This window comes from Danio rerio, chromosome 24 (assembly GCF_052040795.2).
Source record: "Danio rerio strain M-AB ecotype USA chromosome 24, GRCz13ab, whole genome shotgun sequence".
Taxonomy (NCBI): Eukaryota; Metazoa; Chordata; class Actinopteri; order Cypriniformes; family Danionidae; genus Danio; species Danio rerio.
Window position 1 is genome coordinate 19,822,435 of NC_141044.1, and position 253,875 is coordinate 20,076,309.

A 253,875-nucleotide genomic window follows, 5' to 3' on the forward strand; every position below is an offset into this window, starting at 1 on the left:
CACTTTGAAACAGTGACTCGACTTGTTGATTGATTTGTTGTTTTGTTTTACAAAGCTTAATTTCTCCCTAAACTGTTGGGGCATTAGATCCCACATATACTGTAGACCACAGCGTTTAAGCAGTCATTCTAAGTAAAGACCTCAAGTGCATATGTTGGTTCAGCAAATGTGTTCAATGAAGGGGGCTGCTTTTAAAAGCTGAAATGATAAATGGAACACCCTAAAGTCCTGAAGAATAAATAGACCGACACACATGGTACCCATTTTATGTCCACAGGTTTATATAGATGCCCAGTCCAAAACTGCCAACCTAATACCTTGAAGTCTTTCTCCCACTCCACAGTATTTTGACATAATGCAGATTTGTCTGGGTTGAAATCTGCTCAGAATTAACCTCAGTTGAGCAGATGTGCTTATCAAAGGCTCAGAGCAGCTACAAAGGGTGTACCATGAAATCTATGCTGTTGAATGGGACCCCCTATGGTCTTGTGGACTCAAAGTCAGCATGAAACAGAGGTTAAGATTTTCCCATATAGTGACATATATCAGATTAAAATGGTCCTAAAATTGGCAAAAAAAAAAAAAAAAAAAAATAGGTTGATGCATGCTTTGGGAACTGATTGAATCATTGGAAGTGCAGGACAATGGATGAATGGACAAAAGCAAGACACACTGATGACCTTACAAAAAAGACATTCCATGTGACCAGACATGAAGAAAGGACATTTTAAGGGAGGAGGGAAGGTTATAGTAATTGATAAAAGATTATAGAGGCAAATTATTCATTCATTCATTTTCTTTTCGACTTAGTCCCTTTATTGATCAGGGTCGCCATAGCAAAATGAACCACCAACTTATACAGCATATGTTTTACACATGTTGTACCGCATATCTTTGGACTAGGGAGAAACCGGAGCACCTGGAAGAAACTCACACAAACACAGGGAAAACAGGCAAACTCCACACATAAATGCCATCTGAACCAGCCGAGGATTGAATTAGCAACCTTCTATCTGTGAGGAGATCGTGCTACCCACTGTGCCACCGTGACGCCCTATGGAGGCAAATGAATTTTAACAAAATAGTGAAGTGCCCAGATATATTGTTTTTAACAAGCATTACTACAGTGGTTCCTCGTTATTCGCAAGAGTTACATTCTAAAAATAATCCGCAATAGGTGAAATCTGCAAAGTATTCAGTATTACAATTATTATAGATGTTTAGGCTGTAGTTTACAATTTCTCACTTTTCTCTCAAAGTTGAAACCTTCGTAGAAAAATAAGTCCAGTACTGAAGAATGAAACCAAAGATCCAAACAATTTGATCCTCATGTGTTTATTCCGTAATAGCAGCCGCATAACTTCTACCTTTCTTTAGCACATCCAAAAGTCCAACTTTCTGTGTGATGGTTATAATCTTTCACTGCTTTTTTGGGTGCTACTGCAGGTGCCTTTAACGGTTCAGAATGTTTTGTCAACATTGTGGGGAGAAAACTTGCAAACATACAGCACAGCACTTCAGAGTCACACTGCTAGCGATCGAAGATTTATCAGACACACCTGGGCTAGCTAATCAAGCTCCTACTAGGCTTTCTAGAAACACTCTTACAGGTGTGTTGAGGCAAGTTGTAGCTAAAATCTACAGGACACCGGCCCTCCAGTTTGAGAATCCCCAGTCTACAGCCAATCAGGACGCAGAACACAATACGATGTAGAAAAAAAAAACATGTCAAAACTGCAAGGCTGCAAAAAGTGAACCGGTTTTAAGCGAGAGACGACTGTATATACATAGAAATATAAGAACAAGAGTACATTTTGATATTATGTTAACTAACACACATGACATCCAATATAAGTCCACAAGACTGCAAGTTAACACAGGCACCCAATCTGAAACTAGCACCCTAAATTCAGGCTCATAGCAGCCACAAAGGGGGCACTCATTATCAACCTTCCAAAATCCCTAGATTTTTGTGAACTTGAAGTCCTCGTGATTCTGCAGTTGCTGAGACTTTTATTTCTTTATACTGCTGTACTTCTAACTGAAACAGAATATTTAGTAGGGGGGCAGGGTTTACTTTTTGCACATCATTGCCTCGTAGCAAACTAACGTAAAAGGGGTGAGGTTAAGATTAATGTTGCTAAAATCATTAAACTGATGTCAGCAAGAACCAGCAGTCCAAATGTGTGAGCAGATAGTCAGACTTTGACTGATTTAAAGAAAAGATAGGTGTTTACTAATTGTTCATGTATTTATTCATTTTCCTTTAGCTTTGTCGTTTATTTATCAGGGCTTGCCACAGCGGAATGAACCACCAACTATTCCAGCATATGTTTTACGGAGCGGATGCCCTTCAAGCCGCAACCTAGCACTGAGAAACACACATACATTGTCACATTCACACACACTCACACACACACACATACACACACACACATATACATGCATACATACACAAACACACATACACACATACACTACTACCAATTTACTTAATCTAATTCACCTTGACTCACGATCACGCTTGTGTAGTTTACTAATCTTGTATTGCTCACTGTGTGTTTGGGTTCTTATAGAGGCTATTCATTTGTTAAAATAGCGTTTTTGATCTGCTTTATTTAGGAGTTCTATATCTGTAAACATAGTCTGCGGTGATTAATTTGTCGTATGTTTCTCTCTGTGACCCAGTGCTCACCTCATATTGGTATGCGTGTTGTACAGTAGAGCCGCATGGTTTAACAAACAAGCACACATACTGTACACACGTAAACACATCCATGTCTAACTCAAAAGGTTAAAGGTATAATTCACCCAAAATTGACAATTTACTCACTATTCACTCTTTCTTGAGTGATTTCAAACCTTTAGAAGTTTCTTTCTTTTAAATACTAATGAAACAGAAATACTAAAAGTTCAAACCGTTGATTCCCATAATAGGAAAACATATACTTTGGGGTCAATGGTTACTTAACAATGTTTTTTTTTTTTTTTCAAAATATCTTCTTTTGTGTTCATAAGAAGTAAGAAACCCAAATTAGTCTTGAACAAGAGAAGGGTGAGTAAATGGTGACAGAATTTTCATTAGTAACACTTAATTTTGATGGTTAATTTGAGAATTAGAAGACTGCTTAATATCTGCTTAATATCTGTTGATACTGCTGCTAAACAGACTTTGCAAGTACAGTCAACTTACCCTAACCCTAACGCCAACCCTAACCCTAGCCCTAACCCCAACCTAACACTCTACTTATACTCTACTGAGAATTAGTTAGCATGAAGATGCAATGTCACTTAAATTCAACAAACGGACCATCAAAATAAAGTGACCTTTTCATTTTGTGGTTATTATCCCTTTAAGTCTGCTTTTAAGATGCTAGCTGATTTACAACAAGCTATGTCATTTAATCATTATGAGAACTAAATCACACAATAAAAGGTAAAACTAATATGTATGTTATGTCATCATGTATACTATTAATATTTATGTGGCACAAGGTTTCCTATTGAGAGTCCACTGAGAGTACATTTTTAATTAGATCAATTGTAAGTATTCATTCGTTCATTCTTCCTCGTCTTAATCCCTTTATTAATCTGGGGTCGCCACAACAGAGTAAACTGCCAACTTATTCAGCATATGTTTTACACAGCGGATGCCCTTCCAGCTGCAACCCAGTGATGGTCAACACTATGACGAATTTAGTTTATTCAATTCACCTATAGCGCATGTTTTTGGATTGTTAGGGAACCTGGAGCACCCAGAGGAAACCCATCCGAACATGGGAAAAACACGCGAACACGGGAAAAACTTGAACAAGCAATTTTCTTCTTGTGAGGCGACATTACTAACCACTGAGCCACCCTGTCACCTTAATTTGAAATATTATGGCTAAATAACTATTATTTAGAAGTTTGTAACAATAACTTATAACTAAAACCAAAATTACAAACATAAACCATTGTACGTTACCTGAAAAATACAATTTATAAGATCAAAAATGATGTTTAACTCTAATTTCTACCAGTTTATCTAAGATAAACTTATACTAAGTTTATATAAGATACTTCCTGTTTGACATCATGCTCCAGGAAGTGACATCATTTTTGGTGGAGGGAAACAACAAGCAAGAAAAGTAAGTAGCTCTGAATTTCTTGATTTCTGTGATGTTTTGTTTGTTTGTTTGACTTTAAATAAATCTTTCTGATCCCCTTTGAAAATGTGCTTAAAAAAATGAACTTGTTTGGAGCCTCGTTCTGGATGAGCAATGTTATGCAGCATACTGTTCAATATTCTGTCATACAATATTCTTCTAATCATTGTTTTAATTGCCAAAATATACTGATGTCTTTGGCCTGAACCAGAGGATTTTTAGAAGATTTAGAAGATTTTACACATTCTATTGTTAAATTACAAAAAAAAGCTTGTGAATTGCAGGTATGAGGCCTGTTTATATGAGATGCAAGACCCTGCAGGGTAATAGTGTAAACATATTAGATAATAGTTATCACTGTACGCTACTGAGGAAAAGTTGGTTTTATTTTTGACATTCGTTCAGTGACAACTTGTAACATGCTCCCTGTATTGTTTACCTAAAGATAAAATTCTCATTGTGTTAATATATAAAATGAACTTTAACTCAATTCGAATACTTCCCCAGCAGATTTATTACAATAATAATTTTAAATGTTTTGTATTACAAGGTTTCTAGCATGTTTAATTATCCAATTTGTGGGTTACATATGTGCTAATTCGCTTACAAAAATCTGACCTTTGGATAAAGTTATCCTTTTTAGTAAAAACCCTGTTTAGTTTTTTTCACATATGAGAGAATATGGAAATCTTTTTTTTTTTTTTTTGCATAATTCAGAAAATACTGCGAATAGTTTACATTTGTGTGTTGTAGAATGTTTTCTCCAGTCTAAGTATGTACACTGTAAAAAAGTCCCAGAATTTCATAACATGTACAATTTTTCACAGTAAATTACATTAGTATCACTTTACAGGACTTAACTGTGTTTTTTTTTTGTACTCAGAATCTTATTGTGAAATTAAGGCAAGCACCAAATTACAGTAAAGGTAAACTTATTTTTTGCACATTAGTTTATAAGAATCCCAACACTCTTTTAATTCAACATAGAAATGAATACATGAGTTTTATGCTACAGTACAGTCACTTTTTAGACATTTAGAAATATTTACAGATTTATTGGTATTATGAACTACATCATGGTAATTTACATGGAAATTTACATCCAGTAGCATACAGTGAAAGTTTTGCAATTAATAGCCTTTAGTTTACTTTACATTTAAAGGCGTATTTGTATAATTTTTTTCTCTTTGTAAAAACATGATTAGATATGAATAAAACTGTGAGCTTTTGGTGTTCGTCCACGGTAAAAATATGCGTTCAGTAACTTGACAATTTTCTGTATTTTGTGATCCGTGTTAATTATTTATTTATTTATTTATGCTTTTTAGTTGCATTGTGGGACCTTTATTGTTCCTCCAGTAACGTTTAATGTTGATAAGTAAATTTTAGTGATATTTTTTATAGTTTAATGTGATGTATTGTCTGGTTTATTGTTATAAGTTACAACACAGAAATCTGGTTATAAACTGCCACTGATTTTACTGTTATTTTACAGAATTAATTTCTTCAAATATTATTTAGTCATTCATTCATTTTCTTGATGGCTTAGTCCCTTTATTAATCCGGGATCGCCACAGCGGAATGAACCACCAACTTATCCAGCAAGTTTTTTACCCAGCGGATGCCCTTCCAGCCGCAACCCATCTCTGGGAAACATCCACACACATCCACACACACACATTCACACACTACGGACAATTTAGCCTACCCAATTCACCTGTACCGCATGTCTTTGGACTGTGGGGGAAACCGGAGCAACCGGAGGAAACCCACGCGAAGGCAGGGAGAACATGCAAACTCCACACAGAAACGCCAATGAGCCGAGGTTCGAACCAGCGACCTTTTTGCTGTGAGGCGACAGCACTACCTACTGCGCCACTGCCTTGCCTATATGTAATTTATTATATAATATATAATTCAAACCACTAAAACTATGGTAATAGTCACTTTGATAAAATGCACAGTTGAATTTTCATCATCAAAAGTCGACAGAGAGCAGATCAACATCCCCTAATACAATTCTCAACTGTAAATTAACTGAAAAAAAATGTAAATCATAAAATTGGTGCTGCTAAAAAGCTTAAAAACTCAGTGAAATGTACAGTATGTATTGTATTTAAATGTATGTGATGTAATTAAAGTCTACAGAGACAAACTGATAAAGTTCAACAAAAGAAACACATAACAGTTTATTTAAATTGAATTTAAAAAATAAATAAATAAAAAAGGCCAAAATCTTAAAACTGACAGATGCATGAAAATACAGAGCTTCTGTTGGCTGTGTCTAACATTAAAGGACTTTGTTTTTAACATTGAACATTTACAATTTGCTCTGAATGCATTGAGAAGCAGTGTAAATCAATGCTGGCGCTGAGCTCAAAGCACTGTGGCCTGTGGGGGAATCATTACATTCAGATATGGACACTGTTTGTTTCAGTCAATGCCTGCTTTACCTTCTCTCAGCTTTACTGATCAGCATATTAATGCTCGAGCATCTCACATTACAACAACAAATCGACATAAAAAAAATATCTACGCCTCGGGTTTATGCTTGTTTGTGTGTTATTTGGCTTTTCTTCAACCATTTCTACATTAACTGCTGCTGTAAGATCCCATTATTTATATTTTTGAAGGTTATGGCTTTGTTGTTCTTCTTCCTTTTGAACAATGTAATATTTAGTTCTTTTTGTTTTCTTTGGTTTGCTTCTTCTGTACAGATAAGATTTTGTTTGTGCTTCTGTGTTTATTTGCATTTATGGAAAAAAGATTTTGCCACTCACAAAATAATCATCAATCACCAGTGTAAATAATGCAGTAAACTGTAGCGCAGTAAACAGTAAAGCAGTAGCTGACATTATTTATTTATGTTGCGTTGCATGCTGGGAAAGTTTAGTCCTCGCAGTGGTTTGAATATTGAATTAACAGTAGCAGAAATATAAAATTATGTAACATTTTGTTATGAATTGAGCATGAGTATTTCTTTCTTTCTTTGTTCTGCTATTAATTTAAATTCTGAAAAATGTGAATTCTAATGTATATTATTATTGATTAATATATAATGAATATTGTTGTTATCTTCAATCAAATTAGACACTTGTATGTTTTATTTATGTATAAATCCTGTATTTGAATGCATGTATTTGTTTGTTAGTTTTTATATTGTTAATGCATCTAGAAATTCAGAATTATTATTGGTTTTTATTCACTATATTTTATTTAACTTGCAGTAATATTGGGATTAGTTAAAAATTATGGTTATTATCTAATTAATCCATAACTATTGTCAGAGTCATCTACTGGAAAGGATCTTTCTCTTGCACTTTTTTATTATTATGTTGCTGTTGTTGTTGTTGTTGTTGTTGTTGTTGTTGTTGTTGTTGTTAATAATTAAACTAAAGTTACTTTCCCTTTTACCTATGTATAATTCCTATTTAATTATTTTTTCGCTTGTTATTAAAGATCATTTAAGACATGTAAACAATAACAATGCTGCTAATGTATTTTCCTATTTTACATTTTTTATTTCCAAAGCTTCTGAGAATTCAAAAAGGTTCACATGTTGATAAATAATGTTATGAGAGCTGTTTTAATGTTAAGTTATGATTGAATTGCCTCATATTTCAGTTACTGTATGAAATAGTTTAATAACAAGCAGGAAATGCCAATGACATCACCATATTGAAATAGTCTATTATGTTAAAGTATAAGGGAAATTAAGAATTATTATTGATTGTCATCCATTCACTCATTCGTTCATTAGTTTTTTTATTTTCAGTAGTCAAAGTTTTAATTATTTAAAATTAAAATGTAAACATAAATTCATTTAATCATTCGTTCATTTTCTTTTGGGCTTAGTTCCTTTATTAATCAGGGGTCGCCACAGTGGAATGAACTGCCAACTTATCCAGCACATGTTTTACGCAGTCATAACCCATCACTGGAAAAATATAAATATATTTTTTGATATACAGTATTTATTTATAATAAATATTATAAATAAATGGGCGGGTGAGGTTTTAAGGAGGGGCCATGGTCCTGGTCCTCAATACAAAAAAACTGTGATGACATCAGAATACAACAATGCATAATTAATTTATTTACATTTAATAAATTATGGTCATTTTCTAATCATTCTATAAAAATGTTCACAGTTATCTACAGTAATTATAATAATTATCATTATTATTAAAGTAAACAGATTTTTATCAATCCATGATAATAAAAAACAACAACAATAATAATAGTAATAATAGTAATAATAATAATAATAATTATTATTATTATTATTATTATTATTATTATTATTGTTGTTGTTGTTGTTGTTGTTGTTGTTGTTATTAATACTACTACTAATAATAATAATAATAATAATAATAAAAATAATAATAATAATAAGTATCTATAATCTATAACTAATTTCACTGTCATGCACAGAGAATTATCCCTGACTTTCTCATCATTCACTCAGATGCACCGCTGCCATGTTACAGTATAAAACCAGCCTGATCTCACGAGAAAACATAATTATTTTACGTTTTGCCAGTTTAGTGGCTAATTCGTACGAATTCGTACGAGTTCAGTCGTACGAAATGGTACGATTTTAAAAAAGAGGCTTGGCACCTGACCCCACCCCTAACCCCAACCGTCATTGGGGGATAAGCAAATCGTACTAAATTGTACGAATTAGATCGTACAAATTCATACGAATTAGCCACTAAATGAAAAAGTTACGAATTGCAGTGAGATTGGGTTGTATAAAACACTTTCTCAGAAGCACTGCTTGTCTTCTAATATTTACCAAGTTATCCTTCTGACTGATCTCAATGAAAAAGCTTATAAATGAAACACAAGATAAAGGCCAGAGTTTTTAACCTTCTCGAGAAGTATGTTCTCACATCACTTTTGAAAAATCTGTGAGCTGTATGGAAAATCATATTACAGGAGAAATGGCAGTAAAACAAATGGGCTTAGGACTGCACAAAAACTTTGTGTGCTCCCATTCTTTCACTCAAAAACCTATAGCTCAGATTTCTGTCTCTTTGTGTGGTATTTTAAAGGATGAGAGCAGCAACACTCTGGGATTTTTGTATTTTTCAGAGAAATCACAGTAGAACGTCAGCATAAATTTGCTTATGAGTTGTTCAGAATTTTTGCTTGCCTCTGTCTTGTTCTTTTAAACCTGCAGTACATGTACATAAACATCATTCGCTTTGCTTTTTTCACTTATTCACCTCACTTTAATTAGAGGTTGTGACCTCTATTACAACAGCTGCTGTAGGGAACAAAAATGGCCATAGTTAATTTACTTTGTCCCAGTGTGTGTTTATGAGTACATGTGTACACAATTTAGGTTATATAAGATATGTGACAGCCAAATAATTATTGCCTTCCATCCATTTTACACCTTCCAATGTCACACATTCATTTTTTCAATGTTACAATTTGTGATGTTAAACAACAGTTCAGTAAGCAACAACATTTTGTCCCCTCTTAGTCACATTCATGTCATTCCAAGTTTGTGTGACTTACTTATTTAGGTGGGAGACAAAATGTCATCACATGTCCTGTTCAAGCTCAGAAAGAATCCATATCTGACAAATTTTACATGTGTATATGCAAATATTAAATTATTTGGTCTCAGAAATCTGTTCACAAATGTGACTCCTGAGCATTTCCAGTGTTATGGATGTGGCATTTGCAGTAAAAATACTAAAACATTAACTCACATAGAAAATTATATTGAAACATCTATTTATATTATCCAAAACAGCTAGCCACAGAGTTAAGAGATCAGAAAAATATCAATCTGTAAACATTTTTTAGATTTCAGGTGAGGAAAATAAACATGCATTATGGATGTGACAAAAAAGTATGCAACAACCCAAAAGAAAACTGCTAATCAAAAGGATAAGAGTTAGCTCTTTATAGAACAAAACTTATTGATTTTATTTTATTTGACATTTTTGCATTTATAAGGGAAAAGCTTGGTTATGAATGTGACATCTCTCTGTTAAATATGTGACAGATGTGAAATTGGTACTTGTGTGACTTTGGTAAATCTAATATAATTGTTTGAAAACATTAACAGAATATTTTTGCAGTACGGTAAAATACAAGCCAATACACACACACACACACACACACACACATACAAAAAAACTTTTTCAGCTTTCACTATTTTGGTGAAACTTAATTTTTTTCATGGCAAGGTTGACATTTGCATAAAATTACTTGCATCTCATTCTCAGTGGTTTACAGTGGAAAGGTGTATTTTGTTCACCTAAAATTCAAATCTGTTGTTCATCTAGACACCCTCAGACTATCCAAAATGCAAATGAGTTAATTAGAAGAACAATAAAGAAGATTTAACCTGAAAAATGTGGTTCATGGTTAATCAGCTACCAGCACAAACAAATATATAAATAAAAAACATGCAGAACTTAATATTACTCATGACTCCTGCTGACACAATGAGATCTTATGAAGTTAAACAATCAGCCTGTGCAGGAAACTGAAGGTTATTTCACGTGCAACATTAAGACTTGAACATGTGGAGACAATTAAGTTAATCCGAAAGCATGGAACATTCATTCATTCATTTTCTTTTCGGCTTAGTCCCTTTATCAGGGGTCACCACAGTGGAATGAACCACCAATTTATCCAGCATATGCTTATGCAGTGGATGCCCTTCCAGCTGTAACCCAACACTGAAAAACACCCATAAACTCTTACATTCACACACATTCACTATGGCCAATTTAATTAATTCAATGCATTATAAGTGAAATTCACAAAAGTGATTTTGTGCCTCTTTTAGGATGGATACAGCACCATTAATTTTCAGAAGACAGGCAACACAAAGTGATGCCATGTACAAGTAAATGAAGAAGAGAAGCAGTCCATGAATTGAACCCTGAGGCACTCCACAGCTAAATCTTGTGACGTGGACAGTTCACCCCTCCAAGACACCCTGAATGACCTACTTAAGAGGTAAGATCTGAGCTATTGTGGGGGACAGTTGTCATGAGATGCCCATTTATGATGCTTTTAGGTTTTTGTTTTATTTATTTAGTTTGAAAGGACCTACTTGTATTAGAAAAAGAGGGACAGGCACAATTAAAAAAAAATTATGTATATATATATGTATATATGTATATATATATATATATATATATATATATATATATATATATATATATATATATATATATATATATATATATATATATACGTATATATATGTATATATGTATATATATATGTATATATGTATATATGTATATATATATATATATATATATATATATATATATATATATGTATATATGTATATATATATATATATATATGTATATATATATGTATATATATGTATATATATGTATATATGTATATATATATATATATATATATACATGTATATATGTATATATATGTATATATATGTATATATGTATATATATATATTTTTTTTATGAGCAACACATCATGCTTCACTCAAAAATAACTCACATAAGTTTGCAAGAACATGAGATTAATAAACGAAGAAAGATTACAATTTGTTTGGTGAACTATCTCTCTGAAGTCTTTTGATTTAGCCAGAGTTTTTTCCCTGAAGCTGTGTCAATGTGAGGCTGTTGATGATTGCTGTCAAAGAGAAATAATTCACTTGCTGTACTGAATACTCGAGCAATTTACAGTCCACGGCCTGTGTGCAGCACTCATGGGAAATGGATGTTAGCTTCCTCTGCAAAAGTGCCTTATATCAGTGAGATTAGCCATCTTGACTCTGACACTCCATCCCTCATGCATTTCATGACCTTCTGATCCTCTCCGAGATGGTTTCTACTAGAGTTCAGCAACAGTACTTGCTACATTTGTCTTCACTACCCTTAACTACTCCTTTAACTCCAGTCCAGGTCAGCAAACTGTTTGTCAGCCGATCCATCTGAATGCTGATTCCTCTGCGCTTTGGCCACTTTTGTAGTAGGCGTTTCATCGATTGTGGTTTTAAAACTTTGCTGGCCTTACATGAACAGTATAGGCTTCATCATCTCTAGCTCTTAATGTTACATAACAGGAATGGTTTGTATTTTAGTTTTCATTTCTTTTTATTGTTTTCTCTGCTCACCTGAAGTGCAGCCTTCTCATTTTGCTCCCTAAAATGTTGTCTATAAAACAATATTAGTATTATCAATTAATTACGAGCAGCAAATAACAAGAAAATGTAGTTTTTAAATTTACTTTTTTTGTTGCTGCCAACTTTTAATAGTGTTATGACTGTTTTCATACTGCAAGCTGAGACTGCATTCAATTATTTTATTGCATACACATTAACCCGCCTCTCACAGTGACATCGCTATCTCTATTGAGTGGATGGGTCTGCATGCCTGAGACTGCATGCGCCTTGCATGTGCCAATCTGCAGCCATTTACTATTGCACTTTTTTCAGGTCATTATTGCTGCTTTCACTTCTTTGGTCCTCAGCAACAGTGTTATCGCTAACTGATTTGTGACGGGATACCAATTTTCTCAAATTGAGGTCACAGTTGAAAAGGTTTACCTGTTAAAAAATTATTATTTTTTTATTAGTGTACTTAAAGGGCCATGAAACCCTCACTGTCTAGGCTTGGTGTTTTTACACCTCTAGTTTGAAAAAAGTCAGGAACGCGGGTGAGTCCAGCTTTGCTTATGTGGTAGTGTTGAGTGGCGAATGAGGGAAGTTTCATTACAAGCACATGCTGATTTTCACAGCAGTGAAACAAACACAGACTTAGGGGAGATAGACAGTGACTACGTTTACATGGACATCAGTAATCAAATTATTTGCTTTAATCTGAATAAGACAATAATATGATTAGGGTGTTTACATGAGTTGCTTTTTGAATATTTCTTTCATGATCTTGTTTAACATGCACATAATAAGATTAACGCCATTGCGTCATCAGGCTATTTACATTTCCTCTGGAGTTTCATGTAATTTTGGGTGTTTCATTCTATATTGTTGACTTTAACTGCAGTTTGGCACTTTCACTTTCATTCAGGAACATTTCATGTATGCCCCTATGACAAACAAGATATTAGATGCGAGGAACTGCTGGAAGAGTGTAGTTATAATGGAATTTTTGATACAGCATGCCATATCGGAGAGAAAAAAAAAACTCTGCCTTTCTTGAATCGCGTCAAACAGCCGTGTGTATATATTATCCTGTCAGAAAATGTGGCGAAAATCCTGCATGATGGTAATAGTTTGCTTTGAGGTGTTTACATGATTACATTTGAGAGCAGCATTTACAATGGATCTTTCAGTCCATAATATTGTAGTGATGTTAATGTATTGTAAACTTAGTATTTAAATCATGTTGACTAAGGCATGTCTTTAAAAACTGAAAGAGTACAGCTGTGGATACTAACTAGCTTTGCCAACTGAATAAACATAAAAAAGAACACTAATCACACACTTACCAAATCTGTAGTGTAAGGACAGTGGAAGATGAGTGGCAAATCCAGATTTCACTGTTTCCAGATGCAAAAAGCTCTCGGGTAAAAAATTTCCTTACAAACATATTTTTGCTGCATGTTAGCAGACCACTGTAATCCACAAGTATGGACCCACACGCGATCGATGCTCCCATTGTGGGAAAAATGGAAACAACATCTTTGTTGCAATACATAAACACAACAGTGACGACCAATGTCTCCCAATGAACAATTCTTCTTCCACTTGTTTTAATTACGGTTGGCAACACAATGTGGCATCTGTCTGAACACTGTAACAGGAAAAAATGCACCTTATACACAATAGAACCTGGTTCAAACCAAGTCTTTGTCATGAAATAATGCTGAAAACCAAAAGACATCACACTGTACCTGCCGTCACAGACATCCAGCCTTCATCCTGGAATTTACACAAGGATCTAATTGCTGTGACGTAGCTTCAAAATTTCTTTTCAAACTAGAAGAACGAATTAGCTCTAAATAACACAAAAACAACCAATAATCAAAATGTTTTTTGTTTTTTTAGAAAAGTTGGATGCACTATGAAAAAAACACTACATGAAAAAAAAACATACAAACTGCAACAGTTAAACTGATCAGTTCAAGTTTAGTATTTCATGATGAGGACATTCATCTAACATTATTGTCCACTAACAGTAAATCAAGTTTGAGCACCTATTGCATGACTTAATAAAACAAAACTGTGTTCCTGTTTGTCTCAAGGCCCTATGTGGTGCTCTCAGATTTTATCTTTCAAATATATAGCAATGTTTTATGCAAAATATAATCTCCTCATTTTGCTTAAGAGGCCCTGCTGTCAGTCAAACTGTTAATAAATATTTTATACTGCTTTTTGTGAACCAGTCCAAGGTTTTCAACTCAACTATAACCTAACCAGCGCTGTGGAAATCTCTGCACTGCCCAAATCAATAATTATTTCACACAAGGAAAAAAGAAACAAACTTTGGAGAACCATAGCCTGCATGGCCCTTCATCGGCAAATGGCTGTTTAGCTCTATATAATTATATAATTGTTACTAAAAATACTTGAAATAGTCTTTTATCACTAATTTAGGTGCTTATAGGCAGCTTACTAAATGAAAAATACATAAATAAAGCTTGTGTCTAATGTACTTCAATACTGATTATTGTACTTCAATACTGATAATTGTTAGTTGTAGCCATATTTTCTTTTTTGTGCTATCTCTACTCAGCTATTCAAGAGTTTTGCCAGTTTTCATGTCATACATTGCCCTGTTGACATATTTTAAGTTCCTTATATATTTACAACAACACTTTGTGATATTTTAAACTGGTCTGGTTCAGCAAATGATAGTCACCTCTGAGTGAAATATAAAATGGGTTGAATAAAAATATCTAAATAATCTCAAGAAACATTGCATACATAATTTTTATTTTTTGTGTTTTAAAGGGAGAGTTCACACAAAATTGCATTTTGTCATCATTTACTACTTGTTCCAAACCTTTTTGACCTTATTTTTTCTGAACATGGTTGAAGATATTTTGAAGAAAGCTACAAAGAAACGGTAACCATTGACTTCCATAGTATTTACGTTTCAATAGAAGTCAATGATTACAGGTTTTTAGCTTTCTTCAAAATATCTTCTTTTGTTTTCAACAGAACAAAGAATCTCACACAGGTTTGGAATCACTTAAGGATGAAAAAATAATGAGTACATTTTCATTTTTATCAACTATACCTTCAAGGTAAAAAAAAAAAAAAAAAAAAAGTTAATAAATAAATTAAATGACTTAAACCCTCACTAGCTTTTCTGGAAAAACGTAATCTGTTAAAGTTAAATAATACAAAAATGTAGTTCTTTTATTATAAATTTCTTTTCTTCGCTCATCACCACCAAATGTCATGGCTGTTTTCAGATCACACTGAATTGTCAGACATCCTTTAATTAGTTTTCTTAAATTCGCAACCGCACTGTCAAAATGTGACACATTTCCAAGTGAATCTAGATATTCAGCAGTAAGGGGAAAAATCACATGAAGTCATAATTATTTGTTGACAGGTTATTGGAAAGTAAGCTTGCAAAACTTTTTCAGATAAGAAGCTGCACTTAAAGGATTAGAAATAACTGGAGGAGTTTACAAGATGGCCACAAAATGAACCGACTTGCCTTGACTTGATAACGCGTACTGAAGATTCATGCAGAACATTTATCGAGAAGGCTAATAGAGTTCATTTTGATTTCATCTTGCCTTTAATGTCATACTGCACACGAGCAGCTCTTCGCCAGCCTTGACCGGCGTTAAGGTGAAGCCACGAAAATGATTTTTTCCACAGTTCTTAGCCATGTGTGAGGTTGCTGATGCCACCACTATTGTTGTCACCTGCTGGGAAGCACAAAGCAATTTCTGGGAAACACAGACACGCTGTGAAGTGCGTGGTTGAGGCTTAGTGTGTTTGTGCGATGGGATTTGTCAAATAGAATTCTCAACACAAGGAGATGAAGGAGAGATTTCAGCCGCAGTGCACGGTTCCCTAGCTGCCGATTTCACTTTAAATATTCCTGACACAATAAGCAGCGCTGTCAGTCAGCAGAGCTGCTGCTAGGATAGAAAAATGGACACAAGCGAATGCAGCTTATGTCAGACTTGCAGAGCCAGGAGTTTTGTCTTTGGTCTTGATGATGAATAAAACAATGCAGAGTTTGCATAAAGATAAAGTCAAGTCTAAAAATATCAGAGAGCTAAATCTGAGATTTAACATCGCATAGATAATGTTTTTGATAGAGTTTTGTTCTTGTTTTTTTTAAGGAAGGAATGTTATGGTCTGAATAAATATAAATATTTACAATTCTGTCATGTTTTATCAGATATTCTTGGTCACATTGAAGTTTTCAAACTTTTGTGTTCTGTTTTGTCTGTTCTTAGTCTCTGCTAAAGTCGTATAAAAGACTTTCACAATAAAACAGTCATGACTTCTGGGAAAATCTGATTGCATTTGGTCAACAAGTGAATGAGGGATAAATGTTCATGATTTTATCATTTTATTATTGTGTTTATCTTTCAAAAATGTCTAACATTTGTTGCATATTTTAATTACTGAGGAACCAAAACAATCATTCAATAAAAAATAATTATACTATACATATGAAAATGAATTTACAATTTCAATAAACCAAGTTTTCAATAAACCATAATTTACTTGCATAAACATTAATTTTCAAATGTAACCATTCATACTTATGTTTATCAACACAATTCAGTCCTAAAATTGTGTTGGATGTTAATACAAGTTTTTCACAGTCCTTTAACTTCCAGGGTTGCCAGGTTTTTACAGCAAAACTAGCCCAAATGCCAGTCAAAAACAGCACAAAATTATCCCAATGGGCAATCAAAACTAGCCCAATAATATTAAAACTTAAAATATGCTCCTAGATCATTTGAAATCATCATTAGTAATTATACACGTTCAGGCATCATTAAAAAAATTACCTCATCCCCACGTCACACCTGTAACAGCACGTGCTTTTCTGCTGTGTAAACTATCAGTCAACCTTCTTCCTGCTCTCTATAATAAAATCTGACAAGTGTCTGTAACGAGTGAAAATGGGGTCCGGCTCCTTTAAGAGACCTCGTCTTTGTGTGTGTGTGTGTGTGTGTGTGTGTGTGTGTGTGTGTGTGTGTGTGTGTGTGTGTGTGTGTGTGTGTGTGTGTGTGTGTGTGTGTGTGTGTGTGTGTGTGTGTGTGTGTGTGTGTGTGTGTGTTTGTGTGTGTGTGTGTGTGTGTGTGTGTGTGTGTGTGTGTGTGTGTGTGTGTGTGTGTGTGTGTGTGTGTGTGAGAATGTTGTCTGCGTCTATGTGTGTGTAAGTGAATGTGTGAACGTTCTGTAATAAGCGTATGTGCACGGAAGTTTTTTATTTTTTATTTTTCTCTGATGCTCAGATTAAGTTATTTTCTGTAATATATCGTGACAGAAGAATAAAGCACAAGATGTGGGATGCTACCTGTGTGAGCCTTGATTTATTATTCTGCTGCTACCACGAGTCAGGTGAGCTAACCTGTATTTTTTTTTACTCTATGTGTTACACGACGTCTTTCATATATATCTGGAATATGCAGGTGTAAGTAATATGAATCATCCACATATCTTTTGCGACTTTATATTCTGAGATGTGAAATGCTTGAAAACCTGCCTGAAGACAATCAATGCTGTCGCGCACACACATAAGAGACACAAACGTGCTGGTTGAGTGTGTGTGCGTGTGTTTACAGCAGTTTGACTGATAAATAAGTCTTTGAAGCTAAATCGTTTGCCCGCAAAGCAGCATTTCTCATTGTTTACATTGTTTCTCATTGTACAATGCCTCTGGCCACGGCCCTTACCTGCGCAGTTTGGATGCGCAGTAAACGAATCTTTGTGATCTCACAGGGGGGCGGAAGTATTTGTTGTAATCCCCAAAATTCGTTCATTGTAGGCTTTGTTAAGCTAACTCTGTAAAAACTAAGGTCTCCCTTTGCATCTTTGCATTGAACTTAGAACTTTATACATTCAGAGATGTTGTTTATGTTCACACAGCTACATTACACATCAACTTAAGTTTAAAGTTTAGCTGCTTTTACCCCTTTAAAGCAATCCAAAGAAACTGCATTTCTAAAAAATGCGGGTAATGCATTCCATAATTTAGTTCTAACAGGGTTGAGCTTATTCTCTAAATGAGTTATGGGTGTGTTTTGAGATCAACCGATCAGAGTTTTATCTTTTATTTCCTTTAAGAGTCAGTTGCGTTGCACTATTGTGCATTTAATTTTTTCATGGTGGACTTTGTAAGTGGAAAAACTGAACGCTTCACTACTGAAAAAACAGATAAACAGAGCATCCTGCAGAAGAATGAAACAGAAGAATGAGCCTCCTCCAATTGAGCTTTACTTTCTCTTTCTCTCTTTCGTGGATAAGGAAATGGTGTTGAACGCACATGCATCCATTAGCCTACATAAATAATTTTGTTTGTTTAAAACTATTTCTAAATTCAGTTCTAATTTCCAGCAAACAAATAAATGAACAATAATAATAAAATGTGGTCAAAATTAGTTATTTCCAAGTACACATGCTATGCTTCATATGGTCCAAAACCTGACAGGTGGGAAAATCTAAGCTTGTTTTTACTAAACTGTTTACACATAAATATGTGTTTAATAAATACTACTAATAATAATAGTAACATTATACCAACCAGATTGTCATGAATAAACTAAAAAAGCCATTTAGATTAAAAAAGGCATGAAAGCAGTGATTTTCATGTTTATGTAGAAATTAATATTTTGTTATATTTTTATCTTGTTATTAGTTTTCATTTGTAATATTGAAAATCATTTAAATATTTGCATATGGCTGTACATCCTGCGTGTTTTAAGCAATGTGTAAGCGAGGCACACGACTAATGCGCTCTGCACTGGACTTAGTGTGAAAACTAGACCTGTTTTCAGCTGGTCTATTGCACAGTCTGTTTTAGTTCCTCAAAGTAGCAACGTGCCAACAATGCACCTTAACACACCCATGAGTCCACAAACTGGTGCAAATGAATTTGCTATTTAAGCAACATGGTGGAAAATGGAAAAACTAAGATTGCGTTGGTCTGAAAATAGCAACACATCAGGTCAAATCATCTTGCGCCTTGTTGCACTGGGTGTATGATAAGGTCCATAATGTTTATTTTGCTAGAGCACATTGATGTTCTGAAGGTGAATAATAAATCTGTACATGTAAATCCACTGAAAATACAACTTTAATCCAAATTTAACCATCTGATTTTACTCTGGAATAGCAGTCCTTCTCAGTTTGACAGCTTGGACGAAATATACTTAGCCACATCCCTGCAACCGATAGTTTGCTATGAGTGTAAGATGAAAGGGTAAGGGCAAAAAAAAAAAAAAAAGCCTGCCCCCTGCTAAATATTCTGTTTCAGTTTGAAATATGTTATAATACTAAAACAAAAGTCTGAAGCAACTACAAAAAAAAATTAAGAAGTGATTAATAACATAATTTGGCAAATAGAAAGAAAGGCAATTAATTAGAAACTCACTCTAACCCATTTTAAGATTGCTAGAATAAAATGATCAATAGCGCAGCTTGTGATAAAGTAATAAATCCATTAAATTAGAAACATCACTTTCACTGCTGTGCTCCCTTACCTTTGGCAACTATGTTATATCTTCATAAAGATGTGATTTGAAAGAATGAGTCTCCAGAATGGGAAAAAGTCGTCGTCTTTGAGTAAAAACAGTGATGGCAGAGGTGCGTGAGGTGGATACTGAAACAGACTGAAGTTGATCAGAGCCAAAGACAGACAGATGATGCTCATCCCCACAGTTCTTCTCATTAGACATCTGGACCCACAGGTGGCTGAAACAAGCCTGGGATTCAGCTGCATGAAGCTTTGGTCCAAATCCCACAAGCTTCCTTCCACCTCCATCCCAAACCTACGTGCCAATCCCATTTAAAGCACTGACATTTCTGATTACCAGCTGCAGTGTCCATTTCCCCCTCATCTCTTTGGCTTTTAGAAAGGTGAATGAGAACTGTTGTGTTGTGGCTCTGTCTGCTCACTCTTTGGCAGCTCATTGAGGGCTCAGTCATTTGCTGCCTTTTTGGGGAGGGGAGGGGGGGTGTTATATGAGAGCTTCTTTCAGTGGCCGTTGAGAACAATCTATGTTTGTGCCTAAACAGACAGTCTCCTAAAAATTGCAATTATCATTATTTACTCCGCTTTATGTCATTCTGGACCTGTCATTCTTTTCTTCTGCGGAAAACAAAAGGTAGAGTTTTTTTCAGGATGATTCAAAATGTCTTAAATTGGAAGATATTATTCTAAGTTATTTCTGAATTGTGATCCTGGACCACCCAGCTGTTCATAAATGTCCATTTTTAGCTTTGTTTTAGGAAATTGTGATTTACACATCACATGAAAACAGAATAAATAAGATTTGGATTGATGTATGGGTTTTGTGATACAGTGCTCAGCATAATTGAGTACACTCTATTGTGAAAACGAAAATTTGTTATAAATTTCTCAGTGGATTTGGGTAATATAAATTGGTGCGTTTAAACAAAACAGAATTATTAAACAGATTATTATTAAAATAATATTTTAGTCACATAACATCTTTAGAAATTGAAAGATGACACATTTAAATTTATGCAAAATATTGTAAAAATATATTTTATTTTAAATATACAGTTGAAGTGAGAATTATTACCCCCTTGATTTATTTATATATATATATATATATATATATATATATATATATATATATATATATATATATATATATATATATATATATATATATATATATATATTTCCCAAATGATGACAAATGACAATAACTTGCCTAATTACTTTAACCTGCCTAGTTAACCTAATTAACCTAGTTTAGTCTTTAAATGTCACTTTAAGCTGTATAAAAGTGTCTTAAAAAATATCTAGTAAAATATTATTTACTGTCATCATGGCAAAAATAAAATAAATTTCTTCATTGGAGATGGTCTTTACTTAATATTTACATAAATAAAAATTTTACATTTTGACATACAATTCTCGGCTTTTTCCACATATATTTCCATGTGACATACTGCAAGAATAACCAAAATATTACCTTACAGAATATCTGAAGATACTAGACAAAAAGAAAAATTCTAAACATTTATACGAATGCTTGATTAAAGGATAAACAGCAGAATTTGTTATGGAAAATGCTTTAAATTACAAAAAATATATATAATAAAAAAAATAAATAAATAAATAAAATATAACATTTAAACAATGAGATTACCTGATCAAATATAACATAACCAGCAATGTAACCACTAACCAGAAAAATATTTTAAATGAACTTTCCTTGTATACAGCATAATTAACAATTTGCAATTAAAGAAAAAAAATGTATGCTTGCTGTTCTACATAAATTATTATATAGCTTAATATATTATAGGGGAGATGCATTGAATTGTTTAAAAAAAAAAATTCTAAACAGTTGTAATATTGCTTCAGTTTTTTAAATAAAACGTTTGAAATAAATAATACTTATAATAATAAAAAATTATATATAATTATATATATATATTACTTTGATAAACGAAAATTAAAAAAAAAAAAATTAAATTTAAATTTGACAAATTTATCTGAACAATACTTAAGGTTTATTTTCTAAAGAATAAATAAAAAAGAATTATGAATTACATTGCTAAAATTTTTAACATTATTAAATCTCTTTCTACCAGCAGCTATAAAGCTTCAAAATTACTTAAAAGCACTTAAAAAGTGACCCATATGATTTAAACACTTGATTTGGATGAGGTTTACTATTTTAAAATATGCATGGACAAGGAAAGCACTAAAAAGGGGGATGACTAAAAGGGGTGAGCTATTTTTGCACCTGACCATACTGAATCAGCATTTATTAGAAGTTTTCAAATCAGATGAAAATTTTAAGAGAGGAGAGTATATAAATTAATCATGGTATGTGTTTTATTAGTATTTGCCCTACCCATGATGTGGGTTTTTGCACCATTATTTAACATCTTAAAAACTTATATTAAATACTTTGCTTGAACTGGCTGTAGTTGTTGCAGGAGGAGGCGAGACCAAGAACAGATTGCACATGGTACAAGATCATTCAAACAAATTGTTTGGCAGATACAGTCTGTCTGTTTTTATTTGCTTCAGGAATTAAAAGACAACTTATAACAAACAACTTAGATGAGTCTTGTAATACCAGCATGATCTTAGTTATCTTAGTATGGGATGATAGTATGAGATACTTGGTATGAGAGATCATGTGTGTGCATGTAAATGACATGGGAATATCTATAGACCATATTCATCTTATTTAGCAATGTGGAAGTGCACTCTTTTTCTGCTATTGTTCTAGAACTTGTGAATGATTTGTCTAAGGGGAAGACAATGAGATCTTGTCTTTCGCCTGAACTGTCAAAAAAAGGCAAAACATGCATAATGTGGACTATCTCACGTAAATACAGTTAGGCTTCTATAAGTAAAGTTAGAGGGAGGGATGCAGTCTAGTTCTGAACTCTTACATTTTTGCAAAAGGTTTTAGTCGTTGTCCTGTTTCCACTTATTAGGCTTATTAGGTTATTATGTCTGATTATTTGTTCAATAACTAAACAAATAGGTCCTAATAAAATAAAATATTGGGTTTTTTTGTGCACTTTTACACATTTGTCTAAATTGGTATTGTGCCAATTATTTTGGTAAATCTGACCCTAAATCCTTTGTGAGTCAATTAATCATGTTCAGAATGACTCATATATGTGTCACACTCATCATATTCAGTAAATTATGACAGAGAAATGATAGTGAAGATTAAAAAAAGGATAGTTCACCCAAAAATTAACAATTCTCACTATTAAGATTCTGTGGGTTTAAATAAAAAAGGAATCAGTAAAATAAGTTTGGGTTTTGATTTAAGCAGACATTTGCAGAAAGTGGATGAGACTTCAGTAGTACATGTTGTTGGTGTAAATCACTGAAAAAGACCACCTGTGTCTCACTTTCGATGTCATTTCTTAGAGGGAAACATCAGAACTAAACTAACAGGTGATCCATCAGGCCTCTGGGCTTCAGACACAGGCTCTGGAAGTGTGTCGCCTCTGATGTGGATCTCCAGACAAAAAGACTGCTGACAACTCAAGCTTTCATCACTCGTCTTGCTTGTTGCTTAACACAGCTTGTGTATTAAGTGTTCATGTTGTGTTCTTGAACTAGTTTTCCTGAGTAACCCGCTGTGATGATTGTTAGACAGAATACGCATGCTTTCTTGCTGTTTCTTTGACTTATAAATACAGCTTTAGGCTTCACTTCAGGCTCAACACTTTTATGCAGTCAATGTTCTTTATACAATAGTTGACTTGGAATGAGACTTTAAATCGTATTGATGGTACATTAAATGTCATTTTAATTATAAATGATAAAACTTACCTTTATTGTTAATGTCATATTGATTAAAGATAACATAAGTAAGCACATCAATCTCTTGAAATGAAGGTTTTTTTTTTATAAAGGGAAAACAAAATACAATGGGCTCCCTCATTTTTGCTGAATTGTTGTGTTTTAGCTACATGAACTGGTTTTTAAGGTCATGCCACATCGTCTCGATTGGATTTAGGTCAGAACTTTTACTAGGCCACTCCAAAGTGTTCATTTAGCTTTTTTTTCAGCCATTCAGAAGTGGTCTTGGTGGTGTGATACTGGTGTGCTTGGATCATTGTCCTGCAGCAGGAACCCATTTTGCTTCACCTTGAGGTCACTAACAGATGGTCAGACATTCTCCTTCTGGATATTTTGGTACACAACAGCATGGTTCCATTTATTACAACAAGTCTTTCAGGTCCTGAAGTGGCAAAACACACTACCACCAACACCACCACATTTTACTGCTGGAATGATGTTCTTTTTCGGAAATGTCATGTTACTTAATGGCACACATATTGAAACACACACCTTCCAATAAACTTTAACTCTTGTCTCATCAGTTTACAGAGTAGTTTCCCAAACATCTTGGGGATGATCGAGGTTTTTTCTGGCAAAACTGAAACAAGCCTTTAGGTTTTTGCTCAGCAGTGGTTTCCATCTCGGAACTCTGCCACACAAAACCACCGTCACTTTCTTATGGTGGAGTCATGAACATTCACCTGAACTGAAGCAAGTTAGTCCTGCTGTTCTTTGAATGTTGTTATGGGATCTCTTGTGACCTCTTGGATCAAAATTGGGTAATTTGGTTGGCCAGCCACTTTTGAGAAGTTTTCCACTTGTGCATGTTTTTGCCATTTGTAGATAATGGCTTGTTATGCTGTAATGGATCAGAGGGAAACCTAAGGCGGATTAACAGAAAGAAAGAGTAATGATAACTTAAACAAACAATGTAAAAGTTGTTCAGAGCAGAAATGTCATTAATATCACCACAACAGAAGAAAATCAAACAAATAAGACTTAACTTCAGTTGTTAACTGAAATAGGATGATGGCGATGATGGTAAACACAGTTTAGGAATCAAAAGACGAGATCACAATCAGCATAACAGGCAAACTGATGAGCAGCCAGACAGGCAAATGGGATAAAACAACTGGTAGGGATATCGAGCTGAAGAGAAAAGAGTCCGGGTTCTAACAAGTAGATCAGACAGTGCATGAATGAATGTTCCAGGCTTATGTAGCGTGAGCAAGTAATTTAATTTAATTTATTTATTTATTTGTTTATTTATTTATTTATTTATTTATTTATTTATTTATTTATTTATTTATTTATTTATTTATTTATTTATTTATTTATTTATTTATTTATTTATTTATTTATTTATTTATTTATTTATTTATTTATTATTATTATTTTTATTATTAATATATATTTAATTGCAGTCTTTATTTTTTAATGGTTGAATGTCAAATTGCTAATATATATACACTTTTGTTACAATTTACTATTTGTGAAAATTTTAACATTACACATTGCATTATGGTTTTTAGATAGTACTTGAGTAAATACCTGCATGTTATTACATCTGTAAATAATTTATGTAATTACATTGCACTGTTGACCATCCCTTACACCTTAACCCACCCTTACACCTACCCATATTATCAAAACTGTTCCTAAACCTCCTACCACCTCAAGTGCACAAGAAGTTCAATACAGTACATTATGAGTACAGTAAGTATATTAAACTTTTTAAGTAAGTACCTTATAGTTAAGGTCATTTAATATGAAGTGGGACTACAGTGCTCAGGATATAGGAGTACACCACTCAGAAATCTCTTTTAAATTCGTATTTTCAATAGGAAGCAATACATGTAATATTATATGTGAGCATATACATTAGATCAATCTATACTGAAGCCAAAGCTGGAGCTTATCTAACAAAATAACTTACGATAACTGTCCAAAAACTAGTACACCCAAATTTATGCTATAGAACAATATTAAATACAAATTTAAAAAAGAGGAAAAATCAAAAGAGGTAAAAAAATTTTTAAAAATGTAGTTGAGATTATGAAATTTATTTATTTATTTTTTTGCAAAATTTAGAATTTAAATGTATGATACTTCAATTACGAAATATGTTTGGAGACTAAAATATTATTGTAAGAAATATATCTGTTTAACAAATTAATTTTGTTTGAATGCACCAAAATACATTGCCTATATTCACTGAGAAATTAATGAAAATATTCATTTTTAAAATGGGGTGTACTCAATTATGCTGAGCACTATATATATATATATATATATATATATATATATATATATATATATATATATATATATATATATATATGTATATATATATATATATATATATATATATATATATATATATATATATATATATATATATATATATATATATATATATATATGTGTGTGTGTATATGTATATGTATGTATATGTGTGTGTGTGTGTGTGTGTGTGTGTGTGTGTGTGTGTGTGTGTGTGTGTGTGTGTGTGTGTGTGTGTGTGTGTGTGTGTGTGTGTGTGTGTGTGTGTGTGTGTGTATATATATATATATTATTTATTTATTCTAATGGAAACTAAACCACCTTTTTGTGATAAGATGGTGAGTAAATATAACAGCAAGTAATCCTTTTTGATTGAAGTATGCCTTTAAGGTTGTTCAAAAAGGCTTTCCAACCATTGATAAATGACTTACACTGTCATTCACTGTCAGTGAAGTACACTGTTGGGATTTTCTTAATCATAAATTCATATGGAACTATACTGTCTATTCCATTGAGCTCAGAATGCACTGACAAGGCTCAGCTTACATGATCTCCAGAGAGAATGAACATTTCTGTGCCATTTAAAACACGGAAAGCCTCCAGTAAGAAAGACATCTGCCACATCTTAAATCCTATTGTGTGAGGATATTCTTTGTGTCTGGTGATACATTGTAAGCTTAATTCATGGAGAAGATTGTGTCTGTAAAGATGTGCTTAAAAGTTACCTGTCAAGTGAGGCATAAATATTGCATGATTTTGTTGGTGCTGTGTGTAATAAGGTGTTGTTCAACAGAAATGGAGATGGGTTAGCCTTCTGCTTCTTTTGTCTGTCCCAGATGTGACCTAATTTAAAATCCCAAATTAATCTTGGATCTGCAGACAAAAACAGGGATATTGAATGAGCTATTTTTTTTTCGTTGGTTAACAGTCTAAACTTGAAATATGCTTGTTTCATTGACAGCTACCCAAACAAAACTTTAGTCATTGCAGTTTGATTTTTTTATGTTTTTATTTATTTTTATTTTTTTAATTCAAATTTTTTAATGCAACTATATATCTTTACTTTACTGATTCCATTCAAGAAGCGAAACTTGTATAATATTTGCATTTATTCCACACAGATGGATATATTTCAAGTGTTAATTTATTTTATTTTAATTTAAAACAAATTCAGCATCTCTGAAAATTAAAATATAACCTAAGACCAATACAAAGAAAGGACTTGAAACATGAAAAGTATGAGCGTGCACAGGATTTAATACTTGGGGCTCCTTTTGCCTGAATTACTGCAGCAATGAGGCATGGCATGGCTTGGCATGGCATGAAGTGGATCGATCTGTGGCACTGCTCAGGTGTTATGAGAGTCCAGGTTGCTCTCATAGTGGCCTTCAGCTCTTCTGCATTGTTGAACGCGAGTTTGCTGGGCAATTAAGAACAGGAATACCATGGTTCTTGAAACTGGTAACTTTGGCACTGTGTGGAGGTGCCAAGCCCTGTTGGAAAATGAAATTTGCATCTCCATAAAGTTGGTCAGCAGCAGAAAGCATGAAGTGCTCTAAAATGCCATGGAATAGAGCTGCGTTGACATTGGACCTCAGAAAGCACAGTGGAGCAACACCAGGGCATGACACGGCACCCCAAACTATCACTGACTGTGGAAACTTTACGCTGGACTTCAAGCTACATAGATTGTGTGTCTCTCCTCTCTTCCTCCAGACTCTGGTACCCTGACTTCCAAAGGAAGTGCAAATTTTACTTTCATCAGAGAACATAACTTTGGACCAATCAGTAGCAGTCCTGTCTTCAGCCCAGGCAAGACGCTAAGAGAAGAATGCGATAGCTGTAACCCATGTCTTGCATATGTCAGTGCATGGTGGTTTTTAAAGCACTGACTCCAGCTGCAGTCCTCTTTTTGTGAATCCACATTTTTGAATGGGTTTTGTTTCACAATGCACTGCAGAGTGCAATTATTCCTGTTACTTGTACACCTTTTACTAACATATATTTTCCTGTGTGCTTGGACAGAGAACCCTGTGGACAGCCAGCTTCTTTTGCAATGACCTTTTGTGTGTGTGTGTGTGTGTGTGTGTGTGTGTGTGTGTGTGTGTGTGTGTGTGTGTGTGTGTGTGTGTGTGTGTGTGTGTGTGTGTGTGTGTGTGTGTGTGTGTGTGTGTGTGTGTGTGTGTGTGTGTGTGTGTGTGTGTGTGTTGGCATATGTGGTTTATGGAACCAATTTTCAGGTTTACCCACCAGCATTATAAGACCATTTAGTTTATGAGACCATTTTTGGTGGTCTCATAAACTAAAAATTTAAGTTGATATTAAAAATGGTTTAAATGATGATTATTCATTACAATGACCTAAATGATAATTATAAGACTTGTTTCAAAAGTTCACATTGTTATTTGGTTATTATTACACTTGGTGTGCTTTTTATGACCTTTACAAATATGGTCTTGTAAACCATGATGTGTATGTGTGATCTTTGAACAGCGCCTCTGTAGGCGGAACTTGGTACTGCACTTCTATACACACTCGCGCCAAATCTTACACAATTTCGCGCCATACATTCAATCGCGGGAAAACGTCCCTCATGAAGACTGTGGACGTGACAGTCGCGCTTCAAGCAGTGAAACTCACATCAAACAAGTAAGTCATTTGTTTTTAATACTTTGTACATTATTTATTATTATATGTACTGTATTATTCCACTTGTTATTCAAAATAGCAAGTTTATTTATATATTTATATGCGGCGCGTACTGTTTTAGACAATAATAATTAGTGACTGGGAACAGAAGATGAGAACAAATAAACGTTAGAAATATGTGTTTGTAATGGTAGTATCAGACGTAAGTTAGTTCTTCAAAATCTGTATTTGCTATTAATAGCACGCGCTCGGCCTGTATCTGGCTCGGAAGCGCCGGTGTTGATTTAACCCAGAACCGGGCAGAGCTCACTCCTGCGCGGTAAACAATTCGCCGTCTGATTCCATGAGATGTAACGTTATAATAGATGCACTATGTAATTTGTGATTTTTTTTTCTACACATACTTTTATGTGAGAAGCAATGACCATTCGAATATGGTATAAATAACATGGTAACAAGGTATATTAAACATAAATATGACGTAGAAACTATTTACTAAACTTGAATTATTAAGCATGATTGAACAAAATGTTTGAATTTAGTAATGTAAATGTGTGGTTTTATTTTTTCTATTGTTTTTTTTTTTTTGATAAACTTGTGTTCAGTTAAACTGTACATTTGAATAAATGAACTTTTATTATGAAAAGAGGTTAACTAACCCTAGTTAAATAACTTTATTTGATCAAATTGTCAAAATAGTGCACTACTAACTTATATTTTGTTAAATGGTTTGAAATGTGATAACTGTATTATGATATTTGATAACTATATTACTATTTTGTTCTGTTTTGGTCTTCTTTAGAGAATTTTACACTACGTCACATATATTAATACTGCTTTGCATATGTGGTATTGTATTGATATTATAAACTGTGAAGTTTAACCTTATATAATATTTTAACAGTGAATGAATGGTGGTAAGAGTCAAAGCAGAGGATTAAATCCTTTGAAAGATGCTGCTCATCATGTGAGATTGGGGAAGGATAAAGACATGCTTAAGTGGAGGTACATCAGTGACATCAAAGGTACCAAAGTTTTGTACATGTTTTTTCTTACTGCAGGTAACCCCCAGTTAATGTTTCATTATAAGCATAGTGTATAAAATGTTAAGATGCAAAAAGGAGTTTAATTTAACACAAAAAATTAAGTCATGAATGTCATTATAAATGTCAACAAATAACATTTACATAATAATAATAATAAAAAAAGAAATGTCCTAATTGAAAACCACACTTTAAAATATTAATGTTTAATTTAAGAGTCTAAAAAATGCTAATATTAATGATTTCCATATTAGTGAAAAGTTAAAACTATTAAAGATTGTACACTATCCAGGGCCTGATTAACCAATGGTTAATAACACACATTGATGGAATAAGCCATTTACACAAATTTTGTTAGACAAGTGATGTCTGACCGACAGAGACAACATAACTAAATAGCGCCAGTGGTGTAACTTGTAATGCACATAGCAACATGTTTTGACGCGATTGATCATCAACTCGAGTTCTAATATACCGTCTGCTGAACTTATTCTTATTTTTTTTCTCCCCATTGCATATCAGATGGGAAATACATTTATTTTTAATAGGTAGGAAACATTTAAAAAAAAATTTAAATAATGCAAATGTTAAACAAAGTCACAAGTGCCTCGTGTGTTTTGATGATGTTTATCTTATTTCTCTAAATAGTTATTTTAAATATATATTAAAGTTATTTTCAAATGTTAGCAACATCTTAATAGAATTCATTTGTATTTATTTATTTGTGATGTTAGTCACTAGGGGTGTAACGGATCACTGTTGATCCGTGATCGATACGGATCACAACCCACGGTTCGGAATGCGCGTGACTCGTAGATTAATAACTTTTTTTGAACTTATAGGTTAATCCAACATTTATAACAATCGCAGAGAGATCGCCTCCCGTGTCATTCAAATTGCATGAATGAAAGCATTTTGGCTTCCCTGTAAAATATAATGATGACGTTGTGGGACCTACCTAAATGCTTTTGGCTATTAAGGTGTTTTTTTGTCACTGTTTGTTTAGCCTGCATTAATGCATTCATTATGGTAAGAATAAAATCACTGTTTAATGAAACAAGATGCTGGTGAAAGCAACTACATTGTGTAACCAACAGATGGCGACAAACAAACATCAAAATTATGTCATTGAATAGGTTTTCAAATATAATACACTTACAGTATAATGAAACATGAAGTTTTATGTGTTAATTGTTGAATCATTAATTGAAGATAAATATATGTTGTACAAGATTTCTATATATTTTGCATTATCAGCAACAGTAGCAAAGATCATATTTCATATTGAATACTTTTTTTTTTAGCTGGTTATTTTCTGATTTTTATTTTTTATTAAAATTACAGGTGCTATATTCTGTTTGTTAAAAGCAATGTTTTATGCAGTAACATTTTTGTATAAATGGAAAGCAAATTGTCTCCTCCCTTTTTTGCTGATCCAAAAAATGGTCCGATCCATAACTCAAAAAAACGTAGAGTGATCCGAACTGCAGATTTTGGATCCGTTACACCACTATTAGTCGCCCTTTCCCAAACCCTGGTTAGCCTGTTGATTATCATTTGCCACAACTAGCTCTACTTCACCCATATTCTCCTACCTCATGGCTCTGTTGAAGAGCATTTAATAGGTTGCACATGCCTTAATAAAGGTTGCCTCCCTCTCTTTAAAAACATTTTTTTAAGAAACTAGGCATTTCCTCTTAGCAAATAGTCAATATCATATATTATTATTATCATTGTATTTAAATTGTCAGAAAATGTCACCATGTATAAAAAGCATGCAGATTTTTTCCTTTCCTTCTTTCCTTTTTTTAACTAAACAGCATGCTCTAATTGGTGAAGTGCATGTAAGTTTTGAAATAACCTGCACTGAATTAAGCGGACTGTAGTGTAGTATTTGCCGTAGATCAAAATGAGTGAACAAGTGGATTTGGCAATCACAAGAGAAAAAGAGGAGAGGGTGCATCTTTATTGAGGCATGTTTCATGTATTCACTCCTTCAAACAGACCCATGATGAGGAGAATGAGGGTATAGAAGACGTTATGGTAATGTTATGTGCAAGCCAGCATTAACCAGGCGGAGGATGCTAATGGCAGTGCAGACTGGATTCATCGTTTGTCTGAGGGCATACTCGCATGCTTTTCCCCCCTTCCGTCTCCCCCTACGGCCTGCACTCACATTGCATTCGGGCCGGGGCACTCTTATGTCATCGAACATGTGCTGTTCAGTAAGAGCTCTCGCAAAGCACAGTGGAGAATAGTAATAAATACTTTTTAAAATATATATTTTAGTACTGCTTCAGTTAACTTGAACAAGTGTACTTATACTATCAATTTTCACAAATTTTATTAATAAATTTTAAATGCTTAAAAAATAAGTTAAATCTTTGTAGTCTATATATATATATATATATATATATATATATATATATATATATATATATATATAATTTATTTAAAAAATGTGGGCAATATATTATAGATTCGTTTTGAAAAAAATGTATTCTATTCTTATTTTTTTTTAATACAGACCTCTTGAGTTCTTAATCCGGGCCTGACACTATCAAATAGTAAAGTATTAGATAATTGTTTTGGGCCAGTTTCCTGTACAGTGTACTTTTTGTGCACTATTAAACCAACATAATGAATTTTTTCAATGATTTAGTTTCTTCTGTATCAGTTTTCACTGTTTGTCCAGAAGAGTTTGTGACGGATACTCTGTGGAGTCAGTGTTCATGTGTTGACAGAACTGTTTTTATTTGGCAGAGTTACAATTTTAATCTTGTATAAAAAAAGTACCTTGTGTTTAATTTTAAAACATTGTTCTGCACGATATCACAACATACAATTGTAATTTTAGAGTGTGTCATGTGGAGGAGTTGACCTTCTCTCCTGTAACAAACATGAAAAAGCAAAGGTAGGGTATATTGGATTTTATTTTAAAAATTGGCATATTTTGAACTGTATGTAGTATTAAATATAATGTTTAATAATGTCTGTTTAGCACACACTTGGGTTGTTTTAGCTTTATTTTCTGTGTTTTGATTATGTTTTTCAGTCTCTTCATGAGCCATTATCTTTGAATTCTGAATAGAGTGAGCTTCAAAGAGGTTTGTCTATATAATTGTCTTCTAAATGTTGATCTGAAGAGATATTTTCTTATTGTTCCGGTATCTGTGCAGTTATTTTTATATAATAATACATTTGATATGGGTGTAGTGATACATTATTATATTGAGAATCGCAATATAACAATTCAAAGTTTTCTCTTTAGATTAGCCTCTATTCACACGGTGAGTATTATGCGTAAGATTAAACGTTTACACAGTGGCAGTATAAACTACTGTTGTTAAATGATGAAAATAATGCAAGTTGAAATCTGATGATGACAAATGCCTGATTATACCAGTGAAAATGATCTATTTGCATGTGGACCATAAGAGAGTGCAAGCATACATCTAACACTTATCTTCAGAATTTTGAATTTGTATTCTGATGTCATCTCTGTCCTGTGCATTAAAGACCAATTTAAAGTTTAACATGCCAGATCTATGCAAAATTGAGCATTTTAACCATTACTAGGCCTACATATTATAATAATATTGTTTTTTACCACATTTGAGAAATAACAAATATTACTAATATTTAAAGCTTTTTTATAGCTTACAATATTGAGATATCAAGAGAAACAATGTCAAGTTTGCTGACCTAGCAATAGGCTATTGTTTTATTATCTGTGTGTTTGCTCATGGTTTATGGGGACCAAGTATGTCTACTGAATGTGACTTAGCAGTAGGCTATTGTTTTGTTAAATCTGTTTATTCATGGTTTATGAGGACATGGTTTGTTATGCGAGACTTATGCTTTCAGTAAGTGAATGTCATGTTTTCTTCATCTTTCTTTGCTTCTCTCTTTCAGCGCCTCCATGAGCCAGTTGCTTTGACAAACACAAACAGAGTTGTCTTCTACAGAGGTTTGTTAATTATTTTGTCATGCTAATTTGACACTCCTTAAAGGGATAGTTCATCCAAAAAGTGCAATTGTCTCATTATTTGATCACCCTTTACTTGTCTCAAACCTTTATTGGGATATTTCTTCTGTTAAAGACAAAAGAAGATACTTAGAAAAAATATGGAAACCTGTAACCATAGACTTCCATATTATTGGTGTTTTCTGTTGTGGAAGTCATTGATTGCAGGTTTTCTTCTTCCATCAAAATATCTTGTTTTTGTTGTTTAACAGAAGTATAAACCCTTAAAGGTTTGGAACACTTGAGGGTAAATTAATAGTGAGTAAATATAATTTTTTGTGTGAATCATCCCTTTAAGTGCTAAAATGACAGTTTCATATTTCTACTACATTCAACGTAGCAGTCCTGTGTGTTTAGTCATGGTTTATGAGGACCAAGTATGTCTATTTTATGTGAGTTAGCAGCAAGCTATTTTTTTATTAAATCTGTGTGTTTACTCATAGTTTATGAGGACATGATTGGTTATGCAAGACTTGAAGCTTTCAGTAAGTGAATCATGTTTTCTTCATCTTTCTTTGCTTCTCCCTTTCGGTACCTCCATGAGCCCGTCGCTTGGACAAACACAAACAGAGTTGTTTTCTACAGAGGTTTGTTAATTCTTTTGTCAAGCTATTTTGACACTCCTTAAAGGGATAGTTCACCCAAAAATGAACATTTACTCACTATTAATTTACCCTCAAGTGTTTCAAACCTTTATGGGTTTCTTTTTTTCTGTTTAATAAAACAAATGAGATACTTTGAAAAAAGATGGAAACATGTAACGATTGACTTACATAATAGAAAACACAAATAATATGAAAGTCAATTGTTACAGGTTTCCATCGTTTTTCAAAGTATCTTCTTTTGTGTTTAACAGAAAAAAGAAACCCATAAGGGTTTGGAACACTTGAGGGTAAATTAATAGTGAGTAAATGTTAATTTTTGTGTGAATCATCCCTTTAAGTGCTAAAATGACAGTTTCCTATCTCTGCTAAATGCAGTGTAGCAGTCCTGTGTGTTTAGTCATGGTTTATGAGGACCAAGTATGTCTATTAGATGTGACTTAGCAGTAGGATATTGTTTTAATAAATCTGTGTATTTACTCATGGTTTATGAGGACACAGTATGTGTAGGTTTACATGGTGCTACCAGTAGACTATTATAACATGTGTTTCTTCATGGTTTATGAGGGCATTTTTTGTTATGCGAGACTTCAAACAGTTAGTAAACAAATGTTACGTTTCTTTATCTTTGTTTCTCTCTTTCAGTACCTCTATGAGCTCGTCACTTTGACAAACACAGAGTTGTCTTCTACAGAGGTTTGTTAATTATTTTGTCAAACTATTTTGACACTTTTTAAAGGGATAGTTCTCCCAAAAAGTACAATTGTGTCATCATTTGCTCACCCTTTAATTGTCTCAAACCTTTTTGGGGTTATTTATTCTGTTAAAGACAAAAGAAAATACTTACAAATAACATGGAAGTGAATGATTACAGGTTTCCATCTTTTTTTGTTTTCTACCATGGAAGTCAATGATTGCAGATTTTCTTTCACCAAATGTCTTGTTTTTGTTTTTTATCAGAAGAAATAAACATGTAAAGGTTTGGAACCCTTGAGGGTAAATTGTTAATGAGTGAATGTTCATTTTTGGGTGAATCATCCCTTTAAGTGCTAAAATAACAGTTTCATATTTCTGCTAAATGCAGTGTAGCAGTCCTGTGTGTTTTGTCATGGTTTATGAGGACCAAGTATGTAGAATGCAATGTTAGCAGTAGACTATTGTTTTATAACGTGTGTGTTTCTTCATGGTTTATGAGGACATGATTGATTAAACGACACTTAAAGCTTTCAGTAAGCGAATCTCATGTTTTCTTCATCTTTCTTTACTTTTCTCTTTCAGCACCTCCATAAGCCAGTCGCTTTGGCAAACACAGAGTTGTCTTCTACAGAGGTTTGTTAATTCTTTTGTCAAGCTATTTTGATACTTCTTGAAAGGATAGTTTTACCTAAAATTGAACATTTACTCACTATTTGTTTACCCTCAAGTGTTCCAAACCTTTATGGTTTTCTTGTTTCTGTTTAACAAAACAAATAAGATACTTTGAAATAAGATAGAAACCTGTAACCATTGACTTCCATAGTAGTAAAAAACAAGTAATATAAAAGTCAATGGTTACAGGTTTCCATCGTTTTTCAAAGTATGTTTTGTTTTTAACAAAAGAAATAAACCCTTAAAGGTTTGGAACACTTGAGGGTAAATTAATAGTGAGTAAATGTTAATTTTTAGGTGAACCATCACTTTAAGTGCTAAAATGACAGTTTCCTATCTCTGCTAAATGCAGTGTAGCAGTCCTGTGTGTTTAGTCATGGTTTATGAGGACCAAGTATGTCTATTAGGTGTGACTTAGCAGTAGGTTGTTTTATTAAATCTGTGTATTTACTCATGGTTTATGAGGACACAGTATGTGTAGGTTGACATAGTGCTAGCAGTAGACAATTATAACGTGTGTTTCTTCGTGATTTATAAAGGCATGATTTGTTATGCGTGACTTAAAGTAATTTAACAATGTTAAAAAAATCTTATCTTTGCTTTTCTTTTTCAGTACCTCCCTGAGCCCGTCACTTTGACCAACACAGAGTTGTCTTCTACAGAGGTTTGTTTATTCTTTTGTCATGTTATTTTGACACTCCTTAAAGGGATAGTTCACCCAACAGTACAATTGTGTCCTCATTTGCCTACCCTTTACTTGTTTCTTTATTTGTTCTGTTAAAGACAAAACAAAATACTTTTAAAAAGATGTAAACCTGTAATTCAAAGTAAGTAAATGTTCATTTTTGGGTGAACCATCCCTTTAAGTGCTAAAATGACAGTTTCTTAATTAGACTAAATGCAGTGTAGCAGTCCTGTGTGTTTAGTCATGGTTTATGAGGACACAGTATGTGTAGGTTTACAATGTTAGCAGTAGACTATTGTTTTATAACGTGTGTGTTTCTTCATGGCTTATGAGGACATGATTGGTTTTGTGAGACTTAAAGCTTTCAGTAAGCGAATGTCATGTTTTCTTCATCTTTCTTTGCTTTTCTCTTTCAGTACCTCCATGAGCCAGTCACTTTGTCAAACACAAACAGAGCTGTCTTCTACAGAGGTTTGTTAATTCTTTTGTAATGCTATTTTGACACTTTTTAAAGGGATAGTTCACCCAAACAGTACAATTGTGTCATCATTTGCTCACCCTTTACTTGTTTTAAATCTTTATGGGTTTTTTTTTTTCTGTTAAACACAAAAGAAGATACTTTGAAAAAAGATGAAAACTTGTAACCATTGACTTCCATATTATTTGTGTTTTCTATTATGGAAGTCATTGATTGCAGGTTTTCTTATTCCATCATAATATCTTGTTTTTGTTGTTTATCAGAAGAAATAAGCACATAAAAGTTTGAAACACTTGAGGGTAAATTAATAGTGAGTAAATGTTCATTTTTGAGTGAACCATCACTTTAAATGCTAAAATTACAGTTTCCTTTTTCAGCTAAATGCAGTGTAGCAGTCCTGTGTGTTTAGTCATGGTTTATGAGGACACAGTATGTCTATTAGATGTGACTTAGCAGTAGGATGTTGTTTTATGAAAACTGCGTGTTTCTTCATGGTTTATGAGGACACAGTATGTGTAGTTTTACATAGTGCTAGCAGTAGACTATTAAACCGTGTGTTTCTTTATGGTTTATAAGGGCATGGTTTGTTATGCAAAACTTAAAACAATAAGTAAACGAATAGTAAATTTTCTTTATCTTTGCTTCTCTCTTTCAGTACCTTCATGAGTCCGTCACTTTGACAAACACAAACAGAGTTGTCTTCTACAGAGGTTTGTTAATTCTTTTGTAATGCTAATTTGACACTCCCTAAATGGATAGTTCACCCAAACGGTACAAATGTGTCATTATTTGCTTACATTTTACTTTGGGTTTTTTCTTCTGTTAAAGACAAAAGAAAGTACTTTAAAAAAAAGATGTAAACCTGTAACCATAGACTTCCATAATAGAAAACACAAATAATATGAAAGTCAATATTCATTGGTTTTCAAAGTATCTTTTGTGTTTAACAGAAGAAATAAACCCATAAAGGTTTGGAACACTTGAGGGTAAATTAATAGAGTAAATGTTAATTTTTGGATGAACATGGTTTATGAGGACACAGTATGTGTAGGTTTACATAGTGCTAGCAGTTGACTTATAATTTGTTTCTTCATGGTTTATAAGGGCATGGTTTGTTATGCGTGACTTAAAAAGTCCCTTCAAGTGCTAAAATTACAGTTTCCTATCTCTGCTAAATGCAGTGTAGCAGTCCTGCGTGTTTAGTCATGGTTTATAAGGACCAAGTATGTCTATTAGATGTGACTTAGCAGTAGACTATTGTTTTATTAAATCTGTGTATTTCTTCAGGGTTTATGAGGACATGATTGGTTATGCGAGACTTAAAGTTTTCAGTAGTTTTCTTCATCTTTCTTTGCTTCTCGCTTTTAGTACCTATATGAGCCCGTCACTTTGACAAACACAAAGACTTGTCTTCTACAGAGGTTTTTGTAATTGTTTTGTCAAGCTATTTTGGGACTTGAAACCAATCATGTCCTCATAAACCATGAAGAAACACACGTTATAAAACAACAGTCTACTGCTAACATTGTAAAACTACACATACTGTGTCCTCATAAACCATGAAGAAACACACAGATTTAATAAAACAATAGTCTACTGCTAAGTCACATCCAATAGACATACTTGGTCCTCATAAACCATGACTAAACACACAGGACTGCTACACTGCATTTAGCAGAAATAGGAAACTGTAATTTTAGCACTTAAAGGGATGATTCACCCAAAAATTTACATTTACTCACCATAAAGGGATGATTCACCCAAAAATTAACATTTACTCACCATTAATTTAGCCTCATGTGTTCCAAACCTTTATAGGTTTCTTTTTTTCTGTTTGACGAAACAAATAGATACTTTGAAAAAAGATGGAAACCTCTAACCATTAACTTTCATATTATTTGTTTTCTGTTATGGAAGTCATTGATTGCAGGTTTTCTTCTTCTATCAAAATATCTAGTTTGTTGTTTAACAGAAAAAATAAACACATAGAGGTTTGGAACACTTGAGGGTAAATTAATAGTGAGTAAATGTTCATTTTTGGGTGATCAATCTTTTTGAGTGTTAAAATGACAGTTTCCTATTTTTACTAAATGCAATTTAGCAGTCCTGTGTGTTTAGTCAGGGTTTATGAGGACCAAGTATGTCTATTGGATGCGAGTTAGCAACAGGCTATTGTTTTATTAAATCTGTGTGTTTACTCATGGTTTATTAGGACACAGTATGTGTAGGTTTACATAGTGCTAGCAGTTGACTTGTAATTTGTTTCTTCATGGTTTATAAGGGCATGGTTTGTTATGCGTGACTTAAAAAGTCCCTTCAAGTGCTAAAATTACAGTTTCCTATTTCTGCTAAATGCAGTGTAGCAGTCCTGTGTGTTTAGTCATGGTTTACGAGGACCAAGTATGTCTATTGAATGTGACTTAGCAGTAGGCTATTGTTTTATTAAATCTGTGTGTTTCTTCATGGTTTATGAGGACACAGTATGTGTAGGTTTACAATGTTACCAGTAGACTTATTTTATAACGTTTGTGTTTCTTCATGGTTTATGAGGACATGATTGGTTTTGTGAGACTTAAAGCTTTCAGTAAGCGAATGTCATGTTTCCTTCATCTTTCTTTACTTCTCTCTTTCAGCACCTCCATAAGCCAGTCACTTTGTCAAACACAAACAGAGTTGTCTTCTACAGAGGTTTGTTAATTATTTTGTCAAGCTATTTTGACACTCCTAAAAGCGCTAGTTCACCCAAACAGTACAATTTTGTCATAATTTGCTCACCCTTTACTTGTTCCAAACCTTTATAGGTTTAATTCTTCTGTTAAAGACAAAATAAAATACTTTAAAAAAGATGGAAACCTGTAACCATTAACTTCCATATCATTTGTGTTTTCTATTGTGGAAGTCAATGATTGCAGGGTTTCTTCTTCAATCAAAATATCTTGTTTTGTTTTTTATCAGAAGAAATAAACCCTTAAAGGTTTGGAACACTTGAGGGTAAATTCATAGTAAGGAAATGTTCATTTTTGGGTGAACCATCACTTTAAGTGCTAAAATGACAGTTTCCTATTTTTACTAAATGCAGTTTAGCAGTCCTGTGTGTTTAGTCATGGTTTATGAGGACCAAGTATGTCTATTGGATGTGACTTAACAGCAGGCTATTTTTTTATTAATTCTGTGTGTTTCTTCATGGTTTATAAGGACATTATTGGTTTGCGAGACATAAAGCTTTCATTAAGCCAATGACATGTCTTCTTAATCTTTCTGTGCTTCTTTTTTTCAGTATCTCAATGAGCTCGTCACTTTGACAAACACAAACAGAGGTGTCTTCTACAGAGGTTTGTTAATTCTTTTGTCAAGCTATTTTGACAGTCGTTAAAGGGATAGTTCACCAAAAAATGACAATTGTTTCATCATTTGCTCATCTTTTACTTGTTTTAAACCTTATGGGTTTAATTCTTCTGTTAAAGACAAAAGAAAATACTTAAAAAAAAGATGGAAACCTGTTACCATAGACTTCCATAATCGAAAATACCAATAATGTGAAAGTCAATGGTTACAGGTTTTTATCAGTTTTCAAAGTATCTTTTGTGTTTAACAGAAGAAATAAACCCATAAAAGTTTGGTACACTTGAGGGTAAATTAATAGTGAGTAAATTTTCATTTTTGGGTGAACCATCACTTTAAGTGCAAAAATGACAGTTTCCTACTTTTACTAAATGCAGGTTAGCAGTCCTGTGTGTTTAGTCATGGTTTATGAGGACCAAGTATGTCTATTGGATGTGACTTAGCACTAGGTTGTTGTTTTATTAAATCTGTGTCTTTCTTCATGGTATATGAGGACACAGTATGTGTAGGTTTACAATGGTTTACATAGTGCTAGCAGTAGACTATAGATTATAACATGTTTCTTCATGGTTTATGAGGGCATAGTAAAGGGATAGTTCACCCAAAAGTACAATTGTGTCATCATTTGCTCACCCTTTAGTTGTTTTAAATATTTATGGGTTTATTTTGTCTGTTAAACACAAAATAAGATGGAAACCTGTAACCATTGACTTCCATATTTTTTGTGTTTTCTATTATGGAAGTCAATGATTGCAGGTTTTCTTCTTCCATCAAAATACCTTGTTTTGTTGTTTATCAGAAGAAATAAACCCATAAAGGGTTGGAATGCTTTGGGGTATATTAATAGTAAGTACATTTTCATTTTTGGATGAACCATCCTTTTAAGTGCTAAAATAACAGTTTCCTATTTCTGCTAAATGCAGTGTAGCAGTCCTGTGTGTTTAGTCATGGTTTATGAGGACCAAGTATGTCTATTGGATGTGACTTAGCAGTAGACTATTGTTTTATTAAATCTGTGTGTTTCTTCATGGTTTATGAGGGCATAGTTTGTAATGCAAAAAATAAAACAGTTAGTAAACGAATGTAAAATTTTCTTTATCTTTGCTTCTCTCTTTTAGTACCCCAATTAGCTAAATGCTTCGACAAACACAGAGTTGTCTTCTACAGAGGTTTGTTAATTCTTTTGTCAAGCTATTTTGACACTCCTTAAAGGGATAGTTCACCCAAAAATGACAATTGTGTCATCATTTGCTCACCCTTTACTTGTTCCAAACGTTTATAGGTTTAATTATTTTGTTAAAGACAAAATGAAATACTTAAAAAAAGATGAAAACCTGTAACCATTGACTTTCATATTATTTGTGTTTTCTATTGTGGAAGTCAATGATTGCAGATTTTCTTCTTCCATCAAAATATCTTGTTTTTTTTTGTTTATCAGAAGAAATAAACACATAAAAGTTTGGAACACTGAAGGGTAAATTCATAGTAAGTAAATGTTAATTTTTGGGTGAACAACCCCTTTAAGTGCTAAAAGGACAGTTTCTTATTTCTACTAAATGCAGTGTAGCAGTCCTGTGTGTTTTGTGTTGGTTTATGAGGACATGATTGGTTTTGCGAGACTTAAAGCTTTCAGTAAGCCAATGACATGTCTTCTTAAACTTTCTGTGCTTTTTTCTTTCAGTATCCCAATGAGCTCGTCACTTTGACAAACACAAACAGAGGTGTCTTCTACAGAGGTTTGTTAATTCTTTTGTCAAGCTTTTTTGACACTCGTTAAAGGGATAGTACACCCAAAAATGGCAATTGTGTCATAATTTGCTCATCCTTTACTTGTTTTAAACCTTATGGGTTTAATTCTTCTGTTAAAGACAAAAGAAAATACTTTTAAAAAAAAGATGTAAACCTGTAACCATTGACTTCCATAATAGAAAAAACAAATAATATGAAAGTCAATGGTTACAGGTTTTCATCGGTTTTCAAAGTATCTTTTGTGTTTAACAGAAGAAATAAACCCATAAAGGTTTGGAACACTTGAGGGTAAACTAATAGTGAGTAAATGTTCATTTTTGGATGAATCATCCCTTTAAGTGCTAAAATTACAGTTTCCTATTTTAGCTAAATACAATGTAGCAGTCCTATGTGTTTAGTCATTGTTTACGAGGACCAAGTATGTCTATTGGATGAGACTTAGCAGTAGACTATTGTTTTATTAAATCTGTGTGTTTCTTCATGGTTTATGAGGACACAGTATTTGTAGGTTTACAATGTTAGCAGTAGACTGTTGTTTTATAAATTGTGTGTTTCTTCATGGTTTATGAGGACATGATTGGTTTTGCAAGACTTAAAGCTTTCAGTAAGCGAATGTCATGTTTTCTTCATCTTTCTTTACTTCTCTCCTTCAGCACCTCCATAAGCCAGTCACTTTGTCAAACACAAACAGAGTTGTCTTCTACAGAGGTTTGTTAATTCTTTTGTAATGCTATTTTGACACTCCTTAAAGGGATAGTTCACCCAAACAGTACAATTTTGTCATAATTTGCTCACCCTTTACTTGTTCCAAACCTTTATAGGTTTAATTCTTCTGTTAAAGACAAAATAAAGCACTTAAAAAATGGAAACCTGTAACCATTGACTTCCATATCATTTGTGTTTTCTATTGTGGAAGTCAATGATTGCAGTTTTTTTTCTACCATCAAAATATCTTGTTTTTGTTGTTTATCAGAAGAAATAAACCCTTAAAGGTTTGGAACACTTGAGGGTAAATTCATAGTAAGTAAATGTTCATTTTTAGGTGAACCATCACTTTAAGTGCTAAAATGACAGTTTCCTATTTTTACTAAATGCAGTTTAGCAGTCCTGTGTGTTTAGTCATGGTTTATGAGGACCAAGTATGTCTATTGGATGTGACTTAGCAGTAGGTTGTTATTTTATTAAATCTGTGTGTTTCTTCATGGTATATGAGGACACAGTATGTGTAGGTTTACATAGTGCTAGCAGTAGACTATTATAACATGTTTCTTCATGGTTTATGAGGGCATAGTAAAGGGATAGTTCACCCAAAAGTACAATTGTGTCATCATTTGCTCACCATTTGCTTGTTTTAAATCTTTATGGGTTTATTTTTTCTGTTAAACACAAAAGAAGATACTTTGAAAAAAAGTGGAAACCTGTAACCATTGACTTCCATATTTTTGTGTTTTCTATTATGGAAGTCATTGATTGCAGGTTTTCTTCTTCCATCAAAATACCTTGTTTTGTTGTTTATCAGAAGAAATAAACCTATAAAGGGTTGGAATGCTTTGGGGTATATTAATAGTAAGTACATTTTCATGTTTGGATGAACCATGCTTTTAAGTGCTAAAATAACAGTTTCCTATTTCTGCTAAATGCAGTGTAGCAGTCCTGTGTGTTTAGTCATGGTTTATGAGGACCAAGTATGTCTATTGGATGTGACTTAGCAGTAGACTATTGTTTTATTAAATCTGTGTGTTTCTTCATGGTTTATGAGGGCATAGTTTGTAATGCAAAACCTAAAACAGTTAGTAAACGAATGTAAAATTTTCTTTATCTTTGCTTCTCTCTTTCAGTACCCCAATGAGCTAAATGCTTCGACAAACACAGAGTTGTCTTCTACAGAGGTTTGTTAATTCTTTTGTCAAGCTGTTTTGACACTCCTTAAAGGGATAGTTCACCCAAAAATGACAATTATGTCATCGTTTGCTCACCCTTTACTTGTTCCAAACGTTTAAAGGTTTAATTATTTTCTTTAAAGACAAAATAAAATGCTTTAAAAAAGATGGAAACCTGTAACCATTAACTTTCATATATTGTTTTTTTCTATTGTGGAAGTCAATAATTGCAGATTTTTTTCTTCCATCAAAATATCTCGTTTTTGTTTTTTATCAGAATTAATAAACCCTTAAAGGTTTGGAACACTTGAGGGTAAATTCATAGTAAGTAAATGTTCATTTTTGGGTGAACCATCACTTTAAGTGCTAAAATGACAGTTTCCTATTTTTACTAAATGCAGTTTAGCAGTCCTGTGTGTTTAGTCATGGTTTATGAGGACCAAGTATGTCTATTGGATGTGACTTAGCAGTAGGTTGTTGTTTTATTAAATCTGTGTGTTTCTTCATGGTATATGAGGACACAGTATGTGTAGGTTTACATAGGTTTACATAGTGCTAGCAGTAGACTATTATAACATGTTTCTTCATGGTATATGAGGGCATAGTAAAGGGATAGTACACCCAAAAATGACAATTGTGTCATCATTTGCTCACCCTTTACTTGTTTTAAATCTTTATGGGTTTATTTTTCTGTTAAACACGAAAGAAGATGGAAACCTGTAACCATTGACTTTCATATTTTTTGTGTTTTCTATTATGGAAGTCAATGATTGCAGGTTTTCTTCTTCCATCAAAATATCTTGTTTTTGTTGTTTATCAGAAGAAATTAACCCATAAAGGGTTGGAATGCTTTGGGGTATATTAATAGCAAGTACATTTTCATTTTTGGATGAACCATCCTTTTAAGTGCTAAAATAACAGTTTCCTATTTCTGCTAAATGCAGTGTAGCAGTCCTGTGTGTTTAGTCATGGTTTATGAGGACCAAGTATTGGATGATTGGATGTGACTTAGCAGTAGACTATTGTTTTATTAAATCTGTGTGTTTCTTCATGGTTTATGAGGACACAGTATGTGTAGGTTTACAATGTTACTAGTAGACTGTTATTTTATAACGTGTGTGTTTCTTCATGGTTTATGAGGACATGATTGGTTTTGCAAGACTTAAAGCTTTCAGTAAGCGAATGTCATGTTTCCTTCATCTTTCTTTACTTTTCTCTTTCAGCACCTCCATAAGCCAGTCGCTTTGACAAACACAAACAGAGCTGTCTTCTACAGAGGTTTGTTAATTCTTTTGTAATGCTATTTTGAAACTCCTTAAAAAGATAGTTCACCCAAAAATGACAAATTTGCTCATCCTTCACTTCCTTCAATCTGTGTTTCTTCATGGTTTATGAGGACACAGTATGTGTAGGTTTACATGGTGCTAGCAGTAGATAATTATAACGTGTGTTTCTTCATGGTTTATGAGGGCATGGTTTGTTATGCTTGACTTTAAAAGTAAGTAAACGAATGTTGAATTTTCTTTATCTTTGATTTTCTGTTTCAGTACCTCCATGAGCCAGTCGCTTTGACCAACACAGAGTTGTTTTCTACAGAGGTTGGAAATTCTTTTGTCAAGAATTAACAAACCTCTGTAGAAAACAACTCTGTGACTGGCTCATACCCAAAAATGACAAATGTGTCATCATTTGCACACCCTTTATGGGTTTATTTTTTCTGTTAAACACAAAAGAAGATGGAAGATGAAAACCTGTACTCATTGACTTCCATATTTTTAGTGTTTTTATTTTGGAAGTCAATGATTGCAGGTTTTCTTCTTCCATCAAAATACCTTGTTTTTTGTTTAACAGAAAAAAATAAACTCGTAAAGTAGAAAAGTCCAATAGTACGAAAAATAATAACATGGAAGTCAATGAGTGCACGTTTTAATAATTAATTAAAATAATAAAATAATTTAAATAAGTGAATAATAATGTCTCTCTCACTTTCTCCCTTCAGGAAATAACAGGTGAATCTTGACAGAAATCCAGGAAGCCAGACAGTGATGGTGGTGATGGTAAGAATTTCTGTCAATAACAATGCAGGAAGAAACTAAGTAACTAAAATTACTTTGAAAATAATGTGCATTTTAGGCCTTTTTTATTTTAAGCAAATTTTAAGCATGATCTAAAGGGTTGAGTTTATTTTCTTAATGAGTTATAGGTGTATTTTGAGAATAAACCAATCAGAGTCTCATCTCCCATTCCCTTTAATAGCCTTGCATCGTGCCATAAGCGCATTTGCTATTTACATGACGTAAAGTAAGTTTATGTGGAAAAACTGAGCATTTCACAAGCAAACAGTTAACAGTTATTTTTAACAGAAAACTGTTAAACAGAGCATCTACCGCGCAAGAATGAGAGATAAATGATCTACTTTCACTTTCGCTCTTGGTGGATAGGAAAATCTTTACGCACAGACATCAGTTAGCCTAATAATAATAATTAATTGCGTTTGTTAAGCGGAAATATTTGTTTCAAAACTATTTCTAAATGCAGTTCTAATTTCCAGCAAACGAATAAATGAACAATAATAACTAAGTGTTGTCATAAACCTGAGTTATATCCTAAAACACATGTTGCCCGCATATGGTCTAAAACCTGACAGGTGGGCAAATCTAAGCTTTTTTTTAATAAAACAAATAAAAATATGGATATTATAATTAATACTGCTAATAATAACATACAAAAGCAAATTGTTATGAATGAACTGAAAAAAACTATTGTGTCGTGCATTGCGCCACATTGCGCCGGGTGTATGATAGGGCCCTTAAGTGCAATGAGGGTTAATTTTGGAAAATAGAATTAAAGAAATAAAAGCTAACTAAAATGAAAGCACAAACACATAGTAAAAACAAATAAGTAGGCCTAAATAAATAAATAAAGCAATGTTTTAGCCAAAATATAAAGAGATGTTCAGTGTTTGCTGTTTTGATAGGACTAAGACAGTCATTAAATAAGCTTTTTCATTTACTTTTTTATTTACATTTTCGTTGTTGATTATATTTTACTATCTCATTTTATGTCTAAATTATTGTACATAACAATAAATGAATAATAAAAAATTAATTAAAAATAAAAATAGGCCTAAATAATTATTTATTTAAAGACATTGCGGCGAAACACTGAGAAACGGTCCAGTGCATGATCTAAAGAGCTTAAGTTGAATGCTACTTCATCAAAAACATAAAAATAAATTGACCTACCTCAAGCAGATCACTAAAAGTATAATACAAATAGTTTTGCCGCAAGACATAAATTAAGTTTCACAAGTTTATTTTTAATAATTTAGTTTCAGTTCAGTTCTGTTTTTTTTTCTTTTTTTTTTCTTCAAAACGTAGCCTATACAGTAGCTGTAAATACTCTTCTATTTGTAAATAAAGATAAACAATGAAACAAAGCATTATAATTTCTTCATTAATCAATACATACTTGTGAACAAGTTTATTATCATTGTAAACTTGTTAAGTTCAAAGAGGATTCATTATAAAATTAAAGAATAAAGAAGACATAAAGAATTAAAATACAACTAAAATGAAAGTACAAGCATAAATGCAATGAGTAGGCCTTATTAAATAAAGCAGTGTTTTAGCCTAAATATAGATAGATAAACAGTGTTTGTTATTTTAAAGTGATAGGACTAAGATGGTCAATAAATAAGCTTTTTATTTACCTATTCATTCACAGTTTTAATTTACATTTTGTTGATTATATTTTACTCTTATTTTTACCTATTAAAAATCTTATTTTTTTCTTATTATTACTCTTATTTTACTTTTATTATATTTATATTTTACTATTATGTTGTTTTGTCTCAATTACTGTACATTAATAGCAAATAAATATTTAAGTAGGCCTAATTATTTATTTAAAAACATTACCAGCAAAATAAGAGAAACGGTCTGGCGCTATTTTTATATACAGGCCTATCATAATTTAAAAGAAAGCTGCAAGGTGTGCTACATTATTTTAAATTATTTTTTCTGTATGTTACTTGAAGTTCAGTGCGTATGCGCTGAGAGACAACAAGGCAATATTGACAAAATATTGAATTTTGTTTTTTTATATTGCATTGCATTAATTTGCAGAGATGTTTTATAGTTTATACAGGCCTAAAATAAACGCTTTGGTACAGAGTTATTATTTTAAAACAAACCTGTGTTTGTAATGATGGATGTAGGTGTCACAAAATACTTTTTAAATCAGTGTTTTTATTAATATGATTATCATTTATTGTGAACAACACATAATAAATACTGAAATGTCCTTAATACACACCTTATTTTTTTAATAATTACAGTGCTTCCCGCTAGGGCTGCTCTATTATGGGAAAAATCATAATCACGATTATTTTGGTCATAATTTTAATCACAATTATTCAAAATGATTATCAGTCAAAATTATTAGGGCTCCTGTGAAATTATTATTATTATTTTTTATAAATATTTCCCAAATGATGTTTAACAGATTCAGGAATTTTTCACAGTATTTCCTATAATATTTTTTCCTTTGGAGAAAGTCTTATTTGTTTAATTCAGCTAAAATAAAAGCAGGTTTAAATATTTTGAAATCTATTTTAAGGTCAATATTAATAGCACCCTTAAGCAAAATAGTTTTTGATGGTCAGCAGAAGAAATTACTGGTATACAATGACTTGCCTAATTATCCTAATTAAGCCTTTGAATCGTACTTTAATCTGAATGCTTGTATTTTGAAAAATATCTAGTAAAATATGTGCTGTCATCATAACAAAGATGAATGAAATCAGTTATAAAAAATTTGTTATTAAAACTATTATGTTTAGAAATGGGTTAAAAAAAAAAGTCTTTCCATTAATCAGAAATTGGAGGGAAAAGGGTTGCTAATAATTCAGGAGGGCTAATAATTTAGATTTCAACTGTATTCATTTATTTTCCTCCCTGCAAAGGAAAGGGAAATATGTACAATAGAATAAAAATATGAAACATACTGTGCTTTAAGCATCTTCACTGTAAAAAAAAAAAAAACTTTTATTATAGCTACTAAAGTCCTTCAGTCAAGAACAGTGAGGGATTGTCTTCTTTTGTTGTTTGATTAATGGTAAAAACAGTCGGCAGCAGGAATATCACGCACTTTCACTTTAAGAGCAGTACGGTTCTGATTTATGGTTTCTCTTTCACATGTCTTTTGATTCTCAACTCGTTTGTTTATTACATAAATGAGAGTTAATATGAATAATCACTGAACATCGCGTTTTGATACCTATTTGACCATTAAAATGCTCACATTAAGATAACTTTAGATGTGTGTGCTTTGCTCTGAGCACACAGTGTGCGAATATGTGTGTGCCGCATACACACACCATGCGGTCTCATTCATGCTTTTAAAACATGAATGATTCGAATGTACATCAATGAATGATGCACATGCCGTGCTGCAAAATTACAATGCATGCTTTTAGTAATATTCACGTGAAACTGAGCTTTGCAGAGCAACAAATGTGTACAACTGAAAAGAGGACGATATATGATGCAACAATCTTTTTATCTCGATTAATGAATTTCATATTCGTTTGAAGCCATAATCAAAATCGAATTTTCGATTAATTGCATAGCCCTACTTCCCGCATGTTTATAATATACTTGCGGTGGTAGCAGGCCCAGCGCCAGGATATCATAACTGAGGAGGCATTTTAATCCCATGACTAATTTTGGTCCCTCTTGTTCCTTTCATTTAGGCTATTTATTCACATTAATTATTACTTTGCATTACTGCCCAAGTTACTCAAGGCAGTAATATACTTTTTTATAGTAATAATGATATGCAGTTTTGCTATTATTGATTTTATACCATTTATCAACGCAGACAGATCATGGTTCATTGCCAAACGAGTGCTTTATATCAAATTTTATTATCCTTATATGGGCCTATAATAGGCCTATAAAGGTTTAAAGTTTTAGGTAAAGACGTCAAACTATGCCCATACATGCAAGCCAATCCACGGTTAGACTATTCTATAACCGGTAAATAAATATAGTAAAATCAGCATTACTGAATCATGCTTCAAAAAACCTTAACCAACCAAAATCAGTGTTAGGAAAAAGTTAAATGTTACAATGAAATGTCATTAAAAAAAATTTATTAAGTTACATTTTAAGGCATTAGTACGGAGACTCGGAAGGGACGTGATGGTGAAGAAAAAATTGGGTGGAAGAAAAAAAAACTGAGTGGGAGAAAAAAAAAAGGTGGTAGAAAAAAAAAACAGTGATAGGAATATATATATATATTTTAAGTTTTTGTTCCCTCACAAAGATGTTTTGCATTATCCAGACTTCCTGTTCACTTCATACCTGTCAACCCTCCCGTATTTTACCATTCTATCCCTCTATCATCCTATTGTTAAGTATTTTCCCATATTTCTCATATATTTTTATTTTTGAAAGCATTCTGAAACAAATATAAAAATGTCTGCATTTACTTTCTTTCCATTAAAAGCTGTGGGTTGATCATCGCCCTTCATATGCAACCTCTGAATCAGGGAATGATAAACTGATCCCAGATCAACTTCTGTACATGCCGTTTAAAGAGGAGCTAAAGTGCAGGATTCAGATCTGTGTTTAAACAGACAAATATACTTAACAACATGTAAACATGTCCGTCCTGTGTGTTTTATTTTGAACACAACTCATTTTCTCTTTAATGAGCACAAACAGTTACTTAAGTAATGGAATACTTTCATTATAGATCTGTGCATTCTTAAATTGACACCTCTGTTATGAAATAAAAGAAAATGAGAGATTCATTTGCTGCTCATCACTTGTTTGATAACAGAGGTGTCGCTTTAAATGGTGTGTATAGAATCTGATCTGGGATCAGTTTATCATACCTAGCACATCCGTATACATGCATTTGCTAATTCACAGGTTGCATATGAAGAGCGATGATCGACCCACAGCTTTAATGGAACGAAAGAGAAATATGGGAGAATCCCAGCAAAAACGGAAGGGTTGGGAGAATCCTGGTTAAACAGGAGGGTTGACATGTATGAAGTGAACAGGAAGTGTTTGTGGAAAAACAGTTTTGCGAGAACGCAAAACATCTGCGAGGGAACGCAAAAACTTCCAAAAGAGGATTTTTAAATAAAAATATAGTCAAGGTAAAATGTTCAAAAACTAGGTCTGACTCACTCCTTTTCTTCCGCCGTCTCATTAACACACCTTTATTAAATTACAATAATGAACAAATTGCACAAACAAACAGTAATATTTAAGAGTAAAGTAATGAGCTATTTAAAAGTACACTTTAAAGAAAACCACATTTACAAGAGAGACTGTGCCTTAAAGCATATACTAATCTGTCACACTGCTTTTATTTATTATTTTAGGTTTGTTTATGAATGAATTATTTAAGTTAAATATTTCATGTATGTGGTTTAATATTTAATTGGTCATTAAATCAAATGAAAAAGCTAGCTACTTTATTTTTTGACGCTTCAACCGATCAATAAACAAAGAAATGAACAACCACAGATTATTTTATTCTCTCTGTAAAGTATTTAGATACTTGGACTATACTAAATAATTAGACTATTCTATATAGTTTTTAACATTGTTTGGGCTCAGTTGGGATTATTTGTTAATGAACAGCCACTCATCTTTCCATTAAACATTTTGATATTAAAATTATGTTTTAACTTTATGTCTCCAAGATTGCATTGTAATTTTCTAAGTTAAACTAAACTAGTTAAACTAGACAATTAAAATATGCTGTAAAAAAGTTTAGGTTGATAATTTAGGTTTTATTTTGGCTGGAAATGATTTACTGCTGGTTTTATCTGACCAGAGAACAACACAATGTTGGAATTGACGCAGTAGCATTGTGTAAAGTGCGATATGAGACGGCATATTTAATCCTTGCACTATTTTAAGTGAATGCATATGTATTCCACCGACTCCAAAATTAGGAGTTAAGAGTCTCATCCAAAAAATCCAGAACCGAACATCCCTAATCGACGCCCCATTGATATTTCTGTGAACATCAGGTGCCATTATTAACTGTTTATCAAGTTAAATTTCAAACTGAACCTATAACTGTTTTTGATTAATTCAAAGTATAGCCCAGACTATTTTTTCCTTTTCAAAAGCAGTAGCAGTATAGCCTAAACAGGACAGTTTTACAAATGTACAGATAAGCATTTTTATAACTGAACATCACAAAAGGCCTACAAGAATTTTCTGTCCATTTTTATATACAGGCCTATTATAATTTTAAAGAAAACTGCTAGGTGGGCTATATTATTTTAATTCTAGCCTATATTGTTTTTATTAATTTCCTCTGTATCTGTCACTTGCGATTCAATGCACACGTGCTGAGCGAGATGAGAAAAAAAGGCAATATTGACCATTTTTTATAGGCTATAGGCCACTATAGTATATAATAGTTTATTTTTACATATAGTATTGCATTAATTTGCATTGACGTTTTGTAGTTTGTTGAGGCCTAAAATGAATCCCTCGATTTGGAGTTATTTAAAACATAATCCTGCGTTTTTAACATTCTTTAAACCAATGTTTTTTTATTATTATTATTTAATGTGAATAACTTTTAATTAAAAATTGTAATGTATTTATTACACCACTTTATTGGGAAAAAAAACGATCAATTACAGTGCTTCCCGCAGGTTTGAAATATAGGACTTGCAGCATTGAAACACACCATTTACCCACATCACATAGTTAACTATGCGACAAACAAAACTTAATTGCATTTTTAATAATAATTGTATTTATTATGACACTTTTTTTTTAATGGGTTAAGGTAAAAAAAAAAAAGAATGTTACAAAAGACTGAAATCAAAAAGAAATGCTTTATGCTATTTAGGAGCAATGTGCAGCCGCTGACAGGTAAAATTCGCTTTTCTCTCTCAAGTTCAAAGCAAATTAGGCTTGAAGGTGTTGACGGTGATACCGGTTTTAAGACGCAACACTGGTGACATCACGTTTTTACCGTGACACCGTCCTCACATTTGTTTTTTCTAAGTATTCGTTTTTTTTATTTATTTTTTTATTAAATATTTATTTTAATTAAATGGAAAATACAATTTGTAATAATTTACTTAAGACCAGAGCATGCTTTATAATGAAAATCTGAACATAGTAATGCGTCATATTTCATTTATCACATGAGAATAAATATGCAAGGCATACTCTCATTTTAAAAATCAAGCGACCATCATCTCACAGTGTTTAATAATAAACATCTTATTTTTATTAAAACAAGAATGATGTAGCAATGCCGCGCCATTGACAAGCCAACTGCAGAGAAACAAAGCAATCATCACGGCAACTGAAGTGAGCACTTTTTCCGAAGTTCAGCTCTTCTTTTTTGCACTTTATGCATTTCATGTAAAAAAATAAAAGATGAATATGCCTACAAGAATGTAACCTGTGTGTGCGCGCGTCTTTTATCACCGAGGCCGCTCTCTTTAAAAACCGAAAGTTGCTTCATCTGTCTGGAAATATTTCGGCTTTTAATAAATGAAAAGTTAATTTAGGTGAGCCAATATTAAAAATTGCTATAAAGTAACTGTGAAGTGCGGCTACACATCGAATCTGAGGTCTGATCTCATCTCTCTCTCGCTATCATTCAGACATCGAAACGCCACACAGGTCAAGTCGCAAAACTGAGGCTGGTACCAGCTGACAGGTAGAACAGCTGAAGCCTTTGCGAAATCTGTCAAAATACAGCGCTGAAATTAACAGGCACAAATATCTTTGAGCCAGAAAGTTACGCCTTATCTGTCAAAACGCAATTCGAGCCAATAGGAGTTGTGTAGCCTATTAATTATATTAATTCCAATAAAATGAAAACCAAATTAAACTATTCATTGCATTTTTCGTTTGATAAAAATATACGTAAACGAAAAAAAATCAAAGGGTGGTTAGTTTGTATTAATGTGTCTTAATATTAATAAAAATATGCTCAGCCTATTTAAGCTTCACGGTTATATGCTGCGCACCACGTTACTGAACTACAATATCTCCGAGGGAGACTATATAACTCGATAGACAACATTACCTTGAGGGATTTTAAAAATAAAAGGTGTTTTAAAAAAGGAACAACACGCCAATCGACAACAAATAAAACATCTTGCCAGGGTATGCTGTGTGTAATCCGCCACTGACAGTGACATAAGAAACCTGCGCCTGTCAACTGTGCTTGTAAGAGAGCTCAAAGCTGGTATCGATATAACCAAAAAAAGCAAGATCATATAGTTATAAATATTCCATAACAATACTTATCGAAATATTTATACATTTACATGTTGATTATTTTTTTAGCCTGTTAAATAAAATTACTTTTATCTAGCCTGTCTTTAAATTTTTTACACAATGTTTAATTTCTTAACATTTCTTTCTTTTTTATTTAAAGTTTATCTATAAAATGAGTGCTAGCTTGTTTAGTTGTGATCATTATGCAAGGATCATATTTCATATTCGGTTTATTCCTCACTAGCCTATAAATTCGTTAATAAGGCTATTTTATAAACGGATTGTTCATAAGGACTAAGCTATTAATATATAATGCATTAGGCTAAATAATACATTAAGAAATTGAAGTCAGGTAGGACAACAAAAGACAACCAAACATGTTCCCCCTGTTAGCAAATGTAACCAAAAAGTATCTTTACGTGCAACAAGCTGCTCATCTAAGGGTGTGTTCAGCACGATGGGGAACATAGTGAGCCCCACAAGATCCCATCTTAAGCCAGAGATGGTCAACATATTGGCCAGGATTCCTCGCAAAGAACAAGTAAACCTCACTGTTAATAAATGCCAATTTACAGTGTTTTATTTATTTCTTTTTTTTAAAGACTGTGTCAACCTGTCATTTTTGTAATGTAATTTTGAAAGTTTTTCTTTTATATTTGTTTCTTGTTCATTTTGTTTAATCGTATTTAAACTTTGTGCAATTTAATTACTTATCTTGCTATTTTATTTTCTTATTCGTTTTAAAAACATTCTAACATTCATCACATTCGTCCATTCAAACAATTTACGCCGAATTGGCAATTCCCGCAAAACTGAAATTGAAAGTATAATATGCATTTATAAGCTATTTAAAAGCAGAAAGAAAAGAGGAAACCCGACCCCCACGGTGATACCGGTATTACCGGTGTTGTCACATGTCGATTAACCGGTGGGGAAATTTCCTCATCGTCACAACCTTAATTTGAATGCCAAAGGATTTTAGATGTGTATATAAAATAGCCTATGTAAAATATTAACGTCATCAAATTAACAAAATAATGACAAATTTGAAATAAATGACAGAAAAGTTAATAAAAACAGACATTGTCTAAAAAATATAAAAATCGCAATATTAAAATGAGTAGATTTTTTTAAATAAAATGCGTTGATTAACTATTACTAATGGTGTATATATTTTACAGCCAGTCTAGATCTCAGTACGTTCTCTCCCGAGTATATAGCCAAAGTTTTTCTTAGTCGTTTACATTAAAGAATCTATTAATTACTTTTTCTCTCTGTATCGCGGCTGAGTGTGCGCTGTCAGCTGAATATAGGCTTTAATTAAATCTAAAAAGCAACTAGCCTGCGAGCTAATATTTGTTCTTTTTTTTTCGCATAACAGCCAATTTCAACCGCGAGGAGATACCAATAGCTTGATATGCAACATTTTCTAAAATGTTATTTAGCTCGGAATAAAAACAATTCACAAAAATTGATTTAGTGTTTTTTTTTTTTTTTAAGATTGGATTAGCCTATTTCACAGTGTGTAAACATTAGAAATAATAATTAGGCTAAAATACAGTAGATTACCCCTTCATTCAGATATGTCGTTGTTTGGGAAATTCTCCCCTGGTCTTGAAGCTTCTCTAGCTTCTTATCTGCTCCACAAGCGCAGCGCGCTTCTTCCTCTGGCTCTGCACCAGGGCTGGGTTTCCCAAATAACAACATAACTCACGGCAGAAATATCATAGTACAATGTGTCGTTTGGGAAAAGAACGATGTAGTGACAAGTGTGTCCCAAAACCTGTAGTTTCTCTGTCATAGATCTATTGTTTGAACCACATTAGTTATAATGTAAAATGCCCATAATGATGCTCTAAACGAGGTGGTAACAACTTCTTTAGAGAGAGAGAGAAAAAAAAACATTATTTTATTTGCAAATTATATTGTTTTACACAATCACATTTTAAAAAAAATCTATCATAGTTTTGGTGAAAACATGCACTTATTTTCCATATTAATTGAAGTATATATAACGGCACATATAAGACCAATTTTTGTTTCCTTTACAAATATTATTAAGAATTTCATTTCTAATTTCATATATAAATTATATAAATCATTAATGGTTGTAGGCCTAATTTACAGTAGGCTATTTATTTAGAAATAGAAAAAACTTTTAAATATAATATTAATTATTATTATTATTATTAAAGTAGGATATTGCAAACAATATGCAAAATAAATGCAAACAATATTCCATGACTCCAATATCAATTGCTACGAGCCTAATATAGAAATTTTAATTAACACGTAGTTCAGTCCATAAGTTGCTGTGAATAGAAACAGCCTATATGAGCCTACATTTCCATAAGTTGGCCTATAGGTAAAAGGTATATAACTGGGGATTTTGTGTCAACCTTTCTTGTGAAATATACTCAAGATATACCCCTGCCCTCATCTCAAACAAAATGTTTGGCTATTAATGAAGCAGCCTGTCTGAGGTGTTAATGGGGCATTGCGCTTTAACCGAAAACAACAACAACCCAAAAGCACTAAATTGGTTACAGGGGTTGCTTCAGAAAATTGCCTAATAATAATAATAGTAGTAGTAGTAATAATAATAATAACAATAATAATAATAATAATAATAATAACTACTGGCTTGTTTATAACTAAAGTTGTTTTTACTTCGGTTGCACCACATGCTTTTAAGGCAAACCGTAGTTAGTAAGGTCATAAGCTCTCCGTAAAGTCATACGTAGTTGCATTAAATCACCTAATATCAAATAAAAAGTGTTTCAATTGTTAAACTGATTTAGAATTCTGCAACTAATGCATCTACATATAACTGTTATTTGAAAATTTGCTGTGAATGCACACAAATTACACAAAGTTATCAAAACATAAAACTTGATTTTTTAAATATTCTACACGTTAAAGAAAAAATAGCAGGGAGAAAAAACCCAGTCATAAAGAAATGTATGTTAACACAAAACACTCCTTGAAACAAAATTAAACTCTTCATTTACAAACCGAAAGAAATGCGAGATTTGGGAAGAAAATAAGGCTGTGAATAGAGGGAGATCATCGCAAGCTCCTCGATGTAAACTAATCTCACCGTCATCTCTTTTCTACCATTATACATGGGGGGAGGCTGCGGTAAATTTTTAGTTGGAACACAGAGTTAGGTTTAAACTAAGTGAAATGCTGCAACACAGAAATATTTAGTAGTGCGTACATTGTAAATTAGTGTCCCTTTAAGTCACAACTAGGCTTCATTTTAACTTACACACTGCTGGTGCAACTGGCCCCATGTAATCAAAAAAAGGCTGCATATTAATAAGTGGTTCGTGGGTTATAATCTAAAAGCTATTGCCAGTCAAACACAGCACAGCCATTACAGCAAAATAAAGAGATTTAAATGGACATATTGCACATATGGAATTATCCACTCACTGCATGTCGTCTACCCTGATAAACATGCTAATTGTCTTATTATTATTAATATTATATTGTATGCACTTATGAAATTAAAGTTTATAAAGCCTGGTTTATACTTCTGCGTTATGACCGGCATAACCCACGGCACATGTAACGCGCGTAGCTGTTTATTTTACTTCTGCGCGCTGTCTCTGTTGGTCTGCATTAACACTTTCGAAACGCTAGTTGGCAGTGAGGTGTTAATGTTCCTCTGTGTTAAGTTTCTTCGCTGTTGTTTTGTTTTTTCTAAACGCTTCCTGAACATACAAGTGGCTCAAACTCACTCATTTTGAGGCTGGAACCGGCGGACGTGGAACAACTTTAACTATGAGATAAACACAAAACAAAACTCCTTCACGGGACTCCACACTTGTAAACAATCGCTCTATTGGGCTCGCGCCACTTGCACGGCTCTTGGTCCCGCCCCCAGACTCGTCAGCGCTGCCAAGCCGACCAATCACGACCATCAAAAAAATCACGAGCTTGCGCTCTGTGTCGTTGCGACTTGTAGTTACATTTTTTGAGAGGTGCACATCATCGACGCCGACAGCCAATAAACAATGCTTAAACATTAAAATGTGCTTTTAGAAACTTAAAATATTTATGTTTCTAATATTTAATTATACATTTTCTGTGTTTAATATAGGGGATAGAATAGCATACAGTATTAAAAAAAAAAATGTAGTCCTTTATACCGAAATAGGCCGGCTATAAGAGGAGGCGCTCTATTAAACAAGCAGAAATAGCACAGGCTGTTCACTCTGCATGCATGTGAAAGAAATAAACAGAGAAAAATAAACAGACGATAAATAATAGGCGACTCACCTTACGTGCCGATATGCCCATTTATTTAATTCATAACTGCCACTAATAGCTATGCAAAAGGGAACCTATTTTGAGTGCATGAGAGTGTTTTGCATGTAGTGACAGATTTTCAAATATTTGTAACCTGGCCTATAATAAATAATAATAATTATTGATAAAGCAAGTTTTACTGCAATCAGGTAATGTGTTTCATTGACTCGATAACCTTAATATTTTGTAGTGTGTGCTGTGACGCGATTTTCATTTCTTGCAATGTGCCCACGTTTAAGATTTGAGGTAATAACATCGCCATGATAGTCAAAGAAATGTAAACATTCTTTTTACCCCAACACAATTTAATAGAGCACTATAAAGGCTAAACAACTTCATTCTTATATTTGTTTAATTTTTGCAGCCTGGGGCTATACTTCTCACCATCTATTGTATCTTTTCTAAAGCATACAGTATAGTGTAAAAGCATGTTTATTACTAAGAAAAAAAGAAAAAGTATTTTTTAATTGATCACATCACATAATCTACTGTAGGCTACATTACACATACAGTTAGGGCTGCTCTATTATGGGAAAAATCATAATCACGATTATTTTTGTCATAATTGCAAACACGATTATTCAAAACTATTTTTCAGCTGAAGTCAAAATTATTAGCGCTCCTGTGAATTTTAATTTTTTTCTTTTTTCAATAAATATTTCCAAAATGATGTTTAACAAATTCAGGATTTTTTTTACAGTATTTTCTATTATATTTTTTTAATGTTTTATTTTGGCTAGAATAAAAGCAGGTTTAAATATTTTGAAACCTATTTTAAGGTCAATATTAATGACTTGCCCAATTATCCTAATTAAGCCTTTGAATCGTACTTTAATCTGAATGCTTGTATTTTGAAAAATATCTAGTAAAATATGTGCTGTCATCATAACAAAGATGAATGAAATCAGTTATAAAAAATTTGTTATTAAAACTATTATGTTTAGAAATGGGTTGAAAAAAATCTTCTTTCCATTAAACAGAAATTGGTGGAAAATGGTTGCTAATAATTCAGGAGGGCTAATAATTCGGATTTCAATTGCATATATGCAGTTATTTTCCTCCCTGTAAATGAGCAAAGGGAAATATGTACAATAGAATAAAAATATGAAACAAACTGTGCTTTAAGCATCTAATAAATGATCACTGAACACAGCATTTTGACACCTATTTGACCATTTAAACGCTCACAGTAAGATAACTTTAGATGTGTGTGCTCTGCTAGTCTAGGCTAAGTGCACACACACAGCAGCATGTACAAATCAGATTATAAAAAATGATCAAGAGCATGCTTTTCCTTTTATCCTTTATTTTTAGTTTTTTTTTTTTTTTTTTTATTTACACATTTTTTAAGTGGTGAGGACAATATTCACTGGTTCCCCCCTCCTGTATAATAATTAAATTTTACATTTTTAAGAACTTCACAAATAGCCTAAATAACACTTTTCAGTATCAGTGATAATATAAATAGTAACTAATAATAATAGGAAGAAGAAGAAAAAGAAGAACAAAAAATATTAGCCTATTGATAACAATATAAGTGAGATGTTGAGGAAAAAACAGCGTAGGCTACTAACTCTCCACTGTTTTTGATTCATATTTTAAATTATTTGACAGAAAAGCTAGCATGCTGACACATTGTCTGGATTAAGCAGACCTAGTTGGAGTTGCAATGTTTCCAGCAGCACTCAATACACGTTCAGACTTTCTATCGGAGTGCTTGTAGCGCAAATGCACAAATGCTCTTTCCTATGCTACATTTCTCGTCAATGTCTTTCATTTATCACTTTCTCTTTTGTATCCGGCCATTTTTAAATAGGGTTCTGCGATATCTGGCTGACAAAAAATAAAAAAATAAATCTTAATTTTTATAATTTTATATATTTTTATTTTATTTTTTGTGCTCATAATATTGACCTTTGCAGTTTTTTCCTTTTTATTATTCAGCTAAACTAAAAACCGGAAGACTTTCTTCAGTGGAAAAATATAATAGGGAATATTATGAAAACATTGCTTGCCTTTTTTTAAAATTAAGAATATTCTTTACATTGAAAGGTCATATCACTTTCAGTAGTCTACAATGATTCAAAGCAGCTACTGAAAGTTATACTCACATATGTTGCTGTTAAATCATGTAGTTGTGTGATGCATAACTATGGTGTAAGTGCACACCTAAGGATTAACCTTTTTTCCAAGAAAGAGACTTTTAAACGATATTGATGAACAGTTGATATGATCTATTAAAAGTCAGTGATGCTAACAGTTAATCATCTTGTTCGCTTTCAGGCTCTAGCACTGGCAGAACAACCTACATGAGAAGACCATGGACAAAAGCAGACGTGAAGGCTGTAATGAGTTCAAAAGACTGATTATTATTATACACATTTTCTTTTTTTTTTTTTCCTTGTCACAGAGTGACAATATTTAACCATTTTCAAACATGTAAATTAAAAAAAAAAAACATGGCCCAGGCCCACTTCTGTTCCATGCCAGTGCTTTACAGTCCATCATCACTCTAGGGCAGAGTCTCTACATTGCTCTACAGATTGCCTCTGCTTCTCAACCCATGTCTGCCACTACTCCACAGTCTGGTACTGCTCCACAGTCCAAGTCCACGTCTGCTTCATGAGCCTGGGCAATACCCATCACACAAAAACACATAACCCACAAATGCAGTCCCTCATACTGAACATTTACAACAGTGTTGAGTAGCAAAAATACATGTTTTTGTTTTTTTATTTACATGTTTGAAAATGGTCAAATATTGTCACTGTGACAAAAAAAGTGAAAATGTGTATGATAATTAGTCACATTATAACACAGTATATTACTGTCACATTACGAAATTTAGTTTTTAATCTGTTTTGTGTTCATATAATTATGTATGTATCATTCAATTTGTGGAATCAAACTTTTATGTCTAGTTTTATCTTTTTTTCTTTTTATCTATCTTTTTATTTGTTTTTATCCATCTAATTTTTGTTCTTGTCAGAGTGATAATAGTTTATGCATTTCATAATAAAATGTATATACATGTTTAATTGCCCTGCTGTTTTCCTGGACTTCAAAAATAAAAATAAAAAGTTTTTTTTATTCCTGTCATTGAGTGGCAATGTTTTATATTTGACAGTATTCTAGTGCACTACCATGTTGTGTTCTAGTATAAATATTTAAATTTGAAAAAGAATAATCTGTTGAACGACTTAATTAAATTTTAAAATACCATTAGTTTGTTTATAAGCTGTAATCATTCATTCATTCATTTTCTTTTCGGCTTACTCCCTTTATTTATCAGGGGTTTCCACAGTGAAATGAACCGCCAACTTATCCAGAATATGTTTTACGTTGCGGTTGTTCTTCCAGCTGCAACCCATCACTGGAAAACACCCATACACACTCATTGTTCAACAGTACATTAAACAGATTGTTTAACTGATACAACACAATAAGCCTACAGATTTGTTAAATCAAAAGCGTATTATAAGCAAAATAGGATTTTGTCATTTAAGAAGTGACAGGCAGAACCTTAGCAACTGAGATGGGTTTAGCAGGGGTCTAGCTGAGGAAAGCCAGAGTCTGTTCTGTTGTCACCCTTACTGCAATAGCAGAATAGTGTGATATGTAAAATGTGTTAATTAGTCCTCTTAAACCATGAAGGGGCTAGGTTTGTGTGTAACATGTAAACAGACCTTGTAAACCATGATTTTGTCTGGCCCCATAAGCCTGTGAAATGTCACATAGTTAATTTAAGTGTGTTGTGAAACTGAATTTGCTGTTATTAAGCGTTGTTTGCCTTTTGTAGCTTAAATAAAAATTTTTGGCACAAGTTTTATGTTCGTAGGATGTTGGCAAAGGTATGTCCCCGTAAACCACCAAAAAGTCACATTGACCTCATAAACCATGTATGCCTGTATGTGTGTGTGTGTGTGTGTGTGTGTGTGTGTGTGTGTGTGTGTGTATGTGTGTATATATATATATATATCAGAGGTCGCGTTAACCGAATATTTTTCGTCATTGATGGATTTTTTTCAGCAGTGACAGAAATATCTGAAGGTGATCCATCATTTTGACGGATTTTGCTGAAGGTGATCTAATTTGTAGCTTACTGTAATTCTTACTCCTGTCCAACTGATGGCGATTACCCCTGTTTTGTATCCTCTTTGTCACCACTGCGTACAGTTGCAAAAATGTCAAAGCAGCAGAGTGTGAGAAGTTTCTTTAAACGGCCGAATAGTTGTGATATTAATAATAAAGGTGAAAAAAGAGGAAGTGATGCAGTGGACGATGAAGAACAGACAAAAATACGATCCAACCAAGCGGCAGCTAGCAAGGAAGTCAGGTTTATTGTTTTTATATTGATGTTCTTGTGCACTAAAAAATAATTTATTCATTTTACTATTATTTATTGCTTGCAATCAAAAAAAGTTTATTATTATTTATTGTTTATTTTATTATTATTTATTATTTTTGTTATAGGATATGTAACCTGTTTGCATTTTATTCAAAAGTTAAATGCAGTGCCTACACTTCGTGTTTACATTATAGCCTGCGTTTGCTGTTATATCAACTCAAATGGTTGAAATACCATGTATCAAGTACCAATGTCATACCAAAAGGTTTTATATGAAGGTATATGAAGACTGAGTTGCGCCAGCTCCGGGCCGCACCGCACATTACTCGCGGGCCGATTCTGGCTCAAATGCGGCAGCGTTGGCTCGCTTACGGCCACCCCATCTGGCCCGATATCACACAAGTAGCAGTGCGATATGGCTGTATATCAGCACTGGTGGGAGGCTTAGCGTTAATATTGCGTTTATACAACAGTTCCACGGCACAATCATGTATATAAAAAAGAAAATCAAACACAGAGTCTAAAACCCTTTTGTATGAGGAATTACTTTCTTCCGCCATTCATTCACATATGCAGCTGACGTCAGAACGGATATGACATATATACACAATGCATATCAAACATTAATAGTGATGGGTCATTCTTGAACGATTTATTCATTTTGAACAAATCTTCAAAATGACTCAGGAACTACGACTCACTCTCAGGGAATGATTCATTCATCCGCGCATGCGCACATTTGTGCAGGTGGTATCGTTCATTTCAAGTCTTTTGAGTCATTCACCACGGAAAGGCAGAAGCCAATCATTTGCGTTTAAAGCTGGAAATAGAATTGATCCGTTCATCTCTCTCATCTCCTCTATCAGGTTTGAGTCATTCGTCTTTCTTACTTGAATTCATACTACAGCAGAATTGGATGTAGAAATTAGTAAATGGTTCTAAATCCTCTTTAAAGACGGGTGCATCATGATCATTAATTATTTTAATATTATTATTATTACTAATAATGCTACTATTATTAATTATATTATTAGTAGTAGTTATTATTATTAATATTATGATAATGTGCATTTCTGATCTTAAACTGTAGCTTCACTGTACACTGCAATGAGAATCTCAGTAATATTTAAGCAAAACAGAATTTTTGTTGCATCATGGATTAAATTTTAGACTTTTCATTAAATCATCAAACAATGTGTAACTACAAAGTATTTTCTTAGTTATTCAAATTCTACAATTACAAGTGATTTGTAATTTGTCCATTTATACACCATTTTTTGTTTTGTTTTTTTTTATGCAGACTTTATGTATTGGTCTAATATTTGTATAAAGAAAGATTGCATTTGCATTTACTCATTTAGCAGAAGCTTTTATCCTGTGATCAACAAGTAATGACAAAAGAAGCACTTCAAATCATCACAAAGAAGAAACAGACTCAGCCTATCAAAAGTTCAGTGCTGGTGTTTTTAATGCTAAAAAACCTTAAGCCAAGTCCAACAAGTGAAGCCACACAGTGTTGTTTTAAAGCTTATTTAATTCTAGTTATTTAAAAAAGCCAAGCTTGTTGAGCACTGTTGTTTTAATATTTTAGAAGGTTATGTAACTTTTGTATTCTTTATTTGAATTTATTTTTCACTTAAATTGTGGTTTCATAAAAAACATCTATTTGGAAGAGTTGCCATGTTTGATATAAAGCTTTTATGGCACAAACGTGTTATTTAATTTAAAGCTTAATTGTTTTCATGCATTAAAAAGCCTAGCTTGATGTGGACTATTTTGTTTTTCTTTTGATTGTTTTTCTTTTGATTTTTTTATTATTGTGATTTTAAAGTAATCTGTTTAGTTATAAAGCTTTACTGGTAAAAAATAATAATAATAATAATAAAACAATAAACAACAATTAAACAGTGTTAAAGCGTGTTACAAAGCGGTTCACAAAGACAATTTGATTTAATCAATAACTCATCTCTTATGCTTTCTTTCACCTTATATGACAAAAGAATGAATGACTCGAATGAACTAAGTGATTCATTCAGACATCCCAAATGACGTGACAGGCAACATGGTGCCTTCCCCGCCCACCTCCAAACACTACTCCAGTCAGGCAGATGCTTGCAAAAGGCTAGTAATGTTAATGTAATCCTCCTATAGACCTTTTTCTTAGCAGCTACATAGAGGGCGCCATATAGACCTGTGCTTTAGGTAGAATGTTTAGAACTTCCGTTTACAGAGGGTGATGGCAAGAGAGTGGTGGAAAAAAACAATGACATCTGCTATGACATTAAGTTATTTTGGCGGTAATATTTGAGCATATCAACTCATTTACACTGACATCATGAAATCAGTAACTGGAATTATAGATGAAAACTAAAACCCGCACACTACATGCGACTATTCCCACAGCATTCAGACAGGCAATTCCTACAGATTCGAACGGGGCAAAACAAATCACAAAGGCGATTGGTACATTTATAGCTGTGCATATGATCTTAAACGGTAGTGGAAATTTTAGGTTTCAAGAAAACGTTAAATGTAATAGAGCCTCTTTACATGATTCCTTCATAATCCCATTTCAGTCAGATAATTCCTGCTTTCAGATCCACTGAAATAGCAGGTGCCAATTCAAGCAGATCTGTTTAACTACTTATATATATAACTTATATATATTTATATATATTTAACTACTACAATATTACATTAATTTTTTTATAAGCAGCTTTTTAGTTTTGAGTATAATAAAGGATTTGTTTAATTTGCTGCTAAGCAGAAACCCCAGAAGTATAGCTCTTTCACTGTTTAAAGTAAAAGAAAAAAACAAGTTCATACTTTCATGATGTTAGTTTTAATACATAACAAAAATAAAAATCTGAGAAATCCACTGTGTCGTATCGAACCGAATCATGATTTTTGTGAACCGTTACACCCCTAATATATATATATATATATATATATATATATATATATATATATATATATATATATATATATATATATATATATATATATATATATATATATATATATATATATATGTATATATATGAAGAGTTCAGATGCAAAAACCTCTATATTTCACTTTAAAGACCAGGAAAAGGACTTATTCTTTGCCATAAAAGTGATATTACTGAATTTTATATAAATACCTACATAAATGTTAGGTAGGGTTGGCATAATAAAATAATTATGGGAAGTCCCCAAAAATGATTGTGTTGTGTTGTGTTGTGTTGTTGTGGATTGCATGAATAACAATACATTAATTAACCCTCTTTTTTATTTTTATAACTAAAGTATAGTTGGAACCTCTAAAATCGTTTTTGCATTTGAATTTTGAATTTGTAATTTTTTTTTATTTGATACAGATGCCAAAATGCAATATCTGCCCTTTGACCCATATATCTTATATATTGCATAAATTAATTGTCAGCCCTTGTGCATTAAGACCCTTGTAAGAACATGCAGACACAGTAAATTTCTGCTATTCACAATTTATTTTTATGAATATTTCTTTATATAAGCTATTCACAGTTTTTGTATAATATACAGGTATTTCTTGACTCAAAAAGTAATGACTTTAGTCATATTTGCTGAAATATCATCCACTTTGAATGCTACCTCAGTGAATACAGAATAATTAGCAGGCACATAGATTCGTTTTTAATTCGAGTGAGATGTGGGTTACTAAGAATAAATAAAACTGAACACAGAAGCAGGTGGAATCGCATAGTAGCTGGTGTTATAATGCATCATTCACATCAGCCTCCATTTGAGAAATGAATCCTGTCATCAGCGAGACTCTATACACCCCCGGGTGCTTTAAACACCTTTACAGATTCATTCAGTGTGTTTTATTAGTCTCCATAAAGCGCTGAATTTCTGCTGTTAATACTGATCTATGTGTGTGTGTGTCTCAGTACCAAACATATTTGAAATGATTGATGGCTTCGAGATTTTTGGCTTTACGGTTTAGCCGTACAGTGGTTAAATACTGAAAAGCATGCATTGACAGTTCTTTGACAATTTACTAAGTGTATTAGATATTCGGTTGCCCTGTGCCCTTTTTTTAAGACATATAAGGCAGTTTAATCAGTGACTGTACTGATTTGCACTATGGCATTTCAAGGACTGCTGCTCAAAAAGCAAATTGAGAATCTCAAACATGAAAGAGATGAAGAGAGAAAGCATTGAAATGATCCCAGCATCTGGCTCTTCCCTTAAGAATAACGGCTTTGAAAAAGCATCTTTCCGTATGGTAGGACTAAACGCTGTTAAATTAATGCACACTTTAATTATCGCCGACATGCTGCAAGACAACGTCTATTTTTCTCTGTCTGCCAAACAGCAAACTCATCTACATATCATTTTTTGTACCATATGTAGTCTGGATTAGAGTATAAAAGAACTACAGAAATCATCATGCTGAAGGCTCCTTTCACAGCACATTTGTTGCAGGTTTTTAAGAAGTTACCATTTTCACTAACAATTAAGGTTGCGGGGGCATTTCTGAGAAGTTGCGGTGATGACAAGCAGACAGAATGATTTTGTGATATTGCTAATTGCTAAAATCCCTTGAAATTTGATCAGAATGACATATTCAATGTTTATTTGCCTTAAAATGGCTTTTATGAATATTCAAAATATCATCTAAAGAAGCAAACAATCCACTCAGCCAAATCGAGTTTTTATATATTAATTATTATACTTAATTATTATTCATTCATTCATTTTCTTTTTGGCTAAGTCCCTTTTTTAATCAGGGGTCGCCACAGCAGAATGAAAAGCCAACTTATCCAGCATATGTTTTACGCAGCAGATGCCCTTCCAGCTGCAATCCGTTACTGGAAAACACCCATGTATACTCATTCACACACATAAACTGCGAGCAATTTAGCTTACCGAATTCACCTATAGTACATGTCTTTGGACTTGTGGGGGAAACCGGAGCACCCGGAGGAAAGCCACACAAACGCGAGGAAAACATGCAAACTCCACACAGAAATGCCAACTGATTCAGGCAAGGCTCGAACCAGCAACCTTTTTGCTGTGAGGCGACAGTGCTACTCAGTGTGCCACCCTCCTTAATTAATTTTCATTCATTCATTTTCTTGTCAGCTTAGTCCCTTTATTAATCTGGGGTCGCCACAGCGGAATTAACCGCCAACTTATCCAGCACGTTTTTACGCAGCGGATGCCCTTTCAGCCGCAACCCATCTCTGGGAAACATCCACACACAAACACACACACACACTACGGACAATTTAGTCTTCCCAATTCAACTGTACCGCATGTCTTTGGACTGTGGGGTAAACCGGAGCACCCGGAGGACACCCACGCGGACTCAGGGAGAACATGCAAACTCCACACAGAAACGCCAACTGAGCCAAGGTTCGAACCAGCGACTTAGCGACCTTCTTGCTCTGAGGCCTTCTTTTGTTTTGTAGCAGAAATAGTATTTATCAAATTGATATGCATATAAAGCAATAGTACAAAAATCAATATTTATTACTGCAATGCTTCATTTGTGTTTGATGCAAACCATCAATTTATTTTTCATAAAGTAACAGAATTTTTATAGAAGATAAAACTCGCACTCAACAGCATTCAAGACAGCTTGATAATGAGAAATGTAATTCATTGTTATTGTTATTGACACTATTGTCATCATTAATATTTAATAATTATAAGACATTTATTTTGGAATTATTGCACAAATATTATGTCATCACAGCATTAGTTAGATAGATGTTTCTGGTTGTTGTTAGTCCTAATTGATGTTGTTTTTAAATACAATAAATCCCTTAATGTACAATTTGCAGCGGTGCTTATTCATTTTTGGTGGGTGCTACCAAATTTTTTCTGGTGCTCCTAAATATTTAAAGTTGGGAGCACCAGTGCTACCAAGTAAAAAAGTACATTTCGAGCCCTGTTTTATCTTTGCCATGATGACAGTAAATAATATTTTACTAGATATTAGGTTACTATAATTAGGGTAACTAGGCAGGTTAAGGTAATTTGGCAAGTTGTTGTATAATGATTGTCTGTTCTGTAGACTATTGAAAAATATATAGCTAAAGGGGGCTAATAATTTTACCATAAAATTGTTTTTAAAAAATTTAAAACTGCTTTTATTTTAGCAGAAATAAAAAAATAAGACCTTCTCCTGAAGAAAAAAAAAATATCAGGCATACTGTGACAATGTCCTTGCTCTGTTAAACATAATTTAGGAAATATTTAAAAAGGTAAAACAAAAAAATCAAAGGGGGTTTAATAGTTCTGATTTCAACTGTTTGTATTATATCATCTTTGCTTCAAATAACAAAAAAAAATTTACCACTTATGTGAGGTGTTTCTATTGCGTCTTTGGGCAGGACAGTAAATTTGACGTTGTTCTCTTCTAGCTGCAATTATCAGTATCACGCTATTTTTTTTTTTTTCAGCTAATAGGACTTTAAAAAATTATGTCACAAAAATGAGTACACCCCCTCCTACTTCTGCAAATATTTATTTATAACTTTTCATAGGACAACACTGCAGAAATGACTCTTTGACAAAATGAATAGTAGTCAGTGTAAAGTGTGTATAGCAGTGTACATTTATTGTCCTCTCAAAATAACTCCAAATACAGCCAATAATAGCTGAACCCCTGGCAACAAAAGTGAGTACACTCCTAAGTGAAACTGTGAAATATCAAGGGGCATGGAGTTGACCAGAGCTTCACAGGTTGCCACCTTATTTCTCTTCCACTCCTCCATCACAACATTATGGAGGTGGTGGACATTTGACACCTTGTGCTCCTCCACCTTCCTTTTCAGAATGCCCCAGAGGTGTTCTATGGGGTTTATGTCTGGAGACATGCTTGGCCAGTCCATCACCTTTACCCTCAGCCTCTTTAGCAAGCCAGTGGTCATCCTGGAGGTGTGTTTGGGGTCATTATCATACTGGAACACTGCTCTGCAGTCCAGTTTCCTCAGAGAACTGCTTCAGTATGTCACAGTACATGTTAAAATTCATGTTTCCCTCAAAAAAATGTCGCTCCCCAATGCCAGCAGCACTCATGCAGCCCCAGAACATGACACTCCCACCATCATGTTTAATGGTAGACAAGACACACTTGTCTTTGTACTCCCCACCTGGTTGCTGCCACACAGACTTGACACCATCTGAACCAAATGGGTTTATCTTTGTCTGAGACCACAGGACATGGTTCCAGTAATCCTGGTCCTTAGTTTGCATGTCTGCAGCAAATTGTTTGCAAGCTTTCTTGCATCATCTTTAGAAGAGGTTTCCTTATAGGACCACAATCATGCAGACTAATTTGATGCAGTGTGCGATCTGAGCACTGACAGGCTGACCTCCCATATTTTCAATCTCTGCAGCAATGCTGGAAGCTCTCATCTGTCTGTTTTTCAAAGACAATCTTTGGATGTGATTCTGAGAATGTGCACTCAGCTTCTTTGGCTGACCATGGCGAGGCCTGTTCTGGGAAGAACCTGTCCTCTTAAAGCGCTGAATGGTCTGGGCCACTGTGCTGCACTGTGATCATTTTATAGCCTAGGCCATCTTTATGTAAGGCAACAATTTGTTTTTTAGGTCTTCTGAGAGTTGTTTGCCATGAGGTGCAATATTGAACTTTCAGTGGTCTGGTTGAATGGAAGAGCTTTTAGACCAAATTAAACTCGCTTGCTATCTTTGGATACCAACACTTATGAGTTACATGACACAGGGAAAGAAAAATGACTAATTGTGCTCAATTTTGACATTTTCACTTAGGGGTGTACTCACTTTTGTTGCCAAGGGTTCAGCTATTATCAGGGGTGTAAATCCCAGGGGGGACGGGGGGACAGGGGGACATGTCCCCTCCCATCCAAAGCTTGCCCCACCCCCCTCACTAAAAAATTTTATTAAAAAAATTGAATTGTGAAAAATATATGTATATATAACTAAAAAAAATGTAGAAAGTAGAAAGAAAACCGCATTTATCATTTAAAATGCATTTAGAAACATTTCAGTTCCCCCTCCCCTTCCTCAAAGTGGATTGGTCCACTGTGTGCTTTTTTTTTCCCCCGCATCTCACCTACTCACACACACGCACACGTCAGGTGTGCGGCTGCGGCTGGGTAAATGTAGAATTTCAGTTAGTGAGTAGGGGAATTTATTCACCTTAAATAAAGCGATTCTCTTCCATGTAGCTAATACCGACTCGTTCATAAATTAGTTGCGGCAAAAATGCTGATTAAGGATGTAATTCTCCATGAATCTGCTGTATTAGTGATTGAAATTACTTATCTAGTTAACGTTAGCTTGTCGCTAAAGCTTAAGCCGTTTCTCATGCATTGTTTAATTTGTGACGACTTGGCATATTGTTAACTTAACATTAACGACCCCAATTAGCATATTGTTTTGCTGTGTATTTGCTAAATGAGCACTGTGCACACTAACCCCGCACTGTATTATTGTATAATCAGTTTCTATTCTGTTTTAAGTGACTCAATTAATTTGAAATTAAAATGTTAACCTTTTTTAATTCTTTGTTTTTATTGTGATTGTTTTTATGATAGTTTTCTATTCTTCTATTCTTTTCTATTATATTCTTTATGTAAAGCACTTTGAATTATCATTAAAATGTGCTACAACATAAATAAACTTGCATTGCAGTGTCATGTATTGGATGAAATGACAGAGAAAATTGACATAAGATAATTTTTCAGTGCAGCTAACGCCAAGAACAAAAACTTCACGTATTAAGGCAATTTGGCTTTCAGAATTAGCGCTTATCAAAATACTAATGTTACAATATTAATCACAGACAAAGGAGAAAGAAATGATTGAGGAACAGGCAGAGCAGGGTCAGTCAAATGTACAGTGTCAGGTAAGGGTGTTGTGCTTTATTGAAGGGATAATGACAATTATTTTGGGATGAACAATTTTTTTATGTTTGTTGTGGCTGTTTAGCAGATGAACCTCACAGGCTCACTGATTTACAATATGATTGGTCATTTTAACAAGTGTAATGTAAACCAGTTAGTTATTATGAGTATGGAAAATGTCTTTTCCTGCATTTATTCTGCTTCAGGAGTCAGTCTGTTGACTGTAAACAACACAACAAACAATGCAATAAATAGTATTGAAGAAAAAATTGCTTTGTCGTTGAACCTGAGAAAAACTTTGAAAATAATCATAATGATGTAGTCTCCATGCTATAATAATAATGATGAAACCATTTTTAACTGTGGGGACATATCTTTATTAGTACAATTTGGCTGTATTATTTGTGTCCCCTTCAAAAAAATGCTGGAAAGAAATTTTAAATTTATTGTCCCCCCCTACTGTTAAATCAGATTTACGCCCATGGCTATTATTGGCTGTATTTGTAGTTATTTTGAGAGGACAATAAATTTACATTCTTATACAGTGTTTACAGTGTTGTCCTATGAAAAGTTCTAAATAAATATTTGCAGAAATGGGAGGGGTGTACTCACTTTTGTGGCATACTATATATATATATATATATATATATATATATATATATATATATATATATATATATATATATATATATATATTAGTGCTGTCAATCGATTAAAAAAATTAACTAATTAATCCCACCTTTTTCTTTTAATTAATCGCAAGTAATTGCGATTAATCACATTTAAAATACTGAAACTTGAAATTTTGCCTATTTAAATGTAAAATTTATGTAAATGCAAGACAAAAACTATTTAAATTCAAAATATAATTGTTTGTTAGAATTTTGGTTTAACTTGTAACACAGATTTCTTCATGTAAACAACATAACCACAATAAACCATCAAGATCCTGGCTTGACAGCCATATTTATTACAGAAATTAAAACACAGGCATGTTAAAGCCATTTGAATTTCAAAACAATCAATACCTATAAAGAAAACATTGATTTCCATGTTGGAGTCTAAGTGGACTGCAAAAAAATGCCAAAACACAGGCATTGCAGATATGGAAATTAGAAAATAATAATAATAAAGTATTGAATACAAACAGTTGCACTCATTGTAAAGTTTTATTGCTGTGAGTTGAGAACATTAATTATAAAGTAGAAACGATTTTGCTTAATCATCCTTTATAATTATCCAGTTGCTAAGACTAGGAGTATCCCGCAAATGCACAGAGACTCCCGGATGCCCGCAAATGAATGATAATCTCCAGCAAACCGGTCCTTAAATACATTGCACACCCCTTTCCACCGCATCCCTTCTAGCTGTTCAGGTAGGCTATGTCGCGCGCAACTCACCTCCACCGCTCTTCAGGTACGTCGTGCGCAACTCACCCCCACCGCTCTTTAGGTACGTTTCACGCGCACACGCCCCTACTCGGATACGTTGGTCACTCAACCCCTGACACCCCTCATTGGGCTTGACACAGACACACACACACAGAAATACACGCACAACGCGCTGGAGCCACTCCCTTCCGATTTAACACGCATGATCACGTTCATCAAATTTGCTTAAACTAAACGTTGGAGGGCTCATGCTGAAAGCCAGAGTAATGCGCTATCTTTGACAGCTCGCGACTTCACTAGAGACTTTCTGAGTACATCTACATAAGACACCAATACTCAGATTTTAATATGATTAAGATAATACTCTTATTAAAAGTCTACCGTGTAAGCAGCGATTTGATTACTTTGAAGGACCACTGAGTCACGAAATGCAGAGGTTTTTCTTTCCATTCGCCATGCGGTATCAAATTACATTAATACAAAAGTCGAAAGTTTAAAATGAAACACGTGAAATTGCATGAAACTCTGGAGAGCCTGGTGATGCGACTAATTGTTTTAAACTGAAACTTGCCTTCAAAAATTGCTTCCTTGGTCTTATCCACATCCCTTGCATGTTGAACACGTCCACCACAACAGGAAGTAAAAAAAAACCTGCAACTGCGATAATTGCGTAAATTTTTTTAACGCGTTAATTATTTCAAATTAATCGCATGCTTTAATGCACTAATTTTGACAGCACCTATATATATATATATATATATAGGTTACTCAACTATGATGACTTCTGCTACTCAGAAACCCGGAAATGTGAAAAGGGTCCATAATTGTGCCTTCAGCTGTATGCTTAATTCAGAAATAGGTTCCTAGAAGAAATAAGCAAATGTATACAGGGTGATGCCTAAGAATGCTGATGCATTTCATGTTTGTGATAGTTTAAAAACACTTTTTTTTATTATTATTTATCACCTTTTCAGGCCCTCAGAGACCAAATGGTTGTGCTTAAACGTACCCTGAATCATCAATTTGTAACTCATTTGGATTGGTTGAATTAATTATTTTCAGATTAAGTGCAATTAGTTTGAACACATACTATCTTCAGTGTTTTTTATATTCTTGGAGCACCAAATGATCCCATTTCTCATTTCTATGAGGCACAATCTTGAAATGGAGCTCTGCTACATTTGAATGGCCTGATCCAGAACATATTGATCATGTGAGAGAATGATTTCTATAATGCTAAGCGTTCCTTGAAAAGTGCTATCTCTCAAAATCAATTTTCATTTTCCACTTTGTCCCCAGACCAATAATAAAATTAATCTAAACCTGAGTGTAATGCAGAAACTGATATCATTTCCCTGGATAAATGTTTTTTCTTTAACCTTCCAATTAAATCTATGAGTGTATTAAATGAGCTTTAGGACGAGTTATTGATTGCTCACGCTCTTCAAAGAATCACTACATTAAACTCACCAAGAGTTAAGAAAGAAAACACAGCAAGACGATAAAAAACTGAATTTTACCCACGATGGCATTAAGAAAAACTTGTAAATGAAGGTCAGTGTGTTGCGAGGTTTTTAATATTCTTATCGAGGGCACCTTGTGCATAAATGCATTGATAGGATTCAAGACCTGTAAAGAGATCTGGCCAACCATTCAGGACATTGAGGACAACATATATACTTAATACACAAACACACTTCACTGAACATGTACACATCACTTACATGCTATACGTAACTGCAGGTTAACTATGAACTGTTCAAATCTGTTAAAAGCTATTAGTTGCTAGTTAATCATTCATTCATTTATTTTCTTTTCGGTTTAGTTAATGTTATTAATAAATAATAAAGTTATGGTGACATAATAATATAATAATAATCTTAATAAACTAAAAATAAAAAAATCTTAATAAAAAATAATCTTAATTCACTTTTCTGAACTTGATTGTAAGGCAATAATGTCCTCCTTTTGTAAAGCTGCTTTGAAACAATAATTATTATTAAAAGCAATGTACAAATAAACTTGTATTTAATTTAAATTAATTGAATACATTTTGTATGTCTTTTTTCTAATAATTCAATTCAGACCAGTCAATTTTCCTGAACATGCATTGGAATAGTAGTAGTACTAGTAGTAGTAATAGTAGTAGTGGTAATAATAATAGTAATAGTAATAGTTGGTTGTCTGTTTTGCCCATTTTTTAAATATTGTTTAAAAGAGCAGTATTTTATTAAAAAAAAAAATCTCTGTGGCTTAAAGTTTGAAACCAAATGAAAGACAAAAATATCAGTTTCAATTTTTTCCTGTTTAAAATAACAATCATGATAATAGTTAATACAGTGAAACCATTATAACAAAAACTTGTGCAGTTTCTAATAAGTAATAAATAAATCTGACATTTTCAATGGTTGTAAATATTAACGGCCTCTGCTCTGATGTTCAGTTTAGTTTAGTTTATTTGTAAATTGTGCCAGAATTAGCCAAGAAGGGCTATCTGTAGACCCTTGACAGCATGTTTGAAAGTCACACCTAACATTAAAACACTGGCAGGAATTAATATCAGTCTTTGCATTAACACAATTGTTTTTTTTTTTTTTAAGTTTATTGTCTTTCAATCCTTTCAGTTCAGAAATTAAGAGCTGAGTGATATGACAGTGCATAAAAAGTTGAACTGATTGTCTCTTTGAGAGGTGCTAAATAAATGTATAATCCTTTTCCAAATTTTGCATTCTTCTCTATGCCTGGTTGCATTAACTGAGACCGCTGTATTGCAGAGGTGTAAAGAGTACCTGAATGCCATACTTGAGTAAAAGTACAGATACCTTACTGTAAAAATTACTCCATTACAAGTTACAAGTCACCAATTCCAATAAGACCTGAATAAAATTATTAAAGTATACAATTTTAAAAGAACTTAAGTATTTTACTCACAGTGAATGTAGGCTCAAAAACACTAAGAAAGGTTTTATTTCCTAGTAAAGACATTAAATTGAACACCTCAATGTTTCAAAATGACAAAACAACATAAATTAAAAAAAAAAAAAATTTTCAAAAAAAATAAAAGTAGTAAAAAAATAGTAAAAACAATTCTGAGCTGACTTTCATGTGATTCACCTGTCAGTCTCAAAGGAGGGCAAATATTTTAATTTGAGTAGTTTTTCAATTGATTAGGATGTTTTCTCTTTATTAAAATTAAACGAAAAGGAGCAGTTTTATTTTTTCAACTTAGTAAACTACATATAAATTCAATGAAAAATACACCACAAACTCACAGATAAATGCACCTGATGCAAAATGTAAAATGTTTATTCACGATGCACAAAAAAAATAAGCTAAAACATAGTCATTTCATGTCACAGTGGTTTTGCCATATCAGTAACTGTATTAAATTCACAAAATTCACATTAAATTAACATTAAATAGACTCTTACTTCAATGTGTTTTCTCAAATTTGAGGATAAATTCTGAAAAGCATTTATTTTCGTGGTTCGTGGCAAACAAAGTAGACACTGCATCCTGTAAGAGCTATTCTGAATAACAGCAAATGAAAACATTTCTTTCAGGTAAGGCCATGGATGGTCATCAGTGCTGGCACTGCTTGATGTGCCAGCTTCGGCTTCATCATTGGCTGCAGCCATGTTTGATATATTCAATCAAAAATGTAGTCAAGTAGGGAGTAAAAGTTGCTTATATTTTTAATACTCAGTACAAGTACAAAGTAGCCAAAAAATAATTGAGTAATGAAGACCATTTACTTAAGTACTTTACACCACTGCTGTATTGTAAGTGTTGTTTTTAATATAACAGTCTCACAAGCAATGAGAGTATAATACAAGCTAAGGTAAACTTAAAAATAGAGGAGAAAAATATATCATTGTTGAAGTCTCACTAGGAAACGTTGTTGCCGATCAAACAATGCCTGGGGTGTGCATAAAAAATAGGTGGTCCAGATTGTGTGTTTAAGGCTTTTTGTATTTATGGGGTGCAAAGCAATGTGTGCTTATGATTCATTTGTAAAAAAAAATATGTTATTTTTTTATATATTTTACTTTGATTACATATACACAGCTACCATGAAAACAACACACTTCCTAGTTCCCCCAGCCTGCCCCCAAGAGGCTCTGATTGTTCAGCTAACATAATGTACATAATATACTGTGATTTGCAGATTGGCACCAGGAAGCGCCACACCTCTACTAGCATGTGCTTTCGCTATTGTGTAAATACTGTCAGTAAGAGTAACTGCTATATCAGATTGAGCCTGAATCTGACAAAAAAATTAAGTGGATACAGCTAAACCTCATGCCTGCCCTTTAAAATAAAAGTCTTTTTTATGTTTGTGAGTTTGTTATTTGAGATAAAGGACGCACGGAAAGCGATCGCATAGAGAGACACAAGATTGTGGGCGTTTACAGCGGTTAGATGGATAAATGGGAATTTGTAGCTAAATTGTAAATGGTGCCAAAGAGCATTTCTCTTTACTACAACATACCATTAATGCTAGAAACTATGCATGCACTGTAATAGGTCAATTTTAACAAGCTAAAATTAAGGTTGTGGCTCATAATCCATAGCTTCTTCTCTCATCTTTGGAGCTGCTTTTTATTTTTTATCTTTTTGCCGAATCCAGCACTGAACCGGGAGAGGTTCTTGAAGCTGTCCTTTGTCAAATGCTAGAGCTATATGTTTTTAATAATAATCTGGAATATATTTAAGATTAAATTGTAAGCACTTCTCTCTTTGTGTTGTGTCCTTTGGAAGCCCAAATACAGAAACAGAAGATGCTTTGTGGAAATAACAGCATTTAGATGCCATTGTAGCCTTCTCTGCTATAACATACAGTGACTCTGGCCACGCTTCTTCGCTGTGAGGTATGCGCATAACCTGAAGGGTTTATGACTTCACTAACCCGGATGTGTTTTTTGTAGTCCTGAAACTTTATAGGTAGGCTTTGCTAAAAGCCAATGTCTCCCTTTGCATTGTTTTTGAGCGTATTACATTCAAAGTAGTGTTTATGTTCATACAACTACATTACACATCAACTAATGTTTAAAAAATTACCGTGTTTTGTTTCAATTGGTCTGTCACTGGGATTTGGCCCTCAATGGATTAACATGAGATTGAAGAAACAATGTGTTTTAGGCTCATTTTCATGTACTAAACTCTTACTGTATCCAAAATTCATTCTGTAGCACCTTTAAATGAGCTTAAGATATAGCTTTGAGTTATCAAATGTACAGTCTCTACATTAAACTTAATAAAAGAAAGAAGACTCATACAAGGCATTGAAAAGCTGAGTGTTACCCAAAATGCCCCTCAAAACACATGCAAATGAAGGTCAATGTGACGTGTTGCGAGGTGGTTAATATTCTCAGCTCTGGCACCTTGTGCATAGATAAACCTCTGATGATCTATCAGACATCCAGTTTGACGAATGACTTTACTCTGCATTCATTAGACAAGACGGAGATCACAAGATGCAAAACCATAGGAAACAAAAAATACGGCAATATCGTTTGGGACACACAGAGCCCCATTAACCTCCTCGGCAGGTATTCATCTTTATTATCATCAAGCGAATTATAATTTGTCAACATGGGCCCAGATGCCGGTAAATACAACACTTAACCTTAAGAACCTTAAGAAGATTACAGAAGAAGATCAAATATTGTTTTAAGTACACAAATAATTTTGTTAGAGTGATTCTTTGGGTGGAATCAACAAGATAAATGGTTTGAAATATAAGTTCTAGTGCCCTCAGTCTGGGTTATCTATGGTTTTATGTATAAATGATGACAGTAATAATGAAACAAATTTCCCCTGAATGTCCATTTTTTTCAGTGAAGCGAGAAATAAATGACTTTCTTTGTTAAATGTTGTGCCTGTTGTGTCATTGCTGGTTCAAGGTTTCTATCTTTCTTTTTTTTTCTTCAGGGAAGGACTGTTCCCTGAAATGCATTGTGTTATTTTAGGTTGAATGGATTTAATAGCATTTAGTCTTCTGAATTATTCGAACAGGCTGATATCATACATAACTGAATAGAAGGTACGTTTTAAAAACACAGGTAATTTAATGCACTTGTCAAAGCTCACAGGCAGACATGAAAGTACAATTTGAAGTCCTTTGTAGATATTTTTAGCACAATGATAGCTTACATATTCTTGTCACTCTGTATGTTTATTTTACAAAAGCACATTGTCTTGTTGTTATTGTATGCATAAGTAGAGCCTTTACAGTTCTGATTTACAGTATATGTATGTCCAAAATTGATAGAATATTTTAAGTTCTTTCCACTGTTTTCACCAGTTGTAAGTCAACGCACATTTGTCGAATAAACATGTCATCTAAATGGCTTTTTTAATCTAGAAATTTCTCACTTGCTTGATGACTTTCTAAAGAGGAAGATTCTCTTTAAAATATTAATGAAATATTCAACTGTGCTCTGCATTTTTTAAAGTTTGAAACCCCAAAAAAATAAGCATAAATATTAGTTTTATATTTTCACTATTATAAATAATTATATAAAATAATTTAAAATGTAAATAAATATAATAATAAATCTATTATTATTATTATTATTATTATTATTATTATTATTATTATTATTATTATTATTATTATTATTATTAGGCAACATGGTGACTCAGTGGTTAGCATTGTCGTCTCACAGCAAGAAGTTCTCTGGTTCAAGTCCCTGCTGGGCCAGTTGGCATTTCTTTGTTCCGTTTGCATAATAATTATAATAATAATAATAATAATAATAATAAAGTTAAATAATTTTTTAGAGATTATCTCTCTAAATTACTTGAATTCTGTTTGTAACTCTCAAAATGGCTTTGGAAAATAAAGTATTTTCAGAAATACTTTTTAATAAAGTTATTTGGGAATAACACATTTTTTATTTATTTATATTTTGTATAATTTTTTATTTTTTTTTTATCAAATAATCCTAAATTATATAGATTTGAGAGTAAAACTTAGGTTGTGTTTTAAAGTGAACCACCCCTTTAAAATCCAGCCCAACTATATTCATCCCTTCTTTTTCACAGTCACACACTTCTCTTTTTCGCTTTCACGCTTTTCAACTTTTTCCCCACCAAAAAAAAAAAAAAAAAAACTCCTCTGGGTTTGCTGGATCTGTGGAGCGAAGAGTATATTCGACACCTTTCAGAGAAAATTGAGATGCAGTCTCAGCAGTAGAGCTCTCTCGTCTGAGGAGTGCATGAAGCTGACTTCACCATTATTACATGTGAACGTTAACAATGGACTTTTTATACACACATATGCAGCTTACAGGAATGTGCTTACTGGAGTCTGATGACCGTCAGCTCCAGTCGAAAATAGAGAGAGAGTGAGAGCGAGCGAGAGAGATAGAGCAGGTGGTAGTATTATACGTGTAAATGGAATAACTGAGAACGGGCCATTGGATTATTAAAATATACTTCATAGGCAAGGTGGTGATGCTATTACATCTTGAGTGTGCCCATGTTCTTATAATTCAATGAACCAAAGTCAATTATAATACATTGTGTTTTAAGATATGTGTTGGGTTTTTGTTCTCACTGCTGAGTAGGACTAGTTATTGTGCTGCTGCTGTTGTTGTTGTTGTTGTTGTTAATAACTTACTAATTAATAATATTATAATTAATTTTCCATCATTGGATTTATATTTGATTATTATTTATTTATTTGTTTATTTATTTATTTTTTCAAAATTAAGTAATGACATAATATGAACTTTAAATTTCAAACAGGCTGCCAAAATCAACAAAACAAAAACATTTGCTATACTTCCTAAATAATTGCTTTATTATAAATACTTTAAATTGGGGTCTACCTTTAAAAAGCTTCTTTACAACTTCAGCTGACCATAAATCCCTAATGATTTGATATCTTTAAAATTCATGCTTCTAATATCCAAAATATTGTGGTCTTCTGAGTTACAGAAACCGAGCATCCTTATTTTACTTTACTTTACTTTACTTTACTTTACTTTACTTTACTTTACTTTACTTTACTTTACTTTACTTTTATTATTTTTATTATTATTATTATTATTATTATTATTATTATTATTATTATTATCATTATTATCATTATTATTATTGTTGCATCAAATATATTGTTTGATGAAAGCCAGCTAAAGTTTTCATGAAAGGGGCAAATTAAATATTAATTTAAAAAATTTCCTTCCTAACTGGTTCAGTTTGACTTACTGTAAACCATAACTACACTGTAAAAATGGCTGTGATTTCAACGGCAAAAAAAATGTGAAAAATTAGTAAAAATCCGTAACCTGGTTAATTGTAGGTTTCCTTAATATATACTGTGATTAACAGTATACTGACTTTCCCAGAATTCCCTGCATGGCACATCACTTTCTGTACTTTTTGTTGTCATTACTATGGATCTTTTTAGTTGTTTTCTTATCAGTAATGTACATTAGAGATTTATGTTACATCTAATGTTGATAAACAGTGTTTATTTCATGACTTTAATTTCATGCGTGTTACCATACTTGTGTTTAGTAGCTGTGTAAATGACACTGAGCACCTTCTATACACTGATACACCTTCCTGCTTATAGTTAGTTTGTTTGTTAAGCATTGGTTTATTGCAGTATGTAACTTTCTCATTACCACCTGCATATGGCTGTGTGATCTTATAGGATTGTAAATTTCAGCATAATGATATAGAACTGTAATGTGGACAAGACCTTCCCATAACTACTTTATATGTGCATTTATCTAAAATTAACTCCACGCTTTTCAAATGTTCAGCAGCCAATCAGAATCAATCATTCAACAGACCTCATAAAAATAAGTACAATAATGTATTTTTTCTTGTAATGAAATTATGTTCAAAAGAGTTTTCAACCAAAATAAAAACTCTGTGTTTAAAAACAATAATTTTAACAAGTATTAAAAATGCTTTGGCTGTATTTGAATGATACAGATTCACAACTGTGGTTAATTTTCTCAAGTTACCATCTGAGTATGGCAAAAATGGTTCAGCATCTTTCAAAAAGAGATATTTTTCTGTCTTTGAGTATGTTTTTTTTTTTTTTTTTTTGTCTGGCCAAAAGTTGGCATAATACACTTGAGAGTGGTGTTTTGTTGACTGATCCAGAAAATAATGTGAAGATTGTTTGAATTCTCTATGATAAACATTAGATCTGGCACATAAAACTGAGTTTATTCATTATAATTGAACATTAACAGTAAATTTTTTTTATACAAAGATTATAGGAGTCTGTTGACCGTCGAGACTGAAAATAGAGAAAGAGCAGGTGGTATAAAGCCGAGCACTATTGACATTGATGAGACAAGCACTTGATGAAATCCCACCCAGAGCCTCCTGTCACACACCAACAGGACCAATACACTCCTCAGTCATCCTTCATTAGGCTGACTTGCTTTTGTTTTTGTTCATGTGGCAGTGAAGAGCCAAAGAAATGTTTCAAGGAAATAAATTGGATTGAGGTGAGATTTGTTCACCTTTTCAGTCTTGTAATGTTCAGCAGAGTCTGAAATTAACACTCGGTAATAGTTAAATAGAAGTAAAAATATTCGGCTTTGGCAAGAATATGAAACTGTGTTGCTTGTCAATTGGCTGGTAATTTGCCAAGTTAACCTAACCTCTTTCAATTGCACTTTAAGCTTGATATTCATATCTTGTAAAATATTAGGTAACACTTTGGTTTAGGTCACAATTTATGGTATTTAAAAACCATTAACTAAAACTACTAGCTTAATAAACTAATAATAAGCTGTTTATCATTAATTAGTAAGGTAGAAATTGTGTTTAGACTTTAGAGAGGATTAGGGATGCAGAATAAGATCATACTTTATAACTACTATTGAACAGTTAATAATAGGAACACTAGGAAGGTAATGAGCCAGTAGTTAATATTGTGACCTAAACAAAATTGTTACCAAATATTTTTTACTGTCATCATGGCAAAGACAAGAAATTAGTTATTAGACATCAGCCATTTAAACTGTCATGTTTTAAAATGTGTTTTTAAACAGCACTTGCTAAATATTTGAATAAGCATTTTTAATTCCTAAGGGGGCTAATAATTTATGGTTCTATATTAACGATAGGTGCAAAGTCTAAAACGCATGGCACAAAAACATTAAGGGCATGTCTGAATCCACTTTTGCTAATTTAAGGATGGAGAAACATGGTTTGGACCACGAAGCATGGTCTATCAAGGTTGTGCTTATTCTCTTAATGAGTTAGTGGTGTGTTCTTAGCATAACATGAATTAAACCAATCAGAGTCTCATTTCCCATTTCCTTTAAGAGTCATGTGCATCACACCATGGCACATTTGCTATATACATGGTGGATTTTGTAGGTGGAAAAACTGAATGGAAAAAACTGAACGCTTCATTAGCGACAAAACAGTTAAACAGACCATCTGCAGTGCCAAGATAAATAATGAGCCTTCTCCATTTAGCCTCTTTACTTTCTGTTTACTTTACTTTTACTATTTACTTTACTTCTTTACTTTTGTGAATAAGGAAACAATGTCGTACGCACTTCACTGAAGACATCCATTAGTCTGGCATCTTTTCAATTCTAGTTTCTAGCAAACGAATAATGAACAATAAAAACAAGTGTGGTCAAAAAACTGAGTTTTTGTGGTCAAAAAACACGTCTTATGGCCAACAATGCGCTTTAACACACCACCTTTCTAGACTGGAACACCCATGAGTCCACAAAGTGGTGCAAATGGTTTGCTGTTTAATCAGTGTGGCACAAAACATGAAAATTAGGGTTGCACCTGTCTTAAAATAGCAAAACACAAAACACGTATTGCACCCTATTGAGCCAGGTGTATGATAGGGTCCTTAGTGTTTATTATTTATCATATAAATATTGTTTCATACATCAAAAAAGTAAATAAAAGTTACTTTGTTAAACTGCAAAGTTAAAATATAAAAACAACAAAAGTCAGCAAAGATGAAGACCCTATAATGCAATTTATAACCGTACAGGAATAGATACACAGGCAAACCACAAAAAAAAAAGAGTAAGAGTAACAGAAAAGAGAAAAAGATTAACGATTCAAATGAGAAATTGTTTTTAAAAAAAAAGATAATTTTACTAGGTTATTTTATTACAATTATAAAAAAATACACACAAAAAAATGCAGTAAAAAATGGCAGCTGAGGTTGCCAGAATTTAACCGTTAAAATATAATATAGAAACAAGGGAAATTTCAAACATTTTACGGTAAGTTACTGTATTTTGTACAATTGTTTTGTTACACCAATGTTTTGAACATGCAACAACCTCCTGCTCTCCCTCGTGAAGCGAATAGGAAGTAGCTGAAACTGCAATTCATCGAAATTTCACTAGTCCTGGCTCTATAATAGAGCAGATTTCTATTGAGCCCACAGTTAAAATGGCCAACTTTACAGTTGAACTTTACAAAAAAAAGGTGTTTACAGCCTGGTACAAAAAACAATATCAGTTCATATAGCTAATATTACCCTTCATGACAACTGTGAGTGGGGGTTGAATTTTTTTTTATAACTCATCCATTTCAATTATATTAGGTTATATTAAGTCTGCAAAATTAAGGACGTGGCCACTTGAGAGAGAGCCAGGTCTCGCTGGTCACCATCACGTCACCTCAGCTGATTCCGGCTGATGAGCTGCTGAAAGTGGCATAATAATAAGTGGCTTTACACAGTCAGTTGCTTTTTGGAATTATTTACAATTATCAGATGATATGGCATGCTGTGTGCACTTTATTGTGCTTATAAACTATTCATGTGGCCTCAATTTTCCAGGTAAGTAAAAATTATATATACCATCTCTATAAATGTATATTTGTTTTATTTAGGATAAATTATCAATTATAATTATTTTCTTCAGACCTGTAATGCACTCCAGACTCTAAAACATCTGATATGTTGTCATACAGTTTTATGCCTGATTTCATAAATAGTCTTGCATTTACTAACACAGACTATATTTGAAGTGTTTGGAAGTAATTCACATTTTCCTCCTGTAGAAAAATGTCATTAGAACAATGCTTAGTGGCTCAGTGTATTACAACAGTGGAATAAAGGACTAAACACTTTATTGATATAGTGTACAACCAAGCACATGAGGTCAGAACACGAACGAGTAGCAGGTAATAAGGTATTAAGCGATTCTCCCAAAGAAAAGTCTGTCTAAGCAATATGCCAGCAGGCGTCTGTAGCTATGCCACTTTGCCCTTGTTTGGTTACCCCTGGTTGGTGCGATGACCGTGAACAAAATGGTGACAGTTGACCACGTCTAGTTGTAGCTTTTTTGTGTTCTTTAGAAACCTATGGGTGATGTCACGAATACTACTGTACGTCCATATCTTTTACGGTCTAGAGTTTTGAAGTACTAACATATACATAACTATGTTAGACAGACAAAAGCAAAGTGTGAAAAGTTCATTTACAGTTATTCACCATATATATTAGAAAACCTTACAGTTCAACAGGTTATGGATTTTTATTGTTGAAATCACAAACATTTTTTAAACTTCAGTTTAACACTTTATTAATGTATGCTTATTGATTTGTTTTCTTTAAGAATTTAACTAAATAATAAAAAAAGTTAACAAATGCACATTTTAATAATAAAAATGATAAAAAATCTAAATTAGAGGCACTTTAATGCTTTGTTTGACCTGTATTTTTCACGGCTAGTACATTTTCTTGAGTCACCAGCCATTTACAGGTGTAGCAAACCATTCATTATCTTTCCTCTATCTTAAATGTTCTTATTCTGTCTTTGTGTATATTTACTCTGGCCAACATCCAGCATAGTAATAGATCGGAGAGAAAATTATGTAGAATTATGTAGAGAATGTTTGAATTCTCTCTGAAACACAGCCGATCTGTTTGGCCATGAGCACTACGTTCAGATAATTAGTTCTAAAGAGCATCATCTTTATTTGCTTTATGGATATTAATTCAGCCATTTGTGTGTGTGTGTGTGTGTGTGTGTGTGTGTGTGTGTGTGTGTGTGTGTGTGTGTGTGTGTGTGTGTGTGTGTGTGTGTGTGTGTGTGTGTGTGTGTGTGTGTGTGTGTGTGTGTGTGTGTGTGTGTGTAGGTGGGTGATTCATTATTTTTAGCTCAGGTGTTTGTTTATATCGATTCGTCCTCATTTTCCTCATCCTGTCATTTGAAGTTTTGACAGCACTGAAGGTGTCTGGGTCTTATACTTTACGTCGGGGGGAGATACATCTCGTATATAATAAAACGCCATCCAAATGAAAACAGATTGGGAGGCCAACCATGCAGCACCTTGGGCCTCCATTACTGGGTTGGCTTGCTGAGCGCAGAAGACGGATGAGACTATTCATTTTCAGTGCCGAACGGCCTCACTGCGTAAGTGGAGCATGCAGCAAATGCACGCTGTTGAACACAGTCCCAACATCAGCCAGTTTTACTCAAATTTACTTGTAATGAGTATTAAAGGAAAAGATGCCCTGAATAGGAAGGTTTGCTGCAGGGATGGTTGCAGCAGCTGTGCACAAGTAAGAAAGTAGGCTAGTCATAGCATAAACACCATTAAGCTGTAATTTGAGCATTAAGAAATATTTCTCCTTTACATTCAATTTAATGTGGTGTTTACATCATACAGTTTTGCATTAAAAAACTAATCTTTTATTTGTATTGGCCCAAAAGCAACCTTTTGGGTTTTAAAAGTTTCAGGAGTTTCAAAGTGATTTTTTTTTTTTAATGAAGTGAAGTTCATGATTGACCCAGCTGGCCCACATTAGCTAATCATGATCCTCCAATCAAAGGATCGCGAGTCATTATATATATCCTGATTTTCTTTCTACAACTATCTTCGTCTGGAAGACCCCCCAACAACCCCCCCCCCCCCACCCCCCCCCATCCCCTTTTCCTTCTTTATCCAGAATGTGTGGCACCGGTGGCCTAGTGACTAGTACTGTTGCCTCACAGCAAGAATACCAATGCCGTTGGGTCCTCGTTGGGTTATCTGTTATTTCTGTGAGGAGTTTGCATGTTCTCCCAGTGTCCGTGTGGGTTTCCCCTGGGTCCCTGGTTTCCTCTCTTCCTTAATAGTATAAACAGCTCTGAGTGAGAAGCAGCCATCTGCCATATTTTTGCAACATGCCTTCTGTAGATAATATCAGCAACTAAGAGGCAATATAAATGTGAAGTTGTAGAATACACAAATGAAAACTGTAGTCTCCAGAGGGGCCAATCACACTGAACGTGCTTTTAGCGTTGAGAGGTGCATCTTTTAAATTATTTGCTAATGGATCAACCTAAAAGGTATAGTTTCAAAGAGTTATTTCTGGGGTATTTTGTGCTGAATTTTACATCTTTAATGAAGAGGCATAATAGAAGTCACTATAGTGAGAATTGGTCTACAATAAACAACATAAAATTAATGACATGCATCTCATTAAGTTTTCACGGTGGATGTGGATTATTTGTAGAGCAACCTTTTTTTTATTATTGGTCCCACTTCATATAAAGTCATCTTAACTACGTACTTTAAAAAATAAAAATACGTACAATGTGTTTTTGTGTTTATATTGTATTGCATGTACTTATTTGGTAATGTTAGGGGCGGGTGTGGGTAGATTTAAAGGTGGTTTAAAGTGTAAAGAAATGGGTCAGTGTAATTATAAATACAAAGAAATAATTGCATAGATAATTTTTAAATTTCCTATGGGAAAGTACTTGCCATGTCCAATTATTATAATCATCTTTCAGCTTGTTGCTAGGGTTTGGCTGACAAACCAATCAAGCTTATAGAGTTAATGCGGTAGTCAGATGCAAGTAATGAAAATTTGTTATATTTTTCCCATTTAAAATGTATTATTAATATTAATTGTTCTTGTTTGTTGTTTTTCTACCAAAATCTGGCAACATGAATAAATTAGGGCTCATTCCTTTTTCATTGTGTTCTCTTCATTTGTGCAGATAGTTATTGTTAAGCACATAAAAATCTGTTTCTAACAACTCTTTCAGTTCGGTTAAGCAGAATTTCTGTACAGTGTCATTTTGGCTTCAAAGGTTTTCAATAAAATACATTTTCTCATTTCAGTGAAACATTATGATTTTCGTTTTAGTTAATTTCACATGCTTTCATGTGCTTTGCAGCCTTTGCATTTTTGCACAAGGCTTTTTGTGGATAAGAAACTGGTCTGATTAGATTTCCCATATGTCTTGCTTAAAGGTCCCGTGAAATTAAAATTATGTTTTTCGATGTTAGTAAGACTATTGTAAGGACATCTGTAAGCTACTGGGCTCTAAAACAGCGACAAAATTCGTGTTTGGAAGAAAACATATAAACATCCAAAGCTTTTTGTCACTTTCACCTGAATGGATCAGCAGTTTTTTTTTCTTCATGTCACCGCATAATTCAGTTTTTCATAAAATCTTGACCAATCAAATGCTCTCTAGTATTTGACAAGCCCCACCCCTTTCAAGATGCTTCTCCTTTGCTTTTCATTTGATGAATTTGCGCTCAACCACTCTCACTGGCAGAGCTGTGAAAAAACACTATAGGCTGTTCTATAGCTGCTCTACTCTGAGCTCCTCCTGAGTGATAGAGGTCCTCACAACGGATAGATACATCGACCGCATTACTGCTGCCGCTGCACCAGTCCACCTGTCAATCTCTTGTTCCATGATTTCCTCACTGGTGAACAAAACCCCAAGATACTTTAACTCTTCCACCTGGAGTAAGGACTTTCCCCCAACCTGAAGATGGCAAACCACAATTTTTATTTTTAGCACTATGGCCTTGGACTTGAAGGTGTTAATTCTCATCCCAGCCGTGTCACACTCAGCAGCAAACCACCCCAGTGTATGCTGAAGGTCCATGTTAGATGAAGCCAACAGAACAACATCGTCTGTGAGCAACAGAGATGAAATTCTATGGTTGCCGAACTGGACCCCCGCCCTGCCGGAGTCCAAAGTGCACTTATTGACTCATTGCTTTATTGCTGGCAGTGAAAACCAATCTTGTACTCTGTTCATACAGAGATGAGACTGCCCTAAACAGAGCGCCTCTGACCCCATACTCACTTGATCACCATCCATAGAATGCCAAGAGAGACACGGTCAAATGCCTTCTCCAAGTCCACAAAACACATGTGGACTGGTTGGGCATACTCCCATGAACCCCCGAGCACCTGGTGAGGGTATAAAGCTGGTCCAGTGTACCTCTTTTCATGTTTCAGTTGAAATTATGTCAAACATCTAATAAAAATGCACATTTAAAAGCATTTCATGAGACCTTAAAATGAAAATGTAGTCTTCTAATTTGAGCTTAAAGTTTGCTTAAAAGTGCTATTTCTCCAGACATTAGGTATAAAGGAACACACCTCGGTATTTTGCATTTTGTAAATCCAAATTGTAGATCAAGCCTTGTTTCTGCACCTTGTTTTGAATTACATCTCATATGGGTTGCAAATTAAAATGTCAGAGCTGTTGAGTTCATAAGATTTTTGAGTAAACCTAATGAGGTAAAGGACCTTGCGATCAATGCCGTCCAAGCAAAGCCAGAAATTACAGATAGATTTAAAGACACAGAAATGTGGACATGAAATTTCCCCCAAGAGCCCTGATTATCCAGCCCAGCTGTGTTTGCTCTTTGACAGAAACAAGAAAGAATATTTACTTGAATTTTTGATTGCAGTGTTTATTACAGCCATAAATGCTTTTGTCATTGTAGAATACATGACCACCATACAGTCACCAGAGAGTTATTTAACTGTACGCACTTAAGCAGGTTGGAAATGTAATTTACTCTCGTTGTTCCTTAGTGGCAATAAAAGCTTAATTTTATGCATCATAATTTGACCTGCTGTGATTAACGGCCCTGATCGAATGGCTCATCCATAAAGCTCAAGCCGAGGAACATCAGACATGTGATTCGATCAGGTCATCTAAAAATGGTATCAGAGACATCATGGAGACTGAGTTTTTGTTCTTTTATAGTCAAATCAATCAAAGCCTCACCTTGAAGTGTTCTCATCATGTCAATAAGGCATATCAAGATTTCACATTGTGAAATAATGCAAGCAGTCGCATCATAACTCAGTATGGGTGTGTATGTGTGTGAATGAGTGTGTGCAGATGTTTCTCAGTGATGGGTTGCAGCTGGAAGGGCATCCGCTGTATAAAACGAATGTTGGATTAGTTGGCGGTTCTTTCTGCTGTGGTGACCCCAGATTAATAAAGGGACTAAGCTGAAAAAATTAATGATGAAGAAATACTATATATATATATATATATATATATATATATATATATATATATATATATATATATATATATATATATATACATATATATATATAGTCGATGACAACTTTATTTGAGTGGTTCCCAAAGTGGGGGTCAGGACACACTTAGGGGCCGCTTTGGTAATTTTCAAAAATGTAAATTATTAAATGACCATATTTTATACATAACCTTTTCATAAATTTTCTTGTCGGCTTAGTCCCTTTATTAATCTGGGGTCGCCAAAGCGGAATGAACCGCCAAATTATCAGCATGATTTTATGCAGCGGATGCCCTTCCAGCCGCAACCCATCTCTGGGAAACATCCACAAACACTCATTCACACACACTCATACACTACGGACAATTTAGCCTACCCAATTTACCTGTAGAGCATGTCTTTGGACTGTGGGGGAAACCGGAGCACCTGGAGGAAACCCAGGCGAACACAGGGAGAACATGCAAACTCAACATAGAAACACCACCTTAGCCAAGGATCGAACCAGTGACCCAGCGACCTTCTTGCTGTGAGGCAACAGCACTTACCTACTGCACTACTGCTTCGCTATCCATAACCTACTAAAGATAAAAATAGTTACATTAAAATACAACATGCAAATAATATATTAATAGCCTTATGGGTTTTTTCCATTGGATTGTGACCCCTGAGTTGTTTACATTAGATTAACGACAATTAACAGCAAATAACAGCAAAAAATAACAGCAATATAGCGTCAGTTGTCGCAGATTGATTTTACGACACCAGCCTAAACCTTCTGACACCATTACAGCAGCACTCACATTAAAATAAATACAGGCCATGACTGAACTTGGAGGATGATCTCAGAGTGGCGATCTCTAAAATTAAACTAAGAAAAGTCTTGTGCTGTAAACATTGTGCCCACTAGTCTCATTTGGCGAGGTTAATATTAAATTAATCAAATGAATATGACTATAAAAAATTGTTTTTGGACTGTTGAAAAGTTTTTGTGTTGTTGCATTATACTGAAAAACCTCAAGACATGGACGCTTTATAAATGCAGCAAACCGTTTGGAAGCATCAAAAGTGTCCAAGAAAATGTCCAAAATCTTGCATCAAATGCACTACTATACATTTTATTTACACACACATGCACAAATTGCACTTAAACATACCAGCTTTTCACAGCATAATACTCAATACTCACTACTCTTGAGTACTTTTAAAAGGGCTACTTTTTAACTCATACTTTGAGTAACATTTACAACATATACTTTTATTCTACTTGCACTACATTTTAGGCAAGTCATGTTACTTTTGTTTAAATAAGATTTTTCAGTAATCTTTTCACCACTGACATTGTTATTTTGGGGGTTGAGAGCTGAAATGTTTGGTAAAACACAATGCAATGCAAAACAAACTGGTAAAAACTGTAATATATACAGTTGAAGTCAGAATTATTAGCCCCCCTTTGATTTTCTTTTTCTTTTTTAAATATTTCTCAAATTATGTTTAGCAGAGCAAGGAAATTTTCACAGTATGTCTGATAATATTTTTCTTCTGGAGAACGTCTTATTTGTTTTATTTCGGCTAAAATAAAAGCAGTTTTCAATTTTTTTAAAACCATTTTAAGGTCAAAGTTATTTGCCTCTTTAAGCGACTGTATATTTATTTTCAAATGGTCTACAGAACAAACCATTGTTATACAATAACTTGCCTAATTACCCTAACCTGCTTAGTTAACCTAATTAACCTAGTTAAGCCTTTAAATGTCACTTTAAGCTGTGTAGAAGTGTCTTGAAAATATCTATTAAAATATTATTTACTGTCATCATGGCAAGAGAAGATAAGTCAGTTATTAGATATGAGTTATTAAAACTATTGTATTTAGAAATGTGTTGAAAAAAAATCTTCTTTTCGTTAGATTAAAATTGGGGGGGGTAAACAGGAGGCTAATAATTCAGGGGGGCTAATAATTCAGACTTCAAGTGTGTGTGTGTGTGTGTGTGTGTGTGTGTGTGTGTGTGTGCGTGCGTGCGTGCGTGCGTGCGTGCGTGCGTGCGTGCGTGCGTGCGTGTATATGTATATATATATATATATATATATATATATATATATATATATATATATATATATATATGTGTGTGTGTGTGTGTGTGTATGTATGTATGTATATATATATATATATATACATACACACACACACACACACACACACACACACACACACACACACACACACACATATATATATATATATATATATATGTATATATATATATATGTATATATATATGTATATATATGTATATATATATATATATATATATATATATATATATATATATATATATATATATATATGTATGTATATATATATATATATATATATATATGTACTGTAGATAATATTGCATAAATATACATGAGTTCCTTTTTTTATAGGAATATTATGGGTTTAGTAAACATCATCTGCATAGTATGAGTATTCTGTCTATGAGATGGCTCCACTAACATAAAGTAATAAATGCGTGTGTGTGCATATGATTCATTCATTAGTCTTTTTGTACTTGAGAGCCCTACAATTAAATACATTTAAAAAATAACCTAATTTGAACCTGCGCGGACTGACCTACCGCTGTGATTATGCTATAGAGGGATTTTTAATTAGGACCTTATTAAGAGCTTGACAACAAACATGATTCAATTTGAAATCTGCCTGTGGATGGTAATTACAGCTCACATTTCTGCATAAACTTGATTGAGTCAAGGACTTTCTGAAGAGACCTTTATTCATCCTTATGTCTGCATGAGCTGCAATCCGGTTCCTGAACTTATCTGTCCTCAGAAATACATCCTGAAACTTCACAGAGATTGTGCAAATATGGAATTTCATATCTTAGTGTTGCTTAGTTTTAGTCCAAATATTTAGTCATGCCAAGTCACGCTTATTTAAACAGCGTTTTATACTATACATCTGGTTTTAAAGCAGCTGGTAATAGAACAGGAGAGATAACAGTCTACAGTAAATGTTATTTGATTTCAAACAAATCCAATTTCAAATGTAAAGGAGAAGATAATGGTGTCGTTTTTCAGCTCAGTTTAGGTCAGTGTTGTTTCAGTTCACTTCAATAGCTGCCAGAGTTGCAAAGTTTATCAATTATGAAACAAGTTCAGTTACAAGCAGTTGTACAGAAGCCAATGATGATATTATTCAGCTCAATTCATTCCAAATGTTTATATCATCCAGTAATGTCAGGGTATGGCAAGATGTTTTAACTAGTAAACAATATAATATACCAGTATATATTTTCATGGTGGTAGTATATTTTTTTCCCTTAGATACTAGTATCTTTTCCATTAAGTGCTAATTCCATAGGCCGCATTGATGTCAAAATGACATCAAAAATGCAAATCTAAGCCATGACATCAACCATAGATATTTACATATCTGTCGCCTATGCTATTTTTGTCTATTGGAAGAAATGAGTCAATAGAGCCACCATTTTAGTACAGGGTAGCCTGTAGTCTTGAAAATGAATGTGGGACAAAAGTGCAGTGGAGGACTTGCCATCTAGAGCCAGAGATATATATGCATAAATACATATATCCATAATTGGGAGTGTTCCCGTTGGTCAGTATGCAAACATTTTTTTGAAATAATGAAATTATAATTTGACATCACTTTTCTACATCGATGGATAAGTGATCGCACGGGCATGGCCAACAAAAAGCATTTGTTTGTGTGCATAGGAATGCGTTACCCTCCCTCCCAATTAAATTTCTCCTGCTTTCACTTCTTATTCTAACAGAGGGGATGATTTGTTTATGAATGAATCCCCTTTATAAATGACTCCTTTACTTTCAGTAACTGACAATAATACAAGTTTCTGGCACCGCAGCATCTTGTTGTCATACTTCATTTACGTTGTTCCCCTATTTTTTTCAACAAAACTAGCATAAGCCTGGTACTAAGTGTGAGTTGGTGCTACTTTGCCTCATGGTGCAGTAAGTGCCTGTATTATCATCAATAACGTTACCTGGTGAGCACAAAAGTTCATAACGTACATATAAAAAACAAAATCTTACCTATGAAATGTTCTGCCTTTGTTCGCTTGTCACTACACCTGTACACAGAGCTAAAGTCCAGCATTTTCACATTGGCTTTATTCTTGACTAAGTGCAGTGGAATGACATTTGTCCTGGGAGGACTGTACAAATGTGGCGGCACTATGATTATAATTATTAATTGTACTATTATAATCTTAACCCTGACTGGTTTAAATATTTAAAATTGATTAACATTTGAAAACATTTGATATTTAAAAAGCCATCAAAAAGTCACTGGTAAAATTAATAAAATAACTTAAATAGTTATGCTACAATATAACAAAATGAAGGAAATGAAAATGAAATCTTCACAGTTATGGCATGCATTTTCAGACCTTTAAAGAACCTTTCAGTGACTCTTCTTAAAAGAATTATTAAATGATTCATTGTCAACTTTTTCCAGTTATATCAGTTTGAAAAATGACAAGAATGTGTTAATTTACGTTGAAATTAGCCTTTAATAAATCAGGAAGCTAAATGAGGTCAAATTAACCATTCTTACATTTTTATCATTTGTGTCTGTTGGTGAAAGTGCAATCATTCTGATGAAGTAGAAAAAAATAAATAAATATATATATATATATCCAGACCTGGGCATTTTACAAACCCTGGCCACATGCGGCCCACTGGACTTGTTTGATCGGCCTGTGTGAAGTATTTATTTAACTTAAATGCACATGCGATATGTCACACTCAGGTTTTCCAGTCGCCGTGAGTTGAAAAAATCTAAACATTTCAGAGTGCAGCGAGCAAACCACGAATCATGTGACAGAAACCAACCTGGCAGCTTCACTCTTTGTATGGAATTACACAGCAATAAAGGTAGACTAATTACCTCAGATTAATGATTTAACAACTGCAGATACAGATCCTCTCTCAGTGATAATCATTACATCACATTACCACCTCACATTCAACCTGACTTCACTGCTCTTGTTCAGCCAGACACAAGCTAGAATAGACTGATTTCATGCGGCTGCCTTTTTTAAAAACAACATCAAGGCTGCGGTTGGAAGAAACCCGGAAATATCGCTTGGCAGTCACATAGGAACATTGTGCACCTGGCTGTATATCTTATCAGCGAAAAGAAAGTGACAAATTTATCAGGTTCAGGGAAATGGCACTGGGTAACTAACATTTTTTTTTTCCTGAACGCACGTTTTAGATGTCATTTATCAAACTTAAGGTAATGAACTGATTCTTTCACTATATTAGACTTGTCACGGTATTGAATTTAGGTTCTGAAATTTTAAAAACATCCACAGACATTTAAGGCACTGTTGAACTTCTTAAACAGCGCTTAATTGCCATTGTGTTCACATGCTTAACAGAAATAATTGTGATTTGGCTACAGAATTTATCAGTTCACCCACTGCACTTCACAATGTTTAATGAGTGCAAACACAGATGAACGATCCACTTGATGAATCGACTGATCTTCGCAGCTTTGAAGCACTCCAGTGTCCCTGTATCTGTGTTTACAATCAGTGAAGAGCTGTGAACTGATCTCCTTCATGGCCAATCACAGTAATTTCTGTTGAGCACTGGTGAACACAATGGCAAATCAGCTGTTTAAAAATGCGCTCAGTGGCGCTTAAATGTTAGCAGGAAATGGACGTTATTAAAACTTCAGTAACACTGTTACAGACAACACGAGGGTGTGCTACAGAGTACTGCATTTTTTTAAATGCTCACCAGGTTACAAAGGCTGAAGCAGAGGCGCATCCCCATGGTGTTTACCTGGTGCCATGAACCAGGGGGACACTTTAGCGTATTTCTCTTAAAGAGATTGTGATTTAGTTTGATGTCTAATATGCTTTTAATTGTTTAAATTAAACTTAACTGAATGATATTAAAGTGATGTTTACAGTATTTCTGCATTTTGAAGTTGAGGCAACAGCTGGATGTTTGTAGTCCACAGCATGTTGTTGTAATGTTTACAGTGCTGATCCTATACTTCCAGGGGGGTATTCCAGAAAGCTGGGTTAACTTACCATCTGCTAAAACCTAAACTCTCGGTTGATTTACCCAAAACCTGCTTACCGCGAGTATGTTGGTTCCAAAACAGGTGACAAGAGTTAGTTGAATCAACCTCCTGAAGATAACCGCGGGTTAATGCACGTGCACGGCACACACCTGAAGGCATTTTCAGTAGATCGCCGAATTCACGAGTCACCATAGAAAGTCACGGTGAGAAAAAAAGGGCAACGCACTTTAAAGAGGCGAAACTGGAGGTTTTAAACACAGAGATTACACATCTGCTTCAACGAAGGAAAGAAATATAGAATAAGAAATAGATAAGAAAATAAAAAATAAATAATAAGAAATTTTTTTAGTTCATTAAATTACACATGCCACCCTCCATTTTATTGTAATGATAAATTAAACTATTCTTTAACATCCTTTTTGAGTATGTTGTGTAACCATTCATGCATTTATTTTTCTTGCCATTAATTTCTTAAGGCCACAATATGTGTATTGACTAATAAGGCTTATAGAAATTGTAATCTTTCTGGAGCTAGAACTCTGTCCAAAGTCATTAAACATAGAAACATTATCATAAAAGGTAATATTTAATTACTGGAGCTCTTTATTTAACACTCTAGAATATTCTTTCTGCCATGCAGCTAATAGAAAGAGGCCTGTCTAACTGCTGTGTCCTATGATAAAGGCTTTTCAGTGGTTGAGTTTTTGACTTAAACCACACACTCTGTCACTGTTGTAAGTGATTGTTGTCAGATAGCTTTAGGTTCTTTTTATTTTGCATGCAGACGAAGTTCCTTCTGCCTCAACTAACAAGCAGTGTAAGAATTTTCTGCACTTTTCCATATTTGAATATTACTCTTGGATCACAAAATCTTTTATCTACATATTTAAATTCTAAAGTAGCTGTATAAGGTCCATCTTCAAAGATAAAGTCACATGAGCATCAACTTAAGGTGAGAAATGTATATGAAAAATATGTTACACGTTGAAAGGTGTGTGTATAAAGCAGTGTACAAAATCATTCAGTTTATTTCAGGAAATGAAGAAATCAACAGATCAAACTATTTGATTAAACATAGTTTTTTGACTAATTATATTTTTTAGCACTCTTCCATCTGTTTTGTCTGCTTGGGTCACTGAGATTTCCTCTGGGTCAGGCTGCAGGTACGTGTCATCGTATAAGGCAGAAAAGGGTATCTTTTGTCCTCCAGCAAGTAACAATGTAGTGCCCAGTAATGATTCTATTTTATAATACAAATATAATAAAAATAAACATTGTGTTAAGCAACATTTGCTTTATAGTTTTTTTTTACTATATTTGTGTTATACACTTGAATCATTACTTCCTGAAAATCAGCCATTTAGCCTCAACATAGTGATGAGGTGGGGTGTGTGATGAGCTGGTAAGTGGAAGCAGTAATGAGTTTAATAGTTGAAACACCAAAAGATTAAGGATAGAAAATTAAGTTATACCTGCACACTTATACTTTGGACAAATTTTATATTATCAGTGTCCTTTAGTGACTGATGGAGCTTTAAAATCGGCTGCAATTAATGCACACAATAGCATTTAGAAACCCTGAAAAAAATATTATATTAAAAAATGTAGGTGTGTGTGCGTGAATGTATATATAAGAACGACGTCTTACATCTTAAATTAAAGATATATTTTCCTACAAAAGACAAAGCTGCCACTTATAATATTATACAGAAAAATGTGAGGGTGCAGAAGGAGAGAAAAAACACAAGATCTGTAAGTGAGATTCGAACTCGCTCCGTTGTGCACTCCGTTGTTCTTTATCGACGCACTGTCCACTACGCTATTCCCAAGCTCTGAATCATCTGTGTAATGATACGCAGTAATGTATGACCAAGGAACTGTACAAAAGTGTAAAAAACAGTTCAGTGCCAGGCTTACTGTACAGGTGGTCCTACTGCCACATTGTACAGTTGCCTAAAATGCCCTGACGCGAATACAAAGAGCTGCACTGAATGTTTTTTATGGTAAGCGCAGACCCGCGGTTTGTCACATTTGATTTCAAAAAGGTTTGTTAAATACATTAACATTATGAATTTGGTTATGAAAAAAACTATGCACTTATAACCCTCTCACAACGAAAAAACTTGTATCTGTGTGTCCACATCCATAAATATTCTCATCAAAAGAGCACGCAATGCTCAGTAAACTCTCTGAAACAGACAAACTCTGAAACATAGCAACTTACTCTCTGAACATAACCTGCTCCGGAGCAGGTTATCTTCAGAGAGTAAGTTGCTATGGCTACTTAACATACCCAGAAGTTACCTCCGATTTTGGAACCAAAGTTGAGGTTATCCACCTACTTACTCTCAAACTTACCCGGGTATGTCACATAACCTGCTTTCTGGAACAGCCCCCAGGTTCCTTCCCACCACAGCCTCATTTTCGTTCTTTAAAATGGCGGCCGCATGAAATAAGCGTATTTTCTCACTGAACATAAAAAAATAAATAAATGAATAGATGAAAATGAACTAAAGTGAAGTAATCAAACAAACAACCCTGTGGCATAATAATATATGAAGTTGGTATTGTGATGCTGGTCTTTAAAATGCTTTAAAATATTTTTGCGTAAAATTGATCTCTTTTTAAACTTTAGAGTTTTTATGTTTTATTTAATAGTTTCACAAAATGTTCTTGTTGTTGTTGTTGTTGTTGTTTACCTTATTAACTGTATTGGTCTTGCCCTCTAAAACCGCCCAGAGTCTAGTGTGGGCCCTTGGAAAAATCATTTGCCCACCCCTGGTTTAATCGGTATGATGAACATGTAACAACATTTTTTCCACTGACTAAAACTTAACAAAAACAAAGGAAGATTGACTAAGCATAAAAAGCTAAACATTTGGCACAGATGTTAGACTTAATAATAAAAAAGGCTAAAAGAAAATCAACATTATTTTTGATCTTGTTTTCAATCTTCTACAGACAAAATCTTTGTGAATGTGAAGTAAACATCTCAACCTGTTCCTTGGCTGTTCTCTTCAGTGTGCCAGAGAGATTGAAGACGTGCGTTTTGCACATCTGATATTCTGTAACCCCTGCCTGGTGATTTATTGAAATATGTGGCTAATGTTCATTTATAGGGCAACCCAAAGGTTGTGTCCATAAATCTGCCTGCTGATTAGCTGCTCACTATTTTCAATTAACAAACTTTAATCACTTAGTGTGCGCGATTAAGCCAAAGTGTGGCTGATTGAGAATATTACAGTCTGTGCACTACAGTAAGTGATTTTTCTTCTTTTTACATGTATTACTTTAGCAGATGTTTTTATCTTAAATGACTTACAAATTAGGATGATGTTGAAGGAACTTGTCAGGAGAACAAACTACATTCATAGAACATGATTTTGGAAAATATTAGATAAGCAAACCAGCTAGAAGAGAGAGAAATTTTAAAGCTAAATCTGATTAAAAATAAACAGCAGATTAAATATCTCTACAATAATAATAAGAAAACTTTAGTTGTTTTTTTCCAAGAAAAGACATTAATTTTCCAGTCAAATTTTGTGATCAAACCAACATGGAAGTATTTGCTAAATCAAAGGAGGCAGAAAAATACATTTTTGCTACATAAATTCACATTTATGCTCTTTGTTTTATAGTTTAATGCTTTTATAGTGTTTTTTGTTCATTTTGTTCTTTGATGAAAAGACATCAATTAAAAGATAGCTGAGACTATTTTAACATGAAGTGTCATTGACGAAAAAAGACTTGACTAATATTACAAAAATATATCTTTACCAAAATGTGCTTCCCCAAAATAGGCAGCAATATACAGTACTACAAACTGTTTTAAAAGGCCTTCATGAGCTTTTTTGCTTGTGGTTGCCAGATGTCAAGAGCCCAATCTGATCTTTTCACTTAAAAGAATACATTTTCTGCCTGGTGTTTTGTTTAATCTCTTTAATTTGCCAACCATTTAAATGTACACTGCAGAAGAAACATGTATGCTTTGAAAATACAGAGAAACATGTCAAATATTCTGCTCATATGAAATAGAGCCAGTTTCTCTCTAAGCTTCAGAGTCATATTTATTTTCTAAGCAAATGGTGTGATCAAATAAACTATTACATATTGATTTACTCATTAACACTTTACAGTAAGGTTGTATTCGTTCATTAAAGTTAATGTATTTTCTAACATGAACAATGACATTTATTACAGTATTTATTCATCTTTGTCAAATTTAGTTAATGAAAATATAGTTCTAATTTTCCTAGTTCTTTTTAACTCAGTGCATTAACTAATGCTAACAAGTATAAGTTTGACATTTTAATAAGGCAATAATAGTAAATATTGAACTATAAATAATAAATCCTGTACATGTATTGTTTATTATTAGTTAATGTAAGTAAAAACATTAGCAAACAGTAACTAATGAAACCTTATTTAAAGTGTGACCAATAATCAAAAATATGAAATGATATGTATAAAAGCATTTTTATATTGCATAAGATCTAAGTCTGTTTAAACTAATTATTATTTAGGAACTACTTCTATTGATTCTATTGAATTTAGTATTTTTACAAAATTTTGCCCTTCAAAATATTTCTTGAATAACCTTTTCTTGGCCCAAACTTGACTCCAGAGATTGTATTGGCTGGATTTGTGTTAATTGGTGCTGTTAACATTAGTTATTTTGAATGATTGAATTAAGAATAACCTCTTATTCAGTGGTTTTTAAAATATGTTTGTGCTGACATAATGTAACAAACATTTTTACGTATCCAAATTAAAACAAGAATATTACATGACTTTGTAAAAATATTAAAATGTAAAATATATGACAACTTAGATATTTTTGGCTTTCCAACATTTTATTTGAAACAATCTTTACAGTGTTTATCAAATTTAATCATAATAAATCAGGATAAATTTTGATCATATTCTGTATTTCTTGAACAGCAAAGACATCAGCATATTAGATAAAGACTGTGTTAATGGAATAGTATGAAACATTTAGCATTGAATGACAGGAATACATGAAAAATACAAAACATATTTCAAATTGCAGTGATTCCTCACAAGGGCTGGTGGCGCAATGGGTAGCACAGCAAGAAGGTCACTTGGTTCAAGCCCCGGCTGGGTCAGTTGGCATTTCTTTGTGGAGTTTGCATGTTCTCCCCGTGTTTGTGTGTGTTTCCTCCATGTGCTCCGGTTTCCTCACAGTCCAAATACATGCTGAATAGGTGAATTCAATTGGACGTAGTGTATGTGTGTGTGTGGATGTTTCCCAGTACTGGGTTGCAGCTGAAAGAGCATCCATTGTGTAACATATGCTGGAAAAGTTGGTGACCCCTGGTGAATAAAGAGACTAAGCTGAAAGAAAATTAATGAATAAATGATTTTTCACAATATTACTGTTTTACAGTATTTTTTATGAAACAATACAACCTCTGTGGGCTTAAGAAAAATTCACAGATTTACAATCATGTCTGGAAAAAAAAAATTGACGAAAATTAAGTAAAAATAATCCCAGAATCTGCTGTAGAAGCCGGATCACATGAGGAAATGTAACTATATTACATATTGTCAGAAACGCTGGTTCCAACCGAGGCTCATTGCAGATACATACCCAGGTCTACATTTCTGATTACATCGAAATATGTAACTGGAGGTACATCTGCTCACAGTTTTTTTTTTGTTTGTTTTTTTGTTTTTTTTGTAAATCCACCAGAGGCTACAGTGTACGCTTTTTGATGATCTCAAAATTCTTGCATAAATCCACCAGAGGGCGCAATTTACACTTTAGCCAGCTTGCTGTCGATTGACTGAACCACCCCTAAACCCAACCAATAGTGTTTTTAAAAGCAATCTAGAAAAAGAAAATCTGTCCGTTTCTTTTTTTACCTGGTTTCTAGAACCATTCTTTACCGGATTCAAACCCCGTCATTGCGGTCAACTCAGCTCTGTATCCTAAGTCCATCAGCATTTGCGGCAAGCTAGTAACACTGAAAAAGCTGTCCATATAAAGGTAAACAGTCAGCTGGTAACACTAAAAGGAATAGAAGCCGTAGTTGGCATCATACCACCCTGTAGTATTAATTTTATCTCTGACTACATAATTCACTTGCTCCAGACATGTAGACAGGGGTACATATCCTTAACGAGCCAGTGTTGGAAATAGTGGCAACACTTTAGAATAATGGTCAATTACTTAATGTTAGTTGATCTATATACATTACATATAACAGCGGGTGGCACGGTGAAGCAGTGGGTAGTGCAGTCGCCTCACAGCAAAAAAAGTCACTGATTCAAGCCTCAGCAGGGTCAGTTATTAAAGTATTTGTTAACCGTAGATCAACATTTACTAATGCATTATTACCATCAACAGTTGTGCTTGTTAACATAGTGCACTGTGAGTTAACAGGAACCAACAATGAGCTAACCTTTTTAAACTTAAATAATTTAAACTAACTTTAACAAAGCTGAAGAAACACCACTGTAACAAATGTATTACTAATTGTTTCCTCATGTTACATATTTTAACTAACATTAACTAATGGACCATTGTATTAAAGTGTTACCAAAAAAATTCATAGGAAATAACAATTATTTAAAGGAGGCGTGTCCACAAACCCCACCCCTAAACACACCCTTATGGGGAAGGAGCAAATCTTGCTAAATATATTAATGAGATCGTACAAATATAACACAAATTAGCCACTAATCAAAAAGTCATAGAAATTGGAGTGCGATGTATGCAATGACTGTCATTAAAAAAGACTGATTATTTATACAAATCAGTATAACATACTGTTATATTGACATTAACAGTCATTACCAATCCAGCAATGACTCTTCTATGTATTTATCATTAATCTGCTGCTATCTGTGAGCACCTATAACGTAGACTTAAGTGTTTGGTCCCCCACAAAACAAAAATACTACACTTTTCAGTACAATTACCAGATGATTTATTAAAGGGCTGCTGTCCACTTTGGGTGTAGATAACAATCATTAATCCAATTAGCGATGAGCCACTAGAGCCTGGAGGACTCTGGAGAAACAGGTTTTGTCATTAAAATGATTAAGCCTATATATAAGCATCTCTAACACACATTTATCAGTGATGATTAAGGAAAAACGGTAGGATGGATCTGGTTTCAGAGGGTTTTTAGGAGGTTGGTGAGACGGTGAATAATAGAGATGCTCGTTAGGGATCGTTACAGATTGTTATTGCTCTTGTGTGCCATTATAGATATAAAGTGTATGAGAAGTGCCACTCCAGCTATTTCTGTTTCTGCACCTCAGCACTCCAAGAACCAAATCCAGCTCAAATAGCTGTTGACAAACTACTTTCCTGCAGTAAGTGCATACTCTGAAGTTCAAAAGCAAGATGAAGTCAGTCTTTTTGCTGGAATAAATCTTTACATAGAGACAAATGCATGCTAAAACTTGATTCTTTAAAGACTTTCTGCTTGTATGCTATTTCCATCTTCTTAATGATTAGACGTGGAATTTCTCAGCAATTACCATTCCTACAGCATTTTTTTCTTCACTGTAAAACCCAAAAGTTAAGGTAACTCCAACCATTTGAGGAAACCAATTGCAAAAAAAAGTAAAAAAAAAAAAAAATTATGAGTACTGTGATTACTCCATTTAAGTTAAAGTGATTAGGTAGTTAATTAACTCAATACCTTCAACACTGAGTTCAAAACTCTTTTCAAATGAGTAGAATTAGCTTTCAGTACATTTTGAGTTGACTACACTCATTTCATTTGATAAAGTCTGTTGGGTTTTACAGTGTTGAAGTTATATTACTAAATAAATAAATAAAAATAAATAAATAAATAAATAATACATGTTTTCTCTGATCATATTTATATGAAAAAATATATATAACTATTTTTGACATGCTTTTACAATGAGGTTTAATAAGTTAATGTTAGACAATGTATTTTCTATAATGAACTAACAATAAGCAATAAAAATCAAAATAAATATGCATAAATACTGTTATAAATGTGTTGTTCTCTATTGATTATATATGCTGCAGTACATATAACCTTTTTATAAACATTTTTAATTTTTATATATTTATTAATTTTTTTTTTCAGTTTTTAGTGTTACTTGTCTTTTTTGTAATTAATTGTAAATTTAACAATTTTGGAAGTCTTTTTTCTGCCACTGATTAAAAAAAGTCATTTCAATCCTTAGTTTTACAATTCTTCAAAAGAATTCATATCTGAGAAATTAGTGTATGATACAAATTTGGTTGTAGCTAGAGTAGAGTTTATTAATAACTATTCTGACCCTTTTTCCCTCTTTCTATCTTACAGTTGTAAAATGATATGTTATTCAACAGTTTTTAGTTTATATCTCACAATTCTGAGTTTAAATCTTGTAATTTGTAACATCTTGCAGTTCTGACTTTCTCCTTTTCTAATTTCCTATATAGTTTGTAAGATGTCTTAAAATTACAACTATATCTTACAACTATAAGTCTTGCAAATGTGCACCTTTTTTCTCAAATTGCATCTTTGGTTTTCATAGTTATGCATGCTTTATAGGGATGTCCAAATCCGATCACGTGATCGGAAATTGGGCCCGTTCACGCAGTTTCAGACTTGATTGGAATCGGACGTTAACTACCGATCAGGATATATACTCATTATTTATGTTTTAACACATCTATAGTCATGTGGTGACACAGAGTTAGACCTCTTTCTTAGCTTAGAGTGCAACATGACATCACTTAGTTGCTGAGATGCTATTGGTTACATGCCGGCAAAGTCGAACACAGAACCAGCTTGAAGCGGAAAGCGCGAGTATGTCTGTGGTCCGGAGGTATTGAAGGATAAAGTAGATGATGACAGCATTGCCATAGTAAACTGTGAGATATGTAAATTTGGGATTAAATGAGGATGAAAGGAAAAGGCTACATTTAACACAACAAACCGGTTAAGGCACCTCAAAAACAAACACCTGACACTATACACCGAGTTTACCCAGCCAACCCAACCGAAGACAAATCAGCTCCATGCTGTTGGAGAGTTTGAAGAGAAATAATACCCCGTGACTGTGCAAAAGCACAGGACGTCACAGCCAAGATGCCACAATTAATCGCAATGAGTGACCTGCCATTCGCCTTTGTAGAGAATCCTGGATTACTTATGCTTATGGAGCACATAAGAATTTGTGTTATTTATTATTTAATTGTTCAAGCTACTTCCCAGTGCTTTGTTTCTTAACTTATTCTTGCTTATTCTCTTTGTTTTCTTAAGGTGAATTAAATAAAAAATAAAGAAAATCCTTGATCTGTTTATTTGCTTTTCGTTATTCTTTTTTTAATGTATTTTAGAAGTATCGGATCGGGTTTCGATATTGGAAGATACTCAAAATCAAATGACTTGTACTCAGACTCGAGGGCAAAAATAACTGATCAGGACATCCAGAAGGTTTTATTTCTTGAAGTCCTAAGTGTAACTCATAAATCAGACTTTTTACTCAAAAGTGCAACATTAGTGACTTTATATCTAGAAATTCTGATTTTAAAGGTTTATAGCTTAAAATTGCAACATATAAACTTAAAAATGCAAGACAAAGACAACAAAAGTTTAAATTGTTACTTGTTAACATGTTAAAAATCATCATACTTGGAAAAGTTACTTAAGAAAGTAATGCTTCACATATTGAGTTTCTCCTCAAAAAAGAAACTAATTGTATTACTTTTTAGGGCAAGTAATGTATTAAGTTACTTTTTCTGACCTAGCTGAGGCTTGACCTCTTTCAAAACTCTTTCAAATTTTTCTTTTTTTTTTAATAGAAGAGCTTTGAAATTAACAACACACTGTTTAACCTTTATTTGCCTTAAAAAAAAAAACACACAAAATGAATGTCGGATAATGCTCTTCTTTTGAGAAATTTCTGACCCCAGAGCTCTACATGCCATATAGATTAATGAAAGCAATGTGATAGCTACTTTTGTACTTTTTGTCTTATCAAAAAGTAAAATCACTGTCCATTCAGATAATCCTCTTTTCCTTTTCTTCAATGTGTTCAAAATAATGAGAATATTTCTATCGCTGAAATGTAAGGCTGTCTGCTTTCTGTCTGTGCCTGCATTCTCTCATTGTGTGTGGGATTCAACATGACTTTGTTTATTTTAATTCAGCAATTTATTTTTTTAAAGCGAATTAACTAAATTGAAAAGTAACTCGCTTTACATTTTTTTAAAAGTAACACAAACATTATTTCTTAATTTTTAAAAGTAATGCCCTACTTAACTTGTTGCTTGCAAAATTATACTTATAATATTCTTAAAATACTTTTTTTTTTGTTTAACTCTCAAAGATAATCATATTAACTGCTATTCTTTTTGGTTTTCTACCAGACGGAAGACAAACAAGACTCTTGAAACATTCAGTAAAAGCTGCTGCTATACCGCCACAGCTCTACAGAGTGATTTAAATGTAAATGTTCAACAATATTTTCCCTGTATGAGCGGTGCACACATTATAAAGCAAATACATTATGCATTACTTTATATAATGTTAGGAAAGCATGCATATTCCTGCTAACGCTCTTACTAATTCGCATAATATTGCTTTTGCATAATCATGAGAAAACCTTTTTCCCTGTTTGGTTATTGCTTATGAAATTTCTCCAAAAGTTTCTGTAGAGCTAACATGTACTTTTTTGCCTTAAGGACTCAAGTGCTGTTGGGGTCAAGGTGGCCCGTAGCCCAAAGTAAGAGGGTCACAGAGAGTAATTAAAGTCGCCTGTAATCTGTAATGGCTTTACTGACTGCTGGTGTATGTGTTTCTGCTGTCCTGCCTTATTTTGTTCATAGTCATTTGTTTTTTGTCTGTCATTGTGAGGGTCAGAGACATGAATGTGTGAGGTGGGGTTAATGTTCTGACCCCTAAATGGCATCTGAAAGGATTTATTAGGCTGACAGGCAGCTCAGTACCTGCAGAGAGGGCAAGAACGGCAATGAGGATGTTATAAAATATAGAGAGAGAGTGTTTGTAACATTAAATGAGTTCATATTAAGCAAACATTCCGTTCCTTGTTGTTTTTAAATAAGAGTTTAATGGGTTATGAAAACATACTATAAAATCTTGCTTTTTTCATTTATTATGATCTTACAGATAATGGAAAAAGTGCACAAATCACATACAACCCCAAGTCAGAAAAAGATGGGACAATATGGAAAACGCAAATATCAAAAAAGTAGTGATTTCCAAATTTACTTTGACTTTTATTTCATTGCAGATAATACGAACATAAAATATTTTATGTTTTTTGTCTGATCAACTTCATTCATTTATTCATTCATTTTCTTGTCGGCTTAGTCCCTTTAATAACCTGAGATCGCCACAGCGGAATGAACTGCCAACTTATCCAGCAAGTTTATGCACAGCGAATACCCTTCCAGCTGCAACCCATCTCTGGGAAACTGATCAACTTCATGTCATTTGTAAATATACATTATTTACTGTCATTCAGACCTGCAACACATTCCAAAAAAAAGTTGGGACAAGAGCAATTTAGGGCTAAAAATCAAGTAAATTGGATAAATGATGTAAAACAGGAGATGTCAATAGGTGATTGTAATTATTGATTTGGTACAAAAGCAGAATCCAAGAAAGTTCTAGTTCTTTAGGAGCAGAAATGGGCAGAGGATCACTAGTTTGCCAACAAATATGTGAGAAAATTATTGAAATGCTAAAAACAATGTTCCTCAAAGGAAGACATTTAGATATTTCACCTTCAACAGTGCATAACAAAATTAAAGATTCAAGGAATCTGGAAGAATGTTGATGCGTAAATGACAAGGCCGCAAGCCAAAGCAGAACTACTCTGATCTTCAATCCCTCAGGCGGCACTGCATCAAGACTCGTCATTCGTCTACTGTATACATGATATCATCACATGGGCACAGGACTACTTAGGCAAACCTTTGTCAAGTACCACAATATATTAATGCATCCACAAATGCCAATTAAAACTGTTAACAGTGTCCAAAAGCTCCATCGACTTCTCTGGGCTCTGATGGACCATTACACAAACGTGTACTGTGGTCAGATGAAACAGTATTTCAGGTATTTTTGGGGGAGAAATGGACACCATGTGCTCCTGACCAAAGAAGAAAAAGTTCATCCTGAGTTTCCAGCAACAAGTCTAAAAGACAGGGTCTGTCATGGTATGGGGTTGTGTCAGTGCCCTTGGCAAAGGTAACTTGCACTTCTGTGATGGCACCATTAATGCTGAAAAGTACAACATGCTGCCTTCTTTTCCAGGGACGTCCATGCATATTTCAACAAGACAATGCAAAACCACATTCTGCACACATTACAAAGTTCTGGTTCCAGAGGAAGAGGATACAGGTACTTGACTGGCTTGTCTGCAGTTCTGACCTGTCTCTAATAAAAATTGTGACAACGCAGACCCTGTACTGTGGTCCACCTTAAGACTTGTTTGCAGGACAATTGCTGTACTGTTCCAACTTAAAAAAATAAAACTGTAATAATAATAGTAAGAAATATTAGTAGTAATAGTGTTAGCATTATTGTTGTTATAAACAGTATCAAGAACGAGCCAAACTTCATGATAATTTGTAACAACCAAATCTTTAATTCATTCATTCAATTTCCTTCAGCTCTTTCCTTGATTTATCAGGGGTCACCACACCGGAAGGAATCGCCAAATATTCTGGCATATGTTTTCGCCACGGATGCCCTTCCAACCACAATTCAGTACTGGGAAACACCCATACACTCATTCTCATTCACACACATGCATACACTACGGCCGACTGGTCCAGCTGGAAGTCAAACCAGCAACCTTCTTGCTGTGAGGCCACAGTGCTTACCACTGAGCCAGAGTGCTGTCCACACACAGACAAGCTAGTTTCATCAGATTAATTAGTTGTTATCTGGGAAAAACATCATGTGTAATAAAAATACATGAAATATTCTCTAAAATGTAACCTTACCCTCCTTGCATATCTCTAGAAAGCTATCAATTTCTGACAAAAAGGTAATTGATGCTATTTATCTTGTCTAGGCTGTTCTTAAAGATAACATTAAGGAAATAATAGCTTTTATTGAGCAAAAGAATAGTCGAAAAGAAAAGTCGCTCACAGTGCACTTCTCTTTTTATAACCGGCTAAAGATGGTTTTGCAATCTTATCAATATTTCACAGAGGAAGTTACAAATCTTTTCAGACGCAATGCTTTGTTGAAGACTTCTCTCTCACTCTTGCTTTCTCTTTATTTTTCTTGCTGTAAATACAACGAGGACCACATGAGTCTTGTAGTCTCAGAGTCCCAGACCTTAATTAAAGCTGTTTGTTTTGTTTTCATGATATGCCATCATTAAGCAGTGAGCAAAAATAGGCATGGAAAGGGGAAAAAAAAGAAATTACTGTATGCATTATGGGAATTCCTGCCATGCTGGATGGCAGTTTAATTGGCTCACTTATCAATCTGTGAAAATCAATCATAAATGCGAATACGCATTGTTTCATATCAGTTTTTATAAGGTTAAAAAAGACCATATGCTTCAAATTGCTGCCTTTGTGTAACCATAATTTGTCTTTTTAATAGATTTTGAGAAGTTTGATGTTCTAGAACCGAGTGTGTTTAATTATCTTCATTTGGGTATGATTGAAGTAATTATAGGTCTCGAAATGATCCACAATGTGATGTTTTTGTCAGCCTTTTATACCAGCAAGGCCTGAAGGTGGAGAAATGTGACCTGTCTCGATACAAAGGGAATGGCTGATGGAAGATTTAGCACAGATTTCTTCATCAAAGTGACCTCAACTTCCACATGAGTCTGAAATATTAAACATAAAAAAATAAAATATTAAATATTAATAGAAGAAAGTGTGGACACCAGACTTGTGAGTCATATAGGACTGAAAATGGCTTGAATTTGAGGGAGTAAACAGGATGAAGCACTTTACCAAAATAACTCGCACCAAGTCAAAATTGCATTGTTCAGAGAGAGAGGGAGTCAGTCGAATTAGTGTTTGTTACATTTAAAATTCATTCATAAAATTTTGTAATAAAGGCTTATAAAATAACATGTATTTTACTTCCTCACTTTTCAACCAATCTTTAAATGTAGGAATTAAAAATTATAAAGCAAATAAAAACTAAAGTCATAGCCGGAATTAAGTTCTTGGAACTCTTACATAGTCGCCCACAGAAGCTAAGCAGGGCTGCGTCTGGTCAGTATTCGAATGGGTGACCACTTGGGAAAGCTAGGTTGCTAGTGGTTAGGGGTGTTAGACCAGCAGGGGGTGCTCAACCTGCTGTCTTTGTGGGTCCCTAAAGCCTAGTTTATACTTCTGCGTCAAGTGACCGGCGTAACCCTAGGCGCATGCAACGCGCGTAGCTGTGCATTTATACTTCTGCGCGCTGTCTCTGTTGGTCTGAATTAACACTTCCGAAACGCTAGTTGGCAGTGAGGTGTTAATGTTCCTCTGTGTCGAGTTTCTTCTCTGCTGTTTTGCTTTTCCTGAACACTTCCTGGATGTACAAGTGGCTCAAACTCGCTCATTTTGAGGCAGGAACCGGCGGACGTGCAACAATTTTAACTAAGAGGTAAACACAAAACAAAACTTTCCATCAGGAGCTCCTTCACGGGACTCCACACTTGTAAACAATCGCTCCATTGGGCTCGTGTCCAGCTCGCGCCATTCGCGCGGCTCTCGGTCCCGCCCAGACTCGTCAGCGCTTCCAAGCTGACCAATCACAGAGCTTGCGCTATGCGTCGTTGCAACGTGAAGTTACATTTTTGAGAGGTGCACGTCAGCGACGCCGACGGCCACGGCGAAGGGCTATGCGTCAGCACCGTAGCATACGCCTGCGTTTGACGCAGAAGTATAAATCAGCCTTAACTCTCCAGTATGTGGACTCTATACTGCTCAGTAAGCCCTGTCTTTCTGATAAGACATTAAACTAAGGTCCTGGCTCATAAAAAAAAATGAGTAAATTAGTTTTTGAGTGTCCAGAAAAAAGCAACATATAAATGTAAGAGTAATATTATTATTATATAAAAACAACATTGATTTTCCTAATAGATTTTTTTAAGCAAAACTGAACCATATGAAATACTCTAAACAATTATTCACATATCTGTATCCATTTCCTGCGTCACAGGACTCAGAATTACAGAAGTTACTTTTTAAGAATTTTTCATTAATTTCCTTAAACTGGAATGAAATATAGGCAAGGCAAGGCAAGGCAAGGCAAGGCAAGTTTATTTATATAGCACATTTCATACACAGTGGCAATTCAAAGTGCTTTACATAAACAGGAATAAAAAAGACAAGTTTAGGAAAATAAAATGCAGACAATAAAAACAGATAAAAACAAATTAAAATGAGTTAAAATAGGTTATAAAAGAATGAAAAAGAAAACGAAAAACATAATAGTGCGATCTGTCGGACGCAGCACAGTGCTCATTCAGTAAAGGCACAGCTAAACAGATGTGTTTTCAGTCTTGATTTGAATGTGCCTAATGTTGGAGCACATCTGATCATTTCTGGAAGCTGATTCCAGCAGCAAGGGGCGTAGTGGCTGAAGGCAGATTCACCCTGCTTAGACTGAACTCTTGGAACTTCTAGTTTATATGATCCTAAAGATCTGAGTGATCTGTTAGGTTTGTATTCAGTGAGCATATCTGTAATGTATTGAGGTCCTTGGCCATTTAGTGATTTATAGACCAGTAATAATACTTTAAAATCTATTCTGAATGTAACTGGCAGCCAGTGTAGAGACCTGAGGACAGGTGTGATGTGCTCTGATTTCCTGCTTCTGGTCAGAATTCTGGCTGCAGCATTCTGGATGAGCTGCAAGTGTCTGACTGTCTTTTTGGGAAGGCCAGTGAGGAGTCCATTACAGTAATCCACCCTGCTACTGATAAAAGCATGAACAAGTTTCTCTAAATCTTCACTAGAAACAAAGCATCTGATTCTTGCTATGTTTTTGAGATGATAGTATGCTGATTTACTGACTGCTTTGACATGACTGTTGAAACTCAGATCTGACTCAAGAGTCACACCAAGATTCTTGACCTTATTTTTTGTCGTTTGACCTTTAGAGCCTAGGTACGCATTCACCTTGAGAACGTCATCTCTGTTCCCAAATGCAATGACTTCAGTTTTCTCTTTGTTTAACTGAAGAAAGTTTTGGCACATCCAATTTTTAATTTCATCAATTCATTGGCAGAGGGTGTCAATGGGGCTGTAGTCATTAGGCAGTAAGGCTAGGTAGATCTGAGTGTCATCAGCATAGCTGTGGTAGGAGATTTGATTCTTTCTCATTATTTGGCTCAGAGGGAGCATGTAAAGGTTGAACAGGAGAGGTGCCAGAATCGAGCCTTGTGGGACTCCACATGTCATGGGTGTCCACCTCGACCTATGATCACCTATACTGACATAGTAACCTCTCCCTTCAAGGTAAGATCTGAACCATTTGAGGACTGTCCCAGACAGCCCAACCCAGTTTTCCAGCCTATCCAGAAGTATGCTGTGATCGACAGTGTCAAATGCAGCACTGAGATCGAGCAATACCAGCACTGTTATTTTACCTGAATCTGTGTTTAGACGTATATCATTGATTATCTTTATAAGAGCGCTCTCTGTACTGTGATGTGCTCTGAAACCAGATTGAAAATTATCTAAACACCCCTTGAAGTTTAAGAACTTGTTAACCTGGTTGAAAACAACTTTTTCAATGATTTTGCCAATGAAAGGGAGATTTGAGATTGGCCTGTAATTGCTCAATAGGGTGTTATCCAGGTTGCTCTTCTTCAAGAGGGGTTTAACAACTGCAGTTTTAAGTGAGTTTGGAAAAATCCCTGAGAGAAGTGAATCATTTACCACTTTTAGAAGATCCATTTCTAAACAGGTAAACACCGTTTTGAAGAATGATGTGGGGAGCGTGTCAAGACTGCAGGTTGATGTTTTTATAATTTGCACCATCTCTTCTAAGATTTTACAGTTAATTGCCATGAAATCAGACATAATGTCTGACTTCTCAAGTTGTGGTTGAGTTTGTTTGATATTGACACAACTTGGCTGATTGGATGAGCTGATTGCCTTTCTGATATTATTGATCTTATCAGTAAAGAAATTAGCAAATTCATTACATTTGCTTACAGAGAGTAGCTCACTGGGAATCCGACTGGGGGGGTTTGTGAGCCTCTCTACTGTTGCAAAGAGTGTGCGAGCATTATTTACATTGTTGTTTATAAGGTTTGAAAAGAAAGTCTGTCTAGCAGTTTTTAGTTCCACATTAAAAGCCTGAAGACTGTCTTTATAGATATTATAATGGACTACTAGTTTCGTCTTTCTCCACATACGCTCAGCTTTCCTGCATTGTCTTTTCTTCATTTGGACTGCTCTTGAGTTTCTCCAAGGGACTCTCTCTTTGCCAGTTCTCTTCCTAACTTTAACAGGAGCGATGTCATTTATTACATTTTCAATTTTAGAATTAAACAAATCAAGGAGAGAATCAACAGAGTCTGCAGATATACTTGGTGCCAGCGATATGGCCTTCATAAACTGCTCACTAGTGTTCTCATTTATGCATCTCTTTCTGACAGAGACAGATCTGTCTTTAATAGCTGGAGTGATCAATATATCAAAGAAAATACAGAAATGATCAGATAGTGCCACATCCTTAACAACAGTCGATGAAATGTGTAAACCCTTAGTTATAAGTAGATCAAGAGTGTGTCCACGATTGTGTGTGGGTCCTTGAACATGCTGAGTCAGATCAAAAGTGTTAAAAACAGTCATCAGTTCTTTTACAGCATTGATTTCTGGATTATCAATGTGAATATTAAAATCCCCAGCAATACTAAAATAATCATATTCAGATGTTACTATTGATAACAGCTCTGTAAAATCATCAATAAAAGCTGGAGAATATTTTGGAGGTCTGTAGATAATGATTAGTAAGATGCGTGGAGACCATTTTAGTGCTATACTCAGATATTCAAAAGACAAATAGTCACCAAATGACACTTGTTTACATTCATAGACATCTTTAAACAGGGCAGCGATGCCTCCACCTCTCCTATTAGCTCTGCAAACACTCAAAAAGTCAAAGTTTAAAGGAGCTGCTTCATTCAGAACTGCTGCACTACAACTGTCATCTAGCCAAGTTTCATTTAAAAGCATAAAATCAAGGCAATTTGTGTTGATAAAATCATTGACTAAAAGTGACTTATTATTGAGTGATCTGATGTTTAGAAGTGCTAACTTAACAGTTTTAGTCGTTTTCTCTACAGAAGTCTCAGATATACATTTAATAGACACCAGATTTGAATGATTTGCTATACGGTCTGAAAGAGTCTTTGGTTTTCTGTCACGTAATAAGACACATATCTGCGTAGAGAAAGCTACAGACACACTGGGTTCCTGCTTGTTCTGTAAACATCTGATAAAGACACTGTTACCTAAGCAGGCCCCCGAGACACATCAATGGCAGTTTTTAAGTTCACCAGCTAAAGATGAGGTGTTTTTTGGGACCTGGCGCTGTCGCAAAGACCTGAGGCCTTTCCTAGGTGTAGGGCGAGGTGGGCTTAGAGATGGGCGTGTGGCTTGCTGACTTTTGGTTGCTAACTGGGGGCTAGCAGCAATGGAGTGTGAGAGTTTAGTTCCAGCACACACCAGTTCCTCCATCTTTTTTGAAAAATCCAAGAGAGGCGAGCAAGATGACAATGAGAACGTGTCCGGTGACAGAGGCTGTGGGTCTGGGGTTTCTGGCTGCTGAGATATGTTTACCTGGCTGTTTTCCTGGGGATCATCAATGAGTGCTGAGACTTGATGCTGTTCTGATGCATCACAGTCTGCCTGTGTTGAGCTCAGTGTGCAGGGCGCAGACGGCAGTTTGTCCGTTATCGGCGGTTGTTGTGGCTGCGTGGTGTTATCTCTGTCCTTGTAGGATGCGTCAGCCACAAGTCCACTCAGGAGCTGATTTGAAGTCCTGTGGTCATCCGGACATTTGCTAGGTGTGTGTGTGTCATTCAGTTCAGTGGCATACACAGCTGATGGATGATGGAGGGAGAAGAGGATGTTGTCTTTCAGCACTTTTGCACCAAGCTTGTTTGGATGAAGGCCGTCTGATGTAAACAGCTGTCTTTGGTTCCAGAAGAGATTGAAGTTGTCGATGAAATTCAGTCTTTTCATGTTACATGTTTTCTGCAGCCATGCATTTAGACCAAGGAGCCTTGAAAACATATTTGTCCCTCTTGCAGGGAGTGGTCCACTGATGAACGGCTGAATTTTCAATCTTTCAACTGTTTCCAAAAGCTTACAGAAATCTCTCTTGAGCAGTTCTGACTGCTCCTTCCGAATATCATTCTTCCCCACATGGATGATAATCCGTTTTGCAGTCTCATGTTTCCTTAATATGTTCTCAAGTTCTTTATTTATATCAGAAACTGTAGCATGAGGAAAGCAGTATGTCATGGTATCTCTGCTCCTAAAATTTTTGATTATTGAGTCTCCAACAATCAATGTTCTTATCTCTGTTGCGATCGGAGCAGAATGCCGCTGTCTAGTCGGCCTTATAGCAAGGCAGTGGCGCAGTAGGTAGTGCTGTCACCTCACAGCAAGAATGTTGCTGGGTCGATGGTTCGAACCTCAGCTCAGCTGACATTTCTGTGTGGAGTTTGCATGTTCTCCTAGCCTTCATGTGGGTTTCATGAAGGTGCTCCGGTTTCCCCCACAGTCCAAAGACATGCGGTACAGGTGAATTGGGTAGGCTAAATTGTCCGTAGTGTATAAGTGTGTGGGTGAATGTGTGAATGGATGTTTCCCAGAGATGGGTTGCGGCTGGAAGGGTATGCGCTGCGTAAAAACTTGCTGGATAAGTTAGCGGTTTATTCCGCTTTTTAATAAAGGGACTAAGCCGACAAGAAAATGAATGAATGAATGGAATGAAATACAAAAACATGATCTGCAGTAAACCAAACCCGTAATTAATGTAAAATAAAAGAGAACATTTGATTCTGTTGCTAATTGTTGCTACTGGGATTAAAAGATCTGTTCCAACTCTATTTGATCCAGCTGCGCTAAAAGAAGCAGTAAGTGCTACACTTTCTATATTTATAGCATTTTGAACAATACTTTTTGAGCCACGGAATTCATAACCACTGAAATCACTACAGTGGAGTTGCGGTTTGTTGAATCGGCTTTATTTTGTACAATAACCGCTATCACAGATCTCCATGCAGTATCATATTTACCCATTTGGTGGGCATCCTGCTATCCTGCTATGCATGTGCACATAAACTTTGTAATAGCATTTGTATGTGGCTCATTCATCATTGCACGAAGGCTGAATAACCTTCATAACTACATAAAATAAACTATGGGAGACTTCCTGGCCTAACCGTGGTATTATGACTATGGGTCTTCAATCTGAGTTGCTGTTGATCATTGTGCTGTACTTATCCTGACATTGACCATGGTTATCCTTCTCTGAAGTGACATGAGTGATGAGTGGATGGCAGAGACTGTAAAATATATGGACTTAGTATGCGTGACGTCACCCATTGGTTTCTAAAGAGCGCAAAAGAAGCCACAAGCAGGCGCGGCCAACTGTCGCCATTTTGTTTGCGCGTCATCACACCCACGGCGGGATACCATACAAGGGCAAATAGGCGGAGAGTGAGCGGAGCAACAGACACTGCTGGCAGTTTGCTTGAACCTGGTTCAGACACACTTTACTTTGGGAGAACGCTTAATACTTTATCACCTGTGACTCGTTTGTGTTCTGACCACTTGTGCTTGGTTGTACACTATATCAATAATTAGACTTTTTAAAACACTGCTGTAATACATTGAGCCACTAAACATTGTTCCTATGACGTTATTCAACAGGAGGAAAACGCGAACTACTTCCAAACACTTCAGATATAGTCTATGTTAGTAAATGCTGGACTATTGATGAAATCCAGCATAACACTGTATGACAATGCTTCAGATGACTGTTCTAGAGCCTACAGCTAATCAATCTGGCAGATTCTGGAGTGCATTACAGCTCTAAATATAAATATGAACGATAAATTATCTGAAATAAAACAAACACATGTATAGAGATAGTATATAAGTATATAACTTTACTTTTTAAGTGCACTCAGCATTGCTTGCCATCTAATAATTGTAGGAAACAAGTCCAAAAGGCAGTTGACTGTGTAAAGCCACATAAAACAACACAGAAATATGATAAATTTGCCGAGTTTAGTGGCTAATCTGTAGGATTCAGCTGAAGTGAAGTGACGGCGACCAGCGAGACCTAGCTGTCACTCAAGTGGCCACTCCCTTAATTATGCAAACTTAATTTAACTTAATATAAAGCAGGGGTTTTCAAAGTGTGAGGCGCAACTCCCCTGGGGGGCGCCAGAGCATGTCAGGTGAGGCGCGGGAAAAAATATAATATAATAAAAATATAATTATTAAGTTTAATTATTATATAAATGTTTTATTTATATTTAAACGTTTTAATTAAACAAAGCAAAAAAATAATACGTCAAATATAAGAAAACCTTTTTACCCAGAAGGCCATAGCTGTGAATTTGCTTCTGTTTGGCAAGCCCGCCAATACAGGTATAAGCCTATATATGATCCCCCCCCACCTCACGGAGGCTGCCGTCTAAACCAAAACAAACGGACTGAAAGCAAAAGTAAAATGTGTCCGGGCCCGGTGCTCTCTCGGCTTCCTCTGTCCTCGTTCCTCCTTTTATGATCCAGAGCTCCTTCCGTGGGATCCGAGGCAGGTGCGCACCACAGGTGTATCCACTTACGCGGTGGCCTCACTCCTCCCCTCCCCTCACTCCGTTCCCACGGCTCTCGGCCACGCCCCCTCGCCACAAAAGTCTTCAAGTTCAGGGCTTAAACCCAAAAGACGACGATATGATGATCAGTATTTGAGTTTAGGATTTACGTGGACAGTACCAGCTGATGAACCACGACTTTTATGTTTGGTTTGTCAAAATATTTTGGCTAATGCCAGCATGAGACCTGCAAAACTTCGACTGTTTTGACTGGGATGGACAGTTCTTGGATCTGTTCCATTCATATTGAACCATCATCCTAGTTTTAAAAATGTTATATTAAAATACTTGTTATTACTCTGTAAATAATTGCACGTTCATGCAAATGATGATAAAAGTGAGTTAACAGTCTGACATCTGTCTGTGTCTTTATATATACTGTATATATATATATATATATATATATATATATATATATATATATATATATATATATATATGTGTGTGTGTTTGTATGCGTGTGCGTGTGTGTGTGTGTGTGTGTGTGTGTGTGTGTGTGTGTGTGTGTGTGTGTGTGTGTGTGTGTGTGTGTGTGTGTGTGTGTGTGTGTGTGCATGTGTGCGTGTTTGGGAGGAGGGGGGCGCCAATGGATAAGTTGTGTCAAAAGGGAGGCCCACTGTCTTAGACTTTGAAAAACCCTGATATAAAGGAAACGGATGAGTTATAAAAAAAATTCACCCCCCTCACAGTTGTCATGAAGGGTAATATTAGCTGTATGAACGAAAATCTTTTTTTGTACCAGGCTGTAAACACCTTTTTTTCTGCTGTAAAGTTGGCCATTCTAACAGTGGGCTCAATTAAATTTTGCTCTGTTTTGGAGCCAGGAGCGGCCAGGACTAGCGGAATTTCGGATGAATTGCAGTTTTAGTTACTTCCGTATTGGCTTCCTGAGGGAGAGCGGGAGGTTGCCGCTTGGTGGATGGGGAGAACTTTCATGTGAGTGGGGAGGACCAGCTCATTAACATTTAAAGGCACAGGCACAAAACAGCTAAAACTCCTAACCACAATTTGTTATATCATTATGAAGATAATCATGTTTATATAAACACTATAAATGTGGAGGGATCTTATGGAATCAAGTCCCTACCTAAAGTACCGCAGTCATGGATTACAAAATAATTTGTGTGATTCAAAAAATTAACATAGCATGTAAAATTATAACTAAATGCAGAATAAGAGACAACAAGGTCGCATACCAAAAGATGAGCGTAAATCAAAAATGAACACATGTTTAGACATAATCAGTTTTACATATTTTGTGTGCTTGACTTATCCCATTTGCTCTTGTTCCCAAATTCTGCGCTTGTATTTCCAAAAGATGCAATTCGAGTTTCATTTAAAGCACTAATTTAGTCCACTAGTCGAGATTGACTGTTGCTCCTCCAGCCAATCAGACGAAGGGGGTGTTGATGTCATTCTCATGGCTGCTCAGTGCTGAATTTGTTTCCAGGATATATATATATATATATATATATATATATATATTTACATTTACATTTAGTCATTTAGCAGACGCTTTTATCCAAAGCGACTTACAAATGAGGACAAGGAAGCAATTTACACAACTACACTGTATATATATATATATATATATATATATATATATATATATATATATATATATATATATATATACAGTTGAAGTCAGAATTATTAGCCCCCTTTTGAATAGTTTTTTTCTTTTTTTAAATATTTTCCAAATGATGTTTAACAGAGCAAGGGAAATTTTCACAGTATGTCTGATAATATTTTTTTTCAGAAAGCTTTATTTGTTTTATTTTGGCTAGAACAAAAGCAGTTTTTAATAAATAAAATAATTTTTCAGGATAAAATTATTAGCCCCTTTAAGCTAAATATATTTGACTGTCTACAGAACAAACCATCATTATACAATAACTTGCCTAATTTCCACAACCTGCCTAGTTAACCTTATTAACCTAGTTAAGCCTTTAAATGTCACTTCAAGCTGTATAGAAGTGTCTTGAAAAACAGAAAGACAAAACAAATCAGTTATTAAAAATTGAACTGAAAAAATAAACAGGAGGGGCTAATAATTCTGACTTTAACTGTATTTTAGACAACTGCCCGTGATCGTAGGAATTCAACACACAAATCTGTTAAAATCTCAAGAGTTTCTTGAACTTTTGAGAGCTTTCCAGAGTTTACTGCTAGAGGAATTGACATCACTTGGAGCAAGTTGCATAATTTTTAGATGGTTTTATTAGGTTAGAAATTGCCACAGAAAACAGACCCAGAGGTTGATGATGATGTTACAAGAGTTATTGATTATTATTCATATTTAATTGAAAGGATTGATCATGTCCTCCAGAAAGGTGTCATAAATTTGTTGCATGCTCATTAGCTTCCATGCGCATTTGCAATCAGATTTTTTGTTTAAGAAAAAATGTATGAGGATTTATGAGTTCTTGTTTACATTCATCTGTGATTCCAAATGTGAAATGTAATCATAAGCTAATCATTTTAAGAAAATTTGATGTTTCCCCATTTCCTGCACTTGTCTGCCTGAGAGACATTTCATGGTCGGCGAGGGAAATGATTTGCCCTAAATGGACTTACAAGTATAAATATATATAATATAAACATATTTGAGGATCCCACTTGGCACGTTACTGTTGTGCGCATGCATGATTATGAACGATTCAGATTTATACCTTCCAATCCGTCTCAGCATGAATCAACATTTATCCTTTCCTCATCATCTTGTTTCTCATTATTTTTATTAAATATAATTATTTAATTATTTGAATGAGTATTGAACTTTGAATTGATTTTAACTAATGAATAAGTTAACACATTGCTTAATATAAAAATGTTCAGTGCATTTGCCTTTCTCTTTATAACCTTTTTCAGGAGTCAAGACCTAAAATGTCTAAATTGATTTGGCTATTTTTAAGGTTAATTCTTTTAAAGTGATTCTACTTTTTATTCAAGATAGACTTTGTGTAGTAAAGTTATTATAACTAAATGTAAGCAGAGCGACCTAGGAACTCATTGCGAGTGTTGAAGCTGGCTTCTGCTGATGAAACTGCAAACTATCTCTGTAAACTTGATTTATTTATTTAAATTTCTGACTCCGGCTCTTCTTCATCTGACAGACTGGTCATTCTTTGGGTTAAACTGTATACCATCCCTACAATTAAAAATAATAAGCATCACACAAGGTGCTAGTGAACTGATTTTGCATACCAGGTATTGAATTTACTTTACCTCAGATTAGTTCATTTGGCTGTGATGGAGCGGTAATACACATGCTTGTGCAACTTTGCCATGCTTGTGGCTTTGAGAAAGAATAAAAAAACTTGCCTCTTTTTGCACAGATGGAGTTGTTATCGCGATGCAAAATGCTTAATTTTCAAATAGGGCTTTTTACTTGCATTTCCTTGATATATATGGCTAATTCAGCTGAAATCCATGTCATGAATGGAAAACCCATTCTTTTCAAATTTGCTGCATTTTGCACTGTTGAACACCAAGGAAGAAGAAAAAAAGATCAATACTCATAGTATCTCAATATCAAAAAGAGCATGAGGCAATAAAAAGTGGACGTTTGACACAGCAGGTCACAGCTCAGCCTCTCAACAGCCTTCCTCTGATAAAATAAACCTGGCTCTTATCAGTGCTAAGAGCTGAATTCTTCTCAAACATCTGTCTGCATAATGAGCTGTTCGAGACAGAGTTCATCGTGGCCCAGTTTCTGTCTGGTCTGCCTGCTTAATGACTTACAGAAACATCAAGAGGGAAAAAAGAAAGGAGCATGGAAATGGATGGAAGTGGAACCTCTCAGACTCCTCCAGGCCTTCATTTGAAATGTGTGAATAATTTCTGGGGGGAAAAAATAATAATAATAAGACATGTGAGAATTGGTTGGAAGTGCTCTTTAATTTAACGTCACCTTTCACCCTGTAAAAAAATCTACTCACAGAACAAATTAATGATATAGTGAAGTACATTTTGTGGGTTAAAAAAAATAAACATATAATTCCTATGATTATGGAAGTCTGGTTTCTTTATACAGGGAATGATTTGACATTTCCCAACCAATATCCTTTAACATCTGAAAATGCAGTCTAAAACAGCCTCTTTTAATGTACAATTTAACTTTATTACAGTTTTAACCTTGAAGACCCTCCTCACACTGTGTTATAAAAGCCTGAAGTTCATTTTAATTAGCACTATTAGATGAGTAGTCTATCTAATCCTCCTCAATCCTCAGTGAATATTCTTCTCAATATGCTCAGATTGCTGTAATTAGATCTTTCTATAGAGCAGCCATCTATACGATTAAGGCACGGGAACTCCCTCATTGATAGTGACAGGTATAATTAAATCATGTCAAACATTTTTTTCATCATTTCGTGTCCTTGAAACACCGTGTCAGAAAAGGTCAAGATAAGGATCGGAAGTAGAAGCTTGTTTGAGGGTTTTACTTTTTATGGATTTATTTATATTCAAAAAAAATATTAACTTGAACTTCTTTGTTTTTTAAGCTTTTGGGGACCCTTTAATTATATTTCACCTTTATATTTATTTGATATAAATAGCCTAAATATTCTAAATGATTTACTTTTAAACCAGCATTTAAACATTTCAATAAAATATTTCATCAGTTGCTCACAACTTGATATGAATATTAAAAATCAAAAACAGGTGTGTGCATGAGTGTCAGCGTGTTTGTTCTTATTATTGTTTTCCAATTTCATACTTTAGTGGTAACTTTTCCACTTTACTGTTAAAGTAGTCAGTTATTTTATTTTAATTTATTTTATCATTTATTTATTATTTTATTTGTTATCAGGTCACAATAAGATTTTGTTAGTTAAAGGGCACCTATTTTACCTCTTTTTTAAGATCTAAGATAAGTGTGGGAGTGTGTCTGTAAAGCTTCAGCTCAAAAGAGCCATCAGATTATTTAATATAGCTTTCAGAACATTAGAATTTTCTGTTCTGTACACAGAGTTTGTTGCCTGTGGCCTTAATGCTGGTTCTCCCCGCCCACCTCTCCCTGCGTGCCGGTGAGTGTGTGCTTCAGTTCTGCCTTGGCTGCATCAGATAAACAGCACAGTGACAGATATGAGTTTTGATAGCTAGCCATAGACTGTAAAATATATGGATGTAGTGTCCGTGACGTCACCCATAGGTTTCTGAAGAGCGCAAAAGAAGCCACAAATAGGCGCGGCCAACCGTCGCCATTTTGTTCGCGCGTCATCACACCCACGGCGGGATACCATACAAGGGCAAAGAGGCGGAGAGTGAGCGGAGCTACAGACACTGCTGGCATTTTGCTTAGACCTGGCTTTAGACACACTTTACTTTGGGAAAACACTTAATGCTTTACCACCTGCGACTCGTTTGTATTCTGACCACATGTGCTTAGCTGTACACAATATCAATAAAGTGTTTAGACTTTTAAAAATACTGTAGTAATACATTGAGCCACTAAGTATAGTTCTTATGAAGTTTTTCAACAGGAGGAAAACGCAAATTACTTCCAAACACTTAAAATATAGTCTGTGTTAGTAAATGCAAGACTATTGATGAAATCCAGCACAACACTGTGTAATAACACTTCAGATGACTGTTCTACAGCCCACAGGTAATCAATCTGCAAGATTCTTGATTGCTTTAGAGCTCTAAAGAACATAATAAATGATAAATGATCTTAAATAAAACAAATGTATTAATAGAGATAGTTTACAAATATATAACTTTACTCACATGGGAAACGGAGGCCCCTATCATCTGATAATTGTAGGAAATAATCCCAAAAGGCAACTGACTGTGTAAACCCACAAAAACAAAACAAAAATAGGATGAATATGCCAAAATCAGTGATTAATCTGCCGGAGTCAGCTGAGGTGAGGTGACAGCGACCAGCGATACCTAGCTGTCACTTAAGTGGCCACGCGCTTAATTATGCAAACTTAATATAACCTAATATAAAGGAAACTGATGAGTTATAAAAACATTCACTCTCCTCACAGTTGTCATGAAGGGTAATATAAGCTGTATGAACCAAAATGGTTCCTTGTACCAGGCTGTAAACACCTTTTTTTTCTGTTGTAAATTTGGCCATTCTAACAGTGGGCTCAATTAAATTTTGCTCTATTATGGAGCCAGGACTAGCGGAATTTCGATGAATTGCAGTTTCAGTTACTTCCGTATTGGCCTCCCGAGGGAGTGTGGGAGGTTGCCGCTTGTAGCTGGCGCTTGTGCTGTAAAATGCTGTGGCTGTTCTTATTGTTTTGTGATATGCTGTTCTATATGTAGGTGATATGAAAGCAACAGCACATACTGTATGGGCACTGAGTCTGTATGTGTTTTTCTTTAGCATATCAGTGAAATGGAAACTCAATATAAAGTCATTTTATATGAAAAATATTTTCCGTGTAATGTATGAAGGTAGAGGCAATGATGCTGGCCTGCGTTTTTCATTTTATTCTACAATGATTGTATTAACCTGCAGAAAAAGGGAGTCGGTGAGGTGCAAATTTTACCTCCTATTATGTAGGTCAGACTGTCTGCTGAGGGAAAGAGGATTTACCCTTTTTTTTTTTACTCTGTGGAAAACAGAAAAAAATACTATGTCGAGCAACATGAGCCACATATTGGCCATCATATAGATTGCTCATGGTAAATGCCTCCTTTTGCAGCACTTACTGTAACTATTGCACTTTTTTGTGCTTTTTTTAAAGGTGCCATATAATTTATTGATACAATATTTTAAGTTGTTCTTTGAAATATAAATAGAAGCTTTGGTAAGTGCAAAAAAATAAAAAGTCTCCAGAAATGATTTTACATGTCCATTTCAAACCCTAATTTGCCCTCATTTTATATAGTTGGTTTTGACCATATTTTGGAAGGGTCATGATGAATTTTAATAAGCTCTGCTATCTTGCAGCTCATCTCAGTGCCTGACACACACACACACACACACACACACACACACACACACACACACACACACACTTACAAAATAATCATATTTCAGTTGTCCAAAATATTAACAAATTGAATTGATTACTTGTTAAATTTCTATCGTTTCAACTGTGCAGAGGTTAATTTTAGCTAGATTGAGTTGGAGAGTAATTTTAGGCCACCAGAAAACCTATTTTGCTTCTGAGTTGTGTAATAGATTGAATATTGGCTAGATTATAATTGACAAAAGGGACATGCTGAAGAATTTAGAGTTGTATTTTGTGGTTTTATTGGCAAAAACCAAGACAGGAATTAATATCAACCTTTATATTTGAAGTGTATTGTCATTCTTTCACTTTAAATTTATAGGAAGAGCTGAGGGATATTACTCAATGCATTAACATGCATTAAACACTGGTATATGGTGTTTACATGTGTTTGTTGCCTCATTACAAACATTCATAAATGTTACAATTGACATGTTAAACTAACAAAAACTGCATTTAAACAGATCATATGCCTCTTTATATTCTCACATTTTTTGTTCTGAAGAGTTGTGAACGCTTCACACTATTTTGTTCTACTTTATAGCTTGTACTATTTTCAAAATAAAAGTCCCATTTACATAGTAAGTGTAATACACGCTTAGATAAACTTAAAAATACAGGAAAACTTATTGTTGTCATCTCACTTACAAATGTTGAGGACAATTAACAGCTGCCTGGTGTGTACATATTAATGATCAAATGTGGATTATCAGAGTTAGTGTTTTGTTCAGATTGACCTTTTTGTCAACAGTATTTTACTCAACAATGGTGTTTGAGGCTCACAGTATAACATTTCTATGTACTGAACTTTTATTATTCAGGTATGCCTGGGCTTTTGAAAATCAATATTCTGATCTATTTCTCAGTGAATTTAGTCAATATGTGTCGGTGAATTTAAACAAAACATTTTTATTAAACGGTTATATTCATTACAATAAGAGTGGGGTCATTGAACATCATTAGCAACAGAAAGATTAAACAGTTAAATTGTTATGCTGCAAAAAAAAATCTTAAACTACTTAATTTCAACTTATTGGATAATTAATATATATTTATGCTAGGCACTGTATATCCATTTTTGTCTATTCTATGGCTATATTTTTAAATAATTTAACAAATTTTTGTTAATTTGTCAACCAACATGAGCCTCATATGTTATAGAAGGCCATAATACCAATTGCTTACAGTTTATGCCAGTTGTGTGACTGACCAGGGGTGCGTTTACGAAAACCAACATTAGCCAACTAAGGTCGCAAGTTCTGTCACTACAAGCATAGTTAGTTAAATTAGTGTTTCCCAAATCCTTCGTTCCAACAAACATTTACAAACTGCATCGCAAACTTTAACGCTTGTAACTACACCTCTGGAGCTGTAGTAAAGCATAGATCCTGGTTGTGTTCTATTCTCGGTTATCCCCCAATGCCCTATTGGATTAGAATATTCCAACATTTAAACTCGGAATGATTTAAAAAAAACATTGAAGTCATCTCTCTTAGGTGTAATTCACTTTCAAAGTATTTTTACAGCTCAGTTTTAGCAATCTTCATATTGACAATTCCGTTCCCTTCGTAGTGCTTTTTTGAATAATTTATGCCATTTTGAATGCAGCCGTGCCTCATGACGAATGCTAGCGGAATTTACGCTACGTCTCCAAAGCTTGTGAAAACAAAAATATATAGCATACGGTAATCCTTTTAATTTATAGTAGGTTATTTTTTAAGTAATGTGTCTGTAGCCTACTGTATATGGGCCTTTTGGTTAGAAGATTTCTGCAGTGGTTTGAATGTGTCACAGTTGTAAAAGTAGACATTCCAAAACAAAAAGTAAATAGCAATAACAGTATGTAAATATGTGTAAAACAAGATCATTTTATACAAAAAATGATAGTCATTTTTTTTAAAGTTGTTACTCAGTCCCATTTAGAGCATCATTATGGAGGTTTTACATTTTAATTAACGGGATTCAAACGATGGATCTGCGTCAGAGAAACCAACTGGTCACTACATCATTCATTTCCCAAACGATGCATTGTACTATAATAGTTCAGCCACTAGTTAAGTCGTTGTTTGGGAAACGCACCCAAGTTCAGCAGCACTTATAAACGATTTAAAGAAAATAATTCTTTCTCATATTCAAGGCTGATCCTCCAAAGAGTTTATTTGACCTCATTTGCTGAGATGACAATGTCCTTGCACCAAAGAATGATTGGTCAATCCATCTTATTTTGACTGAATGGTGACCAATGAATGATGGCAGGACTGATATTATTCCAGCATGGGGAAGCAGGGCTCCTCTGAATGTCAGCAATTACAGTGTTATCATCACCTGCCCAGACGGTAGAAGGACTTATGGCTTTAATCGTAAGCGATACCGTGAATGAGTCTGAACCCGAGGCTATTTTCCACACTTCTTCACCAATCGCTTTAGAGCCAAATTCAACAATGAAGCGCTTAAGCTGGAGTCTAATGACCACATCACGCGTGGAGAGGAGGGAGGTTTAATATCTCCATTACTTTCCTCTTCCTGTCACTTGGTATAAAACTGTATATAATAATCATTTCTCACGTTTTGCAGAAGTTGATACAATTACAGCTTGTAAATGACAGATTTTTTTGACTTGTTTTCAATCACATATATTTTTGCTGGTTTTTCTTTCATATTGAAAAGTGTTTCTTCTATAGTTTAATATATGGATAAAGGGATAGTTCACCTCACACAAAAATACTCACCTTGTATTCTCAAGTGTTTCTAAACCTTTCTTTCTTCTTTTAAACACAAACATTCCGGCTGAACTGACCCTTTAAGGGAGAACTGTGTGTATTATTAGAAATAAGTATTTATTTATGTAATATTTTAAGTATTATTATACATTCAGTATTGAACATGTTATGTTTTCTTCCTGGGAATATTTCTAAAGGAGCTGTTGACATAGAATTGAACCAGTGGCATAGCGGATGGGCCCGCAGGGCACGCGCCGCAGGGGGGCCCCGCAAGATTAGGGGGCCCCGCGTCGTCGCGATTTTCAATAATTGAAAATCCGGCAACCGCAATAATCAAACTCTTGGGAACAACTGTGGTCGGAACCAAAGTTCACAGGTCTGTGTTCTCTGAACACCTCTCAAGCGGTGGACTACTTCATTCTGATTGCTTGCCGCCAATGTTGCCAACTTAGCGACTTTTGGCCACTTTTCAGACCCCCCTAGCGACAAATCTAGCGACTTTTTTGTGTGTTATTGGAGATTTTTTTTAGACTGTCATTTGTCCATACTGTACCGTCCCTACTCTTCTCAACGAGCTGCGTGTGATGCCGCCGGCCCCTCCCCCGCCTCACAGCACTGACAGACGGCCCAGTCAGTCCTCTACAGCAGCCTCTCCCACCTGCAGCCCGAGAGCAGATCACCCCTCTGCGTACCGACGACAAATGATTTAGCACAGGCAGTGTGAAGGTATTTCCCTTGTACAGTCAAACCGATCTACTTCTACTTTATTTTAACAATTTATTTGGACCGTTTATTCTTTTTTTGTTCACAATCACAGATATTTTAGTGACAGTTTCTGAACTTGTCTGAGTTTATTACATATGAGAGATTACTGCACATTCACTAACGTTACACATCTATAATGATATACTGTATTCAAACAGCAATAAATTTAGTTAAATAAACATGCTTATATAAAGTGTAGTGCAATTATAAATACCCCTTTATTAACCATAGGCTGTTAAACAAAAAAACGTGATGACGTCAGTGATATGCAAATTGACGTATGACGTATAAACCGTATGACGTATTGACGTATGACGTTGTAAACCTCTAGGACTTTCTTTGTGGATTAAGAAAAAAGTTGGTTTTATAGAAAAATATATTTTCAAAAAATGTTTTTTTTTTACACAATAAATATCATTGGAATTCAGTATTCCCCCAACTTCTTTCACCAAAAAAACAAGTCTAAGGTTGCTTTCATTTCACAACTCATACGGGTATTCAGGGAATCAGCGTTAACCCACCAAACATGTTTCACACCCTTAATTTATTCCTTCCACTGATGGCATAAATATGTTAATATATAAGCTCTGTGCTCTTGAAAAAGTCAACAGTTGGTCTGTTAATTGCACCAGACGAGCGCTTGGAGACAAAACCAACTCCAGCTCTCTGCAAACAGTCAATAACGTATAATTATTTATCTGGATCTTCCTGCGCTTGTGTGAACCCCAGAAGCCTAATGATGTGATGTCCATCTTCCTTACATTCAGAATATATATACAAACGCTGCCCGTGTACTAATCTCTAGCCTCTGAGCACTAGACTCAGAGTCAACAACTAATTAAACACGTCTTTAAATAGAAACTGCATGGGAGGAGATGTTTTTCCACCTCTCATATTCATATCATTAACGCCATTAAATACACAGGGAAGGATGCAGAGATTATTCAAACTCAGACTCTGCAGAATTCAAGACAGGCTAGAGGATGTTTGGTCCCAATTCACACGGATAGGTCTGAACGCGTGTGTCGGATAAGATGAAAACCTGAGGCTGTTCGCAAACCTGCAAATAAATGGCGGGATTAAAGGCAAGTGGAAAGGCTCTATGTCATAAATCACAGTCTGGCTGATGGAGAGCCACAGCGCTGAGACTGGAGTAATGCCGCCTTTACATGCATGTGCAGCAGAGACACTTGGATTACAGTGGAACAGGAAGCCGATTTCAGTTTAATAAACGTCACATGATGATACACTGCAGCTACACTTGACAGCATTGAAGTTCTAACTTTAACTTTTTTAACTTAAGGGTGCCTATGATGCAAAATTTACCTTTGGAAGCTATTTAGATGTAGGTAGGTAGGCCAACAGACCTGGCACTACGGAGGGAAAGATTTTCCATTTTTTTTAAATGAAGGATTACTTCACACAAAACTAAAAATTCTTTCTGTCATTAATAACACTCCTGTCATTCCAACCTTCAACCTTATATATTTTATAATTTAAAAAATAGCAATTAAATTATAAAAATTGTGAAAATAAAGCTAGGCCTTTAGTCAAGAGATCTGGTGCCCGCGTCAGGTCAGGTACTGCTGGTATACAGCCTTTAAAATGCGCACACGGCGGCGGAAGCGCACTCTAAACTCACACCGGAGAAAACTGGACTAGTGGGTGACATGAAGAAAAGCGGCCTAATTCATTACATGTTTTGGTTAACTAGTCTTTTAAATACAACTCTCTTAAGCTCTAAAGGGAAAAAACGCAGAGGAAAAATTTACTGTTAAATAAATTTTAGCAGAATGCAACTGCCAGTCATTTTCACATTTGTTTTTCAGTTAGGGGATTTGTAGCCTAATAAAAATGTTTACGCCAAAATGTATCCAGTTTTCATGGTAATAACTGTTAATTTAGTTCTCTTTTTTAGGTATTTTTCTGTAACTACGTGATACATTTTTTTTAAAATAACATTAGATTGTAACTTTTCACTATTTCCTAACACTGATATTGGTTGGGTAATGAAGTATGATGACTCGGTTATGCTGATTTTACTTTATTTATTTACCGGTTATTGAATAGTCTAGTTGAATGTGTGGACATAGTTTGACGCCTTTAGATAAAACTTTAAACATTTATGTTATTTGAAATAAAACTGAAAGAAATAAGGAGAATAAAATAATTTAAAGCACTCATTTGGTGCTGAAGCCATGATCTCAGTGCGTTTATATAAACAGTATTGTTGCATTACCTTCATTAATAAAATCAGTAATAGTGAAACTGTGCATATTATTACTACTATAATATATATATCACTGCCTTCAGTCAGTAACTAAGGCAGTAATGCAAAGTAACAATAAATAATTGAATAAATAGCCTAAATAAAATGAACAAGGGGGGACCAAAATCTATGCCCCCTCAGTTATAACATCCATTACTTTTAGGCTAGCAACGCTACTGTCCAGCACTGCAAAAAAAGTCCCAGTTTGTGAATGTTAAATTGGTTTATTTAGCAGTGTATATAGCAGTATATACTAACGTGTATCCTGTCACATTTGCTGCAACTAGATGTGCAAAAACAGTGCTGTTAAATGTGTGTGTGTTTACTGTAAACTTTGTAATGGAATTTGTGACGCATCATTGCAGAAAAGCTTGAATAAACTTAACCACATATATATTAAATAAACTTATTTGGTATTTTTTACTTATAAGCAATTTTCAGCAATCATAATTAATAATCTGATGGGTATTTTGAGCTGACACTTTACATACACAAACTGGAGACACCAAAGACGTATCTTACATCTTGTAAAATGGGAAAAATAGAAGCCCTTTAAAGAAACAGTCAACCCCAAAAGAAAAATTGTCCCAGAATTCGTTCACACTCAAGCCATCCTCCATCCTCAGTGTATATGACTTTTTTCTGTCAGAAGAAACAGTTAGAGCAGTTTGATTAATGTGCTTTTCTAACTAAAATATTTCTCATTTTCAAATTTTAAACTCACATCACTGAAATTTGCATGCACGTCAACAACTTCTAAGCTGACATATATTCATTCCTGTCTAAAACAATAATACAGTCCTTTAAATATAATATGGCCAACATTTATTTAACATATCTTTATTTAGGCCTAAAAATGTTAGTGTAAGATCGATCTTCAAACAATTGTGTTAATATAAATTTTGCAGTATAGAACAATATTTCAGTCACATTCACATTCTGACATTTTATTTTCACATATTTGTTTTCTTTCAGTTAGTGTTTTCAATGTATATGTAATCACTTTTGTACATTTTACTTTACAGGAATACTAATATGGGACATGTTTTCTATGATCAGTATAGTAAACAGAAATAAATAACAGTAATATAACAGATATACTAAATAACAGAATATAAAGAAATTATATTGTTTTACATTAGTAATATGTTACATGCCAAAAGATATGTATAAATTTTCGTATTTTAAGGTTTAGGGTTTTTATAAGATGCATTCATTTTTTGAAGATGTTTATCTTGTCAGCCTGCTAACATCAAACAATGAATTCAACACCGGCTCATTGGAGATATATGCTTTAGCCTATAGTTTTGTGAATCTGCAAAAACATGTAAACAAACATTTGACTGCATAGGTGAAAGAAACACCACAGGGCAGTCTGACTCCATCACTTTTTGTTCTTTGTAACATGATAATATTTACATTGTCATATTATAAATGAATAATTTTTGATAACACCAAATCAAAATTGCAAAACAATTTAATGGAACCTATGATTTGTAATCAAATACAGTTGTTACCTGTTTATTTCTATATGGAAATTTGTACTGTGTTGGACTTGTGATGCTTGTCTGCTGAAACTTGATTCAACGAAAGACATAAAAGCATTGTAAAATCAAGGTAAATCTGTGAGGTTGCAGTGCATTTTTCTCTCTTGTTTGATTTTAAAAGCTCTATTGTTTTTGTAAGGGATGGGTTTAGATCAGTGTTTTATAGTCTAGGTCAGGGGTGCCAAAACTTTTTTATATGAAGGACCAAAAACCAAATATCATTTTGAGCCATGGGCCGAAGGTAATATCAAACTACATTACATTAAAGCTACCATGACAATTTTCTCATTTATTTCCTAATATTTAAAAATAAATAGAAAACATTACTTTAAATCATATTAGTTAATGCAGTATAGCATTTTAATTATAATTTAATGCAGTAAAAACATAAACAATGATATTTATAACACAGTGTTGTTCAATGCTGAATACAGTACTGTAGCAAAGCAGAATCTGCCTTTGACTTGATTTGCTCACCAAAGTCTCTGCATTGTCGGGTAACAGTACATTTTAACAAAAACAAATAAAGTTACATCATTTAACCGAAACATTAAATTTCAGTTGGCTTTTAACAATAAAACAGTTAAAGTGGCAACATTAAATTTTAATTGACAGTCTTAAAAGGATTCCCATCTTTGTTCCCCTTTTCTCAGAGGGATGGTGGGACAAATCGATGGTTACCATCGACCAACTTTGACCCACAGGCCCTACTTTAGACTTCACTGCTCTTGGTGATCTGAATGACAAGCCTAATATTCTCCTGGATGTGTACAAGGAGGATGTATATTTTTTAATACCCTAAGTAACATATTTCAAGTAGCAAAAATGTAGACAGTGCCCTTCTGTAGATTTGTCATCTGAAACGTGCAGCAAAATGTATCAGAGCAACATATTTAAGGTTTTGCATAAATGTCATCGGAAGCACATATTTCCAGTGAGCCAGGGCTCAATAAATCCAGCGAAATGTACATGTAGTGGCGCCAGCTCTGGTTTTACATCAATAAAGGTGCTCTGTTTTTAGACATGACTAAAACAATCTGCATGCATCAATTGGAAATGAGGTTAGAGCATTAGAAAGACGGAGAGCGTCTCACAAGTGCATTTATTTATGTGGCATGACCTACCTTGAAATTGCAAATTACGATTTAAGTAAGAAGTTACGAAGTGAGAAATTTGCTTTTATCCTCAGACATGAAAGTCGGACTGAAATACACCAAAGCATAAAAAGGCTTTTGTGTATTCAACTCATTTACTAACTCCTTTAATTAGTGCATACAGACTTCAATCATTTTTATATAAATCTAATTAGCTATAGCCCTGTATAAAATATCACTTCAAACTTGGCATCACAGAGTTTTCTCAGTATTTTTATAAATCTGCAATCTCTTGCATGAGCCCTTGTGTTTAAAGAATGTTTCAGTTAACAATTTGTGTCAGGAAATCGTTGAATTGATGATGGAAAGGACTGACATTTCTCTCCTCTGTGAAAACTGTGATTTTACACAAGATAAATGATGAAAGCGTTCACCCAAACCTTCCCAAAAACATTCTGTACTCTTGGATTCTTCATATGAAGCTTGCAACCATTTCAGGGTCATTACTGCTGCACTCATTAAATTGAAAATCTATTAGCTTTGTACTGAAGGCCTTTTAGTAATTATGAGGACTAATTGACTCCCCCATCGTCCTTTTTTACACTGACTGCAGTACCTGAGATGGATCTTTTATAGTACATTTTATCTTCAAAGTTTAAAAAATATGCTCCAGACCCTGTGTTTGCTTTCAAGCTATTTGCCAGTTGATTTGTTTTTCTGTTCTTTGTGTTCTGCCTTTAAAATGAATCAGTCTGCCGGAAAATGTCACATTGATGCAGTAAATGGTTTCTTGTGGTATGGATCTAAATTCACTGCACCGTCTATTCAGAGAGCAATACTGAAATCCAACACTATTCCTTTGAAAGCATCACCTTTCTTTGCCTAAAAGTCATTTTCTTTTTCAATATTGTGTCTTTTGTTACAGTAAATGTGTCTAAATATTCTATAAAACAAGATATAATATAATATTAGATGATATTATGATTTTACTCTTTTTTTATGATTTTTCTAACATTTTTCCATTTTACAAACATATCAAACAACCCTTACAGAAATAATAATAGAAAAAAAAAATATATATATATATATAAATACAAATAACATATTGATAAAAAGTAAATAAATTAATTAAAATAAATAAAAAAAGAAGATAATAATAAAATAAAACCAAATTAACAAATAATGCGAGGCAGATGTCTACATATATACAGTAATCTCAAATGTTACATTTCGAGTAAGGAAAGATTACAAACGGATGTATTATTGTGTTCAAAAGCTGAGGTGATCAGTCTAGATCCAGCTGGAGAGTTTTAACATAGAAAGAAAGGGCATCCCAAATTTTAGGATTTTACTCTTAACAGGATTTCTTAAAATTACGAATAAAATGTTGCACACCTGCAACTCTATATAACATACAAACGTAATTTTTTTTAAAGTAATATTTCACAATATTACTGCATTTATATTTTTACCAAATAAATTTAGTCTAGAAAAGGATATAAAAATAAGATTAGACATTACATTAAGATTTGAAAGATTTCAATAAACAAACCATTAAAATCTAACTGATCATAAATATTAATAAAAAATAACCATTATACAGTAGTAAATAAGCACTAGTTTTTATATATATATAGGAGGGGTGTACTCATATACACACACACACACACACACACACACACACAGTTGAAGTCAAAAATATTAGCCCCCTTTTGATTTTTCTTTTTTTTAAATATTTCCCAAATGATGTTTTACAGAGCAAGGAAATTTTCACAGTATGTCTGATAATATTTTTTCTTCAAGAAAAAGTCGTATTTGTTTTATTTTGGCTAGAATAAAAGCAGTTTTGAATTTTTTAAAAACTATTTTTGGGACAAAATTATTGGCCCCTTTAAGCTAATTTTTTTCAGTTATCTACAGAACAAACCATCGTTATAGAATAACTTGCCTAATTGCCCTAACCTGCTTAGTTCACCTTATTAACCTAGTTAAGCCTTTAAATGTCACTTTAAGCTGTATAGAAGTCTCTTGAAAAATATCAAGTAAAATATTATTTACTGTCATCATGGCAAAGATAAAATAAATCAATTATTATTAATAAGTTTTTAAAACTATTATGCTTATAAATGTGCTGAAACAATCTTCCCTCCATTAAACAGAAATTGGAAAAAATAAACAGGGGCGCTAATAATTCAGGGGGGCTAATAATTCTGACTTCAAATGTGTATATATATATATATATATATTTTTTTTTTTTTTTTTTTTTACGTATGACTTTTACAAAGGAGGCCAACTCTAAGCATAAGCATTATACTGCTATCTCAAATTTCAGTGCTTTATTGTCATAACATTATTTTATTATCATCACATCAGTTGTATTTGCGAATTAGTGAACATAAATCAAGTACACTGTTAAAAATTGTCCCGTTAAAAAACAGTAAAATACTGGCAGCTGCAGTTGCCAGCAATGTACTGTTATTTTACAGTATGTTGCTGTAAAAATACATGGACTACATTGATTTACACAATACTCAAGTGAACTAATTTTGCTCACTGAAAGCAACTGCCTCAACTTGGTCAACTGCTGAATGAGTTTATGAAGTAATGTGCTATATATGCTTAGAAGCATACTTATAATGATAACTTATTTTAGTTAATTAGAAAAGTTCGGTTTAACTCTAATGTCTTATTTTTCACAACAGCACACATACATGTAAATCTGGAATCACCAGAGAGATTCTGACTGCATCAGCCACTAAACAGCCGCTATCTTTAAATAGAGAAACATGCAGAATAACATCAGCAGTTCATTGTTCATCTTTAACTCATACACTAGCTCTACTGTCCTCCACAACGGTGACACACAGAAGAAATTAGCTTCAGGTTTTACAGTAAAATACTGTTTTTCCTTGATTTAACAGTAATCTACTGGCAGCTGTGGTTGCCAGCAATATACTGTTTTTTTACAGTCTACTTCCGTTGTGTAAATTAACAGTATATTACTGTTAAAATACATTTTTACACTGCGTTTTTACCTCTCACACCTTTAACCCTTTAAACCCCAGAGCCTATACTTCAGTTTTAATTGAAGTGTCCACACTACTGAGTGTTCAAGAAACATGGAGCAAAGCTGAAGTAAATTCATTAATTAACTGACTAATTAAATGATAATTGAGGATTAACAATGAACAAATGAAGAAATACTGAAGGGAAAAAACAAGAACAGAACATACAAAACTTTAGTCACAGCTTTATAATGAAATAACCTGAAGAACAACAAATGATTAAATCATTTAAATGATCAGCAGATGATTAAACAACTCTACAAACATCATCACCAGCTACGCTTATTACTTAATACATGTATTTTTGTATAACATCTACTAAAGTTCTTCTTGAGAAAAAGTTAAAGTTTTACGTCACCATCATGGAGAACAGAGTTTGCTTTAGTTGGGCTCTTAGCCCTGTCATTTTTAACATTTATTTATCTTGGCTGCTGCAATTGTTAAGAACTTTGTTTAAAAAGCTCCTTTGTTGAGGCAAGCCAGCCAAAAACTTAAATAAGATCTGGTGATGTTCATATTGCTATTAAATGGCAGAGTCTGTTCTCATTTAGTATTATAAAATGTACTGCTCCTATTCAATGTTAAATCTATTGTTTTACATTATATGTATATATATTGCAATGATTTCTGGAAGTTTTTAAGAATATCTTGGACAATAACACTGCTCTATGGTGTAAATCGCACTCAAAGAGACATCAATAATCAGAATATGAACCTCAATAATGGTGACAACAAATTTAACAAATTAACAGTTTAACTCACAAACAGGCAACTGAAAGTCTAAACATAAACAACAGCAGAATCAAACACAAATAAAGAAAACCGTTAGACCATTATACAACATTTATTTATACCGCAATGCATGCTGGGATATTTGTACAGTGCCACTCCCAGCATGCATTGCAGCATGAAACATTTGAGATGTTACCATTGTTGAGATACAAGGTCAGATTCATGAGGTCTGGGTGTGTAGTTGTCATAACTGAACTGTTTTTGTATGTTATTTCTTAACTGTTAAGTAATTTCAGAGGTATCTTTTCTGTTTCCACTTCTCATTAATTAAATTAATACCTGCAACTAAGCATAAAATCTATTGCATGAGGCCCTTCATCCAGATTTATACCAAAACATTTATCAGAACTAATTTCAGATAAATAGATTTCTTCATTTATTGACTTCCCAACTTTATTGCTATAGTACAAACGTTTTGTAAACTCTGTATTACAGCAGTTGGAAAGTCTTCTTAAATGAGTTCAAGGGTGAAGAACCCAACTAAATCAGCCCCTCACTCCATTACGGTGACACAAAAAAACACCTTAATTTCTGTTGGATCTCAATGAGAATTGTATGGACGTCAAATCAGTCAGTAATAAGTGTGTCTGCTGTTGTTTGTGGAGTTGTTTAATGATCCTCTGCTGAGACTGAAGGTGTTTTATTTTATTTTATTTTATTTTATTTTATTTTATTTTATTTTATTTTATTTTATTTTATTTTATTTTATTTTATTTAATGTTGTAACTCAAGTCACTGTTTGTGTTTCTTGTTTATTTTCTTCAGTAATTGTAATTATTAACAGCAGGTGTTCATCAGTGTCTGAATTCACTCATTAGTGTTCATTAAAACTGTCAGGTGAACTATATTAGTTAACTAGTGTATGAAATAGTGAACAAGGACACAAAGCGTGATTTCAAACACAGACTTTAAAACATCGAATCTGAACTCTGTTAGCTCACAGTTTTCTGCAGTTGGTTACTTTCTCGAAAACAAAAATGATACCCAGAAAGCACTGTTTTTAACAGAATATTACTGTTTTAGTGAAAAAACATTATTTTATCGTAGAATCTGACCGTTTTTTAACAGCAATTTTTTACAGTGTATAAGACGACAATATATAATATAGTAGCAAAACATTTTATGGATTTTAGGACATGACGTTAAACAACTAGAATGTATAAGAATGGAAGAAGTATTTGAGTCACATAGAGGGGGTAATCTGAATAAAAGATTATAACAAAGAGAAACATTCTGGATTCATAAATTAAAACCACATACACCAAGAGGAAAAAATGAGGAATTGGAGCTTTCTGTGTTTCTTTAATGGGTTGGTGTTCAGCTAAAATTTGTGGATCATGGATTTTGAGCATGTAATGATACAAATAATGTAGTGGGAATTTATTTTTTATTGTTTTGGATTGTCAGAATTTAATTGCATTGATATAGACATGAATAAGTAAATGATGATAATTGACATGTTATTTTCCTGTCAAATAAGGTATATATTTCTTGGGTGGTTAATTGTAGTAAATAAAATGAAAATGAGATTGTTTTTACTTATTAAGTGTTCGTCTCACTGATGACGTAATGTGACTGACTGTGGGATAAAAGGGTGGAGTAAGAGGATTGTGTCACACACTGAGGAAGGCATTGTTAATCATGACCTTCTGAATATTATTGACAAGATTAACACACCAAATAAAAAAATGTAAAAAAAAAAAAAAAAACACGAGCGCACAGTGCAAACTTCATTACTCAATATTTTATTTATATCATAAAGTAACTTGAATAAAACTCTACACCCTTTTGTATAAGTGTAGTATAAGGCTTGTGAATATGCTTCCACAAAATCGCACCAGTAATACGGCTTTACCTGTACTTGGTGTACTGAGGTCCAGTAATAAATGGTTAATAACACAGAAAGTATGCAAAAAAGTAATTCACTAATAAATCACTGAAAAGTAATCACTCAACTCAGTTTATAGCAATCACAGAATAAAAGTTCTATAATAATCAATCATGTTCTCCTCAGAGCATCTTTACATTGTATCAATTTATTAAAGGATTTTTTTAAACATAGATTCTGACAAAAGGAAACAGCTGCTTGTTTTCAAGTAATCAATTGATGTGTCAGTGATTGGCTGCTTTACTCAGCACTGCAAAACACACAAACACTCACCAGTGCAAACACAGATAAATATATATTTTTCACTACTGTGTTCACACAACACAATCTCACGGCAATTCGTATTTTTTTTATTTAGTGGCTAATTCGTATGAATTTGTACGATCTAATTCGTACAATTTAGTACGACTTGCTCATTCCCCAATGACGGTTGCGTTTAGGGGTGGGGTTAGCTGCCATGCCTCCTTTTTAAAATTGTACAATTTCGTACAACTGAACCCGTACAAATTCGTACGAATTAGCCACTAAACTGGCAAAACGTACTTACGTTTTCTCGTGAGATCAGGCTGGTTCACACCACCGTTCACACTCTCATGATCCAATATGTTTACATGTTTTCTAACATGATAAATCAGTCATTTGTTTAGTGAGGCTTCTGTGTTCATGCTTAAGTGCTACTCTAATTTCAACATGCTGTTTTGGAGATGTTTAACAGCATTGGTCTTTGTGTTAATATTACAAACCCCGTCAAAACAATAATCAATCTTCTTTGTGTTGCTTGGGAAGTAATGTGATTGAAACCACAGTTTATTGGACTTTCGAAACCTTTCAAGCGATGGAATAGTGATAGGTTTCCACCGAATGTGCCATAGCACATTACCATAAAGTTGATCTTATATTAACTCTTCTTGATGCCTACACCATCCAACACATGCTGCGACACTTTTATAGACACTCTCCACCAGCTCCCATTGACAAAAAAAATGACTTCCAGCTTCTATGACAGTCACATAGGTGCCAGTGTGAATGCATGGTAATGGTTTCAATAAAGGGTGTTCTTGAATTGTTTCAGAGAGCTTGGCACCTGTAGCACCTCCACTGAACTCAGCCTGGCTCTCTACAATGTAAGACTCATAATGGTAACTGATATCATTAGCCTTTTGGCTTGACTACTTTATCAAACAACTAATGATGAGTTGCTAATGTTACAAGGTGTCCACATTCACCATCTCAGAGAGCAGTCTTCTAAGAATCAACATCTTTAGTTTGAAAGTGAGGGGGACATAATGATTGAAAAGCCACACAATTAGATGGAAAGTTAAATTTTTTGGTAATCTTTAATGGTGTTTAAAGTCTGACCATTTACTTCTGCGTTTGGAGTAACAGTTGATATCAGTTTGATGGCTTCAGCCACAATATTCTTAACCACAACCCCTTACCATTAGCTTGCTATGAGGAAATGATGCACACACAAAAGCCCTGCCCCTACTCAATTTTCCAATTCAGTTGGAAGTACATCAATATTCTGAACTAAAAGTCTCAGAAACTTCAGATTCATGTGGACTTTAATCATCCTTTACCAAACATTTTAAATACCTTTCACAATTTCACAGCTTGGTTTGTATTTTATTTGTACAGCATTAACTCGGTGTCAGACTACAGTTAGCTACTGTATTTGTATAACAAATCTGTGGTAAATGTAGATATTCATGTACATTTATCTACCACTGCATACATGCAATCATCTTGCTCTTATTCATGTTTACGCACCGACTTTATCACAGGCAGCTTTCAATAGCAGCTCAGACAAACAACAACTGATGAGGCATCTACAGTATGTATATCTACAGTTGAAGACTAAATTATTATAAAAAAAAAAAATGTAGTTCTTTAGTGTTGAATAGATCAAGGACATTTTTCACAGAATAATTTTTTCTCCGGGGAATGCTTGTTTTGTTTAGTTTGGTGGTAATTAAAAAAATGTAAATTTCAAAACTGTAATGTCAATATTTTTAGCCCCCTTAAAATTCTTTTTTTTTTCAATTGGCTAGAGAACAAACCATTGTTATTCATTGAGTTGCATAATTAACCCAACTTGCCTCGTTAACCTAATTAGTCTAGTCTTTTAATTGTATTGAATACTACAATCTTGCAAAATAATTAGTAAATTGTTATGTACCATAACAGCCGATTTGAATGTCATCACGATTGAAAGAGCAACATCAGTAGTTATCAGCTGATAGATACGGGGCAGTAGGGACCTTCTACGTCTACTGGTAGACTCTGAAGGCCGTTATCATCCATCTACCTGGTTAATCATATACGGCTGCAGCCGGAAGTTAGCGATAATAATGTATATTATTTATTAAAATTCCCTTTAATTGTATTTAATTAACGTCTACCCCTACCACAACTCTAAACCCAACCGCCACAGTAATAAAAGCAAATTTGGATCTGGAGTCTTCTGTTAGTATAGCTGATTAAACACGAGAATTATTTATATTATTTATTAAATTTCCCATTAATTTTATTTTATTAACGTCTACCCCTACCCCAACCCTAAACCCAACCATCACAGTAATGTAAAAACAGATCTGCATCTGGAGTATTCTCTATTAGTGTAGCTGATTAACCATGTGAATAAATGATAACAGCCTTCTGAGCCTACCTCTAGGCGCAGAAGGCCCCTACTGGCCCATATCTATCAGCTGATAACCACTGAAAATTTGCATTAAATCCATTAAAGTCCATTAACATTCAAAGTGGGTGGCTATAACAAATTAGTTATTATTATTATAGTTTCGTTATTAAAACTATAATGTTTTAAAATGTGTCAGGAAGAAAATAAAGTCTCCATTAATCAGGTCTTAGGAAAAAAATTTAACAAAAATAATCATTTCAAAAGAGATAATAATTTTGTCTTCAACTGTGTGTGCAAAAACAATATTTATTTATAATATTCACCTTATTCTCCGCCGACGAGCGGGCGCTGCCATTTAAATCTTTTTGGCTCGAGACTTCATTATGCTGCTTGATGCTGCAATTTGATATTTTCTTATTATATTATTTTACTTGGTCTGTATAGTCATGCAGACATTTGTTGGCATAGCAAGTAGTTTGACCATTTTCTGCCATTTTTTATTCCTAGTCATAGGCGACTGAATCATAAGTTCTAAGACAATCGCGAAAACAGGTGCACTTCCGCATTTTAGAATAAGGTCAATAAAATACATCTTAATATTTTATGTGATGTAAATACTTCAACATACTGATTAAATACAGATTTTGTGTTCGTGCACTTTAAGGTGATTAAACTAATAACTAAAAACCTTGATTTGAGCCCTTTTCTTTGCACAACTGGTGACTAATCTCTTCTTTGAGTTCTTTTTTTAACTCTAGCACATTTATAGTAATAATTATAGGTTAGCGTTTAACTGTGAGAAATCTGTAACTTCTTTTTTGTCAAGGTCTATGGAGATCATCAAGCCTTTTTTTCGGCACTTGGCAGAATTGAAGATGTCATTACCCTTCCCTTTACAGCAGCGATGAAATGTCAAACCTAACCAAATAATTTCCCAGAAATGGTCAACTATCATGGACATGGACATACTGCCCTGAAAGCTGCGGTGGGCTGAAGCAAAGGTTCCTCTAATGATAATCATTACCTCTAGCACACATCTTTCTGCTTCATTTAAGCTATTCTTAACAGGAAGATCTATCATAACCACCAGCACTCTCCGAGTTTGAGGCCTTCGTGATTTATTCAGATTACCATTTCACTTCTATAGACATAAAGGCACCTTGAACCTTTTTAATTAAGAGCGCCTAATTTAGAAGTAAACCCATCATTAATGCAGCACATTCATTATGGGATTCATTTGTGCCTTCGCAGCGCTGTCCTGAGAGTTATTCCCCAGTACACATGCAAATAATACTCGTAAACAAGCAGAGAGGCTCGTGGGAGAGAAAAGAAGAAAATTAAAATAAGACAAAAATCTGATGATTTAATCCCCTTGCCTTTTTGGATTTGTCTGTTTTTTAAATGGGTCAGCTAAATCAAACTTCACAGAGATTTTACTTTTACTGTGTTTGAAGGGAAATACCCATATATGCTGTTTGCAAAAGGGTTTGTCTTAATCAGTTCTCTATAGTAAAAGAAATAGGACACAAAAACATATAAAAAATTGTGTTTATCTTTGTTGCTGTCTTTGGCCCCATTTACACTAATACATTTAAGTTTTAAAACAGCGTTTTAAAATGAAAACGATCCGCGTTCACACTGGAATTTTGCGTTTCTGAACAACTCTCCATCCACACTATACCACTGAAAACGCACATCATGTGACCACACACACACACACAATGTCATGCACTGCAGTGATGAGAGCTGTGCAGGTCACACTGTTTATCAAGGATCTACCGCTGAGTCTAATCTCACTATATTTGTTAAACATGATATTTAATTTATCTTGTTGTCCATATCTAACAACATATTCCCTGATTTTGGTCTTTTGAATCTTATACTCGTCTTCAGGTAACATGTTTTGGCTGAGCGCAAAGATAAGTTATTAATTTATGTTACCACGAACACTAATGCCACACATTGACTGATTGCTTGCATTTATTTCCTATATTGTATAAACTTATTATACATTATACTGTTATAATGGCCATTATTGATTATTGAAACTGATATGCAGTGAAAGAGAGGGTATGTTTCATATTTTTTATGAAAATGAAAGGAGGCATAACATTGATTTTGCTATCCAAGTACATAAAACTACCACATACATCACACGCATTCCATTTATCGCAACTTTTGTGTCTGGTATTTAAATAGTCAGCTGTTCAGCTGTTTCTACCGGCAGGTCGGAGAGGGACTGTCAGACGGCAAGTTTTTTTTTTTTTAAATCCCACAACTGCGGTGATGAGGTAATAATTTCGCAAAACTGAGCAGTTCTAACTACTGATATAGCTTAATATTTGTTTTCACAGTATAAAATGTATGTAGTTTTGGTGAAATTAAATAACTATTCAATAAAATTTGCATCATATAAATGTACATACATGCGATTTATTCAGAAAAACATCAATTATATATGATATAGCCAGTCACATCTGATTCTGTAATAGTTAAACCACAGAGTTCATTTGTCTAGCTTTTCATTTTATAGCTATATTCTAGCATGCTATGTCAGTTAGCTTTAGATTATAAATCTATTTTATTCCTATGAACATACCTAAGATGGCTGGAAGTGAACATATAGACCATCTATTGTCCATTCCTGGAATGTTCTACTACTTTAGTGAGGCATATATGGAATTTCTGCCTAAGAGTGCCCAGTATGAATGAAACTGTATTAAAGTGTGACAATGCCCGCATAATCCTATTTTGGAAAAAAATTATAATAATCTCCCTCTATAGAAATTTAAAGTAAACATATTTCTAGAGTATAGATCTTTATTTTTTATTTTTTGTACTATTTTTGATAAAATTTTTATTATATTAAAAATAGTAGTATCAAAATAGTATCAATATTTTGCAAGGTTTTGAATTTAAAAATGTCCCTATCTTGACAAAACTACACCTCAGTTAATCACTCTGTCCAATGAACATGTTTGTAGCTTTGTATCACATTGGCAAACAACTTACACTATAAAATAAATCATATCATCAGATTTGAAGACATGCAGAAAAATTACATTTTCAAAAAACAGACACTGCGAATCAGGAGGATAGGAGGCTCAAGAGGTATAATATGACTAGTGACAGACTGGTAAATAAGAAGCGAGTTATTTTTTATTTTATTTTTTTTATGTCGGGGGAGGGTGGTGACTTCTTTAGGGCTAATCCCCTTATCCCTTTCGACCCTAGCAACACCCTTAGTCTGAAAGCAAAACAAATTTCTAAATACATTGCTACTTAAAGTTTTCAAGCGATGACAATCAGACTCCAGAAAGATTTAAGAATTCAAAACAATGTTAGAAACATGCTAAAATGTTTTAATATGTTGGAAACTAGTTCATGCTAATAATGTCTTAAACATGCAGGCACACCAATTCATCGTATTATTATGATACATGGTAATAATAAATTAAAGCTAATTCACTTTAGCAACATGTATAGCAGGGCTGCTCAACTCCTTCCTGCAGATCTACCTTCCTACAGAGTCCAGCTCCAAACCTTATCAAACATACCTGAACTAATTAATTAGGACCTGAACAGCACTTGATAATTACAGACAGGTGTGTTTGATATGGGTTGGAGCTAAAATTTGTAGGAAGGTAGATCTCCAGGAACAGGGTTGAGTACTATAGCAATGCTTTTACCATGTTAAAAAGCATGTTAACATTGTTATAACATCATAAAGTATAAATTTATTCTGCCAATACTCTTTTAACTTGTTAAATTTATGCTATCAATATGTTAATTTTTCCTAGCAATGTGCTAACCATGCTAAAAACATAATATACTTAGAAAGTGTTACAACTTTAACCTAGACATCCAGTTATTCATCTTCCTTTGCAATAGCAAGCAACTAGCCTAGTACATGCTAACACCATGTTAAATCAGACAAAAATGCAGTGTGTTAAAATACCATATGCTAGAAACTAACACTTTTTTTAAAAACATGCTAGTAACATGGTAATGAATCAAGCTAACAAAACGTCCTAAATGTTAATCAACATACTAGCATTGTGTTAAATCTCTAAAATGTTGTTGGGGTCTCCAACAACATGCTGATATGCGTGCAAGGTCAAAAAACACTTTTATTGTCTTATAATATGCATTTATTTTTACCTAATTATCCCAGTGACTCCCATATGAATCATTCAATGATTCATTTGTTCCCAAACCCCTTCCTAGCACGAAGCTAATCTGTGCTGAATGGACCGATGACCTAGTCCATTGCGACTGGTCGACTGCGTTCAGCACAAGACAGAGAGAAATGCCCACCATGGCTACAGTATGAAGTAGCAGAAAGTATGAGAGAGCCCAATGCAGGAATGCAATAAAGCAATGCAGTTAAAGACCAGCATACTGCTCTACTCTTAAACCTTACCCCAAGTGATAACAACAACACACACTCAGTATTAATCCACACAGTGGCAAAAGTTGAACTATTTTGAAAATTGACCATGCTGGGCGTGTGAGGAACAGCTGATGGTGGCCATAGCAAATGCTAACAGCAGAGGATCACTAGCTCAGAAACGCACTGGGTAAAGGAAGAAGCACACGTCACGTTTTTAACATGGTTTTGGAGGCGATATGTGAATAGCCTCATACTGATTTAACCCAAGAGATACATTACAAGCACGCAGGGTGATTACAGCTTATAACAGACAATTAAACACATATTTTGCAAACTACACAAAATGAGGCAACAATTTTAATCACACATTACATGTTATTATCCAGATGAAGAAGAAACTGATCCATTTAAACTGTAAAAGTTACTTACAAGGTCCCTTTCAAAGTCTAACAAAGTCCCGTACAAAATAGTCTCTGCTGATTCTTCAATAGCAAATGGCCAGCAAATCCCACGTTGCAGCGTAGGTTATTGTATCAATTGTCAGAAAAATGACCGGAACAAACACAGCAAGGTTGGCTACTGTGGTATTGTTGTGAATATGAACTTTAACCCTTTATTCTCAGCAGCCGAATCTCCATCTGTCAGGGATCGTCATCTTCGCGTCATGATCAGTCTCGTGATCCCCCACGCCTCCGCTAGTGTTTGAAGTGAAAGCGCGTTATACAGGAACTACATATTTGATAATTTACTGTTTCAACATTGATGCAATCAAACAAAAGTTCCGACAACATGAATAAATTGTTTGAAAGCCAGCATTTTTTACAGCATACTTAAACATAATCTGCTAAATAATTTTTTTTTCTAATTTAGTTTGTTTGTATCTCTTTCTTTCTACCTTATTTTAGGTTTAAGCTTACATTGCTTTTTTAAACATTCCGGTTTAAGCTAGTGAGGTTGGTTTTCGCTGGTATCTTACTTTACACAGGCTATAGGAAACAAGCTAAAGCCTTCTACTTCTCGCTAAAACTAAAACTTTAAATCTATATTGAAATTGAAATCTAAATCTTTTGTGAATCATTTTATTGGGTTTGTCTTGAATATTCATTTTAAAACATTCCTTTATTATTTTAGTCTTACATTAAACTCTGGAATAAATATGCACATATTATGTATCATTTTTTCGAGTCTGACTCAAAAGTGGGGTGTCAGTTGAGGGATTAAGCATTTAATCAGCACACCAGCATGAAGGATCATCTCACACTGTAATATCCGCTGAATATATAGCTTTAAACAATATTTTTAAAAGAATTAATATAGCGTTATGTTTTCAAATGAATAATCCAGTCATGTTAGAAGAGCAGCTTTTTTTTTCTTTTATTTCACTTTTGCTTTTTCTTTTAAACAAGATTACCATGGTTTTGTTTGCCATCATACCATCACTCACTGCGTCTACTCAAAGGCAATCTGATTGTCCCCATAAAATTTCAAGTACTTGTTTTAAAATTTAAGCACCGCACTTATAAATTCATGACCGTCCCAAATCACAGCGCCATCATTACTCACTGCTGTTCAGAAAGAAAGCATGGAAGCCCTTTTCCCTCTCTGAGACAACATTTGTAATCAGTATAGGATCCCTAAATTCACAACTAATGTGAGATCCTAACGGGCCTGTGTTCATAACTTTATAACCTCACGAGGTGGAGGATTCTGCAATTATTCTTCCATGATTATGCTTTCTCATTAGCCCGCTGACCCTCTGGAGTGTTGACGTGAATCATTGCCTTCAAGAGTCCTCGTGCACAATCAGTGTTTACCAGACAGAAATCTCTCAAGTCTGTTCTTTAAGCAATAACACTTGAGACAAAAGTGGTCTAAAATGCATGTAAAGAAAGGTCAAAAGGATGATGATTAATGTCACCAAGCAAAGGGGGATTCAGAAAGAGAACTGAAATGTCACAAAACCTTTGTTTAAGCAAAATGTGATTTCAAAAACACTTGCACTTGGAGAAGACAGTCTGCGGTCAGCTGGTCATTTCTGGTCAAAATAAAACCATATAATAGTTACCACTAGTTATAGGGCAATGATCAGATTTACTTACATTTTGCACCAATTCAAACTAATGTTAGGATTTTTTTAAACATCATTCTGTTCTAAAACACTAGGCATTTATCAGTGGTCATATTCAAAATGTAGAACATCTCAGATATTTTAGTAATACATTTTTAAGTAAATTAGTTAGCAAAACTTCTATAGAAACACTTTTTGGCCTTATTTTAGTGACTTTTTTTTACTAAACATGTATTTTAAAAAAAATACATCGCCACATTCATTCCACTCACTTATTATTGTCATAGAGTTTGTGCTAAAGGGGTGGTCCACTGCGATATCATATTTTACATTTTGGTTGATGTGTAATGTAGCTGTGTGAACATAAACAACATCTCTGAATGTAATATGCTCAAAGTTCAATGCAAAGGGAGACATTAGCTTTAAAAAGTTAGCTTTGCAAAGCCTACAGTGAATGATGTTTGAGGACTACAAAAAAAATACATCCAGGTTAATGAGATCCTAAACCCTTCAGGTTACATGTACACGCATAAACCCTGTGCAAAGAAGGGGGCGTGGCCAGATGCGCTGTAATGTTATAGCAGAGAAAGCTAAAATGTCGTTCAAACATTGCTATTTTCACAGACCTTGTTTCAGTATTTGGGCTTTTAAAGGACATGAAACAAAGAAAGAAGTGCTTACAAATTAATTTTAATTATGTTCCAGAGAATTATAAAAAAGCTATAGCTCTAGCATTTGACAAAGGACAGCTTCCAAAATCTTTCCCAACTCAATGCTGGATTCGGCTAGAAACTCATTAAAGAAGGAGCAGTTTAACCATAATAGAATAATCTGTGAATTGTGAGCCACAACCTGTGAATATTTTTATTTGTTAAAAATCACAGAATCACAGCACATTATGTTAGCTGACCATTCACAGCCTGTTGAAGGTGGGCTTTCAGGGGAACTATGAAATATAAAAGTCATTTTCATGTTAGCTGAGTAGAAGTTTTTATAATTAAAGTAAGATATATGAAAAAATATCATGATTTGTTTTTACAAATGAAGCATGAGCACACATTGCTTTGCACCAACACAACGAAGCTTTAAAAATAGTCTTTAGACCACCCTTTAAAATGTATTCTCAGAATTTATCTATTAATATATTCATAAGAAACTGAAAAAAGCATAAATGTCAGGACAAATGAAAACTTCTCCAAGACCCTGAACCCCCCACACAAACTCAATTTATGCAAATGCTGAATCTGAGTTGCATATAATGCGTGTTTGAAAATGTGACATGCACTAAAAACCTTTTCCCAATTTGTAATACATTTTTTTGCCAAAATAAAAGCTTCAGTTTAACATTTGAAAGTAAAGAAATCAAAGAAATCATAAAGTCTTGCTTTGTAATTGTAACGCTATTACATAATGTTATTGCTACATAAATTGATCATTATAAACTACAGTTGTTAATGCTATTACTTTGATGACATTTTTATCATTTGTTTATTAATACTAATAATAATATTAATAAATACTAATTATAATTACAACAGAAATACAATTTTGTGTGTCTTCCAAATTTGTTCAGCTATTTTTGTAATGTTACAAATTTTACTAAAAATAACTAAAAAACACTGATTCCATTTTTTTTATGGTCAGTCAATTTTCACAAGCAGGTGTGTCTATGTTTTAGGAGCTTGTTATTATTGAATAATATTGACACTTTTTTGGTTTGCATTTTTTTTTGTCAAGTTAATTAAAGTTTTGGGGGTGTCAAAAAGTATTAAAAGAGTGGTTTTTAGAAAGGTTTGACAATATATTGGCAGTGAAATAAAAGACTTGCTATGTATCTTCATATTGATATAATTTCTGCTTATACCCAGGATCAATTTCAAACCAAAAAGGCAAAAATGTTTCTGGGAAGAAAATGAAAAAGTATCCTCTGTTATATAAAAAAACAATAGTCAGAGCTGGAGAACCCAGAAATGCTGCAGATGATCCTCGATTTGGCAGCTTTTGACAGTTTTCTCATCCAGTCTGTCATGTTTTGGTTTCTCGTGTCTAGCATCCTCCTGGCTGCGGAGTCTGATGCATTATGCATATTTTACCTCAGCTGCATCTAAACTCTACAGAAACGATCTTCAAAGAATGAAACAGTCATGCAGTGCTCCTCTTTAATAATTGCATAAAAGGCACAGTTAAAACACTTCCACCAAACATATCTAATCCGACCATATCGAGCCTCAGATAATTCTCTAAATACTTGAAAAGAAGAGAAAAAATATTGAAAAGCAGGTTGTTAATGAGCTTGACTATCACTAAATGGCACCTGTGTCACAGATGTGAGCAAAAAAGTAGCTTGCACATCTGTCTGTGAATGTGATACCGTTTGTTCGTGTAATTTATGTGTGCTTTCTCAACTCCAGATGTCCTGTAGATACCGCTTGTCCTCGCGAAGTCCTGCCACTATCTTCATTGCATCCAGTTTATCAAGCTGAAGTTCGTTTCCAATGATCTCCAGTAAAGTGTCATTCACGTCCTTTGCCATGTTCTTAGCATCCCTGTAAAATCATAAGATACGGTTTAATTTCAGGTGAACAAAATGTGGCAGAGCAACCGAACAAAAACCCCTTTCACACAGTAATACCAGTACATCTCAGTAAAATGACAATCAAAAACTTTACTGGTATTTTTCTTTTTAAATCTATTGTTTACACAGGCAAGGACATTCCATAATGTTTCTGGAAAGCACCACTCACACATCCTTCAAAATAATGGTAAATTCTGACATTCTAACCCCCCCAAAAAAAGTTTAAATGGCTGTGTTTGTATTTGTTAACATGTAACTGTTTTTTGTGGGGTTTCTTGTATGTTGAAGGTTTAATATTTATTTGAAACATCCACATTCCTGCAGCAGCTTTTGTCCCAGAGATGTACCAAAATACTAAACTATAATAGAAGAAAATAGTTTTCCCAAGCATCCGAAGGCCGAAGCGCTACTGGTAGCTAAAAAAACAGTTATGTTTAGACACTTGACTACACAAAGATTTGCAATTAATTCAGTGGAACTATGGAAAGGTATTGTGAACAACTCTAATGAAGAGGTGTGGACACTTTCGCGTGTCGAGAGGTATGTGCTGCATGTTGTGAGACACTCTGAGCAATGGTGTTGTACGAAAATCTGACTCTGTAGTTGACAAACTGCACTTCCCCTTCAGGTGCACCTCACACAGCGGTTTATCACAAGCACAGTTGGCAATAAAGAAACACTGACTACGTTTACATGGACATCAGTAATCATTATTGGCCTTAATCTTAATAATTTAATATGATTATGGTGTTTAAAGAGTTGCTTTTTGTATTTTTCTTTTATGATCCCATTTTACGTTATAGCCAGAGACTAAAATATATGGACGTAGTATCCGTGACGTCACCTATAGGTGTCTAAACAATGCAAAAGAAGCTACAAGTAGGCACGGCCAACCGTCACCATTTTGTTCGTGCATCATCGCACAGATTGCGAGATACCAAACAAGGGTAAAGAGACAAAGCTACACATGCATGCTGGCATTTTGCTAAGACAGACTTTTCTTTGGGAGAACGCTTAATACTGAATTACCTGCGACTCGTTTGTGTTCTGACCACATGTGCTTATTTGTACACTATATCAATAACATGTTTAGTCCTTTAAAAACACTGTTGTAATATATTGAGCCACTAAACATTGTTCTTACGATGTTTTTCTACAGGAGGAAAACGTGAATTGCTTCCAAACACTTCAAATATGGTCTGTTAGTAAATGCAAGGCTAACTATGAAATCCAAGCAGAACACTGTATGACAACGCTTCAGATGACTGTTTTATATCTATATATATAGAAGCTGTTTTATAGCCTGCAGCTAATCAATCTGTCAGATTCTGGAGTGCATTACAGTTCTAAAGAAAATTTTAAATGATAAATGATCTTAAGTTAAACAAATACATTTATAGAGATGGTATAGAAGTATATAATTTCACTCACCTGGTAAATGGAGGCAACTTGAAAGGTTTGGGAGCACAATTAAGTCTACATAGCATGCTATGGTATCTGATAATTGTAGGAAATAATTCCAAAAGGCAATTGACTATGTAAAGAAACACTAAACCAAACAAAAATACAATTTACAGTATATGCCAAGTTCATCGGCTAATCGGCCGAAATCAGGTGGTCAGACAGCAGGTCTTAGCTGTCACTCAAGTGGCCACACACTTAATTATTCAAAAACAAAAAGGATGAGTTATAATCTCCCCTCACAGTTTTTATGAAGGGTAAAATTAGCTATATGAACCAAAACATCTTTCGTACCAGGCTGTAAACATATTTATTTGCTGTAAAAATGGCCAATTTACCACTGCAGTCAGAAATCATCTGGATTTACTGAAGCCAGCCCCCAAAGGTGAGTCGATGAATTGCAGTTTTAGTTACTCTTGCATTAACTTCCCGAGGGAGAGCAGAAGGTTGCTGCTTGGTTATAGCACATAATTAGACTATCATCATTGCGTCACAATCCACATTTCCTCTGGAGTTTCATTATGCGAAAATCCTATACGATGGAAATAGTTTGATTGTGGTGTTTACATGTCTGTATTGCACATCAATAATGCAAGTAAAATCAGCAAACTCCACGTCTTCATTAGATTTCTGTTTAGTTTATGATTTTAGCTGGATTAATCAAAAAATTGCTGTCTATGTGGTATTCTCTTAATCAGATTATTGTCTTAATTGTATTAAAATCGGATTATTGGTGTCCATGTAAACACACTCACTGTCATCAGAATGTTCTGATTGGCTCGAAGTAGACATTTCATGTCAGCTCATTCTGAACTTGTACGTGCTCATTTTACGTTCACACAAAAAAAATGCAGGAATTTACTGTTAATACTACAACTTCTCATTACGAAAAATGAAAAGGGTCTGTTCTCACATTATCTCTTTACAACAATTTACTGGTAATTTTCCAGAAAAAAAGTATATAGTCAACATTCAAAGTGAATCAAAAATGTTTTTCCAAAATTGTTTTAAGAAGAATGGGTGTTATTTAAGAGCGGACTGGCAATCTAGCAGACCGAGTAGTTTTCAAACTTTTTGGGCCAGGCTGATCCTCTTATGATCTGATCAGCCCATGAACTGCTTATTTCTATTTAATTAATTGACGATGCTGTGATCTGTAACGCTCTAAAAGTATGATTTTTTTTTTCCGGACAGATCGGCCCATGTGACATAATCTGCAGCCCATTGTTTTTTTTCTTCATCGACATTAGGCTGACCCAATTAACAAACTCCTATTTTGTGCAGCTTGTATGGAGAACAGAAGCAGCGCGCAGACATTTGCTTTTTCACATGCAGTGGATTGCCGGCTGTCGAACAGATCACTCTAACTCTGTCTATTCCATCTAGTTACCTATCTATCCATCTATATAAATACACTTTGTATTTTTACTTTTCATCTGCAGAAAGTCCCATGGCAACTTTATCCCATGCTGTTTCCTTAACCTGCAACTCTTTATTTTACAAATTATATAGATCCTAAAGTGCTGTATGCTTCTCACACTCTATGAGGTGTGTCATTCGTGTCTTTTCAAGTGTACTATTGCATGTCAGAAGACAATCACCTGTTATATCATATCCTTTTGTTTTTGATTGTCAGGATGAAGGTTTATAGTTATAACAATATTTATACAATATAATTTTGATGATACTTATACATGATCAAACTAGTATGCAACTTAAGCAAAGCTAATTCTGAAATTGTTTTAAATTTGGTTTTGTAGTTTGGGCCCAAATAAACTTGTTGGATTTTTTTAATTGTTTAAGTTAATTTGATTGACTAAATAAAATCTTTAAGCTATGTTTTTGTGTTTCACTGTTGAATTAAATTAAAATTTTGTCTCTGATATTTTGCTTTTATTATTTTATTTTGTTAATCAACATTAACTGTGTGCATCAGCAGGCAGTTTTTGTTGTTTAATATAGGCTCGTTCAAAACATACAAGATAGACATCCAGTGTGGATTATCATTTTATTGTTATAATACTTTTTTTTGTTTGTTTGTAATTAGTCAACTCTCACTGTTTTTCTATATATGGCTTTTGTGCTTTTGCAGATTAGAAGTTGGTAAACATATTCAAGGGCGTGTACAGATGGGTAGCATTTTAACTGTATGTAGTGGGCCGCTCTGGCCCAAAATGCCAGAGCCATTTTTTTTTTTCGTCCCAGTCCAGCTCTGGTGTTATTCAATTAATTTAGGACAACTTTGATGAAAGTTGGTAATTTATTTCAAATGTTGACTACTGTATGCGTAAAAGGGGCTAATGATTGTTAAACAAAGCCTAAAAATGTGTTTTTGTACCCACCCACAGACATAAAGGCAGCCTTTGTCTTCCAGGAGAATTTTGGCAAGATTTTTAGCATGGAGGATCAAGTTATGCTGGACATATGTTGGTCTGTTAACGGTTTCCGCAGCATCGGGTTCATCTCTGGAGAAGCACACAATCAGATGGCTCAGGGTCCCATTATGCACAAATTTCTCCAGCTCCTCTCTGAAAATAAAAAAAAAGATGCTCTTACTACAATGTTTCATTGCTATTTCATCAGTCTGTGGTTGTTTTTTGCGGTGGTTAAACTAAACTTGCGCATTAAAACATACGAATGGTACAAATGGCAAATTAGATTCTCTGAGATTTTGCAGTGAAGTAGCAAACAATTGAGCTCATTAGTGTTGCATTTGAAACTCAGATTTTCGTCTCCCTCATCCATCTGGCAAGGAGTTTATAAAAACCTCAAGGCTATTGGTGTAAATTGCTTCTGTAGCAGCTTTTATTTTCTAGCTCCTCACACAAGTTTGGCTGCTTTTTCAACACAAAAAGAGAGATGGAAGAATGTGGTGTTAACAGACAGGGTCAAGCTCAAGGATTGAGACCCTTTTCTATATTGATTGCTCTGCTTGTCTGTCTCCTAAACTGTCCGCTTGCCAAAAGCCAGACAATATCACGTTTATGATTGTCTAATAGGAATAGCTTATTTTAAACTAGATATTTTGTTTTTATCTACTACACTCAAGTCTCTCAGTTTTGAAAACCAAAGGAGGAATTCTGTACTTGTCACTGTTTTTAATCCAATTACAATAATTGGGGCCTTTAAAGGCATAGTTCACCTAAAACAATTAAACTTTGCTGTTGAACTACTCAACTCAACTCACTTTCAGGTCTATCAAGAATCAATATATAGGTACATTTTTTTCTACATTACAAAACTAAAGAAGATTTTTATAGTTAATACTGGTCCTTGGTTAATTACAAAACCAACACACTGGCTTCTTGCACTTAGAGTCATAAAATTATATTTAGGCGAAACAAAATGAATGCCTATATCTTCCAAAGACACACTGAGGTCTCATGAAGCTAAACTACCAGTCTGTGCAAGAAATTCATTATTTACAACATGATTGCCTTTAATATCAACAACCTTGTCAAATGAGCACAACTAGGCCTGTCACAATAATCAATATATCGACTTATCGCGCAATACATGGACATGACCTCGATCATTTTTGGTGATGCAATATATATCACCCATACACAAAAACCAATTTAAGCAACATTTTAGTTTATTGCACAACCTCTCTATCTCTATTGGAGGTGTATATCTCCATCTCTAGTGGAGGAGTACGGGTAAAAAAACATTAGTATTTACTATAAATTATTATAGTATATTTTCATGTGAGTGCTTGACAACTGAAAACAGATCTGGTATCAGATATTGCAGCCTCTCTTACTTTTTACCTTACACTTTTTTGTTAACATTAATTATTATTTATTTGTTTAGGAGGATATACATTTCATATTCTGAATATAATGCCTAATTGTTAAATTGTTGAAATGACTATAATTAAACAAAATATTCTTAAAAATAAAATATTGTGTTTATCGCAATTTTAGTTTGATATATCATTTCAACAAAAAATAGATACCGCGACAGGCCTAAGCACAATACTTTATTCACAATAAAAAGGGAGGATGTGTGTACTTTGTAGTAAAATTGCATATGTGCTTTTTTCCAGATACTCCAACCTATATTTAATAAAGTAAAATTAGATTTGTATATGCACTTTTAATTGGAAAGCTTGCCTTTTCTTATATTTTCATAGTTATGCAACATATTTCGTATAATATTCAGCAGATTTATGTTGATAAAGGTTTCAGGACTGAAGCCGCTGATTAGTTGATAAAAAATGCTCAGCTTATAACACACATCAATCATGTCACTTTAAAAGTCCTCAACATATCATCAGGAGCCTTGGTTATTCATTTTTGTCTGTATATGTTTGGGTGAGGGCTCTCAATATGACAATTAAATTGCATTTATGAATGACTAACTAGACATTTCTGAAGAAAAAAACAAAGTAAATTAACAGCAAATGTTCATTTTTGGGCCAACTATCAACTAAAGCTTCAAAAAAAGAACTTAAAAGTATTAAAGTGTACCTGTGGACAAATAAATCTTCTTAAGTCGTAACTGCTGTGAGCAGATTATTGAGTTGTTTGTGCAGTGGATCAGTATGCTTTATAAAATAAATTGTTATTCAGCCTAAGGGTGATGCTCTAAAGTTGACTGATAAGTTTAAGGGCACACAACACACACAAAATATTATCTTAGAATTGCTTGAATGTAGTATTTTCTGTGAATGTTGTTTTTAAAGGAATGTGTGTGTGAAAGGAAAGCCATAAACAGAATAATATATAGTTATTTAGATGAGCATGTTTTAATATATACATATATTCCTATACATACAAACTAAAGTGAATATGAGAGTCTTTGATAAGTGGGTGAGTTTTAAACCTGATCCACTGGCAGCTCCATGCAGTTAAATTTTTCACCACATTGTAAAAATGTGATTGCTCGTGGGCTAGGATGTATGATGCAAGTATGATGATACAACTTGTTGAAGCCATTAATTAAATCTGAATAAATTCTGCTCAATATTCAAATAAAAATAATCCAGAAAAATGTAGAAAATATTTTAGTTGGACAATACCCCACCTGCCCTTAAAGAAGATTTGTGGCTCTCAGATGGTGAATATATGACAACATTGATGTAGCTTGCACAAAAATGAAAAACAATTGCTTAATGCAACTATTCAGGCATCTACTGTATTATTATGAGGACGCAAAATCTAATATAACAAACTGTGGATGAAGTATGTCTGCACACAACATCAAAAAACAGACATACTCTTACAGAACTAATTGTAGTTCTTTCTTTAAATAAATGACTATTTTACTATTGTCATAAGGATTAACATTTATCTTCACTAATGCCGTAAACTATGTAGAGTCCTATTATTTGCACATTGTTATATTTCAGTCTATAGTTAACAACAAAGTGTAATACATTCAATTCAGATACAAACAAATAAAATGAGTGTAAAACTTTTTTCTCTAAAATCTAAATTTGATAATAGAACTCTTATTTATTACAAATTCTTATTATAATGTGGCTTTTATGACCTTTCTTTTACACAGAACGCTGGTCATCCGCAGCCAGAGGGGTTGGGGAGAGCAAGATCAACCTCCTCATCCTCCTTCTCCCAGTGGCCAGGCCCTCCAACCACCACCACAAAGTAAGTATTTGGTACAATTGTTTATATTTTTCTAATGTAATCTTACCTTATATTACATTACATTTTATATTATATTATTTTATAATCACTGAAAAAGTAATATACTGAAAGATCTTATTAACAGTCAGGTCTATTTATTTTGTTTTTGGGGTCCATCTGAGAGCCACATCCATCTTAACTAGTCCAGGCAAGCTGACTTTCTGGTCGCAAATATTATATGTTTACAAAGAAAACAGACTTTTCTAGAGTCTAATCCGCTGCTCCCTCTCATTATGTAATCCAAATCCGTAAAAACAAAGAGGCTGTGTGGTGGCGAGGGTCTAAGTTGAGTGTTCTTTGTTTCAACAACACTGATTGAGGCTGATTTCACCCCTTTAACACTCATAAGTATCATGTTTGATTAGAATTGATTGCAGATGCCTTGTTTTCCTTAGCAGGCAGCCTGATAGTTAGATTTTTCAGTTTCAAAGAGTGTTGAGGGTTTTCAGGCCAGGTTCAGTCATTTTCTCGTCTCAAAGACCACTGGCACTTTCTACTTTGCTCATTAAAGCATAGCAGACAATGAGGGTTTATACAACACAACTCAAAGCACATTGCATTGATCCACTTAATCAATACAGAGGAAAAAAAGATGATAAATGGGTCACACTTTACAAAGGAATTCAATTAGTTCATTCAATTAGTTAATTGTTATTTACACATGACCAATACTTGTATGACATTTAATCTTATTATTTATTAATGCATTAGTAAAATCAAATGTCTGCTTGTTAACATTAATGTGCTATGAGATATGGACTAAATACAGGATTAGTTGTATTAAGTAACTTTATTGAAGATGAATGAATACTGTAATAAAATGTATTGTATGTTGGTTGTTCATGTTAGAAAAACAAAGTAACATTAAAGCTGCATTTGAAACTGAATTTGAGCAAGTACATAATCTGTCAGTGTCTAAATGTAATGCTAATTTGCAAGTTAAACAATGCTGATGTTAAGGCTAAAGGTCTTTGAGCAGTGAAGTCGGAAATCCTAAGAATGTGTCATGCAAAAAGAAACCTAGTAATATAGGTCAAATGTTTATAATTAGTCCATTGTAGGGAAAATTTATTTTGCTCTCTCTTCATCAAAAAATGAAAAAGAAAGATGGAATTTTGTCCTTTCAAACCACTGCATGGAGAGGAAGGAGAATTGCAGGGAATTATTGAAAATTTAAAAGGTTATTGCAAAAGTTCAGTGCCATTTTGTTACTTTGCTAGCGAATTACCACTGAATAGAACTAGCAGAACGTCAAAGGTGTGGCAGACACACACACACCGTACAGCAGCACGGGAAGGGTGCACGGCAGGCAATGAAACCAGCATACAGCACTTGTTTGCAACCATTCGCCACACTTTAGTCCTTAAATTCAACATTTCATTTCTGGATTTTGGCTTTCGCTTGTACGGTGGCTATGAATTGTCAAAATAAATTAAAACATTTTCTACGGATGCAAAAAATGTAAAGGCAAAAAAAATTTTAGTCAGATCTGATTTTTTTTTTTATTATTATTTTTATGGACAAAGGGTCTTTGAACCCTGGTTCCGAGGATTTTCAGCATGCAAGAATTTTAGATGAAAAGTTTTTTATATTTTTTATATTTTTATATTGGCAACTTCAGAACAAAAGTATAACAATAATTTGAAGAGCTTGGTGCAATAATTACTATTGGTACATACTGTAGTTCAACTTATTGTACAACTTTTGTCCCCTAAAGCTGGTCATGAAAGTCATAGAAGACATGTTGCTTGATCAGATCACATTCTCTAGTGAAAATTCTTATTTGGTTTAAATTGTCAAGCATCTGCACTGGTCCTGTGACTGACAGCCACACATAATCAGCAAATCAAATGTGCCAATGCTCAACCCATTTAAAGTTGGTACTTCTGAAAATAACTACAAGTGCATGTTTCAAACAGAAATGGCAACAACTAGGCAAAAGTTACAGACTGCAGCTTTAACTAATGTAATGTAAAGTGTTGGAACAGAAATGTAATGTAAAGTGCTTCTGATCAATGATTGGGGACAGACACGAATAACAATTCTAAACAGAATCTATTGGTGTCTGTGCCTAATAAAGGCAAGGACTGATAGATCCAAATGGCATGTCAAGACCTTGAGTCTGAATCTTGATTTTATTAGCCCCTATGTCAAGCAGAGGCAAGCGTTGATACAACATTGTGTGCCGCCCCTCAGTCGCTACACACACTCAGTGCTCACCAATCCAGGCACCAGTGTCATTACTCAGGACCTTGCTTTGAGTTATGACTGTGTGCCTATGGGACAGCCAGACCCCAATCATCTTATATAATGCGTCGTATCATATGCCCCATACTCTCAGAGGGAGCACTTTAATTTCATTGCTTTCCCAATCATTACTCTCAAGGACAGTGCAACAAGAGCCTCTGGCTGATAGCAACCAAAAGAAGACGCCAAAAGCCTGCGTAAAGCTGGCAGATCTAGAGAAAAAAGGCTCTCAGGTTATGGAGATAACGTATGATCAGGTTGCAAAGGGGACATGGTGGAGTAATAGTGCTGAGAGTCTGTCTGCACTGCAAAAAGTAATTTCCCAAATCAGTATGTTTGTCTTGTCTTCAGTGCTTAAACCAACTGATTGGTTTGGGATGTAAAATTGCATTAGATAATGAGCAAATTTAGTGAATATTTCGAAATGACGATTATTTTATTAAGTTTAACCAGTGGATTTTGAGCATATATCTAATGAAAGCAATGGTAATGGGATACTAATAATACAAAATAAATGTGTATGGTATGGATATACAGTGCTCGGCTTATACAAGTACACCCCTCACAAATCTATCTTTTAAATTCATATTTTTAATAGGAAGCTATGCAATATTTTTAGGGCTTGACAGGACCCACCAAGATGCTCTTACTAGCAACTTTGGCTGGTTGAAAATAATTTTTTAATTGCCAGTGCTGGCTAGTCATCAAAGATTAGAATTATAATTTATGATCATTTGTCAATATGCTCGATTTCAGAATCGAGAATTCAATTCAATTCAATTCAGCTTTATTTGTATAGCGCTTTTACAATGTAGATTGTGTCAAAGCAGCTTCACATAAATGGTCATAGTAACTGGAACAGTGTGGTTCAGGTTTTAGTGTTTAAGTTCAGTTCAGTTCAGTTTAGCTCAGTTCAGTGTGATTTAATCATTACTGAGAGTTCAAACACTGAAGAGCAAATTCATCGATGCGTAGCTTTACCAATCCTGAACCATGCGAGGCAGTGGCGACAGCGGAGAGGGAAAAAAAAAAAAAAAAAAAAAAAACTTCACCTGATGGGTGAACCTCACCTGAGAAGCAGCACGACTAACTGTTTGCGCTCAAGCAAAAGAAAGCAGGTGAAAGGTGTGAAGCAGCTGTGCCTGAAAACACAACTGGTTGGATTGGTTCTTATTGAAATAGACTGGACAAAAAGCAATGCGTGTGCACCCAAAGTCCTGCTGCTTTCAAGAGCTCCAGATTTATATGCAACAGACACTTTCGCTTTAACCATTCTTTTTAGCAGATTATTAATGGGTTTAAAGTTAACTGTGAACATGCACCTGATCTTTATTTCATTATCACACAAGGCATTTTTCATCTGCTTTCTTGCTTATTTACTTAATTATCATCCTTTGCAATTGCTTTAAAATATTATTAACTCTCCATTTATGTATGGTTGGTGATCTGGCACATTTAGCCTTAATAGTCTGCAATGCATGGTTTTATGACAATCTTTTTTTTAATGTTATTTAAGAACATTTTTGTTGAATAAAAAGTGAATATATTTTAGCAGCTATATTTTGCTTGTTTTGACACATTATTTTTTTTTTTTCATTTGTGGCACGGAAATCATTTTTTGGTCTCGCCAGAAAACAAAAACGGTAAATCCTTAGTGTTGAGCCCTAAAAAGTCACGTGAAATAAAACTATTGTAACATGACACTATGAAACTCACTTGCAAGGTTATTCACAATACACAAAAAAAGCTTCATGAATGAGGAGGCAAGTGGACATTAATAAAATTGAAATTAAGTAATTTTAGCATGGGGCAACATGGTGGTGCAGTAGGAAGTGCTGTCGCCTCACAGCAAGAAGGTCGCTGGTTCGAGCCTCAGCTGGGTCAGTTGGCATTTCTGTGTGGAGTTTGCATGTTCCCCGTGTTCGGAAGGGTTTCCTCCGGGTGCTCCGGTTTCCCCCACAAGTCCAAAGACATGCGGTACAGGTGAATTGGGTAGGCCAAAATGTCTATATTGTATGTGTGTGTTTGTGTGTGTGTGTGTGTGTGTGTGTGTGTGTAAATGAGTCTGTACAGGTTCCCCAGTGATGGGCTGGAAGGGCATCCGCAGCGTAAAACATACTGTATGCTGGATAAGTTGGTGGTTCATTCTGCTGTGGTGACCCCAGATTAATAAAGAGACTAAGCCGAAAAGAAAATGAATTAATGGATGAATTTTAGCATGTCAAATTCAAATGAATGCATTTAAAATATGTTTTCCCATCAACAAAATTGTGGCTAGTAAAAAATGACGACTGTAACGTTGGAAAACTAGCCCCAGTGCCTGGTGATCAAAAAAGTCAAGCTCTAAATATTATATTTGTACATATACATTATATAAGTCAGTACTGAAGCCAAATCTGGAGCTTATCTAACAAAATAACTTACAATAACAGTCCAAAAACTAGTACACCTAAATGTATGTTATAAAAAATTTAAATACAAATTAAAAAAAAAATCAAAAGAAGCAAAAGAATGTAAAAACTTTAGGTGAAACTTTTCAGATTGTAATTTATTTATTTATTTTTATTTTTTGCAATATTTTTCTTGAATTTAATACCTTTCAATTTCTAAAAATATTTGGTGACTGAAAAATTATTTTAATAAATATATCTGTTTAATAAATCTATTTTGTTTAAATGCACCAAAATACATTGCCTATATTCACTGAGAAATGATAAATTGATAAATAATAATTGATAAATTATAATTTTCAAACGGGGTGTACTGAATTATGCTGTGCACTATAATTAATGCTTATAAACAAAAAGTTTATTCTAAAAATTACAGTTTATAATGATGTTATTCAAAATTCAAGATATATATTTTTAACTTACTGTTTATTATAGGTGAACCTCTTCACAAACAGCACAAAAAATGCACAAACAGTTATCTACTAACTCCTCTGTATGGTGCACATAATGGTATTGAATGATATACTGCTACTGGAAAAGTATTGCAATACCCTGTGTTGACAGTTTTTAATGGTATTAGTATCAGTACTTTAAAAATCAGTGCGTAAATAGAGTGGCATTTGCTTTGTGTTGACAGCATGTGTGTGCCATTATCCAAGCAGCACAGAACTGTATAAATACAGACACATTATTCAGAATTGATAAAGAAATTTGCATGAATGAAAAAATAAAGCACAGGACGTGTCTGATTTTAAAATAAGTGAAGCATGACAGACTCATAAATAAACTTGTGTTGACTGACACACACCTCAAGCACTTGAATAGAAATTACCTCTGCCAGTTCAGCTTTCTTTAGCATTTAATGTGTTTGAATGATCAAATACATGCTAAATTATGTCCAAATGCCCATTTTTGTAAATATCCTCATAAACATAGTCAGTAAAATCTTAATGTAAACAGTTGAAAAAGCATTTAGGTGTGTTTATTATTGATTAGATTATTACTTTGGGTCAGCACAGCTTTTAAAATGACCACAGCCTGACCTCATGCCCATCATTCAGTGTCAAATAAACAAGAAGATAAAAAGAGAAAATAAATCACAGATCATTAGTAAATCACTTAATTAACCTTAAAAATCCTGAAAAACTATTAAGCACAATTTATTTTAACTTTTTTTTTCATAGAATAATCTAAATTGTGAAATAAGAGCTAATGCCCTCAAATAGGCTTTAAGTAAAATAAGTGTCATTTGTTTAGTAATGTTTTTCAGTATCCAAGTTTAATGAGCCAGTTGAGGGCAATAAGAGCTCTTATTTTGCTTCAATCTTTTAGCTAACTGAACAAGATTGCAAATATCTATATATAACTGTAGACTAGGCTGTATCAGAGACAGATATTTGCTCACCATAAAGGTGGCAGTGTCATGTGATTTATCAGTTTATTAACACTTTAATAAAATGCAGGGCACTACAGTGCTTCCTACAGGTTTGAAATATACTTGAGGTAGTCGGATTGAAACACCATTTACCCACATCACATAAGTAAAAAACTACATGAGACAAACAAAACATATTAAATTTTTTTATAAATAATTGTATTTATTATGACACTGTTAAACACTGTTTCTTTTCAATGGGTTAAAGAAAAAAAGAAGAAAATAAAAAGAGTATAAAAAATAATTAAAAAGAAATCCACTATTTCTCTTACTTTTATGCTATTCAGGAGCCACGTGCACCCACTGACAAGTAAAATCTGCTTTACTCTCTCTTTCAAGTTCAAACTTGAATGACAAAGCATTAATTATGTATAAAATATGTAATATATTGACATAAAATTAATAAAATATACAGTAAATGAAAAATAAAATGGAAAAAAACATGTGCAGATTATTTAAATAAGGCCAGTCCATCGATTAACCCTTACTGTTGTTGTACATATATTTTGCAGCCAGTTTAGACCAGTCATTTTAATCCTCGCTGAGTATATAGTAAAGTTTTACTGAGTGTTTAGATTCAAGAATGAATTCTTCAATGTTTCTTTCATTGCTGTGAGAAGCGAAGTAGGCTTAAGTAATAAATGTCATGCAAATGCACATAACAAAAGCTTCAGAAAGCAAAAGCAAAAGCTGAATCCTGGTCATTTTACAAGATTTAGAAACCTCAGCTGGATGAATTTAAATTGTAAAAAGGCACATCTCTGTGGGTCTCTGCAAAGCACGTGAGATTACTTGTGGGAGTGTTGACAGGTCTCACAGACACAGAACCATTTGGTAAAGGAGAGAAGATTGTCCACCATTTACCTGATCGCAGATGTTTGGATATATTAGGCGGATACAAAATGCGAAATACTGTAAAAGGATGACAATATTAGAGAAATATGTCATTAAATATACTTAGGCAGCTGTTAATATACCTGGGTGGCCCACCCAAGTCTAGTCTATGTGTGGGAAGCACTGCACTACTATGCTAGCCAAATTTTTTTATAAACCGATTTTAAAGTTACGCCTGAATCGTCTTTTTTAAATACTTTCTGTTGCTTTACATTTTAGTCAAGGTATAGATATTGTGATAGGTCTCATATCAGACCATGATTTTTGGTATCGTGATAACACCGTTCACCAAAATGATCTTTGAAAATACGGATGAGGAGAGTGATTTTTAAAGTGTGTTTGTTTCATTGCATACACACGTACCTGAAAAGGAAGTCTTTGTCTTTGTGACGGCATCCAAAAAACAGCCACATCTCTCCGAAAGTCGCCTCCTGGTTTGCTTCACGCTCTTTTTCTCTGTCAGGTCAAAACAATATTTGGAAAATTAAACAATGTATGTTAAAAAAAAAGAGTTAAAACAGCAAGCACTCCATGGTATCATTTCTAAATCTCTTTTAAAATGATTTGATTTTTCAGGCTGATATCTGACCAATCTGGTTTGTCAAAATGACCTTTACTGTGGTACCAAATCAATACTTAAAGAAATGAATAAAAAAAAAAAAAAGCTATTTCAGCCTTTCTGTAAGTTTGGTAATACAGAGTACAGACCCAAGTTCAGTAGCCAAGGGCTTTCTGACAGACAGGAGACTGCTTTCTAATACTCGCATGCATATTTATGTGTTTATGCCTCACGGTAATGTGTGCAAATGGTCAAACGTACTTCCTACTTAAAATGTCTCTTGGTGAGCTATTAAATGTAAATAGGTGAAGGTAAGCAGGTGGGGGGAAATATGAGGTTTGTGCATTATGCTGTGTATTCAGTCTAATAAACCTGACACAGTTAATTATTTTGAAAACAATTTTATTACTAATACTATAATAGCCCTTATTTCATCAGGAAAAAACCTTTTCCAAGAGCGTCCTGGCGAACACTAACTGTACACCGTTCACATAGAATGTCATTTATCTATCAATACACACATAAAATAACAAATCAGAACATCTAAAGAGCAGTGTTTTATATTTCACATCATTTAAAATCTTTTTAAATGTATGGATTGAAATCCACTGCTTAAACTGCAACTTAGCTTGCAAGCTATTCCAAGCAAAGAAAGCTTTTATAGCGTTTTCTCTTCGTTTTTGTATGCACCAGTGTAGTATTGTAATACATACAATAAAATACAATAAAATGACTGAGACCAAACTGAGGACTAGAACTAAAAACTGTTTTACAAAAGCAAGTTTGCAGATAAGAAGGGAGTAAACCTAGAATAGATTATAAACAAAAATATGTCAATGTTTAAAACTATAAACAGATAAAATAGACCATCCAACCTGAATGTACAACACACAATGATGAGCATGGGTTTTAAGATTTGTTATAAGCTTCAGAAAACCATGATAAACAGTGTCCAAAGAATGCAAGCGCTGAGATAATGCATGCATATATAAATAACCTTTCCATAGTCCAATACTACGGTGGCCAAAAGAACTTAACGTGCTGCAGTTTAAGAAAACACGTGCAATTATAAAAAAAAAAAACACCAGCAAATAAAGTAACTATTTTGTAGTGAAGTTGTAGGTAATCTTTGAAAGGTAAGTTTTTTTTATAAGCCTAAATAATTATAACCTAAAGCCGTACACACACTATGTACAGTTGCCTTACCGGGCCGAAGCACACTTGTCCCCCCTCTCGTCTCCCCCGACAGCCCCTACTCACATCGCATTCGGGCCTGAGCATGCTTACATTATCGAAGATGTGCTGTTCAGTTTAGGAAGCGCTCTCACTAAGCGCAGTGGAGATTTCTTTATATCCTTATATCATTTTAGTTGTTTAATATGCAGTGACGCCCAGTGAAATATTTTGCCGAACAGATCAGCCACTTTTGACGCTCATAAACAATCAAAGTCCTCATGCTGCAGGAATTAGGAGGTTTGCTAAAGATGCAGCTGTCGTGCAGTGTCGTACCTCGCCAAAGCCCAAGTGAACCGCGCTCTCGCACACCTTTTCCAACCGGGCCACGATTCAGAGCACTCACACTTTTCAAATGATCCGGAAAATGGGCCTGGGCACGGTTCGGATAGCATAGTGCGAGTACGCCCTAAATAGCTGGGTCTGTTCAGTTTTAGGGTCCTCTTGAAACATTTTTATTGTGTTCCATGCTATTTAAAAATGTTGTGAGAAATGCAGCGCGTTTTTGGAAATTGTTTGAGTTGTAAGAAAATGCACCTCGGTTTTTAAAAATCTTTAGTGTTGTAGAAGCCCAAAATTATTTTCAATTTTTTTTTTCACCCATTGCTGAATATGTGGGCCAAATTGAGAGTGTGTCAATTAAGTTTCCAAGATACCTGTACTGACAAACAAATGCAATTTGAACCTTGAAAAGCAGTAATAGAACACAGGCTTTGATGCACTGGTTTTGACTTAACATAAATAATAATAGCAAAACAACTGTACTGAAAACAGGAGAAAACAATCTTCTGCTTACAATTCATTTAAATTTGTTCCCTTTTACTGATATTAATTACTTATGTTATTACTTTTACTTTTAATTACTTTTTTAATTATGCTAACTTGGTGCTAAAGAAATATTTAATAGCATGATCAATGATTATTCTTGTTTTATTCTGAAAAATATACATTCTTTTTTATTTAGATCAACAAGATGTTTTTTTAAACATTGTTATATTCATTTTTAGACACAATTCCAATGACTACTTTTCTTACAAAATAGAAGAAATGTCTTGAAATCAGATAATATAACCACAATGCATTGAGCAGCTGATAAGCCTTTCTGGCTTTATTCTACAAACGTGAGAACAACCGGCTGGATATCCTAACTTAATGCACAGGTGGTAGTGCTAAATAAACGCAGGCAGATCTAACATAATCAAAAAACAGTCAGTTTTTCCTATTCACTCAACATTGCTCTGAATATTGGTTAAATGGAGAGACAGATGTATTGATAGACGAAGTATATTTTGAAAAGGGGAAAAAATTGTTGATCATCTTAAAAATTGTCAAATATGAGAAAGTTAATCTACATAAATGACAACTTTTACAGTCTTCTGCATTTAATATGATCCAACTCATAGTTTCATGATGAAGAAACCATGAACTGGCCAGGTCGCATTTAAATGCATCCTTTGTCTGCTATATTTGCACAAAAACACAATTGCTTTTTGTAGCAAAAACCTTGATATTTATCTCGACGGCTTCTTTGCGAGTGAGTCCTCCAAAAAGATCTGGCAGTGTTCCCAGAATTCCCTAAACTAAGGTGACATGCACTATCTGTACACTGCACCTGCTAAAGGTAGACAGACTTCTCCAAACAGATAAGAGAGAAGGTGTCGAACAAACACAATCAAAACAGTCTTCAGGCCCAGGAGAAGAAAAACAGCACATCGTCTACTCCACTGCATCTTTACTCAGACATGATAATAGAAGAAGAGATCCGTTAGGGATGCGTTTCACAGGCCAGAAGCAAACTCCACTGCGTCTGCTCCTTTAGCCATCTCAGCCAACTCAAATGAAGCGTTCAGAAATAACACATGCCGTCTGAAACTTGCAGAGGCATTAATAGAAGCAGAATGTAGAAACACCCGAAGGACTTTCAGGGTGAGATGCCCTCCATCATGCTGATATCAGTCAAAACACTGCAGCGAGCCGGGTTTCAGACACTAAGCTCTCCCCATCTGCTGAACGTACAGTTTAATTGCGATTTGAATACTAATGAGCCACAGTGTGGATGAGATGACCACAGGAAAACTAAACAGAGCTTCTCTTTAAACATCTACAATCTGCTCGGGTTCATTTCGTGTCCTTGCTTCAGTGACCCGTCAAATGCGCTGAACAACTGGCGAGAAAAGCAAAATGCTCTCTTTTGAGTCGTGTTGTCGTTTGTGCGGAGTAAATATATTTAATTTAGAGGCGTGTTGAGCAACGGCCAGGAAGTGGCATGCTAATGGTTATTTAACTGACTGATGTTAATTAAATAAAGCGTGGCTTTTTATTCTCCTGGTTTATGACTGATTTATAAGTTGTGAGACATCAGTAAACAAAATGACAGCAAATAAATCATGCCCTTTGAAGCAAGTTGCTTGTATTTGGCAGCAGTCTTGGTAACATGCCATGCATGGCTATTTTCTATAAAGGCAATAAGCATATAATAAGTACTTTAGCAAACAAACCAAAATAGACCTCATAATTGCGACTGAAAATTGCAAATGTATACCGTGCAATTGCAGCTTATGTCTATTTGTCAGCAGTGCTTGCATACCTCTGGAAGCATATTACAGAAAATTACTTATTTTAGGTCATAATTTAAGAGGTGATATGTTAAACAAGGATTACCCACAAATTAGTATTATAGAAGCCAATCGTAACTTAATTTGGCATTCATATGCTGTCTTACAAAATTGTATTTTACCTCTAGTAAGGAAATCTTAAACTGTGCCTTCAAACTTGACAATACACTCCCAGGTCTGTTACGAAGCAACCAACACTGTGTAAGTGCTAACAAAATCAAAGAAAAAACAATGGAATAACTTTAAGCATTAATCGCTTCAAATATAACCAGTAACTCTCCAATCCCAAATCTTTAAACCACACAGCTGTGGCTCTCTCACAATTGTCATATTTGCAGCCATTATCGCAACTGCGGCTTCACACTTTAATTATAACCATTTCTCACAATAGAGACATTACACATTACAACTGAAACTTTATTAGTTACACCTGTTCAACTCCTCATCAAGGCAAATTTCTAATCAGCCAATCACATGGCAGCAACTCAATGCATTTAGGCATGTAGACATGGTCAAGACGATCTGCTGCAGCTCAAAACAGAGTATCAGAATTGGGAAAAAAGGTGATTTAAATGACTGTGAATGTGGCATTTTTGTTGATGGCAGACGGGTTGGTCTGAGTATTTCAGAAACTGCTGATCTACTAGGATTTTTACGCACAACCATCTCTAGGGATGACAGTGAAGGGTTTGAAAAAGAAAAAATATCCAGTGAGCAGCAGTTCTGTTGGTGCAAATGCCTTGTTGATGCCAGAGGTCAGGGGAGAATGGCCAGACTGGCTCGAGTTGATAGAAAGGCAACAGTAACTCAAATAACCACTCGTTACAACCGAGGAATGCAGAAGAGCATCTCTGAACGCACAACACGTCCAACCTTGAGGCAGATGGGCTACAGCAGCAGAAGTGCAAACCGGGTGCCATTCCTGTCAGCTAAGAACAGGAAACTAAGACTACAATTCACACAGGCTCACCAAAATTGGACTATGGAAAATTGGAAACACGTTGCCTGGTCTGATGAGTCTCGATTTCAGCTGCGACATGATAGGGTCAGAATTTATCATCAACAACGTGAAAGCCTAGATCCCTCCTGCCTTGTATCAAAGGTTCAGGCTACTGGTGGTGGTGTAATGGTGTGGGGTATATTTTCTTGGCACACTTTGGGCATCATGTCAATGCCATAGCCTACCTGAATATTGTTGCTGACCATGTCCATCCCTTTATGACCACAGTGTACCCATCTTCTGATGGATACTTTCAGCATGATAACATGCCGTATCATAAAGCACAAATCATCTTAGACTGGTTTCTTGAACATGAAAATGAGTTCACTGTACTCTAATAGCCTCCACAGTCACTAGATCTTAATACAATAGAGCACCTTTGAGATGTGGTGGAATGGGAGATTTGCATCACGGATGTGCAGCCGACAAATCTGCAGCAACTTTGTGATGCTATCATGTCAATATGGACCAAAATCTCTGAGGAATATTTCTAATATCTTGTTAAAACTATAACATGAAAGATTGAGGCAAAAGGGGGTCCAACTCGGTACTAGTAAAGTGTACCTGATGAAGTGGCCGGTGAGTTTGTCTCCTACTGACTACAAATTACAATCGTGACTATATACTTCACAATTTTGACTTTTACTGAAAACTTCAACCTTATCATTTACAACTGATTCTTCCCGTCTCACTCACTCATTTGCTTCACTTTGGTCTATTCCCTGCTTTGTCAGGGTTCGCCACAGTGAACTGAATCAATTAGTCAATTGCAATTGTTTTATATAGCCGCAACCCAGCATTGACAGTACAACCCTCAGAGAAAAACAGCCAAACTCTCTCTCATTCACACACTACGGGCAATTAAGTTTATCCAGTTCACCTATGTAGCATGTCTTTGGACTGTCTGGAAAACTGGAGCACTCGATTGCCCAGTTAGCGCGGTTCGTTTGGCATATGTGAACAGGGAAATCGCGCTCTGTTCCGCGCCAAAGTAATCGCATCAGAGATCGCTTGAATGAGGTGGTCTCGGCTCGATTGAAACAAACCCTGGAGCGGTTCCATTGCAGTGAGAAAGCGATCCGATCCGAGCGCAGTTATATCAAAGTGTTTTATGGATATGTAATAGGCTTACGGCTATATGAAGGGGGAATTACGAGTATGGCGGGAAGTTTCACGAGTCTCAGGATGCCCGCAAATGAGTGATGATCTCCCGGTAATCTCGCCTCTCCCTCCGGGTCCTTAAATAGGCTATGTCGCGCACCCTTCTCACCCCTCCCCACCGCATCTCTCCTCAGACACATAGCGCGTGCACCCTGTCAATCACCATCAAACCCCCACCTCTCCTGACAGCTTAGTGGGACGCTGTAAAATAAACCCTGACACTCTGACCAATGTGAGGAGGGTTTACCCGCACGTGACTTGTTTTAGCTCTTTTGGTCTGATTAGAAACTTAGCAGTCTGAAAGCGAACTGCTCCAAGAGCAAAGAGCAACAATGTAACAATTGTAATCTCTGTTTCGGAACAACTGAATCAATTCACAGGTGTGAAAGCACCCTAAAACACAACTTTCCACACATTCTATTGTCTCAATTGATTTTTCTGTCCCTTTAATTTAGGCGCACCTTTGTGTCTAAATTTAAGAATTAGCACTCACTAAATATAAAATCTTGCATTTTTACCTGATTTTTAGTCAAAGTCAGTATGGGCCACTGAAAGATAAAAGTTGCTCATGCCCCTCTTTATTCCTTACTTTGCCCAGCCATACCCATATTTTCTGCTCACAGTTCTCCAAGAACATTTAAGTTTCAGGGTTTTTTTTTTTACATTCTGAAAGACACTTGAACTGAAAGAGGGGTGTTTCATGACCCTTTAATTAAAAATCATGTCTTTAAACCTCGCAGACGCAACCATTTTTCACAACATTATCATACATTACAATTTTGACTTTATACCCACAGCCACATTTACAACTACTTCTCACCTCAATAGATGCTCACAATTCTTACATTTATTACTAATTTAAAATGTATCTACTTATTAAGAAAATGTATGGGAAATGATTTTCATTGAAAGTAATTACTTTATGCATTGTCTTGAAAAGATATTTAAATTAAAAACATTGACAAACACAGCCTCATCCATTTCCCCACTGGCCATCTCTTCTGAAAATGATATTTTGCGTGTCAGGGTTAATGTTTTTATACTACTATGGGTCCCGCCCACCTGCTCAAAGCTTGGCTCAACTGAGTTTGGCATTTGAACAAACAGAGGGTCCACAGCAGACCCATTAGCATCTGGGAGTTCAATATCCAATCTGGAAATGGGCTTCAATAAACTAGCTTTAGTGGGGCTTTATGCTGCCCCAGAGGGGCCGGTACCAATATGAAAAACCTGGATTCTATTTTGTAACACCATGCAGACCTGTTCCCAACCTGAATACAAATCAACTGTACTGCGACAGCAAGGACGACATATCCGCATCCCTAAAAGAAATTACAGCCTGCAGACGGCTAGAACAGCAGCTAGTGCAATAGCTGGTACCTTTTCATAAGTACAATGAAAGCGAGTCAGTAGCCCACCCTGAACATTCACCTTAATAAATCAGTATACTATGTAATCCTCCTCACTCTCTTTTTAAAATATCCGTAGCATTATGAAGGCAAAATGCTGGCTGTAACCTCAGAGCCCATTGTAGTCACTCAGAATAAAAAAATGTTGACCCTTGTTCTATGCTCAAAATCTGAACAATGAAAAGGAAGTGAACAAAGAAACAGATGTGGAAAAGCTTTTTATACCCCTTTATAACAGTTAACCACAGTTTTACTTTTCCTAGCGAAAATGTGAGTGTTTTGGGTGCCTGCCAAAGCATTGCTAAACATTCAGTAAGGTGTTCTAAGGGAATTTAATGCACTGTGGTTGTTACAGAGTTCTTGGTGATTGCCAAGGCCTTGCTAAAAAAAAAAATCTGTAAAGCAATCTAGGAAATTTAGTGTGTCAATATTAAAGTACCCCTGAAATCAAAATGTAAGTATTTGGGGTTTTAGTACCAATATGTAAATAATAAAGTTAGACGTTTTTATAAAAATAAAAACCATGACCATGAACTTGCTCCCTAGAATCTGAAATTAGTCAAACATTTACACATAATTGCGTGTCTGATAAATTGTGTAAAATCTTGCAAATATTAAATAGCCTGAATGATAAAAGGAGAAACCAATAAAATTCAGGATGCTGAAACACAACACACAAGTATATTCATATATATAATCATATATAAAGGAAAATACATTGCACACAAACATATACATAGCCAGCAAACAGTCAACTAGTGTCTAAAGTTAAATACATATAAAACATAAAAATAAAAACTTGACTCAGCATTGCTATTATAGACCGAGGCTGTCATAAGTCAGATGAACATTAGCTCAACAACTGATTGGAAGTTTTGGCTCCCTTTTTTAAAGGAGGTGGAGCTGCTTAATCGTACCATCAGTCTTTTGTTTCAACTGAAATTGTCACACATCAAACACAGCTGTGCATTCCAAGGCACTGCAGTGGTGTAATAACAATGAAAAAAAATTTTTATTGTTTAACTTCGAAAGGGCTTCATACCTAGAGAAGACAGCCCGTCAAAGTACAAACCAGTAAAGTGTGATAAAGTATACTATATAAAATATTTCTGTCATATACCATGCCAACTTTCACACAGATCAAACTACTCGTCCAGTTTCTTAATCATTGGACAAAAAAAAAAAAAAACACCCACGCAAACACAAAGCCAAGGCGACACAGTCAGCACACTGACAGAAAAGTCAGAACAGTTGCTTCTGACATGAAACAAAGCCTTTTACTATTTTTCTAAAACATTTGAATTTCTTCATGCATTATGAAAAAAAAATTGCTATAGAGACTCAGTTTAGACATGTGAATTTATTTTTTCTTTACTGCATGATATTGGAAATAAAACTGACATATTTAGATTTTCTGTGACATATATTGCAATATTAGGCCCGTAGCCAGCCTGGTGAAAAAGGTGCTTCTGTTGTTTTTTCTTTTTTGCAGTTATTTCCCTCATTTTCTATTTAATTATGAGGTTATAATACTGCATTTTAGTGACATTTTAAGCTGGATTAGCTTGTCGGATGGTCATTATAACCACACTTTTGATGTACCAAAATATTTCCTAAAAATTTAGAATAAAGAAATATGAATAAATACTAATCTTTAAAATACAAATAGATTAAATTGTGTTTCATTAGAAAAAAAGGGATCTGTTGAATTAAATTAAAAACTGTGGCCTATTGTAATTTATTAGGCAAATAACAAACTGGCCAGCACATTCAACTTTCCTTAGTCAGAATTTGGGGATTTTAATAATAAAAAACTAATACGAGTTTGCTTACTGATTAGCTGAAGTCACACTGATGTGTTGGTCAACAGATGCCTTGGCTTGGTCAAAGTGTTTTTCACATTTAGTTTTTAATATTTAGAGTTATTTTCACAATTTATGATGGTGTAGCAGTCAAAATAGGACAAATGAGCTCATAAATAGGACAAATTCTGGACCTTTGTCATTGAGAGGTGGGTCTTCCTAACCACCAGAACACCCTCCGGCTACCGGCCTGAATATGAATACAATTTCACCAATGACTTGAACAGCTTTATGAAGAATTCATATTTTAGAGGAATTTTGGTATTTTGCAACTGTATGAAATATAAATAAATTACAAGCGATAGACAAATTTTAATAGAACAATAATACATAGGAAATAAACACTGCTTTATGGTTTACTGTGGAGTCTAGTATTATTCAGGTACAGAAATTCAATAGTCACAAGTAAAATAGCACAAATGTTATAATTCCTTGAGCCAGAATACACAGGAAGGCGGATCAGTTACATTTACACAATAATGGCGTAGCCAAAAACAGAAATGTTGTAACAAAAAAAATTTTCACATTTACATATAAAGATTTTTAAAACAATCCACATGTACACATGTGAAAACTAGGCATGAGTTTTACCTTGTTGAAACTCGTGTAAACAAACAGGGAGAAAGCATAAAAAGTTTCCTGGTTTTGGCTAAAACATTGTCATCTAAATGCCCCACAGTCATACAATAAATAACACAAATGAACAATGCAAGATGTAGAAGGACTTTAAAAAATGTATACATGTATCATGAAATCAGTGATTCAATAAAACGGCTTCAAAACAAAAACAACGACTTCAGAAAAGCCAATCAATACTATTTAAAAGTTGAGGGTTAATCACTTACTAAATTTTGAATGAACTACCAGATTATATATTTTTGTATTAGTGTATCAACAAACAACAGGTAAGCGTTGTTCCGCTTTGGTGTTTCAATGCAGTTGCACCGGTGCTAAGGTGTCGGAAACATCAACAATACTTATGCAAATTAACCCTCCTGGTAAACATTGGATGGTAAAAATCCTTCAAAATCATGTCCTTTAATTTTGTACTTCTAAATGTAATAAATGTTCTTATTTTTAGTGTTGAGTGCTCTCCTCCTAAAACTCAGTGGCAGCCGGCAAACAGATGAATTGGTTTTGACCTTTTGTGAGATTCTCCCACTTTCTCCACAGCACAATACATTTCCGGCTGTCTGCCTGCTGCCATTGATTTACAGATGAGGAAAATCGAAGCATCCCATGCTGTTTGCTCCTAAAGAGGAAACACTGAGCTTTGTGACACAAACAATGTCCTGCTGACAGAATAGTGATCGTTATCTTTAATTGAAGGCTGGCATCAAGGGTAGCTGTATTTAGGAGAATCTTAAGCGCAAGAAAACAAAGTTCAACAGCTAATGCTGATGGTAAACCTGCACGTCCATGACTAATCCGTCTTGTATTCATTACACAATTGTGCATGATTATGTCTAGGAAAATGCTTTTGTAAATGTGCAAATTGCTTGTATATAATTCTCTTACAACCAAGCATGCAACATGCATTATAACGAACTTTACCGAACTAAACTTTTCTTAAAGGATTTTGATTTGATGCTTTTAAATGTATTTTAGGCAGTACGGTATCCAAGAAAGTCACTGGTTCTGGTCTCAGCTGGGCCAGTTGGTGTTTCTGTGAGGAGTTTGCATGTTTTCCCAGTGTTTGTGTGGGTTTCCTCCGGGTGCTCCAGTTTCTCCCACAGTCCAAAGACGTGCTGTAGGTGAACTGGGTAAACTAAATTGTCTGTAGTGTGTGAATGAGTGCGTGTATGGGTGTTTCCCTAATACTGGATTGCGGCTGAAAGGACACCACTGCAGAAAACATATACTAGAATATGGAATATTTCAACCTCTGAAATAGAGACCAAGCTGACAGAAAATTAATGAATGAATGAATGGATGGATGAATTCCATTTTAAAAGAATCAAATCCAAATCCTTTAGATTTACACCTGTTTGCAATATTTGGCTACTAGATGATAAACACAGTTTGTCATAATTTAAGACTCAAACATATCACAATATTGTTAGATTTAAAGCTGTTGCATCAGTGTGCAGTCTTGCTTCATGTGTAGTACATGCACATAAAAACAAAAGCTGTTTTAGATTACTGGAGTATGTTTTTCAAAAATAATATTTCTTAAATATTAAATTATAATTTAAATAAATAAATAAATGACTTGCTGTTTATTTGTATGCGCCCTTCTAAATTGGAGCTTTTTGTATTATAATAAAAATAAATATGTATAGTCTATCTTGTTCTATCCCATTCATCATATGTTGTTGGCTCAAAAACTAAAACTGCTATACATTTAAATTAAAATAACTTAAATGCATTTGCTTCTATAGTTAGCTTTTCATAAACAAATTTGTGTCTTTTTTTAAAGTTTATAGCTATACATTTTTTATTTGCTCCCAACTAAATACTTAAATTTATAATGTTTACATTTTATATTTTAATGTTTACATTTATTTATCTATATTAAATATCAAAAATTACTTCTGCTGCTAAATTATCTTCTAATCTAGTTTTTTAATATTTAACACATTATGGTTTTATATATACAGTTAATGTCAAAATTATTAGCACTACTGTGAAGTTTGTATTTTGTCAAATTTGCCTGGAATGAAAGCAGTTTTCCCTTTTTTCTCTTTTTTTTTCGCTTTTTTAAGGACAATGACAATTATATTTAAATTGCAACCTAAAAATTCTTATATTGCATTTTAAGCTGAATACTTTCTTGCAAAATAACTAAAAAATATGATGTACTCTTGCCATGGCAAAAAAACAAGAAATTAGTTATTAAAACCAAGTTAAAAATGTGTTGGAAAAAAAATCTCTCTGTTGGGAATTATTTAAAAAAAGAATCAACATATCACAGGAGGGTTAATCAATTTGACTTCAATTATATGTATGTGTGTGTAATAATAATAGTACCGATAATAACACTAACATACTAATATAATGATTTATATACACAGTCCAGGGGAATAATAGTCATACTACCAATATAACTAATGCACCAAGAAATAATTAATAAACAAATCTGTTACAAATGCATGGCCTGGAGCCAAACAAACACATTCAACTGCATAACTCGACCTTGATGGTTTGAAAGGTGATGTGATGTTTGAGGACAACTTTTGTCATTCATCATTAATGTCTCATCCCACTCTCATCACCCTCCCGACATTCATCAAGCGTGCTTGGCTCGGACATTCACCCCTGTGATTACCTGTGGCCCTCATGACACTTACAAACTATTGGTGTACACACACACACACACACACACACACACACACAGCAGGAATCCCATCACCATCTAACCCTGCGCCAGGGCAGACGGCTTCATTCATATGTAGTCCTGGAGTGTCACTCTTCATAGGCCTTTGGCACAGGGTATAAATCACGCACACCGAGATGACAGGCCTCCACAAGACACCTTTACAACCACATCCTGAATTTATGCCCTTCTTCATTGTAACACCAGGGTCTTCAGAAACACTATTAGGCCTCACAGATAATGTGGCAGCAAGCAGGTCAATAACACATTTACACTTTCTCTTCTTCCCTCAACCTATCTGGATTTATCCTCATCACCCTAGAGCTGTTTTTATGCCGCTTTTGCGAATCAAAATCGATAAACTTCTTTCCGCTTTTAAAACCTGGTTTATTTTTCTACATTTAATATTTATATCATATGATATAGACCAGCAATATTACATGATGGCTGTTTTTGTCCTATAGATCACAAGTGCATTGATATTTCTAACAGTTCATTTAAATAAAAATTGATATACAGTTGAAGTCAGAATTATCAGCCATCCTGAATTATTAGACCCTGTATATTTCCCTCAATTTTTGTTTAATGGAAAGAAGACTGTTTTTCAACACATTTCTAAACATAATAGGTAATTTAATAGTTCATTTCTAATAACTAATTTCTTTCATTTTTGCCAGTACATAATACTTTCTTAGATATTTTTTAAGACAGTAGTATTCAGTTTAAAGTGCAATTTAAAGGCTTAGCAGGGCTGATTATGCAAGTTAAAGGCTGGTTTAAACTTCTGCACCGAGTGATTGGCGTGACCCATGGCGCATCCCTTGCATGTTGTCGTACATTTATATTTCTGCGCGATGTGTGTGTCCTTGCAATAACACTTCCAAAACGCTAGCTGGCAGTAGGTGTTTATGTTTCTCTGTGTCGAGTTTCTCTACTGGTGAACGCAACCTTAATGTAAAAGTAGCTCAAATTTGCTTATTTTGAGGCAGGAATCAGCAAACGTGTACAACTTTAATCATAAGATAAACACAAAACCAAAGTCTGCATCTGGAGCTTCTTCACGCTGCTCCACACTTGTAAACACTTACTCCATCGGGTTCATGCGGCTCTCGGTCCCGCCCACACTCATCATTGTTGCAATGGTAGTTACATTTTTTTGTGAGGTGCACATCAGCAACGCAGACAGCCACAGCGAGGGCTATGCATCCACACGCAGGCAGTGCCAGAGCATACGCATCCGTTTGACACAGAAGTATATATATCAGCCTATGGTAATTATGCAATTCACTGTATAACGATGGCTGGTTTTGTAACCAATATAAAAATTTGCTTAAAGGGATAAAAATAATGACCTTAAATGTTTTTTTTTTTTTAATTAGTAACTGCTTTTATTCTAACCAAAATAAACAAATAAGAATTTCTCCGGATTTGTGCATGCGTGGGAATTTAAGAAAATTAAATTCACAGAAGGGCTAATAATTTTGACTTCAACTATGTTTTATACAGGGTTCGAACACGTTTCAAGGTCAAATTTAGACAGTTTTCAAGCACTTTTAGGTGCATTTTCAAACTTTTCCAGAACTCACATGATAAATATCAGATGCTGTTTGTTACAATTCTTTAGAAAACTAGAAAAATTTGATGGCATCTTTGTCCCAAGCCCAACATAGAATTAGTCATTTAGTCTCCTAAAAATAATTTTCTTGCTTTTTTAAATGTGCCATTTTTTTTAAATAGTTCAGTAGTATTACCTATTTAATAACATTGACTTATGAAAGCAGTACAATCACATTTTCATGCACTTACTCCAAAGCCTAAGCACGTCTCAAACCTTGACAAGCCTACATTAAAATATAATAGTTGAAGTCAGAATCAGTAGCCCCCCTGAATTATGAGCCCCCCTGTTTATTTTTTTCCCAAATGTCTGTTTAACAGAGAGCAGATTTTTTTCCAACACATTCCAAATTAATAGTTTTTATAACTCATTTCTAATAACTGATTTATTTTATCTTTGCCATGATGACAATACATTATGTTTGACTAGATATTTTTCAAGACACTTCTATACAGCTTAAAGTGACATTTAAAGGCTTAACTAGGTTAATTAGGTTAACTAGGCAGGATAGGGTAATTAGACAAGTTACTGTATAACGATGGTTTGTTCTGTAGACTATTAGAAAACAAAGGGCTAATAATTTTGACCTTAAAATTATTTTTAAATGAAATTTAAAATTTAAAAACTAAAAATTAATTAAAACTGCTTTTATTCTAGCAGGGGGGGGGGCTAATAATTCTGACTTTAACTGTATATATAATTTCTAGTTTGTTCATTTCTGATCAACACAGTGTTTCTTTCTGACTGAATCAGTTGTATTGAATTAACTGAGTGAGCCAATGATTCAATGCCATTCAAGTAAGGAGTGCTTTACTTCATTGCTGAATAAATGAACAAATCCTTTAAACGAATAAGGTGAATTTATGATTCAATGTCTACTTTTTTTATACTCGTCTACTTGATTTTCATTAACACAATAATTACTCATTTTGTGTGTTTGTTTCAGAATTTGATCATTACTTTCAGTAGCATTTAGCAGTGATTGGTTAGCATTTTCAAGTTACCTTAATGGCCGTTACATTAACATAATTTTTCCGCTTATTGTTTTATCAGGCCCGATTTTGATATCTGTGCAAAAATGTTATCCCATTGCACAACAATGACTATTAAATATCCTGGCAACTACAATAAATAAATAAAACATTAAGAAAATAATACAGTTACAGAGTCAACAAAACAAAAGGGTGAAGGGGGTAAAAAGCATAGTTTAAAAAAAACTCCTGAACGTACCTCTGTTGGAGAAATCCAATAAAAGGTGCAACACCAGTCCCAGGTCCAACCATGACTACAGGAACACAGGGGTCGGATGGTAAGTGGAAGGTGCTGCTGGGACGAGCTCTGACATGTACCTGAATGTGACATTTAGATACAATCAATTTTAAGTGCAGATGGGACATCTATAGTCTCAAATCCCCCACATAACATCCATTTAAGGTTGTAGGCAGAAACTATTTTCTTTTACAAAAACAAACATTGTCTATTTTGAGATGTTGGGTTTTTGACTTCTAATAAAGTGTTTTGTAGTTGTTGTTTTCAGACTAATGGAAAGAAAAGACATTAAGCGTTTCTTTTGTCCCCTTTTATCGATTTTTTAAAAATTATTTTATTCAATTTTATGAAATGTGCTATATAAATAAACTTGCCTTGCCTTGATTCTACATTTTATTTCACAAAAAAGTTAAACTAATATATATATATATATATATATATATATATATATATATATATATATATATATATATATATATATATATATATATATTAGCGCTGTCAAAATTAGTGCGTTAACGCATGCAATTAATTTTAAATAATTAACGTGTTAAAAAAAATTACCGCAATTAACACAGTTGCAGGTTTTTTTTCTTCCTGTTGTGGTGGACGTGTGTTTACAATGCAATAAATGTGAATAAGACCAAGGAAGCACTTTTTGAAGGCAAGTTTCAGTATAAAACAATTAGTCGCATCACCAGGCTCTCCAAAGATTCATGCAATTTTGGGTGTTTCATTTTTCACTTTCGACTTCTGTTGTAAGTTGATACCACATGGCGAACAGAAAGAAAATCCTCCGCATTTCGTGACTCTGTGTTCCTTTAAGGTAATAAAATCACTGCTTAGGCTATACGGTAGAATTTTAATAAGAGTATAATCTTAATCATATTAAAATCGGAGTATTGGTGTCTTATGTGAATGTACTCAGAAAGTCTGGTGAAGTCGCGAGCTGTCAAAGACAGGGCATTACTCTGCCTTTCAGCATGAGCCCTCCAAGTTTAGCGTGTTTCCTCATTAAACGCAACGAAAGCGTATGCTTCGCGTTGTTGTGTCAGAATCCTTGTGAAATACAGTAATACTTTTGGACGCTTAGTTTAGGACGCTTAGCAAATTTAATGAACGTGATCATGCGTATTGAATCTGAGGGGAGTCGCTCCAGTATGGAAGGCCGTTGGGGCCAAAACGTCTGCAGCGCGTTGTGTGTGTGTCTGTGTGTGTGTCTGTGTCAGGCCCGTTGAGGGGTGTCAGGGGTGGAGTGAGCGACGTATCTGAGTAGGGGCGTGTGCGCGCGAGACGTACCTGAAGGACGGTGGGCGTGAGTTGCGTGCGACATAGGCTACCTGAAGAGCTAGGATGGATGCGGGAGGATTAAGAAAAATTGTTTCTACTCTATATCTAATGTTCTCAACTCACAGCAATAAAACTTTACAATGAGTGCAACAGTTTCTATTCTATAGTTTATTATTATAATTTTTCATTTTCCATATCTGCAATTCCTGTATTTTGGCATCTTTTTGCAGTCCACTTAGAATCCAACATGGATATCAATGTTTTCTTTATTGGCATTGATTGTTTTGAAATTTAAATGTCATTAATATGCCTGTGTTTTAATTTCTTTAATAAATATGGCTGTCAAGCCAGGATCTTGATGGTTTATTGTGGGTATGTTGTTTACATGAAGAAATCTGTGTTACAAGTTAAACAAAAATTCTATTAAACAATTATTTTTTTTTATTTTGATTCTTATAAACAATTATATTTTGAATTGAAATAGTTTTTGTCTTGCGTTTACATTAATTTTACATTTGAATAGCCAACATTACAAGTTTCAGTATTTTAAATGCGATTAATCGCGATTAATTTAAAAAAAAAATACATACATACATTAATTAGTAAAATTTTTTTTAATCGATTGACAGCACCAAAATATATATATATATATATATATACACACACACACACACACACACACACACACACACACACACATAGTTTATATATTTTTTGTCTATTTACAGTACTTTCAAAATTACAGTAGGGCTGCTCAATTATGGAAAAATCATAATTACAATTATTTTGGTCATAATTGTAATTACGATTATTCAAAATGAAGTACTGTTGGAAGTCAGAATTATTCACCCTCCTATAATTTTTTTTTTTTTTTAAACAACCTGTCACTTTAAGAGCAGTACGGTTCTGATTTATGGTTTCACTTTCACATGTCTTTTGATTCTCAACTTGTTATTACATAAATGAGGGTTAATATGAAGAATCACTAAACACAGCGTTGACACAAATGTGCATGTATTTGACCATTAAACCGCTCACATTAAGATGGCTTTAGATGTGTGTGTTCTGCTCGTCTCTGACTGTGAGCGCATACACACACACAACAGCATGCGATCTCTTTCATGCTTTTAAAAACATGAATGATTCGAATGTACATCAATGAATGATGCGCATCCCGTGCTGCCAAGTTACATTACAGTACATGCTTTTAGTAATTTTCATGTGAAACTGAGCTTTGCAAAGCAACAAATGTGTACAACTGGAAAGGGGGCGATATATGATTCAATAATCATTTATCTCGATTAATGTTTTTCATAATTGTTAGAAGCCAAAATTAAAATTTGAAACTGAATTTCGATTAATTGTACAGCTCCAAGTGATAGTGATAAAAAACAAAGTGAATGTTTTTACATTTAAAAACATTTAAAATGTTTTTTTTTAAATAATCTGATTTGCATTAGTTGTATGCAAATTAGCGCAAATTTCCTTAAATAATAGAGTTTGTGTATTTTAAGATATATTTGCAAATGCAATCAATTAACTGTGGGAGCAAAGTGATAAATATTAGTTTCTATGCCAATCCCCTGCAGCATCTTGCCTTGACTAAAAAAAAAAACACTTCCACACATTTAACTGATAGCATCTAAACCACCATCTTTAGTCCTATGATTATTAGTATGATTAATTATTGTTGTGCTGCAAGGATTAGTCCACATTCTTCAAAGCTTATTTTTGTTTACCTTTTACCTCAAATCAAACAACCCAATTCGTCCCAAATCCTCCCAGGGACTGTGAGAAGCTAATTTGAAGGTGAGCGGGCTCCGCTAATGTGTGTTGTCTACAGTGCTAACCTTCGGCAGGGCTGATGTGCCTGGACGCTCTGAAGCCAGTGCCGTCCCATGAGGCTCCAAGATTGAGGAGACGTGATCGACCAGCCAGCCCGTACACAACCCCTTCCTCGCCGGATGCTCGGGACGTGCTGGGAACTCCACAACATTGAACACCAAATGAACTTTCCCCGGGTGCTGAAGGCTGGAGCTGTGGAACGCAAACGAAAATAAGAGGCTAAGCGCTAACAATCCAGAACCAACCCTGAACATGAGCAAGCCGGTGGACCTCATTATCTCCCTCTTAATGGCCTGCCCGTATAAGACCCTGGGGAGCCCTGCTGACCGGACTTTAATATTTCAGAGCCCTAATGTTTCGGTGTTATTATACCAGCATCAGCGTAGCGAACATAAGACATTAGTGTAGATGCCAGACCACTTACAAGCCAAATACAAGAGCTGAAAACAAATAAAAGTGGCAGGCGGTTTTAAAATGCGGCTTACTTTGATCATGATAAATAGAGTATCGTCGACTGACACTGAAATCACATCTGTCTACAATAAAACCGTGTGACATCAAAGCAGGATGCAGACAGAAATAATGACCTAAAACCTGGATATGTCTCCACTTTAATTTGTGTGCCCCAATATAAAGCGCAGGTGTTTTAAAAGAGGTCTCTTTACCTGGCGGCGGAGTAGGCTCGGGGTTGAAGCTTTGGCAAGTGTTCTGTAATGAAGCAGAGGAGAGATCAGAGATGGAGATGCTTTTTTGACCTTGAGGTTGTTCCCCTGGGGCTCGAGTTTCGCTTTTACACAAGTCTTTAGAGTTTCATCTGTGGACTGAATGAGGGCTAATTTCTCAGAATAGCTCAATTCACAACACAATGTTTCATTACAGCAAATTTTTAGGACAGAAAAGCAAGTATAGGACATCCATAGAAGGAAAAATGGTTCAATTTTTGAGAAAGTATGTGTCAACTCAGTTAACATAAATATTTAGTGTTTTGCAAATATCTTTGTTTGTGTTAAGCTGTGGTTTGTGCTTGGGAAGTTCTGCCTGCGGCACTGCAAAAATGGGCAGGATTAAACAATGTGATTAGACATTGATAAAAGTGAGCGATTATTCCATGTTTTAAATTTCTGTACAGAGAGGACAGGTTTTGATCTTTTATTAGTCTCACGCCATCACGTGATGTGATTTTGCAGGTAATGCTGTGGTCACACTAGCATTTGAGCTTGCCAAATTCTGTTGTTTGGCACTGTGAAATGGCAGTGGGAATAAACAAGATGATTAGACATTGATAAAAGCGAGTGAATGCTCCATATTTTTAATTTCTGCCCAGAGAGGTTATGTTTTGATCTTCTATTGGTCTTGGGCAATCACGTGATGCAAGTTTACCAAGCTTGAACTTTTGACTTCAGCGAAACGTGCTGATAGAGTCTAGATACTATAGGATACAGCTGCGCATACACACATCAATATAGCATCATTTTTATGACACTGTATAAAAATAATTAATATTTTTACAGTACTGTGACAGTTGGGAATAGACATTAAAAAAAACTATTTATTGGGTAATTTAATAACATGCAAGGTAATAAATGATGCAAGGTACAACTACTGTTTTTACATTACAGTAATGAGTAATGATTGTATTTAGAGATGGAGTGGATGGTAGTAATATACAGTTAATGCAAAATTAAATAATATAAATAATTCTCGTTAACTTCAGGACGCAACCATATCTGATCTAGCAACAACCGGGGTAAAAATGAATTAAATACCATTCATTCATTTTCTTGTCGGCTTAGTCCCATTATTAATCTGAGGTCACCACAGCAGAATGAACCGCCAACTTATCCAGCATGTTTTTTGCCAGCTGACCCAGCCGAGCCTCGAACCAGTGACCTTCTTGCTGTGAGGCTACAGCACTACCTACTGCGCCACTGTATCGCCTAAAATACAATAAATGGGAAATTTAATAATTACTACAAATAATTCTCATTAACCTTGAGCCGCAACCATATCTGATATAGCAACAACCGGGTTAGACGTCAATAAAATACAAATATTGAGAAATTTAATAAATAAAACAAATAATTCTCGTTAACTTCCGGCCATAACCAAACCTGATCTAGCAACAACCGGGGTAGACGTTAATAAAATACAATTGGTGGGAAACTTAATAATTACTATAAATAATTCTCATTAACTTTCAGCCGCAATTTTATCTGATCTAGCAACAAGCGGGGTGGACGTAAATAAAATACAATTAATAGGAAATTTAATAAATAATATAAGTAAGTTTCGTTAACTTCCATCCGCAACCATATCTGATCTAGCAACAACCGTTGTAGACGTTAATAAAATACAGTTAGTGGGAAATGTAATAATTATTGGAAGTAATTCTTGTTAACTTCTGGCAGTAACTTTATCTGATCTAGCAACAACAACAAAACTTGTTGCATAAGCTTGCATTTCCAGTCAGCCGCAATCGTATGTGTTTTAATGGAAGTCTAAGGGGTGAAAAGTGCAGTGTGACCACGGCTTTACACAGAAGAAAGAAACTCAAATTAGTTTAAAAACAATGAAGGATAAGTACATGATATAATTTATAGTTTTGATTTAACTCATTATTTAAGTCTCTATAAAAATGGTCTCAAACTTAATTCCTGGAGGGCCACAGCTCTGCACAGTTTAGCTTCAACTCACACCTGCTAAGTTTCTAGTAGTGTTGAACACAGATAAGTTGAATCAGGTGTGTTTAATTAGGGTTAGAGCAAGACGGTGCAGAACTGTGGCCCTAAAAATATTGAGTTAAAGACCCATGCTCTTTAATCTTAATGTAAAAACTACACTATCTTAAATATTATATGGAATAGCTCAGTTTTATTAAAACAATTTGAATACTTAAACTTAACTTCTTTATACAAGAAACAGAATTACAATGCAATGCAACATATGTGAATACAAAAAAAAAAAAGCTTAAAAAGAGTTAAAACTTCAGGGCAGCGCGGAGCTTTTGGGTAGTGATGTCACTTCACAGCAAGAAGGTCGCTAGTTTGAGCCTCGGTTGGGTCAGTTGGCATTTCTGTGTGGAGTTAGCATGTTCTCCCTATGTTGGTGTGTGGGTTTCCTCTGGGTGCTCCAGTTTCTCCCACAGTCCAAAGACATATGCTACAGGTGAATTGGGTAGGCTAAATTGTCCGTAGTGTATGAGTGTTAATGGGTGTGTATTGGTGTTTCCCAGTGATGGGTTGCAGGTGAAAGGATGTCTGTTGTGCAAAATATATGCTGGATAAGTCGGCAGTTCATTGTGCTGTGGCAACCCCTGATTAATACAGGGACTAAGCCGAAAAGAAATGAAGTTAAAACTAACACACATAGACACACAGACAGACACACACATACATACATACATACATATATATGGTGAAATTATGTAACACTGTTATCTATTTACCTACTCTTTTGTATGTTGTAGGGCTGTAATTTATAAATAATTTATAATGCCTAATTTATAACATTACCATAGTATTTGTAGTGCATTGAGTGTGAGATATGGAACTCGCATATCAGGAATATGTGTTGTGTTGGCAGAAAGAAAGAAGAAATGCCCGCATTGGTTTAGCGTTTTTCCTTCTACAAACACAACAGCAGTCTGGAAGTTCTTGCGCTGCTTTTTTTCAGGGTTAATTGTGACATTGTAATGGTCGCTTATGGTTTGATATGCATTGTATGTCATGTCCCCTTTAAGAGGACTTCTTCTGTGGTTGTTTTATCTTTGAGACGGAAGCATGCCTGCATGGAAGCTCAGTTCAGTTCTGGCGAGCTCTAAGAAATGTGTGATGGTTGTTCTACCACTGTATCATTCTTTTATTTCAATAATGTAACATTTTATTTTGCAAAGGATGATTAAGTGACTTTTTCTTTCCCTTTTGCCTATTCAACTGTTATTGACTGGCACGCATGTAGTCGACAGCACTTGGGAGAAATGCATAAAAGCCAATAGGAAGAGCGAAAACTCTTTTTTTTCCATTCCTAAAAGTCTCCGTGTAAACGCTAGGACACCTGGCACCAATCACAATATATCGATTGCGACAGAGAAATACTGTAGATTTTAATAGACTGTATGGAGATATCTCTGTAGACGAATGGCATTTCATGTGACGTTTAGTCTTATAATCTTAAAATGTGAACTAAATCAGCTGTTTTGTCATCGCTTTAGACAGCCTTGGCCTCGTGCCAATGCATGTATCGCACCAGTGCAGATATGCAGCCATATCGCACTGCTACTCATGTGATATATTTATTTATACAACAGTTCTGTCTGGTTCTCAAATCTGATTGGCTGATAGCCGTGCGATATTCTGCAATATCAGAACTCCTACAGCCTCTTTACCCTTTGTGTATTACTCCACCCACATACAACCAGCAAAAAGCAGACACTACACATCTAAAGTTTAAAAGATGCACGCTCAACTGTTTAATTGTCAGCTTATGATTTGAATCCGGATGAAAGTAGTTCCTCATACAAAAGGGTTTTTAAGACTCTTCATGTTTGATTTTGTTTTTATATACACAACAATGCCGTCAAACTGTTGTATAAACGCAATATCACATGAGTAGCAGTGCGATATGGCTGTATATCGGCACTGGTGGGGACACTAAGGCCTGCGGCCTCGTGCCAACGCACGCCTCCCACCAGTGCCGATATACAGCCATATCGCACTGCTACTCGTGTGATATTGCTCATATATATTATTTCTTTGCTATTAAAAAAAGACATATTTAAACACCCATTATTAGTTAGTGCTTTTATCTAGCATTATTAATTTCCGTCCAATTCAAAGTAAAACTCTACTACTTAGTGGGCTTTGAAGAAAATATTTGTACACTTATAATATTCCTTATTTAAAGAACCGAGTTATCCATTTCTCAGCTCAAATAGAGTGTTTAAAAATCTGCATCATCAGTCAACAACTGACATACAATTTTCTCTAATTTGCTAAAAAGATGAAACAATTTGTAAATTTCAAGCACGCCATATGCGAATGCTGAAGGTCCTCAATATTAACAATTAATTTCAATCAAACATTCAATATAGTGAGCAGCTGTTGCAATTACAGCGTCTCATCACTACAAACAAATGCATCAAATATGCACATGGTGTTTTGTTAGGGAAAGAATGCTCTTTATTACAGGAAAGGTTGGGATGAAACTGACGATTGACAAAGATTTTCCTGTCAGAAGAGACCAGTGCAGAGTGATTTCAGAAAATAATATGAATGTGCTGTCAAACACTGCTGAACCAGCATATCTCTGTGCCGTGGAGAATCACCCTGTTAATCCTTAATTTGCCAAAGCTGCAGTAATATTCACACAGATTAAAACTTTACATGCAAACGCATCCGATGCAACAATCCACTGACCACATAAATCAGCAAAGGGTCACTGTATTATGATTACTTTGCAGTTCTCTGTATCTAAAGCATGGTAGGCATTAATAAATTCAGCACTACCAGCTGTTCCTCAAAATCAAGGTGACAGCACATTTCTCACCTTGATGGAGGATTTTATAGCATTTCACAGCGGAGGCTTACACCTAAATAATCGTGAATTATTCTAACTATATAAAATGACTAATGATTAAATGTATAATATATGAGATTATATGAGATGCCAATTTAAAGCATCAGTACACTCCCAGTAACAACACACTACGTTTTACTCCTTTGTCAGCAAGAAATTTCTAATAATTTAAAATAATACATTTTGTATGATCACCTATTGTTTTACAGATTTTAGTATATACAGGTCAGAATACGAGTGCTCCTTTTTTCTGTTGGCTAAATGATAATTGAAAATTATTTGGCTTTTATTTTTCAAAAACAAAATGCAATAAAAACTAAAGTAGAAACAGATTTAATATTATCTGGATGTGAAATATAATTCTATTATCTTTTATTTTATTTACCGTGTGTGGAATCACATGACCTCACTCTGTTAGGCTGAGGCTGATTTATACTTCTGCAGCCACATCTGATCTCTAGTCATGTAGGACACATTCTTGAGCCTTACTTTGTACTACATTGATAATGATTGAAAGCTGCACCAGAGATGCCTTGATACGGAATATTTTCCATTAAATTAAAATTATTTTTTACATTAAAATATTTGTTTACAGAAGAGCCAAAAGATGCAGCATTTAAAATATTATTTACAGGATATAAAAGACTTATTTGATGTTGAAAAGATACTGCTTATTTTCTACTTTTAATACGAAAAACATTGAAAATAATTTATTTTGGTTCCAAAAGTGCAAGTAGACAATGTGTGGTTTTAACTTTAGTTTATTTAGAGTTGATGCTCAATAACTAACATAGATTGTAGAGTGTGTCTTTCCTTCAATTAAAATATTACAAAACTTGTCTATGAGTGCAAAAAACTAAAATGAAGAAATAAAATAATTGTTAATCATAATCAAGTTAAAATGTTCAATCAATGCCAAATTGCCCAGCCTTATCTTTTACATATTAGAAAATATCAAAGCTATTTGCATTGCACAATATTTTCTTTCACAGTGTGCAAAACGTACACTACCATTCAACTTTTTCTCCTTTTTTCCAAACTAAATTCAACTTTTTTCTTACCCGCAATAGCCAATTATTTTTTGTAAGAGAATTGTGAAATTTATTGTAAATCTTAGTCAGCAGAAGAAAATTCATTCAAAACATTTAAAAATCTCATCTGTTACATCTTTTACGATTAAGTAGGTTCTCGCTCTTCTGTTGGACAGATATTTTGAAGAATGTTGAAAACTGGTAGTCATTGCTTTTAATGGCAATTTTTTGGGGATTTTAAAAAAAATATTTGATCATGGCTACTTGTTTCTAACATTCTTCAAAATGTAATTTGTGTTGCAAAGAAAAAAAGAAACTCATAAAAATGTGAAAACACAAGTTAAATGAAGAGGAAATTTTCAGTTTTGGGTGAACAATACGTTTAATTTTTACTTCATATCTCTGAATTTATCATCATTATTCCTTAAAATGTGTCTCAAAGCTACTCTGAAGTTTAAAAATCTATTTTCGGAGGATAAACCTGCAGTTATAGAACCCAATTTCACCTTAAAAATGAGAGTAAACGTGAACCACTGATCCCATGATGTTTTACTGCCATCTGCTGGTGCCAAAAGTGAGAATGCAACCTGCATATTCTGATACTAACTGTATAAAGCATTCAAATTCCAATTTCAAAAGCAGCTGCATGTTTACTGACCAAAGAGAAGGCTGAGTGGGGGGCAGCAGGATGGGAAGGCCCGAAGGAGATCCAGCACACACACACTTGAGTCTCTGACAAAGCTGTTGTAGTCGGCCGATCCTTGTTTACTACACAGTTCCAAAAGCCTTCTCTTCTCTGAAGCGTTTTGAGTGAAGTCCACCAACGCTCGCAAAAATGCCTAAAACACAAATCAAGCAGATGAGTAAAAAGACCGATATCATAATAAAATGTTTCTTTATTAAAAGTATGAAGTACCAAACTGTACTAAATTACATTAATTTAAATGTACTAAATAATTAACAGTGGATAGTCAATTACTGTAGGAGTATGGAGCATTATATTACCAAAACTTTATCATTACACGAACAAAGATGATTGATGATAGTTAATCATTTGATTTTCTATAGCTTAATTCTTTGTATCTAAGGTTTAAAAATAGTTAATATTTGCTCTGATTTTTTACATCTTTAACTTCTATTTTTACATCTAAAATCTTCTGTTTTTATACTCTTATTATACTCCATAATTTAGATTCTTATTGATATTAGTTTCTTTAAGATCAAGGATGGTTGTATAAGCATTTCACTGCATACTGTTTATGACTGTGTATGTGACAAATAAAATTAGAATTTAAATGAATTGCAAAATTATACCTTTATAGCCTAGCATATAACAAAAAATGTGTGTAAATGTGTGCAAAAAATAATAAGCATGCAATATAAAAGACAACAGGTCATCAATTTGTCCCATTTAAATTAAAGATTTAACTAAATTAAAGCTTATTTTTATATAAAATCTACCACATTCAGACAATAATAAACAAAAAATAGAAATTACTTTATGCACTTCATAGAGTGAACAGTATTTCAACAGCTGACATATTTAACCTACATATGATTTTCATTTGAAAATTTGAAAATTCGCTGAATCTGAATCAGACTGACTGAATCATTTGTGAGTCATTTAATCAAAGAAACTCTTTTTTTTAATTAGATCTTTTGAATAGAGGAGTTGTTGGCTTAAAATGCTCAATGCGGTCTGTTCAGTTTTGAAATTAATATAAAATGATAACAGATAGTTTTGGGTGAACTATTCCTTTAAAAACAGTAGAAGTTAAACTAACAAAGTATGTCAGTGACAAGAAAGCAAAATAAACCATCAAAAGCACTGTGTATAATGTAAGTGCGCTACAGCTAACTCAAAGGTGCACAACTTCAACAGCACAGCAACTATTACATTAAACAAGGTTAATAACAACACAAAATTACTTTTTTCGGAGTGCTCCTTATCTCTAAACACCAGGTGAGAATAAACTGCAAAGAGCCATTCTGTGGGATGTGAAGTGGAACTTTTGCTGCTGTAAAAGAAAAAAAAATTGCTATGCATTTATTCAACGTTTCGAGTTGTTTAATCTTAATCTGGTGTCTGACTTGTTGGCCAGAATACATTATTTTATCTCTTTTCTAGGACAGTTTGTTCTTGGTGTCACAGATTGTGTCAACAAAGGTTGTGATACCTTTCTTGCTGGTGTTTTTAAGCAGATTAACTTGAACGGTGCAGTTCTTTTGCATTTGCAGATCCAGTTTGAGCAGCAGCTCTTCAACCTCACTGGCTCTGTTTGGACAGAGAATATCAAAAGCGTCTCCAGGCTGATAAACCTGCTCCTGCTGCTGCTGAAGAGACAATGTACGCTTTTAAAAAGATACATTTTACTGGATTTTTTAAAATATAAACAAACAGGTCTATCTGAGCCAATCCAAACATTAAACAGCCTTTGAAATAAGGGTACATAATGCATCATACTGTAGACTCAATGATGAGATGTCCCATTTTAGTGTCTGCATCAAATAATATATAGCTTTTTAAAAAGATCAAAGTTAAACAGTTGAGTTTTACCATTTTTGAATTCATTAAAACAGGGTCTGGAATCTGGCTGGAGCACTTTTAGCATAGCTTAGCATAGATCAATAAATTAGATTAGACCATTAGCATCTGACTCAAAAAAATAATAATTTTCTAATTTAAAGTTTGACTATTCTGTAGTCAAACTCTGTTACGTTGTGTACTAAGGCGGAAAATGAATGAAAAATGCCTAGGAACTATATTCTCATTCTGGTGTAATAAAGAGCTTTGCTGTCATATCATGTCTACATTATGTAGGCACAATGAAAATAGTCCCAAGATAGGTAAATGGATAACAGTGCTACATAATTTCACCTTACCTGCTGCAGTCATGGTACGACAAAAAAAGTCTCTTGATTGTTATGATTGAATGACAGTATAGTTCCAAGCTGCATCAGACTATAAAATATACTGTTTTATTTAGTAAAATATGTCTTAGTAAGAGAAGAGTTAAGCTCTACAGAAAAGTCCAAATTTAAATAGTAAAAGTGATCATATATATATATATATATATATATATACACACACACACACACACACACACACACACACACACACACACACACATATACATATATACACACACACACATTTTTTTTTAATTCTAATCTACTAAATTAAATCTAATAAATACAATAATCTAAATATAAGTGCTCCAACCACACCCTGAGATCAGCTAAATGCATTTAAAACTCAACTTAAAACTAAGGAAGTTTGACTGTTAAAAAAAAAGCGGAGTGCTCATTTAATGTTACAACACATATTTTACATAGATATAATTATTTCATTATAAAATTAATGATTTGTATCATTTACATCAGCCAGAATTTTAATATTCTTGCATGAACGTGAATGAATTTGGACTTACCGAAATATCAAGCTCCAGCAAGAAGGCAGTTTTCACTGCATCATCTTGAGTTAATTGAACTGCCTTTGAAATTGGCACTTCAAGATAACTGTCTTTATCAGGCAGGACTGTCTCCTATGAACAGAGTATGCTTATTAGCAGAAGCACAGACATAATAAACACAGTTAAAGGAATTATATATTACACAAAGCAATATATGGCATAGTTTCTCAACCTTTCAACTCAAATACCACCATAGTAAAACAAAATTACAGTAAATCTCTTAATTTTTCTGATATTTCTGTGGTGATTTAAACAATAAAATTTTAATATAACAATTCAATTCTGTGCATTCTTCAATAAAAATAATAAAATAAGGAGAACAAAATTTATTTAAAAATTACATATATATATGAGCAATATCACACTGTATATCGGCACTGGTGGAAGGCGTGCGATGGCACAAGGCCGCAGGCCTTAGTGCCCCACCAGTGCCGATGTACAGCCATATCGCACTGCTACGAGTGTGATATTGCGTTTATACAACAGTTTGACGGCATAATTGTGAATATAAAAACAAAATCAAACACGGAGAGTTTCAAAAACCCTTTTGTATGTGAAACTAATTTATATTAATATATAATTTATATACTAATTTATATTAAAATTCTGGCTGATGTAAACTAAATTATATATATATATAAATAAATTATATATATATATATATATATATATATATATATATATATATATATATATATATATATATATATATATATATAAATTATATATATATATATATATATATATATATTTTTTTTTTTTTTTTTTTTTTAATAATGATTTTTTTTTTTTTTACAGTATTTTTTTTTTTCAAACTTCTATTTTGAAGACTGTTGGAAACCAAACAGTTGATGGTACCTATTGACTTCCATAGCTGCAATAGTTGAACTACCCATGTGCTTCAAATTATCTTTTTGTGAAATTCAGAAACAGTTTGCAGAGAAATAGGGAAGAAATTTTAATTTTGGGGTGAAATATCCCTTTAATGAACCTCATAAATAAGTGCATAAATGTTAACAAATACATTTATGTTCTTTAACCTATGCTTACACAAAAACAGTTACACTTGCTACATCTTGCTCGTGTTTTAAAGACTGATCCGATTATTTAGGAAAATCATACCTCTACATTTTCTGTCCCCACCAACAGGATCTCCAGATATGAAGGAGGAAGAGCAGGAACATTAAGCACAGACTCTGACAATGGTGGGACAGATTCCTTCAAAGATGCAACCAATGAAGTAGAGCCAATCTCTGTAGCAATGCTGTCAGGTGTAACAGTTTTTCCTTTTGGCGAGTCTACTTCACTCAGCTTTAAAAGTTGAAGGTCAACTTCTAGATTTTTTTTTTGATCAGATGCATTTTGATGATTACTGTCCTGCTTACAGTCACTGAGGGTCTGTTGATCTGAAGTGGACATGGTGGAAAATGCCTTTTTCAGAGCGTCCCAAAGTCCCTCAATCCAAGGATCCACCACTACTTCTAGTCTGGAAAAAAAGGAAAAGGATAAAAAAAGACTCAGAGTCTGGCATAGTAAATATATGAGAGAATCCTCTTCTTTTAACATTCATGCTCACCCAGTGCCATCATCTGCATGTCCAGTGGCATAGAAATGTTTAGCACCAAGTTTCTGCAGGTAGCTGTCTATGGTCTTCCCACCATTGCAGAAATTAGCATAATTTGTGTCTCCCAAACCTGCATATATGACAGCATGAATAAGGCTATTTTCACACAGCAAGTCTTAGTGCTCAAATGTTTTCACATATAGCTGTTCACAGTCTTTTACTTAAATGTGGCCAATGAAAGATTTCCAGTGTGAACTGATCAAAGTTCTAAACATTCTCATTATTTGATTCAGTGTAGCATATAAAGGTTGAATAGTAGAGGTGCCAGAACTGAACCTTGTGGGACTTCACATCATGGGTGTCCACCTTGACCTATGGTCACCTATACTGACATAGTAACCTTTCACTTCAACATAAGATCTGAGCCATTAGAGGAGCAGAAAGCCTGACCCTGTTTTTAAGCTTATGAAAGAGTCTCTGATCGATAGTCAAATGCAGCACAGAAATCAAATAATACCAGCACTGTTATTTTGCCTGTTTTCGTATTTAAGCAAATATCATTGATTATTTGGATAAGTGTGCTCTTTGTATGATTATGTGGTCAAAAACCAGATCGAAACTAGTCTAAACATCCCATAGAGTTTAGAAACTTGTTAGCCTGATTAAAAATAACTTTTTTCAAAACGGACCTATCCAGATTTTTTTTCTATAAGTGGTTTAACAACTGTAGCATTTACCACTTTTAGGAGATCTACAGTAGTCAACATTTGAAGTGGATCATCACCTTTCGTCAAAGTTGTCCTAAAATTACTGAACAACACATATTCTTATCCTAGGAAAAATTCGAAAAACATTTTTAATCACTTCAAATGTTGACTACTGTACATTCCAACGGTTTAACACAATGCCGATGAGCAGCTTGATGTTTTAATAATCTGATTTCCTAATCATGATGTTTTCATAATCATACAATCTACTCCAATATTTTGCTCTTTGATTTCTGATATTAGAGATTAGGGCTGCACAATATATTGTTTCAGCATCTATATTGTAATGTGATCATTTGCAATAGACAAATCGCAAAATGTGCAATGTTGAGCCTAGTATAATTTATCATTTTTAAGATTTGAGGCCTGTGACTGTATGAGATTAAAAACATTGAGGCATCAGTAACTGTAACGTTTGTAAGGTACCATTAGACTCGGAAAACAATGTTTATTTTAATGGTATCTTTTTTTAAATTGTATTGTTCTATGCTTGTAGATTGTTTTTATTTAATGTGATGCACTTCTCTACAGAACCATCTCAATCAGTTTAAAATTATTCATTCTTTCGAAATAAGAGATAATCAAGTCATCGGGGGAAATAATATTCATATCGCAATGTATATCGCAGAAAAACTAAATGTTGCATTGTTAGATTTTTCCAATGTCGTGCAGCCCTATCAAAGATCTCAGTAAAAAAATTTGCAAACCATTGCATTTACTTCAAAGAAGAGTTCCTTCAGAATCTTACTAGTACATGCCAGAGTAAAATGAAAATAAATGTTAAAAAATGATGAACATAACCTTTTTAGTGTTGCTACAGGTTTCATCAAGTCAAATTTAAGACTTTTTAAGACCCTTTTAAGACTATTACGAATGATATTTTAGACTTACACAGGGCTAAGCACTAAGGATTTTTAGTAATGGTGCAGTTGGACCAATGGAATTGGAAAAAAAAAATTTTGTTATTTCATTAATTTTCTTTTCGGCTTATTCCCTTTATTAACCTGGGATCACCACAGCTTAATGAACTGCCAACTTATGCAGCATATGTTCCACGCAGCGGATGCCCTTCCAGCTGCAACCCATCCCTGGGAAACATCCATCCACACCCATTAACACTCATACACTACAGACAATTTAGCCAACCCAATTCACCTGTACAGCATGCCGTTGGACTGTAGGAGAAACTGAACACCCTGAGGAAACCCACACGAACGCAGAGAGAACATGCAAACTCCGCACAGAAACACCAACTGACCCAACCGAGGCTTGAACCAGCGAACTTCTTGCTGTGAGGATACAGCACTACCTACTGCGTCACTGCATCGCCATAGTCATTTCTTAACCACATATTTTAATGTGTCAAAACTAAAAAAACTCTAGTTGTATAGACTTTTTTCAGCACGTTTCTTTTTTTATAACAATTTTAACATTGTTAAAGGTATATTTATTATGAAGAACTACACAAATAATCAAAAAATATATATTTGTTTGCTTTTTGTCCAAATTAATTGAACTCCTATTCAACCAACTGCAATGTGTTTCTGTTATAAAACACAAGTTTTATGCCTTCCTTTACTTTCTGCAAAATGTCTAACAGCTGTTTAGAAATCGATAGATAGATAGATGGATGGATGGATGGATGGATGGATGGATGGATGGATGGATGGATGGATGGATGGATGGATGGATGGATGGATGGATGGATGGATGGATGGATGGATGGGTTTTGGCCCGACTGGGTAACATTATATCAACAACTTTTAAAATTAAGACCTGTTTAAAATAATTTTAGACCTACAACACAAAATTTTTGTAAATTTAAGACTTTTTAAGGCCTAAAATTTTGTTTTTGAAATTTAAGACGTATAAAGACTATTTAAGATCCCACAGATACCCTGCATTTAGACTGCATTCGCATTGCAAAAAATCCCACATGTGAAAGTGTCACAAATCGAAATTTCAAAGATCACTTTCCATCATCCATTTGGTTTGTGGTGTTCAGTGTGTCATGATCGGAGTAGATTTGAGTAACATGAGCACAAAAAAAATCTGATTTGGGCCACATTTTGGCTACAGTGTGCAGCAACCTAATTGCTCATAGGTGGAGCTCACTCTTACCCAACAGCAAGTTCAGCTTACCTAACAGTGCATACCGCAGATGAGAAAGATGGTCGTGTGGCAGAGATTTATTCTTGATTTTTCTTACAAACTTCAGAGCGGTGTCTGGAGGGTCACCATCACCGGTAGTGGAAACCACAAAAACGACTGGGCGGCTTTCACTGTCTAGGTTGTACTGTGAATGTTCAAGATCAACATCAGCCAACTCTGATTTGTGCAAGATCCCTGAAAATTGCTGTGAAGAAGCAGCATACCTTGTCATGCTTGCTCAGACAGCTGATGTCTGCTGTAAATCCATGCTCAGCGGCTTGTTGGCAGATCTCTTCTGCTATAGACTGAGCCTGACCACGCTGAGATCCGTACAGAATTAAGAAGTGAGCGGCAGCTTCACACGGCATATTATAAAAGCTTGAGAAAGATGTGGAAAAATATTTCTGCATGTGACATCATAATGCATTAAAAACCTATATGTGATTATTAACCAGAATAAGTGCTGTTTTATAAAAGTCAGAACTCTCATAATAAAACTGTCATTAATAAAGTAAAAAATAAAATACTTTTTACTGCATTATTATTATTGATGAATTTAGGAATTGAGAAATGAATTGAAAAACACAAAATGATCCACATTAAAAAATCTGATTTAAATATCTGTTTTTATACATTTCTAGTTTTTATTTGATGAATAATTTAAAAAAAAACATAACTGCAGATATCAACCATATTTAGTCAACTGAAATCAAGTAAATTTAATGAAGTATATTTTTACTTAATCACTTTATAAATCTCATGATTGCTCAAACTCTGTCCACATTCATATCTACAGAATTTCTAAAATAAACAGTACTAAAAAGGTTTTTAAAACAAGTAAATTAATTTGACAGGCATAAACCACTTTCAAATGCATGTTACTTGTAGAAATGGTTTGTCAATAAGCATACTGGCACGTTTATCAACAAAAACCAATCCTAAATGTAGAGGGCAAATGTGGAAAAGCAAATATGCCATTACTTGATGAGGGTTTATTATTTTTAGAACATTATCATAATTTAACATACTAAACACAAGTATTATTTATATGCTTTTAAACAATAATTAGTTAATTATTAAAAATTATTAATAATTATTATTCAATAAAATATATTATTCAAAACATAAATAAATTCCAAAAGAAGGTTGCATAGCATATGATCATTTATGTTCAATTAACCTTTTTTTTTCATTGAAATGTGTATTTATGAGCTTCGTTTTTTTAAAGGAACCTCTGTATTTACATTTTGTGATTGTGAGAAGTTCTTTTAGTTTATTACACGTATGTACTGTATGATATAATGAAACAATTTACTTTAAATATGACCTAATCTGTGTACGTTTGTAATGTAAAAAGAATCATTATAATATACAGGTGCAAACGGAAATCAAGCAACCCTGATCATGTGAATATTGCATAAATTTTATAAGAGATATCCAAAAAGATATCAAAACAAGCTGTAGCTTCACCAAGTCTAACTTTAAAGTCATGTAGACCTCACAAAGACACTTCAAAAGCAAACGTCGGTCACAAATGTAAAACGTAAATGATGGAGAGAGAAAAAAGTCACCTTGCTTTTGCAAATAACAACACAAACAGCCTCTTCGGTCATGTAACATACTGAAATCCACACTGGTGTGCTGTCAGAAGCATGAACGGGAGGAACAGGTAATCGGAAATTACGTTACCAACGACGAGCACATGGCCTTTCTCAAATACACAAGTTGTACGTGTGCACATACACAAATCAATTTTGTAACGTCTATTTGTTAGTCAATCTGCATGAATTATAAATCTGTACCCGCACTCGCGTTATTTGTTGTCGTTATCGCGAGAATGGAATAAACCATTAATATGCTTCAATTTAAAAAAAATTATTTAAAGATTCGTTAATTGCTTTTTCTCCTTCATAATTGTCTTAAATGTTTAATATTGTTATTTAATTAGGGATTAAATGGTAATATAATGTACAAAAATGTGGATGTTTTAACATGGTCAACTTGGTTTGGTCCGTCCCTCCCCGAGATTCTTCCAGAACTAGCCGGCAGATCCGCGCGGTGAGGTGCGCAGCTAGAGGATTAAATTCTCTAGTATAAAATCACTTTTCATAACTGTGCATTTCTTTGGGGTGGAAATTAAACATGTCCGCGCTTGGGACTCTCGCCTTCGATGAATATGGAAGGCCTTTCATCATCATAAAGGACCAGGACAAGAAATCTCGCTTGACTGGCCTGGAAGCACTGAAGGTAACGTTACAAAAGCTAACGGGCTAATGGGCTATAACGGAGATTTTAATCATATCTGTAATCCAGAATACCGCATTTACTGTATACTGTAGATTGATTCTTTATGAAAACGTACTTCTGCAGTCTGACATGTTAAGAATGCATTCAGTTATTGCACATTTATTTGTCTAACGTGATCAACAATGTGCGCATGTCAAGGGATGGTCCATGTGCTTCCTCTAGTCTAGTCTAAAGACGTCGAGTCATAATGCGCAATGCCTTCATTCATTCATCAGACATGTCTTCATCACATTTTATTTGTGGCAATATACTTCAGTTGAATGTTGTTAATAAATAAGTAATGATGATAGCTATCACTCTACTTCCCCCAATTGTTTGATTGCATAAAGAATTGCAAAAAGCCAAACTTTTCTAAACGGACAGGTGCATGTTTTTGTTGTGTTTTTTGGGGGCTTGCAGTGTCTTGCCTTGTTTTATAATGACAGTTTCAGTTCTATTATTTGACAAAAATCCTATAAAGAGGATTGGGTTGTTATTTGAGACACGCCTTACTAACAAATTTTTAGTTTATATATACATACATACATATACATTAAATTTATATAAGATATTCTACCAGAAATGCACATTATCTTTCCCTTAAAACCGTAAATTGCCATTCTTGCCTACCCATTTGAGCCTCCCAAGCCCAAAACCAAGCATAAGCTTGGCGTGGCATCTACTGACATCAATGTTATTTCTGTTCTCTTCAGTCTCACATTCTTGCAGCAAAAGCAGTTGCTAACACCCTGAGAACATCGCTAGGTCCAAATGGTATGTTTTTAATTTTGCATGTACTCTTCCTAGTTTATTTCATGCTGTTTTTTTAATGCTGTTAAATGTTCTTTACAGGACTTGACAAGATGATGGTGGATAAGGATGGTGAGGTGACCGTGACCAATGATGGTGCGACGATCCTCAGCATGATGGATGTGGACCATCAGATTGCCAAGCTCATGGTTGAGCTCTCCAAGTCTCAAGATGATGAAATTGGAGATGGAACCACTGGTGTTGTTGGTGAGCTTAGCTTGATATTCTTCTTCTCCCCTTTTAAAACACAACCACAACACTAGCAAGAGCATTTTCTTTCTGTCTTTGTTTAAATGCATTGATTTGCTCGTATATAAACATGGATAAATGTACAGCCTTACAAATACATTGAAATGCACATTAGAAATAATTAAAAAATCCTATTTTCCAAGCTGTGTATACATTTTATGTGCCATTACAAAAATGAGCATGTGTGCATACTGTTCTGGAGATGATATGCTATGGGAAATGACCCAGCTTATACAAAATCTAATAATAAAAGGTCCTTTTACAGATCTAAGTATGATATATATGCTTTACTTTAATATGATATATGGATGCTATTTACAATATTTATACTTTATGTACAATATACAGTTGAAGTCAGAATTATTAGTTCCCCTGAATTATTAGCCCCCCTGTTTATTTTTTTGCCCAATTTTTGTTTAACAGAGATAAAATTTCTAACACCACAATTTCTAACAAATCTCTAACACATTTCTAAACAATAGTTTTAATAACTCAATTCTAATAACGGATTTATTTTATCTTTGCCATGATGACAGTAAATAATATTATACTAGATATTTTTCAAGACACTTCTGTACAGCTTAAAGTGACATTTAAATGCTTAACTTGGTTAATTAGGTTAACTAGGCAGGTTAGGGTAATTAAGCAAGTTAGTTTATAATGATGGTTTGTTCTGTAGAGTATTAAAACAAAATATAGCTTTAAGGGGCTAATAATATTGACCTTAAAATATATTTTTTTTAATTAAAAACTGTTTTTATCCTAGCCGAAATAAATCAAACATGACTTTCTCCAAAAGAAAAAAATATCAAACACACTGAAAATTTCCTTGCTCTGTTCATCATTTAGTAAATAGAAAAAAAAGAAAAATTCAAAGGGGGGCTAATGATTCTGACTTCATATCTGAATATTATAGTAAAGCATATACAGTTAATCATTTCTTGTCAGGCTTCTAAAACTGCTAAACATTTTTCTAGACTGGACACTTTAATGGGGGAAAATGTTCTAAGATATAAATGTCACCCTAATTATTTTTTAATGAATTATTCTTACTTGTTTTGTGTTTACTCGTTATAGCATGAAGGACTTTAGTAATTAAATTAGTACAAGGCTAAATGGAATGTATAAGTAGGTGTATGTAGGTTTATACGCAAGACATACTGTTTTGCTGTCTGAATTAAATTGTCAAGTAATTGATAAAAACCACTGGTGAAATAATAATGTAATCTTACTCCATATAGTGGAGAATGAAAAAATCATATTTAATGTTTTGTTTTCTCTTATTGCTGCATGTAGTTGTCAATATGTAATATGTTACTTTTATTACTGTTACTGATGTGACAAGAAATAAATCTTAAATAATGGTAAAAAAAAAAAATAAAAACAATAAAATTGAGCAGGGTACATTTAAATGTAGAGAGAAAGAACAATTTAAAGCTGTATCACACTTACTATTGTAATGCTTAACATGTTGATTTCATGCAGGCCTACCTGTAGGCTATAGTTCATATTCCTAAATGTAAAAAGTGTTTATGTACTATGTTTGTCCGCTTGTTAAGTGTGACTTTACGTGAAGCGGCTTTACTTTCACGTGATTTTTTACTTAAAAAAAAATCTAAATCGCAGTGTGTATATATAAATACATCCATGCCTAATATTCGATGATCAGAAAGTAATACATTTTTTGTAAATTGTTAAATATTGGTGTTTGTGATGCAGCATGTCCAGAGACCGTTGTGTACACCGTGATTTCATATAAAATTCACTTTTATTTTCAATATGACTGAAAAAGTGGTCATAAACAAATATTTTGTCAATTCTAACATGTAGTGGCTTGGACCCGGAAACATTTCATACGTCACGATTGACAAGCAGATTGAAGTCTTATTTTCTTGCTTATTGAGTTACTGTAATGTTTGTTTTGTCCTGTAGTTCTGGCCGGAGCTCTTCTGGAGCAGGCAGAGCAGCTGTTAGACCGAGGCATTCACCCCATCAGAATTGCAGATGGTTATGATCAGGCCGCAAAGATCGCCATCGAACAGCTCGACAAAATCGGTGATAGTTTCCCTGTGGATCCTAACAACACAGAATCTCTCGTTCAGACAGCCATGACCACACTAGGATCCAAAGTGTGAGTTTTTCTGTTACTACGTGTTTGATTTGAACAGATAATTACTGAGAATATTCATTATTAATATTTTTTCCTGGTTTATAGGATCAACCGGTGCCACAGACAGATGGCAGAGATTGCTGTCAATGCCATTCTGACAGTGGCAGACATGGAGAGAAAGGATGTGGACTTTGAGCTCATTAAAGTGGAAGGAAAGGTTGGTGGTAAACTAGAGGACACTCAGCTCATCAAAGGTGTTATTGTGGACAAAGAGTTCAGTCACCCTCAGATGCCCAAGGTTTGTGTTTAGTGTTAATGTTCATTTCATGCATGCTCTGATTCTAATATTTTAGGATATTTATTTATTAGTGCATTCTTCCAGGTGCTCAAAGACACCAAAATCGCCATCCTCACCTGCCCATTTGAGCCTCCCAAGCCCAAAACCAAGCATAAGCTTGATGTGACATCAGTGGAGGATTATAAAGCTCTGCAGAAGTACGAGAAGGACAAGTTTCAGGAAATGATCCGACAGGTTTGTATATTGCCTGCTTTTGTTTTGCGGTTCTTAAGGCTGATTTATACTTCTGCCTCAAACGCATGCGTATGCTCGGCGTTAACGCATAGCCCTGGCTGTCGGCGTCGCTGACGTGCGCCTCTCAAAAAATGTAACTACACGTTGCAACGACGCGTATCGCAAGCTTTGTGATTGGTCGGCTTGGTAGCGCTGACGAGTCTGGGCAGGACTGAGAGCCATGCGAGCGGCGCGAGCCCAGTGGAGCGATTGCTTACAAGTGTGGAGTCCCGTGAAGGAGCTCCAGATGGAAAGTTGTTTTGTGTTTACCTCATAGTTAAAGTTGTTGCATGTCCGCCGGTTCCTGCCTCAAAATGAGTACAGCCACTTGTACATACAGGAAGTGTTCAGGAAAAGCAAAACTCCAGCGAAGAAACTTAAGACAGAGGAACATTAACACCTCACTGCCAACTAGCGTTTCGGAAGTGTTAATGCAGACCAACAGAGACAGCGCGCAGAAGTATAAATGCACGACTACGCACATTGCATGCGCCGTGGGTTACGCCGGTCACTTGACGCAGAAGTATAAACCAGGCTTTATGCAGATATATTGATTAAATTATTATTTTTTATTTTATATGGATCTAATTGTTTCATTGTTTATTACAAATTATTATTATTATTATTATTAAGGTCAAAGATGAAACGTGTTAAGCAATATATGTAAAAAAAAAATCTATACATTTAAATGTAACATTAATAAAGTGTGTTAAAGTGTATGGAAGTACTTTTTAAAAATGACAAATGCTAATTATTATTATTGTTATTATTTTGTTAATTTGCATAATAGCCTGCCTCAGTAAAGCATCAATCTTTAATTTTGAGCAATAAGAGCTATTTTAAAGCTACAGCACTTTTTTTTTCATTACTTCAATTTTCTCAAGAAAAATGTTACTTAATCTTCTACTTTAATTTCTTTACAATTCATCTTAAGGTCAAGGAGAATGGCGCCAATCTTGCCATTTGCCAGTGGGGATTTGACGACGAGGCCAATCATTTACTCCTGCAGAATGAGCTTCCTGCGATCCGCTGGGTCGGTGGACCTGAGATTGAGGTTTGTAAGAACTAAACGCAAAACACTACTGCTGGGGTTGGCATTTGAAAATGTTTCTTGAAATAAGTGTCTTATTGTCAATACAGTATTTATTTGATCAGTAAATAATGTTATATTATGAAATATTATATCGTTTTTAAAATAAATAAATTTTAATGCATTTGAAAATCTTGTTTATTCCTGTGATGGCGGCTGATTTTAAGCAGGTATTACCGCAGTCTTTAGGGTAAAATAATGATTCAGAAATCATTCTGTGACATTCAAGAAATTTGTTGTATGCTGTTTATTCATTTAAATTAATTCATTCATTGTTTTTACTAATATCAGCTAGTTCAGGTTGTCTGCAGGGTCCTAGAAAGTATTAAAAGTTGGATCCATTTAGAGAAATTTAAGGCTCTTAAAGTATTAAAAAATATTAATTTTACAAGGTATTACGTTTTGTAACAATATGCTAACGTTTGCATGAATTTAATAATTGAATATTGTGGTGTTGTGCAATTTTTTGGAAATCAATACAATCCTGCTAGATTTGACATCACTGCTTTCTTTATTGTAGTAACCAGGGAAACACTTATTCCTCTTGTTCTCTCGGCGCCACCTGCTGGATCAGCATTTTTATTCAGTATATGAATAATGTTTGTTTAGGATTAATTTCTTACGATCAGTATTTAGTAAAAACACTGTACGGTAAAATGTCAATGATGAGGTCTTAATGTATATACAAAGTCTTTAAAAAGGTCTTAAGTCACTGAATTTCATTCTCTACCTGTATATACCCTGTAGTTTATCTATCTTTGGATAACACCATTTGTTAGAAATGAAAATCTTTAGTCAATTTAAATCTTTAAAGTCTGTGTGAAATCTAAATTTACCATGTTCATTTTGCTAGCCCACATTTGTTAGGGAAACAATTCATCTGTACAAGTTAATCCACTGAAACAATTATGTTGATTTTTGTTATCTTAAATCAAAGTCTGACCATTTACTTTAGCATTTGGTGTGGTGGTCTTTCTCTGCTGAAACTGATTAGCTTAACTGATTACCGTTTCCTACAAGGCAATGATGCACAAAAAGAAAGCACTTCCCCTACTCAATATTCCATTTTAGTCTGAAATACATCAACATAGTAAAATATTTCTCAGCAGCTTCAGGTTCATGCAGGCTTTAATCTCATGTCTGATCAGTCTAATGCTGAATAAGCGTAGCAATTTGTTTTCTATTTAATCTCTCCATCTGTAACACAAATGAGTAACAAACAATGAATTTCTGCAAACGTTTCCAGCTCATCGCCATTGCTACTGGAGGACGTATCGTACCCAGATTCTGTGAACTGACCCCAGAAAAGCTGGGCACCGCTGGACTGGTGAAAGAAATCTGCTTCGGGACCACAAAAGACAGAATGCTGGTCATCGAGGAGTGCAAGAACTCCAGAGCCGTTACCATCTTCATCCGTGGCGGGAACAAAATGGTACATTTTTAGTGCTAAACATGGATGTTTGTCACCCAAAGAAAGTACATGTTTTATATCTTTCTCTTTTTGTCCTTCCTATCTGCTGTTCATTCAAATCATTTAGATTATTGAAGAGGCCAAAAGAGCTCTTCATGATGCTCTGTGTGTCATCCGTAACCTGGTGAGGGATAATCGTATCGTGTATGGTGGTGGAGCCTCAGAGATAGCCTGCGCTCTTGCGGTTAATGAAGCTGCTGATAAGGTATGCTATTTCTGCGGTCGACTATGCTTTTAATTCTGAGGTACAGGATGTTTTTGTTGAGCAGATTGTCTTGTGTTCAGTGCCCGTCTCTGGAGCAGTACGCCATGAGGGCATTCGCTGACGCTCTAGAGGTCATCCCAATGGCACTGGCTGAAAACAGCGGTTTGAACCCCATTCAGACAATGACGGAAGTCAGAGCCCGACAAGTCAAAGAAAACAACTCTGCACTTGGAATTGACTGTCTACATTTATCAACGAATGGTATGGACTTTTTATTGTAAATTAGTGATTTATTGTAAATAAGCAAACAATAAAATGGAAGGGAATTACGCATGATGAATGAGTTTTGTGTACAAAAATCAGAATAGACATCATCTTTTAAATTTGAATCTAATATTTATGTACGTTATAAGACATTTTGTGCATTTGTTTGATTTAAACTTTTTTTTTTAAAAACACAACATTGGTGAAATATTTTCTATTATCATTGAGAAACCTTTGTGACGTAATATCTTTGTAGAGAAAGTGATGCACTTTATCCCAAAATTGCTGTGTGTTCTAGTTTAAACTTTTGCCAATAATATAAATAATTGCATTTATCTGACGAGTTTTAAATTGATAAGTTGATTTATTATATTTGACATTAAAAAAAGACTTTTGGTTTTTGCAGACATGAAGCAGCAGCATGTAATCGAGACCCTTATCGGGAAGAAGCAGCAGATCTCTCTGGCCACTCAAGTTGTAAAGATGATTCTGAAGATTGATGACATCAGAGGCCCCGGCGAGCCTGAAGACTGAGCGTCCTGTAGCAGTGTTGAAATGAACGGTCTCAAGCACTTCTAAAGGAATGTGTCGAACCTTCGTACTGTTATTTATCATTTGTTACAGTTCATTGTCGTAACGAAGTGATCATTAAACTTTTGTTTTCAAATTAGTGTCCTGTTTGTCATTTTAATTAGCGTCTTAGCTCAAAAATACAGACGTGCAAAAGCTTTCTGGGGTAGTCAACTGATTTTTATCACTTTAACTTTCACCTGCAATTTACATGTACTTGTTCAACCAGTTGATCATATCCTTCCTTGCTTCCTCTATGTAGGGTTTGTCGTCAGGGTTGATGTCTTCTCTCTTGCGATGGACAAAGCCATGTGTCTGTTTGGGGAAGATTTTCACTTGGAAGTCAGCAGTGCACTTTTCCTTCAGTCTTGTCTCTAGTGTCGTCACCTTAGTTAAGGGAACAATAAAAAACTGAATGAAAGTACAAAGTTTATTGGCCCTGAGAAGGGTTTATTTCTTTTACACACTGGGTTCATAAAATTCTTTTAGCTCGTTTATTTTTCTTACCTGCTGAAATTCAAATGAAAGCATATTATAGAATAAAATTGTAAACTATTATTGTATTTTAACTATACCATGATGCTACAAATACTGCTATATTAGTTGTAGTTAAGTTGGTGAATAAATATTAATTTTTATTAGTAATAGTTTATTATTAGGTCGACCTGTATGAATATCTAATCTTAATCTACACTTTATTAGGTACACCTTACTAGTTGCCTTCAGAACTGCTATAATCCTTTGTGGCATAGATTCAACAAGGTACTGGAAATATTCCTCAGAGATTTTGATCCATATTGACATGATAGCATCACACAGTTGCTGCAGATTTGTTGGCTGCACATCCATGATGTGAATCTTCCATTCCACCACACACCAGAGGTACTCTATTGGATTGAGCTCTGGTGACTGTGGAGGCCATTTAAGTACTGTGAACTCAAAGTCATGCTCAAAAAAACAGTCTGAGTTGTTATCCTGCTTGAAGTAGCCATCAGAAGATGGGTACACTGTGGTCATAAAGGGATGGACATGGTCAGCAACAATACTCAGGTAGGCTGTGGCGTTGACATGATCCTCAAGTGCAACTAATGGCCCCAAAGTGTGTCAAGAAAGTACCCTCACACCATTACACCACCACCAACCTGAACCGTTGATAAAAGACAGGATGGATTCATGTTTTTATGACTAGAAATACTAGAAATTATAACCCTACCATCTGAATCTCGCAGCAGAAATTGAGACTCATCAGACCAGGCAACGTTATTTCAATCTTCTATTGTCCAATTTTGGTCAGCTTGTGTGAATTGTAGCCTCATTTTATAGTTTTTAACTGACAGGACAACAAGGCAATTGCACACACAGAACTGCTGCTCACTAGTTTTTTTTTTTCTGACCATTTTCTGTAAACCCTAGAGATGGTTGTGCATAAAAATTCCAGTAGATCAGCAGTTTTTCAGACCAGCCAATCTGGCACCAACAACTATGCCATGTTCAAAGTCACTGAAATCACCTTTCTTTCCCATTCTAATGCTCAGTTTGAACTGCAGCAGATCATCTTGACCATGTCTACATGCCTAAATGCATTGAGTTGCTGACATTTGATTGGCTGATTAGAAATTTGCGTTAACGAGTAGTTGGATAGGTGTACCTAATAAAGTGGCTGGTGAGTGTAGTTTACATATGTAAAATTAAATGACCATACCTGATCTAGTGGGATGACTGCATCATTTTCTGCAAAGATGAAAAGTGTTGGACTCTTCAGATCAAACCTGTCTTCTCGTTCTCGAACAATACCTGGATAAAAGGATTTTTAAAAATATATATTAATATACATGTTAGCTTTGATTGTTTTTAAAAATTTGTGCTTGACAGTTTTTGTAGACAAAAAAATCACTACCATAGACGGAGACGCCAGCTTTGATTTCTTCATACTGAAGAGCAATGTAGTGTGTGGAAACGCCACCCCAGCAAAAGCCCACAACACCTATCCGCTTCACACCGCACTGATCCTTCAGGTACTTCAACACAACATCTACTTCCCTGATCAAAAGACAAAACCGATTACTGTTTTCTTTGAGTGCATCAAATAATATCATTTCAATGAACTGTGTCTGTACTTCTTGATCTCTGTAGGCTTTTTGTCTTCAAGCCATTGTGGAAATGTTGACCAGTCGTGAGATGGGCTCCAAGGCTCTTTCCCAACAAAGAAATCAGGACATATAGCACTGCAAATGCAACATAATCAAGTAAGAAAAGGGATTTCCAGAACAATTAGAATATTTATAATGATATAAATGGATATTTACATGTATCCGTTGGATGAGAGCATATCCGCCATGTATCTGGTGTTTGGAAGTTGCCATCCATAAATGTCTTGAATTACAATAATGGCCTTCTCTGATGCTGGAGGCTTCACCACATACGCTTTAATGTGCTCGATTTGAACTTCCTCTCCAACACCTCCATATTCAATCTTGTCCCCGATATCACACGGACAGGGCTTCGCTTCATTTGCCATCTGCTTTTGAAAGGAAAATTGTAAATTAATCACTTATTTACTATGATCTAAAAGTTTGTGATACTTATTTTTCTATCACAATTTTAAATGGAAGCCAAATGTACACCATTTACTAGAGACACTGGGTGTTAACTTATTGATTGTTCAGTTAGTATTAAACATTTAAAGTAACAGTTTATAACCTTAAAGGCAATGTGAGTTAAACAAAATTATAAACCCAGAATAACTTTTTACTAATTGTAACTGGCAATGAACAGGTTTACTCTTTAGCCTAATCATGACATGGAGAACTCTTTACATTGCATTATTAACATAATTTTAACTCTATTAACATAAAATAATATTATTTTATCTTTATGAAACTATTGTGTTTGTGTTATTTTGGTTTTGGGGGTAGGCTATAACAAAGATTCAGATGAAAAAACAAGAAGCTAACAACTTTTAGTTATAAGAAAGCATTCTTTGTCATCAAATAAGACCAAAATAATCATTAGAGAATGTTAATAAGCGTGTATTTTCATGAAAATGGTGGTTTTATTATAGTAAATGTGTATGAACCAAGTGTTTTTTGTTGAATAACCACTATTTGCACAATAAAATACTGTAGTTAACCTATTGTTAATGTGACAAAAGCATTATTTATTATTATTATTATTATTAATTATTTTTGTCTTGTTTTTAAAACTATAGTGCATTTTCATAATGATAGTTTCTTCAGGATGTCAAAAAAATGGCTCCCCTGCTGAAAAATCTAGCTTAAACCAGCCTAGGATGGTTGGCTGGTTTTAGCTGGTTGACCAGCCTGGTTTTAGACGGGTTTTGGCCACTTCCAGGCTGGTTTCCACCCATTTCCTGCCTGGTCTTAGCTGGTCAGACTGGAAAGGGACCAGCTAAAACCATCTAAAGCCAGCTTGACCAATCCTGGTTTAAGCTGGACATAGCTGGTTTTGGCTCGGCTTCCAGCCTGGCTAGGCTGGTCAAGCTGGTTTTAGCATCTCCCAGCCTGACCAGCTAAAACCAGGCTGGAAATGGCTGGAAACCAGCCTGGAAGTGGTCAAAACCCCTTTAAAACCAGCCTGGTTAACCAGCTAAAACCAACCAACCATCCAAGGCTGGTTTAAGCTGGATTTTTCAGCAAGGTCGCGAAAACCACAATAACATACTAACATTAATAGACTTTCCCTGAGTAAACAGGCATATTTAACGTTAAGCATGTTTAAAGTCCACAACTCACTTTACACAACTGTGTAAAATCGTTAATCTATCGATCATCAGAATCCGAAATACAATAGTGGTATTGTGTAAGACTAAATATTTGACATTTTTACTCAAAATCATGTGTATCCTCCACATTCTCACAAACCTTTTTCATAAGAAATCTGTAAACGAGTCACGTGATTGAATTATGAAACTACATTCAACGTGTGTTAAAAAAAGTCACAAGAACATGTTTTCGGTGAAGTAACTTAGCAGTGAGCTGCTGTGGACCAAAACACACTGCGTTCTCAAAGGTTATACTTTGCAATAATGCACTTACCGCACCGCTGAATCTTAGATTTATGCGCTGTATGGAAACGAAAGGTTGAAATCTGATTCAGTCGACGAAACCGACTGCAGAACTCAGTGTTTGTCGTCTGTTCCAGCAACGCCCACCAAATGCTCTCAACCGTAGACATAACCTTGACTGTAACTCTCTGAATGTTTTAGCAAATCATCATGAGTTAGCAGAATAAAATGTTCATCCAGATGGCCTGTGCAGTTGTTCGTAATATTTAGAGTGAATCCTGCTGCGAGGACAGTTTTGGCATTTGTTTACATTTCCTAATGTCGTCACTCACATGTTCAGTCATCATAGCAAAGAGCATAGAATCCCCTATAAGCTTTTTGACACTGAAGAACACAGATCTAGCGAAAAGACAAACTGTAGAGTTTGCATGTGTTGTCAGCTATAGTTTTGAGCTATATTTTCTAAAAAAAAAAAATTTTTCAAAGTCAGTCTCTGTTAAGACTATTATATGTTTGTATACAATAACGTATACAATATGTTAGATGCAGATGTCGTGTCGTTTTTCTGCACTTTCCCATTTAGAAATTATTTAAAGGTAAACTATAATGTACATCATCTGCAAGCAAAAGAAAAAAACTTAAACCGTATATGTGGTTGTTTCCACAAGAGGGCGTCCTCGTACCGGTTTTGTGAATGTTGGACGCTGGGTTCAATAAAGCCAGGTTTTATCTGTGCTGTGGCTGTGTCTTATAACTGCTGCTTTTGTAGAAAACGTATAAAGGCAGCATACTTTTAAATTTAGGCTCATCTGTAAAATATCATGCATTACACTATTGCAGTTTATATTGCTAAATTCAGATTTTTTTTCTGTTACCAAAAAAACAATGTTAAATTATTTTTGTATGTTTTTATTTAATATCGCAATTTAAATGTGTTGTTTTTGAAGTCTGTACATTTTTCTGTTTTTTTTTTTTTTTAAATAAATTGACCAAAGTAATAGTAAATAAATACAAATATTACTATAATGGAGTAATGAAGGGGCACGTCCAGAGTTCTAAGTGTTCCACGGTCAACAAGGGTGGAGCTTATGATACAACTTTTCAACCAATTGATACAATGTTTCAACCAATGACTGTAAAAAAATATGGACGACGCGACAGCCCCTTTTCCCATTGAACGCCTTGAGGGCAAAACGCCTGTTTGATGGGCACAAACTGTCGCAAAAGACTGCTGAAATTGAAGCCTTGACATGCGCAGAAGGACTGTCTGATGGAGCCAGAGGAGGAGCCGCGAAAATGAGCGGAGTCCAGCTTCCAACCAAATGCTTTATGTAAAATCAACCACGCCCCCCGAACTTCTCAGCATGCGTTTGCTGTCTTATCAACACAAATGGATGTAATAACGTTAACAAATATGAGGGTTTTATATATTCAATCGCGCCATCTCCGGACCGCAGCGCACAACTTACTCGCGGCGTCGCGGGCTGATTCCGGCTCGCATGCGGCAACGCCGGCTCGCTCGGCCGCAGCATCTGGCTCGATTGACTCGGGCTGGAATCGGGCAGTGAGTCCAGGTATCCGGAGTAGGTCCAGCAGAGGTGTCTGAGCTCTGAGGGGTAAGTCTCCGGCAGGCGAGAATCTAGCTGGAACTGGCCCGAGTGTGTTCTGCACCTATTTCAGCACAATAACCAGTGCCTTAATCGACTAGAACCATCTTTCGGGATATTTTATTGCAAGTGTAATAATTTTTTTTTATTTGGGCTCAAGTCTCCTTCATTAACACGGAGGAGGCGGGCTTTATGACTTGTACTGCAGCCAGCCCCCAGGGGGCTATCTAACGGCCGAGACCTTCACTCAAACGCAGGCTTGCGGCACACTTGGTTTCAACCAATCAGATGTGCGTGTCACGACAGCGCAAATGTAGGCGCCAGTTTTTAAATCTCATCCTAACGGCATCATCGCGATCTGTGAAGCTAAGTTTATTTCCTTAGTATTTGCATCTAAGACTATTCATTACTCAACATATTATATTGATTGTAATCAGTACTGCCGCTCTCTATACGCAGAGTACGCAGGTGGCGAAGGGCACCTACTCCGGATGGGGGCACCATTTTGGTTGCTCAAAAAAAAAAATTAACCTGGAAAACATTTATTTTTTTGGTTCAAGTAAATTAGTAAGGCTGACATTTAAACTTTGCCACAACTGCACAAATCTGCCTGATTTGTTGTTGTTTACGTTCAGTTTCTTGCTTTGCTGCTATGCATTGTGCTTTAAACATGCTTTTATGACTTTTCACGTTTGCCACTCTTCCCCATGTTGCTGATAATTACACAAACGCAATTATTTTTTTTAACTGTGCAATACTTTACATTTCTGTTTGCACTCCAGCTACATACACATGCACTGCACAATTATTTTACTGTATGTATTATTAATTATTATATAGTTATTATATTCTATAATTCTCGGCAGTAATCTTTTTTTATTGTTTTGTCTATTTCTATACATTTCTTATTACTGCTGTTCTTTCTGAGAGCTGCCAAGTTTACTGAATTTCATTGTATCGTTTGTTACGACCCTGTCTTTTTTCTTACCTTTCGGTGGCCTCGCAGTGTGACATCACAGTTAATTAGTTAATTTAGAGAATGTATATATGTGGTTTTTATTCATTTATTTATTTATTTTGTGAAGAACGGCACTTCCTCTGGTGGACCGTTATTCCACAGAGAGGTCATTTTGTTCCAACTCTTGTGTTGCCGTCTTATGTTTTTTTTAGTTTTTTTATAGGATTTTAGCTGACTTCTTATTTATTTCAAATCCCTAGACAGTTTGTTATACTTTGTTATTCCCTTTAATAAATGTTTATTTCATTTATAAACCTTTTTGTGTATCTGATCCTTTTTATGGTACGGATGGTAGCGAGCTTGCCGTAACACGTTGCAATGCCAAAGTCTCTTTAGTCCTTACATCGGTGTATTTGTGTGTTTTTATTAGGCCATTTTTTTTATTTTTGTACATTACAATATGAAATAACAAAACTGACTATTATTCTGTGATTTCTGAAAGACTAATAATATAAATTACTGTAAGCCACAGGCCATAAACCATTTTTATTGCATGAATTCATTAATGATTATTTTTCTGAATGATAACAAAGTTTTTGTTTATAAATGCACTTTTTAATTCTTAAAAACCACAAATGCCTTTGATTTATACTGAAAGCAAGAGTCAGTTTTTGTCACTATAGATTATAGTGCAGGTTAAATCCACATTTTTGGTTGTAGTTTAGACATGAAGAGTGCTTGACTAACCCATTATCTTAATAGTATGTCATGAGTTTTTCTTTAAATTACTAATTTCTTCTGTATTGTACATGGAGGTTCAATGCTAAAATTTGTCTGAAAAGAAGATGAGGTGGCATGATCCAGCTCTGCTCCAGAGGCACCAGCAGCTGCACATGCAGACACAGGATGCAGCACTGAGGACCATCCATCTCTACAGGTACAGAAAGGGTTTTATTCTTTACCTTTTGTAAATGTTTGAATTTAGGTATGCTTCTGCAGAAGACATGTCTGTGTTTATTTTAATGTAAACTATTATTTTGTTGTATCAGTGATAATGGAGTGCGAATGGATGAACTCAAGGTCCAAACAGTCTCAGAAGGGCCAGTACCCAGTATTTTGGGGGTTCACAAACTTTTACAGGAGGGTCATCTGCAATTACAGTTCCGTAGCATCACACATGACATCATTACTAAAGAAAAAACACAAGACGTTGAAATGGACTGATGAAGCTAAACGGGCATTCATTGACTTAAAGCAGGGGTGTCAAACTCAATTCCTGGAGGGCCGAAGCCCTGCACAGTTTAGTTCCAACCCTGCTCCAACACACTTACCTGAAGGTTTCAAACAAGCCTGAAGGACTCAATTAGTTTGATCAAGTGTGTTTAATTAGGGTTGGAACTAAACTGTGCAGAGCTGCGGCCCTTTTGGAACTGAGTTTGACACCTGTGCCTTAAAGGGAAAGATTCACCACACCTCCATTTTTAAACATCCTGACCCCAACTCACCTTTCATTTTGGAGGTTGATGCCTCAGATCTGGGCATAGGAGCAGGGCTGTCACAAAGGAACACCAGGTAAACTGCACCCATGTGCGTTCTTTTCAAGAAAGCTGACTTCTGCATAATGCAACTATAATGTGGGTAATAAAGAACTACTCTAAATGAAGGAGGCTATTGCAGGATGGCGACACCATCAGCCTCCTCAAACCATTCCACAGCCCGGTCCCATCTTTCCATCGACTTCATCACTGACCTACCTCCATCAAACAATTTCACCACCATTCTGTTAAAGAGCCCATATTATACATGAAATAGGGTCATATCTTGGTTGTAAGGGTCTCCAACAACAGTTTAATATGCATGCAAGGTCAAAAAACACTTTCGTGGTCTTATAATCTGCATTTATTTTTACCTAATTATTCCAGCGACTCCTGTATGAATCGTCCAGTGATTCATTTGTTCCCAAACCCCTCCTTAGCGCGAAGCTAATCTGCGCTGATTGGACCAATGACAGTCTGTTGCGATTGGTCGACTGCCTTCAGTCAGAGAGTGAAATGCCAAACAGCTAATCAGCAATATAAAAGTAATCACAGTTCATACACGCTCGATAGTGTAGGCGTGGATTTTAGCTGCCAGTGGGTCAATGTAAATACAGACTATGGACTTGAAAATTCAGACGACTAACTATTTTATTGAGCAAAAACTCCAAAAACAGTTGAGGAGATCTCCTAGCTTCTCACTCTGCTCTTTTCACAGACACACACACACATATTGCACACACACACACACACACACACACACACGCACTTAACCCTGCTCCGGACGACAACGCGCGCGCGCACACACACACAAACACACACACCTCCGGACGACAGCACACGCACACACAGACACACACACTACTCCTCGTCCACGGAGCTCCGTTAACAAAGCAGCACGCATCGCGTTTTTAACGTGACTTTGCACGCGATAAGAGAATATAGCCAGTTAACCTGATACAGTACACGCGGTTACAAGTAACAAATCACAACTAAATACATTTGCCATCTAGAGTCAACGAGGCAACTTTAATCGCACATACTTACACTTGAGAAATGGAGGAAGAAAAATCCATCCTGACGTCCATCAGTAAGTTACTCTTAACTGATCCTTCCTTTAACAAACGCTGATGAAGTATTCTTTGTAGCATGTAGTTTCCAGAAGTTTCCAGTAGTTTCCAACTGCTTGGCTATAATGCTGAGGTTTCATCTTTGGGTAGAGACTCAATAAATCCATCTGCAGTGTGACTTCAATCGACCGGCATGTTTGTGGGTGTGTGTGTGTGTGTCTGGGTTTCTGCGTCAGAGGGCGGGGCCTCAGGTTTGAAATCTCCCGGGGTTTGCGCTTGCACGTGAATAACTTAGTTTTGTTCGTACGTCATGGCGAAACACCTAATGAATCGGTATCAAGGCGACTCGTTTGAAGCACTATGAGTCGACTCTTTTATAGATGAATCAACAGTTTTAAACACTGTACACTAACAGATTTAAGCCTTAGCTGGATACTTCACTTCACTTAGAGCTGTGTTACACACTACATGGAGGGGAATTTTCAAAAACCCATAATATGGGCTCTTTAACCATGTCGTCTGGTCCCATTACCAAGTTTACCCACAGCCATGGAAACCGCTCAAGCTTTATTCCAACATGTGTTCAGAGTTTATGGACTACCAGAAGATATTGTCAGTGATCGAGACACACAATTTACATCACAGGTTTGGAGAGGCTTCTGTAAGCAATTGACACAAATGTGAGTCTCACATCTGGATATCATCCCCAAATTAATGACCAAGTCGAACGTCTCAACAAGAAAATAGGCCAATACCCCAGGATTTACTGCAGGAGGGACCAACATCATTTGTCTGAGTTCTTACCATGGGCAGAATATGCACAGAATTCATTAACCTGCTCCTCAACCGGACTTACCCCCTTCCAGTGCATCTTAGGATTTCAGCTTCCATTGTTCCCTTGGTCTGGTGAGCCTTCTGCAGTTCCAGCGGTCGAATGGATTCAGCATAGTGAGAGGATGTGGGACAGTGCCCATGTCCACCTCCAACAAGGCTGACCCCGACCAGGAGGCCCCAGAACCACCCCAGCCATTGGACATTGATAAAAACCCAGCGTATCATGTCCTTTTGTTGTACGGATTCATCAACTGCCAGTAGCTCAGTGAGTGAGTGTATCCGGTGTCCCTCAGGGTTTAGCTCCAACTTGCCTCAACACACGCGCCTGGGTGTTTCAAGTATACCTAGTCAGACCTTAATTAGCTTGTTCAGGTGTTTGATTAGGGTTGGAGCTAAAATCTGCAGGATACCGGCCCTCCAGGAACAAGTGTGGGTATCCCTGGCACAGAGTGTGTTGTGTGTATATGTATAGTGTATTGTGTCCTTTCGTATGGTTTCATCAACTCCTAGTAGATTAGTGGTTATGTGACTCACTTTTCATGCCAGAGACCCGGGTTTTATCCTAGATGGCAGATTGATCATCAGTGTAGATGTTTAGAGTGTATGGTGTGTGCATATACATAAAGTGCATTATCCCGGGTCTCTCATGTGAAAGGTGAGTCAAATAATCACTGAGCTGGAGGATATGGAGTGTATTGTATATGTATAGAGTGTATGGTGTGTGTGTGTGTGTGTGTATATGTATGGAGTATAACATGTGTAAATGTTTAGAATGTATTATGTATGTGTATACAGTGTATCATATGTGTGTGAGTATATGTATAGTGTGCATGTGTATGGAGTGTATTGTGTGTATATTTATATATGGGTTTATCAACTCCAAGTAGCTCAATGGTTACGTGACTCACCTTTCACGCCAGAGACCCGGATTCTATTCCAGAGTGTATCACGTGAGTATATGTATGGAGTGTATCCTTTGTGCATATGTATAGAGTGTACCATATGTGTATATGTATGTATGGAGTGTATTATATGTGTATGTGTTCTGCCCCTTATATTAAACGCCTTACTTGATTCGACAGAGAGATAACATCTTCCAATGACAACAGACTCGAGGCATAAGTTTGAATCTTTTACTGTTTATGGAATAACCTAAAACATACAAAATACAGAATGCTAAGTATGCTAGAACAATATGTACATACACAAGCACAATCGGCGCTCTATCCAAAATAGACCACTGGTTACGCACTTAACAAAATCATATATGTAGTCATATATTACAATTAAGTAAATAAAGAACACAATAAACATCTTGCATGTATAATGATATTTCTTTTGCGTAAGCATAAACAAATATAAGTCAGATTATGATCAAATAATGTCTACATAACGAATGTGCCTAGAGTACAACTTGTATCAGGGAGCAAATGATAGCGACGGCAGTGTGCTCTTACATGTGGTTTCTGAATACCTAGGCTCACATTTATGATGTCATGAAATAAGGACTCTAACATAAGTGTAATACCCATGTAAGACCAGAAGAGGTCGTACTAAATACCAGCTGGATAAAACAGAACACTCCCCGCCTGGTATTCCGTGAATAAGAAACCTTTCTTGAAGTTTAGTCTTGAACAGTCTATTAAGTCATCCTGAAGAAGCAGTATGACCTCATTTATTGGTCTGAGGAACAACTTGGGTCCATATTTTCCAATGATTTTTACTTGAACTTTTCTGACTCATCCATCTTGACCAGGCTAAGTTTCTATCATAATTCCCAGTGGCCAGTTGTTTTGTTTGGACTGGGAGTCTTTAAGCAAGACTATGCTTCCGCTGGAGATGTTTGTTGATGTTGCCATTTTCGCCTATACTGTAGTGTTGCAAGCGACTGTTTTTGCCATTTGTTCCAAAAGGTACTTGCAAGGCCCTGAACCTGACACCACTGTTGTTTGTATAAGTCTGGCTTTTCACAATTCTCGAGTGGAACTAAGTTGGTACCGGACTTTTGGGTAAGTAGTGTAGCAGGTGTCAAGATGAAGGATCCGCTTGATCAGTTTACACTGGTATCAAATGTCTGTTGTTCATAATGGCAGTGACTTCAGCCATAAAGGTAGAGAGTACCTCATGCGTAAGCCTGGAGGATGTCAGCTGAAGAAGCATGGAATCCAAGATTTTGCGGGTAAGACCGATCATCCTCTCCCATGCGCCACCCATGAGCGATGAATGAGGGGGGTTGAATGTCTATGTGCAACTATGATCTGACAGAAATCGTTCCACTGCCATTTCATCCATGTTAGATGGTATTTGCAGGTCTTTACAAGCTTCAATGAAATTGGTTCCTCTATCCGAGTGAATCTGTTTCACTGGACCTCGGATTTCCAAATACCTCCTTAAGGCATTAATGTAGCTGGAGGTAGTTAAGGATAGGTAGGCGATCACCTCTATGTGGACGGCTCTGATGTTTAGACACATGAATTACACTGCCCATCTTTTGCTTTCTGCAACCCATCTCTTGTCTTTCGAGCAGATACCGACCAAGGGTCTAATACATCCAGTACCACGTGTGAAGGGAGGCTCTGCACTGAGTCGGTCTTTGGGCAGATCTGCCATCTTTTGAGTTTCCCAGCCCCTTCTGAGTTTACTACATACGACACGGGAATGGATAAGACTGCCATAACGTTTTTGCCTCCTATTATCCAGTAGCCCGCAGATCTTATCGCACCTTCTGCAACAGTGCCAACCTTTGCATGATGGAGTGTAGCCTTTTTAGTCTTGCATTGAGAAGTGTGCAATGTGAATCAACTTGCCAATAGCTCTAATTAAGCAGTTTGAGACTGAGATATTTGACAGTGTCATATGCGTGCAAACTTCTACATCTTGATCGGGATTAACAAGTGGAAAGGGTGCTTTAGAGACAGTCTCCGATTTCGGTTGATGCAAGAATGCAGGTCCACTGAACCAAATTGTGTCTTGCAATTTAATTGGAGTTATCGGTCGTGTTGCGATGTCCGCAGAGTTGTGGTCTAAGCTCACATAATGCTACTCCGAATCCTTTGTATACAGTTGCTCACGTAGACATGAAATCTACGTTTCTCGTTGCAGATATAGCCAAGAACAACTGAACCATCTGTGTAGAGGTTTATCTAGTCAAACCTGATAGCAATTTCTGCAATGATAGTTTCCATCATGTTCACAGACAACATAGCCACACATAGTTCCAAGCAAGGAATTGAGAGCTCTGGTAGTGGCGCTAATCTTGCTTTGCCTGTGATGAATCCTGCATGGCAATTACCATTCGAGTCAACTGTTTTTAGGTAAGCGACAGTTATCTTCTCGGAAGCATCTGAAAATGCAGAAATCTCCTTGAATTTGGCACCTGACAGTGATATGAGTCCATAGCTCCTCGGTACTTGTATATGTTGCAACTCTTGCACATAGTTTTTCCATGAATCCCACAGCTCCTGACCGCTCGCAGGAAAGGATGAGTCCCAGTTAGTAGCGTTGCAGTCAATTCTCTCAGTAATAACTTGCCCTGAACTGTTATAGGAGCCACAAATCCTAGTTGGTCGTACAAGCTGTTTACCACTGATAACAGTCAACGTCTAGTGTATGGTCTATTATCACTTTGCACTTGGAAATTGAAACGTTCTGTCTCTAAATTCCACAGTAAGCCAAGAGTGCGCTGCATAGGAAGTGAATTAACACCTAAATCCAGTTCTTTCAGTGAGTAGGCATAATCCTCAGACAGAAACGCTTGCATGACTTTCTTACTGTTTGAAGCCAATTTGTGCAACTTCAAGTTAGATCCAGCCAGCATGTCTTGTGTCCTTTTTAGCAAGCTTATGGCCATTTCTGGCGAGGGTAAAGACTTCAGTTCGTCATCCATGTAGAAGTCTTCCTCTACAAACTGTCTGGCATCTTCACCAAAATCAGTTTCTCCTTCTTGATTTTACTTTGCAAAAGCTCTGTCAATCCCAAACCAGACTCTCCCACATCATTCTTATCCGCACATTCACTTGCTGTCCATTTAAACTGAATAGGAGGTATAGCAGAATCCAAAGAAGCAGATGGATTATAGTTACCTGGTGGTTTACAACACTTCTAAGAGTCCCCCGGTGTAATAGGCGGTTGGAAAAGAAAAAAAAAAAACCTTGTGGATAAACTGAAAAACTGTACAATTGGTCTTTAATGTTCAGTTGCAATCCAGTCAATGCTATATAATCTAAAACCAGAACAATTGAACACAATAGGTTCTGATCTGGCAGAACTACAGCTGGAACCTGAAAATGCAAATCCTACAAATAGACTTCAAGTACTTTCTGGCCAAGAGGAACAGTAGTATCACCATTAGTTAGGTAAAGTGGTCCCTAATGCCATGCATATAGCCGTTCATTTGGGTTCTTTTATCTTATTCCATAAATCAACATGGAGCAATGTATAGGTAGCTCCTGTATCTACAAGTGCTTTACCACTACAGTTCCAAACCACCATGGGAAAAACCAACTGACTAAGAATTTTCATACCATCTCTCTTATCCAGCTTCTTACTAGATGACACATCCTTTTTTACAAAGCATTGAGTATCATAAGCAGACAGCATAACTCGTTGCTAATTTTAAGGTTGGAACTCCTTTAGTCCCTTGAAATTGTCCACCAGATTGCTTTCCACACAGAACAGCCTTAAACTTAGAACATTTAGTGACCGCCAACAAAGCAAACTTGTCACACTATGTTTTGGAGGCAAGTTAGATTTTATCTCAACTTCTTTTGATTTTTAGTCAAGAAAAGAAGTCTTAGGCAACTGTAACTGCTTGATCTTTATTTGATGATCATAATCCCTCTGTAATTGTGTTCCTAATCGCACAAGTTCTTTAACAGTCTGTGCACAGCCACAAAGTTGACTAGCACAACATGGATTCAAAGCTTTTAAAAGAGCTTTTAAAACTTCATAATCAGTAGCTTTTTTTTCCAACATTTAAATAAAGCTTGATATGAAAAGGCAAAGTTTCAAACACTTTCATTTGTCCTTTGCTGTCGGTTTCGCACTTTCTTCTAGCACATCCTGATAATGGAGGCATGTCTAAATGCCAGGTTAAGGGAATATAAAGGGCACAGTAGGCTCGGTGAGTAGGAGAAGCATTTTAGCAACGAGACCAACCGTGTGGTTTGATTAGGGCTCCTCTTCGTGGTTTCTAAAAACTAAGTTTATACCGTGTTTTATTTATATTTTATGTTTAAATTGTATCTATGTTTTGTTCATCACGAACTGCATCCATTACTGACAATGCCAAAGCCTAGTGCCTTCAACAAAGGAAAGTGCGCCGACGACCAGGTTTCCAGAGCTAGTGCTAAAGCTAGCAGCTCATCCGACATGGTAGAAACAATTCCCGATGCCACTCTTTCCATGTGACGTGAGATGTGTAAAGAGATGTCCGAATCCATTCTGCAAGGTGTAAATGCCCGCTTTGATGCCTTCGAACTTACTTTTCAAAAGCTTATGGCCACCCAGACCGAGCTATAAACCCGGATGGCCAATCAAGAGCTGGCGACCAACGACTTTGAGGCGAGGCTTAAAGAGCTGGGATCTAAGTACTCGGAGCTGTCTAAAAAAAACAGCCAGCTCCAGGCTAAAGTCATGGATCTAGAAGCTCGGTCCAGACGTTACAACATCAAGATTGTAGGTGTACGTGAAGGAAAAGAAGAAGGCAAACCTACTGAATTCATCTCAAAACTGAGTCCCAAACTATTCGGGGAAGAGCTTTTCCCCCATCCAGTCAAAGTGGACCGAGCGCATCGTCCTCTCCAGCCTAGACCAACCGAAAGCGAAAAGCCACGCACAATATTGGCACGCATTCATCACTTTCAAGAAAAGGAACGGATCTTGCGCCTCGGGAGGTGTCAAACATTGGAATACAAAGGAAAAAGAGTCCTGATCTTCCTCGACTATACTAACGAGGTCATGTCTCAGTGGAACGCTTTCTGTGAGGTCATTCAAAGCCTGCGCCAAAAAGGAGTCAAGTGCTCGCTACGATACCCAGCTAGGCTGCAAATTCAAAGTCAGTCAGCAGGGCCACCTACAGTATTTGTGAATCCGATGAAAGCTGCACGATTCTTGGAGGGTTATGATGAAAACTCAGAAAATCCGCCTCATACTTGTTATGCTCTCCCCCTTTGCAGTTCTCCTTACAATCTTATTAAAGGGGTGGTCCACTACGATCTCATATTTTAAACTTTAGTTGATGAGTAATGTAGCTGTGTGAACATAAACAACATCTCTTAATGTAAAAAGTTCTAAGTTCAATGCAAAGGGAGACCTTGGTTTTTACCGAGTTAGCTTAGCAAAGCCTACAATGAACGAATTTTGGGGATTACAAAAAATACTTCCGCCCCCTGTGAGATCACAAAAGTTCGTTACTGCACATACCACACTGCGCATGCAGGTAAGGGCCGTGGCCAAAGGCACTGTAACATTACCACAGAGATTCAATATTAATTATGTTCCAGAGAATTATAAAATACACCGCAAGCATGATTTGACAAAACAGCTCCAGAATCTCTCCCAGTTCAGTGCTGGATTCGGCTAAAATATCCTCAAAGCAGAAGTTGTAAGCTACAAGTAAGTGTTTTTGTTTGTTAAAATTGACCATGACATGTACAGTGTCTAGAGTTAACGGTATGCTGTAGCAATGATGTAAACAATGCGAAATGCTGCTTTGCGGGCAAACGATTTAGCTACAAATTCATATTTATCAGTCAAACTGCTGTAAATACACACACACACACACACTTCACCAGCACGGTCTCTTATGTGTGTGCGCTACTGCACTGATTGTCTTCAGGCAGCTTTTTAATGTGTTTCACATCTCAGATAATGAAGTCGCAAAGCATATGTGGATGATTCATATTACTTACACCTGTATATTCCGGATACACGTGTAAGACGTCATGTAACACAAAAGGAAAAAGAAAATACAGATTAGTTTACCTGACTCGTGGTCGCAGCATAATAATACATCAAGGCTCAACAGGTAGCATACCACATCTTGTGCTTTATTCTTCTGTCACGATAAATTACAGAAACTAACTTAATCCGAGCATCATAGAAAAAGAAAAAGAAAGTCTAGCGCACATGCGCTTGTTACAGAAAGTTCACACCACACACACATAGACGCACACACAGATGCTGTTAAAGGAGCCGCACCCCATTTTCACTCGTTAGTTACAGACACTTGTCAGATTTTATTTTAGAGAGCGGGCGGGAGGTTGACTGCATGTTTACACAACAGAAAAGCGCGTGCTTTTACGGGCGTGACGTGGAGCCGATCCGCCAATAGCAGCACATTATGACGATGACCAATCAGAGTCACTTAAAGGCGGGCCTTTTTAGAGGAACTAGGAAATATGACAGTCGTTTTCAAGTTAGCTGAGTAGCTGTGTATAATCAAAGTGAGATAAATGAAAAAATTACGCGATTTCCTTCAAGTAAAACATGAGCACACATTGCATTGCATCTTATAAACACAACCAAGCCTTAAAATTACATTCTCAACCACCCCTTTAATATTTATTTAGTTAATATTCTTTATATTTCATTTCATTTATTTTTTTTGTTTACTTGTCACTTTATTCGCCAATTACATCACTCAGGTTTTAGTATTACCATGCGATTTAAATTGTTTATTTTATTTTTAACCACTATTATTATTGTTTAACATTTATTTGATTTATTTATAAAAAAAACTTTATTTACATTATACATATTTTAGAATTACTGTTACAACCGCCCATTTATTTATTGTCATTTTGTTTTATTTTTTCATTATTATTATTATTATTATTTTATTTTTATTTTTTTATCGGTCTGTTCTTCACAGTATCAAGACTCTGAGGTGCATATATTTGAGGCCTCGAAGAGTTCCTTTTACTTTCATAGTTTTCATACTTTTGTGGACTGCCCGGCAGCTCCTTTTTGGATCGATTTGGGAAGAAAGTGTTTAGTTTGGGGAGACACGATAGGGGGTGGGGAAAGTTGTGGGTTGATGTTGTTCAAGTTGTCTCAGATGTGTTTTATCTTTTATTTTCTTATTTTGACTTTTCCTATATTACACTTGCTGGTTCAGTTTTTTCTTATTGTCTTGATACAAATCATCTGCCAAAGGTATGTGTCCAATTTCATGATTACCCCATTTTACAATGATGCATAGGTCTACTGGTACTGGTACTGGACTGACTGAGGGGAAGATGCTGACTTTAGCATCTTGGAATGTTAAGGGGGTCAGAAATACTGTAAAAAGGGGAAAAGTATTCAAACATCTTAGATCTTTATCAGCGGATGTGATTTTCCTACAGGAAACTCATATCACAGCTATCGAGCAACGAAAATTGAGATGCAGCTGGATATCACAAGTATACCAGTCAACGTTTACTTCTCATGCGAGTGGTGTGGCTATTCTTTTTTGAAAAAAATATCCCATTTCAGTTTTCATCTATGCTTACAGACTCTTATGGCAGATATATTTTAATTACTGGATCCATTAATTCACTGCCCCTGACTCTTTTGAATATTTATGGGCCAAATACCGATGATCCTAATTTCTTTAAGAAGATATTTGATTTACTCCCTGACACAAATAATTCTAATATTATAATTGGGGGAGATTTAAATTGCTATTTAGATCCTTATTTAGACAGATTATCCACATGCCCCCCACCCGGAATCAAATCGGTCAGGGTCTTAAATAATTTTCTCAAATCAAGAAATATGGTGGATATCTGGAGAATACAGCACCCAACTGATAAAATTTATTCCTATTATTCACACGTTTACACATCTTATAGTTGTATAGATTAATTCTTAGTTGACTCCCAGTTAATTTCTCGTGTTACAGAAACTAAGGCCCCGTTTACACTAGTGCGTTTTAGTTTTAAAACGGCGTTGTAGAATGAAAACGATCCGCGTCCACACTCGCGTTTTACCCAGCGTTTCTGAACAGCTCTCCGTCCACACCAAAACGCTGAAAACGCACATCACGTGACCACACACACACTCTCGGGCAAGCGCTCCAGCATTTCTACCCAGATGAGAGCTCTGCTTGTCGGACTGCTCATCAAGCATCTCCCGCTGGATCTAATCTCACTATATTTGCTAAACGTGATATTTCATTCATGTTGTTGTCTTTATCTGACGACATAGGCCAATTCCCTGACTTTGGTCATTGGAATCTATTAAGTTACTTGTTCACGGGTAACATGTTTTGATTAAGCGCAAAGATAAGTGAATGATTAATCCAGGTACATTGACTGATCGCTTGCCTTTATTTCCTACAATGTATAAACTTATTGTATGTTATACTTTTATAATTATCGATTATTAAAACTGATATTCAGCAAAAGAGAGGGTGTGTTTCGTATTTTCACTGAAATTGAAAGGAGGCAGTTGTTATTGGCTCCGTTTTGTTATAAATATCCACAGAGTGAAGATGACGCTCATGCAGCATGACGCCTCAACATTTCTGCTGTCTGTTAAGTTGCTAATATTAAAAAGAAAATAGACAGTTCCTTAAATCATGTTTACATTTTATTGTTGAGAAAGTGAAACAACGTAGCCAAGGTGATGTGAATGAAGTTATAAAGTACACTGTTCCCTTTGAAGATTTACCCGTATCCTCGGTATGTTTTCCATATCAAACTGAGAAGGGGGAGACTGCAGCCTTGATCAAACTTGCGAAGTCTTAACTTACAAGAAGAGGATGCGAGACTGAACTGTGTGTGGGCTACTTAATATTGAGGAAAAGCCCCAATCAGATAGGCGAACGTTTGCAGCCCCGCCTCCGTTTTCAGATGTCTCCGGCTGTTTCTCAATTCCAAGAACGCAGAGAATGGACTTGCGTTCTTGTAGAGTGCGGTCTTGCCAGGTGTCCTCGGAAGAACGAACTCAGGAGACCGCGAGGGCAGAGAACGCGTCCTTTGAGAAATGGGATGCTGCGTTCTTCCTGATGGTCATGTGACTTTCACACGTTTTAAATGGAAATTATTTAAAGATTACAGCCTTCATACAACGATTTATTGTTTCCCCCCTCTTCAAAATATATACTTTGCATAAAAACATTATAAATATACTCTGCACAATATAAATAAAACAAATTTTAATACAAATTTCAACAAACAAACACCCTTAATGTGTTTATTCCTTTATTAAGATGTTCATGTTAATGTTTACTTTCACCGTTTCATTTAGGGAAACTCCTGAGGTAAATAAGTGATATCTCTGAACTTTAATAATAAATCTAAATAAAATGCTGCGCTTCCCACCTCCAGTCGCAATGACTTCTGGGACTTCCAGAGCAAGCTCGCTGCTGAAGTCTGCATCGGTGCGTCCTCGATATCAAGAACACATCCGGGAAGTTTCACGCGTCCTCCGTACTTGCGGTCTTGAGTATTGGAACTGAACTTAGGCAGCTGATGATGACGTTGCACGAGAACACAAGGACGCAAGACCGCTGAAGAACGCATATTGAGAAACAGCCTCCGTCTTTCCCCATCCACACTGAGACGGAGCAGCAGCGTTTTAGAATGAAAACGGCCTCTCCAGCGTTTTCGAAAAGCTCCGTTTTCGGCGCTCGAGAACTCCGGCGTAGTGTGGACGGATGGTGTAACCGTAGCAAAACTTATGCGTTTTCAAACTAAAAAGCATTAGTGTAAACGGGGCCTTAATATCACAGCATACTGATTTCTGATCACAGTCCTATTACAATATTAGTTGATCTCTCCCTCCCAAAACAGTTCTATTTTTGGCGTTTTAACTCTGCTTACAGACAACAAATTCATAGACTAAATGACGAGTAAATTAAAATAATTCTTAGAATTTAATGATTATGGTGAGGTGTCAGACTCCACACTCTGGGAGACTTTAAAGGTGGTTATCCATGGACATATTATTTCTTATGAATCCAATGTTAAACCCCCTCATTTCAGCAGGGTGTTTTCACCATAGACTGTAAAATATATGGACGTAGTATCCGTGACGTCACCCATAGGTTTCTAAAGAGCGCAAAAGAAGCCACAAGTAGGCGCGGCCAACCGTCGCCATTTTGTTCGCGCGTCATCACACCCACGGCGGGATACCAAACAAGGGCAAATAGGCGGAGAGTGGGCGGAGCTACAGACACTGCTGACAGTTTGCTTGGACCTGGTTCAGACACACTTTACTTTGGGAGAACGCTTAATACTTTATCACCTGTGACTCGTTTGTGTTCTGACCACTTGTGCTTGGTTGTATTCTATATCAATAAAGTGTTTAGACTTTTAAAAACACTGCTGTAATACATTGAGCCACTAAACATTGTTCTTATGACGTTTTTCAACAGGAGGAAAACGCGAATTACTTCCAAACACTTAAAATATAGTCTGTGTTAGTTAATGCAAGACTATTGATGAAATCCAGCATAACACTGTATGACAACGCTTCAGATGGCTGTTCTAGAGCCTACAGCTAATCAATCTGTCAGATTCTGGAGTGCATTACAGCTTTAAATATAAACGATAAATGTTCTTAAATAAAACAAATACATGTATAGAGATGGTATATAAGTATATAACTTTACTCACATGGGAAAGGGAGGCCACGTGAATGTTTTGTGAGCACAATAAGTGCACTCACCATGACATTCCATCAAATAAATGTAGGAAACAAGTCCAAAAGACAGTCGACTGTGTAAAGCCACATAAAACAACACAGAAATACGATAAATATGCCGAGTTCAGTGGCTAATCTGCAGGATTCAGCTGAGGTGACATGACTGCGACCAGCGAGACCTAACTGTCACTCAAGTGGCCACGCCCTTAATTATGCAAACTTCATATAACTTAATATAAAGGAAACGGATGAGTTATAAAAAAATTCACCCCCCTCACAGTTGTCATGAAGGGTAATATTAGCTGTATTAACCAAAATCTTTTTTTGTACCAGGCTGTAAAAACCTTTTTTTCTGCTGTAAAGTTGGCCATTCTAACAGTGGGCTCAATTGAAATTTGCTCTGTTTTGGAGCCAGGAGCGGCCAAGACTAGCGGAATTTCGGATGAATTGCAGTTTTAGTTACTTCCGTATTGGCTTCCTGAGAGAGAGCGGGAGGTTGCCGCTTGGTTTTCACACCTCTACTTTGGAAAAAGTCATAAAAGTGGGCGTGTCCAGCTTTGTTTAGGGGGGAGTGTCGGAGGAAGTAAAGAGGGATGGTGTGGGAGTGTCTATTTGGGCGCGCTGTCAAAACACACACCCACACAGGGGACAAAGTGACGGTGTTTACATGGACATCTGTAGTCGAATTATTTGCCAAATTATTAAATGGTGGACTTGCAACGGTGAACTGCAGTTTGGCTCTTTCATTCAGGGAATTCTTTCATGTCCTTCGCGACAAACAAGATATTTGATTCGAGGATCTGCTCTAAGCATGTATTTTTCATGCAATGTTTGATACCGCTCGGCGAATAAGAGAAAAAAAAACTCCGCATTTCCCGGAAACTTAGATGCACTCGGCAGGTAGCGTCAGAAAGCCGCTTGTGTTATTCCGGTCACTAAATGCGGCGAAAATCCTACACGAGGTTAAAGTTTGGTTGTGGTGCTAACATGTTTGTACTCGGTGCAATAGTTAACTTAGTTCGATACGAACAAACTGAATAAACAAAGAGCACTGGTCGCTCACTTACCAAATATGTAGAGACAGGACAATCACCAGCAACTAGAGCCGCGTCTTTATTAAGAGGAGACTAAAGCAAATCCGGATCTCAGCGTTTGCAGATGAGAACAGCTCTCAGGTAAACAATAATCCTCCTAAGACACGCAAGTTATTGTTGTCGAGCGTCGCGTACACAGTTAATCCACGCGTGACTCCAGCTGAGCTCTCACAGAGAGAAAATGAAAACAAAACTTAACGGCAGCAAACTATAAAAGCAACACTTCACGCTTGTTTTGCCAAAACGTGGCGTCTCTGCCGTCTAAACACTGACAGTAATGAATATTAATGAAGTTGCACAATGGAGCGTGCTGATTGGTTTGAACCAAGCCTTACTCATGCATTAATGCATCACACTGTAAGACGTAATAAGACTCACTCTGGCACAGACGCCCAGTCTGCACGCTGGAATACAACGCTATTATGTCATGACCGTGACGCAGCTTCAAAAATTCGTTTCAAACCGGAAGTACGAATTTGCTTGAAATAACACAAAAACAACCAATTTACACTTTTTTGTGAAATATAGGTGTTCTAATAGTGTTTTTAGCAGTGTGGGACACATATACGACTGTCAACAGCTCAAAAAATGTGTTTTGGTGTTTCGTGACCCTTTAAAAAAGAAAAAGAGAAACGACTCTCAGAAATAAAAAACGTACTTCCTAGTCTAGAGTCAATATATCAGACTTCAAAATCATCTGAAGATTATAATAAAATAGTAAAACTTAAATATGAATACAACTCCATCCTTGATGATCAAATAAATAATTTACTGTTAAGAACAGGACAAAAAAAATTTGAAACTGGTGATCGGCCAGACAGGCTTCTGTCACGACAACTTAAAGGAGCCCATGCCTCTAAATCAATTCATAGTATCAAAGCTAAAGATGGTACCCTATTGACAAACCCTAAACACATCAACACCCATTTTAAAGAATTTTATAGTGAACTATACACCTCTAGTAATATGGCTGTAAAGTCTGACCTAACAGATTTTTGGGATTCTCTTGAAACGCCTATTCCCAGTGATATAGCCAGGGGAGAGTTAGACTCAGACTTAACTTTAGATGAGATAATTTCGGCCATTAAGTCTTTTCCAGCAGGAAAGGCGGCTGGGCCAGATGGCTTCAGCTCAGAATTCTTTGTTTTTGTGACATTCTGGCCCCACTTCTTTTTAGAATGATAATTGACTCTAAAAAGAATAATATCCTACCCAACACATTATATGAAGCTAACATATCTCTTATTCTAAAAATGAAATCTGAAAAATGAAACTGATCCAGCTAGCAAGAGGCCAATTGCCCTTCAAAATGTTGATAAAAAAGTTCTTACTGAAACATTAGCCAATCGGCTCATATATACATATAAAACATATATCTTCCATAATACATTCTGATCAGACAGGATTTATTCCAGGCAGATTTTCTTTTTTCAATGTACATTGTCTCCTTAATATATTATACGCTAATCACTCCAAAGTTACTGAACCGGCGATTCTTTCTCTGGATGCACATAAGGCCTTTGATCAGGTCGAGTGGCCCTATATGTTTGGATCGCTACAGAAGTTTTCAGTGGCGTGACCCACAAGGCTCGGATCGAGACAGGTCTGGCTGCTGAAATTGCACTGCCAGCCCTGCTATTTGCAAAACCAGACAAGCCCATGGTCCTTAATATGTTAAGTATAGTACTGAAAAACTCGATTAGAATTTTAAACCAAGTAAGGAAAGTCTTGTCCCTACCAGAGACCTCTGTGTACACACCAATATGCGATAATCATTCTTTTTTACCCCCACAATTTGATAGGACATTCTTTGCTTGGAAGGAGAAGGGTTTATGTTCCATAAAGGATTTCTATGTAGAAGAGAGATTTGCATCATTCAGCCAGTTGAGAGAAAAGTTTAATTTACCACATTCACATTTTTTTTCGTTACTTGCAAGTATGTGATAGGGCTGTGCAATTAACCGAATTTTCGATTTCGATTTTGGCTCCCGGCAATCACAAAAACTATGTATTCGAAAAAACGATTATTATACATGGGACGTCAGTGTCAACGCTCGCTGCTGAAGTTAGGATTTCTCAGCCTTTCAAGTGCCAACGGAAGTGTCAGTGAATCAGACCGCTGTATGCAAATACACCACACTGTTAGACCTTACCGGGTTTTTTTTACAGTAGAATACTGGCAACACTGTTGCCAGTTATTTACTGTAACTGAACCATTACAGTGAGTAGCTGGCAACAGTGTTGCCAGTTAATTACTGTAACTGAACCATTACAGTGAGTGGCTGGCAACAGTGTTGCCAGTTATTTACTGTAACTGAACCGATACAGTGAGTAGCTGGCAACAGTGTTGCCAGTTAATTACTGTAACTGAACCATTACAGCGAGTGGCTGGCAACAGTGTTGCCAGTTAATTACTGTAACTGAACCGATACAGTGAGTAGCTGGCAACAGTGTTGCCAGTTAATTACTGTAACTGAACCATTACAGCGAGTGGCTGGCAACAGTGTTGCCAGTTAATTACTGTAACTGAACCGATACAGTGAGTAGCTGGCAACAGTGTTGCCAGTTAATTACTGTAATAGAGCAGCAGTGGTTACTAACTGGAAACTGTGTACAGTTAATTACTGTATTGTAGTGTTACAAATCACAGCATTATACTGCATACACATTAATAGTATGTCATATATAGTTATTGTAGTGTTACTAAAATTAATCAGTATTCTTAGCTGTTGATAAAAAATAGAAGGCATAACATTTTTCAGACAAATTTATTTTATTGTTTTGGCACCAAACAAATAAATAACAGAAAAAGTATAACAAAATTAAGAAATCAGCTGATATAAATATTGTCTTGCATATTACAGGTCTGCACAGTAAGGCTGCTGTCACATTAACGCATGCAAAATTCTGTCATACTGCACTGCGAAGTGGAACTAAACAAAGCGAGTAGTGGAATTAAACAAAATAATTGAATGAATTATTTATGAATTGAAATGAATTGAATAATCTAATAACATTAGAGATTGAAAAAGCAAGCCAGAGAGGTCATGTTTTGATCTTTGATTGGTATCAAGCAATCACATGATGTGATTTCGCATGTCAGCGTTCTCCAAGCTTGAACTTTCCAATGCTGCGAATTGTGAAATTTGTCGCATGAGCTATCAGTCCAGGTCTGCAGTACTCACATGCGTATGAATGGAAGTCTATAGGGAGAAAAATGCAGTGTGACCGGGACTTTAGGCTGTAACTCTAATTAAACACACCTGATCAAACTAATTAAGGCTTGTTAGAAATCTACAGGTAATAGGCTTGTTTGAGATGGCCAAAATCTGCGCAGAATCGATCACCGGTGATCACCGCAGGATGCATGCCGGTTAGAAATGTGTCCACCTTGCCTCGGATAGAGCAGTCGGCCGCAGTTGCTCTCAAAAGACTGCGTTACCAAAAGCATGATGGGAAACGACTGGCTGACGACACAGCTGAATGCTCATTGGATGAGACTGATACATTACACTTTATTATCTTGTTTAACTAAGGTTTATACCTGGATTTGTTGAATACCTTTTTTGTATTTTCGTTGATAATTTAAAAAAAAAATCATAGAGCATTACATATGGTTATTTATTTAGATTAACACGCAAACAAAAACGAAACACATCTTTGTAAAAAATAACGTGACCTATCTAATTGTAACGGGGAGACTGACACGGAGGGATCCATTTGCAGTATTTATTAAGTCACACTCAACATACAGCACGCACGACTGTGCGAACATACAACATACACTTCAATGAATAAGGGTTGGTGATTGACAGACACAGAGTGATTACCAGGCATGGGTCAGAGGCAGGCAGCGTGATTCAGAGTCCGTGTAACAGGCTTTGGTCGAGGGCAGGCAGAAGGCAGAGCAGAGTCAGGAAACGGGCTGAAGTAGTAAACTGGAGATCAGGCAGGATAGAACGCTCAGAAATGCTGGCCGGGGCTAAACAAGAATTCGCACTGTTGTGTGAGTGTGAGCTGCTTATGAAGGGTACGTGGGTCATTAGCGGAATGGAGATCAGGTGTGCTGGAATCAGGGTGAAAGGATGACGTAATGTTAGAAGTCCGGAGATGGTGGCCTCTGCTGGCCAGCGAGGGGAATGACTGGGACCGAGTCGGTGACAGAGCCCCCCCCCCAACGAGCGGCTCCTGAAGTGGGGGCGAGGGGCCGGCATATCCGGATGTTGCAAGTGGAACTCTTCCAGTAGTGTTGAGTCAAGAATGTCCTTACGGTTGATCCATGATCTTTCCTCCGGGCCGTACCCCTCCCAATCAATGAGGTATTGGAGTTGTCCACCCCGGCGTCTGGATCTCAGGATCTCGTGGATCTGGTAGGCCTTCTCTCCATCGATCATGAGAGGCGGGGGACCCTGTTCACCGGCTGCCACCTCCCTATCCGCCTCGGCTGGACCAACAGCAGGCTTGAGCAGAGAGACATGGAAAGTGGGAAAAATACGGTATTGATTAGGGAGTGTCAGTCGGAACGAAACAGGAGATATTTGTTTGTCTATTTGGAAAGGACCCACGTACCTGGGGCTGAGCTTCTTGCAGGGTAGTCTGAGGCGTAAGTCACGGGTGGAGAGCCATACCCACTGTCCTGGGGAATACGTGGGACCAGGACGACGGTGTCGGTCGGCTTGTTCTTTGAATCGCCGTACGGCGTGAGAGAGATTGGTGTGAGCTGCGTTCCATACTTCCTCGCAACTTTTGAACCAAGTGTCTACAGCGGGAAGTTCAGTGGTCTCGCTGGACCAGGGGAAGAGAGGAGGTTGGAAGCCTAGGACGCACTGAAATGGAGTCAAATCCTGTTGATGCCTTTCTCAGGGAGTTTTGAGCGTATTCTGCCCACATGAGGAATTTAGCCCATTCAGCCTGATTAGAATGACAGTATGTGCGGAGGAATCTCCGATCTCCTGATTCAGACGCTCTGTTTGGCCGTTGGATTGGGGATGGTAGCCGGATGTTAGGCTAATGTTCACTTGGAGGTTCTTAAAAAAGGCGGACCAGAGTTGGGAGGTAAACTGGGACCCTCGATCCGATACGATGTCTTCAGGGAGACCATAATATCGGAACACAAATTCGCAGAGCAGTTTGGCCGTTTCCATGGCTGTAGGCAGTTTGGCTATGGGAATAAGGCGACAGGATTTAGAAAATCGGTCCACAACAGTGAGGATGGTGGTGTTTCCTTGCGATAGAGGTAAGTCGGTGACGAAATCTATGGCAATGTGTGACCAGGGACGACGTGGCACCTCCAGGGGTTGGAGCAGTCCAGCTGGACGGTGACGGGAGTGTTTGGACATCTGACAGGGTGAGCACTTGTTAATGAAATTAATGATGTCCTTATTTATAATAATAATATATAATATTATTATAATATAATAATAATATATTTATATTTATAGATGACCACCAGTATCGGGATTGAATTAATTGTGCTGTGGCAGTGCTGCCTGGGTGACCGGAGCTGGGGTGGTTATGTACCTCGGCGATGAGTCTTTCACGGAGTGACGGGGGAACAAAGATCTTATTTTCAGGACAGGACTGTGGCGTGGGACTGTGTTCAGAAGCTTGTAGAATCTCATGCTCGATGTCCCACTGAATGGGAGCGATGATCAGGGGATCTTTGAGAATGGTCTCATCACCGTTATCTGATGTTTCCTCGTCTGAGATGCGGGAGAGAGCATCTGCCTTAACGTTCTTCGAGCCAGGGATGTATGTGACTTGAAAGTCGAAGCGCGTGAAGAACAAAGCCCATCTTGCCTGTCTAGGGTTCAGATGTTTACAGGATCAAATGTATTCCAGGTTTTTATGGTCTGTAATGACGGTGAATGGATGTTTGGCGCCCTCGAGCCAATGTCTCCATTCCTCTAAAGCAGCCTTCATAGCGAGGAGTTCTCGGTTTCCCACGTCATAGTTCCTCTCTGCGGAGTTGAGTTTGCGGGAGTAGAAAGCACAGGGATGGAGCTTCTTCGTAGATAGGGATCTCTGGGACAGAATGGCTCCAATGCCAGTGTTAGATGCGTCGATTTCAACCACGAAGGGTTGCTCGGGATCAGGATGACGCAGAATGGGTGCACTGGAGAAGCGGGATTTGAGCTGGGTAAATGCTCGAGTAGCGTCTGGGTTCCACTTGAGGCGAGCATTATTTGCCTTAACCATGGCGGTAAGTGGAGCAGCTACTGAGCTAAAAAAAAGCCCAGGAATCGTTGCAGTTGTCGAATAGTTTCTGGTTGTGGCCATTGCATAACTGAATCGACTTTCTGTTGGTCCATGGCCACGCCTTCGGGGCTGATGATGTAACCCAGGAAGGATATACAAGTTTGATGGAACTCGCACTTGGAAATTTTAGCGTATAACTGGTTCTGGATGAGGCATTTGAGCACCGCTCTGACGTGCTGAATATGCTCTGATAAGGAATTGGAGTAGACCAAGATGTCGTCAATGTACACTATGACCCATTGGTTGAGCATGTCTCGAAATATCTCATTTACAAAAGCCTGGAACACGGAAGGACTGTTTGCTAGGCCGAAGGGCATAACGAGGTACTCATAGTGGCCGTTGATGGTAGAGAACCCGGTTTTCCACTCGTCTCCCTGTCGGATACGGATGAGGTTGTAGGCACTGCGGAGGTCCAATTTGGTGAAATACTGGGCTGAGCGGAGCTGTTCGAGGGCTGCTGGAACCAATGGTAAGGGATAGCGATATTTGACAGTAATTTCGTTCAATCCTCGGTAGTCGATGCAGGGGCGTAAACTGCCATCCTTTTTTTTAACGAAGAAGAAGCCAGCTGAAGCGGGTAATGTAGATGGTCTGATAAAGCCCTTTTCTAGCTCCTCGGAGATGTAAGTGTTCATAGCTGCAGTCTCAGGTTGAGAGAGAGGGAAAATTCGACCACGAGGGGGCGTGGTGCCTGGCAGTAGTTCGATGGCACAGTCATTTTCACGATGAGGAGGGAGCTTGGTAGCTTTCTGCTTATTAAAAGCCTCGGTTAAGTCATGATAAGGCTCAGGAATTTGACAGAGTTCAGGGTCTTAGGTGCTGGTAATCGTGTTGATCTGGACTGGGGAAACAGAATGCAGGCACTGAGTAAAGCAATGATCGCTCCATTTAATGATCTCACCAGTTCTCCAGGAAACTTGAGGGTCATGTAGTTATAACCATGGTAACCCAAGGATTACAGAGTGTCGAGGGGAGTCGATGGCAAGGAGGGAAATCTCCTCTTCATGGAGAGAGCCTGTTTGAAGAGAGATTGGTAGAGTCTGGAATTTTATGTGTCCCTCTCCTAGTGGGCGCCCGTCTACAGCAGTGATGGCTAGGGAGGAATCACAGGAGGTTAGAGGAATGGAGTGAGTGATAGCAAACGTGTAATCGATAAAGTTGCCAGCGGCTCCTGAATTGATCATGGCCATGGTCACAATCTCATCTCCTTTGTGTTTCAAACTGACAGGTATACTCATAATGTCATTTGTGGTCGTGAACATTGTGGTAGCACTCACCGGAAGGGTTTTAGGGGGAGACTTGTTGGGACATAAAACCTTAGTATGACCTGGAAGTCCGCAATAGATGCACAGGTGATTTCTCCTCCTTCGTTCACGTTCCTCAGGGTTTAGGCGGGTTCTGCCCAGTTGCATAGGTTCAGCGGGGGTTTCAGGAGATACAGGACTGGAAGCAATTGATCACAGTGGGTTACGAGTGTGGAGAAGAATGTCTAACCTTATGGATAGTTCGATCAGCTGGTCCAGCGTTTTTCCCTCGTCACGACATGCCATCTCTTTTTGCAGTTCTGGTTTTAGAGCCTTTCTGTAGAGTGTAGTAAGTGGATCATCAGCCCAGCCTGTTTGCGCTGCCAGAGTGCGGAAATGCAGTGCGAATTCAGCTGCGGAGCGATCTCCCTGTTGGATACACAATAGCTCCTCACCAGCATTACGACAGCATTACGGTGATCGAACACAGTGCAAAAACGTTTGAGAAAGTCATTAAACGAGGGAAATATCGGGGTGCTGTCTGGCCAAACTGCAGTAGCCCAGTCTAATGCTTTCCCTGTGAGCAATGAGCATACAAAAGCAATTTTTCCATTCTCGTCCTTGAACAGTTGGGGCTGTTGGGCGATAAACAGTTTACATTGCAACAGAAAGCCTTTACATTTTGCTGGGTTACCTGAGAATTTGTCAGGAAATGCCAATCGAGCTCCGGAGACCGTCGGCGGTTGTGTCACAACGGGTTGATTTAGAGAGTAGTTGGCGGTGAGTTGCGCTGTGGGAGCAGCTTGCAGGTTTTGCAGTGATTTCACAAGTTCGTCTGTCAACTGAGTTAAGTGCGTTAGTTGCTGTTGATGAGTGGTCAGAACCTGAGCTTGAGCTGTGACTTCGTGAGACAAAACCTGTATGGCTGCGGGATCCATGTTGGGCGAAGTCTTCTGTAACGGGGAGTCTGACACGGAGGGATCCATTTGCAGTATTTATTAAGTCACACTCAACATACAGCACGCACGACTGTGAGAACATACAACATACACTTCAATGAATAAGGGTTGGTGATTGACAGACACAGAGTGATTACCAGGCATGGGTCAGAGGCAGGCAGCGTGATTCAGAGTCCGTGTAACAGGCTTTGGTCGAGGGCAGGCAGCGAGTATCAGAGTCCGTGTAACAGGCTTTGGTCGAGGGCAGGCAGAAGGCAGAGCAGAGTCAGGAAACGGGCTGAAGTAGTAAACGGGAGATCAGGCAGGATAGAACGCTCAGAAATGCTGGCCGGGGCTAAACAAGACTTTGCACTGTTGTGTGAGTGTAAGCTGCTTATGAAGGGTACGTGGGTCATTAGCGGAATGGAGATCAGGTGTGCTGGAATCAGGGTGAAAGGATGACGTAATGTTAGAAGTCCGGAGATGGTGGCCTCTGCTGGCCAGCGAGGGGATTGACTGGGACCGAATCGGTGACACTGATATAAATGTTACTAATAAATCATTAAAATGTGTGTGTGCTGTATTTTATTTCTCTGTCAGTTTAAAGTGCTGTTTGTTGTCATTTTCACTTTTTGTATGTTTATGTGAATTTTGTATTGTAATTTTTATGCAACATTATTCCATGAAAGTCAATCCAATATATACATACACACATAGGTAATCAGACTGTTTTGTCATTATGCCTCATCTTTGTTAGTTTCATATGAGAAGTGAAAGGGGTATAGTAAACAAGAACACACACACACACACATGTATGTGAAGTCAAAAGTCATGTTTAATAGACCAAGAACATTTTCACAGTTTTTCCTACAGTCTAATAGTTTTTATTCTGGATAAAGTCTTGGGCTATTTATTTTAGTCTGGTTGGAGTAAAAGCAGTTTATATAAACCTAATAAGCATGTCAATGTAATTAACCCCATACGAATTCCTTTATGTCAAACAAACATTTCCTGCCACTCAAAAGCATCTATGGCTACTTCATTTATAATGTAGCCAAATTAGGTTTCTTGAAAGTTTTCTTGCTGTATTAGCTGTTTGTTTGTTTGGCATTCTTTTAAAGTTTGTTGAATATACAGAATTATATTTTAAATACACCCTTTTAGTTAATAAGCTGTTCATCTTCTGTAATTCTGACCATCTTTTTGTAAAAACAGTGATATTTCTATTGCATCCACATTAAAAAATACTAATGTATACTGTTGTGTTTTTGAACCATATTATAAAATAGCCTATTTAAATTGTATAGTTGCTCTGGTATCACAACAACTATAAACATAACCAAATACTTAAAAAAAACATGTTCAAAAACGCTATAATATTTACTAAATCATCATAGTATTTTTTCATTCGTCTGCGATAAAAAACGCGAACGAGATCTCCGCCACTGGTGACGTTTCCAAGTGGCTAAACAGCGAGATTCGGCAAGTGTCCGACTTCTGATGTAATTTTTAAGCCCACCTCTTACTGCACACGCCTGCTCTCGTTTACAATGCAGTCAAGGCGAGGCGCACCTCAAACGAGCCTTTTGTTGAAGCAGGGTGGGTACTAAACTCTGCTGCTGCAGTTCTCCAGGAACTTGGAGTTTGACCCCCATGGTATATAGCAGGGGTGCTCAATCCTGTTCCTGGGCATCTACCTTCCTGCACATTTCAGTTGCTACCCATATCAAACACACCTGCCTGTAATTATCAAGTGGTGTTCAGGTCCTAATTAATTGGTTTAGGTGTGTTTGATATGGATAGCAACTGAAATCTGCAGGAAGGTAGATCAGCAAATGAACAGCAAAAAACACAACATAATTATTTTAAATTTTAAAGTTTTAAATAATTAAAAACTGTGTTAAATCTCAATAAAAAGTTTAAAATAATTATAAAAAATAAAAATAAAGTTGGCAACATCGAAAAACCAAAGGATCCAATCTTTTATTGTTATAATTATCTCATGACAACAAACTTTCTATTGTTTCTAATATAAATTCATAGGTGGAAACACAGCTCTGAAAAATTCTTGGCAACAAACTCACAACCTGGGACCGGACAGGGGAGCTTTTGTGTGTGGATGGCTATGTGTATCATGTTTTTGTGATTCCCTGTGATGATGTGCACATGTTACCTTACTGAGATGATGGAATTTAATTTTAGCTTAGTTGCCAGAAAGATAAATACAACTGTTAGCATCTGTACATTATGGCAGTATGCAATATCCAATAAATACATATACTTAAAAGTAATGTAAGAAGTTATATGAGGAGAGGCTAACTAGCTAACAATGTAGCTTTTAAGTACACAGTTCAAGATAACAACAATACAACTTAAAACACAGCCTTATTTTAGAAACCCTCAAAAACATTTGAACACATTTTACTTACTCATTGTAGATTCTTATTTTAAGCCTAAAACATATCAGACTCTACATCTGAATTGATGGACATAGCATAGAGCACACTCAGCAGTAAACAAATCAAACACCTGGCTCCCTTAAAGGGCCAGCATTTTCTGAAAACTATTTCTAACACCTTTGTGTTTAGAATAAGACAGACAGCCTGTGGGAGTGTGTGGTGATGCCTAAATCATTATTTTCTGCCTTTAAAATGCACGCCTCTATAAATAGCAACATAAACCATCAGAGAGGATGGGACAGTAATGGTTGAACAGTAATTTGCTATTTATTGTCAGTTACTATCTGTAATGAGTACATAAAGTAAATAACTGTAATTTATTTTTTTGCACTGCACAATTTCATACAAAGTCTACTCCTTTTACAGTAAAATAATATGTGTTAATAAATAATAAATGTTTTCTTTTATTACAGCAAAACACTGGTTATTTTACAGTTATTTACTGCACAATCTACAGAGTAACAATGCAGTTATACTAATTAAACACACCTGATTAAACTAAATCTAAAGGTATGTTGATGCAGGGCTGGAACTAAATTCCGCTGGGCTGCGGCCCTTCAGGAGTTTGACATCCCTGGTACATAGCATATTTTCAAAGGAATTGCCTACATTTATCCCAATCATGCACATATCATTGATTAAAAACAATAAAAATATAAAAACTTCATCCAAAGCAAACAAATAAAAAAATAAAAAAATAATCTGATCCTCATGTTGTTCCAAACCTGTAGTAATAATAATAATAATAATAATAATAATAATAATAAAACAAATAACCTGATTAATACATTTATTTAGAAAAGTCTTTATACTATACTGTTAATGGCACTTTTACCTACTTCATTTGAAGTTTTCCAAACAAATTCATTGAGTCTCTGCAAAAATGTATGTACGTGCTGTTTAAGATATTTTTTAAATAACACATTTTTACTAGTTATTTAGCAAAATACTAATATTCAGCTTAAAGTGCAATTTAAAAGCTAAACTAGGCAAATTAGATTAATTATAGAAAAATAAACAAAGTTATAAAAATGATTGTGATAATTTGGTTGCTCTGTGTGAATATTTTTGCCTTTAAATGCATCTCGTCGATATCTTTACCTTTTAATTAGCTCTGTGACATTGACATTGGTTGACTCCTGATACTCAATGTTAAAAACATAAAAGGAACCAAAGAAAACACAGAGATGGCTGCAGAGAAATTTAGCTTATCATCAATGCATTGTCTCACTTTCTCCTCAATACTGACCATACACATACCAAAACTGAACTGTATGTGTGTATGTATATACATATATATATATATATATATATATATATATATATATATATATATATATATATATATATATATATATATATATATATATATAGCAACATAAAGCATCAGAGTACATAGGGTAATAATGGTTGAGCAGTAATTTACCATTTATTATCACAGTAACTATCTGTAATGGGTACATAAAGTAAATTACTGTAATTTATTCTTTGCACTACAAAATTTCATACAAATCCTGCTCCTTTTACAGTAAAATACTGTTTCCTTTTATTACAGCAAAACACTGGCTATTTTACATTTATTTACTGCATAATCTACAGTAAGGGTTAACAGTGTAGTTAACATGAACAAATAATTAAAAACTTTTAAAAATGATACAATCTAAAACTGTCATGTTAGTCATGTTTGTGGACTTTACAAACATGATTATTATCAGTAATAAAGCATTTGTTAAGGAAATTAGGAACATTTTTGTTAAGTGTAGACTACTCTGACATTATCTAATGGTTTACTAACATTTGTAAATTCTTTACTAACATTATCAGTAACAAAGCATTCGTTAAAGGAATAATGAACTTTAAAGTGTACAAAACAACATTAGCTAATGTCTCACTAACATTTAACATTTTTAACATTATTATTTATTGACAAAGTTATTGTTATTATTTTATTATTATTATATATTTTATACTTTTTTTATTTTTTACACTGTGTTCTTTTTAAGCTGTGGCCTAATGGTTAGATAGTTGGATTTGAATAATCCAAAGGTTGCAGGTTCAAAGTGCCGGGACCAGCAGGGATTGTTGGTGGAAATATTCACCTCAGTACCACGGCTGAGGTGATTCCCTTGAGCAAAATCAATAATTTTGCACTATTGGGCCCCCGTAGTATCATATCTGTGTATAGGTATAGAATGATATATGTGTGTTTATGTATGGAGTTTATCATGTGCGTATATGTGTAAAATATATCATGTGTATTTGTATAGAATGTATCATGTTTGCATATGTATGGAGTTTATTATGTGTTTATATGTATAGAATGTATTATGTGTGCATGTGTATGGAGTGTATATGTAAAGAGTGTGTCATGTCCTTTCATTGTAGGGGTTCTTCAACTTCCAGTAGCTCAGTAGTTCACTCATCTTTCACGCCAGAGACCCGGGTTCTATCTCATGTATCATGTGTGTTTGTGTATAGAATGTATAGTGTGTGCATATGTATAGAATTTATCACGTGTGCGTATATGTATAGAATGTATTATGCGTTTATTTGCATTGAATGTATCATGTGTGCCTATGTATGGAGTGTATCATCTGTGTTTATATATAGAATGTATCATGTGTGTATTTGTATAGAATGTATGGTGTGTGTGTGTGTGTGTGTGTGGGTGTGTGAGAATGTATCATGTGTGCATATGTATGGAGTTTTACATGTGTTTATATGTATAGAATATATTATGATTGTATTTGCATAGAATGTATCATGTGTGTTTATATAAAGAGCGTATCATGTGTGTGTGTATGTATAGAATGTATTGTGTGTATATGTTTGGAGTGTATCGTGTTTATATGTATAGAATGTTTCATGTGTGTGTATGTACCTGTATAAAAGGTATGGTGAGTGTTTGTATGTATAGAATGTATGATGTGTGCATATTTATGGAGTGAATCATGTGTGTTGATATATAGAGTGTGTCATGTCCTTTCGTTGTATGAGCTCATCAACTTCCAGTACCTCAGCCGTTACGTCACTCACCTTTCATTCCAGAGAACCAGGTTCCATTCCAGAGTGTATCCTGTGTGTATATGTATAGAATGTATCGTGTTTTTGTATAGAATATATCGTGTGCATATGTATAGGGTGTATAAAGTGTGCATGTTTATGGAGTGTATCGTGTGTGTATGTATAGAATGTTTAATGTGTGTATTTGTATACCATGTATCATGTGTGCATATGTATGGAGTTTATTATGTGTTTATATGTATAGAATGTATCATGTGTGCATATGTATGGAGTGTATATGTATAGAGTGTGTAATGTCCTTTTATTGTATGGGTTCATCAACTTCCAGTAGCTCAGTAGTTCCGTCACTCATCTTTCACTCCAGAGACCCATGTTCTATCCCATGTATCATGTGTGTTTATATGTGTAGAATGTATTGTGTGTGTATATGTATAGAATGTATCAAGTGTTTATATGTATAGAATGTATCGTGTGTGTGTGTGTGTATGTATAGAAGGTATGGTGAGTGTGTGTATGTATAGAAAGTATGATGTGTTTGTGTATTTATGAAATGTATCATGTGTTCGTATTTATGGAGTGTATCATGTGTGTTTATATATAGAGTATGTCATGTCCTTTCGTTGTATTGGCTTCCAGTATCAACTATCAACTTCCAGTAGCTCAGTGGTTATGTCACTCACCTTTCACGCGAGAGCCCTGGGTTCTATCCCAGAGTGTATCGTGTGTTTATGTATGGAGTTTATCATGTGTGTATATGTATAGAATTTATTGTGTGTATTTGAATAGAATGTTTTGTGTGTGTATATGAATAATGTGTGCATATTTATGGAGTGTATCGTGTATGTATACAATGTTTAATGCATGTATTTGTATAGAATGTATCATGTGTGCATATGTATGGAGTTTAAAATGTGTTCATATGTATGGAGTGTATATGTATAGAGTGTGTCATGTCCTTTCATTGTATCATACCAGAGACCCGGGTTCTATCCCACAGTGTATCGTGTGTGTGTATATGTATAGCATGTATCGTGATTGTGTGTATATATGTATAGAATGTATCGTGTGCATATGTATGGAGTATATCATATGTAAAATGTATAAAATGTATCGTGTGTTTATATATAGAGTGTGTCATGTCCTTTCATTGTATGGGTTATAAAGATTGAGTGGTATATGGTATGTGGATGGAGTGTATCATGTGTGTATATATAGAGTGTATCATGTGTGTATATGTATCGAATTTATCATGTGTATTTGTCTGGAATGTATCGTGTGTGCATATGTATGGAGTGTGTCATGTCTTTTCGTTGTACGAGTTCATATATGTATGGAGTGTATCATGTCTATATATATATATATATATATATATATATATATATATATATATATATATATATATATATATATATATATATATATATATATATATATATATATATATAAATGGATATACATATACATAAATATATATGTATGGAGTTAATATGTAAAGAGTGTGTCATGTCCTTTCATTGTATGGGTTCATCAACTTCCAGTAGCTCAGCGGTTACATCACTCCCCTTTCCTGCCAGAGACCCGGGTTTGATACCAGAGTGTATATGTATAGAATGTATCATGTGTGTTTATGTATGGAGTTTATCATGTGTGTGTATGTATATGTTTATTTGTGGAGAATGTATCATGTGTGCATATGTATGGAGTTTATTATGTGTTTATAAGTATAGTATGTATCATGTGTGCATATGTATGGAATGTATATGTATAGAGTGTGTCATATCCTTTCATTGTATCATACCAGAGACCTGGGTTGTATTCCAGAGTGTATCGTGTGTATATGTAAAGAATTTATCATGTGTGTGTATTTGTATAGAATGTATCATGTGTGCATATGTATAGAGTGTGTCATGTCCTTTCATTGTTTCATACCAGAGACTCGGGTTGTATCCCAGAGTGTATCATGTGTGTATTTGTGTAGCATGTATCATAAATGTGTGTATATATGTATAGAATGTATCGTGTGCATATGTATGGAGTGTATCGTATGTGTAAATGTATAGGATGTATCGTGTGTTTGTATTTACAGTGTCATGTCCTTTCGTTGTATGGGTTATATAGATGGAGTGGTATAAGGTATATGGATGGAGTGTATTATGTGTGTATATGTATTGAATTTATCATGTATGTGTATTTGTGTAGACTGTATCATGTGTGCATTTGTATAAAATGTATTGTGTGTGTGTGTGTGTGTATAGAATGTGTCATGTGTATCATGTAACATGTGGGTTTATATATAGAGTGTGTCATGTCCTTTCAATTTATGGGTTTATCAACTTCCGGCAGCTCAGTGGTTATGTCTCTCACCTTTCACACCAGAGACCTAAGTTCTATCCCAGAGTGTATCATATGTGTGTATATGTATAGAATGTATTATGTATGCATATGTATGTAGTGTATCATGTGTGTGTATATGTATAGAATGTATTATGTGTGCATATCTATAGAGTGTATCATGTGTTTATTTGTAGAGAATGTTTGGTGTGTGACTATATGTATAAAATTTATCATGTGTTTGTGTTACGACCACAGTCACAACATCAAATAAGGGAAAAACACAAACGAATCGGTCTAGGGGTTTTATTAACTGAATAACCAAATGTAAACAAAGTGTGGGGAGAAAACACAATAAACGAAGGCTAAACACAAAAGGAGCACAACCCCACGTCTGGACGGCCGCTCAAATCCCCGTCACTAAAGCACTGCAGCGCGAGCTCTTAAATCGCCGATGGTCAATAGTTTGCAGGTGCGGAGGAATCAACTTAATCAAAACACAAACAGCAACAAAACACTAGAGGGCGACAAAGTAACATAAATAATAAATACATGGACATGTAACAGTTTGTATATGTACAGAATGTAAAGTGTGTGCATATGTATGGAGTGTATTATGTGTGTTTACATAGAGTGTATCATGTGTGTATGTATAGAATGTATCGTGTGTATTTGTATAGAATGTATGGTCTGTGTATATGTATAGAGTGTATCATGTGTTTATATGTATAGAATGTATTGTGTTTAAATGTATAGAATGAATTATGTCCTTTCAATTTAGCTCAGCAGTTATGTCACTCACCTTTCACGCCAGAGACCCGGGTTCTATGCCAGAGTGTATCGTGTGTATATGTATAGAATGTATGGTGTGTGCATATGTATGGAGTGTATTATGTGTTTCTATATAAAGTATATCGGGTGTGTGTGTATGCATAGAATGTATGGAGCGTATCATGTGTTTGTATGTATGGAATGTATTGTGTGTGTGTGTGTGTGTATGGATTAAATGTATCATATGTGCATATGCATGGTGTGTATCTTGTGTATTTATTGTATGTATTGGATGTATAAGGTGTGTTATGTCTTTTCGTTGTATGAGTTTATCAAATTCCAGTAGCTCAGCGGTTACATCACTCACCTTTCAAGCCAGTGACCCAGGTTCTATGCCAGAGTCTATCATGTGTGTATATGTATAGAACGTATAGAATGTATCATGTGTGCATATATATGGAGTGTATCCTATTTGCAAATGTGTAGAATGTACCATTTGTGTGTATATGTATGGAGTGTATCTTGTGTTTAAATGTATAGACTGTATCATGTGTATATGTATAGAATGTATCATGTGTGCATATGTATGGAGTCTATCATTTGTTTATATGTATAGAAAGTATTGTGTGTCTATATTTATATAATGTATAGAGTGTGTGATGCCCTTTCATTGTATGGGTTCATCAACTTTCAGAATGCATCATGTGTGTGTATAAGTATGGAGTGTAACCTGTATGCAAATGTATAGAATGTATTGTGTGTGTGTGTGTGTATTTGTACAGAATGCATCGTGTGTGTGTATTTGTATAGAATGCTTCATATGTGTATATGTATATAATGTATCATGTGTGCATATGTATGGAGTGTATAATGTGTGTTAATCATAGACTGTAAAATATATGGACTTAGTATCTGTGATGTCACCCATAGTTTTCTGAACACTGCAAAAGAAACTACAATTTGGCGCGGCTAACTGTCGCCATTTTATTCACACGTCATATAACGCTAGTTATAATCAATATGAATATTCCGATCAAACTGAATACAATCTTACATCAACAACACATGGGAAACAAAGCAATGATAATAACAAATAAACATATTAGACCACAAATAGCCCGACAAGTTTTTGTGTAGCACGTCACGTGTGCAGGTCAGTTTGGTGTGTGTGTGTGTATGTGTGTGTGTGAAGAGAAGAGGGAGAGACAGAAAAGAGGAGCGCTTTTTTTCGCAATGAGACCAAGTTACCATCATGTCCTCGTTCTGGCTGCAACTAAAAGAGTTCACCCCGAAACTAATATTATTCGGCCCTGGAGTAATAAGTGAATCTCCCCTGCTATCTCTAACACAACAAAATACATTGTGTATTTTAAGCAAAATACACAATGACACTCAATCAAACATATCTACAATGATACGGAACATGGTTACTTACTGAGTTTTAATGCACAGCAACACCGTGTGAAGAAAGGATAGACTTTGAAGGAATAAACAGTGTGAGGAGAGCTCTATTAGAGTGCACTGGGCAAGTCTAAACATGTTCTGCCCACGCGTGCGCAGCACGCAGGTCTGTACAATTACGTATTTTATCGGCTTAAAGATATTGGCCTAATTTAGACATCGGATCGATAACGATAATCTTAAAAATAGCATTTATTGGCTGATAACGATATTCCCGCCGATATATTGTGCATCCCTAATTGTAAGAAATAAGTCCAAGACTGTGTAAAGCCACATAAAACAACAAAAAATTATGAATATGCCGTGTTCAGTGGCTAATAAGCCAGAGTCAGCTGAGGTGAAGTGACGGCGACCAGCAAGACCTAGCTGTCACTCAAGTGGCCACACCCTTAATTATGCAAACTTAATATGACCAAACATAAAGGAAGCAAATGAGTTGTAAAAAAAATTCACCCCCCCACAGTTGTCATGAAGGGTAATATTAGCTATAGAAACCAAAATCGTTCTTTGTACCAAGCTGTGAACACCTTTTATTCCTGCTGTAAAGATGGCCATTCTAACAATGGGCTTAATTGAAATTTGCTCTATTAAGGAGCCAGGACTAGCAGAATTTCGATGAATTGCAGTTTCAGTTACTTCCGTATTGGGTTCCCGAATGAGAGCGAGAGGTTGCCGCTTGATGTTAATATATAGAGTGTGTCAGCGTGTGAGTGAAGTGAGCGTGCATCCTGCTTAAATATATGTGTGTGTGTGTGTGTGTGTGTGTGTGTGTGTGTGTGTGTGTGTGTGTGTGTGTGTGTGTGTGTGTGTGTGTTTGTGTGTATGTGTGTGTGATGAGAGTCAGGTGCAGCGCAATCAGTGAAAGGTACGTATGGAGTCAGAAAAGCCTCAAAAGTAATTTACGCAAAAGACACGATGTACACATGCGTAGACAAATTCACGTGCGTAAAATATTTATTTATATTCACAAAAAAATTTCACGTGCACAAAATAAAAATACATTTTCATAAAATACGTTTCACAAATGCAAAACACCATTTGCAAATGTATAAGAGTGTACAAAAAGTTTTGAATGTATAAAACTTGCGAGTTTTCATCCTGAATGAGAATGTGCAAATCCTCTTTGACGTACGACTCCCCCTGGATACGTGTGTGTGTATTTATGAGATTTTCCTGCCAGAAGCAGGGCAACTCGTACATTTCAGCCAATCAGATGACAGCTGTAGTCGATGACACATACTCTGCGCTCCATTTGCGCAGACTGTTTCTCTCCAGCATGGGGAAAGGAGAAATCAGCAGTCGCACTTTTTTTCATTTATTTATTTATTTGACCATAGCCTCACTCTTTTTATTCAATATTTTGCTGCAGCTCCGCTCTTCTTTTTTATTGTCTCGCTGCCCCATGCGGAAAATGTAGCCTGCACGGTAAAGATGAGGATTGAGTATTGTTCCAGCCTGGCAAACATAACAGCCCCATTTGGGTCTAGCGCTCAGCGCTTTGCGTTTTGATGCTATCAATCCATGTTTGATCCTCATCTGAGTGAAATTTTTTTTTTTTCATTTTTATTATTAAGACATATAAGACTGTAAGGTTGTTGAACATTTGAAGTTCTAAAGCAGCTGTTTTCTTGAAAACGACGTGATATTGTAATTAAAAAAATGAATTGGAAATGACCTTATTTTAATATAGTCAGTCGTGAACTGAGGTGGGCCAGTCTATGGCTTGAAACTCCAGGGCTGAAAAGGAGTCCCACTCCTGCCCTGATTATATGATTATACGTCTAATGAACGTATTATTATTATTTGCTTTAGCAAATCCAAGGACCCCTTTTATTTTTGTTACCTCATATATATATATATATATATATATATATATATATATATATATATATATATATATATAATTTTGTTTCTATTTTATTAAAATAGGCCTGCAAGCAGGTTATACAACATTGAGAATATAATATAAATTATATTCGACATAATATAAAGTTCAAGCACGCTGCAAATATCAGCAAAACAAAAAATATATTTGCAACACTTCCTAAATTAGCGCTTTATAATAAATACTTTAAACAGGGGTTTACCTTTAAAAAGGTTCTTTAGAACTTTAGCTGAATATAAATCCCTAATGATAGGATATCTTTAAAATCCATGCTGCTAATATCAAAATTATTGGTGTTCTGAGTTACAAAAGGCTAGCATGCTTATTTTATTTTGTTTATTTATTTATTGCATCAGATATATTGTCTGATAAAAGCCAGCGCCAATATTTCATTGCTCCATATTATTACTATCGTTTTCATAAAAGGAGCAAAATCAACATCAGTAAAAAAGTTTGCTTTCTAACTAGTTCAGGGAGACTTACTGTAAATCCTAACCCAGTGTATTAACTTCAGATACTCCTCAAAGATGGATATTTTGATAACTGCTCGTGTAGGCTATTTGATTTATCCGCACACTTTCTCAGTTATATTGTGTGATGAAAGGATTATGCGGGCACGTGCCGGTTTTTGAGTCCAGCTGTAACAGCCACGCGGCCGAGAGTTATGAGTCTATTCAGTTTGATTCCGCCTATCCCAGCTTCTGTTACTACATGTACAAGTGTATCAATGATGAAGACTGTTTGAATTGAGCTTTGGTTAGCCTACCTTTGACAGACTGGAGGATTCTTGTGGTAGTGCCAAAATAAGGGACTGTCCTGGGAAAACTGGGACATCTGATCACCCTTATTGGTGACTAAAACAGGGTTATTCGATATTCTGACTGGGCTACAGCCACTCCGAACTCGTGTTTAGCATAACACAAGGAGGCGTTTCCCACATCATAGCGCAATTTAATTATTCAGCCAATCAAGGGCCACCTTCTTCCGTGGGCCCTGGGGCTTCAGCCCCACCTAGCCCTTACGTTAATCCGGCCCTGGGTCTGCAGCAGCAGAGTATGTGAGTCTGTGGCGTAGTATTCTCATGCACAAAAAACCGGGCCGCTGAGGTAAAGTCTTGTGTGGGAAGTGCTGGTGTTGAATTAGGTACCACCCCATGACATGCCATGACCAAATATAGGCTCGCACGATGTGCGCTACGTCGCCATTCGGTGCCTTGCATTGCGTAGCAGCGTATACAAAACAATGTAAAGATCGCTTGACGTGAAGTAAATAAACCAGTAATGTTAGAAAAGTGCCGTTGTTGATAGCGTCAGTGTCACAATAGATTTCTATCGTAATACACCGTAATTTAGTGTAAAGAGCATGTTAAATCTTAAAGAGACTTTGCTAGCAAGCAGTGTCGTGATTAAGTGGGCTTTGCACGCTGGCTCCAGACACTGCTGGATAAAATAGCTGTAACGGAATTTAGAGCTCATCGGACTGCTTATAATGGAGATTTTTAACACAGTCTGATATAGTTTTTTGGACTGATATCGGACCTATTTCCGATATCAAGATCGGATCGGGACATCCCTAAATATTATATGGTCTATAATGAATGATGCTCCTGGGCTTACAAGATATTTCATTATTTATCACATCCCCAGCTCATTCCTGCTCACCGAATCATTGCTCTCCCTCAAAACCCACCTCCATCCAATCCCGTGAACCCTCACCGGCCTTCTAATCAATTGCACCTGTTCCCCATCATCAAAGGACACTACATAAGCTCAACTCCTCTTAGTCATCGGCTGAGCATAGGCATATTAAAGTCGGATGGTTGTCCTCTGCTTCCATGGATGTTCCTTATGTGTCTTCGAATCCATCACTCATCAAAAAAAGTGACAATTCTTATATGGTGTTTACTAGAAGATCTGCCAGTTATCTGATAAACTGTGTGTTTGCGTACTCACCCACGAATGTTCCTTATGTGCCTTTGTATCCTTCACACTGATCAATGGAGGTGCTTACACTTATATGGTGTTTAGAAGATCTGCCATTAACCTGAACTGTGTGTCTGTATACTCACCTGCTGATGTTCCTACGAACGAACTATAAATGAGATCGCTAACATCAGATGTTTACATTACTATGCTGTTAAAGATCACTAACAGCATTGACACCACTTCATCACTTTAAGAGACTTTGTTTCAATAAAACTGATAAAACGATAACCTTCCTTGTATACCAGCATGATATTATTATTATTATTAACCTATTACTTTCATCACTATTTATACATAATAATTATTATTATTATTATTAGCCTGA

The 253,875-nt window shown here is 35.1% G+C and overlaps 4 protein-coding genes and 4 long non-coding RNA genes across 54 annotated transcripts; 4 read left to right on the forward strand and 4 right to left on the reverse strand.

Annotated features, from left to right (window-relative positions):
• The first annotated feature begins 4,081 nt into the window (after window positions 1-4,081).
• Window positions 4,082-159,141, forward strand: LOC141380661 (uncharacterized). Of its 2 annotated transcripts, none has more exons than XR_015524874.1 (3): window positions 4,082-4,130; window positions 10,966-11,138; window positions 157,916-159,141. It is a non-coding gene; the product is annotated as an uncharacterized LOC141380661 (long non-coding RNA). The 2 variants fall into 2 exon arrangements; XR_015524873.1 differs by lacking the exon at window positions 157,916-159,141 and adding an exon at window positions 154,753-154,956.
• Window positions 28,488-61,566, forward strand: LOC147830970 (uncharacterized). Of its 41 annotated transcripts, XM_087309411.1 has the most exons (20): window positions 28,488-28,564; window positions 29,469-29,589; window positions 32,465-32,521; window positions 32,663-32,714; window positions 33,523-33,577; window positions 34,078-34,221; window positions 34,882-34,932; window positions 35,515-35,565; window positions 36,218-36,268; window positions 36,706-36,760; window positions 37,423-37,477; window positions 39,401-39,455; window positions 40,045-40,099; window positions 41,228-41,278; window positions 41,791-41,845; window positions 42,512-42,566; window positions 43,697-43,747; window positions 44,962-45,016; window positions 45,738-45,795; window positions 60,628-61,566. In XM_087309411.1, the coding sequence occupies exons 6-11, from the start codon at window positions 34,099-34,101 to the stop codon at window positions 37,431-37,433; spliced, it is 342 nt and encodes a 113-aa protein (XP_087165537.1). In that variant the 5' UTR covers window positions 28,488-28,564; window positions 29,469-29,589; window positions 32,465-32,521; window positions 32,663-32,714; window positions 33,523-33,577; window positions 34,078-34,098; the 3' UTR covers window positions 37,434-37,477; window positions 39,401-39,455; window positions 40,045-40,099; window positions 41,228-41,278; window positions 41,791-41,845; window positions 42,512-42,566; window positions 43,697-43,747; window positions 44,962-45,016; window positions 45,738-45,795; window positions 60,628-61,566. The 41 variants fall into 41 exon arrangements, 40 of the variants coding, with proteins under 40 accessions (XP_087165537.1, XP_087165515.1, XP_087165538.1 ...); XM_087309389.1 differs by having other exon boundaries at window positions 33,523-34,221; XM_087309412.1 differs by lacking the exon at window positions 37,423-37,477 and adding an exon at window positions 38,136-38,188 and having other exon boundaries at window positions 33,523-34,221.
• Window positions 97,064-98,663, reverse strand: LOC147838012 (uncharacterized). Its single transcript, XR_015525485.1, has 3 exons — window positions 98,582-98,663; window positions 97,640-98,516; window positions 97,064-97,501 (listed from the first exon to the last, which is right to left on the reverse strand). It is a non-coding gene; the product is annotated as an uncharacterized LOC147838012 (long non-coding RNA).
• LOC147838013 (uncharacterized) lies at window positions 135,791-139,087 on the forward strand. The gene is made up of 2 exons (XR_015524875.1): window positions 135,791-135,925; window positions 138,460-139,087. It is a non-coding gene; the product is annotated as an uncharacterized LOC147838013 (long non-coding RNA).
• On the reverse strand, window positions 149,925-200,640 carry mtrr (5-methyltetrahydrofolate-homocysteine methyltransferase reductase). Of its 5 annotated transcripts, none has more exon segments than NM_001386530.1 (15): window positions 149,925-150,914; window positions 154,747-154,932; window positions 165,442-165,534; window positions 181,079-181,197; window positions 184,258-184,444; window positions 184,918-184,960; window positions 191,516-191,696; window positions 192,787-192,875; window positions 193,035-193,191; window positions 194,289-194,402; window positions 195,453-195,816; window positions 195,907-196,024; window positions 198,804-198,957; window positions 199,037-199,190; window positions 200,384-200,640. In NM_001386530.1, coding segments are annotated over 14 exon segments (2,094 nt in total). In that variant the 5' UTR covers window positions 199,181-199,190; window positions 200,384-200,640; the 3' UTR covers window positions 149,925-150,769.
• Window positions 200,641-200,840: 200 nt separating this feature from the next.
• Window positions 200,841-208,535, forward strand: cct5 (chaperonin containing TCP1, subunit 5 (epsilon)). The gene is given in 11 exon segments (NM_212613.1): window positions 200,841-201,059; window positions 201,812-201,872; window positions 201,951-202,115; window positions 204,090-204,288; window positions 204,373-204,565; window positions 204,650-204,799; window positions 205,773-205,892; window positions 207,175-207,360; window positions 207,467-207,604; window positions 207,685-207,865; window positions 208,275-208,535. Coding segments are annotated over 11 exon segments (1,626 nt in total). The 5' UTR covers window positions 200,841-200,954; the 3' UTR covers window positions 208,403-208,535.
• On the reverse strand, window positions 207,856-212,779 carry cmbl (carboxymethylenebutenolidase homolog (Pseudomonas)). 2 transcript variants are annotated; one of them, NM_001109832.1, is given in 6 exon segments: window positions 207,856-208,825; window positions 210,141-210,232; window positions 210,336-210,478; window positions 210,556-210,663; window positions 210,745-210,956; window positions 212,494-212,581. In NM_001109832.1, coding segments are annotated over 5 exon segments (735 nt in total). In that variant the 5' UTR covers window positions 212,494-212,581; the 3' UTR covers window positions 207,856-208,645.
• A 13,487-nt stretch (window positions 212,780-226,266) lies between these two features.
• Window positions 226,267-231,553, reverse strand: LOC147838014 (uncharacterized). The gene is made up of 3 exons (XR_015524876.1): window positions 230,615-231,553; window positions 229,174-229,459; window positions 226,267-227,356 (listed from the first exon to the last, which is right to left on the reverse strand). It is a non-coding gene; the product is annotated as an uncharacterized LOC147838014 (long non-coding RNA).
• Window positions 231,554-253,875: the final 22,322 nt, after the last annotated feature.

Coding starts and splice junctions, on each gene's coding strand:
- LOC147830970 (XM_087309379.1), top strand. CDS start 34,099: ATGCAAGACTTGAAGCTTTCAGTAAGTGAATCATGTTTTCTTCATCTT. Junction 35,566..36,217: donor CAGAGTTGTCTTCTACAGAG/GTTTGTTAATTC, acceptor TTTCTTTTTCAG/TACCTCCCTGAGCCCGTCAC. Junction 36,761..41,227: donor CAGAGCTGTCTTCTACAGAG/GTTTGTTAATTC, acceptor TCTCTCTTTTAG/TACCCCAATTAGCTAAATGC.
- mtrr (XM_087308746.1), bottom strand. CDS start 199,180: ATGCCGTGTGAAGCTGCCGCTCACTTCTTAATTCTGTACGGATCTCAG. Junction 194,403..195,452: donor TGGGGACAGAAAATGTAGAG/GTATGATTTTCC, acceptor CTCTGTTCATAG/GAGACAGTCCTGCCTGATAA. Junction 193,189..194,288: donor TGCTGGAGCTTGATATTTCG/GTAAGTCCAAAT, acceptor TCTCTTCAGCAG/CAGCAGGAGCAGGTTTATCA.
- cmbl (XM_087308071.1), bottom strand. CDS start 210,956: ATGGCAAATGAAGCGAAGCCCTGTCCGTGTGATATCGGGGACAAGATT. Junction 210,664..210,744: donor CTCTCATCCAACGGATACAT/GTAAATATCCAT, acceptor TTGCATTTGCAG/TGCTATATGTCCTGATTTCT. Junction 210,479..210,555: donor AAGCCTACAGAGATCAAGAA/GTACAGACACAG, acceptor TCTTTTGATCAG/GGAAGTAGATGTTGTGTTGA.